The 278,263-nt window shown below is 36.6% G+C and overlaps 34 protein-coding genes, 3 long non-coding RNA genes, 2 other non-coding genes and 4 pseudogenes across 60 annotated transcripts in view; 24 read left to right on the top strand and 19 right to left on the bottom strand.

The window, feature by feature from the left end:
- LOC106387061 (ubiquitin carboxyl-terminal hydrolase 25) overlaps window positions 1-3,314 on the top strand; it is a 3,563-nt gene extending 249 nt beyond the window's left edge. Inside the window, exons 1-8 of one of the 2 annotated variants that reach the window (XM_022699521.2) lie at window positions 1-191; window positions 529-997; window positions 1,086-1,161; window positions 1,240-1,332; window positions 1,508-1,594; window positions 1,684-2,549; window positions 2,638-2,769; window positions 2,905-3,314. The exon at window positions 1-191 is cut by the window's left edge and continues 249 nt beyond it. In XM_022699521.2, coding sequence (XP_022555242.1) covers window positions 29-191; window positions 529-997; window positions 1,086-1,161; window positions 1,240-1,332; window positions 1,508-1,594; window positions 1,684-2,549; window positions 2,638-2,769; window positions 2,905-3,028 — 2,010 coding nt within the window. In that variant the 5' untranslated portion in view covers window positions 1-28 and the 3' untranslated portion in view covers window positions 3,029-3,314. The remainder of the gene's footprint in view (window positions 192-528; window positions 998-1,085; window positions 1,162-1,239; window positions 1,333-1,507; window positions 1,595-1,683; window positions 2,550-2,637; window positions 2,770-2,904) is intronic. The other variant, XM_013826875.2, reaches the window with a different exon arrangement.
- A 133-nt stretch (window positions 3,315-3,447) lies between these two features.
- Window positions 3,448-3,983, bottom strand: LOC106387062. The gene has a single exon (XM_013826876.3). The coding sequence runs from the start codon at window positions 3,825-3,827 to the stop codon at window positions 3,603-3,605; it is 225 nt and encodes a 74-aa protein (XP_013682330.1). The 5' UTR covers window positions 3,828-3,983; the 3' UTR covers window positions 3,448-3,602.
- Window positions 3,984-5,906: 1,923 nt separating this feature from the next.
- LOC106385244 lies at window positions 5,907-19,576 on the bottom strand. Its single transcript, XR_001277143.3, has 6 exons — window positions 18,883-19,576; window positions 18,685-18,801; window positions 18,187-18,479; window positions 11,506-11,581; window positions 9,394-9,499; window positions 5,907-6,368 (listed from the first exon to the last, which is right to left on the bottom strand). It is a non-coding gene; the product is annotated as an uncharacterized LOC106385244 (long non-coding RNA).
- Window positions 19,577-31,314: 11,738 nt separating this feature from the next.
- Window positions 31,315-33,070, top strand: LOC106386814 (small polypeptide DEVIL 19-like). The gene has a single exon (XM_013826629.3). It carries the CDS (start codon window positions 31,663-31,665, stop codon window positions 31,807-31,809), a length of 147 nt encoding a protein of 48 aa, XP_013682083.1. The 5' UTR covers window positions 31,315-31,662; the 3' UTR covers window positions 31,810-33,070.
- Window positions 33,071-40,418: 7,348 nt separating this feature from the next.
- On the top strand, window positions 40,419-44,378 carry LOC106387060 (annotated as a pseudogene).
- Window positions 44,379-46,221: 1,843 nt separating this feature from the next.
- Window positions 46,222-48,732, top strand: LOC106383554 (pectinesterase 1-like). Its single transcript, XM_022699520.2, has 2 exons — window positions 46,222-47,360; window positions 47,974-48,732. The coding sequence occupies exons 1-2, from the start codon at window positions 46,274-46,276 to the stop codon at window positions 48,654-48,656; spliced, it is 1,770 nt and encodes a 589-aa protein (XP_022555241.1). The 5' UTR covers window positions 46,222-46,273; the 3' UTR covers window positions 48,657-48,732.
- A 3,277-nt stretch (window positions 48,733-52,009) lies between these two features.
- Window positions 52,010-53,554, top strand: LOC125584497. The gene is made up of 2 exons (XR_007321418.1): window positions 52,010-53,021; window positions 53,123-53,554. It is a non-coding gene; the product is annotated as an uncharacterized LOC125584497 (long non-coding RNA).
- On the bottom strand, window positions 53,353-60,260 carry LOC106380665 (1-phosphatidylinositol-3-phosphate 5-kinase FAB1B-like). Of its 3 annotated transcripts, none has more exons than XM_013820469.3 (12): window positions 60,055-60,260; window positions 59,165-59,821; window positions 58,339-59,076; window positions 58,080-58,233; window positions 57,646-57,990; window positions 56,701-57,534; window positions 56,272-56,603; window positions 56,076-56,199; window positions 55,865-55,993; window positions 54,340-55,761; window positions 53,991-54,257; window positions 53,353-53,914 (listed from the first exon to the last, which is right to left on the bottom strand). In XM_013820469.3, exons 2-12 carry the CDS (start codon window positions 59,776-59,778, stop codon window positions 53,588-53,590), a joined length of 5,286 nt encoding a protein of 1,761 aa, XP_013675923.2. In that variant the 5' UTR covers window positions 59,779-59,821; window positions 60,055-60,260; the 3' UTR covers window positions 53,353-53,587. The 3 variants fall into 3 exon arrangements, with proteins under 3 accessions (XP_013675923.2, XP_013675922.2, XP_013675921.2); XM_013820468.3 differs by having other exon boundaries at window positions 59,165-59,844; window positions 60,055-60,249; XM_013820467.3 differs by having other exon boundaries at window positions 59,165-60,256.
- A 12,564-nt stretch (window positions 60,261-72,824) lies between these two features.
- LOC106380255 (protein LURP-one-related 11-like) lies at window positions 72,825-79,619 on the top strand. Its single transcript, XM_013820049.3, has 2 exons — window positions 72,825-76,688; window positions 76,783-79,619. The coding sequence occupies exons 1-2, from the start codon at window positions 76,374-76,376 to the stop codon at window positions 77,158-77,160; spliced, it is 693 nt and encodes a 230-aa protein (XP_013675503.2). The 5' UTR covers window positions 72,825-76,373; the 3' UTR covers window positions 77,161-79,619.
- Window positions 79,620-87,661: 8,042 nt separating this feature from the next.
- On the top strand, window positions 87,662-89,059 carry LOC106377746 (E3 ubiquitin-protein ligase RSL1). Its single transcript, XM_013817994.2, has 2 exons — window positions 87,662-88,554; window positions 88,650-89,059. The coding sequence occupies exons 1-2, from the start codon at window positions 87,662-87,664 to the stop codon at window positions 88,735-88,737; spliced, it is 981 nt and encodes a 326-aa protein (XP_013673448.2). The 3' UTR covers window positions 88,738-89,059.
- Window positions 89,060-90,164: 1,105 nt separating this feature from the next.
- On the top strand, window positions 90,165-93,060 carry LOC106380663 (subtilisin-like protease SBT1.5). The gene has a single exon (XM_013820463.3). The coding sequence runs from the start codon at window positions 90,512-90,514 to the stop codon at window positions 92,810-92,812; it is 2,301 nt and encodes a 766-aa protein (XP_013675917.1). The 5' UTR covers window positions 90,165-90,511; the 3' UTR covers window positions 92,813-93,060.
- A 1,329-nt stretch (window positions 93,061-94,389) lies between these two features.
- On the top strand, window positions 94,390-96,545 carry LOC106380662 (ethylene-responsive transcription factor RAP2-2-like). Its single transcript, XM_013820462.3, has 2 exons — window positions 94,390-94,914; window positions 95,566-96,545. The coding sequence occupies exons 1-2, from the start codon at window positions 94,650-94,652 to the stop codon at window positions 96,345-96,347; spliced, it is 1,047 nt and encodes a 348-aa protein (XP_013675916.1). The 5' UTR covers window positions 94,390-94,649; the 3' UTR covers window positions 96,348-96,545.
- Window positions 96,546-107,200: 10,655 nt separating this feature from the next.
- LOC106395499 lies at window positions 107,201-108,489 on the bottom strand (annotated as a pseudogene).
- Window positions 108,490-119,847: 11,358 nt separating this feature from the next.
- LOC106390444 (chaperone protein dnaJ 6) lies at window positions 119,848-121,893 on the top strand. The gene is made up of 6 exons (XM_013830896.3): window positions 119,848-120,251; window positions 120,498-120,591; window positions 120,798-120,874; window positions 121,000-121,056; window positions 121,130-121,363; window positions 121,438-121,893. Exons 1-6 carry the CDS (start codon window positions 120,141-120,143, stop codon window positions 121,564-121,566), a joined length of 702 nt encoding a protein of 233 aa, XP_013686350.1. The 5' UTR covers window positions 119,848-120,140; the 3' UTR covers window positions 121,567-121,893.
- A 511-nt stretch (window positions 121,894-122,404) lies between these two features.
- Window positions 122,405-123,731, bottom strand: LOC106394646 (protein PATRONUS 1-like). Of its 2 annotated transcripts, none has more exons than XM_022698647.2 (5): window positions 123,586-123,731; window positions 123,339-123,409; window positions 122,963-123,244; window positions 122,826-122,872; window positions 122,405-122,741 (listed from the first exon to the last, which is right to left on the bottom strand). In XM_022698647.2, the coding sequence occupies exons 2-5, from the start codon at window positions 123,403-123,405 to the stop codon at window positions 122,553-122,555; spliced, it is 585 nt and encodes a 194-aa protein (XP_022554368.1). In that variant the 5' UTR covers window positions 123,406-123,409; window positions 123,586-123,731; the 3' UTR covers window positions 122,405-122,552. The 2 variants fall into 2 exon arrangements, with proteins under 2 accessions (XP_022554368.1, XP_013690668.1); XM_013835214.3 differs by having other exon boundaries at window positions 123,564-123,709.
- Window positions 123,732-123,958: 227 nt separating this feature from the next.
- On the top strand, window positions 123,959-125,949 carry LOC106390443 (trihelix transcription factor ASIL2). Its single transcript, XM_013830895.3, has 2 exons — window positions 123,959-125,551; window positions 125,748-125,949. Exon 1 carries the CDS (start codon window positions 124,222-124,224, stop codon window positions 125,527-125,529), a length of 1,308 nt encoding a protein of 435 aa, XP_013686349.1. The 5' UTR covers window positions 123,959-124,221; the 3' UTR covers window positions 125,530-125,551; window positions 125,748-125,949.
- Window positions 125,950-127,567: 1,618 nt separating this feature from the next.
- LOC106390442 (COP1-interacting protein 7) lies at window positions 127,568-135,097 on the top strand. Of its 2 annotated transcripts, none has more exons than XM_013830891.3 (12): window positions 127,568-127,970; window positions 128,312-128,382; window positions 128,468-128,650; window positions 128,737-128,836; window positions 128,920-128,950; window positions 129,352-129,388; window positions 129,559-129,711; window positions 130,374-131,422; window positions 131,727-132,379; window positions 133,395-134,469; window positions 134,546-134,614; window positions 134,724-135,097. In XM_013830891.3, the coding sequence occupies exons 2-12, from the start codon at window positions 128,321-128,323 to the stop codon at window positions 134,771-134,773; spliced, it is 3,462 nt and encodes a 1,153-aa protein (XP_013686345.1). In that variant the 5' UTR covers window positions 127,568-127,970; window positions 128,312-128,320; the 3' UTR covers window positions 134,774-135,097. The 2 variants fall into 2 exon arrangements, with proteins under 2 accessions (XP_013686345.1, XP_013686347.1); XM_013830893.3 differs by having other exon boundaries at window positions 128,161-128,382.
- Window positions 134,801-135,953, bottom strand: LOC106384316 (LOB domain-containing protein 24-like). Its single transcript, XM_013824302.2, has 2 exons — window positions 135,514-135,953; window positions 134,801-135,429 (listed from the first exon to the last, which is right to left on the bottom strand). Exons 1-2 carry the CDS (start codon window positions 135,664-135,666, stop codon window positions 135,220-135,222), a joined length of 363 nt encoding a protein of 120 aa, XP_013679756.1. The 5' UTR covers window positions 135,667-135,953; the 3' UTR covers window positions 134,801-135,219.
- A 67-nt stretch (window positions 135,954-136,020) lies between these two features.
- On the top strand, window positions 136,021-138,616 carry LOC106389170 (peroxisomal (S)-2-hydroxyacid oxidase GLO3). Its single transcript, XM_013829371.3, has 12 exons — window positions 136,021-136,142; window positions 136,477-136,622; window positions 136,710-136,834; window positions 136,940-136,986; window positions 137,099-137,176; window positions 137,249-137,373; window positions 137,472-137,529; window positions 137,609-137,671; window positions 137,761-137,830; window positions 137,907-138,007; window positions 138,094-138,198; window positions 138,288-138,616. Exons 1-12 carry the CDS (start codon window positions 136,044-136,046, stop codon window positions 138,465-138,467), a joined length of 1,197 nt encoding a protein of 398 aa, XP_013684825.2. The 5' UTR covers window positions 136,021-136,043; the 3' UTR covers window positions 138,468-138,616.
- Window positions 138,617-139,043: 427 nt separating this feature from the next.
- Window positions 139,044-140,753, top strand: LOC106389169 (protein FLUORESCENT IN BLUE LIGHT, chloroplastic-like). The gene is made up of 4 exons (XM_013829370.3): window positions 139,044-139,288; window positions 139,580-139,749; window positions 139,832-139,997; window positions 140,070-140,753. Exons 1-4 carry the CDS (start codon window positions 139,204-139,206, stop codon window positions 140,594-140,596), a joined length of 948 nt encoding a protein of 315 aa, XP_013684824.1. The 5' UTR covers window positions 139,044-139,203; the 3' UTR covers window positions 140,597-140,753.
- Window positions 140,754-141,215: 462 nt separating this feature from the next.
- On the top strand, window positions 141,216-142,836 carry LOC106391190 (sm-like protein LSM1B). Its single transcript, XM_013831789.3, has 5 exons — window positions 141,216-141,517; window positions 142,021-142,089; window positions 142,170-142,285; window positions 142,376-142,438; window positions 142,560-142,836. The coding sequence occupies exons 1-5, from the start codon at window positions 141,457-141,459 to the stop codon at window positions 142,635-142,637; spliced, it is 387 nt and encodes a 128-aa protein (XP_013687243.1). The 5' UTR covers window positions 141,216-141,456; the 3' UTR covers window positions 142,638-142,836.
- A 757-nt stretch (window positions 142,837-143,593) lies between these two features.
- On the bottom strand, window positions 143,594-151,845 carry LOC106390447 (polyadenylate-binding protein-interacting protein 4). Of its 8 annotated transcripts, XM_048753035.1 has the most exons (25): window positions 151,519-151,845; window positions 150,997-151,171; window positions 150,787-150,893; window positions 150,473-150,657; window positions 150,023-150,074; window positions 149,582-149,839; window positions 149,251-149,466; window positions 148,447-148,574; window positions 148,304-148,364; window positions 148,160-148,196; window positions 147,609-147,847; window positions 146,949-147,123; window positions 146,719-146,855; window positions 146,400-146,584; window positions 145,882-146,062; window positions 145,565-145,792; window positions 145,399-145,490; window positions 145,255-145,315; window positions 145,116-145,146; window positions 144,614-144,912; window positions 144,414-144,539; window positions 144,228-144,320; window positions 143,982-144,092; window positions 143,814-143,867; window positions 143,594-143,731 (listed from the first exon to the last, which is right to left on the bottom strand). In XM_048753035.1, the coding sequence occupies exons 2-24, from the start codon at window positions 151,148-151,150 to the stop codon at window positions 143,844-143,846; spliced, it is 3,180 nt and encodes a 1,059-aa protein (XP_048608992.1). In that variant the 5' UTR covers window positions 151,151-151,171; window positions 151,519-151,845; the 3' UTR covers window positions 143,594-143,731; window positions 143,814-143,843. The 8 variants fall into 8 exon arrangements, with proteins under 8 accessions (XP_048608992.1, XP_048608990.1, XP_048608993.1 ...); XM_048753033.1 differs by having other exon boundaries at window positions 143,594-143,867; XM_048753036.1 differs by having other exon boundaries at window positions 143,594-143,867; window positions 146,949-147,114.
- Window positions 151,846-152,542: 697 nt separating this feature from the next.
- On the top strand, window positions 152,543-153,106 carry LOC106389166 (vegetative cell wall protein gp1). The gene has a single exon (XM_022699516.2). It carries the CDS (start codon window positions 152,543-152,545, stop codon window positions 153,104-153,106), a length of 564 nt encoding a protein of 187 aa, XP_022555237.1.
- Window positions 153,107-154,980: 1,874 nt separating this feature from the next.
- LOC106389165 (growth-regulating factor 5-like) lies at window positions 154,981-160,338 on the bottom strand. Its single transcript, XM_022699515.2, has 7 exons — window positions 160,119-160,338; window positions 159,265-160,042; window positions 158,987-159,113; window positions 158,125-158,553; window positions 157,528-158,005; window positions 157,045-157,439; window positions 154,981-155,303 (listed from the first exon to the last, which is right to left on the bottom strand). Exons 4-7 carry the CDS (start codon window positions 158,321-158,323, stop codon window positions 155,296-155,298), a joined length of 1,080 nt encoding a protein of 359 aa, XP_022555236.1. The 5' UTR covers window positions 158,324-158,553; window positions 158,987-159,113; window positions 159,265-160,042; window positions 160,119-160,338; the 3' UTR covers window positions 154,981-155,295.
- Window positions 160,339-160,958: 620 nt separating this feature from the next.
- On the top strand, window positions 160,959-163,420 carry LOC111206386. Its single transcript, XR_002658613.2, has 2 exons — window positions 160,959-162,530; window positions 163,084-163,420. It is a non-coding gene; the product is annotated as an uncharacterized LOC111206386 (long non-coding RNA).
- A 6,708-nt stretch (window positions 163,421-170,128) lies between these two features.
- On the bottom strand, window positions 170,129-174,444 carry LOC106389162 (dihydrolipoyllysine-residue acetyltransferase component 2 of pyruvate dehydrogenase complex, mitochondrial). 6 transcript variants are annotated; one of them, XM_022699511.2, is made up of 19 exons: window positions 174,192-174,444; window positions 173,902-173,998; window positions 173,638-173,717; window positions 173,448-173,524; window positions 173,312-173,358; window positions 172,849-172,904; window positions 172,684-172,758; window positions 172,511-172,603; window positions 172,154-172,393; window positions 171,994-172,066; window positions 171,779-171,879; window positions 171,607-171,692; window positions 171,453-171,528; window positions 171,297-171,364; window positions 171,140-171,206; window positions 170,951-171,046; window positions 170,769-170,871; window positions 170,582-170,677; window positions 170,129-170,496 (listed from the first exon to the last, which is right to left on the bottom strand). In XM_022699511.2, exons 1-19 carry the CDS (start codon window positions 174,228-174,230, stop codon window positions 170,426-170,428), a joined length of 1,641 nt encoding a protein of 546 aa, XP_022555232.1. In that variant the 5' UTR covers window positions 174,231-174,444; the 3' UTR covers window positions 170,129-170,425. The 6 variants fall into 6 exon arrangements, with proteins under 6 accessions (XP_022555232.1, XP_022555233.1, XP_022555234.1 ...); XM_022699512.2 differs by having other exon boundaries at window positions 173,312-173,355; XM_022699513.2 differs by having other exon boundaries at window positions 173,312-173,352.
- A 246-nt stretch (window positions 174,445-174,690) lies between these two features.
- On the top strand, window positions 174,691-177,564 carry LOC106389163 (eukaryotic initiation factor 4A-1). Of its 2 annotated transcripts, XM_013829360.3 has the most exons (4): window positions 174,691-174,920; window positions 175,925-175,994; window positions 176,066-176,169; window positions 176,258-177,564. In XM_013829360.3, the coding sequence occupies exons 2-4, from the start codon at window positions 175,927-175,929 to the stop codon at window positions 177,322-177,324; spliced, it is 1,239 nt and encodes a 412-aa protein (XP_013684814.2). In that variant the 5' UTR covers window positions 174,691-174,920; window positions 175,925-175,926; the 3' UTR covers window positions 177,325-177,564. The 2 variants fall into 2 exon arrangements, with proteins under 2 accessions (XP_013684814.2, XP_022555235.2); XM_022699514.2 differs by lacking the exon at window positions 174,691-174,920 and having other exon boundaries at window positions 175,900-175,994.
- Window positions 175,698-175,824, top strand: LOC125584905 (annotated as a pseudogene).
- Window positions 177,565-178,913: 1,349 nt separating the features above from the next.
- Window positions 178,914-179,506, top strand: BNAC03G38210D. Its single transcript, XM_013825692.3, has one exon. It carries the CDS (start codon window positions 179,036-179,038, stop codon window positions 179,315-179,317), a length of 282 nt encoding a protein of 93 aa, XP_013681146.1. The 5' UTR covers window positions 178,914-179,035; the 3' UTR covers window positions 179,318-179,506.
- Window positions 179,507-180,106: 600 nt separating this feature from the next.
- LOC106386564 (EPIDERMAL PATTERNING FACTOR-like protein 3) lies at window positions 180,107-181,275 on the bottom strand. Its single transcript, XM_013826402.3, has 2 exons — window positions 180,660-181,275; window positions 180,107-180,374 (listed from the first exon to the last, which is right to left on the bottom strand). Exons 1-2 carry the CDS (start codon window positions 180,775-180,777, stop codon window positions 180,124-180,126), a joined length of 369 nt encoding a protein of 122 aa, XP_013681856.1. The 5' UTR covers window positions 180,778-181,275; the 3' UTR covers window positions 180,107-180,123.
- A 221-nt stretch (window positions 181,276-181,496) lies between these two features.
- BNAC03G38190D lies at window positions 181,497-183,032 on the bottom strand. Its single transcript, XM_013829355.3, has 3 exons — window positions 182,639-183,032; window positions 182,011-182,104; window positions 181,497-181,822 (listed from the first exon to the last, which is right to left on the bottom strand). The coding sequence occupies exons 1-3, from the start codon at window positions 182,913-182,915 to the stop codon at window positions 181,750-181,752; spliced, it is 444 nt and encodes a 147-aa protein (XP_013684809.1). The 5' UTR covers window positions 182,916-183,032; the 3' UTR covers window positions 181,497-181,749.
- Window positions 183,033-184,619: 1,587 nt separating this feature from the next.
- Window positions 184,620-190,131, top strand: LOC106389159 (protein ROOT HAIR DEFECTIVE 3-like). The gene is made up of 23 exons (XM_013829353.3): window positions 184,620-184,811; window positions 185,296-185,436; window positions 185,518-185,584; window positions 185,672-185,774; window positions 186,025-186,095; window positions 186,194-186,257; window positions 186,345-186,410; window positions 186,520-186,567; window positions 186,642-186,704; window positions 186,791-186,847; window positions 186,952-187,110; window positions 187,190-187,258; window positions 187,339-187,430; window positions 187,567-187,645; window positions 187,754-187,919; window positions 188,031-188,155; window positions 188,268-188,530; window positions 188,617-188,713; window positions 188,803-188,964; window positions 189,042-189,146; window positions 189,221-189,315; window positions 189,414-189,510; window positions 189,612-190,131. Exons 1-23 carry the CDS (start codon window positions 184,808-184,810, stop codon window positions 189,834-189,836), a joined length of 2,418 nt encoding a protein of 805 aa, XP_013684807.1. The 5' UTR covers window positions 184,620-184,807; the 3' UTR covers window positions 189,837-190,131.
- A 75-nt stretch (window positions 190,132-190,206) lies between these two features.
- On the top strand, window positions 190,207-191,959 carry LOC125584496 (putative tRNA (cytidine(34)-2'-O)-methyltransferase). Its single transcript, XM_048753032.1, has 6 exons — window positions 190,207-190,664; window positions 190,793-190,861; window positions 190,934-190,992; window positions 191,141-191,201; window positions 191,292-191,345; window positions 191,503-191,959. Exons 1-6 carry the CDS (start codon window positions 190,374-190,376, stop codon window positions 191,782-191,784), a joined length of 816 nt encoding a protein of 271 aa, XP_048608989.1. The 5' UTR covers window positions 190,207-190,373; the 3' UTR covers window positions 191,785-191,959.
- A 552-nt stretch (window positions 191,960-192,511) lies between these two features.
- Window positions 192,512-196,148, top strand: LOC106389157 (chaperonin CPN60-like 2, mitochondrial). Its single transcript, XM_013829351.3, has 17 exons — window positions 192,512-192,701; window positions 192,792-192,813; window positions 193,081-193,212; window positions 193,289-193,448; window positions 193,565-193,740; window positions 193,822-193,917; window positions 194,010-194,114; window positions 194,199-194,285; window positions 194,375-194,545; window positions 194,636-194,704; window positions 194,778-194,855; window positions 194,948-195,043; window positions 195,126-195,225; window positions 195,293-195,396; window positions 195,485-195,590; window positions 195,684-195,762; window positions 195,860-196,148. The coding sequence occupies exons 1-17, from the start codon at window positions 192,664-192,666 to the stop codon at window positions 195,957-195,959; spliced, it is 1,719 nt and encodes a 572-aa protein (XP_013684805.1). The 5' UTR covers window positions 192,512-192,663; the 3' UTR covers window positions 195,960-196,148.
- Window positions 196,091-203,701, bottom strand: LOC125584495. 2 transcript variants are annotated; one of them, XM_048753031.1, is made up of 2 exons: window positions 196,548-203,701; window positions 196,091-196,344 (listed from the first exon to the last, which is right to left on the bottom strand). In XM_048753031.1, exon 1 carries the CDS (start codon window positions 198,235-198,237, stop codon window positions 196,948-196,950), a length of 1,290 nt encoding a protein of 429 aa, XP_048608988.1. In that variant the 5' UTR covers window positions 198,238-203,701; the 3' UTR covers window positions 196,091-196,344; window positions 196,548-196,947. The 2 variants fall into 2 exon arrangements, with proteins under 2 accessions (XP_048608988.1, XP_048608987.1); XM_048753030.1 differs by having other exon boundaries at window positions 196,548-203,699.
- LOC125584915 lies at window positions 196,536-196,638 on the bottom strand. The gene has a single exon (XR_007321818.1). It is a non-coding gene; the product is annotated as a U6 spliceosomal RNA (small nuclear RNA).
- Window positions 203,702-203,763: 62 nt separating the features above from the next.
- Window positions 203,764-203,866, bottom strand: LOC125584937. The gene has a single exon (XR_007321835.1). It is a non-coding gene; the product is annotated as a U6 spliceosomal RNA (small nuclear RNA).
- A 13,002-nt stretch (window positions 203,867-216,868) lies between these two features.
- Window positions 216,869-229,437, bottom strand: LOC106389156 (protein indeterminate-domain 11-like). Of its 2 annotated transcripts, none has more exons than XM_048753029.1 (6): window positions 229,388-229,437; window positions 228,672-228,919; window positions 227,834-228,233; window positions 226,517-227,382; window positions 220,451-220,516; window positions 216,869-219,282 (listed from the first exon to the last, which is right to left on the bottom strand). In XM_048753029.1, exons 2-6 carry the CDS (start codon window positions 228,907-228,909, stop codon window positions 219,233-219,235), a joined length of 1,620 nt encoding a protein of 539 aa, XP_048608986.1. In that variant the 5' UTR covers window positions 228,910-228,919; window positions 229,388-229,437; the 3' UTR covers window positions 216,869-219,232. The 2 variants fall into 2 exon arrangements, with proteins under 2 accessions (XP_048608986.1, XP_013684803.1); XM_013829349.3 differs by lacking the exon at window positions 229,388-229,437 and adding an exon at window positions 229,089-229,141.
- LOC125582992 lies at window positions 217,021-217,945 on the bottom strand. The gene is made up of 2 exons (XM_048749508.1): window positions 217,360-217,945; window positions 217,021-217,166 (listed from the first exon to the last, which is right to left on the bottom strand). The coding sequence occupies exons 1-2, from the start codon at window positions 217,943-217,945 to the stop codon at window positions 217,021-217,023; spliced, it is 732 nt and encodes a 243-aa protein (XP_048605465.1).
- A 10,369-nt stretch (window positions 229,438-239,806) lies between the features above and the next one.
- On the bottom strand, window positions 239,807-242,428 carry LOC106389154 (putative hydrolase C777.06c). Of its 2 annotated transcripts, none has more exons than XM_013829347.3 (11): window positions 242,146-242,428; window positions 241,845-241,975; window positions 241,644-241,756; window positions 241,220-241,261; window positions 241,024-241,079; window positions 240,838-240,914; window positions 240,624-240,746; window positions 240,462-240,538; window positions 240,322-240,385; window positions 240,188-240,238; window positions 239,807-240,097 (listed from the first exon to the last, which is right to left on the bottom strand). In XM_013829347.3, the coding sequence occupies exons 1-11, from the start codon at window positions 242,315-242,317 to the stop codon at window positions 239,930-239,932; spliced, it is 1,074 nt and encodes a 357-aa protein (XP_013684801.1). In that variant the 5' UTR covers window positions 242,318-242,428; the 3' UTR covers window positions 239,807-239,929. The 2 variants fall into 2 exon arrangements, with proteins under 2 accessions (XP_013684801.1, XP_013684802.1); XM_013829348.3 differs by having other exon boundaries at window positions 241,850-241,989; window positions 242,146-242,377.
- Window positions 242,429-245,725: 3,297 nt separating this feature from the next.
- On the top strand, window positions 245,726-248,677 carry LOC106389153 (transmembrane 9 superfamily member 7-like). Its single transcript, XM_013829346.2, has 7 exons — window positions 245,726-245,955; window positions 246,297-246,461; window positions 246,557-246,666; window positions 246,761-246,869; window positions 246,939-247,051; window positions 247,142-247,292; window positions 247,374-248,677. The coding sequence occupies exons 1-7, from the start codon at window positions 245,833-245,835 to the stop codon at window positions 248,529-248,531; spliced, it is 1,929 nt and encodes a 642-aa protein (XP_013684800.2). The 5' UTR covers window positions 245,726-245,832; the 3' UTR covers window positions 248,532-248,677.
- Window positions 248,678-257,392: 8,715 nt separating this feature from the next.
- LOC106384313 lies at window positions 257,393-260,288 on the bottom strand (annotated as a pseudogene).
- Window positions 260,289-264,489: 4,201 nt separating this feature from the next.
- On the bottom strand, window positions 264,490-268,177 carry LOC106389151 (inactive protein kinase SELMODRAFT_444075). Its single transcript, XM_048753024.1, has 10 exons — window positions 268,047-268,177; window positions 267,612-267,934; window positions 267,379-267,533; window positions 267,015-267,109; window positions 266,161-266,936; window positions 265,928-266,088; window positions 265,496-265,572; window positions 265,265-265,412; window positions 265,043-265,192; window positions 264,490-264,957 (listed from the first exon to the last, which is right to left on the bottom strand). The coding sequence occupies exons 2-10, from the start codon at window positions 267,799-267,801 to the stop codon at window positions 264,907-264,909; spliced, it is 1,803 nt and encodes a 600-aa protein (XP_048608981.1). The 5' UTR covers window positions 267,802-267,934; window positions 268,047-268,177; the 3' UTR covers window positions 264,490-264,906.
- Between the last annotated feature and the right edge of the window lie 10,086 nt (window positions 268,178-278,263).

The raw sequence follows: 278,263 nt of genomic DNA, 5'->3' as shown, positions 1-278,263 counted from the left end.
ACCGATTTTGAGGGGAACTAAACTGCAGATGAGCTGGATGCCGAGTCTCCTCACTCAGAAGCGTAGAAACGGTCCTCCCTTAGGGTTGAGGAACCTTTGCAACACGTGCTACCTCAACAGTGTCCTTCAGTGCCTCACCTACACTCCTCCTTTCGCTAATTATTGCCTTAGTCACACTCACTCCTCTCTCTGTAAGTCTCTCTCCTTCCTCGAAGCTCTTCGTTAAGTAGCTAGCCGATTTGATTTCGCTTATTAGGTATATAGGATGATCTGTTATGGACGAAGTTGCTCATGAGTTCAAAATAACTGTCCCTTTTAGAATTTTAATGAAAAATTTATTAACAATATCGTCGGTTTGTTTTTGTATTAACTAATATATGGTTAGATGTATACTTAATACCGTTTTTATTTTGTAAATATGCAAAATTAAATGTTTTCTTAATCCGTGTGCATATACTATTTACAAGCTTTTTGTTTCATTATTTTTCATTTGTTGTTAAGCTTTTTCTCTATGTTCGAATTTGATAGGCGACTCATATGTGAATGGGGAGAGGAAACGGGACTGTCCTTTTTGCTTAGTTGAGAAAAGAATAGCAAGGTCTCTTAGTATAGATCAAGCTACCGATGCACCAAACAGGATTTTAAACTGCCTCAAAGTTTTTGCCGAGCATTTTAAATTGGGGCGTCAAGAGGATGCTCACGAGTTCTTGCGGTATCTGCTTGATGCATGCCACAATGCGTCTCTCCGTCTGAAGAAGTTTCGACCAAAAGGTGTCGGTGCCGAGTCTAGTGAAGAGAATACTGTTGTGAAGGAGATTTTTGGTGGTGCGCTGCAGAGCCAGGTGAAGTGTTTGCCATGCGGTGCGGAGTCTAGTAAGGGGGATGAGATTATGGATATTAGTCTTGGGATTTTGCATAGTAGCTCGGTGAAGGAATCAATGCATAAGTTTTTTCAGCCAGAGATTTTAGATGGCAACAATAAATATAAATGCGAAAGGTGAGTGGTATGACTAGTAGTGGTCTTTGTTTCAGAATGTTTCAGTTTATATTTCCTTTTTCTAACATACTTTTTTTTATTTGTTTAGTTGTAAGAAACTGGTGACCGCGAGGAAGCAGATGTCATTACTTCAAGCCCCTAATATTCTTGTTGTCCAATTGAAAGTAAGTATAGTGTGTTTCTGTTGAGTGTTATTCTAAGTAGACATATATTAAATGTTGTTTGGTAAAAAAAAATATCAGAGATTTGAGGGAATTTTTGGTGGGAAGATTGATAAGCCCATTACATTTGGTGAGATTCTGGTTCTCTCCACCTTCATGAGTAAAGCAAGCAAGGTACAAGATGCGGACACTTTCAACTATATTTCAAGTTTGTTGTATCTTTCTGTTATTTCAAATCTTTGAAATTATATCATGATAGTACTTTAGCTTGTGAGGTTTTTCATAGTTCCAATGTAAGTGAACTTCCCAGCTCCTTTTATTAATCGGTGGACTGTTAAAAACACTTTAGGACCCTCAACCAGAGTACAAGCTTTTTGGGATCATTGTGCATTCTGGAATTTCTCCTGAATCAGGGCACTATTATGCATACGTTAAGGTTTGTTTTGTTGCTTTTCGGTTTTCTAGCAAGTAGCAACACTAACTCTTGAACTGCTTGTTGACTTTGTTTTTAACTGCCTTTTGTAGGATCCTTTGGGCCAATGGTATTGCTGTAATGATTCGTTCGTCTCGATCTCCACCTTGCAAGAGGTTTTGTCGGAGAAAGCTTATATTCTACTTTTTAGCCGTTCCAACCAGAGACCGGCATCTGCTAAAACTCTGGTAATATCCAGTGGGACTACTTCTCGTGATGGTAATGGCTGTGAGACATCAAAGCCCCGGAAGTTTATTGGTCCCCTTAATAATGTCAACATGAATCCACGAGCCGAGCAGTCCAACTTCCATAAAGATAATAACATGTCTTCTTCAAAGCCCCATAAGTTTATTCGTCCCAATGCTAACATGAAACCACGAGCAGAGCAGTCCCTTCACAAGAGCAACACTATTCCTCCCAGAGTTGAAAAGGCTCCGTTGAAGCCGCATGCAAATATCAGTACTTCTGTCAACCTTGGTTCCAAAAGGGTCACTCCTACTGTCAATGGCTGCCAAGTTCAGGACATAGCTCTAGATTCGGATAAAGAGAATATTGGATCCGTTTCGGCAATGAAGGTTTACACGTGTTCTGAGATGAAGTTCGGTACTGAAAATGGTGGCAGTGGAGTTGAAGAAAACGGCAGTGCACAAGGTAGTAGTAGTCATAACAATGAAGTGAAATTGCATCCCCATGAGCCTAACGGCTCCAGCAATGGGGGTGATCATCACAAAGATAACTTGCTTCATCCATGGAAGAGTAATGATGGTTCACAAAATGAAACTGATCACCAGGAAATTGAAAAGGACGGTGTTAGCACAACCCCGTCCAAAGTCTTGGCCCCTTCGACAAAGAAAGACCCCTGCATTTTGCTTAGAAAAGACGAACCGTCTCGGCATGAACTTGAAGCAATTAAAGAGAGGTAACTTCGGTTTATGCCTCTTCTTAATAACTTCCTCTTGTATCTGATGAAGTAACTAACATAGGATGTGTTTGCATATTTTCCTCAGCCTGAAGAAAGACGCGTCCTCATTTCTACGGACATGCGGATGGTATGATCAAGTACACTCCTCCATGCGTGCCAAGAAGAGATTGTGTTCAGAGCAATCAGGAGGAGATGGGGAAGATAGCAACGACTTAAAGTAAGTGAAAGTGTGAAACCCGACATTGTTTCTGTTCTCTAACTTCTATGTTATACTTAGCTGGAACTTTCACATATAGGATTCTGACTTCTTGTAGCTTCCTGTTTTCTTAGAACTCATTCCGTGACTTAACAGTTGGACCCTGTGCAGGAGGAGGTTGATAGGAGATGTAAAATCAAGTTCCCTTCAGATTCCAGATGAATTGAAAGCGCATCTTGTAAACCGGCTCCGGAAAATTGGCAAGAAGAAATACTCGTGAACCATTCATGGTTTGCTTAACCGGTTCAAAGTCTCAATTTGGTCCCTCTACACGCGCTTAAGTCCTCATTTTCATCACATCGCTCCCGTTGGTTGTGTGAGATACAGAGAGAACGGACGGAGATTTTTTTTTCCTGTGAGGGTGAAAAGTGAATTTAATTTTTATTATTGTTACGTTTTTGGAAGAGAGTAACAAGTAATTAACGAAAAAAAAAGATCTCATACTGTATAATAGTTTGTGCTTTCTCTGAACTTTTTTCTCCACTATGGATGATTTACACAACGTACATAGTTTAGTCCAGTGTAGACTAAGATATGAGCATTCTTGGCTTTAGTTTTGATTTTGTGTAATGACAAAAATAAATGGATTGTTTGTTGGTAGTACGTAGAAAGATCGATCAAAAATGTAACAACTTAAAATGAAGCCAAAAGAAATATAAAATTAAGCAAACAGCTCTGATGCTGAGAGATTACAAATAGATTCTCTTTAAACAAGTTGACGAAAGATTAGGCCAAGAAACGCATGATTTTTTAGGTCTTCATCTTATTGAAAAGTAAAGAAAAAATGTAATGGTCTAACAAGAAGAGAGTGTGTTGGTCTTGGCGTAGTGACCAAGAGACCAGGAGAAGCCTGGACACGACGAAGAGAGTCTCTCTGCGGTGGCTCTGACTAACTCTTCAAGGTCGAAATCTTCCTCGGAGATTGTGGTCAACATGTTCTTGAATGGCTCTCTCGTCGCAGATATCAACTTAGCGGGAGTCACCTCGGTGATGAACCTGGAGGTCTTAACGGTTTCCATCGGTGATTAAGATGTTCTGAATCCGGAAGAGAGTGTCGGGAGAAGAAAGCTTCTTCTTGTTTGGGCATGGGAAGAAAAAAAAGATGGAGAAATGAGAGATACTAAAAGATATTGTGAAAGTTGTGAGAGTTGAAGTGAATATATAAAGAGTATGAAGGTGTATTCTTGTGAAGAAGTACTTGCTATCTACAAAAGGACAATAATAATATGTGTAGGAGTACTTACAATCCCCTTCGTTATTAAGACAAAATCAGACCTAACAAATTATGATTTTGTATGATCTTAACTCAAGACTATAACTATAAACACACTGGTACGTACGGTAGGTATGAAGTTATTATCAAAGGAACGATGGTGTGGGGGCTCTTCAATTCATACTCTACAGCCAAAATAAATTATTGACAACTATATCGCCTTTTTAGCTAGCTTTGGATTTCTTTTCTCAATGAATTTCAATATTTTAACATGTTTCCTGTTTAACATATTCTCAAATCAATTTAAAGTTGGCCGGCAGAACTTTAATTTCATTAAGATGCATATATACATTGATATTACCATCTCATGACTTAACTCAAAAGCAGGGCTTGACATTTAGGTTTTGTTTCCTTTGAGTCGAAAATGTTTATTTCTTAAGATTATTATATCAAAGTTTATGAACATTTAATTCAAATCTGAAATGAATTGATCATGTATATATTAGAACTCAATTTCGGTAATTATTTTGATGAATCAAATATCAAAAATAGGATTAAAAGACGCTATGAAAAAACTTCCAAGATAGATACTAATCAACACAAAGTTACAAGTTTATAAATTAGAAGACAGAAATCTACCACGTATTTAATGACAATTCAAGTAGCATAGTTGTTAGACGTCATACCATATTAAGCATTTGGATTTGATGTGTTATTATAGAAACCACAGAAACGAAACAGACTAATGGACCACATTTATTCTATTCTATGGCGGAGAAAGGTAGCTGCTCCGATACGGCGTCGCATGGGACCGTTTTGCTTCTTCAAGCTTCCCGCCACCGTCTCATATGCACATAAAAAGGTTTATTTTGGAATCTTCCTAAGATATGAACTAGGCCTCGGCATAAAATCCGGAACCCGAAATTCGAAACCGAACTCGATCCGTTATCCGATCCAAAATGTAAAAATACTCAAACAGGTCTTATAGAGTGGTACAAAAAATATTCAAACCCGAAGAGTTATTAACCAAACCCGAACGAGTAACCCGAAAAATCCGAAATTAATAGTCAATATAAATATTTTGATATATATATATATATATATATATAAGTGTTTCAGTTATAAAATTCAATATTTGTGGTGATATGATATATAGAAATAAATATTAAAATTTTAATAAATGTTCTAAGTACACAATTAGTTATAAATAAGTACTTTATAATTTGCTCATTGAAATAACAAGTCTATTCTCTATAAGGTAATGCATATTGTTTACAAATGATTTTGTTTTCATGTTTGATTTAACATTTTACGGTTATTTTATCAAATTTATGTGTGATAGATTAATTTTTATTTAATTTAGAGGTTTTTCTTTATGTTTTGTTTTAAATTTTTGTTTTTTACTTTGTTTATATTCGAACTGAACCGATATAACCCGAATCCGAACGATATATGGTTACTTTACGGGTTTTAGGATGCAATACAATTTTGAACCGAACTTAAAGTGTTATTATCCGAACTCGGCCCGTACTAATAAAATTTTAGTACGAAACTTAAGAGCGTAAATCCGAAAACCCAAAAATCCAAAAAACTCGATCCGAACCCGAACGGGTACGCGAACGCCCATGTCAAATTATGAACCCACCAATGGACTTAGGTTGACGTAAGCTCCATTCTTCTCGACGTTAACTCTAGAACTTGCAAGTCTTGTTGAATAATGATTTCACGTGAATGAAAGGAAGTTCTCTATTAGTTTCTACGACCATGCATCTACATATTTTTCGTCGGTTAACTTAATTACATGTCTCAGCGCGCTAAATTAAGTAGTGGAACGAATATAAATTATTCGAACTAAATAAAAAATTTGAATATGGAAAACTAGAAATTATAATATAACTCAATTACAAATATATCTCATTATTTTAGGTTTATTCTTAAATTCTAACTTGTAGATTCTGTTCTCGAGTAAGGGTTTTGGTCAAATTTTCCAAACATGCATATGGAAAATGGAACCGAGGACAAAATAATATACATACTGTACCGCATTTGTATGTCTATAAACACCAATACATGTCAACTAGCTTCACGCTGCTTCTCTCGGCTACACAAAGATCTGGCTTTGATCAGATTATCAAGAGCTCATTGGAGCAATCTCGACGAACAGTTGCCCTATTGAACTCTTTGGAGTTCTCTCCGGCGTCTCTTCGTTATCTTCTTCCTTAGTTTTCTGTCGTTTTTCTTATTTTCAAAGAACTTCAAGTGGGCTATACACTCTCTAGTCAAAGCCTGTCTCTGTACTCACTCTGGTTTGGGCTCTCTAGCATGAGACCCCTTTGATTATTGAAATCTATTATGTTGCCCAAACAGAAAAAAAATCAACTAGCTGCTTTACCACAATACAAGTGTCAAAACAGGTAACACATTCTAGATCGAGAGACAACGATCAGGGTCTCTGTTGGTTTCAGAAGATCTTGCATGAAGGAATAGAGAGTGGAATTGAGCCAAGCTAAATAGGTCAATAAGTTAGTGTCTCTCAAAAGAGACAATGAGTAGTTACTCAATCCTAATCTCCTATATATTATTTGTGAAACATTACAACTTCTTTTTGTAGCCACATGTCATCACTAGGATGATTCTTAGAATTACTAGAGAAATAGGTTGGTCCATCTAATTATATAATAAATTTTTTATTAAACTAATCATAAATTCATTATTAATGTCATTTATTATTTCCTTAAATAAAGATTATGGAATTGCCTAATGTGGATAAAGTATATATGACAATTAATGATTTTGAATAATAAAGATCTGATAAAAAAAATGTATCTTCTATCAAATTCGTTTAATTTAAAACTATTAAAATAACTTTTAAAAAACACAATAACCATATTATAAAAATTTAGATTTTTCTGTATATTTTATATTTTGAATTTTAAAAAATGACTATAAATTACTAAAACTGTTAAAAGTCTCACATTCAAATTTTGCGATCCATGGTTTAAAATTTTTGTTATGACAAAATACAAATAATTACAAAATCATATAAGTAAAAGTCTAATTTAATTAATCATTAAGATTTAAAATATATATGTATATATATCATTCTAAATTAAACTATAAACCATATTGAATAAATAAATATTTTAGTTTCAAAATTTACTTTGAATAATTTTTTTTGATAAAAGTTTTGAACTAACATTGATAATTTTTTTTAAATTATCAATTACTAAAATTATTAATCCCACAATGAAAATTTTGTTATCAGTAATTTAAAGTTTTTGCTATTAAAGATACACATGATCAGAAAAACATATGAGTAGAAAGCATCATTTAAAAAAAAATAGACATTAATATCAAAAATATACTATGTATGTTAATATCATTTAAATTTAATTACATATCCTATCAAATTTTTTTAAAAAAATTGTTTGGATTAATAAAATTGATTTATACGTTCGCACCAATTTAATTATATATGTAATAGTTACTGACTTTTAATTATTCAATATATATTTATTATTTCATAATATGTAAAAACATATAATACATAAAATAATTTTTATTCCGCGCAAGGTGCGGGTCTTAATCTAGTCTATTCTATTAAAAGAGAATCACTCTGAAAAAATCTACTTATATAAGGTTGATGCACCCTTTTATTTAAGTAACAATTATTTGGTCCTACCATCTATTAATCAACTAACAAAATATTACCGTATCTTTAGCTACCTATATTTCCTACGCCACATCTAAACCACTAATAAAACAACTATATATTTGACAGACCAAACATGTTCCACAATATTATAGAACATAATACATTTTATACCCAAGACACTATACACTATATAATCAAACACATTGAGTTCTGCGATACATGGTCATGTTCATGACAGTTATATGTACTATAATGTACTATAATCATATCACGTATTGTATCATCTTCAATCAATCTAAGATTCCAAAATATTATTGCTTAAATCGTTACATACCAAGTCCTTCTTTATTAGTCCATTCTCATCTATCAAAGATAAAGTATGTTTTTAAGAAATCGGATCAAGTTTATAGTTACCACGTTTTCCTAACTATTGTGATAATACTATAAAATTTAGCATTAACGACTATAAGTTATTAATTTGCTAGCATAAATTTCTCTAACCTACTTTAACTGATTAGATTTTCGAATCAATCTTTTCGATAAGATTTTAAATACATAAAAACTAAAATCTTAAAAAAATTGATCTACAAGTTTCGTATTAACTGGATAAACATTATCGTTTGAAAATTATATTCCAGTAATATTCCTTATTCCTTCAACTACAAAATCATATCAGATCTTCTTTAACTTCAACCCTAATTATGCATACCCTACAAACACGGCAACCCCTCCTATTATAAATGGTTGCTCGTGGTTAACCCCTAAGTTCATGAAACATATCGATACAAAACTATGGCAAACAATATGCAACTATCTTTCTTGAACGATCTCAAACCGCACAAAACTGCTTGGCGCATTCAAGTGAAAATCCTCCACTCATGGAGATTCTTCATGAAAGGTGTTGGTGAATCTATGGAACTCATCCTAAGTGATGCACATGTAAGTTTCTCTATTTATATATAGTCTATATGAGTAGACACAAACTAACTTTTTTATATAGGGAACAAAAATCCATGCCTCGTGTAAGAAGACCTACATGGCTGATTTGGCTAAGCATGTTCGTGTTGGTGCGTGGAGAAACATTGATCATTTCTGTGTTTCTGGTGCTGGGAATGGTGCATATCGATCAACTGGTCACAAATATCGCTTGGCTTTTATTCACAGCACTAAAATATCAGAGTCTACCCTACGTGATGACAACATGTTTCTTAACATTGTTGATTTCGATTCAATACAAAGTGGTTTGCTAGATTCGAACTTTCTGATTGGTATGTTTATTTTAAGAATATATATAATTTCCTTATTATCAAAATAATGTTTAGGTAACTAACACATAAATTATATGATGCAGATGTTTTCGGACAAGTTTTAGACTTGGGTGATCCCGAGACTATTCAGTGTACGGGAGGTAAACAAAGAAAGAAGTTGGAGTTTTCACTCGTGAATGTTTGGTATGCTTTATAAATACGGTAGTTTTAAATACTAAGATGTATGTATAATTTAATATCTAATAGTATAGTATAAATGTTTTCAGTGGTCAAAAATTAGCTTGCTGTCTATGGGGGAAATTTGCAGAGAATCTCCACTCTGTTTGCCAAGAAACAGAAGGCATTGTATTATGCCTTCTAAGATTCGCTAAGATTGGGCAATACAGAGGTATCTATTATGCATCCTATAAACTAATATCTACACATACTATTGCAGTTATATATTTTACCCGATTGATATATAAATCACCATTGCTGTTGACTCTGAGTGTTGTTCATTATTAGGAGAAGTCCAGATCTCCAATGCTTTCGATGCAAGTCAGCTCTTTATCAATCCTGAAATAGCAGAAGCAGATGAGTTTAAACAAAGGTTTACACTTAACAATAATAAAATTTTGATACATTGTTATTCATTTTTTTTATTATCTAACAAAAAATATATTCTGACCGCAGAGAGACTGATGAATCTCAAGCTTTAGCAATATCAGAATCAGAAGATAACAAGCTTGTGTTACAGATTAAACGAGATAAATGGATGCAATATCCACAAAAAAACATTCGCGAGTTGTTTGAATCTACCCAGGTGCAATTTCCAAAAAAAATATTTATTTCATATTTATATTATAGATATCTTCATTTCAATTCAAAAGGTTTAAATGTTTATGTTCTTTGTAGGATGAAATCCTATGCAGAATAGTGGCAACAATATATGCCATTGACACCGATTGGGGATGATATTATTTTGGGTGCCAAGACTGCAACAAGAAGGTGTTTCCCCATTCAAAAATCGTCAAGAAGCTTTATGTGTGCCCTACAAACACGTTGACCCCTCCTATTATAAATAGCAACTCGTGGTTTACCCCTAAAGGAACAACCCCTGAATAACTTTCTACACTGATATACACTTATGGCTTCTATAATCAAAATCAGCAATTTGAGTGATGTTCAGCCTTTCAAATCTGAATGGAGAGTCGAGGTTAAAGTTCTCCATAAGTGGCTTACATTCAATAACCAGTCTGGTGCTTCTATTGAAATGGTTTTAGCAGACGAAAATGTAAGAAAACACGCCAGAAATGGTCACAATATCCATTCAGAACCATTCAAGAAATGAAACACACGGATAAGGTTTGTTTTGATTTGTTTTTCGAAAATTTATTGGAAATTTTATAACAAATATGTGAAAGTCAGCTCTTTTGATATGTAATTCGTTTTCACAAACAATTTTATGTTTTCCAAGGTTGGAAGTTGCAGAGTAATTTGTACTGTTTATGCTATTGATACCACGAGTGGATGGTATTATTTTGCTTGTGTGGTCTGCAACAATAAGGTTTTCAAAGCTCCTATTGTATTTGATGATCTGGATGAGTCTAATTGGTGGTGTGAATGGTGCCAGTGTAGTGTTCGGAAAGCTGCACCAAGGTCATATGTTTTCCATCCAAATATATGTTAACGTATGATTAGTTATAATATAATGCCATCTAATACATTAAATGTTGAACTAATTATTTTTTCAGATACAAGTTGGCTTTGCTTGTGCAAGATCTGACTGGTGAGTCTAATTTCAATCTATTAGACTCTGCGGCGACGTTTATTGTGAAAACTTCTGCAGCAAAAGTTGTTAATCAACGGTTTGATGAGGTAATATATATATAAATTATTCTGAGCCAACCATAAGAATATTTTTAATAGTAGTTATCTGGTGTATAATTATTCTAACAACTTTAACAGATTGGAAATCAAGAAATGTTACCACCTGAGATCGTTGATATTGTTGGTAAAACTTATGGTTTCGGGATTTCATTTGATGAGAGCAACAGTTCTTGTGGAACTCAGTTCAATGCTAAGAAAGTTTGGAATCTTACTGATATAATGTGGAAGAGAATCAAGTCACTTCATCAGATTTCGACCAGTTCAAAGAAGAAACAATGCTTAAATGTGGATGAGGTTGAAAACAAAGATCATGGTGAAGCTAAAGAGGATAAAAGTGGCTGATTTGAATCATATTCTCGGATGCTTTTATTTCGGGTTTTTTAGTTTTGATTTGTCTTATGTTTTTGCTTTTAAATGTTTTATTTTCATTTATTGTACCCTGGCTTTCCATCTTGAATTCGTTTTTATTAAATAATATTGATAGCTGGTTTTGTTTTTCATTTGATTAATTAATTTTCAAGTTATTTCCGAATAGTTCTATTATTATTTTTGTTTCATTATATATTATATTCTTCGTTGTTTCCATTTAATCTCCCTGTCATTTTATTATATCCTACCCCAATAACTTGCAAAGTAATTATATTTTCTCTTCTCTCTATTAAACTTAATCAGATATGTTTTATATAATTTACCTTTTAGTTGGATGAAAATCGTTGAAGTATAGGCTTCTTGATACCAACCATTGGATCACTGCTCCCATTTGTGCTGCTGGGAAAATAAATTGTGTTAGTTTAACATGATTTTAAATACATAATATCCGAAATCTTAGAATACGTGATCTATAAGTTTATTATTAAATGAAATATTAGTATGCAAAAATTCAAAAATGTTACCTACTTACACGTGAATATTCATGCATGTAGATCAAGTGTATCAAAGAAGATCTAACAAATAACCACTGCGACCCCTCCGATAAAAAATGTAGATTAATGGTATCAAAGAAGATCTAACAAATGAGCTATTTTGGTTCATAGGCCCTTTGTTGATTTATTTTGCATTATTTTATCAAACAAACGATTGCATTATAGATTACACGATTTCAAGGATCATTTTTGGTTAATTCCAAAATTGTATTTGACGGGTTTTCTAACTATGTCAGACGACACCAACAGTAGCCATGACAGACATACTAAGGATTGCTCATCACTAAAAAGGAAGATGTGTGATTCCGATCTTTCATCTCAACCAAAGAAAAGGAGTTCTACATTAGTACAAGATTTAGAGAATTCTAATACTCCTCAGACTACTCATAACAGATCTGGACTTCTGCCTTTGAAAAGGGTTTTCAGTAGGGTGTTGGCTGATGTCACGAATACTGTACAACAGTCCCCAAGTGATCCACTATCTCAAGTTTTTAACCATCCTGAATCTGTTCACTACTCCACAAAATCATCAAGAGGTCTTATTCGTAAACCCTTACCCGGTAATTATGCCTATATGTCATTTCGCCAAACATAAATTGTCTAAAATGTTTGTGTATTGTTATGTTTTACCAGTTAAGCTGAATGAGAGGACTAGGCCATCCACTAAGCAAAACCTGCCTGATTTAAATACATCTGGTAAGATCATCTTGAACTAATTAAAGAGTAATTTCATTTATTTTCATCTAACCAACATATATTTATGATAGGTTTAACTTGGCAATCCTTACAAGGTTCTAGCTCTATAAATGACACGATCACTTCAAGCAAAAGAAGTTGTGGAAATATTCGTCCAAAAAATCTATTCAAATCGTTCTCAAGCTCTGCTACTACTGATCTTCCTACTACGACTACATTGTCCAGAAAAGGAAAGCAAGGTTGTCTATATGAAACCAACATAGAAGAAATCCCAGAATTGCAGAATCCTCTCGAAGGTATTTGGCCATATTATGTTATTTATATAAGAGTTACACTGTATGTGATCAGTACTAATCTATATTGTTACATGAGCAGAAGAGAGTTACCAGATTTATGATATCAGTTCAGAAGAAGAAAATACAAATGATGATGATCATTCTGAATGTGATACACCAACTTTGCCCCAAGAAGAAATAAGTGATCAAAGTGCTTATATTTCAACAATGGCAACTGTTTTTAAGACCATGTTTGAAGAGAAACCAGTTAAGAAAGGATGGGCCAAAAAAAAATATGTTTGTTCAGGTAGTTTGTTTTGTAACAAAATTCTTCAAAACTATGTGTGCATATTGTGTCGACTATATGACTGACTAATGTTTCAATATTTTTTTAGCGAGAAAACCAGTTGTTACGGCAGAATCCTCAGCAAAGAAAACAGGTTATGTAACATGTCCTTACATTGCTTTTAAATTTTGTCTAATATTGACTTGCTTATGAATTTATGACAGAATACATTGATGAAGGTGATCCAACATATAAATGTGAACACTGTGGAGCCATTATGTGGTACGGAGAACGTATCGAGAAGAAAAGGAAGACCAAGACACCTAAATTTGCTCTCTGTTGCGGGCAAGGTCAAGTTCAGTTACCATTACTGAAGCAGTCACCAGATATTCTAAGCAAATTGCTAAACGATAAGGATGAGATCAGCAAGTACTATAGGAAGAATATCAGACAAATTAATATGGTTTTCTCATTCACTTTGCTCGGTGGCAAAATTGATCGATCAGCTCCACAAGGAGCTGGACCAAAGATGGTTGTTCTTCAAGGAGAGAATTATCACTTAATGGGTAGTTTAAAACCACCACCAGGAGGAGATCCTAAGTTCGGCCAGTTCTATATTGTCGATACAGAGGACGAAATAGACAATCGGGCATCTATTATCGGGTATGCTATATATTTTACCATGTACGAACAATACTAACTCTGCTTACAAACACGAACATGATGTTTAGTATTTTTGATTCTTGGTCAGGAAATATAAAAAAAAGCGTGAGAAAGCAAAAAAGGAGAGATTGAGGAAGCAAGTTATTGAAAGAATTGTGAAGATGCTGGACGAAGTGAATCCATATGTTCATCAGTTTAGATCAGCTAGAGAAAGGTTTAGTACTAATCCAAAAGAAACACTGCATATGAGAATTGTTAGTAGTCGAGAAAAGGATGGAAGAACATATGATACTCCTACTGCATCTGAAGTTGCCGCACTGATTCCAGGAGATTTCAGTTTGGACATGGATAAAAGAGACATCGTTTTAGAAGAAAAACAGACAGAATATCTTAAAAGGATCAGTGAAATACATCCATCTTATCTTGCACTTCAATACCCTCTCATATTTACATACGGTGAAGATGGATTCAGGCTTGGAATCAAAAAGAGAACTACGGATGCTACAGCTCAGCATAAGAGGCAGAATATCTGAATGAGACAATGGTATGCTTTTCGGCTCCAAGAAAGAGAGAATGAGTGTCATACTCTTCTACATTCTAAGAGGTTGTTTCAGCAGTTTTTGGTTGATTCCTATACTACTATAGAGTCTAATAGGTTGCGTTATCTGCGAATGAACCAGAAGAGTCTACGGTCTGATAGCTTCGACTCCATTCAACAAGCTGAGAATGATGGAAAGGTCGATATGCATGACCAGGGAAGTCGTTATCTATTGCCAGCCTCATTTACTGGAGGACCACGATACATGAAAAATATGTATTTGAATGCCATGGCTGTTTGCAAACATTTTGGGTTTCCTGATCTGTTTATAACATTTACCTGCAATCCCAAATGGCCTGAAATAACAAGGTATTTAGAACCTCGCAATCTCACTGCAGATGACAGACCAGAAATTATTGGCAGACTGTTCAAGTATAAATTGGATTCCCTAATGCTGGACTTGACGGATAAACAGCTCTTGGGAAAGACTATGGCATGTGAGTTCTACTGAATTTGATATAAACGATTTTTTTTAATATTTGCTGCTTCCTACGTCTTACTCCTTATTCTTTAAATGTAGCCATGTATACTATCGAGTTCCAAAAACGTGGTCTTCCTCATGCTCACATTCTTCTATTTATGGCTCCTGGGTCAAAATTTCCTACCACCGAAGACATTGACAATATCATTTCAGCTGAAATTCCAGATAAAGATAAGGAGCCAGAGCTTTTTGAGGCTGTGAAAGATATGATGATTCATGGTCCTTGTGGAGCTGTTAACATGAATTCACCTTGCATGGAGAATGGAAAATGTTCTAAGTTGTATCCTAAAGTTCATAATGAAATGACTACTGTGAACAAAGAAGGGTTTCTTGTTTACAGACGAAGAGACCAGCCTGATCGCTTCATTGAAAAACACGGTTTCAAATGTGACAACAGATATGTCATTCCTTATAACAGGGATCTCTCAATTCGTTATCGAGCTCACATTAACGTTGAATGGTGTAATCAGACAGGTTCTATTAAGTACTTATTTAAGTACATTAATAAAGGACAGGATCGTTGTACTGTAGCCGTTGAGAATCCAGCGAATGCTAAACAGAAAGGAGCAGCAAGTGACACAGTGTCTACTGATGGAGCTTCGACCCAAGAGAATAAAAATGAAATTAAGGATTTCTTCAACTGCAGGTATAGTTATTTCACCTATGTTAGACGATTGCGTTTAAATATTAAATGGACCTAAATATGCTTTTTTGAATTCTTTTGTTTTTCTTTGCAGATATGTATCCGCGTCTGAAGGAGGATGGAGAACTTTTAAGTTCCATATACACTATCGATCAGTACCTGTTGAGAGAATACAATTTCACCTACCGGGAAAACAGATTGTCATTTTCAGAGATGATGACACATATGAAAAAGTTACCAGTCGCGTTCTTATTGAAGATACTTATTTCATGGGTTGGTTTGAATTGAACAAAGTCAGTGCTGTTGCTCGGAAACTGACTCTAGCTGAAATCCCAACACGGTTTGTTTGGAATAAAAAAGAGCGGAAGTTTACTGATAGAAAGAAAGGATTCAGTATTGGGAGAATCAACTACGCTCCACGAAAGATTGAACAAGCGTTTTATTTGCGTGTCTTGCTGAATATTGTAAGAGGTCCGACATGTATCGAGGATATCAGAACATTTAACAATGTTCTGTATTCGTCGTACAAAGAGACATGCTTTGCTCAGGGTTTGTTAGAAGATGATCAAGAATACATTGACGATATCGTTCGGACAAGTTTTACAGGTTAAGCATCGTATATGCGACAATGTTTTGTGGTCATGCTCATGTCAAATAGTCTGTCGGAGCCAGAAACTGTTTGGGAAAACACTTGGAAATTTCTATCGGAAGACATTGAGTATCGTCATAGAAAGCTATTAAATAGACCAGGTATCTTTACTCTTCTTATTGATTATGTAGATTTTTGTTTAGCATTATACACTCACATAGTTCCCCGTGTAAACCTCTCTTTGATAATGTAGATTTATGCTTGAGTAAGGAGGAGATTAAACAGCTTACTCTACACGAGATTGAGAAGATTTTGAAAAGGAATGGTACTTCTCTGGAGGCATGGAAATCTATGCCAAAGCCGATATCTGATTTTTCTCAGCAGGAGAATGTGTTGATAATGGATGAGCTTGCGTACGACAGAGAGCGGTTAAAGGCTGATCATGATCGAGACTTTTCAAAAATGACAGACGAACAAAGAGAGATTTATGAAGAGGTTCTTAGTGCTGTCTTGGAAAATAGAGGAGGCGTATTTTTTGTGTATGGCTTTGGTGGAACTGGAAAAACTTTTTTTGTGGAGATTGCTGTCTGCTGCTGTTAGATACAGAGGAGAAATATGTTTGAATGTTGCATCAAGTTGGATAGCTTCGCTACTTCTACCAGGGGGAAGGACAGCACATTCTAAATTTGGGATACCAATCAATCCAGATGAATTTTTGACTTGCACACTAACTCACGGATCTGATCAATCAAATTTGATTAAAGCAGCTTCTCTGATCATCTGGGACGAAGAACCAATGATGAGCAAACACTGCTTTGAAGCGTTGGATAGGAGTATGGCCGACATTGTTGGGGATAAGGACAATTTGTCTTTTGCTGGAAAAGTTGTTGTCCTAGGAGGTGACTTTAGACAAGTCTTGCCTGTCATTCATGGAGCAGGAAGGGCTGAAATCGTTTTGGCATCTCTAAATTCCTCTTATCTATGGAAACATGTGAAGGTTATGAAGCTAACAAAGAACATGAGGCTACTGTCAAACAATCTATTTCCTGAAGAAGCGAAAGAGTTACATGAGTTTTCACAGTGGATATTAGTTGTTGGAGATGAAAATATTGGTGATGCAAACGATGGTGAGGCTTTAATCACCATTCCAGATGAGTTTCTTATTCTTGATGCAGATGATCCAATCAAGGCTATAAGCAAAGCTGTCTATGGAGATGTTACGTCTTTGCAACAGAATAAATAGCCTAAGTTTTTTCAAGAAAGAGCAATACTATGTCCTACTAACGAGGATGTGGACAATATTAATCAGCACATGTTGGATAATCTTGATGGTTCGTTACTGATTTCTTCTTATAAATCTATATTTTGATTATATACGCAAGTATGAGTATATTTATTTAGTCTTTAACTTTTTACAGGTGAGGAAAGGGTCTACTTAAGCTCTGATTCTATAGATCCTTCAGATAAATTTTCGGTTAGTGACCAAGCTCTGACTCCTGATTTTTTAAACAAAATCAAAGTTTTAGGATTACCAAATCATAGTCTTCGTTTGAAAGTTGGTTGTCCTGTGATGTTGCTAAGAAACATAGATCCTACTGGCGGATTAATGAATGGGACTCGGCTTCAGATAACAGAGATGTATGATCACATTATAAAGGCGAAAGTAATAACTGGAGACAAGGTTGGTCGAACTGTTCTTCTTCCTAGACTTGCTATTACACCTTCTGACAAGAAGTTACCTTTCAAGATGAGGAGGAGGCAACTAACCATTGCTGTGGCATTTGCCATAACAATTAATAAGAGCCAGGGCCAGTCACTCTCAGAAGTTGGTATTTATCTACCTAGGCCAGTGTTTTCACATGGACAACTATATGTTGCTATCTCTAGAGTTACATCTAAAAGAGGGTTGAAGATTTTAATCGTGGACGATCAAGGCAAGCCTCAGAGACAAACAATTAATGTTGTTTTCAAAGAGATTTTCCAGAATCTCTGATTTTCTATTTAGTATGTTTTTTTCGTTTTCTAAAACTATCTACTTTTGGCATACTCAATGTTTGAATTTTATCTACTTTTCAAATAATGGCAGAGAAGTTTTTTTATTTTCAATCAAAGCACTCAAACATTACATCACATCAAACAACTTCCGGTTTATTGCTAACTACCGATAAAGTTCCATACCTATTGTCTAGAGGTAATATCAATTTAGGGGAACAACTTACTTTTCTTTACGAGGCAACACATTCTGTCCATTTGCAAATACCCCTTTGCTTTCATTTATCTACCCGATCATTGACTGATTCTTTTTTGATCCTAGCAAAACAAAACCAAAAACAATTACCATACGATGAGTGTATAATACCAAAATTAATAGTATCATATAGTAAAGTTCGATAAAGTTTTATAAGATGATGCTTCATCTTAAAGTTTTGTACTTATCTGTTTCAAAGCTGACTGTGTTTCTTGGTAGAGATGATGTTTCAAACGGAAGCTCCATTTTATATGTTGCATCAATCTGTAAAAGGTTTCATGTTAAAGCTTCCGTTACAATTACATTAGAATTCTAAATTGTAACCAAATATCAAACGCATAAAGAATATCCTGTAATAAGCGACCAAATTATATTTAAATTTATTTCAGTGCATAAAAAGATCCTGTAATAAGCGACCAAAGAAACCAATATTTTTATGTACAGAAAAAAAAAATTATCACAACTTTACATGTTTTGTCGGACTTCTCTTCAGATCTTCTTCGAACACATCAGAAACTATTTAAATCTGGCCGATTTGTTGTTAAAAGTGATCGGAAACAACATGCAGACAAAACCTCCAAGTGATCTGCTGATTTTACAAACGTACAAATTTAAAATTGAACAGTCTATCGATGAAAAAAGAATAAATAAGGAATAGAAGATAAACCTGTGTAGCTCAATAGGGATGATTCCAATCCAAACACAATGAAAATTTATCCCAACGGAGAGAATTGTATTTTTTTTTATTGTCTATTTGCTACTTGACAAAAAGGAAGGTTATCCTCTCAAGTCGGCACAACTTTATACGTGATGAGCTTGGGTCGACTTTTAACATTACAAACCACCACCAGAACTATCTAAATTCAAAACGTGTTGGGCTTAAAGAAATCTATAGAAAACAATTAGTTAATAAATATATAAAACCAAAAGCCCATCTATAACAACTCTAATGAGATATATGTCTACAAAATAAAACATCTAACAATATTTTGTTTTTAAAATTTTATATTCGTTATCAAAAATAAATAATATTTTATATTAATGGTTTAATATTGATAGTTAATATACAGGAAAATTATTTGTAATTGGAATTAATTGTTGCTATATAAATTTATTTAGGTTTACTAATATGTTTAAAACTAACTATACAAATTTTATTTTCAAATTAAAACACATCCAAAAAACACATTAGCTCGACTCCATATATACCAATATTGTTTATTTCAATAATGTATTTTCAAGCTTTCCTTCTTAATCGATATTCCGTACCAATGATTATGCTCATACACATCATCATATAAAACTTCATTTAAAACAATATTTTTAACGAAAACAAACCCGCGCTTCCTAAGCGCGGATCAAAATCTAGTTAGATACTTATGGCTCTAACAACCAATGACCCATCATATTCAAAAGTAAACTAGAGTTTTAAATCTTGGGCCTTACGGTTAGGACAATTGTACTGATTCTGGTTGGGCGTAGGAAGGATGCTAGTAGCTCTGCACTGATTCTGGTTGGGCGTAGAATCCTTAAACTCACAAGAACATATCTATTATTAGCCTTCATATTTTAAACATGTTTGATACAAATTTGTTGTGATCCTGAAATTGATAGACGAAGTGATGAAGAGCTGATTAGAAAAATGAGGAAAAAATCAAGAAGGATGATCTTGTTCTACCAGTAGTACCAGCTGAAGATTTTTGTTCTGCGCCATTCAATTATGACAATGGGTTATAGATAATGTTTTCAAACCCAAGCTGACATATGGTTGTTCTGACACACGATGTAGAAAATATTATTGGTTCATATTAGTTTGTGTTACTTGTTTACGATTTATGTAGGTAAGTATTATGTATATACTTTTTGCTTAAATATTTTTTATGCTACAAACAATAAAGTACTTGCCAAATTGACAAACCAAATAAACTCCAACTATAATTGTAACTTTTGGTAGTCTTTATCTAAAATTTTCACCTATACATGTTTTTAGCTTAATTTCGTACAACAAATTAACGCCAAATTCATAAAATTAACGAAGAGAAGAAGTTGTTCAAAAAAACGAAGAGAAGAAATGTGCATGAGGAAGTCCATCGAATATCGTGAATCTTACATGAGAAGAGATTATTTCTCCAAATTATTCATCATCAAAATTAGGTCAGGCCAACGAATACAATCTGTAGCAAAGCGAATACAGTCATTGTAATCAATCAAAGTATTTTTATTTACATTAAATGATTTTAGCAAGATAATTTGCAATCCGGTTTCATTCCATCTTTGATACGATCTTACATATATTCAGTTTTAAACTTTTAATGACATTGATTGAAAATATATATGTTGAGATTATGAAAAGAGAAGTGAACCAACAAACCTGCCCATGTGGAGAAAACAAAGATAAGATGGCCGGTTGCATGTTCCCCTAAACTCAATCTCAATGTTTTGTCTTCTTTCAACATATCTCCTCTTTTCATGCCCACCTTTCTCCGTTTCATACTCTTTCTTCTTTTTTTTTCATTTCTGTCAAATAGTCTTTCTTTGTTATAAAAATAATGGAAAAGTCTATCTTTATTCATAACATAGAGGTTCGTTATATATGAAATTACACCGTCATAGATAAATGGAAAGATTACAAATCATAATCTCTTGGTTATGAACCATCCACAATCTAGTTCATAACACTCCCCCTTCGATGCCATAACCATTTAGAGCTTGTAATGTGCTTTAATGTTGTCTCACTAAAACCTTACCAGGAAAACCCAATTGGGACAAAACCATTGTGAAGGAAAAAAAATACAACACACATTACTCCCCCCTGATTTGAACATTACTGAAGGTCCCTTGGACCTCTCCAATTTTCTGCAATCCGTGGGTGATGAAGATCTTGGGTAGAATATGCTTCGTCCTCGAACATGATAGTTGGTTATTCTTTACCATCGGCCATGCCACAATCTGATCGAACACATTGAGTCATTGACCTCAAATAAACACACACGAAATCTTAGATGATGTTGCTGTGATATGTGTGTACCACCATGTGTAAAACATAACCTGTCTGAAAACAAATCAACAAAACCAAATAACCCCTCTTTGGGCTGCTTAGTATAAAATAAATCAAAATCAAAGGCTTCTTCATCGTCCTTCTTATGGACCAATCAGATCAGTGTCTAAAACAAGACTTCTGCATCGTCCATCTCATGACTAAATAGACTTCTTTATCGTCCACCTTTGGACTGAATGGATCAGTGTCCAAAACAAGTGATCTCACGCCCATGTACTAGATAATGGGTGAGACTGGTCCATATTAAATCTCTTGAGTACCCTTTTCTGTATATACTATTTGATGCACAAGGATTTTATTGTTAATGTACTCAAGCTGTAATCCCAAACAAAACTTTGTTTTTTTTTAAAAAAGATTTTTCATCTCAAACTCTTTCTTGAGATATTCAACTGTTTGAGAAATTGTATTCAGAGGTTCCTATGATATTCAGATCATATACTTTGATGATTATCAATATTGTTCTCGAGAACTTGCTGTACTTTCAGCTCAATACCCTCTAGTACTTTCATTATCCAGTGGTCCATATAAATATGCAGTCACTACATCAACTTGCTGCATGTCTAATTTTCTCTCTTATATAGCCAGACTTATGAGAAATCTAAAAGTAGTTGCATCAACCACATAGGAGTATGTTTCCTCATAATCTATTACTGATCTTTGTGAGAATCCTTGTGCAACATCAGCTTTATATCTCACGATTTTTATTCCTCACAAGATTCATTTATATCCATTGGTTTTAACATCATATGGCGTCTTAATCATATGGCCAAATACGCCTTTCTTTCTTAAACTATTTAACCCCACGTTTCCATTCAATCAAATCTGTTCTACGAGTGCGCACTCTTATATTGATGTGGGTTCATGATCCTCGCTTATATTCATAAATTCAAGTGCTACCTTGTATGCAAATAAATCATCTTATGTCGACATTCCTTATTGGTTCCATTATGTTCCAGACATGATATAATCGATTGAGATTCATTATTATCAGGACCTTTAATACTTTGCAACTTGGCGTCCCAAGCTACATTGTTTGGTACCTGTACCTTAGAGCCGACCGGCCTTATCTCCATGTCTGGTATGGTTTCCTTAGTAACCTCGGATTTGGATTTTGATTATCATTCTCTGCACCTTTCTTTTGTTTCCGAGGATACTTATCTTTTGGAACCTATTTGGTCTACCACGTTTCATACGTTGTCTAGACTCTGTAGCAACTTGACTGTGTCTCTTCTTGGACATCAAATTCGTTGGTGCTTTACAAACTGGTTTATATATGACTTAGTCATTCTTTTTCGGGTCAGCAAATGTGTCTGGCATTTGATTAGCTAGCTTTGTAAATGTATAATATTTGGACGTCTATTTCACATTCTTTAGTCTGAGGATCTTGTCAGGACATTGATGGTTGATTCCATTCTATTTCTTTTACCATTCTTTTACCAGCTTTATTATTTTTTTCTCCTCTTGGTCTTAAAATAATCTGTGTGCCTGGTCTCAAATATAATCACCCATAGTTGGCTCAAAGTACTTTATTATTGTGGGACAATCATATCCAACATATATCTCCATCCTCCTTTTGAGGTCACATCTTAGTTCTCTGTGGTGGAGCAATTAGTACATAGACAGGACATCCAAATGTCTTATGATGGGGTATGTATGGCTCTTGACCCGTTAATAATTGTGATAGAGGATATCTATGCTCACTAAATGGCATGATGCGTATTAACTTAGGTGCATCTAAATTTCGTGTGGCCCAAGCTGTAAATGGGAGTTTTGACCTCATAAGTTATGGTCTATCAATCAGCTATTTGCGTTTTAAAAGATTTCGGCCAAGCCGTTCTTGAAATGGACATGTATCACAGAATTGTCCACACTTACCCCCATGGACATACCATAATCATTTAAACGCTTGGGACATGTATTCACCAGTATTATCTAGACATATAGTCTTTATTTATGAAAAATGGGCTCGTAGCCGTTTTACTGGTGCTGGCCTAATGAGTTTCCCTTGTGTACATGCTACACACGTGAGATTCTTTCGGATAACTCTTCTTATCTTTTAATGTGTGCCTTTTGAATATCAATTTTCGCATCATGTTTGGACCAGGATGGCCAATTCGGTCGTGCCATAAAGTGTATATTTTCGCAGAATTTTAGTCTCTATCATACTGATCTATGCATAGTCTAGGTCAGTAGAGAATGCAGGTATAGTCTTTAGGACTTATTATGGCCTTGGGCGATTTTATACATATATCTGAAGGAACTTTTTGTTTCCTTCGCCCATTGTTTCAATATGGAAACCAATCGTTCTTATATCTTTAAAACTCAATAGGCTGCTCTTGCTCTTAGAGCTGGGTGAATATAAGGCATCACTGATTTCTAGATGCATACCCTTAGGCAATAATATATTAGCCTAGCCATAGTCTTCTTTCAGACTGGCGATACTTGCTTTAGTGCTTATATTGGCATTTTTCAGTGTATTCATATAGAAAAATCATTCATTCATTTAATCTAAGCAGACAATGTAATAGAAATAAAAGGAGATAAAAATCAGAGAAAGCATACAAGCAAAGCAATCACACAAATTTGATGTCGAAATCAGATTATCAACTTGATTCTTTTAGGCAATCATAGTCTCATATTCCATAAGATCATCTTGATCATGTTCGAAACTATTTTCACCATCTTTATAGACCAAGTGGGTTTCAGGATTCTTCCCTTTCAGACTCTCTTTGATAGAGGTCACATGTTTGGGAGTCCTTCATATCTTAGCCCAATGGTTCCCAATTCCACATATATGGCACACTGATTTGGTCGAGCTTTGTGGTTTAAAGGATATACCACGGCCACTGCCTTGACTATGGCTCAAATTGGGTTGATACCAACGGCCTCTGCCATAGTGATTCCCACGGCCAAATGTGTTATAGTGGCCATGGCCACGTCTTTTCCACCCTCCACGGCCATGACCGTGCGGTCTATCATTCTGGACGTGGTTACCTTTTTTTTTTCTGCGGCATTATTGGTATCAGGTAATGGGGTTAATCCAGGAGGTCTCAATTCACTGTTTCTCATCAGTAATCCATTATTTTTCCCAGCTAGCAATAGACTCATCCACGGACTTATAGTCCTGGATTCTGAGATTCCTCCAATCAAATAGGGTCTTTGGTAATAACACCGTTCTTTGGTGATCATATCTCGATTTTTAACTCTGTCCAAAGGTCTAGAGGATTCTCTATAGTCAGATATTGATCTTTGAGACTCTTAATAAGATGATGGCTAATAATTAATATTGCCCTGTATCAATCTTTCTCATTGGCATTATTGCCTTATATGATACATTCACCAAGTCTTTTTGACTTTAGGATAATCTTTGTATCCAATGCCCACCGTAAATAATTATCTCCAAAGAGATTTAGGGCAGCAAAATCCAGGTTGATTTTTGACATTTCAAATCATATATCACTCAATATTTAGGTATAATTTTCATGCGGCCTTATTCTTAAAAACAATCCATTCGGATTTCAATCTTGTGAAGACAATGAGACTATCAATCTTAAAGGCATTTAATCAATCAGTCAATTTCTAGCAAGTCTCAGCAATACTATTCATATGTGCTCATAATATTATGGTTTATCAAGACTAGCAAAAACGGATTCAATTAATCATGCAATTAGGGTTTAACAATCAATAGATTTTAGCAAGACTAGTAAAAAGATTTATTAATCACTCAATCAGTTTCAAGGCTGATTTTAGCAATACTAGAATATAGATTTCAAGCATGAATTTCAATGAATCAGTTTCAAGGCTGATTTTAGCAATACTAGAATGTAGATTTCAAGCATAAATTTCAATGAATCAGTTTCAAGGGTGATTGATATTTAGCATAAACCATGTGTAAATAATTTATCTAGTATCCGAGTTTATCAAACCTCTAAAACATATAATCAGATCAATCAATTTAATCGAACTTACTATACAATCTTAAACCTCAAGACATTAGATTTTATCATGAATCTATCAACCTATCATACGGATTTTCAATTCTCAAAGACATCCAAATCAGATCAATATAACATATCATACGGATTATTTAGGGTTTCTATTTAAAACATATCAGACTACAAAACTATCATTCCCAGCAGATGATATTAAACCTCAAGAATCATGCAATCAGATCATTCGGATTTTAAACAAGTAAACCTCAATCAATCTATCAACCTATCGGATTATATAAGCAAAGCAAGCTAGCAACCTATCGGATTCAATCAATGTTTTAACAGGCTGGTCGGTTTAAACAATTTTAAATCAGATGAACAATTAACCAAGCAAGATGAAAAAATAAATCTATCAATTTAACGGTCAAACAATTCTAGCAACATAGCATCAGATTCAATCAGATTTAAAACTTCAATGATCAAAACCGAAAACAGTTTTGATTTCAAAATATTCGATTAGGGTTTTAATATGTGATTTGATAATTATAATATAATTAATTCTGATACTTATATTAATTAGGGTTTATAGATATAGGGTTAGGGTTTATCGGATTTTAACTTGTAAAAACCGATTTGAGGTTTTAATCATGTAGGAACATGATTTAGGGTTTGGGGTATTGAACTTTTAGAGATTCGATTTACTCAAGTAAGATTTTTGATCTATTACCCTATGGTTTTGATTCTTAAAGATTAGGATTTTAGGGTTTCATTCTTTATCAATCAATCCATGTTCGATTATGGGTTCTTAGGTTTTGAATTACCTTTTAACCTTAGATTATTGTTGAATCGGACCACCAAAAGAGTTGAGCCGCGAGCTGGACACGAACGGGACACGAGCTGGAATGGATCGAGTCGCTTCTATCGGGTCACGGACGTCCTTTGTTGCTTGATCGAGAACGCCTTGATCGTCGGACGCGAGCTGTCTGATGCTGTCGCGAACGAGGAAGAGGTCGCGTGCTGGAGCTACTCTCGGGTCGCGAACGTCTGAGCTACGATCAGGAACGCCTTGGGTTGAAGCTGATCGGGGACGCGAGCTGGAACAGATGCGGGAACAAGAGACGCGATCGGAGTTTAGGGTTCGTCGGATCGCCGACTAGGGTTAGGGTTTTAGGGTTTTTCGATTTGAGTATTAGCTTAGGGATTTAGAGTTTCGTACTGATAACGTGTTATAAAAGTAATGGAAAAGTCTATCTTTATTCATACCATAGAGATTCTTTATATAGGAGATTACACCGTCATAGATAAAAAGAAAGATTACAAATTATAATCTCTTAGTTCTAAACCATCCACAATCTAGTTAATAACATTCTTCTTTCTATTCTTTCTTCTTACTTCATTAGATTGTGTTGAACCCTAATAAACAATATTGTTAAGTTAAATCATTCATTATGGGTAGAAAACAAATAATATAAATCAACAGCTGTGTTTACCGCGTTCTTTACATATAAATAAGATAATTTCGAATTGTATACCCGTGTGCATGCTGTTCCTTCCATACCACATTCGAATGTTGTAACTAATTTATTGAATAAAACAATTTCTGAAAAGAATATCACTGAATTTTTTTGAAAGGACTAGATTTTTTACTCGCGCGTAACTTTAATAATTTAATTTAATTTTACAATATTTTTTAAGAAAAAGATGAATTTCGTAAAAAATATTTTTATTAATATTATTAAAATATTATTTGATTTCCTATTTACATTTTTTTTATAAATTTGTTATCTTTGAACTTAGCTATTTATTTGTTTGTATTATAAAAGTAAAATTACTGTTACTAAAGTATTTATAGTTTCTTAAAAGTACATAATTTTAATATCACATAGATTTCTCAGTACATATACACTACTATACTATGCTATACACGATTATGAATACTTTATTAATAATTAGTTTTATTTTTTAATAATATTAAGATAATATAATAGAAAATTGTTTTATATACATTTTTCTATAAAATTTATTTAAAGTGTGCTTTATTATTTTTCATAGTTAAGTTTTTATACAATTTTGCCATTTAAATAACTAATATTTAGATATCAGTTTGTTTGTATACGTAAATGTATAAATGTATTTATAAACATGTGTATATTGTTTCTTAATAAAAAAATTAAAAGCGTCATATAGATTGTTCCATGCTTATTAACTAATACAACACTGTTATAAATATTTTATTATAATTTTATATGTATTTCTATTTGAATGACATAAAAGATTAATCCTTATGCAATATATCTAACTTTTTTGTATTTACCAAATTTTTAGAATGAATGTATTATTATATACTTATTTTATGCATATTTTTATTTAAAATAATCTTATTTAATTCTTTTAAATGCATATCTAATAGTTTTATATGTATATTTAGGTCTAAATCATAATAAATATTTTGATGAAATTTAAATAATAGTAACTATCTGTTTGTTAGATATAAGAAAAGGAGAAAATATGTATATATATATATATAAAAAAAAAAAATTTATGCTAATATTAAGTAATATTTTATTTATTAAAATAAAAACTAAAAATAGAAAAATTAAATATATCTCCTACTTGATATAGTTACAATATAAATTAGTGGTGGGATTATGATGTTTTAGCGGTTCACAAAATGTTTTCCCCGATTGAGAAGTTACTTTTCTCGGAAAAGGGTTACCATGTACTTCGATTTATTATTATTAGTGACCTAATTTAAAAAAAATATTTTAGATAATAAAAAAATTTAGGTATGTTTCATAAAAACATGTTTGGTTAGTTAAATGAATATTTGGATTATGACTTTTTAAAAACAATTGTCTCAAAATTTATTAAAATCTAATTATTGATGAGTAAATAACTATGTTAATTTATTTAATTGATAAAAGGCAATTCAAAAGCATATAAACAAACTGTTTAATCAACAATATGTGTATTAATTGTGGATTATTCTTACCACATTTTATTTTTAATAGAACTTTGTAAGCTTATTTTAAGCCAAAACTGAATTGGTCCGGTAAGAAAGAAACAAAAATTGACCAATGTTTTTAAGAACCTTTTATAATCTATTATAAAATTAGATGATTTTGTAGCCAACACCAATATAAAAATACTAAAATATATTTTTTTACTTATTTGATTAGGTTAATTATTTTAATATTAATTATATATTTTATTTTTATGTATATGCTATTTTATGTTTTGACATACTTTATGAATTTTTTAAATAAATTTTAGTGTTATGTTTTAAGATAGTTAGCATATATATCAAGTTAGTTAATTTTAGTTCATATTTTGAAATTAATTTATAGATTTACTTTAGAAATATTAAGATTTATAAAAATATTAAACAATGATACTGATTTGGAATATTTTTCGTTTTTGTATTTATATATGAATATTTTTAATAGTATATAGCCCTTATCGTAATATTGGCTGTGGACATAATTTTTTTTTCTTGTTAAAGTCTTTTTATGTTAAGTTTTCAAGAATTTAGTATAAATACCAATCTAATTTTAAAAATAATTAATACATTAGTTAATTTATCATTTTTGTAATTTTTTATTTATTTTTATCTTACTTTCACATACATGATTACTAGAAAAAAAATTTTATGTTGATTTCTCTTTTAAAATGTTATTTTTGTTCGAAAATTTTATTTTTAATTTTCAAATATTTAGTTTAAAAATAAAGTTAATTATTTCTGGCAAAAAATTTAAACTTATTTAATTTTAGTTTGAGAGAAATAAAATATCTGAAATTTTATATTTAAAAATATCAAATTAACATTTTGAGAATACATATTATTAATAATAATTTTAGCTTCTATGTGACCACTTTAAATAACATATAGCCTCAATTTTAAAATCATATGTGCTTTAGATTCATATTTTCTTTATTATTTCAAATTCTTTTATTTTTTAATATTATATTTTGTACGTAAAATTTATGTTATTCTTCCAAATATTTAGTTTATATATCAATATGATTCCTTTAATGATTTTGGCTTTTTCTAAATTTTACATTGATTATGAAAGAAACAATTTTTGAAAGTTCTATAAGTAATATATAAAATGGTGGTTAACATATTTTTCTTGGTGTTTCAAGATAATATATGGATATTCTCAATAATTTACGGCATCAAATTATATATAGTATATGTTATTTGTGAATATTTTCAGTTATTTCTGTTTTTTAAAGCTTATAGTCCATATCATATTAAAAGTTACATAAATAATTATATTTTTATTAATAATATGTGATCAATACCAATTCCTATAAGGTACGTGAACAATCTCTTATTATATTAAGTTTTCAATAATTAGCTACAAATATCAATCTAACTTTAAAGATAAGTTTTACAAATTTTAATTTATCTTTTTATAGTTTTGTGCTGATTTTTATTTATTTATACATACGTGATTATTTATAAATAAGTTTTTTAAAACTTTGTTTCTTTTTGAATATTTTTATTTTTGTTAATTTTTTGTTTAATTTCAAATATATAATTATTTTATATATCAAGTTAATTATCTTTAATAATATTTTTATTTACTTTATCAAATTAAGATGCTGACTTTTATATTATTATAATGATATTTTTAAATTCTATGTGAACACTTAAATAATATATATCCTCAATTTTGAAATCATATGTTATTTAGATTCATATGTAATGAAAAAGTGATTTAGATTTACATTGTCTTTATTATTTGAAATCCTTATATTTTTAAGATTATTTTTGTTACTTAATTTTATGTTGATCTTCCAAACATTTATTTCTTATAATAAACTGATTCTTTTAGTTATTTGGCAATTTTGCTTACAAAATTTATTATTGATATTTTTTTGAAAGAAATAGCTTCCATTTTGAAATCATATTTTGTTAGATTCATATGTAATGAAAAGTGCTTTAGATTCATATTGTTTTTATTATTTTAAAATCTTGTATTCTTTAAGATTTGTTTTTGTTAGTTGATTTTACGTTGGTCTTTCAAAGGTTTACTTTATATATCAAATTGATTCCTTTAATAATTTTGCATTTTCACTAAATTGAATAGTAGTTTCCTTTTTATTTTGAAATAAACATTTTTTGAAAATCTTGAAATTTTTAAAATAATAATTAAAATGGTAAGGTAATTTGACATATTTTGGTGCTTTAAAATAATATGTGGATATTCTCAATGATTTATTGCATAAAATTACATATAGTACATATTTTTGTTGAATATTTTCAGCAGTATATAACCTAAATTTTGTAAATCATGTGTTTTAGATTTATATGGTTATAATTGTTTGAAAGTATTGCATTTTTAAATTAACTATTATATTTGTTTGTTATTTTTATGTTAACTTTCGAAACTTTATTTTATATAGTTTAGATTTGTACATGATGTTTTTAACTTTGTAAGTTTAACTTATTTGATAATTATTTATATTTTATTTTGAAATAAAAAATTTCGTAATATTAACATTTTTAGAAATACCAAATTGAAAAACGATTTGGTATATTTTTGGTGCTTTAAAATAATATGTGAACATTCTCAATGATTTATAATATCAACTTATATATAGTATATGTTAGTTTGAATATTTTCAATAGTATATAACCTAAACTTTGAAAATCATGAGTTTAAATTTATATTTATATAGTTATACTTGTTTGAAAGTCTTGTATTTTTAAATTAATTATTCTTTTCGTTATTTATTTTTTAATTTTCAAAAAATATTAAACATTATATTAACTTAATATAGTATTTATATTTTTGTAAATTTACCTTATTCGATATTGATTAATATTTTAGTTTGAAATAAACATTTTTTTGGTAATATTAACATTTTTAAAAATAGTAAACTTAAATAATAATTTGTCATACTACGATTGGTCGTTTAAATCCTACGTGGACGCTCTCGATGGCTTATACCCTCAACTTTTATATAGTATAGATTAATTAAGTTTTTGAAACTTTCCTAGTTCTTAATGAACTTTTTATTTGTCAAAGTTCATTATTTATAAAACAAACAAAGATTTAAAAGACTTGTTATTTAGTAGCTCATAATATAATTGATTATAACAATGGCAGAATAAAAAAATTATGTCCAAAGTTATAATTTCATGAAAGTATAGTTCCTTGGAGTATTCAAAGCAAGCCATGCAAATCCCAATGTCAATGAACCAAGAAAATCAAGACCAGATTCATCTCCTCTTAATTCACTTCCTTTTTATTTACTACACCTCTTTCTTCTTTTTCTTCTCTATATAAACTATTCAAATCCTTTTCTCCTTCATCGCAATTCTTACATTTGCTCTCTCCCTTCCATCACCCACAAAAGGGTTTTTTTTTTTTGGCACCCGAAGTGATCAACTTTAAAACCATAAAACCACAAAGGTTCTTTATCGTTGATCACTAATATAAACCTTATGGCAGAATTCAAGAGAAAGTTCAACAAAGGTCATGCTTTTACAAGCAAATGTGTTTCCTTGGTGAAGGAACAACGAGCTCGTCTCTATATTCTCCGCCGTTGCGCTACCATGCTTTGCTGCTGGTACATCCACGGCGATGAATAGAGAGAACCCCCTTGAGTTCATCCTTCAAATTACATATAGCTATATATATATATATGCCTCTCCTCCCCACCTCTTCTTCTTGAATCCATGTTGGTGTTGGTGGTTGCATGGCGTGATCCCTCTCCATAAATATTTTGATTCTCTCTTCTATTGGTGCAACCCTGCCTAATCTCCTCTTTTTTAACCTAAAGAATGAATCTTTGGTTTTTTTTTTCATGAGTTATTTTGCGTGAGCCAAAATAGAGAGAGACTTTACCCGCCGATTGAGCTGACGGAGTTTTTACTGTTTCTGGAACATAAGGAGGGAGAGAAGCCATGGATGATGTTATTATGTGAGAAAAGGAGTTCATACTATCAAATCTTCTGGAAGTTTTGGGGTTTAGTTTCGTCTTGAGCTGACCAAAGTCTCTTTTGGTTTCATCTATATGACCAAAGTCTCTTTTGGTTTCATCTATATGACCAAAGATCTTCTTGTTTAATTTTAGCATCTGGTTGTAACAAATGCGAGAATAATATAAAAGAATAAAACTTTTGATTTTGGCTATTTAGATTCTTTTACTGGCTCAAACTCAAAAACTAAACAAACCAGTAGAACTCAATCACTCATCATATATTATCTTACAAACCAAAATCTTAACCGAGTTTCGGTTCAGTAAAGATTTATTCCAAGAACCAAATTCCGGTTCAAAAACAGAGTATTCTTCAAGACTTCAAAGAGGGGGGGACAATTGAATATGGTCAATGGCGTGAAGCCAAGTCATTGGTTAGGTTTTATTTAGTTAACAATTTCAAATTAGGAAATTTCTTGCTTTTACATTTTTGGTTATTCCAGTTTAGGGAAGTTTCTTATTTAAGAGAAATACTAAAATGCCAATTGTTCCTGAAACCAAATCAATCCATTAATAATTAAACAGAGTATATATATAGAATATCTACCGGACAAAAAAAGAAGAAGTGGGATTTGAAGATGATCGACCATGATTATTGGTTATCATTAGTTTTCGGTTTTGTATATTGCATGCTTTTTTATGGACTCTGTCGACTGTTGTCTTGGGCTTCCAACCGTGTTGATGATGAAGCCAACAATGATCACCACGATCATAGTGTTACCGGCGATGACCATGTCATTATTACAGTCAAGGAACTGGCCGGTATCAAACCCTCCGTTCTCCAATCCATCCCCGTCGTAGATTTCAACTCCGAGGACTCCAAAGACAGCTTCGAATGCGTCGTTTGCCTCTCCAAGCTTGAAGACGGAGACAAAGCCAGACTTTTGCCGACATGTAATCACTGGTTCCACGCCGACTGCATCGAGAAGTGGCTTCAGTTGCATTCTTCTTGTCCTATCTGCAGAAACTTAGTTGGTTCGGTCCAAGATTCCGGTAGCGATTCCGGTACTCCCTGAAGTTGGAAAATTTGGCCAATAATGGCCCCCTAGCTGACAAACCAGTGAGCCCGTTACAAGTTTATATTTGCAGCTCATATATTAGGGTTTATAACTAGGGCTTTGTATTAGTGATCATAAAATCGGAATGAGACTTTGTTCTATTAGTGATCATAGAATATAATTCCATCCTGAACTTTGCAAAAATCATAAAATCAATTTTTTCGCCAAAAGGTCCAAAACATTAAAATCATTTTTTCTTTCGCGAGAACCACAAAATCATGATTTCTCTCAAAATGTCCCCCCCCCTCCCCCCCCCCCAAATCATGATTTTCCGCTAAAATTGGAAATCACATCTCCTTTGTAAAACTAGATAATAATGTTTCCTACTAAAATCGAAAAATCACATTTTACACTCAAATGATAAAATTGGATTTCCCGCCAAAAGGTCCAAAACATTAAAATCATGTTTTCGGTCAAAATCGTAAAATCACGTTTTCTCGCCAAAATTGTAAAATCAATTTTTTCCGCAAAAACCGCAAAAACGTGTTTCCAAAAAAAACTAAAAAATCAAATTTCTCAAAAAAAATCACAAATCAGATTTTCATGCTAAAACCACAAATGGAAGTTTTTTGTCAAACCAACAAATTGTGCCAATATCAAAAATCAAGTTTTCAGCCAAAGCTGCAAAATCACGTTTTCACTAAACTCTTTACGTGTTTTCTGCAAATATAAAAAATTTTGATTTTTCCCTGAAAAACCGCAAAATCACACTTTTCCATCAACAAAATCAGATTTTCCGTCAAAGCAGCAAAAACAAATTTCCCTCCAAAACATTAGAATTGGATTTTTCAAAAATTATTTAAATATAACAACTATTTTGTTACATATATAATTTAAACATATTTATTCAAATACAATAATTACATACAGATACACCATTACTTGGAAGTGTATTGGTTAGGAATTTTATAAGATTTTGATTTTTTTTTTGTCTCTTGTTAATGAATTAATGGGGTTTAAATGTTTTCAAACTATATGCTATTAATTGAACATGGAACTCATATAAGTTAATTTAATATTATTTATAATGTCTTGTTATTCAATTATCAACAATGGGCGAGGCTCTATATATAGCTCCATCGATATCAATATGCAATGTACACTCGATAAAAAAAGATAGTTGCTATATAATTTTACCAAAAGATTCTTACGTCAGCAAGACACATTGACGGGAGAAAAAAACTATCATAGATTTAACATAAGGTTGAATTCCAAATTTAACAAGGTGACATCATTAGTACAAACTACCATATATTTTACTATAAAAAGGTTTTCTAAGATAAATCAAGTTGTATTCAAAGATTTTTTTTGTAACATAAACATTAGTTTCAAACTAAAGTCAATATAAGTAGTTTCGGTTACTGATTCCATTAGTTAAAGACCTCGTGGTGAGTGCATCACTAGCTAGTAAGCAGTAACTGACTAACTGGTAAGCAAACCAACAAATGCTACGGTTAGACTTGTGTTCTGACGATATAAAAATTTGGGAACACCGCAATAATATTCTTTGAAATTCGAATAATCAGAATCATATGATTTTTACCAATTTTTTTTTATCTTCTACTCCCTCTATTTTAAAAAGATATGTTTTAATTTTTCACATATATATTAAATTTTGATTATTAGTTCATTATTTTGTAACTGATTATTTTCTAACTTTTAGCCAATAAAATTTTAATAAATAAAATCTTTTTAAAACAATTTTATTTTATAAAACGTGATTTTTAAAAAACGGGGAGAATATTGACAAATCCTCATTATATCCTCACTCAAATAATAAAGTCAAGAAAAGTAACAGGAAAAGAAAAAAGAAAAGAAAAGAAAAGAAAAGCCATTAATAAAATCTTGCGTCTGATATCAATATAAACACCTACTCTTCATTAGCACATTCACCGCTCCACTCATCAGTGTCAAACAATGGCATCATCTATCAAAGAAATCTTCTCCAAAGATAATTTCACAAGAAATACGAAACTTGTTTTACTAACCACCGCCATAGCCTTACTCTTCTTAACAGCCGTCACTGGAATACCCGTCGGAGCTTCAAAAGCCAACGAAAACAGAAAACAAACTCTATCTCCGTTGTCTAACGCCATGTTTGTTAAAACACGTTTTTCATATGATGGTCGGTTGCATGGACGGTGATCACATTTGACAGCTTGGACGGTGATCACATTTGATGGCTTGGACGGTGGCCGTAAATAGAAATAAGTTTTGTCAATTCTTGTAGACACCTACCAATCCTCATAATCTCTATAAATACCAAGCCATGCCATCACCTCACATTCATCCCAAAATCAAAATCACAAAGAGAAGTGAAGAAGAAGAACGTGAGAGAGAGAGAGAGAGAGAGAGAGAGAAAAAAAAAAAAATCTATAATCTCTTACGGGTATTTGGGATCGGGTTGAGAGAAAATTATTTAGAGAGTTTGGGTATTTTCTCCTATTATAACGAGAAAATTATTAATCGATTTCTCCGTTATAATTGAAAGGTTGTAACTCCTATTATTTTTCTCGTAATAAATTCTTCTACCTTGTCCGTGGTTTTTACCCTTTGGGGTTTTCCACGTTAAATCCGGTGTTCCATTTATTACACTATTTCTCAAATTATTAGCTGCGATCCTGCTCTATCCGGTCCAGTTTTACAACAAGTGGTATCAGAGCATAGGTTCTGGAAGAAGCAATGGCGGCAAAATTTGAGATCGAAAAATTCAACGGCAGTAACTTTGCGCTGTGGAAGTTGAAGATGAAGGCTATCTTGAGAAAAGATGGTTGTTTAGCGGCCATTAGTGCAAGACCGGCTACATACACAGATGATGATAAATGGAACGAGATGGATGGGAATGCTATGGCAAATCTTCATCTTGCCCTTGCAGATGGAGTGTTGTCAAGCATAGAGGAGAAGAAGACTGCAAAGGAAATATGGGATCACCTTGCAAAATTGTACGAGGCCAAATCGCTGCACAATAAAATTTTCCTCAAGAGGAAGCTTTATACCCTTCGAATGGGAGAATCTACTTCAGTGACGCAGCACATCAACACCTTGAATACTTTATTTTTTCAACTCACTTCGTTGAGTTATAAAGTAGAATCACAAGAACGTGCTGAGCTTCTACTTCAAAGTCTACCAGATTCATATGATCAACTCATCATCAACTTAACAAATAATGTCACCACCGACAGTCTAGTCTTTGACGATGTTGCAGCTGCGGTTCTAGAAGAAGAAAGTCGGCGCAAAAGTAAGGAAGACAGACGAGAAAATTCTCAAATAGAGGCATTGACGGTGATGAGAGGGAGATCAATGGAACATGGCTCAAGTGGGAGTTACAAACATGGTAGATCAAAGTCAAGAAGTAAGAAGACTTTTAAATGCTACCACTGTGGCAAGAAGGGTCACTTGAAGAAGGATTGTTGGGAATTGAAGAATTTCAACCCTCAAGGAAATGTCGCAAACACTTCAGATAATGAAATCGCGCTATGTTGTGAAGCAGCAATTTCAAGCGAAAATAGAAGAAGGTTCGCTGATACATGGTTGTTCGACTCAGGAGCTACATATCACATGACCTCTAGAAGAGAATGGTTCCATCATTATGAACCCATCTCAGGAGGATCTGTGTACAGTTGCAATGATCATGAACATAAGATTGTTGGCACTGGATCCATTCAACTGAAGATGTATGATGGTACAGTTTGTACTATTCATGAGGTGCGACACGTGGAAGGCCTGAAAAAGAATTTACTATCTGTGGGGCAACTTGATGATCTTGGTTGCAAAGTTGAAGTTCAAAATGGTACTCTAAAAGTAATTAGAGGAGCACTTGTGCTTATGAAAGGAGAGAAGATAGCTACGAAGTTATACATGTTAAGAGGAGAAACTCTGTCAGAATCTGAAGCATCTGTTGCTTCAAGCAGTTTCAGTGAGAAAGCTACTACAGTGTGGCATCAGAAACTTGGGCATATGTCTGAACAAGGCATGAAAATTCTTGCAGAGAAGAAGTTACTTCCGGGTCTCACAAAGGTATCACTATCCTTTTGTGAGCATTGTGTGACAAGCAAGCAGCATCGGTTGAAGTTTAGCACGTCAAATTCTAGAAGTAAAGTTATTCTAGAATTGGTTCACTCTGATGTGTGGCAAGCACCAGTTATATCACTAGGAGGAGCGAAGTACTTTGTGTCCTTCATCGATGACTACTCCAGGAGATGTTGGGTGTATCCTATCAAGAGTAAGGCAGATGTGTTTTCAGTTTTCAAAATTTTCAAAGCACGGGTGGAACTTGAATCTGAGAAGAAGATCAAGTGTTTGAGGACAGATAATGGAAATGAATATACTGGTGATGTATTTAGCCAATTCTGTAAAGTATAGGGCATCAAAAGGCAGTTCACTACATCATACACTCCTCAACAAAATGGAGTGGCAGAGCGGATGAACTGGACTCTGTTAGAAAGAACAAGAGCAATGTTGAGAGCTGCAAGCTTAGAGAAGAAATTCTGGGCAGAAGCAGTCAACACCGCCTGTTATGTGATAAATCGGTCGCCATCAACTGCAATTGAGTTGAAAACACCGATGGAGATGTGGACAGGAAAGCTTGTCGACTATTCAGACCTCCATATATTTGGGAGTCCAGTGTATGTAATGTACAATAACCAAGAAACTACAAAGCTAGATCCAAAGTCTAGAAAGTGTGTGTTCTTGGGATATGCTGATGGAGTAAAGGGGTATCGTCTGTGGGATCTCACTGCCCACAAGGTTATAATCAGCAGAGATGTTATCTTCACAGAAGATAAGAAGATCGAAGAAGAAAGAAGCAGTTCAAAAGAAAGGTCAGAGACTGTAGCAGTACAAGTGGAAAAGGAGAATTCTTCTGGAGCAACACCAGAACACGAGGAAGCCGAACCTGCCGAGTTGGAAGAAGAACTTGGTAAAGGAAAACGTGTAAGAACTACACCAGCTTGGCACGAGGATTATCATCTGAACTGAAACGTTGCATATTGTCTTTTAACTGAGGACAGAGAGCCATCAAATCTCCAAGAAGCAATGAGCAGTCCAGATGTTTCTCAGTGGATGGAAGCAATGCAAGAAGAAATTGAAGCTCTACATAAAAATAAAACTTGGGAGCTCGTTCCATTACCGCAAGGAAGAAAAGCCATTGGAAACAAATGGGTCTATAAGATCAAGCAAAATGGTGATGACCAAGTGGAGCGGTATCGTGCTAGATTGGTGGTGAAAGGATATGCTCAGAAAGAAGGCATTGACTTCATTGAAATTTTTTCACCTGTGGTTCGACTTACAACAGTTCGGATACTGTTGGCAATGTGCGCTACATTTGACTTACATCTAGAGCAACTAGATGTGAAAACAGCGTTTCTTCATGGAGATCTTGAGGAAGAAATTTATATGCTCCAACCAGAAGGTTTTGAAGAAAAAGAAAAGGAGAACTTGGTTTGCAGGTTAAACAAATCTCTGTACGGTCTAAAGCAGGCGCCAAGATGTTGGTACAAGAGATTTGATTCCTTCATCACGAGCCTTGAATATAGCAGACTTCATGCAGACCCTTGTGCATATTTCAAGAGGTTTAGTGAAACCGAGTTCATTACTCTGCTGTTATATGTAGACGACATGTTGATAGCAGGCCCCAACAATGATCGTATCAATGAATTGAAGGCACAGTTGGCTAGGGAGTTCGAGATGAAGGACTTGGGACCAGCAAACAAGATTCTAGGGATGCAATTTCACCGAGACAGAAATAATAGGAAGATTTGGCTGTCACAAAAGAATTATTTGAAGAAAATCTTGCGGAGGTTCAACATGCAAGATTGTAAGCCAATCTTTACCCCACTTCCTATTAATTTCAAGTTATCCTCCGGTATGAGTCCTAGCAGTGAAGAAGGAAGGATGAAAATGTCTCGAGTGCCGTATGCATCAGCAGTGGGGAGCTTAATGTTCGCAATGATTTGTACACGACCAGACATTGCACAAGCAGTGGGAGTAGTAAGTCGGTACATGGCGAATCCTGGCAAAGAGCATTGGAATGCCGTAAAAAGTATTTTACGATACATTAAAGGAACCTCGGATGTTGCATTATGTTATGGAGGATCAGACTTTGTTGTCAGAGGCTATGTTGATTCAGATTATGCAGGCGATCTAGATAAAAGCAAATCCACAACCGGTTATGTGTTTGCACTCGCTAGCGGAGCTGTAAGTTGGGTTTCAAAACTACAGTCAATTGTGGCTACATCGACAACCGAAGCAGAGTATGTAGCAGCTACACAAGCTAGTAAAGAGGCGATGTGGTTGAAGATGGTAATGGAGGAACTCGGGCACAAACAAGAGAAAATTTCTCTTTTTTGTGACAGCCAGAGTGATGTGCATCTTGCAAGGAATCCAGCCTTTCATTCAAAAACCAAGCACATACGAGTCCAGTATCACTTCGTTCGTGAGAAAGTGGAAGAAGGCACCGTGGATATGCAGAAGATTCATACAAAAGAAAATGTAGCAGATTTTATGGCGAAAGCAGTCACTACTGACAAGTTTATTTGGTGTCGATCCTCTTGTGGCCTGAAGGAGACGTAAGCAACATGGAATGACAAGGTAGAAAGAATGGTGTGAAGATCCGATTGATCCTCAATCAAATCTTCAAGTGGGAGATTGTTAAAACACGTTTTTCATATGATGGTCGGTTGCATGGACGGTGATCACATTTGACGGCTTGGACGGTGATCACATTTGATGGCTTGGACGGTGGCCGTAAATAGAAATGAGTTTTGTCAACTCTTGTAGGCACCTACCAATCCTCATAATCTCTATAAATACCAAGCCATGCCATCACCTCACATTCATCCCAAAATTAAAATCACAAAGAGAAGTGAAGAAGAAGAAGAAGAAGAAGAACGTGAGAGAGAGAGAGAAAAAAAAAAATTCTATAATCTCTTACGGGTATTTGGGATCGGGTTGAGAGAAAATTATTTAGAGAGTTTGGGTATTTTCTCCTATTATAACGAGAAAATTATTAATCAATTTCTCCGTTATAATTGAGAGGTTGTAACTCCTATTATTTTTCTCGTAATAAATTTTTCTACCTTGTCCGTGGTTTTTACCCTTTGGGATTTTCCACGTTAAATCCGGTGTTCCATTTATTACACTATTTCTCAAATTATTAGCTGCGATACTGCACTATCCGGTCCAGTTTTACAGCAATGTTAACATCCGCTTGCAGCTCCACACGTTACCCTGAGCTCTGCATCTCCACGCTGGCCACCTCCGGAGGCGTCAAGCTTACGTCGCAGAAAGACGTCATCGAGGCTTCGCTTAACCTCACGACAACTGCCGTGGAACACAACTACTTCACCGTGAAGAAACTGATCAAGAAGAGGAAAGGACTAACTCCTCGCGAGAAGACGGCGCTTCATGACTGTTTGGAGACTATTGATGAGACGCTCGATGAGCTTCACGAGGCGGTGGAAGATCTACAACTGTATCCTAACAAGAAGTCTCTCCGGGAACACGCCGGTGATCTCAAAACCCTAATTAGCTCCGCCATTACCAACCAGGAGACTTGTCTAGACGGCTTCTCTCATGACCGCGCCGACAAGAAAATCCGTAAGGCCTTGTTGAAGGGTCAGGTACGTAAAAGACATCAGTTTCTTTACCCGTTACGGGAATGTACAAAATAATATATATTATTTAAATATGTAAAATGTATAAGACTTAGTCAATACTAAAAAAAGTTTATTTTGAATCAAAAATTGCAAATGTCCATGAAATGCATTTGTTTTGGTCTACTTAATTTATGGAATCTTTAATGCCTTTAGAGTGGGATTATCCCCACCTCTTAAGAGAATTCTTAAGAGGTGGAACCCACAAAAAACTTAAGAATTGGCTCCTAAGAGCACATCCAACTCTGTAACGTTGGACTCGATAACCAATGTAGATTATTTTAATATTTTTACTTTTTTCAGTTTTAAAAAAAAAAATAAAATAAAAAATAAGGGAGCCAATCACGTGATCCCACATAGTTGTGGGATCCGCGCACAGTGATGAACCTTGCAAAGAGTTAATCCTTAGCTACGAACTTTAAGAATTTATTATGGCACAATTTCTTAAATTTTTTGGGTCCCACATATTATAAAAATCATTTAGTGCTAAGAATTTTTTTTTAAGGAGCTGCGTTGGAGCTGCTCTAAATCTCTATTCTAAGAGCTTGGTTTTTGCACTGTGCGTGAAGACACGTAGCGGCCCACGATTGGTTAGTTTTTAATATTTTTTTTTAATCAGAAAAAAAAAAAAAAAACCCAAAGATGCTCTTACAGTCGTGGGGTTACGGATATAGCTTTTTTCAATGAATATACTATATAGTGCCAAAAACTTATAGATGGGTAACATTAATATCCCATCACATCACTTTAACATTTTTATATTTTTCAGTATTTATTTTGGTACAGTGAAATGTTGTTAGGCTGTTAGCTAATTGTATGAATTGTTGTTATTAGAGTGTAGGCAATTAATTCTATAAACGTGTCGATAACGCGATTGTTTCTAAATATAGCTTTATACTTATGTGTAGATGCACGTAGAGTACATGTGCAGCAATGCACTAGCAATGATCAAGAACATGACTGATACCGATATAGCCAACTTCGAGCTAAAAGCTAAGCTCACCTCAAACAACCGTAAACTCAAGGAGGAGGAGACGACGGTGGCCGTAGATATTGCCGGAACCAGAGAATTAGATGCGGAGGGGTGGCCGACTTGGTTATCTGCAGGAGATAGGGGGCTTCTTCAAGGGTCTACAGTGGAAGCTGATGCTACCGTGGCGGCTGATGGTAGCGGTACATTCACCACTGTGGCGGCTGCGGTTGTGGCGGCCCCGGAGAATAGTAATAAGAGGTATGTAATACATATAAAAGCCGGAGTTTATAGAGAGAATGTGGAAGTGGCCAAGAAGAAAAAGAATATAATGTTTATGGGAGATGGTCGGACAACAACTATTATCACCGCAAGTAGAAACGTCGTCGACGGTAGCACCACCTTTCACTCTGCCACCGTTGGTAAGCAATTTTAGCTATTAGTTTTTTTTTTAAAGATTATAATAGTAATTTTGCACGGTGCGGCATTTATTATGGTGAAATTATTCTCGCGTTAAGTAGACCAGTGTAGTTTTTAAGACCATAATTAACCTGAATTTCTTAACTTGAGTTCTTGGCTTCGTTTAAAAGACGGTTTTTAGCTTTTTTTAGATTTTAACTAAGAAAAACTAACAACTGTCTCTTTAATAAGAGATATAAAAATTGTTTTTTAGCCGAAAAGTATAAAAAAAAATGTCAAATCACGAGTTAAGAACACTCAGCTAAGATACCGGGATTAATGAAAAATAAAATAATAAACAAAAATGAAAAATTAAGTAAAAGGAAGAGAAAATCGGTTCCCAATATATTTTGAGAAACTCCTTAGAGTTTTTTTTAGCGTCATGATGCCTTATTATCCACTACTACAGGTGATTCTCAGACATAGCTTAGTAACGCATAAGACTAAATTTGAATTTGAATGACCGTCATCAAACAAAAAAGTTGGTTAGGTCTGCATCATGTGCAAGTCTCAATCTATCGGTTTTCTTGGCTTTATTTCATATGCTTTGCCAGGTCATATTATGTGGATGGGGTTTATGGCTCCATCCACTCGTGAAGAGAGCATTTACTTTGATTACTTTTTCTCTTTCCTATTTTTTTTTTCTTGTTCCATTGCTCTTGACTCTTCAATCCGATTGTTGCTCAAAACAAAAAGACTTTTCAATCCGATCTTATCCCTTATTTACATTTGTCACATCATTTCACAGAGTGTCAGTACACTTAAGAGCACCACTAATGCAAATATCTAAAAAAAAAGATGAAATAACAATATTTAAATTGTTTCAATATTTCCAAAGTTAAAAAATATCTCAGGATTAAATTGCTTGAGTATATCAAAAGTATAGAAACTTTTGTAAAAGTATCTCAAATTATCAAGTTTTGAGATAATTTCACAAAATATCTCAAGTATTAAGATATTCAAATAATTTAAATATTGCTTTTTTTTTAACAACCAATTTAAAAATTGTTATTTTCATCGTTTTCTATATATTCTCTCTGGATATATATATACTGGTAGTCTTGTACTAATGGTGCTTTATGATATACATTTTAAGTCCGCATGACGTTGCTCAAAAAAAAAAAAATTCCGCATGACATTATTTTATTTTCTATAAGAAAATAAAAGCTTATATCCGTTGAGCAAAAGAAACATGCGTTCTTCTCAAAAGCTAATGATACTGTTAAACTAATTGATGTTTTCTTTTATGGGACCTAGCTGCCGTCGACGAGAGATTTTTAGCGCGTGACATCACTTTCCAGAACACGGCGGGTCCGTCGAAGCACCAAGCGGTTGCTCTACGTGTCGGTTCTGACTTCTCCGCCTTCTACCAATGCGACATGTTAGCTTACCAAGACACTCTCTACGTCCACTCTAACCGTCAGTTCTTCGTCAATTGTCTCATCGCTGGAACCGTCGACTTCATCTTCGGAAACGCCGATGTCGTTCTCCAAGACTGTGACATCCACGCCCGTCGACCAAACTCCGGCCAGAGAAACATGGTCACGGCCCAAGGAAGGACTGACCCTAACCAAAACATCGGGATAGTTATCCAGAATTGTCGAATTGGTGCCACGTCGGATTTAAATGTCCGTAAAAAGTAGCTTTCCAACGTATCTTGGTCGGCCGTGGAAGGAGTATTCGCAGACGGTGATAATGAAGTCGGATATCTCTGACGTGATCCGACCCGAAGGGTGGTTCGAGTGGAGCGGGACGTTTGCGTTGAACACTCTGACATACAGAGAGTATGCGAACACAGGAGCAGGGGCTGGAACTGGAGATAGAGTGAAGTGGAATGGCTTTAAGGTAATAACAGATGCTGCTGAAGCTGAGCCATATACGGCTGGTCAGTTTATTGGTGGTGGAGGCTGGTTAGCTTCGACCGGTTTTCCTTTCTCGCTCGGTCTTTGAGATATTATTGTTGTTTACTCCTACATGGTGTTGTTGTTGGACGAATAATTATTGATTTAATAAAATAAATCATAATGTTGTTTGTTTCCTAGCGTTATCTATTCTTCAATTTTGTCTTAGATCGTAGTATTGTAAACGAGATAAGAGAATGGGAAACTTTGGGCCTTCAGAATATGGAATTGGGGGATAAGAGATGTTGCCTATTGATAATGGTGATGTTTTATGTTCGCGATTAAAAAACCATGTGTTTTTCTCTTCGAACTTTTTTTGGACAAATCTCTTAAAATTTTCTATTCACTTTTTGTTGTCAACGAAATTTTGTTCTTCATATTTGTTTATTTTCGTAATGTCTAGACAGTGTGCTATAAAACAGATGAAACTATCTTGCTATACATGCATAAGTATATTATAAGGTACCGGTACCGGTGACCCTCCTTTAAACCTTTGCAATATTTATGAGTTTTCTTACAAAAGATATAAATACCACAAGTGTAAATTTACTTGAGTTATATCGTACTTTGAGCGGATCATCGAATACTAGCGTAAACATTAGAGTTTAGAACTTGTTAGATAGTCAATTAACAAAACTTGTTAGTAATCCAACTAATGGTCATGGATTTGTTGGTTACCCAATTCGTTTAAATGAGTCAGCCTTCAGGGCGTGAGAAAAAACATTAATTACATTAGATATTCGGACGCGCCAAACAGAGAGAAATTCAAAATGCATAACTAAACGTAAAAATATTGTTATTTAAATATATTTTGATTAGATAATAAAAAATTATTAATTGTTGGAAAAAAAAACCAGTAACATGTGCAGAGAACTCTTGACACCTTTTTTAATATTTCTCAGCAATTTTTATTTTTCTTATATTACTAATTGGTTTAGAACTCTACGTAGAACGCAACCGTTGGCCATGCTCAATGAAGCTCATTTTTATGGCATTAATCTGTTTGTCCATCTCTTTTAAACAGCTGTTTGTTTCCAACTTTTTTTTTTTGATAAGAGTTTGTTTGTTTGTTTCCAAAGTTTGTTTGTTTGTTTCCAACTTTATGGAAAATATCCGTAATAACACTTTTTATAATTCATATATTGACTTTCTAGACGATGAAATCACACATTCGTATTGCAGACAAAATGCACCCTCCAATAAAGGAAATCTGAATCATTTAGAGGACAAATGAACCAATTAACCTCCCTACAAATAAATATTCTTTGAACACGATATTTCAACAAATGGTATATATATAGAAGTTAGACAGCAAAACTTGTGTAGTATTCTGCAAGAAGCTGATCCCAAAATTAATGTAAAATCAACACACTATCTCATTAACTATATACCATTAAGTTATTATCCCAAACATTTAAAGTTTCCATATTGTGAAAATACTAAAAAGAGTAAGACTTAATAACAAATATTAGAATAGATCTTAAATAAAATCATGACATAACATAAGCATTCAATAAAATGTTCAATCAGACAAAAATAACCAAAATATTGTGTAGACGTTTCCGCCAATTAAAATCCAAACAGCACACGATAAGTAACCACAAATAATTAATTGACATCGATTAAGAAACAGAAAAAGATCATTAGACTTTGAAGGTTGAAAAACTCCTTACTTGTTTTAATTGAGCATTCAATATTTTAACCTTTCTTATACAATAATACCGATCGACCAATATGTTAAATATACTAAATCGACTTTCTCCTATCTGCCAGCTTTGGTAGAATATTTTGCATTGAATATACAATATTCAATTTAAGATATGGTAAAACTGAATAAGGAAACTACCTAATGAAGATAGATTTGAGTTAATTCGTGACAGCATACAATGAATCATCATTTCCTTAAAAAGGAATTTACGCATAGAGTCAGAGAAATATTCGCATTCCACCACAACTATAAAGCCGCATCATCACTTAATCAATTAAACACACACAAACGAACCAAAAACCCTAGAAACGTTTGATATTGGTTTGTATGGATACTCCAAAGTCAGCCAAAGGATACTTCAAAGTAGATGATGAAGCTCAAGAAATGGCCTTGAAGAAAAAGGCGTACAGACGTTTGTTTATTGTGGTAGCCTCCGTCGTGGTTTTCCTCGGTGTTATCATCGGCGCTGCCGTCGCCGTTGCTCGTAGCCAGAGAAACTATCCACATGGCTCGTCCCCTAGCTCAACTCCCGAGTTGACTCCAGCTGCTTCGCTCAAGAGCGTGTGCAGCGTCACACGGTTCCCTGATGCTTGTATCTCAAGCATCTCGAAGATTCCATCGTCCAACACGACGGATCCGGTGGTTATCTTCAGGCTGTCCCTGAAGGTGGTGGTCGACGAGCTCGCTTCGATCTCCGACTTGCCGAAGAAGTTAGCGGAAGAGACTGACGATGAGGGGATCAAATCAGCCCTTCGTGTTTGTGGTGAGATGCTAGACGTGGCGATGGATAGTGTCAACGATACTGTCTCCTCCATGGAGGTTAGAGACGGTAAGAACATCTTGAACTCTGGTAAGATAGAAGATCTCAAGACGTGGCTCACCGCAGCCATAACGTACTACGAGACATGTTTCGACACCCTCGCTGAGATCAGCCCTAACCAGTCAGAGTCCAAGACCTCCATAGTCTCGAAGAACCTTACATCCGCTATGAAAAACTCCACCGAGTTCACCAGCAACAGTCTAGCCATCGTGGCTAAGATCCTCTCTACCTTGAGCGACTTTGGTGTCCCGGTTCACAGGAGACGGCTACTGAGTTCAAACTCGTTCCCATCTTGGGTGAGCCCTAGGACGCGGCGGTTACTTTCGGCGAAGAGTGTAAAGCCTAACGTGATTGTGGCGGCTGATGGATCCGGTGACGTGTGGACGGTTAACGAGGCGGTGGTGAAGATCCCTAAGAAGTCGAACGCAACGTTTGTTATATACGTGAAAGCTGGTACATATGTGGAGAATGTTTTTATGGATAAGAACATGTGGAATGTTATGATCTACGGCGACGGCAAGTCCAAGACGATTATTTCCGGTAGCAAGAACTACGGCGTCGACGGGATTAAAACCTACTATACGGCTACGTTAGGTAACTACTCCGTCTTACTTATTATACTACTCTCGTTACAGTAGATACTGCATGGTTTTAGCCTTTAGGTCAACTGTTTATTTAGAAACTTATTATTCTATAGGTAAATTCATTAGATGCGCATGTTAACCGAACCAATTGATTCCACACTAATCCAAACCAAATCTTAGGCTTTTCATTTTGCTATTTTAGCTTTGTATCAATTATACTTGATTTGTGTTTCTGAACCACATTAGATCCGGTCCAAACTGATTTAAAACAAACTAGGGTTTTAAGAATTCTTCGAAAAGTTAAATATATAATTGAAAACCAATAATAATTATTACTTTCTCCATTTCATAATATCATGTATGATTTTTTAGAAAGTTCTGAATATTTCAGAATGTAAAATATTTTTAATTTTAACTTTATTGAAAATGATTTTATTAATTATATTTTACATTTTGTGATGATTGGTTGACTTATTTTATTTTATATTTTTAGTAATATTTGTACTGTAAAATAAATTTATTAATCTTTGTGTTTCTTATAAACATTTTATACTATTATGAAACAATAAATGGAAGTATATTGTTAGCTACTTCACCACTTTTTTACGATTCACTTCATGCAGGTGTTCTAGGGAGCGGCTTCATTATGAAGGACATCGGAATTATAAACACCGCCGGACCGGAGAAAGGCCAGGCGGTGGCATTCCGATCAGGTTCCGACCATTCAGTCTACTACCAATGCTCATTCGACGGTTACCAAGACACTCTCTACCCTCAAGCCAAGCGTCAGTTCTACCGCGACTGCGACGTCACCGGAACAGTCGACTTCATTTTCGGAAGCGCCGCCGTTGTCTTCCAGGGCTGCAACATCCGACCGCGTCAGCCGCTTCCTAAGCAGTACAACACAATCACCGCCCAGGGCAAAAAGGAAGAGAATCTGCACTCTGGTACCGTGATACAGGGATGCACAATCACGGCCAACGGAAACGTAACCGCTGCGACGTATCTCGGCCGTCCGTGGAAACCGTACTCCACTACGGTGTTTATGCAGTCGGAGATTGGAGCGCTCGTGGGGGCCGCCGGGTGGATGAGGTGGGATGCAGGGGTCGACCCGCCGTCGACTATACTCTATGGAGAGTATAAAAATTCGGGTCCTGGAGCGGGTGTGACCAAGAGAGTTAACTGGGCCGGGTACAAGCCCACTATGTCTGCTGCAGAGGCAGGGAGGTTTACAGTTGATGCCTTTATCAATGAAGAAGATTGGTTACCTGCGATGGGTGTGCCGTATCAGCCACGTTTCTTTTAACAAACCAAAGTTTGTTTTGTTTTTCATTATGTCGTAACCTTATTCTTTGCATTTATATTATTAAAGTGTTGTTTTATTATGTCATATGAAGTTTATTGAAATTCAACAAAGAGGACATTTTTGTTTGTGTCATATCGGCACAAATCCATATTCACACAGTTTCTTTTTTTTGGGGGGGGGGGGGGGGGGGGGGGGGGGGGGGGGTGGTGGATATGTTACAAATTACAATACAAGAAAGGTGTATCATATTCTGCTAAAAGCAATTAACTACAAAGTCTTCGAAATATTATTGTTACAATAAAAAACACAAACGAAATAATATTTTTAAACAATATTTTCTTTATTTCTTGTCTACAAACTCATTGACTAGACTTTCAAAATCAGTATTTCTAAAAATATCTTTTTCAATAGATAAGATTACCAAATCACTTAATTTTTGTGTGACATATTCCAATTAAGTATAAGATTTTACCAGTTTCAGTTTTAAATGTAATCAAAACTGACATCTTTCTATCAACATGTAAGATTATGATAATTATTCATGTTTTGGAAAACCATATAAAAATATTCAAGTAAATAACAAAATAATTGGAAAGAAGAAGAATATTAGCTTAATTATAATGATTTATGAGAACACAAGAGAGATGAAAAGCTTTGTCAATAAGAAATATTTAATTTCTAAAAGTAGTGATCGTAGTAGAAAAAGACGGTTAGTCGACACTAGTGTTATGTTCTTCTGATGCCCTAATTTTTTTTGTAATATAAAAAAAATAGAGTATTTTATCATTATTTTCATTAGTAAGTTAATAATGGATTAATTAACTTCTTTTAATTATGGCCAATATTTGACTTTTTGGAAATCTTAAACTTAAGCCTATATAAATATTTTTATTAGTTAAAATTAGTAATTAATTAATTAAGATGTTATTTTTTAAAGTGATGCCCTAAGCCAAAGTTTCTTTTTGCATAAAAGAAACACGGCTCTGCCCGTAAAAGTAGGTGACAAGGAACCTGTCGTCACCTACTAAATTAACGCACACATTTTTCTTCACGTATTAGTTGGTTTATCCGGTTTAATTGTACATACTTTTTCATTTCTATGTTAACAATATATACAATATATATATATACATATATGAACTAAATTTTATATAACTTAATTTGTCCGGATAAGTTTGATTTCATCTCATTTCAAATTTTATACTGTATGTCCAATAAATATGTATAAATTAGGTGAGCTAATAGTTCACTAACAGGACGCTATTAGTTATACAAAATGCATAATAAATGATGTTTGTCTAATCTACATGTTGTCAATATGCATCTAAAATGCATTAAAGTATTTACGAAAATATGTTAAAAAGTATTTGTAAAAATATCTCCCAATGATAACAAAAATATATCAATTTTAACAATATGGATTGTAAATTTGACCAATTAAATGTATTTCTAAACAAAAACTTGTCTTTTAATATATAGCTTATCATTTATTTTTATATATTTTTACTTAATTTTGCTTATTCTTTACTTACTTTTTGCATATTTTATTTATAATGTCTAAAGATAAAAACTAGTGAAAAAAATAAAAGAGGAAGAAAAGGAACAATACATAAGGTATGGTCATGGCTACAAAAGATCTTGATCTCATAAACTTTTTATTTTCAAACTTCTTACGTCTTGATTCATCTTGGTTTGATTAGAAAAATGAAGAAACTGTCATATGTCCAAACATGATAAGCTGAAATCATTTGATTTGAAAATGAGATAACTTTTTTGTCACAACTCCTACGAGATTTATTCAACTTTGTGGTGATTCTCCACATATTCTGATTTGGAAACATAAATCAGTGGAGAATCACTACGAATTCAAGTGTGATGATATTCAAAGGATATTTATTGGGAGAATCACCACGAGATTTATTTTCTTTTACTTTTTGTAGGTTGGAAATGTATTCAAGTATGATATTCAAAGGATATCCATTGGGATTTTACAATCCTTATTTTTTCAAGTGGAAGAGATATAACCAGATGAATGAAGAACAAGAACGATATTATGATTGATATTATGTTGATTGATTTGTGTTTCTGATTTTGTTTTCATTTCTGTAAATGACAATTACCTTTTTTTATCGTGATGGTATAATACAAATTTTCTCGAAAGTATTTTGAAATTTATTTCTGTTAAGGAAATCTTAATAATAAATATTTTAAAATATTTATGCTATAAAATATTAATTAATTAATTTAATTAATTACTGAACAAATAATTATATGGTTTAATAATTTATTATTAATCATTTTTTTTTACAATTATGTAACTGATATTAATATTCAAAAATTAATTATAAAAGTTATGGCAAATAATTACATCATTTATATTAAATGTTGCAAAAGTTAACATCAATTTTGGCAAATGACACATATTAATATCAATTATAATAAATGATGCAAATATACAAAAAATGATGTAAATTATTTGTATCACCACTTTCAGAGTCATTTATATAAGTGATATAAAATTCACTTATATCATTTATAATTGATGTAAATATCTAAATAAATGATTCAAGACACCTGATGTTTTGTAGTGGAAGTTGAATAAATCTCATAGGAGTTGTGACGAGAAGTTACCTCACTTTTATATCAGGTGATTGTTGTCAAAAAAATGAGGTGATTCCAGTTTATCATGTTTGGACATATGATAATTTCTTCGTCATTCAAATCAAATCAGAATGAACCAAGATGTTAGAAGCTTGATTTTGAAACATAAATCAGTGGAGAATCACCACGAAGTTGAATACATTTCATAAGAGTTGTGGTAAGAATTTATCTCACTTTAAAATCAAGTGGTTTCAGCTTATCTTGTTTGGACATATGGCAATTTCTTCGTCATTCTAATCAAACCAAGATGAATCAAGATGTACGAAGCTTGATTTGGAAACATAAATCAGTGGAGAATCGCCACGAAATTTAATAAATCTCATAGGAGTTGTGACAAGAAAATTATTTCACTTTCAAATCAGGTGATTACAGCTTATCATGTTTTTCGTTTTTCTAATGGATGTTAAGATTTGTTCACAAACACTATAATTAGAGTTAATATTAAACCATCACAATAAATTCTTCTTCCTCACATATCTTGGAAAGATTGGGATTCCTCTTAGTGCAAAACTGGCGTTTAACAAAATCTCTGATTTGGAATGTGCAGACCTGATTGTGGACTTGAGGCTGAAAAATGGTTTCGTTATATAATAGGTGATTTGAGTTGGTGGTGAGGTGGCCTAACAAGCACATGCTTATATAAAATTTGGAGTTCGTACGTCAATCACTACACGATAATATAAGTGGACGAAGATCTAGAAAAAAAGCTTTAGTGACGTATATAACCTCATATCCCCTTAATCAGAGACAACAAATATTAAGTTATAATTTTAATTTAATCTTTCATATACTAAAGTACCGAATAATCAATTAGTAGTAGTATTATCTTAGCTAACAATACTAGATTATTTGCATTTAGAATATTCGACATGAATCTCTCACAAATTAAATACTAATATAACTAGTGAGAGATATGGTGAAAAAAATTCCGATGCTGTCCATATACTCGCATAAATTCATCGATTACAGAAAAAAATTGACTGGCCAACCTTTCATTAGATAAAAAGTAAGAAGAAAAACGAATCACTAGGAAACAAAAGAAGAATATGAGAGTAATGACCCCACGACAAAGACGCTATGGGTGTGACTGAATAACACAACTAGCAGTAATATTATTGATGAAAAACATTTACTCTACTTCCAGCTGAAATTCTACCAATCAGGGTGAAACAAAATTTAATAATCTTACGCTGATTACTATTCAGCAAAGAGAAAATTATTTTGCTTTTGTTCCTCATGGTTTTGTGGAGGAAAAGAGTTACGCTCATTTCCACATTTTATTCCTTTTTACTATTACACCCTATGAACTTGTTAATAAAGTGACCGGCCTTATCAGCTACTCCACTAAAGTATATGCATCTTGTGTCTATTTAAACTATAAAATCTTTTCAAAATAATTAAACTAAGATTCAACCAATCATCATAGTTCATAAGTTTTTGTTTGTCGTTTTATCATGCTCCTGAGACCTATAAACCAAACATTTTGTCCCAAAAAGAAGAGATCAAACTTTCATCTGAAAAGGAAAAAACACAGAGCCTATGGCATATTCAAGTAAACGGTGTCTTCCTCTGCAAACACCATGTTTTGTTCCAAAGACAGTAAGATCAAACACTTTGATGCTTCAATAGAGTCAAGTTAAAGTTAAAGTCAAGCAAGTCACAGTTTCACAGCCTCGGCCTTTAAGATACTCCCACAAGAACACTGTAAATTCCTTTCTTCTATATTGTCTAGAAGTGGGTCTTGAATTTTGAGAACCAATTCGCAAACTATAATTTTTGACAACTGGTTTTTGTGTTTGGATCAGGTAATACAAGAGATTGCAGAAAAGCATGATGGTCAAAGACTTGAAACTACTTCACAACATGAGCCAATGATGATCAAATGGAGCAGCTTTGCTTCCTTTTAAATCTTTTTTTTTTCTAAGGCCTCTTGAATAAGAACGTACAAAAAATGGCTGTGAGAGAAGTAACAATTTGATTCTTCTTGTCTCTCTTTTGTAAGAACATAAACATGAATGTGTCCAGCATCAAAACATATATGAAAAGAATCTCATATACACAAGAAAATGTCATTCTTTACAGTATAAAAATTGAAATAATCTCACACCTTTCTGATGAAAACTTAGACAATCCCCTAAAACTCTACAAGAGAGAAACCAATGAAGGAAGAATCATAACCGAAGAATAGTGCTCCCAAATGCACTAACCAATGCACAAAAACCAATTTCTATACAAGACAAAAAAACTTTGATATTATGAGGATTCATGTATCACTCGGCTTGTGTACCGGCTTGAGAGGTTTCTTCAGGTTGATCAGACCTGGAGTTATTAGCAATGACATTAGGCGGAGACCATTGATCGGGAACCATGAGGAAGTAAGTCGTCATGGCCTTTCTGAATCTTCTCTTGTATTGCTTTGGAGAGATAACCGTTGGTGCTTCATTCTTTGGTCCTCCTAAGATTCCCGTAAATTTCACCCAAGACTCTAGATGTTTGTCCCATGTGTACTGCCTCAAGAAGTCGATAATCCCGAGAACTAACTCGTTCTTTTCTTCATCTACGCCTACTAGCAACGAGTAATCCATCACATCACCCAACTGCAAACACAAACACAATACATACACGTTTATAAAATTTACATGAGTAAATGATTTGCATCAGAGTAAAACTTACTGCAAGAAAAGCGGTATCGTTCCAGACAGCTCTTTCCAACAATCGTTTAGCTTTGTTACCAACGAAAATGGGAGAAGTTGGCATTGCTTCAATCAAGTTCTGATCCAACAAGACCTTGTTGCTCCCACTAGCGTCAGGGTTGTATCGCGCTCGGGATGATCCTTTGAGGTCATAAAGCCGCTTCACAGTTCTTCCAAAGAGAAGATTCTCCATTATCAGAACATCCATCTTTGTTTCTTTCCCGCTCTTAAGTTGCTTTGTTGCGACCTATAAACACAAATACATACTCTCATTAAGAATGAATCAAACCTGACCAGAAAAAAATCTCTCTCAACTTAGCAGTTAGTACCTGATAGATTCCCAAGATTTTTGCCAAACAAGTTGGACTTTTCGTGCTGATAGACTCGGATAAATACTTGAAGTAAGCAGGTGCAAACTTGATGAACGATTCAAGTTCTGTCTTGGTGACTTGCTTGATGATGAAACGATCGTCAAGGGTTTTAGCAAAGAAGACATTGCTCTTCCCACCTTGAGCTCCCCATTTCTTACACCGGCTAAGAGACCTTATATACTCAAGTTCCGAAGGGATACATATACCTCTCAAGGCCTCAAACCGTTTTGCATAGTAACAAGTAACTGTGTACTTGACTTTTCCAAGAGTGCCGTCTTCTCCGTATGAGACTCGAGCATGTAACGCTTTTGTATATGAGAGCGGGTCCAGACTGCGAGATGAGGACATTGAGAGTATACTCTCATCCACCGAACTTGTGCTTCTGCTAGGGTCAAAAATGGTGTCATCAACTGGGCGAGGGATGTTCAGTTCAGAAGTATACGAAACTAGAGATTCCCCTTCAACAGAAATTTGGCGTTGATACTCCGGTGACGTCAAGGCGTATGCGATCATACTTGTGGGTTCATCATCATACACCGGAACAACGATATCATTGATGCCTACGGGAAGAAGTAGCCTTGGTCCACCTTGAAGCTCTGCCTCTCTAAAAGATGAAATATAGACAGGGCTATGCTCTCCAAATGTATCGAGCTTCTGAGAGCTAAGCAAAAAATTCTTGTTGATGGAGCGGTAGAAATTGAGGAATGGCACACCTAACCAGCTTACAGAATCTTCTGAGCTCTCATAATCTTTACTCGGTAGAGCAGGTGAAACTGGATACGCCACCTTGAATTCGTTTTGCTGTTCTGGGAGATCTATTGGAGGGAAAGTTGAAGAGTTTGAAGGAGGAAGCAAGATCTTAGTATTGGTTGGAATCTCCCCTGATGTCTGACGCTCGCCTATCCATGCTGCATCAAGAGTAGCTGATAGATTTTTCATAACTATCTCGCCATCAGACTGTGTCCTGCGAACATCGAGTTTACTTTCCAGAGGTTCAGAACTATCAGGTAAGGTCTTGCTGGGAGAGACTTCTCCACCATCTTCCTTTTCCGGATTCATATCTAAATTCGTATCCGCTTCCTTCTGAACCTTAGTGTCATCGGTAGAAACACCATCAGGATTCTGATCAACCTCTGAGCCAGAAAGAAGAGAGTTAGTCCCAGCATTCATCTCGGGGAGGGTCTGGCTCTTAGCCAAGGGTACTTTCTCATTTTCATCACTACACTCAATCTTAGATAAACTTGATGCATTAATCAAGCGGTGATCCCACATATATGACTGAAAAATCAGCTGCCTGCGAAGCCGGTACAGCTCAAGAATATCCACTTGAGGTTGGCCTTCCTTCACCTCCCTGTGCAACATCATCTTTTGAATATTATCCTGAAAGAAATGTCAGAACGTTACAAAACAAAACCTTTTGTCTTAAAAATAATAATTGTAGTATATTGGTTTTAAGAAAACTCTTTAATACATAATTTATTACCTCGAACTCTGCTTTCTCTCTTTGCAGCAATTCTTCGAGTTCACCAATTCGACGCCTAAAACCTTTTGCTGCAATTTGACTAATAGCATTCAATACTTCAGAAAACAGAAGCTCGGCTCTCTCTACCACCTGAATAATAAAAGGGAAGACAAGTCAGTTAAAATGTGTGAGATTTCAAAACCGCATCCCAGTAAAATCACAGATATTTAACCTCATCTGTCTCTCTCTGTATCCAGTCCTGATTATCATAGTTGAAACTAAGAACTGATGGTGGAAGGTAGACAGAATTAACATCTATAGTAGCGTAACGGAAGCAAGCAACCATGTTCCCGAATCTGCATGGGTACAACTTGTTAGAGCAAAGGAATACAGAATTTTTCAGACATGTTTCACCATTTTGAAAGTACCCGTAGAAACGAAGACAGTCTCTATGGAGAGAGTGGCCACAACATGCTACTCTACTGGCAGCTGCGTGATTTGAGAAACTGAGCTCCAGAAACTTCCCAAAGGATAATCCCCATGCAGCATCAGACATCACCACTCGTAGAGTCGCGGGAGGAAAACCGTCAGGTCGAGGGCATCTCAGGCATCTATGCCACATCCAAATCTTCCCCTCCTTTTCACCAGGTAAGAGACAATCTTGAAGCTTCTTGACAGATATCGTAAGGCTGCCTTGTCGATGAGTGTAACAGTGAACGTGAGCTTCTGATGGCATCTCACATGAACGACACCTGTAACCCTGCAATTCGAGCATGTATTTAAGTTACCATATTAATATGTAAGCTGCAGTAGAGAAGTCACACTGTAAAACATATATAAAGTAGAAAAAAACCTACCTGATCGAACAAATGATCTCTCAAGAACCGTCCCAAGGGTTTATCGAAACTACCATAGTACTTTATCCGGAAGAGATGAGACCTCTCACACACAGTTCCTTTCCACACTGATCTGGACGATAGAGAAACCAAGATGCTTTGGTGATCAGAGGGTGCCGGAGGAAACTCCTCTTTTTGAGATTGTGGTTCCTTTGGAGTCTCACTGTTTTGTTGTTGGATGGCCGTAAACTCTGTACCATTGTCCTGGTTTTCTACTACAACGCTCTTACTACTTTGAGAACTCTGTGGCACAACGCCTTGCCCTGATGAATGTAGGGAACTGTCCAATATGTCTGTTGGGTTGCTTTTGTCGGCCAGTGCAGATCTTTCAGAAAAATCTGCGTTTCTTCCAGCTATCAAACGGTCAGGCAAATTCAATGGAACATTATAGCGTGAAAATGTGAAACCCGGAGTTCCTTCTCTACCCTGCCAGCCTGAACCATTGGGTATCAGAGGGTTTATGTCCTTCTGGATGGATACATTAGCAGTGGTTGAAAGCAACTCAGATGCTGGGACACTGTTTGCTCGCTGTGGTTCGGAACCAGTTAGCATTGTTGGAGACTTTTCATATGCAGAGACCATGAAACCTGGCACAGTAGATATCGAACGTTCAATGCTCATGGATTTATCTGGAAGAGCTACCGTAATCGGGGAGTTCAAGGGGAGTTCTGGTGAGGCTCCTTCGTCAGCAAGAAACGATGTCTCCAGTGCCAAATGATAAGCTGCGAAAACTCCATATTGGACCACATGCTTCACTTTTTTCAACTCTTCTTCATTAGCACCCCTAAGCAAAATCTGATGAAGAGAGAACACAAAAAAAAAAACAAGAAGTAGTTATGAAGCAATCAGATATAAGAGATCTGCTCAGCGTTTTTTTTTTTAATTCTAATGGCTAGGAGTGCTTACTGTAAAGCCTAAAGGCCTTGGACAACCCTCAAAATACATCAACGTCTTCACTACTTTCTTTCCAGCTTGACCAGCTGAACCATGTTCTTCAAGAAACCTATCCACACGAAAATTCTCACAGTAACCCAGCTTTTGAGAGGAGAGGTGGTCTACTGAAGGAATTATCTGAGCACCAGTGCAGCGAGCAATGCGGTCTAAAAGTGGCCTCTTAATGTTTAGAACAAGAGATATGTCTTTGGCTAGAAGGTACTCTTGCGCAAATCGAGAAACTGATTTTTCGACTAGTAGAATGTTTGGACGTTCAGCGTGAATCTTTGCAACAGCCATCTTTAGATGATCCTTTTCCTGATACACCAAAATAAGTAAAATGAGTTAAGGCATAACTAAGCAAACTCCATATATAACCACCAACGAGAAGAAACAAAATATTTCACCTGTTGCAACAAAGTATCAAAACTCGATAACTGGTTCGAGACCCTCTGATACTCAAGCCCACCGCCTAGAATCAATAGTCGAGCGTTCTCAATCTTCGCTCTCATTCTCCTATGAGCCACGTTTTTCTTGCAAACAACTCCTTTAACCACCATGCTGTAATTTGATACACGGACAAAACTTCATATGTATCCAGATAAAATGAAGCACTATGGACTCAACATTAGTCTTTTGAGATTTAAGTTTTGTTGGTTCTGTTACCTATCATGTCGGAACCCGGAAGCTAAGCACTTAACTTTGACATAGCCACCAGGATCCATTCCTCCACTTTTGCTCATATCAGGCTTCAATAAGTTAGCCGCCTCCCAAGAAAGAGAGGTGATGATCTCTAACCAGCTCTCCTTCCCCTCTTCGTCGCTCACAGGGATGTTCTCGACTTGCAACAACTGTGCAAGCAAAGCCCTAAAGTGCCCATCAACCACATTCTTCATAGCCTTCTTGTGCTCTTCACTTGTTCGATCCTCGCTACGGTACTCTCCACTTCCAAAGCTAGCGGAAGGTCGCAAGTATCCCCACTCACCTGAGGCCTCTCCCTCATTATCTTCCTCATCATACAAAGGACTTTCTCTCTCATCTTCTTCATTTTCCGGGTCAGGTGGGACCCACAAAAGTCCATTGTTCTCGAAATCCACCGGTTCCGCCACTTGGTCATCTGGCGGAGAAGGAGCTTCAGATTCGTCACGACCATCATGCTCGTCTTTCTTCTGGAACTGCTCTGCTCCTTCCCCAATCAGAGACTCAAGACAATGGTGAATGAGTGGAGAGCCGCTTAAACTTTTCTGGTCAGAGGTTTCGCCACTAAGATGCTTACAGAGCCCATCACCACCTATGCTCGTCTCCTCATATTCCATTGGCCCATAATATTGATTAGCTTGAGGAGAATGGCTCGTATCAATATCAGTCTGGTATACACCATACTCATCGTACTCATCATCACTCCTGATACATAAAGGAAAAGAAAAGAAAAAAACAAATTACCCACAAGACCTACCCTAGAGCTTGTTTGCAGTTCAGAAGAAAAGAGTACCTATTTGAAGCAAAGCGAGATGGATCTTGCACATCTGTAGCGATGAAGCTGTTCCTCCTCGAAGTTTCTTTGCCTTTTCTCGTCGTGCCTGCCTCCATAGACGATACACCATGCAAACTGACATCAGAACCACGTTGAGCCCTTTGGTAAGGACCAACTAACCCCGGCATGGAGCCAAGAGCGAAGCTACTACTATTAGCAGTGGTACTAGTCTTCGAGCTAAGAAGACTGGACTCCGAAGGCGAGGTGCTAAGCTCAGGGACATTCGAAACGTGAGCCCCACCATCACCTTGCTCCTCCCACTGCCTGAAACAATAATTACAAACACGGATCCTCTCCCACTCCTCCCGAGGAGCTCTCAAGTCACTCCCAGCCAAAGGTATAGAGTTGGCAGTACACTTGCCGCAGAAAACTCTCCCACAGAGACGGCAGTGGTGCCTGCGGTTGATGAGAGTAAACTGACAGTCACACTCGTAGCAAACACGACAGCTCTGATCAGGCATCCAGAAGTCCCTGGACACGGTAGCTGGCTCTGATCGCCAGGGGATCCAGGATTTGACCAGACCCACAATCTCGGAGAGTGTCTTGTTACTACTACTATCTCTTGTATCCATCTAAAACCTCCCCAACCATAATGCTATGACGGTCATGGAAAGTCTATAGAAATCCAAAACTTTACCCTAATCAAGAGAGATAAACGCTAAAACAATGCTTTGATCCGGATCCAATTATCACGAAATCAATTGGGGGCGATCAAAGAAACGTTTTTTTTTTTTTTTTCTTTTCAAAATCGAGCAAATTCATCATCATCAGGGATCAATCATCTGCAGAATTGAAATCGAAATTCGAAACTTTTGGAAACCCAAATGAAGTGATCGCATGGGATTTACCTAAAAGAGAAAGCTTGAGGAGTCACGAGAAGGAGAAGATCGTCTTGTGTTTTTGATTGACTGATAATTCATGGCAGGGATAGCGACATCGTCAATAATCCGCGTCTTACAGTTTTAAATTCATTACACCGTCGCGTACCTAATCTTAACTCCCCACACCATTATTATTACATTTAATTTTTTGCCTAATTTATGATTTTTTTTTATATATTCAGGTATATGATTTGGCGCAGAATATCTGATATATATGGACCAAAATACTTTCGAAATCCCATAATTGCAGTTATTAATACTGAAAAATTACTCAATGACTCTGGTTTTTTTTTCTTTAAAAGGAAATTGAGGATCGTCGTCAACAAACCAAAAAAAAGGATATTGAGAATATTAGGAAAAAAGTAAATGAGAATCAATAGCACATACTTTCAAATGTATATTACAAGTATTGAGAACTCGTCGAGAAAATATTTTACAATAAGAAAAATAATTAAAGGGAGAATATAAGTTCAATTTCTTAAATGAGAATCTTTGAAAAATCATAAAATTTTATAAGGTGCATTTGTCTCTCACAGATTCACTCAGTTTTTTATTTAGAATTAATTAAATTAAATTTAATACAATACTAATATTTTTAAGATACTCTTGAATTAAGTATATAAAGAATAGAGATATCTTAACTAGCAAAAAAAAATTATAAAGAACTAAAAAATAATTTGGAAACTTTAAATTTTATAAAATTTCCTGGAAAATTATATTCTTGTTAAATGTAGACATATTGTTCTGTAATATTTAAAACCACTAAAAATGTGGATTCCATAAATAGATGAATTCCAAAAAAAAAAAAAAAAGGTTTCAAAACAAAATTTGTGACTTCCTTTCTTTCTTGTAGTTCTATCGGTTGTTTCTTTGTCCATACAAAATGGTATGGTATCACTATCAGATAGTTTTTAAATTATTGTAATTAAATAACTTTATCATGTAATTTTGAAAAGCAAATATAACATAGAGAATTCGGAGAAATAATATAAGAAGAATATGGGTTCCTGGAGATATAATTTAGCCTAATGTGGAGTTTAATTGTTGTATATATGCAGAGATCAAAGCCAAAAGAATAGTCGGTCGGCAAGAAATGCATAGAGATCATATGTACGGAAACATATACATCACAATGATGCTCCTCGCTCTGCGTATCAATGGGGTTACCTGACAAGAGACTGTCTTCCTCGTGAGGCTGCGAAGCCTCAACTACCTGAATACTATTGTTGTTATTATGTGGGAAGCAGGTGGTTTCTCTTGTTTTAAAAATGCCATAAAATAATATAAGACCCAATTTTAAGAAATCACAGCTGTGATATGATTGTACTGCTGTCCAATTTTTTTATTTCATTGTCAATATTGCAAACCCAGTTGTAGTTTTAAGAGATTATCTTCTAAGCTAAATAACAAGATCTAAAGTCTGATCTTAATTATAAACCAATAATGCTTTGTCATTATTTCAAAACCTTGATTTGGAAGTCTAAAACCATAGGGTCTAAGAACAATTCTAATGCAAATTTTCAAAAAAATATTCTAGTAAAAAATTAACAATGATAAAAAAGAAAGAAATAGGAGTTCTCACTTGTAAACCTAATATATATAATCGGTTCATATTTATTTTGAAGGTAAAATTTTAATATATATAATCAAGTTTTATTAAAATTATTTAATTGTTTTGGTTAAATATTTTTTCATGATATTTGAAAGACAAACCTGCTTTAATGTATAATATAAATTAAATCTTTCATAAGTTAAATATACTAAAAATGGAACATATTAATATGGTGAATTATAATAAATGATCGGTTCATTTACGGCATGTATTACTCGAAAAGTATTTCAAATTTGTATTATGCAGTGGGTTATGTTCTCGGGATATGCAGATAGGGCATATCATTAAAAAATTGGAACAGATATCTGAACTTTTTTGTCACCCGCGATACAATACCAACTTTTTTATTTTTCTTATTTGTTTCTGTAATGAAAATTTTAATGTTTGGATGGGAGATATGACACGGCATTTGCTTTCTTTGATTTAATAATTCCCGTGAGGTGTATTTACTTGTTTCCAGAAGCCAATCAAATACGCTTTGGTGTCTTTCTTTCTTCACAAGAAATTTAAAGAACGTTATCAACAATGAACAATCCCTCTCTTCTTCATTTTCTAATAGCTATTAAAAATATCTAAAAGAATAAAATAACTAGTCATTACAAGAGTCAACGAGGATCCGGATGCAAATATTATGATTAAAGGAATAAAGAGAACTCATATATTCATTGAAGTCATTTCAACTGATATTTGCAATCGGAGGTAGAACTTACAAAGTTTCAGTGATTTGTTTAACATGTTGCGGGATTGAAGAAACTTGAATCGCCCATATTAGTAGCAACAAAGCACCAATCCACAAAGGATTACAGTCAGTGGCAGAGCTACCTTAGACCCAGGGGTGTCAAGTGACCGATACAGAATCTACAATTTTAAAAAATGGTAAACTATTTTCCGGAAAGAGAATGTGAAAGCTCCGGTAGCTACGCGCCGTGGAAATCTTGTGTGGTGCGAATTCGAACTTGGATCTCTTGAGGATCCACAGAACGTTTTGACATGTGGTCGAATCAAATCTCTTAGAAACACAAAGAGTTATAAGAACAACTTTTTTTATTAGCTTTAGAAACTACTCAAAACTAAAGCTCTCAATATGTTTCCCTCAGATCAGATGGAACACCTCTCCATTAGACCTATATTTATATGAAAGACAATTCCCTTTAACATGTGGGATATGGAAAACACAAACCTAACCTAAATAGAAACTTCATTTTCCTATTTCTAGGTTTCTTTATTGTGTTTATCTTAACATATTAAACATCTAATAATATGTTAAGTTTCCACAAGCTTGGAATTATCCAACATTCACCCTCTTAATTCCAACTTGAATTAGGGAGATCAATTTCTTGAACTCCGATTAAGCTCCTCATTTGCTTGAACATAATCCTTGCTAATGGCTTGGTAAGGATGTCAGCCTTCTGCTCAACACCCGGCACATGCTCCACTTCGATATGCCCGTTCTCCACACACTCACGAATGAAGTGATACTTCTTGAGTACATGCTTACTCCTTCCATGGAAAACTGGATTCTTGGTTAGAGCAATGGCTGATTTGTTGTCGATCCTAAGCTTGACTCTCTCGCCTTCTTTGCTTAGTATCTCACTCAACAATTCCTTGATCCATATAGCTTGCTTTGCTGCTTCTGTTGTTGCCATGAATTCTGCTTCGCATGATGACAATGCAACTGTCTGCTGCTTCTGCGATGTCCAAGTGATCAGTGATGAACCGTAGTAGAATGCATGACCTGACGTGCTCCTCCCTTCATCGAGATCAATGTTGTGATTGCTGTCACTATAACCAACGACACTCCTTGACCCATCTCTCTTGAAGAACAGACCGTAGTTTGTTGTTCCTTTCACATACCGCAATATGTGCTTGATGGCTTGTTCGTGAGAGTCTCTCGGATTGTGCATGTATCGGCTAAGAACACCTACTGCGTAACACAGGTCGGGTCTTGTGTGAAGCAGATACCTCAAACATCCTATGATTCTTCTGAACTCGGTAGCATCTATCTCTCGCTCATCTTCAGCTTTTGAGATCTTCAAATTCACCTCCATTGGAATTTGAGTTGCGTTACACGACTCCATCTTTGTGTCACGCAGGATTCCTTGAGCATACCTCTCTTGTTTTATTCTGATTCTGTCTGCTCCTTGAATCACCTCTATGCCAAGGTAGTACGTTAGCTTCCCTAGATCTGACATCTCGAACTTCTTAGACATCTCCTCCTTGAATTGCCTAATCACCTTAAGTGAAGTTCCTGTCACAAATAGATCATCAACGTAGATGGCAATGATCAAGACGTCTCCTCCTTCAGTCTTGCAGTACACTGATGGTTCCTTCGTGCACTTCTCAAATCTCATCTCCTTAAGAACCTGATCAAGTTTCACACTCCATGCTCTGGGTGCCTGGCGTAACACATGCAACGTCTTGTGTAACACACAAACTCGATCTGCTTCTCCTTTCTTCTCAGAACCAGTTGGTCTATCTACAAGCTCCCATATCTTGTTTCTTGTGATAGACACCAACTCGTCTTCCATAGCTTCAACCCAATCTTCTTCACAAGATAAGTTGAACTCATCTCAGGTAATCTCTCCTCCTCTATTGGTGCATCCTAGATTGAACACATCTGAGGCAACCTCTCCTCCTCTATCGGTGCAACCTAGATTGAACATAGCTGAGGCAAGCTCTCCTCCTCTATCGGTGTGAGATCTTTTGAACCGATAGAATGCCTCATGATTATCTGCTGTCGTTGGTGGTGCGGTTTGTCCACTCAAATCTCCAAGCATTAATCTTAATGGCTTTGATGTACGAACCATGGCCTTAGTCAAGAGTGAGTCTCTGGTTTGCTTCCCTGCGAGAAATGTGTCACACACGCCTTCTTCGTGTGTTACACTCGGGAATGAGTGTCTCGTTTGCTTCCCTGCGAGACATGTGTCACACACGCCTTCTTCGTGTGTTACACTCTGCATTCCTACGACCATCTCCTTCCTTACCATATTGTTCATCACTCCATAGCATATATGTCCTTGTCGAGCATGCCACCTCCATGTAGCATCTACGTCCCTGACATGTAAACCCTCCGGGTAGCTTATCTCCATAGGGGTCTTGTAGAGACGGTTTGGAGATCTTGTCACACGAACTAGCAACCTTCCATGCGAATCTGTGAGCGTTAGGTAGACATCTTTCATGTTAACCTCACATCCGTTTTCTGTTGCTTGCCCAAGACTTAATATATTGTGCTTCAGATCAGATATGTAGTTTATGTCCTTGAGTGCCTTCTTCTCTCCAGTCTTGCACACAAAGGTAACCACACCCTTTCCTACAATGTCAACACACGATCCATCACCAAACTTCACCTTCCCTTTGGTGTTGAGATTCAAACTCGAAAAGAACTCCTTGTTCCCTGTCATGTGATTGCTCGCTCCATTATCCAAATACCAGACACTTACACCGCCTTTGTCGATATCAAGATTCTTCGGAATCACCTTATCTTCGTTCAAAAACACCACCTCATGTACATAGAGTGCATCAGCCTCTTCTGTCTCGTTTAGGTTGGTTTCTTGATTCTTCTCTGTCTTTTCGGGACAGACAATTGCGTAGTGACCAGGCTTGTCACATCTCCAACATATCAGCTTTGAACGATTCTTCTTCGAGTTGTTATCTTCGGTGTGTGACGCACGGTTTTGGTTGTGTGACCTACCTCGACCTCTGCCTCTACCGTTTCGTCCCCTTCCTCTACCACGGGAATTCTCATAGCCCCTCTGACTATGCTCTTCATTGTTCGAAAACATCAGTTTCCCTTGGTCTTCTTTCTGAGTTTCTTCTCCTACACGCTCCTCGTACGCCTTAAGCCTTCCAACTATGTCTTCAAACCCCGTCGAGTTGAGATCTAGGACTTGCTCAAGTGATGCTACGATCTGGATATACTTGTGTCTTGGAAGACCCTTCAAGAACTTCTTGACCATCTTGGATTCTTCTATGTTTTCTCCCAACGAGGTTGCTTTGGGTGATAGGCCCGATATCTTCTCCGCGAAGTCATCGACCGTATCTCCATCATCCATCTTCAACCTATCAAACTCCGTCATCAACGTCTGAAGTCTCGCCTCCCTTACACGATCAGCTCCTAGGTGTCCCGACTTGATGGCATTCCAGATCTCTTTTGATGCGGTTTGTTCTCCCACCTGGAGAATCAAAGTCTCTGGAACACATTGAAACAAAAGAGCTATCGCAACATCGTTCTTCTTTTGATCATCTGAACCGGGTTCGATTGTGTCCCACACTTCATGAACACGTAGTAGAACCTTCATCCTCATCGACCAAACTGTGTAGTTTGTCGGTGACAACATCGGACATTGGATGGATGTAGATCCAAAGTCCTTCGTGCGTGGAGCCCTAGTCACGTCAGCCATCTTGCCGTCGCGATCTCTTGTTCACAAGCACCAGGATCTTAAGCTACAACTTAAGCTTAGATCGAGTCTCCAACCTGAGGCTCTGATACCAATTCAAATCTCTTAGAAACACAAAGAGTTATAAGAACAACTTTTCTTATTAGCTTTAGAAACTACTCAAAACTAAAGCTCTCAATATGTTTCTCTCAGATCATATGAAACACCTCTCCATTAGACCTATATTTATATGAAAGACAATTCCCTTTAACATGTGGGATATGGAAAACACAAAGCTAACCTAAATAGAAACTTCTTTTTCCTATTTTTAAGTTTCTTTATTGTGTTTATCTTAACATATTAAACATCTAATAATATGTTAAGTTTCCACAAGCTTGGAATTATCCAACATCGAAATCTACAATTTAGTTTTTTGGCTTGTATACAAAGCTATTGTTGTGGTGAACTGGTTAATATCTCCCTTTATGACCCATATGTCTTGAGTTCAGGTCTCATTAGCATACCTTTTTAACATATCTAAAATAATTATGACCCATGTAAAACTAAATTATAGCTCCGTCACTGATTACAGTGAGCCATAATAATGCTAATCCTTCAGCTTGAAAGTATTATAGTTTTAGACTAAGCAACCTTCGAAATAAAATCAGTATAAGAAGGCCTCAGTATACGTCAATCGTCAATGGTAACTCATCAATTGTCCACTTCTCCTTTTGAATCCATATTGCCATGATCTTCCACCTTAGATTGTGAGTCCATACTTGAATCTACCATCATAGTTTGTTGCTACAAGATTCTGATAAAACTAAATGGACAATGATAACAATTTTATAAACATTTTGTTTCTATATTTAGAAGTAAAGTTAGCATTGTTCCACATTTTCTTGAAGAACTCTATTGTGAAGATATTGAAGTAAAAAAAATTCTCTATTACAAAATAGATTATACAATTGGTTTGGAAATACATCATGGGTCTCATAAATTATACATTTTTATATTGCAGCATAACCTTTTTCTTGCCATATCTTGGTTATGGTGTTGGGCCGTAGAATGTGTTTGTTTGAAGTCAATGGACTCGGGTTTACACGCCCAAATTGTTTTTTTTCACGTATCTGTTTTAATTTAAACCGATTTTTTTTAAGCGCGGATACTATTTTGTTGTTTTATCTACAAATGGATTGATAAGTCTTTTGCTTTGATTATATAAAATATCACATGATCAAGTTTCAATTATGCGGGTCTGTTATTTGTTACTTAATTATATAAAAAGTGCGGGTACTATTTTTGTTGTTTTATCTACAAATAGAATAATAAGTTTTTTGTTTTGATTATATAAAATATCACATGATCAAGTTTCAATTATGGGAGTCTGTTATTTGTTACTTAATTATATAAAAGTGCGGGTATATGAATTGTTGATTTTTTCTATAAATTAAACATAAGTCATATAATTTGATTATATAGAATAAGAAATTTTATAGAGTGTACAGTATGAAGAAATATTTATTTTACAATGTCTCACGCAACCGTTTTGTTTGTAAATAAGTTAAACAATGGTTGTATTTCTAAACATATAAAGTGGCCCAATTTTTTTTTAGTTTTGAGATAAAATCTTTAAATCATTTAGTTAGAAAATTTCAATATCTGATATTACTTTTTAAAATTATTGCAGATTTTAATTTATTTATTATTATCAAAAACGTTTATGGGCTATGAAATGGATTATATATAAACATAACCTATCTAATTAATTAATAAATTTGGACTATATCTAATTTATTTCACAAACATGGACTAAAATAAGAAAATCTGCTATTCAGTGTATATGTAAATACGAAGTTTTCTAACCTTAAATCTATGTGCAGTCAGATTTATATAAGAGTATCGCTACCGACTTGTTTTTTTTTTGTTACATGTACGTAGTTATATTCAAAATACATGCATAAAATAGTAACATGTTGCTAACGATGTAATGCGATGAGCAACACGATAAAAAATAAAACAAACGGGGATGTAATGTATGATAGGCCAGAATGTTAAAAATTATTTGTTGTACAACATCAAGTCCATTTAAATGTAATGGTAGACCCAAAAACGGAAAGACAATAATGCCATTAATGAAAATTTTAGTTTGTTCATAAAATTAAGGACAATTTTGGAAAACTGAAGTATTTAATTGAGGGTATAAAATGGGAATGATCTCTTTTTAATGGTATTGATCATATCCATTGATAAGTGATGAAGACAAATAAAAAGACAAGTGCATAATCTCAACTGGAGTTGGATAAGTGGCATAAAGCAAAGTTTTAAAATTTCTACATATGTACTATTTTATTATATTATATTTAAAATAGTGGAACCACTTGTTTGGTTTCTGTATTTGGATTTTCTTCTCTTTATATGTGTAAAAACTTTTCTTTTTACCTTATTAGCCTAATTTTTTATTACAGCAGAAACTCTATAAATTAATATTTGATAAATTGATAAGCATTATAAATTAATAAAAAAAATTTGATTCCGAGTTAAGCCGGTTCAAAATATAACACAAATCGATGAATAATAAAATAATATTTTTTTAGAAAATCTCATGTATATATGGTCCCATTAAAATCACAAATTAATAATCTACCTATATATATTTGATATAAGTACAAACTAAAAATTATCTTTTTGGTTTTATATTCACAATGAAAATACCTATATATATTCTTAACATTTCAATATACTTTGATAATATTTAGTAAAATTATATTGAAACCATATTTAAATTATATGAAACATAATAAAATACACTAAATAATATAATAAAACAATATGAAAGTCAAATTTTTAAAACTTAATTAATGTATATACGGTAAAATCAAATATTTCCTTATCTACTAATAATTGCAATCTCAATTAATTCAAAAGGTTGTGAATTCCACTTATGTTGAAAGGTTGTGTCTTTTCAACAATTAAAAGTTGTGTCTATTTATTTAAAAATAACTATTTATATTGAAAGAATGTGATCATTTATATTAAAAAGTTGTGACTCTTCATATAATCTACTAATAATAGCAATCTCAATTAGTTCAAAAGGTTGTGAATTTCACTTATGTTGAAAGGTTGTATCTTTTCAACAATTAAATGTTGTGTCTTTTTATTTAAAAATAACTATTTATATTGAAAGAATGAAACCATTTATATTGAAATGGTGTGACTCTTCATATAATTATTATTACAAAAAGACACAACCATTTAATTCAAAAGATGTGACTCTTCAAACAAATTTTTGAAAATCTATAAATAGTCCAATGTCCATGCCTTCTCAAACCATAATTTTCACTAATCAAATAAAATGGTGAAGAAAAAAAAATTAATTATAGCAAACCCAAACAATGAAGAGAAGTTGTGTGTTTTATAGGAATTTTATTTCTTGTTAAAAACTATGTCTTTTCATTATATATTAGTTAGTATTTAAATTAAAAAGATGTAATTATTTAAATGAAAAATTGTGACTATTTATATATGTGTCATTTCAAAATAACTACCTTTAAATTAAAAAATATGACTATTTAAATTAAATAGTTGTGACTATTCATATAAGTATCATTTCAAAATAGCCACCTTTAAACTGGACTATATGAAAGTTGCATCTCTTAATTTTTAATATGAAAGTTGTATTTATTAGTATTGAGATGAAAAATTATGTCTTTTCATTTTTATTTTGCTTATATCTATTTATTAATATTTCATAAATATTTGCAATTGTTTTATTTCTAAAAATTGGTGTATTAATTAATATGAAATTTTGAATCTCTTAAGTTTTATACATAAAAGTTGCATCTCTTAAATGTTTTACATGAAAAATCCAAACAATATTGAAAAGTTATATATTTTTATAGTAATTTTATTTCTTGTTAAAGTTGTGTCTTTTCGTTATTTGTTTCAACAGTTGTGCATTAGTTAGAATTTAATTTTAAAATATGTAATTATTGAAATGAAAAGTTGTGACTATTCATATTTCTATCATTTCAAAATAATTACATTTAAATTTGAAAAGATGTAACTATTTAAATTGAAAAATTGTGACTATTCATATAAGTATCATTTCCAAATAACCACATTTAAATTGAAAGATGTGACTATTCATCTATATGAATAAAGTAAAAACAAACAGACATAAATTTTCATTTCAATACTAATAAAAATAATTTTCATAAAAAATCTTAAAAGACACAATTTTCATATTAACAATGATTAAAAAATGATAAATATTTACGTGGTGTCATCAATGAAGATGTACAAATGTGTTGTGATTTAAGAGATATGAACGCATCATAATCTAAGCGGTATGAATGTGTTGTAATCAAAGAGGTACAAACATATCATGACCTAAAGAGTATGAACATTTTGTGACTGAAAGGATGTGAATGTATTTTGACCGAAAATATACAAAACGGTCGTGACCGAAAGGCTGCCAGTGATCATAAACGAAAAAGTGCGAATGGATCTTGACCGAAAGGATGTGTAATTAATCTTGACTGAAAGGGTGGGAACGAATCTTGACTGTGACCAAAAGGGTGCAAATGGGTTATGACCGAAAGGGTGCAAATGATCGTGACCGAAAGGTTGCGAATAGATCGTGACCGAAAAATTGTAAACAGGTCGTGACCAAAGGGTAAAAATGGTCGTGATTGAAAGGTTGCGAATGAGTTGTGACCGAAAAAGTGTAAACGGGTCATGACCAAAAAGGGTGTGATCGGATTGTAACCGAAAGGGTGTGAACAATTTTTTACTGAAAGAGTGTGAATGGGTCTTGACTGAAAGGGTGTGACCGAGTCTCGTAACTAAAGGTGTGTGTCACTGTCAATGGATCATGACCAAAGAGGTAAGCATTGATCGTTACTGAAAATGTGCGAACGAAACATCACCGAGAGAATGCTAAAGGTCAACCATGATGTTGGTGATATAAGAGTATGATCTTTTCTTGCCAACATAAAAAGTCTATTTAAAACAACTACAAATATTTATGAAGTATTAATATATAGATATGAGTAAAGTAAAAAAAAAAAAGACATAAATTTTCATCTCAATACTAATAAATACAAAAAAAAATCATATAAGTTTACTTTTCATATTAACACTGATTAAAAATTATAAATATTTATATAGTGTCATCAACAGAGATATATAAATGTGTTGTAATTTAAGAGATATGAACGCGTCATATTCTAAGAGGTACGAACATGCTATGATCCAAGAGGTACAAACGTATCATGGTCCAAGGGGTTCGAAAGTGTTGTGACTGAAAGGGTGTGAATGTATTATAACCGAAAATGTACAAAAGGATCGTGACCGAAAGGCTGTGAACTGTCATAAACGAAAGTGTGCGAACGGTTCTTGACCGAAAGGATGTGAAATTAATCCTGACCGAAAGGATGCGAATGGATCTTGACCATGACAAAAATGGTACAAATGGGTTATGACTGAAAGCGTGCAAATGAGTTATGACCAGAGCGTGCAAATGAGTTATGACTGAAAGCGTGCAAATGAGTTATAATCGAAAGGGTGCAAATGGTCGTGTTTGAAAGATTGCAAATGGTCCTGACCAAAAGGTTGCGAATGGATCGTGACCGAAAAATTGCAAACGGGTCGTGACCAAAGGGTGCAAATGGTCGTGACAGAAAGATTGCAAATGGGTTGTGACAAAAAAGTGCAAACGTGTCGTGACCAAAAGGAGTAAATGGATCGTAACCGAATGAGTGTGAACGGTTCATAACTGAAAGAACGTGAATGGATCGTGAATGAAAGAGTGCAAACGAGTCTTATCCAAAGGAGTGCCAATAAATCATGACCGAAGAGGTAAGAATAGATCGTGACTGAAAAAGTGCGAACGAAACATCATTGAGAGAATGTTAAAGGTCAACCATGGTGATGGTGATATAAGAGTATGACATTTTCTCGACAACATAAAAAGTATCCAAATTAGAATATATCATTTTCTTAACATTTCTTAGATTTTGCATGTTTTTACCCATCTGGAAACTTTTTTGTCTTATGGTCAACCATGGTGCTGGTGATATAAGTGTGTGACATTTTCTCGACAACATAAAAAGTCTATCTAAATTAGAATATATCATTTTCTTAATATTTCTTAGATTTTGCATGTTTTTACCCATCTGGAAACTTTTTTTGTCTTGTGGTTTCCAATTTCAATTTACACCCTTTCGTTCACGTCATTTACACTTTTTCGGTCATGACACATTCATATCTTCGGTCAAGGCACATTCGTCCACCCCTTGGAACAAGTTCATACCTCTTGAATCACATCATGTGTGTACCCCTTAGTTTAGTCGTACCTCTTAGGTTATGAGTCGTTCGTACTTTTTCGTTGACGACACAACCGTCTAACGTAAACGATACACTTTTTATTTAAAAAGATTTTTATGTTTAATAAGAGATTTTATTTATTTATTATAAATTTTTATAATTTAAAATTTTATAGTAACTTACCTAAAATAATAAAAATGTATAATTTTATTAGTATTGATGTATTTGTATTTTAGTTGTAATCTAAAATTATAGAATATACATTTTTAATATTATCTATAAATAAATATAAACACATATGCTCTACGTTTTGACATGAGATTTTTTTTGAAAATAAATTTATTATTTTTATATAATATATAAATTATGATATGATATATTTATTAATAAAAATTAGTTTCCATTCTTTACCTAGTTCTATAAATAAAATATTCATAAATAGAAAAAAATTGAAATATGAAACTTTTTGTAAATTAATAATTCTATAAATTAATAAAATACCATAGTCCCAACATTATTAATTTATAGAGTTTTATTGTACATTCGTTTCTTACAAAGCACTATATTTGCCATTCTAATTTGTTAACTTCAAGCATGCTAATCTTATGTGTCTCATTCAAATTTCTTAAAATGTAAAAGTGGTCTTTTAATTACGACTATTCACATATAGTTAAGATGTATCACTAATTGGCCTTTTGCACACCAGTAGAGAAATGCATGTGCGTGAAAAATAAGATTAGGCTACCTAATACTTCAATTAAAGTACTTCATAGACTACATCATCTATTGGTTTAATTAATCTAACAAAATACTAAGCAATTCTCCCATTTTTGTCAGTAATCGATGTATGGAGCTGGTGCTTATCCTAACACAAAAAGGCACAAAAAGCACAATTCAAAGGGTTAAATATATTGATTTGTAACGTATGATGTACATTAAAAAAGGTGACACTAAAACTATCGCAATCTAAGTTGAAGTATATTAGTGTTTTCTTACGAGCCTTCTTTTCATGAGAAGAAATATTTCCTTCCTTTTTGTAGTAACGTTTGAATATTTTCTTACTATTGTTACCATACCGTGAATAGTGGACTATAAACGTTTTAAAACGGTAATCAGTTTTTGAACTTTAAATTTAACTAGATTTTGATCCGCGCAACCGCGCAGGGTTGAGGAAATTGCTTATTTCTGTTTTGTATGGTGAAACAATCAAATTGATATGTTAGAAAATTAACTTGTGATTTGATAATTCTATACAAAGCAGAAGATTTTCTAGTCTTTATGTTTATAGAACATATTCACTTTGTTTTTAATATATGACGTTTTGGAAAATCTTTTTTCATTTTAAATTAGATGATATTTTCAATTTTCAGTGCAAGTTTATTCATTTTTTCTTTTATATAACCTTTTATATTATCCATTTAGCGTTTTATTGGTTGAATTATGATTAGGTAAATAGTTAATGATGTTTTTGATTAGATAAAATATAAAATTAATTTTTTTTCTTTAGTTTGTGTGAATAAATCTAAATTTTAAAGTAAGAAAAAAGGAAACAGTGTCATTTAGTTGATTATATATATTAGTACATCAATATTTTATTTGTTTCAAGGACAAAAATATGCTATATTTTTCTCTATTATATAACTAAAATTTATTTTATATGTCAAATTATTTTTCTTTAACGTTTGAACGGCATTTTAGAGAATGGTATTGAAAATATATTATTAAATGTATTTAAATTTAGTTATATGATTGTAAACGAATTCTATTATATGTTTTAGAATGGTATTAATTTGATAAAAAATGTTAATAATATTAAAGAACAATCACATTTTGTGATACTTTTTTGACATCATCAAAGTAATAATATTAATCATATGTTATGATTGCATAATACTAAAAATGATATACACGATCATATGTATATATAATCATATACGATGATTGCATAACATATGAATTTTTTGTTAATGACGTGACCTAAAAAATAGTTAATGTCCTACAAAATAATTATATATGTTGTTAATAATTATTAGATTAATAGGTTTAATGTATTTTTTATAAATCAGTTGGTATATTTAATTATATATAATTTATTGGTTTTGAATACAGATTTTTGAATTTAGCATATATTAACAGTAAACAATTTTGAGATTCTCCTTAAAAATAGTATATTGTTGATTTTACTAAGATATTAATAAGATATATTTGTGATATTATATATTATAGAACTAAATGATAGAATAATTAAATGTGATGATTTTTTTATGAGATGGTCCAAAATGAAATATCACACATGAAATAAGTCATGACTTCTGTTTTAATATATAAGATTAAATCGAGATACATCAAATCATAGATTCATAGAATATGATAATTGTTACCTGGTATAACAAATTAGATCGTTTAAGTATATTTTAAAATGATTTTTTCAGTTATTTCTTCAACTTGCTAGTATCATTTTGGATATCCGTCAGCCACGATAAAAGTTTAACACTTTAAATATAGAAAAAAGAGCCACGATAAAGGTTCAACATGCCAACAATTTGATATTACGTAACTAAAGTGTATAAAATAGTACGACAAAGAAAAAAAAATAGTACGACAAACTAAAACCTAATTTTATAACTAATTTTCACGATTAAAGAAAGAAACTAAAATATAGATACGACAAAAACAAAAGGGTAATGGTGTCTGGCGATTATCCGCTAATTAAGACCTAAACGACTAAACCTGTGACACTCTGCACTTTTCGTCGACTGCAACAGTTATATAATTATACGTAGTGTACATATTTTAATCTTAGTATAAATGGTACGTGCATTTAAAATTTAATAATTCTATCGTGACGATGTATACATTCATATATATGTATACATATATGTATATTAAGATATCTATATGCGGTCGCTGGTATTGTGCGATCTATATATGTACAACAGGAAAAAGTGATTATGTTTTAATTGACATTTATTTTATCTACGACTTTCACATTTTATATGTATACAATTGACTAATTGGATGTGAGTGCGACATGCGTACACGAGGAAATACAACTCAAAATCGATTGCGCAACTTCTCATGCTACCTAGAGCCTCATCTCTCTCTAGTATTTTCGTAAGACTATATCGAAAACTAAATAACTGCATTATATCTAAGTACCTATTGATCCATCAAAACTTTAAAAACAAAACTAACAAAATAATTTAATTTAAATAAAAATAATTTATAATCCTGGATAAAAATGTATCAACTAAAAGGTGGCAAGTGTTTTCTTCAAAAAAAATGACAAGTGTTTACAGAAATTCTAGTGAGTCTTTTTTATAAATAAGTTATCATTTACCATTATTTTCTTATTATTTATTATTTTGGTTTTTAAATGCAAGATTTTTTTTTTGTGAGAACATTTCAATGAAAGTGTTTTAACTAATTTAAAATAGAAAAAAATCAATATGACCTGTACATGAAATGTGTGGTTGATAAAATGGTGTAGATTTTTTAAACCTTAATTTTAATTTTTTGTTTTATAAAAATATTTTATTTTTATTTTAAATACGCACTTAAAGATTTTGAGTGATGTGGATGTTATTGTCGTTAGATTTTCACATTAAACATGTGGAAGAAGACCTCGATATCGATATGTATATATAGTTCTTTACACATCAAGATACACAACAGTAAACTGTATAACTAACTTGAGAGATCAAGCATAATTAACGGATGTAATTTTGTTTTGAAGATTCAAACATATGATGGGACCAACTTTATTTGAACATTGAATAAACTATACACGAGTAGAAAATCATTAAGTTTATTTTCGTTGAACAAAAAAACTTAAACTAATCAGAAACGAACAAGGTGAGTACCTTCCATAAATCAGTAGTAGTATATAAACCCAAAGTTCAGTCCATTTATGTCGACCAAAACAAATCACCAAAAAAGAATCTTATCATTGTCTCGATATACATTATATGCAAATATCTCGACAACCTTACGAAACAAAACCTTGGCAGAATCGTATCTGTCCAAAGGAAACTATGGTGAAGATTCATCCCGACCATACGACCTCCGGGGCCGGAGACATAACAAGTTCGCCGTACTTGACAACGGAGAAAGAGAGTTTCACGATTTGGATGAAGTCGTTGGTGTTTAATACAAATGGCTGCACCGTCTTCGATTGTAAAGGAAACATAATATATCGTGTCGATAATTATAACTCTAAGAGCTGCCGTGAAGTTTATCTCATGGATTTACATGGTCATGTCTTGTTTACCTTACGTAGCCAGGTAGATGAACGTCCCAGTTTTATTTTTTCATGCAAGTTCTTTTTTTATTAAGTTATTTTTTTAACACCTTTTTTTTTCTGTGTGTGTTCTGTAGAAATTTGGATTATTCAAGACTTGGGAAGGATATAGATCACCATCGGGGACATCTGATTCAACAACAAACTCAGAATATTTTCGAGTGAAAAGTAATATTTTTCAGGTTCCGAGTAAAGATTCATATTCTTCTTATAGAGTTCTAACGGGATCGTGTAGAAAGAATGAACAATATCATTATAAGATAGTAACTCGGGGATCAAGTTTAGGAATCGAGGACATTTGTGGAAGAGTTGTGGCAGAAGTGAAGAGAAAACAATCGAGGAAAGGTTTGGAGTTTGGAGACGATGTTTTGACGATGGTGGTGGAGTCACAAGTTGATCACTCTTTCATCATTGGACTTGTTATAACTCATAGGCTTATCAATCGTAAACTGTAATAAAGGTGGTAAAATTTTTGATTAAATAGTTGATAACTAATTGCTGAGTTTTTTTAACTTCCACATATTTTATATCGATGTTGCTAATGAAAGTACAACTGATGTATGTTACTTGTAAGATTGAAGGTTCGGTTAAGTGAGCGTAAGCTTTTTCATTGAAATGTTTGTGTTACGTTGGTGATGAAGAATCAGTTATATTGGAAGATTAAACCACATCGAAATTGACAATTGGGTTATATGCCGTTTTGGTTAAACGGCCGGTTAAATATTACTCAATAGTTTACGGTTATTGAAAACCGGTTATCAGTTGTAACTATCCTTACCTAATATCAAAGCAAGGCTCGTATATTGTACACTAAGGAGGTTAGTGTCTTGCCTTGCCAGGCCCCAGGGACGTTGCCCCACCGGTGAACCCTGGGTCATCAAATAAACTATGTATTGATAGGTTTGGTCAATACGACCGGACTTGTTCAAGTTGGGCTAACTTGCACAAGTCACAATCGAAACGAATGGAACGCGACAGAGCACATGCGTATGAACTATGGGCCTAGTTGACAAAGCCCATTAGGTCAAGTTCTGATTATATCAGATGGAGAGATCACGACAGATGATCTAACACAAGGCATACACAAGTACAACACCGAGGAGAGGCGCAGAAGAGTAGGAGCTCGAGAGAGCTCGAGACCAGGGTTTGGGTCTGAAGAGAGAAAGCTAGAGAGAACCAGGTTCTTGGTAGGGGTTAGCTAGGCTCTTCCATATATACTTGTATATCTGGGTGATTTGTAACAGAGATCAAGAGAGGTTGATATGAACTGTAGCCTCTGGATATTGTACTCTCGTGTTTGATATAATGGAAGGTTGAGAGACCGATTTTTCTCTCCGGTGAGTATAGCTCTTTCTTCATATCGAGGAACGGAGGTGAACACCGGATTAACAAAAGTGTCTTGTGTTCCTTCTTTTCTTGCTTGATTCGTATTCCGCGTACTTGATTGGTTGACTAGATTTGCGATAAGAACTACTGTAAGCATTAAGGGAACAGACAAATCCTGAACAAGTGGAATAAGAGCTTTTAGATTCCCCAATAAGTTTCTTGGTTTTTACCTAACAGTTTGAGAGTTGAAAGATGAATACAATTATAATAATTCCATGGGATCGATTTAGAAAATAATTAGGTTATGGTATATATGCTAAAAATATTAAGGTGCCGACAAAATTCCTAAACTAGTATAAAGCAAATTAGAGTATGATTAGTTAAGTACCAGCAAAGTACCAATTACAGCATAAAACTTTCTCAGTGATATTTAATTCCCTTCCTAATAGAAGAGCACCGTTAATCTTCGTTGAACACTAAACGCAGCACCATATCGAAACACATCTATGTAGCTCAGTTCAGCTATTGGTTTAACTAGCTGAACAATTCTGGGAATATCTTGTAGAGTAGCACCAATCCTTGCAAATTCTGCATTAGGATAATTAGGATTAGGGTATTGAGAAAAAGTTATTCTTCCATTCTAAAAAAAAGAAACAAGACGTAATTTCTTGCTTTCTCTCTCTTCAAAAACTTTTTCTCTCCATCGTCTCTCCTTTCTTCTACCGCCGCCTAAGGCTTCAAGCCTCCTCCTTCGTTTTCCGGCGGTCGCCACCGCTCTAAGCGACCGCGGGGCTCCGGCTCTGTGTTCTCGTGTCTATGGTCTCCTCCTCTGTCTCTCTTTCTTTGGTGTTGGGGTGGTTTCATCGTAGGTCTTGAGCCAATCTCAGATCCGGTGACCCCATTGGATCTCGGTTCGCGTTCTGGATGGTGGCGTCGCTAGAGGATGGTGACTGCTCTACCTTCGCCTCGCTTCTTGTTCCGATGGTGTCTCTAACTGGCTCTGATTTTCCTTGCCTCCGATGGTTCCTCAAGAGTGATGGAGTGTGTGGTGTCAAGAAGCCTCGTCGCAGCTTGTCAGCTCCTCTGGATGGTGGCACTCCGGTGGTGCTAAGGTTCGACGGTGGTTTGGTCGGATGATTTCGCGGATCTGAATACCTTTGCTTTCTTCTGCTGGGGATCTCTGGTGGAGGCGTGAGAGTTTCAATGGTGGTGAGCTTCGGCTTGTTTTTCAATGTTCTCTGGTGACACACGCTTAGGAGGTGGGGGCGCGTGGCAGCGGCGCGTGTGCGGTGACAGTGCAAGTGGCAGTGTGTCGTGACGGTGCGTGGGAGGCAACTTCTGTGTCTCGTCGGCTACGGTTCTGTTCATGCCCCTCCATTTAGTATTCTCGTCAGTGAGGCCCCGCTCCTAGCTCTTTTCCCTTAATAAAGTTAGTGGCGTTGGTATTGCCTTCCTATGGTGGTGTTGGTTGTGTTCTTGATTTCGTACGGCAGTTGGGTTCTCGATCCGCCTTTTCGCTTGCAGGTTTGTCTCTGGAGGGTTGGTAGCTGATGTGCCCCAGTCCATGGACCAGACTGATCAGAACGCTCCAGACGTCCCAGTTGAGGTTCATCCTTCCGATGAGATCAGACAGACCAATCAGGTCGTGTACCGTCTCGATCCACTTACATCCGGAATGAAGCTTTAACCAAGTCCACGTCCTGAAGACCAATCTGACTGAACCAGTACGCAACCTTCCCAGCCATCTCGACAAGCCCAAGCCAACAGCCGAGCCAGACTTGACATGGATCATGCCAGACTTGACTTGGATCATGCCAGGCTTGACTTGGATCATGCCAGGCTTGACTTGGATCATGCCAGACTTGACAAGGAACATGCCAGACTTGACTTGGATCATGCCAGACTTGACTTGGATCATGAGGTTTCACAAAATGATCGAGACTTCTCTCTTTTGGCTCGATTGGCTCGTACCGCATGTACCGACGACCGTGCTGATGATCTCTCTACCTTGTTCGATCTGATCATGGACTTTTCCTTTGGAAATTTCTCTAAGGCAAGGATCCTTAAGCTATCAGAAGACTTGGGCTTTGTTGGAACGCAACTTGTCCGATCAGAACGTCCCACGGCCCTTGATGATCGTCCCGCCTATGTGCTGATCCTTACCGCTTTGGACTTAGCCGGTTCGGATGCATCTGGACAGAAGCCGAACGGTCACTTTGACTAGTTTTCTCTCTTTATTTCCGTGTATTGACTAGATCTAGATCTAGATCTACTTTTCTAATTAATGCCTAGATCTACAAAACTCTATAAGTATGTAAACTCTTCTTTTGGAATAGGAAATCGATTTTGTCTAAAGCTTTTGAGTTAAACTCTTTGTTCTTTGTTTAGAACTTGTCTTGTTTCTTGGTGAGTCATATCCAAGCAAACATCTCTCAAACTCGTTGGTCTTATGAGTCATATCAAGCAACGGTTCGAGATTCTTCTTTTGGTGGACTTGTGAGTCATATCAAGCACCATCTGAAGTCGGGAACATTGAAGGCCATTCCGCAACCTTCGTGCGACCCTTCAATCCATCTAGTTCTCCATTCGGAGTTCATATCCAGATCTGATCCATTCGAGTGAGCCGATCTTAGGGTCCTTCATGTAGTATCAGAGCCGCTCGTTTGGTATCTTCTAAATCATTCATCTTTCTCATCTTCCATTTCTAAATCATAAACACTTCTTCTTCTATCTATCTTGAATCTGGGCCCCTCATTACCATCCTCTATCTATAAAAAAAAGATATATCTATAAAAAAAAAAAAATTCGAAAAGTTTTTCATTTGGGGATTGGTGGTGGAAGAGAAAGTCTGCTGGCTGAGGAGAAATCTAGCCTTTGAGGTGGTTAAAACGGATTCCCAAAACCAAAAAAAAATCTCTTATCTTTCTCTCTTTTAAAATTCCCTTGTGTTTGCTTGGATTTTGTCCATTGAGTTTCTTTGATTTGTTCTTCTTAGAACTTTGAGTGAAAACTTGTTGTGAGACCATCAAAATTCTGAGAGAAACACGTGTGTGGGAGAGGATCAAACACTTGAGAGAGTGAAGATTTTTATCTAACGTTTTGTGTTTAAAGAAATTTCAGGAACCATGAGTAGTGATGATGAACGGAACTGTCCCGGAAACTCAGTTGCTGGATTGTCTAACCTTCAAATGCGTGCCTTGAATGAGTCTATGTCTAACATGTTGAACGCAGGTTTAGATCAGATCCACCAGAGGCTTGATGAGATTCAAGCCAGCCAAGCTCCTTCTAGAGCCGGAGCAAGAAGAGACTGTCCGCATAGGAACACTCGGTCTGACGATGAGATCCGAGAGGAGGACGATCAAGAGGACGAGGCCAGATCAGCATACCGTCCAAGAAGAGGTCCTAGAACCCGAGATCCAGGTGATGTCAATCATTTTGCTAGAAATGAACGTACTAATGATAGCTTAAGTGGATTGAAACTAAAAATTCCACCTTTTGAGGGTAAAAATGATCCTGATATTTTTCTTGAATGTGAAAGAAAAATTGAACATGTCTTTGATTGTCAAAACTTTTCTGAACTTAAGAAAGTTAGACTAGTTGTTACCGAATTCTCTGGCTATGCTATTAATTGGTATGATTAAGTTGTGATCCACAGGAGGAGAACAGGTGAGAGACCGATTGAGAGATGGGATGAGTTTTCCATGCTGATGAGGAGACGATTTGTTCCTGCTCATTATCACCGAGACCTCCACCAGAAACTCAGACGCTTGCTTCAAGGCACTAAGTCCGTGGAAGACTACCACCAGGAGATGGAAACTTTGATGATCAAGGCTGTTGTAGACGAGCCCATGGACGCCACTATGGCTAGGTTCCTCTCTGGCCTTAACCGAGACATCCAAGACTGTATGGAGCTTCAAGAGTATGGTAGTGTGGAACATATGCTAAACAAGGCCATCTTGATCGAGAAACAAGTTAAGAGGAAGAGTTTCTCAAAGCCGGCCATTACCTCTAAACCGGTCAACTCTCCTAAACCGGCTTTTGCTCCTAAGCCAAGCAACCAAGACAAAGGTAAGTCTTCTTCCACAACACATAATGCTTTTAAAACTGATGTCCCTACTCGTGATGACAAAGGAAAGGCAGTTGATACTTATGGCCGAGCAAGAGACATTAGGTGTTTCAAATGTCAAGGTCTAGGACACTTTGCCAAAAACTGTCCCAACCAACGAGTGATGATTCTTATGGAGAATGGAGAAGTTGAATCTGAGGATGAACCGGAGAACAAGGAAGATCTTGGTCCGATCTTTGATGAAGAGGACGAGTCCTTTGGATATCCGCATCACGGGCCACTACTCGTTGCTAGGAAAGGCATGGTCGAGTCTATCTTCGATGAGACGGACGGCCGCTTGGTCGATGGTTCTGACCCAGCCTTTGATGATGAGTCTGACCCGATCTATGATGAGGAGCCTTTCTTCGACTATCCAGCTCATGGCCCTCTACTTGTCACAAGAAGAACTTTGAGTGTCCAACCCAAAACCAATGAAAAGGAACAAAGGGAGAATCTCTTTCATTCTCGATCTTTAGTTTCTGAAAAGGTTTGTTCTTTGATTATTGATGGTGGGAGTTGTACTAATGTTGCTAGTGACACTCTTGTCAGGAAACTAGGACTTGCTACTCGGCCTCTCTCTCATCCTTTCAGGTTGGAATGGCTAAACGAGGCTGGAGAACAGTATGTGAAAGAGCAAGTTATTGTCCCTATTACCATTGGCCGATATGAGGACGAGGTCGTTTGCAACGTTCTTCCTATGGACGCATGCCACATTCTCTTGGGCCGGCCATGACAATTTAATAAGATAGCCGTGCATGATGGCTTCACAAACCGACACTCCTTTGATCATAAAGGGAAGAAGATCACGCTTGTTCTTTTGACACCTTTGGAGGTTCATCAAGATCAGATCCAGCTCAAGAGGAACCGTGACAAGAAACCCAAGCCAGATGAACCTGAATCATCCCAACGGAACTCCAACTTCTATATCAAACAAAGTCAGGTCAAGAGATCTCTTTACTCTCAAAGCCATTTCTTTTACTTGTGTACAAAGAATCTCTTATGGCTTCTTCTTCTGACCATGCACCGGAGATTCCGAGTGAAACTTTAGATATTTTGCAGAAGTATGCTGATGTTTTCCCAGATGAGAATCCTAAGGGATTGCCACCAGTACGAGGCATTGAACATCAGATAGACCTTGTTCCAGGCGCGTCTCTACCAAACCGGCCAGCTTACCGTACCAATCCGGTGGAGACCAAGGAATTTCAGAAACAGATTGGTGACCTTCTTGAGAAAGGCTACATCCGGGAAAGCCTCAGTCCTTGTGCCGTTCCTGTCCTTCTCGTGTCCAAAAAGGATGGTTCCTGGCGCATGTGTGTGGACTGCCGTGCCATCAACAACATCACGGTAAAGTATAGGCATCCCATCCCTAGGCTAGACGACATGCTTGATGAGTTGCATGGATCATGTGTCTTTTCTAAAATTGATTTGAAAAGTGGCTATCACCAGATTAGGATGAAAGAAGGTGATGAGTGGAAAACCGCATTTAAAACCAAGTTAGGATTGTATGAATGGCTTGTTATGACATTTGGTCTTACTAATGCACCTAGAACTTTCATGTGTTTGATGAACCATGTCTTGAGGTCATTTATTGGTCATTTTGTTGTTGTCTACTTTGATGACATTCTTGTCAATAGCAAAAACCTTGAAGATCATAAGATGCATCTAAAATATGTTCTTGAAGTTTTTAGAAAAGAAAAACTCTTTGCCAATCTTGGTAAATGCTCTTTTGGAATAGATCACGTGGTGTTCTTAGGTTTTGTTGTAGGTGCTGATGGACTTAGAGTGGACAAGGAGAAAATCAAAGCAATCCGAGACTGGCCGAGTCCTTCGACTGTGGGCGAGGTAAGAAGCTTTCATGGTCTGGCCGGTTTCTATAGACGGTTTGTTCCAGACTTCAATTCCATTGCTTCTCCGCTGACTGAAGTGATCAAGAAGAACATCGGATTCAAATGGGAACAAGCCCAAGAAGAAGCTTTTCAGATGTTAAAAGGGAAGTTGACTCATGCTCCTTTACTTGTACTTCCTGATTTTTCTAAAACTTTTGAGATTGAATGTGATGCTTCCGGAGCTGGGATCGGTGATGTCTTGATGCAGGATAGGAAACCCATTGCTTACTTCAGTGAGAAGCTTGGAGGCGCCACACTCAACTACCCCACCTACGACCAGGAGCTATATGCTTTGGTGAGAGCTCTCCAAACATGGCAACACTATCTTTGGCCTAAGGAGTCTGTTATCCATACGGACCACCAGTCCTTGAGACATCTTAAGGGTCAACAGAAGCTGAACAAGAGACACGCACGTTGGGTTGAGTTCATTGAGACATTTTCTTATGTTATCAAGTACAAGCAAGGTAAGGAAAATGTTGTGGCTGATGCCTTGTCCCAAAGGTACACTCTTCTTTCAGCCCTTAAAACTAAACTACTTGGTTTTGAATTTATCAAAGACTTGTATGAGACTGATCCGGATTTCAAAGAAATATTTCAGAAGTGTTCCAAAGTGGCTTACGGAAAGTACTTCCAAAATTCTGGATTTTTATTCTTTGATAACCGTTTATGTGTGCCCCAATGTTCTTTGAGGGAGTTGTTTCTCAGGGAATCTCATGGAGGAGGCCTTATGGGACATTTTGGAGTCAAGAAGACATACAAGATGGTTTACGATCATTTCTACTGGCCAAGCTTGATGAAGGACGTTGAGAGGATTTGTGGCCGATGTGTGGTCTGCAAGAAATCCAAAACCAAGGCATCTAATCACGGTTTGTATTCGGCTCTACCCATTCTTTCTCATCCTTGGGTAGATATTTCTATGGATTTTGTTCTTGGTTTCCCTAGGACTAAAAATGGCCGAGACTCCATCTTTGTGGTTGTTGATAGGTTTTCGAAAATGGCTCATTTCATTCCATGTCATAAAACTGATGATGATGTGCAAGATGCTGAATTGTTCTTTAGGGAAATTGTTAGATTGCATGGAATGCCTAAGACCATTGTCTCTGATCGTGATGCTAAGTTTCTTAGCTATTTCTGGAAAACTTTGTGGTCTAAACTGGGAACCAGATTGATGTTCTCTACAACTTGTCACCCACAAACTGATGGCCAAACTGAAGTAGTGAATAGAACTTTGTCTGCTTTGCTTAGATCATTGGTTAAGAAAAACTTCAAGCATTGGGAAGAATGTTTGCCTCATGTTGAGTTTGCTTATAACCATGTTATGCATTCTGCTACTAAGTTCTCACCTTTTGAAGTCGTTTATGGCTTTAATCCTTTATCTCCACTTGATCTTTTGTCTTTGCCTTTAAGTGAAAGAGTTAGCACAGATGACAAGAGGAAAGTAGACACTATCAAGAAGCTACATGAGCAGGTTCGCTCAAACATTGAAGCCAAAACCGAAGGATACAAAAGATATGCCAACAAGAAGAGAAAGGATGTGATCTTTAAAGATGGTGATCTTGTTTGGGTTCATTTGAGGAAAGAACAGTTTCCAGAAGAAAGAAAGTCGAAACTTATGCCTCGGGTTGATGGTCCTTTCCAGATTCTTAGGAAGATCAATGACAATGCTTATCAGCTTGACTTACAAGGTAAGTATGATATTTCTTCGAGTTTTAATGTGTCTGATCTTTCTCCTTTTCTTGTAGACGATCCAGATTTGTGGACAAATCCTTTTAAAGAAGGAGGGAATGATGTGCCCCAGTCCATGGACCAGACTGATCAGAACGCTCCAGACGTCCCAGTTGAGGTTCATCCTTTCGATCAGATCAGACATACCAATCGGGCCGTGTACCGTCTCGATCCACTTACATCTGGAATGAAGCTTTGACCAAGTCCACGTCCTGAAGACCAATCTGACCAAACCAATACGCGACCTTCCCAACCATCTCGACAAGCCAAAGCCAACAGCCGAGCCAGACTTGACATGGATCATGCCAGACTTGACTTGGATCATGCCAGACTTGACAAGGAACATGCCAGACTTGACTTGGATCATGCCAGACTTGACTTGGATCATGAGGTTTCACAAAATGATCGAGACTTCTCTCTTTTGGCCCGATTGGCTCGTACCGCATGTACCGACGACCGTGCTGATGATCTCTCTACCTTGTTCGATCCGATCATGGACTTTTCCTTTGGAAATTTCTCTAAGTCAAGGATCCTTAAGCTATCAGAAGACTTGGGCTTTGTTGGAACGCAACTTGTCCGATCAGAACGTCCCGCGGCCCTTGCTGATCGTCCCGCCTATGTGCTGATCCTTACCGCTTTGGACTTAGCCGGTTCAGATGCATCTGGACAGAAGCCGAACGGTCACTTTGACTAGTTTTCTCTCTTTATTTCCGTGTATTGACTAGATCTAGATCTAGATCTACTTTTCTATTTAATGCCTAAATCTACAAAACTCTATAAGTATGTAAACTCTTCTTTTGGAATAGGAAATCGATTTTGTCTAAATCTTTTGAGTTAAACTCTTTGTTCTTTGTTTAGAACTTGTCTTGTTTCTTGGTGAGTCATATCCAAGCAAACATCTCTCAAACTCGTTGGTCTTGTGAGTCATATCAAGCAACGGTTCGAGATTCTTTTTTTGGTGGACTTGTGAGTCATATCAAGCACCATCTGAAGTCGGGAATATCGAAGGCCATTCCGCAACCTTCGTGCGACCCTTCAATCCATCTAGTTCTCCATTCGGAGTTCATATCCAGATCTGATCCATTCGAGTGAGCCGATCTTAGGGTCCTTCAGTAGCTATGCGGTCCGCTCTCTCTATATGAGATTCGGTTCAATGGGTGTAAACGGTCACAGTGGGTCGGGTTTGGAGACGACAATTTTCAAATTTGCCTGCTGAACGACGGCATAGCGTGGTAATTGCCTCTCGTGCCGTCGGAGGTTGCGTCTGTCGGGTTTCTTGGTTGGTCTGTGCTTGGATTCTTCAAATTGGTTTGTGTCAGGTTGGCTGTTCGGAAGCTGCAGGAGCCGTAGCTTCTAGGTTTGAGGGCGCCTATCTCTCGCTAGCTCGTGGCAACTGGACTTTCTCTTCGACTTTTCCGGCCTGCTTGGTCATAGCATTCTCCGCTGTTTAGTTGGTTGCTAGACTAGCTTCTGTGTTTGGGTTCTTTTCATGGTCACTTTTCAATTGTTTAGTTTCGTTTCTGTTTTCCGCTACTTGTTTGTCTGTAGTAGCTGTCGAAAACTTGAAAATTTGGTATAATAATTTAACTTTTTACCAAAAAAAAAAGAAACAAGAAACAAGACGTAGGTGAAGCCATGCTTTTGTGTAAAATTACCTCCCAACACAATTAGCAAGCCGTTTTTGAAATGGTTAAAGATGTTCTCTGGTTTATAATTTGTAGAATTAACATATAGCGTTTTCTAATCAACAAGAAAAAGGTATATAAAAAAAGTAATGTTGACATATATATGCAATAATGTCAATATATACTATTATATTTGTTCGTGAATAAGAAAGTCATTTTTAAGAAAGAGGAAAAGTTTCATTCAGCTAATTCAATGCAATTTACCTTCCAATTTGTGCCATAATTTAACATGAATGCACACCTAAATCAAACTCTAGACAAAGAAAAAAAAAATCAGAAGAGTAAGGATATGGGAACCTGCTTCTCTTCGTCATCATCATCACGCACAAGGATGGAAGATTATTACTATTACCCTGCGTTATACGATTACGACAAAGGTTACACACCCTATGCGAGAAATCTCCATCTCCAAGAAGCTCTGTCTTCTTCCTTGGTCTCTTCAACAGCCAAGACTAACCATTATCCCCAACTCCATACACATATGGCCTCGCCTATTAAGCAGAAAGAACCAGAGAAAAAAACTGAGAACAAACCCGAACCATCTAGATGGTTATGTATGATCTGCATGGATGAAAAATCTCCCTCCGACATCTTCCGAGGAACCACTAGTTGCACTCATTACTATTGCACCGAGTGTACCGTGCGTTACGTGACGACCAAGATAGAAGGAAACATAGCCATGATCAAGTGCCTTGACGTGGACTGCACGCGACTTCTAGAGCCCTACACGTGTCGAGATATAATCCCAGGGGACTTGTTCGAGCGTTGGGACAAAGCCTTGTGTGAGTCTTTGATTGTGTCGTCGGAGAAAGTGTACTGTCCGTTTGAAGACTGCTCAGCGATGATGGTGGTGGACGATGATGATGATCAAGGTGATGAAGTGACGGAGACAGAGTGTCCGTCTTGTCACCGACTGTTCTGCGCTCGGTGTAAGGTTACATGGCACGCGGGGATTGGTTGCGAGGAGTTTCAGAGAAGTGGGAACACGAGGAAGAAGAATAAGAGTAGCGATGAAGAAGATGCTATGTTGATTCAAATGGCTAATAAGAAGCAATGGAGGAGGTGTCCTAGTTGCAAATTCTACGTTGAGAAGATCGATGGTTGTGTGCATATGAGTTGCAGGTTAGTATTTTTCATCATATTATAAATCTTTTGTAAAAAAAAACTAATTATAATGTTAAATGGTTATTGTTTGATTTGTTGGATTATTTCCTCAGGTGTGGATTTAAGTTTTGCTATCGTTGTGGCGCAACGTCGAGTTATAGTCACGCATGCCACATTCGTAGTCTTATTTTAAAATACTAGTTACATGTTACTGCTTTTTTTTTGTGAGGATATACTTAGAGCATGGAGGTTTTTAAGCTGGTATTCTTAACGGGATATATAAGAGCATGATTAACCTGGAGTTCTTAGGATGGGGTTCTTAGCGTAAGTTTTCTTAAATTCCGCTAAGAACCCCACTCTAAGAACCCTGGGTTAATCATGGTCTAAGAACCCGTCTCTTAACTTTTAACTAAAAAACTAAGAACCGGTTCTTAAATATAATTTTTTTAATTAAAAGTTAAAAGTTGGATTCTTATATCTCAATAATAACTTCACCCGAGAAAACTCTCATTAATCATGCTCAAATGCATCTTTTGTCTTTGAACTTGTTTCTTGTTTTGCATGTCTCTACTCGGCATAGATAGAGCCCAAATTCTGACATTTTCGGATATTGGATTTAAGCCCATCACATGAATTTACAAATGTATATGAAAAGAAATAACAATACTAAAGGTTTCAGAAGGTTGAAGGTTTTCGACTTTTGTTCAAAAAGTAAAAGCCTAAGTGTAAAAAGAAAGAGATATGTTCCGCTTTGGAGAGCTTCCACTCATTACTAGACTTCCACCACCATAAGTCAATAATTGCATCTGACTTGAATCAAAATAAACTAATAAAGTATCATTTTCTTTTTACAATGTCACTATTCGAAACGCATAACAATTTCAATAATTTAGACGGAAACTTGGATATTCGCTTGAATAATTCTACAAAACAAACAATAGACAGGACCTACTTTTAAGTCCGTATCACCCTACCAATACAGTTGAATGGGGGTACATATATTCGTTTTTTATTATAGCCTCAAGTATTATTTTAGATGGTATCTTGAAGGTAAAAAGATAAGAAAAAATAGCAGAAACGAACAAAAACACGTGAACACACGACTTTTGGCTTCTGTGTGTTACTAAAATGCGTTAGGATATACTGTTTACATTAAATTTTACAAAGGCTCTGTCCTCAATAATACAATAAAAGCATCAACCTACTCAGGTGAGTTTCTATGGAAACAATTCGTATTTGTTATGCCTCCTCCAGCTTCCAAGGTTCAAAATATGGTGTTGCAAACTATCTCTATTTGTTAACTGTTGATAAAATAAATATTTGTTTTTTAATCAAAGTAAGATTAATGTGTTCAATACATTTTACATCTATCAAATCCATTTTTCTAGTCAACATTTCACAAATCACAATGCCTTATCCTTATTTTGATTAATCATAGTTAAGCTGTTCTAAGAACACGAGCGATTTGAACACGTGTTGAACAAGCATGGGACCTACATGACATCTACCGGTTCAGATGACGTGAACAATCCTTAGCTTTGTAGGCTTTGTAGTTTGTAGTTGGAATCATTTAAACTTTAGTTCCAAAGATGGAATCAAAATATCATTGAGCTTAAAGATAATAATAACAATCGACAAATATACATTCAAAATCCCGTGAACGAAACATACATATGAATCTGTCACCTGAAACATAACTAGATCTTTAATTCTTCCAAAAGCATAGAGGTAATTGTCGTAATAGAGAAAGCAAAAAGACATTGCCTCCAGCTCACAGACACTAGCCAGTGTCGAGACACAACTTCTTCTGCTTTGCTCTGTACACACTCCACAAAAGTCTTCACCTCTCTTTCTCCGCTTCCTACCAAACATCAAATAACAATGTGGTACCCTCTCTACCTTATTCGTCTTCCTCCACTCACTAAGCCATATCTAGAAGACTAGAACCAACACTTAAGACTGAAAAACTCCGTCAATGGCTCTCTTCTTCTTCCTCTTCCTCTTGACTCTCTCTTCTGCTTCCTCTTTGAACGACCTAAACTCTTTGACTTACATCGTCCACGTCGACCACGAAGCTAAACCCTCAATCTTCCCCACTCACCGTCACTGGTACACCTCCTCACTCGCCTCACTCACTTCCACTCCTTCAATCATCCACACATACGACACCGTTTTCCACGGCTTCTCCGCAAGACTCACCGCTCAAGACGCTACTCAACTCTTAAACCATCCTCACGTCATATCCGTTATCCCCGAGCAAGTCCGTCACGTGCACACCACTCGCTCCCCTGAGTTCCTCGGCCTCAGGTCCACCGACAAAGCGGGTCTCCTCGAAGAGTCCGACTTCGGGTCGGATCTCGTCATCGGAGTTATCGACACGGGCATCTGGCCCGAGAGGCCCAGCTTCGACGACCGTGGCCTCGGCCCCGTTCCCGCCAAATGGAAAGGCCAATGCGAACCCTCGCAAGACTTCCCGGCGACGGCGTGTAACCGGAAACTCGTCGGAGCGAGATTCTTCTGCGGCGGGTACGAAGCGACCAACGGGAAATTGAACGAAACGACGGAGTTTTGCTCTCCGCGCGACTCCGACGGGCACGGGACCCACACCGCTTCGATCTCCGCCGGGCGTTACGTTTTTCCGGCGTCCATTCTCGGCTACGCCCGCGGCGTCGCTTCCGGCATGGCTCCGAAAGCTAGGATCGCCGCGTACAAAGTCTGCTGGAACTCCGGCTGCTACGACTCCGACATCTTAGCCGCGTTCGACACGGCGGTCGCCGACGGCGTCGATGTCATCTCTCTCTCCGTCGGAGGCGTGGTGGTTCCGTACCACCTCGACGCCATCGCGATCGGAGCCTTCGGAGCGATCGACAGAGGGGTATTCGTCTCTGCCTCCGCCGGAAACGGCGGTCCCGGCGCTTTGACGGTGACTAACGTCGCGCCGTGGATGACGACGGTCGGCGCCGGAACCATCGACCGCGACTTCCCGGCCAATGTGAAGCTCGGAAACGGGAAAACGGTTCCGGGCGTTAGCGTTTACGGTGGACCGGATCTTGAACCGGGTCGGATGTACCCGCTTGTGTACGGGGGAAGTTTGCTCGGAGGTGACGGTTACTCTTCGTCTCTGTGTATAGAAGGCTCGTTGGATCCGAGTTTGGTTAAAGGCAAGATCGTTCTCTGCGACAGAGGTATCAACTCGAGAGCTACCAAAGGAGAGATCGTGAGGAGAAACGGAGGCTCGGGGATGATTATAGCGAACGGTGTCTTCGACGGCGAGGGACTAGTGGCTGACTGCCACGTGTTACCTGCGACTTCGGTTGGTGCTTCGCGAGGTGATGAGATTAGGAGGTACATATCTGAGTCGAAACAACCAACGGCTACGATTGCTTTCAAAGGGACCCGGCTTGGGATCCGACCAGCACCGGTAGTCGCGTCATTCTCTGCTCGTGGGCCTAATCCCGAGTCGCCGGAGATTCTTAAACCGGATGTTATCGCCCCCGGTTTAAACATTTTGGCTGCTTGGCCTGACCGGATTGGTCCATCCGGTGTTCCTTCCGATAACCGGAGAACGGAGTTCAATATTTTATCGGGCACTTCGATGGCGTGTCCCCACGTGTCGGGTCTAGCCGCTCTTCTCAAGGCGGCTCATCCCGATTGGAGCCCCGCGGCGATAAGGTCAGCATTGATGACTACGGCTTACACTGTGGATAACCGAGATGAGCCAATACTGGATGAGTCAACCGGGAATACATCTTCGGTTATGGATTACGGGTCGGGTCATGTTCACCCGACCAAAGCTATGGATCCAGGATTAGTCTACGATATTACATCTTACGATTACATCAACTTCTTGTGTAACTCGAACTACACAGGAGCCAATATTGTGACAATTACTCGACGCAAAGCTGACTGCGACGGTGCTAGACGCGCGGGACATGTTGGTAATTTGAACTATCCGTCGTTTTCAGTCGTGTTTCAGCAGTATGGAGAGAGTAAAATGTCGACACATTTCATTAGGACAGTGACTAATGTAGGCGATTTTGACTCGGTTTATGAGGTTAAGATTAGGCCGCCGAGAGGGACGAACGTGACGGTTGCGCCGGAGAAGCTATCGTTCAGACGGGTTGGGCAGAAACTGAGTTTTGTGGTTAGAGTTAAGACGACGGAGGTGACACTGTCACCAGGAGCGACAAGTGTTGAGTCTGGTTATATAGTTTGGTCGGATGGGAAACGAAATGTTACAAGTCCTTTGGTGGTTACTCTTCAACAACCTCTCTGAAGGGTTTTTAGGCTTTGGAGACCTGAAGAATTCTGGTCTCTTTGTTTTTTTATAAATTGTGAAAGTAAGAAATCATGAGTTGGTCTTGCTGTCTAATGTGTAAGATCTTTGTCGGACGTTCATGTAATATATAGTAGTGTGTTCACTTGATGGTGTGGGCTTTTAATGAGGCTTGTAGAGCTTAAGGCTCTGAGCCCAAATCTTTCTTGTTCAAGGTGAATTATATTATGATTTCATTATTCATTTCACTACTTGGGTTACTTGAGTTTCACAACTTGTGTGGTCCATATAGTTGAACAAAAATATCTCCTGTTTCTTTCAGGGTATGGGCAGCTTTCAATCATCTCCTGTTTCTAGAGATCAGCTATTTTAGTAACTTTATCTCGATCGAACAGAAGAGAATGGTCCTAACATTATCTTGTATATATCGTCTTGGTATAACTTTATCTTCTACACATTGGTACACACGCACAGAAAAACATCTTCAGTTCTCTCGAATACAATTTTGTGAAAACATAATAGAAAAAAGTAATTTGTCTTTAAATGATGTTAGAGAAGCACCGAATAATATCAATCTGGAGATTTGATATGCAATTAACCAAATAGTTAACAACAAATGATATGATTTGAAGTTTGAACTATGAAGATGAGCGTCAAGGGTGTGGTACAAGGACGGACCGACAATGCAAAGCCTTGTCGTGAGTCACACTTGCTCAACTTGTTGTCTTTCTATTATCTCTTTCCAAATTTCAATAAACTTTGTCCGTGTCAATCAATATCCATGGCCTTCTTTGGTTTACTGTGGTCACACGGATACACTTTCTTGATGTCTCTTCGGTAGCTCTTCGAGATTCTAAGATAAATGTTTTCAATTTTACCCTTAACTTTATATGAACTTTTACACCATTGTTCTGGTTTTTTTCCCATAGCTAAAATCATTTACATGTAAACACTACTGATCAAAAATGTTACAAGAAAGAGAGATAGTGTTTAGAAAAAATAATCTAATCTCAAATATTATTTTTTGTTAAGTAATGTATAAAATCTATATAATTCATCAACTTCCTATAACTAGTTATAGCCTTAGTCATCAAATGATTAAAAATCAAATGTTCATAATTATTATAAGAACCACATTTGATTTCTTGTTGTCGGTTTATTCATTTGAAAGATCCAATCTCTTCGTCACTTACTATTGTTTAACTCGTTATAATCTTTTTTTTATAATGCTGATTTATTATCATAATTATATTTATGAAAAATATTATATAGACGATTTGACAATCGAAAATATGTAGCCTCTCTGGGATTTGAAATTTGAATTTTTTGTAATCTGAAAAAAATTGCACAGTTTGAAATTCGAATTCCAGACATGGATGTAAAAAGTTTTTATCGTGCTTCCACGGTTAACATTTTACGTTTTGACAACAAAGACATGGTGGCTTATTAACACATTCAAACTTTACAATTAAACGAGAACTCCAACTATTTAAGCTCATCAGATTTCTTACCCAAATCTTATTACTAGTTTAGAAATATTTTGAATGAAAAATAAAAGTTAGATATTTTCAAAGTTACTTCTGATTTTCTTACCTTTACTATACTCAATGGCATTATTGTAGAATCAGTCACAAAGTAAGGGTACAATGGTGAGTAAAAGATCAACCTATAAAATACACGACGCATCATCTCTCTTATCTTTGTGGAGAGTACCAAACCACAGAGAGAGTAAACTATTAAATACAAAGAGAACCCCAAAGAAGCTAATATTCACGGTTTCGCCGCAAAGTTTTTATTTCCGAACATTTAACACCCCTCAAAACAGTTTAACGCCGCCATGTGTGGAGGAGCTATAATCTCCGAATTCATCCCTCCGCCGAACTCCCGCCGCGTCACCAGCGAGTTTATCTGGCCGGATCTGAAAAATCTGAAGAAGAAGAAGTCGAGGAAGCGATCTGATTTCTTGGATCTGGACGATGAATTCGAGGCTGATTTCAAAGGGTTTAAGGATGATGATTCGTCTTTTGACTGCGAAGATGGATTCGATGTGAAGCCCTTTGCCTTCACCGCAGCTTCCCTTCCCACCAACGTCGCCTCCACTGGTAACATATTCAGATTATTCATAAAGTTTCGATTTTTATTTTAATTTGGAAAAAAAAAGATGAGAGCTTTTATTTATAATCCTCTTAAATTTGATATGGGTTTGTGGAATCTTGATCGTGATGTTAACATTCCAGTCATAAAGTCAAGATCTTTATAGCTTTTCAAGGTTTTGTTTCTGGGGGAAGGGACAAAGAGATGGATCTTTTCTACTTTTATTACATGATTATTAGCTCGTCTTTATATCTAGAAGTATTGACAAGTTGTCAAGTAGTAGTAGTAAAGAGTTAAGTTGACTTTTCTACTTTTATATAATCAAATTAAAAGTTGCTTGAAATGATTTAGATCTTGGTTTTCACTTTTCAGAGGCTTTTACTTAGTGTTTAGCGTCAATTATTGTTTCAAGGCTATGTAAATGGTTGATATTACTGGGTTTTGTTACTTTGTTGATAATATTAAAAGTTTTTGAAATGATTCTTGGTTTTCAGAGGCTTTTACTTAGTGTCTAGCCTCACTTATTGTTTCAAGTATTTTTGAGGTTTTTGGTTTTTTTACCATGTGGAAAGATGCAGTTTTGTTTATGTGTATTTTCAACTTTGGTTTATGAGTTTACCATATGATTAATTGATATTGTGTGTGTTTGACTCCATTAGGTTCAGTTTCTGGCAAGAAAACCATAGAGTCTGATGAGAAATCTGGCAAGAGGAAGAGAAAGAATCAGTACAGGGGAATTAGGCTGCGCCCATGGGGAAAGTGGGCCGCCGAGATCCGCGATCCTAAAAAAGGCTCACGAGAATGGCTTGGAACGTTCGAAACCGCTGAGGAAGCTGCAAGAGCTTATGACGCAGCTGCGCGCAGGATCCGTGGCGGTAAAGCCAAGGTGAACTTCCCTGAGGAGGTGATCAGTAATCTTAAGAAGCCAGTGGCTAAACCAAACCATACCCCAGCTTTGGTTCAGCCGCCAACACATGTGGGTCAGTACTGCAACAACAACTCCTTTGACAACATGGGACATGACTCCTTGAGTTTTATCGAGGAGAAGCCTCAGATGTACAACAATCAGTTCTTCGATGTTGGACAGTATTTCAGCTCTGACCAGGGTAGTAACTCGTTTGACTGCTCTGAGTTTGGGTGGAGTGATCACGCCCCCAAGACACCACCGGAGATCTCTTCAATGCTAGTCAATAACAACCGAGCTACGTTTGATGAAGAAACCAACGCAGCCAAGAAGGTCAAACTCAACTCTGAGGACGAGACAAGCGACAATGATGATCTGATGGCGTACCTTGACAACGCCCTGTGGGAGTCTCCTTTGGAAATGGAAGCTATGCTCGGCGTAGATGTTGCTGCTGATGGTGTGGCTCAGAAAGAGGCAAACCCAATGGAGCTGTGGAGCTTAGATGATATCAACTTTATGCTGGATGGAGACTTCTGAAGTGTTTGATGCGTTGCCTAGTTTGTAAATAAAGCTGTGTGTGTGTGTGTGTTGGTGAGTTTCAAGCCCATTGTGAAGACAAACAGCCGTAACTTTTACTTAATCTTCAGTTTGGTTTTTGTGTTTGTTGTCTCACAGGGTTTTGTTTTGTATCCCTAAGACTTGTTTAACAAGTATAATAAAAACGGTGTTGGAACCTCTGTTTTTTTTTTATGATTCTTCTCTCTGTTTAATTGGTATATAGTTCTTGTAAACTTTCTCGTAGTTTACATTCATTTTTTCTTTAAAACATGTTCTTTAATAATTAAAATATAATTTTGGTTATTTTCAGGGTAACATAAGACAGGGAAGATAACATTAGAAGTAATCAATGAGCCGTTAGAAACCAACAGTATTATCAATTATTTGAGGTGAGCCGTATGCAGAAATAATCGGGTCTGATGAAAATCATATTCAAAGTCGTACTCGTACACAAGAAACTAGCGCGTAACTTCGCTCGGCGATTCTAGAGAATTCTCTCGGAGAAAGAAAAAAAAAGGCGATTTCCAAGATCGATCGATCTGATCAAAAAATTCTCAAAATCAAACATGGATCCGAATCAGGGTGAGTATCCGACCAGAGAAATATGGAAGCAAGTGCAAAATTTTGAAGGTGGGAGCAGACAAAGATCGATGGACAGTGCATGAAGATGTTCAAAACCTTGCTGGAATGAAAGTAGCTCTCCCAAGGATATGGCAGCTTGTCAACAAAGTAGAAGGCAAAGTGAATGATGATGATACCGTTAATTTCTACTTTGCCAAGGAACAGCATCTACAGAGAGTCATGGAAAACGCTCCATACACTTACAGAGGATGATGGATTGTCGTTCTAGACAGATGGGGTAATCAAGACTCTCCTGACTTCTTAAAGCAATGTTCCTTTCTGGGTTAGAATCTACAAGCTGCCAAGCGCCTACATAAGAGCTGATATAGTGGAGGGTATAGCATCAAATCTGGGCCATGTGGATGAGGTATCCATTGTACAGCCAACAAATAACGTTTGATATAGATGACGTCATTACTCTTACAAGGGAAGTGGAAATCATGAAGAATCGACCACCGGTGGAGCTAGACTGTATAACGTATTAACGTGTGGAAGCTTGAAGCATGAGTTTGAAGTCTGTAACGAATCTTCTCAGTTGACTCAGCAAAAATGGGATCTCATGGATACTGGAACAAACCCCTATGCCAAGACCGCTCTGATGCAATAGCACAATATATATGGAAATAAAGAGAAATGAGCGAAGAGTAGAAGCAAATCTAAAAAGCCAATCAATAAGGAATGAGAGCAGGGGGATAGTGATCACAGAAAATCTGCAAGAGCGACCAGGTGAAGAATCTGAGAAGCACTTGGGCAAGCAAATAGCCATGGAACAGACTACTGAGCAGGGCATAAAGAGAAAGATGACTGAAGAGATGGAAGGTGAAACATCAAACGCTGCAAAAAGGATTGTGATAGAACAACCTCAACTTGAATCAGATCAAGGTTTGGTGGTTCTCCACAAACCACCACCGGCGCCATGAGGATCTTACATTGGAACTGTCAAGGTTTGGGGAGCCCCTTGATCAAGGACAAGAAGGAGGAGTTCGAAGGTCAGAAGCATCTTTCTCTCTTTTTAGAACTTTGATCTCAGTAACTGGGGTGGTTCAGGATCTAAAAACAATAGGGGGTTTATACACATGGAATGGGAATAGATCTAAATATAACATCAGAACAAGAATTGATAGAGCTATGGCTACTTGCGAATGGTTAGATCTATACCCAACTGCTCATGTTAAATTACTTCCCTGGATCGGTTCGGATCATAAGCCACTTCTCGTTGATACAGAAAGTATTAAATGCAATAGAAAGAAGCAATTTAGATATGATAATAGGTGGAGGTTTGAGCCAGGGGTAAAGAACATTGTTAAGGAAGTATGGCAAAATGATTGTCTGAACTTACCCCCCTCAGTTGTTTTATAAGGTGCTGGAAAAATGTAGAAATGCCCTGTCTAGATGGAGAAGTCAAAACCCAAGAAATACTGAGAGGAGAATCAATCAATTAAAACAAGAAATAGAACAAGCTTATCAAGCTTTAGATATTGATTATGCTCATATTAATATGCTAAAGGCAGAGTTAAGCTTGCAATATAGGCTGGAGGAAGAATATTGGAGGACGAAGAGCAGGGTACAATGGCTTCAAGCAGGAGACAGAAACACCAGATTCTTTCACTCAAAAACAAAGCAGAGGAGGAGCAATAATAGGATCATTCATATCTCGGATGAGGAAGGTAAATCTTATATGGAGGTTAAGGATACACATAATCAAATTATAAAGTATTTCCAGGAGCTATACAAGAGTGAAGGAGTTACCATTGATCAGAGACTGCTTGAAGGGATTCCCAGTACAATAACAGAGGAGATCAACGATCTTCTCACTCCGGAAGTTATGGAAAAGGAGATAGAAGATGCTGCCTTCGCTATAAATCCAGATAAATCCCCAGGACCAGATGGGATGAATGCAGGGTTCTTCAGACATCACTAGAGCATCATCAAGCAAGGTGTGGTTTCTCATGTTAAATACTTTTTTCAACATAATCAGTTAAGTTCGAAGATAAACCACACCCATATTTGTCTCATACCCAAGAATGATTCTCCTAACACTATAAAGGACTACAGGCCAATAAGCCTTTCGAATGTGGCGTACAAAATTATATCTGAGATATTGGCCGAGCGATTAAAACCATGGCTTAGTGGCGCCATCTCAGAGAATCAATCTGCGTTCATTCCAGGCAGATTAATTACTGATAATGTGCTCATTGCACATGAGCTGATGCATTCCTTGCATACAAAAAATTTGAAAACAAAGCATATGGCCCTAAAGCTAGATATCTCTAAAGCTTTTGATAAAGTTGAATGGGACTTTATTATTGCAGTGATGTGGAGGATGGGCTTTTGTGAAACATGGTGCAGCTGGATTTATACATGTATGTCAACAGTGACATACTCAGTCTTGGTGAATGGAGAACCCTCAAAGCCTGTCACGCCATCTCGAGGAATAAGACAAGGTGATCCGATTTCACCTTATCTATACATCATATGTACTGAGGGATTATCTGCTCTGATCAAAAATAACATCAGGCTGCATCAGCTTCATGGATACAAAGCATCAAGGGGTGGTCCAACTATCTCTCATTTACTCTTTGCTGATGACTCAATAGTGTTCTGCAGAGCTACGGAGGATGAATGCAGGGTATTAATGCAGACACTTAGAGAGTACCAGAGAGCATCAGGACAAGCCGTAAACTTTGCCAAGTCAGCCATCACATTCGCTAAAGGTATTCCTCAAATCACTCAAGAAAACCTGATGAGAATGACTGGAATTGCTAAAATAGGAGGAAGTGTTTAGGGCTGCCTGAGAAAATAGGGCGTAGAAGAAAGGATGCTTTCGAGTACATTAAGCAAAGAGTGATGAATAAATTAGATAGTTGGTATAATAGATTCTTGAGCCCAGCAGGAAGAGAAGTCTTATTAAAAGCAGTAATCACGGCATTACCGACGTATGCTATGTCATGCTTTCTGCTTCCAAGAGGAATCCTTAACGAAATTACCTCTAGTATGCGAAATTTTTGGTGGTCAGGACAAAAAGAAAAACAAAAGATCTCTTGGATTAGCTGGAAAAAGATTACTGCTTGTAAACGGGAAGGAGGGCTAGGAATAAGAGATATGGAGATTTTTAACCTACCATTGTTAGCTAAGCAAGGCTGGAGAATCATTAAGAATCCATCCTCTCTACTGGCCAGAGTAATGAAAGCTAAATATTTCAGGCATGTAGATTTATTGCAAGCTCCTACTTACAAAAGCACGAGCTATGGTTGGCGCAGCATACTACAAGCGAGAAGCTTACTACAAGAAGGAATCAAATGGATAGTGGGAGATGGAAGCAAAATTAGAGTATGGGAGGATAATTGGATTCACACTCAACCGGCCAAAGCAGCTTCTGGGCCAGGTAAAGAAGCATTCCCATATCTCAAGGCTAGAGATCTAATGATTGAAGGGACCAAAAGTTGGAATGAGCACCTTATTATCAGCGCAATAAGTCCAGAGGATGCTCAATATATCCTCAACATAAGACTTATAGCTCTGCTATGAATCAGGATACTCCTATATGGAACTTTACAAAGACGGGAGAATACACGGTGAGATCAGGCTATCACCTATGCAATCAAATAAGGAATTGCCTCAACTTGGAGGATCAAGGAAATCAGAGTGTGACGGAGGCTGAAGCATTGCGCATAGCAGTAACCCAAATGCGAGCACTGGCTTTTGATAAGGTCCATTTCTTCAGTGACTGCAAGGCCATAATGGATGAGTTGGCTCAGTATATCACAAGAGCAACTACCCGGAAAGTCCGTAACACGGAGAGCATCTCCATGATACAGGACATTGTAGAAGCTGCTAAGGATAATGGATTTACTTTCTCTTATATGACTAGAAGCAGCTTAAGTCTAGTAGATGAACTGGCAAAAAAGGCCAGATGTAATAATCAGAACTATGTAATAACTTGGTTTTAAGAATAAATATAAAGGGGTTGACAAAAAAAAAAGTCGTACTCGTACACGGTACAACTACAGCTAGAATATATGAAGCAACTTGAGCACGTTACATTTTTAAACACAAATAATACTCAATAATCCCCTATATATTATTTGTGAAACATTACGATTTCTTTTTGTAGCCACATGTCATCAATAGGATGATTCTTAGAATTACTAGAGAAATAGGTTGGTCCATCTAATTATATAATAAACTTTTTATTAAACTAACCATAAATTCATTATTAATGTCAATTATTATTTCCTTAAATAAAGATTACGGAATTGCCTAATGTGGGTAAAATATATATGACAATTAATGATTTTGAATAAAAAAGATCTGATAAAAAAAATGTATCTTCTATCAAATTTGTTTAATTTAAAACTATTAAAATAACTTTAAAAAAACAAAATAACCATATTATAAAAATTTAGATTTTTCTGTATATTTTATATTTTGAATTTTAAAAAATGACTATAAATTACTAAAATTGTTAAAAGTCTCACATTCAAATTTTGCGATCCATGATTTAAAATTTTTGTTATGACAAAATACAAATGATTACAAAATCATATAAGTAAAAGTCTAATTTAATTAATCATTAAGATTTAAATTATATATGTATATATATATCATTCTAAATTAAACTATAAACCATATTGAATAAATAAATATTTTAGTTTCAAAATTTACTTTGAATAATTTTTTTGATAAAAGTTTTGAACTAACATTGATAAATTTTTTTAAATTATCAATTACTAAAATTATTAGTCCCACAATGAAAATTTTGTTATCAGTAATTTAAAGTTTTTGCTATTAAAGATACACATGATCAAAAAAAACATATGAGTAGAAAACACCATTAAAAAAAATAGACATTAATATTAAAAATATACTATGTATGTTAATATCATTTAAATTTAATTACATATCCTATCAAATTTTTATAAAAAATTGTTTGTATTAATAAAATTGATTTATACGTTCGCACCAATTTTATTATATATGTAATAGTTACTGACTTTTAATTATTTAATATATATTTATTATTTCATAATATGTAAGAACATATAATACATAAAATAATTTATATATATAATTTTTATCCCGCGCAAGGTGCGGGTCTTAATCTAGTATCTCGTATAAACGGACCATCTGATAGTTTTGTATAGGAAGAAAAAAGATACTATAACCGAGAGCATCTCCAACAATGACACCGAATTTAGTATTGAAATTACATCAAATTTGATGTTTTGGTATCATAATCGTTTTGTCATCTCCAACACTGACATCAAATTTTACACCAAATGTAATATTATATATTATTTGATGTCTTCCATTCTTAAAGTTTTATATTTTTATTATTTATAATTGATAAATAATTATTTATATTTTATTATTTGTAAGTGATAAATGATAATAGTCATTTAGTGATTTATTTTGAAAATAAAAATAAAAATAATATTTTTTTAATTATGTGAAAATAAACTAAAAATACAAATAACACAATATATTTATGTTTAATTACAAATTTGATAGCAATACAACTATATTATTAAATAAAACATAATAAAATATGTATTTTAAAGATTTGGTGTGATGAATAGTGTTACACCAAATTTGGTGGAATGGTATTAAATTTGGTATTTAATTGGAGATGAAATTACACCAAATTTTGTGTTTTGGTGTCTTGTTGGAGATGGCCTAAACATGGCAACTTCTAAATTTACTTTGACGATCAACATCTTATTCATCTGCACAATCAGCTCTGTAACGGCCCGATTCCTGGCCCAAAAATTTTCATAAAAGAATGGGCTTCTCTACGGCTCATTTGACAAAAATCTAGGGTTCCCTTCACCATTTCCTATAAAAAGAGTTGCAGCCCCTTCTTTTGTCTCATTCAGAAACTGAAGCGAAGCTCTGCAGAGAATTTCCGGAGACCGAAAACCCTAGCCGTCGAGCTCTCTCTCTCCCCTGTGCCGTCTCTCTCTTCTCTCTCCTCTCTCCCTCCTCCTCGCCGGTGCCGTGTGGTGGTGGTGGTGGTTGTTGCAGCCGATTGGTGGTGGTGGTCAGATCTTGCAGCTCTCTTGTTTCCTTGTTCCAGATCTGTTCAGATCTCCTCTCCCTTGTCTCTTGTTTCCGGATCCAGATCTAGGCTAAGGTGGAGTGTCTTGAACCCATTCTTCTCTCATGTTCTGTATACTCCCTTATGTTGGAGTTAGGATTAATTAGTCCTGTTTGAGAGTTAGGTTGATAGATCATGTTTACCGCTCAGATGATAGATGAATGGATCATGATGCATAAGAACCCTCATACTGTTAAATGGGACCTAATGGACTATCTTGTGTTGCTGTGATGATGGATTCATAATTGATGCTTGGGTGATTGGCTTGTGTAGTCCCATATGATGATTGTGAATGAAAGCTAGGTTGCTAGAAATAAGTTAATGTGTAGGATGATAGATCTGACATTTGAATCTAGTATAACTACCTGATGTATGCGAATGAGATGTCTTTTGGCATCAGTTGTTGTGTATGAGAATATGATGTGCATTGTGTGAGAAACCGATAACGGGTGGCGTCTAGTGAATGTGTATGCGTACGAGTCTAAATGTAAGAGAATGTGAAAGTGAATAAGGAAATGAGTAACGAGAAGGAGATTGAGAATAAGAATATGAATGTGTCAACGAACATGTTTGAAGTCCTGTTTGGACCACCGAGAACGGGTGGGCGTCTAGAGTCTAGGATATGTAAGCCGTGGGGTAGTAGTTCTACGCTAGGCACCTATAGGAGCTGTGGGGTAGTGTCTAACGAGGCACCTGCAGGACTATGGGGTAGTGGCCTTGTGAGAGCTACCCACGGGGAATGAGTGTAAGCTGTGGGGTTGTAGTTCTACGCTAGGCACCTATAGGAGCTGTGGGGTAGTGTCTAACGAGGCACCTGCAGGACTATGGGGTAGTGGCCTAGTGAGAGCTACCCACGGGGAATGATAAGACGAGCCAGCCGCGAGAGGCGGAATATAAAAACGTGCCTACCGCGAGATGCGGGATATAAGATGTGCCTACCGCGAGAGGCGAGATATAAAAAGCGTATTGGTGTTATAGGTGTCATAGGATCAAGTCGGTCGTGTATGTCGAGTCGGTCAGAGTCCATGGATTGATGTGTGTGACAATGAGTGAGATATTTGTAATGGGTGATCGCTAGGTTGTTAGAAACATAGAGAATTGTGAATGCTTGGTAATGATGATGTTAGGAAATGTTAGGTTGTATCAATTGATTGTAGTGGCTAGTCAGCCCTAATTCCCGCATAGGGTAGTATAGAGAGTCATGCGGGCAGACTGGTCTAGAGTCACTTCACTGAGTAATTTGTTGCTCATTCCCTCCCTTTCCATTTTCCTGTGAGCATGACTGTAAGTAGAAGTATATAGATATGGGTGTGATGGTATTTCAAAGTAGGTTATGCGTCCGTCGACTCTTGGGACCAGCAACGGGACACGTATGGTTGTCTAAATGAGTAGACACGTGTCCATAACCCCCTTTTCGGTAACCCGGTCGGACGCCGGGAATCGGGGCGTTACAAGCTCGATTTCTTGCAAAACCGTTACGAACCAAGCCGCTTTGTTCGTGTTCGGAGATTCTCTTTTCGAAGCCGGAAACAACAACTACGTCGACTCTCTCCCTGGTTTTCGGTCAAACTGCTGGCCGAACGGTAAATCAACGTTTCAGTTTTCGACCGGACGGGTGTCCGATGGACGGATCATGATAGACTTTATCGGTACGTCGTCAGTTTCACGACATTTATATTCACTTAAATTGTTCAGACAAAAGAGTTGTAACCTGTTTGATTTGTACTTGTGTCTTAACTTCTGTTACCATAATAACGCATGCTACTTATTTATAACGTGGCAGCTGAACATGCTTGGTTACCACTGCTCCCACCAAATCTACAACCTGGTTACAGTAAAAGTCAGTTAACCTACGGTCTTAACTTCGCTACCACAGCCGTCGGAGTACTTGCCGGAACTTTCCCCGGAGTGGTGATGAGAAGACTAAAATTAGGACCAGCTCAATGGTGTCATGGATCCTTGGACAAAAAAAATTAATTTTCCAAACTTTTTTTTTTTTTTAAAAGATCAAATAGATATATGTTTTTTTTCAAAATATCGGAAGTGTTTTTAAAAAATAAATCTATAGAAATAAAAAAAATACTTTCATATAAAAATTTTTGGGACCCTTTTCTTATAAAAAAAATACATGTATTTTTTTTTTTAAATCGAACCCTTATCTATTAAGAAATACGAGGATAATGGATTGGACCCATGTTCTAAGCCCGGGCCCTGACTAAACTCGTTGAAAAAAAAGTAAAATCGTTGACTTTTTGACTTTTTATGGTTTCATAGCAAAGTCAAAATACTTGGGAACACAACAAAACAGATTCAAGAACGCAACGCAAGTGTTGAGATCGAAACTAGGAGATGGAGAGACAAGACGAGTCATCTTAAAAGCTGTTTATCTTTTCCACATTGGAGCAAATGATTATCAATACATTTCTTCGCAAACACGTCACCTTTTAGTACCACGACCAAAGAGAGGTTCGTGGACTTCGTTATCGGTAACACAACGAACGTCATCGAGGTAAAATAACAGCTTTGACATCTTTAAGCAGAGTGAATATTATTCTTAAAAAAATGTGCAATCATTTGTAACATGACTTGTATAAACTAGGAGCAAGGAAGTTCGGATTCTTGAGCTTAGGTCCATACGGTTGTACACCAAGGGCGTCGATAACAGACAACAAAGATAGAATCATGTTTTGAGCCGGTCTTGGTTGCTCGGGTTGAAGACTGCCAGATCCAGCTGACCCAACAGTTTACCGACGGATTACCCGTCACTTTATCCACATTTGAAGTGGATAAGAATTACGAGGAGGTAAATTTTCTAAAATTTTAATTTTTTATTATTCATTTAATTTAACTTTAAATTTTTACTAGCAATATTTATTTTTGTTTTTAAGGTTGTCCCTAAAAAAAAGGGACGGACGTTGGGGATTGGTTCCGTCAACGATGTTCCGAGAGCGACATCGTCTTATGGTCAGCGACGGGATGATGAAGTCACTGAGCTGCGTAACGAGTTGGCCGCGACAAAATCTCGTATGGGTGGAGTCGAGGGCTTCTTGGACGTTATAGCGGCCACAAATCCAGAATGGGAGTCCATGTTGAGGAACATGCGACAACAACATCCCATTCGAGGCGAGTCATCCGACACACATAACGAGGCGGATGTTGCGAGGAGGAGTGATGAATTCTACCAAGCGATGAACGACCCTTAGTTCTTTTTTTCCGGTTGTTGTATTATAAATTCAAAACTTATTTATATATAACATATTTTCATATTGATTTATTTTTATTTTAAATTATAATTTTATTAATAAATTAAATAATTTTAATTATTTTTTTAATTATATTTTTAAATTCTGTAAAATAATAAAAACAAAGTAAATTCGTAGCTAATGTACGACCTATTTACGTGGAAACTTTACGAGGAAATGACGAGAAAAAATAAACGAGTATTTTACGAGAAAACATTTACGAGGAAATGACGAGGAAAGATAAACGAGTATTTTACGAGGAAATACTTTCGTGGTAGTTACGTGTATTTTGCGAGGAAACACTTTCGAGGTATTTACGTGTAGTTTACGAGGAACACGTTTCGAGGTATTTACGAGGAAATATAGCGACCTCTTTACGTGGAATATTTACGTGGTCTTTAAGACGAAATGATGTACTTCGTCTTTACGACGAAATATTTTCTTCGCTAAGTTACGACGAATTGGCGAGGAAATATGTGTTACGACGGATGAGTAACGAGAAAACATGTTTCCTCGCTAATTTGTCGTAAAACCTCTTTTACGACGAACTCTCGAGGAAAACCGCCCTCGTTAAACTTATGTTTTCTTTTAGTGTTTCGTAAAGTTTTGAGGCGTCTAGAGCGTCAACTGCTTGGATTCAAGTACTCTCTTCACGACTTTCACATATCTCTGCTCCAAAGAATCAACGATCCTTCTCGGTACGGTTTCAAGCAAGGGAAAATGGCATGTTGTGGAAGCGGACCGTTAAGGGGAGTCGATACGTGTGGATTTAGAAATGGACCTTCTCAAGGTTATGAGTTATGCGAAAACTCTGGAGATTATTAATATGTAAGCTTTGGGTTTTTAATTCATGCTTAATTAAAGACAACTGATATAAAAGAGTTATATTAATCCTGGTACCAGCCCTAACACTTGACTAAAATAGGGTTAAAATAGGGGTAAGTTAAAACAAGGTTGGGTTTATATTACACAAAAGAGGGTTAGACCCTAACCTTATAATTAACATCCCTAGCGAGGGCTAACTTTGCCACAGAGTTTCTAAGCAAGGAACAAAACGAAACTAAATAGAATCCTTGGCGAGTACTTTGGAGTCAGATAGTACCGTGAGAGATCGAATTGTTCCTTGCATCATCTTCCACATTCTCATTACTTAAGTTGATGATCCCTACACTTCTTGTTCTCGGTCTCAACAGATTGGTCTGTAACTCCTCATCAGGACGTAGTACATATCGGCACACAGGACACGAGTTGTGAAGCTCAAGCCACGGTACTATACACTGTATGTGAAACTTGTGCTTACATGGCATCTCTTTAGCTTCACTTCCTTTCTCAAGGTCCTCCAAACAAACTGAACATATGTCAACGGCTCACATACTTTAACCGTTGGGAGATTCCCCACTGCTTCCTTTCGTGTTGGAAGAGTCCCTTCTCGCCTTATTTGATCGTTATCAGCTAGACTACGAAGCAAGTGGTCTAACTCCTCATCTGAGTTAGTCCCTTCACGAATGCCTCGAAGCAACTGCAATATTGAATCTACGCTTCTTCGTCTACTCCTAGTGATAGAATCAAGCTCCCTGTCTAATTCAATCTCTCGATCATGTTCTCTGTCTCGATGACGACGACGACGATTGTCAGCGATGTCATTTCCATCAACATCAGCATCAGCAATATTGACCTCATCATTATCCACACCAAACTCTGTCCTCCTAAACCTTCTACCGGATTCAATCTCTTCGCCCATTTCCTCAACGAACCCGCTTCCGCAATGAGAACATTTGATCTCAGCGTCAATGATAGGATTCACAGCTTGTGAACACACCGCCATTGCCTCTTCCTCCTCCATCTCCACTCAACTCTTGTCTCTCGTTTCTGAAACAACCACAAGAAGAACATAAGAAACAATAAAAACCCTACAAAGTTTCCATCTTTCATACGTTTAAAATCAGACAGGAAAGTCTTAAGAGATTTGTAACAAAATCAAGCTTCCTATGCAAACACAAAGTGATCTAGAGGAAAAATAACGAATACAACAAAACCATAACTTGTAAAAGTTTATTACTTTCTTCTTTAGATCTCCACCAAGAAGCTTCTCTTTATCTGCGAGTCTGCAGAAATGGTGAGAGACGAAGAAAAGAGGAAAATAAGACAAAGAAGAAAATATATATACCCAATCTAAAGCTCATTAACTTATAAGAGCATCCACATTGCAAGGACCAATTTTTGTGTCCTTAACTTAGTTTATTAATATTGTTAAGTTAAGATCAACGTTCAAGAAATTGCTAAGCACTGGTTAGGCACCTTATCAAGGATTAATGTTTAGCCGGGCGCCTAGACCGTTTTTTTCTTTTGAAAAAATTGTTTCGCTCAGACCCAATTTGCCGACTAGGCGGCGCCTAGCCCTATTTTTAGAACACTGGTTAAGATACATAGTTAAGGACAATAGCTAAAATTAAGATTATTGGTAGGACCATTTTAAGTCTCTTAGTTAATTAATTTTTTTTAATAGGAAATGAGATATATTAAACATATAACATTAAAATAGAAACATAATTTATTAAACAAAGTTGAAAAAACAAATTACAAAAAAAAAAGCCATTGAAAAAACAACAAATTACAAACAAAAAAAAAACCCATTAATAAAACATAAACATTCAAATATTAAAAACAAAAAGGAAACTTCAATTCATATAAATTTAAACATTATACATTAAATTTGATTCCCAAATTTATCCCATATATTTTCAATCAAATCGTGTTTTAGTTGTCGATTAACTGGTCGTTCCCGAACTCTTGCTCGACGATCAATTGTATTGAAAAGAGCAGTAGGCATCTGGACGGAAAATGTAAGATCCACACCTTCATCATGTTGAAACGAGTCAAGGTCATACTGAGTGTATGAATCTCGTTCGCCTTCGACAATCATATTATGGAGTATGATACAAGCTCTCATAACATTTGCTATTTTGGATTTATCCCATAACTTAGATGAATTTTTAATAACGGTAAATCTAGCTTGCAGGACTCCAAAAGCACGCTCAACATCTTTTCGATGTCTTTCTTGGGTTTTTGCAAATAATTGATGTTTTGGACTCTGTGGTAAACGGATAGATCCCATAAAAGTCGCCCATTCCGGATAAATACCATCCGTGAGATAGTATGCGAAATTGTACTCTCTTCCGTTGACATAAAAGTTGACTTGCGGAGCTATTCCGTTAATAATATCATCAAAAACATGCGATCGATCAAGAATATTAAGATCGTTCATAGTACCTGGAGCTCCAAAAAACGCGTGCCATATCCAGAGGTCATATGAAGCTACAGCCTCCAAGACAATAGTTGGTTTTCCAGTTCCTCGTGAATACATTCCTTTCCAAGCGGAGGGGCAATTCTTCCACTCCCAATGCATACAGTCGATGCTTCCAATCATCCCCGGAAATCCTCGTTGTTCTCCAACATAGAGTAGTCTCTGCAGATCATCCGGAGTGAGACGTCTTAAGTATTCGTCGCCAAACAAGTGAATTATTCCAGCGGTAAAATGGTGCAAAGATTTTCGAGCCGTTGTTTCACCAAGTCGTACATATTCGTCAACTGTATCAGCCGCACCACCATATGCCAATTGACGAATTGCTGTCGTACATTTTTGGAGTGGTGATAGACTAGACTGTCCGGTTGCATCTTCTGATGGTTGAAAGTATTGTACTTCTGTGGAGAGACGATGCACAATACGCAAGAACAATGGCTTGTTCATCCGAAAATGTCGACGAAATAAATTTTTCGGGTATGTGGGAGTTTCGCTAAAATAATCATTCCAGAGATTCTTGTGGCATTCTTCCCGGTTTCTCTCGATAAAAACACGTTTTTTTCTTTCATTGTTTCTGGAATAAAATCTTGGTTTTCAAAATAATCATCAAATATGGCAGTAAGTTCATCATCATCATCATCTTTGTGGTAATGATAATGAGAAGACGAAGAAGAAGCCATAAAAAAATTTAAAAGGGAGCAATTGTTTACAAATTGACAAGAAGAGAGATGCTTTGTTTTATTTTTTATGAGAGAACAAGTCTCTTGCTTATATAGGAAAAGCAACGAGTATTTTATCATTCTCCCGTGATACTTCTTGTGACTTTTTGAAAGAATAAAACAAACCTTGTGACAAAGTTGGTACACCCATCACGAGCACACAAACCTTGTGTATTATTTACTTGCTTCCAAAATATATTATCACCCATTGTTTTTACCCATTGTTTTAAAGAGAGGATCGTGCACTGCTCTAAAAAGGACTTTGTCCCACAATAAAACAAAATAATATGACAAGATCATTTTACAATAATATGACAAGATCAAGAGTCCATCAACATGTTTTGTTACAGATAGCCACACTACAACGTGATCTCATGTCCATCAACAAGATCATTTTACAAAAAGGTCATCACATGTTCATCAACAAGTTCATCAAAAGCCTAAACCATTCCCATACATAACAACAGCCATGATCATTACTTAAACATCAGCATGATTCCTATTAAAACTATTACAATAACCATTCCACCTACAAAGTACTCAAACCCATCAGAAGACCTTGATCTCTCCTTACCTAGATCAGACACTATCTTCTCAAGCCTAAGAACCTTCTGCTCAGTCTCATAGTCACTCAAAAGGGTAAGATTATCTACCTTTTCAGCCAGTTGAAGAACATGTTGATCTCTCGCTCTCATCTCCTCCATGACGGCATCATCCCACCATTTCCAAACATGACACTCCCCATCATCTACATTCGCACATGTGTAGTATCTTCTACCTGTGGATTGCAAACAAACTGTTAGATCATTAAAAAGATAATTCAACGAAGTGCAACGAGTAGGAAGTAATTTAACCTGGATCTAACCCATAACGGTTAGACGTTGCAAGCACAGGCTTAGCACCACAGTAACATGTATGCGGGAATCCGAACTCAACCTCGGGTTGCGGAGGGTACTCAACCCGTGAACGAGCATTGTTGCTTATCTCAACTTGGTCACGTCGGATTAGATCATGAGTTTCGCTGTGCCCACTGTCGAGTGAGTACCCACCGTAATGCTCTGACTCCGAAGGCTGTGTATAGCTGTAGTCTTGTCCCATGTTTTACTTAACCTGCAGAAATTTTTAATCATAAAGAAGATTAACACATTGATCAATAATCATAAAGAAGATTAACACATGAATCATTAATAAAGATAGCCATTTAATGAAACAAGAACTACATTGATCATAAACCGAAAACAACATTACATGAAGCAATCAAGAAGAAATTAAAACACTTAAAACAAACATAGCCGAGTTCAAGACAGGTTCACACAAGTAGTAGAAACATAGACGAGTTCAAACATAGACATAATTTTTAGAAATACAAGGCACACATAGACGACGGATAGAGGATTGAGCGATACCTGGTTTTAGTTTCCAATCGGCGGAGAGATCGGTGGAGTGAGGGAGAACAGATCGTCGGCGAGATCGGTTGGGTGAATTCGTCGGAGCGAAACGCGGAGTGAGAGCCGGAGCGAAACGCGGAGTGAGAGGCGGAGCGAAACGCGGAGTGAGAGGCGGAGCGAAACGCGGAGTGAGAGGCGGAGCGAAACGCGGAGAGAGAGGCTTTTCGTTCGGCGGAATTCGTCTAGAGGCGTTGAACCGTCGAGAGAGAAGAAAAGAGAGAAGAGAGAATGATGTCGAGACGGTAACTCGACGGTCTCTCCCCATTTCCTCTTTCCCCTATTTTGCTGACACGTGGCCTTAACATACGTTCCCTAAAAACTCTAACTTAACGTACGTTTGCAAAGTTTTCATTTAGTTTAGATTTAAATTTCGAAATTAATGTCCTAAGGACGCGGTTTAGGACCGCGATAATGATGCTCTAAGTACAAGTTTATATTTAAGTGGGAGAAAGTTGAGCGAGAAAATGCTCTCTCGGAACCCCAAGTGAATAGAGCATAATTAACCATAGCACCCCATTTGGGGTGCTTAATTTTTTTTATTTTTATTTTTTTGGTTTTTGGCAGATTAAAAAAAAAATTAAAAATGAACTATTCGCAGACCGCCACGTGTCAGTGGGGCCCGCGAACAGTGGAAACAACCAGCGTTTCCTGCGCTTAAACAAGCACTCTGTTTCCATTTTTTTTTTTTTAAAGCTAAGCACCGGGGTGCTTACCCCGGTTAATGCTGGTCTTAAGTTGGTTTATTGGGTTCCGTGTGCGTTTGAGTTTCGGAGTAGTTAGAAAGATTTAGGCATTGAATGTAAACACATGCAGAAGAATAGCAGAAATAAAAGACATGCAGACAAGATAGTAAAGTATTGGATGCATGCAGTTCAGTTTTGCCTGTTATTTGTTTTCATGTGCAGATAAAAGGAGGAAGCTGGGTGGCGATAGCAGAGGCCCAATGCATGAGCATCCTTTTTTCTACTTTTTTCTTTTACGAAATGGTTGTCTATAAATATACATTCATTCTCATTATTCATATTCACAGCTTCAAAATTTTCTATGCAAATGAGTTTTGTAATATTTTCGTTTTTCTTATAAAATATACAAATGATATATCTATGTTGTGATTAATATTTTTTTTTTTTTTCAGGTTTCTCATACATCAACATTCATTAAAAAAACTTGGAAATCAAGGTAATTTTTAGTTTGTTTCTTGAAGGAATTTTGAAAATTTTAGAATCTTAAGAAGAAATTAGAACTTATATTCAATAAGACTAATTGAAAATATAATATTTCTCCAAAAAAATATTATGACACATGCATGCTTTTTCTTTTAATTAATTAATTTTATTTTATGTAACTTAGTTTATCATTACAAGAAAGCACAACTATAGCGACGAAAATTAACGAAGAATATTAATCCTCATAAATTTATGTCGACTTTACGAGTATCTTACGAGGAAATGTAAAATCAACGCAAGTTCATCGTAAAATAACGACGAAACGATTTTCTCGTAAAAACGACATAACATAACGTGGTATTTACGAGGGAAAATGGTTTCCTCGTAAACTCGTCGTAAAATTAGCGTATAATATTTTACGTTTACTTAACGACAGAATTTCGAGTCCACCAACTTTGTAGTTATACACGTTTTTTCTCGGCTACCTAACTGAATTTCGTCGTAAATTCGTAGTAAAATTTCAACTACCAGATTCGAAAATTTCCTATAAATATGGACGTTTGAACATCATTTTAAACACACCAACAAAAAAAAACACGTGAAAGAAAAAAAAATGTCGGGGTCCAGGAATATTTTCGAGTTACGGAGGTGGATGTATATGCACAGAGATGCTAACGGAAGAGTGACAAAAAAATACCTCGAAGGGCTGGAGACATTTATGCATCAAACAGATTCCACATCGCTCGCCCAAGAAAGCGGTAAGATGTTATGTCCTTGTCGGAAATGCAACAATTCGGAATTGGCAAATCGTGAATAGAGGTTTAATAAATAGAGGTTTCACGCCAAATTACTATATCTGGTTTCAACATGGAGAATGTTATAATTATGAGAATGAAACTAGTAGTAGTAATAGCAATTTTCAGGAAGAACCGGTTGATCATCATTTGCATAATGAACATAGTTACCATCAGGAGGACCAGATGGTAGATTATGATAGGGTTCATGATATGGTAGCTGATGCATTTATAGCTCATAATAAAGATGAAAAATCTAACATAGATGCAAAAAAGTTTTATGAAATGTTAGATGCTGCGAATCAGCCACTTTACAATGGTTGTAGAGAATGTCTCTCTAAATTGTCGTTGGCTCCTAGAATGATGAATATTAAAACTGATCACAATCTACCTGAAAGTTGCATGAATAAATGGGCAGACTTGTTTAAAGATTATTTTCCGGAAGACAATGTGTCTGCTGATTCTTATTATGAGATTCAAAAACTGGTTTATAGTCTTGGGATGCCTTCGGAGTTGATAGACGTTTGCATCGATAATTGCATGATCTACTGGGTAGATGATGAGAAGTTAGAAGAATGTTGATTCTGCCGAGAAGCCACGATTCAAGCCGCAAGGACGAGGACGTAATAGGGTACCGTACCAAAGGATGTAGTACCTACCAATTACAGACAAATTGAAAAGATTGTACCAATCTGAGTAGACTGCCGGAGGGATGAGATGGCATGCCGAGCATACTCAGACGGATGGTGAGATGACTCATCCATCAGACGCAAGAGCCTGGAAACATTTTAACAAAGTACATCTGAAATTCGCTAGCAATAGCCGGAATGTGTATCTCGGATTATGCACAGATGGATTTAGTTTATTCGGAATGTCAGGTAGACAATATTCATTGTGGTCAGTCTTTGTTACGCCATACAACCTGCCACCGGAGATGTGCATGCAACGGGAGTTGCTATTCTTGACCATATTAATACCTGGTCCGAACCATCCAAAAAGGTCTATGGATGTTTTCCTACAACCACTGATAAGAGTTGAAGGATTTGTGGTCAACAGAGGTGAGGATGTATGACTGCTCAACGAAGACGAATTTTTCGATGGGAGCGATGCTTTTGTAGACCATAAGTGACTTTCCTGCCTATGGGATGTTGTCTGGATAGACTATACATTGGAGATTATCTTGTCCATATTATAATGGAACGACAAATGCGTTTCAACTGAAGAATGGTAGGAAGACAAGTTGGTTCGATTGTCACCGTCGATTTCTTCCCATTGGCCATCCGTACCGAAGAAACAAGAAATTGTTTAGGCACAAAAGGGTTGTCAGAGACACTCCTCCTCCATATCTAACTGGAGAACAAATTGAAGCGCAAATCGATTACTACAGAGGTAACGAAACAGTTCGTTGTGGTGGTAATTGGCATGTCCCCGGTAATATGCATGATTTTTACGGTGTTCGGCACAACTGACACAAGAAGAATATATTTTGGGAGTTTACATATTGGGAGGATCTTCTTCTGCGCCACAACCTCGATGTGATGCATATAAAGAAGAATTTCTTTGTGAACATCATGAATACAATATTGAATGTCCCTGGGAAGACAAAAGACAACATAAAATCGAGGTTGGATTTGCCAGATATTTGTTCAAGAAGTGAGTTACATATAAAAAGCAATGGACAAGTTCCCGTTACGATATTCAGATTGTCTTCAGAAAAAAAGTCGGTGTTGTTCAACTAGGTGGCATCAGAAGTGAAGTTTCCCGATGGGCATGTTTCAAATCTCCCTAGATGTGTTGAAAAGGGTCAAAATTTTTATGGGATGAAGAGTCATGATTATCATGTCTTTATGCAACAATTACTTCCCTTTGCATTTGCGGAGCTACTTCCAACAAACGTACATGAAGCACTTACAGGTAGTATATTATAACGCATTAATTTTATAATAGTTTAGTTTGCAATAATATATGATTACTAATGTGTTTAATTTTTTTTGAAATATACAAGACATTGGAGCATTTTTCAGAGATCTGAGCACACACACTCTTAAAGAAGAAGTCGTGGAACAACTTCACGAGAACATTCTCATCTTATTGTCCAACTTGGAGAAGATATTTCCTCCGGGATTTTTTGACTTCATGGAGCATCTAGCTGTCCACCTCCCATATGAGGCATTGCTTCGTGGGCCTGTACATTACGGTTGGATGTATCAGTATGATCGAGCCATGAAATATTTGAAGGGAAAAGCAAAAAAACCTCGCAAAAGTTGAAGGTTCTATAATTGCTGAAAGTTTGACGGAAGAAACTTCTCACTTCACATCGTACTACTTTGCGTTAAAAGTACGTACTCGGAAAAGAGCTCCAAGAAGATATGATGATGGTGGTGTCGCGCCAACATATGCAGTTGCTGGTGTTTCAGACATCTTTAGCCAGATTGGACGAATCGGTGGGAAATCGAAAGAGGTTTGGTGGTCGATTGAAGAAGACACTCATAGTGCACACATATATATTCCACTCAATTGCGATGATCTATTGATGCGTTATTTTGAAAGGTAACATATTTTATGGAAACTTCTAAACACATATAAGCATAAATTATATAATTTCCAAAAATATATTAATATAAAATGTGATTTTACAGCCTATTTGTTTCTCAAGTCGAAGAAACATTCTCAGATATATCCACAAGTGAGGTAGACAGAAGGAAAAATCAACACTTTATTAATTGGTTGAAGAATCATGTATTAACTCAAACTCTTAATTTTTGCAGGTTGATCGATCAAACTCTTTTTCATACATGATATGTATTTCAACGTTTTCATTATTTTTGCAGATTGATTATGACGACGACGCAAATTACCCTACGTGGTTTCACAAAGTAATTCAAGCTCCACTTGGAAAGGTCACCACATCACAGATGTATTTCACACGAGGCTATACTTTTCACACATACGAGTATGGTAGACAGCGGGCGACCAATAACTATGGAATATGTTTGAAAGGCGAAATAGATTTCAACAGGATATTGCAGGAGATTATTGAAGTGGAATTCCCAGGGTTATTGAAGCTGAAATGCGTCCTCTTCAAATGTGAATGGTTCGACCCCGTCGTCAACAGAGGTATTCGGTTTAAAAAATTCGGTGTAGTTGATGTCAATGGTGGACGAAGGTACAACAAATTCTTTTTTTTTTGTATACATGATCTGTATGATTAATTTTTACGTTGTCTTTATTTTTGCAGGTACAATAAATTTGAGCCTTGCATCTTAGCTTCACAAGCAGACCAAGTTAGCTTCCTTCCATACCCTCGGATGAGAGAATCGGGAATAAATTGGTTAGCCGTGATCAAAGTTACACCTCGTGGACGAATCATCAGTGGAGAAGAACCACCATTGCAAGAAGAACAGATAAATGATGTCGAGGAACCTGAACAACAAATTGATGACATCCTTCTCATTGATCCGCATAATCATGAGTACGAAGATCTTACCGACGATGCCACGGACGAAGCTGTTGAAGACGAGTTTAATGAAAATGATGATGTTTCTAGTGATGACGAGAATGTCAATGTATCCGATTGATGTATTTGTTTTTAATATGGTTGATTTTCAGACTTAATGCATGTGATTTGATGGATTTAATCATGAAAATCTATTTATATAATTTGATTTTGTGTAAGGTAATGGGGGGTTTGAATTAGAAAGAAGAGATTGAGATTATAAGTTAAGGAATTGTGGTTAATTTTATAATTTGGGTTTGGAATGGAAAGAAGAGATTGAGGTTAAAGGGAAGATGGGTTTGGGGTTTGGAATATATGTAGTAGAAGATAAGGAAGATGGAGTTTGGGATTTTGGATTTTAGGGATTTAAACATAATCCTCGCTATTTCCTCGTACACTAACAAGGAGCTTACGACGAATCCTAAAAATAAAGAACGCGAGACTCGTTAATTTCACGTAAGCAAAATTCGTCGTAAAGACCTCGTAATAGGAAAACGCGGGCTCGCTAATTCCTCGTTAATCAATGAGGACGTTACGAGGAAACAAAACGCATGCCTCGCTAATTCCTCGTAAAGAAAAACACGGGCCTCGCGAGTTTCTTGTAATTTTACGAGGAAATTACGACGATTACTAATTTTTTATATATACACGCGAGCTTCTCACTTTCATTTCGTCTCCACTTCCTCTCTCTTTCGTATCAATGGTACCATACTCTCTCTATTTCCTCTCTAATTTGATTAGTTTAGGGTAGATTAAGTGGTTAGTGTAGGAAATTTAGATAGGTTTACTGATTTTATGTTAATTAGTGTTGATTAGGTAGTTAATGTAGGGAATTTAGCTAGATTTATATAATTTGTTATTTATAGAATTTGTTAATTAGTGTGGATGTTAATTTTAAAAATTAAATTTTTTTCCAGACAGTTCGGAAGAACAGACTTACTCCCCATTACAGAGAGATGTTCGGTAAGCCTGGTAGTCGTTTAGACCCGTCTTCTTCAGCTCCCGGTTCTACGGGTCCGAAGTCTCTCGGTCGCCTCCTTCTGGTGCACCATCGGTTCCTCGATTCGTTGCACCACCGGCTCCTCATGCTCATGTCCCATAGATGCCTCCTCTTGTGCCTCCTACGATGCCGGCCGAGATTCATCCCGATTTGATGGTGTCACCGAGTGCTCCTTACTCGCAGTACACTGTTGAGGACCTTCTCGCTCAACCAGGCATAGAAGGTTTATCAGTCATAGACTCCGACCGACCGGACGGAACTTTGTGGTACGTTACATTGTTTTTAAAATTCTTTTATAACAGTAATAAATAATTTATAGTTTAAATTTGTTTTTTTCAGGTTTGGGGTTGACGGATGTGTTGCTCGGAACGTAACCGAGACGATCAAAGGTTACTTCTCCGAGCCACATCCAAACTGGAAAAAGACGTTGATCTACGTCAGAAGGACGTGGTTCAAAATTTTTGTTGTAAGTTACTATTAATTAATTATATATACTTTAATTTTTTTATGATTTAAATTTTAAAATTTTTAAAACTAATTCTTAATTTAATTTTTTTCTGTTACAGCAAAAATACCATTGATCCATGGGGGTCAATGAGAAGGTGAAGAAAGCGTTTAACATGAAGGCGAAAGCTCGCTTGTTGGACACAGTCTTCAACTGGAAGGGTGACTGGATCGTGAAGGGATATGAGCGTGGCAAACCCCCTAAGCTCACCACGGATGTGTGGGATAACCTCATCCGTTATTGGCGGGATCCTGACTCCATTAGAATCGCCGAATCTTGCTCTGCCTCCCGCCAGACGGTAGATGAGCACGGCCACGGGCCGATGCTTTACTCTACGGGTCAAAAACCCCACGTTGGTGTCCGTCTGGATATGGTAATTAAATATTTAATTTAATTAATATATATATATATATATATATATATATATATATATATATATTATAACTTTTTAAAATGGTTTTTAGGCCAAAGAGACGAAAGAACTCTCGTCTTTTTTGCAATTTTACAAGAAGACCCACACGAACAAGGCGGGCCAATTTCTAGATGCTAGGTCCGAGCAGATCTTCAACGACTTGGTTGGTCACGGTGAAGACCGCCAGACCCAGCTGACCCAGCAGTCCACCAACGGATTACCCGTCACCTTATCCATATTTGAAGTGAATAGGATTTACGAAGAGGTAATTTTTTTTATTATCCATTTAATTTAACTATAACTTTTTACTAACAATATTTAATTTTTGTTTTTAAGGTTGTCCCTAAAAAAGAGGCGTACGTTGGAGATTAGTTTCGTCAACGATGTTCCGAGAGCTACATTGTCTTATGGTCAGAGACGAGATGATGAAGTCACTCAGCTGCGTAACAAGTTGGACTCGACGCGATCTGCGTTCACAGCTCGTATGAGTGGAGTTGAAGACTTCTTGGACGTTGTAACGGCCTCAAATCTGGAATGAAAGTCCTTGTCGAGGAACACATCCGACGACAAAATATGCTTTGTTGACCAAGCAAAAGAGGATGAAGAAGATAATTATTAAATTATTAATTAAAAAAAGGGGAAGGTACTAGGATAAAACATAAAAGAGATCTTTTAAGACAAGTGGTAAGAGGTTCTGGAGAGTTCCATTCCCTCTCTAACGTATGTGGGAGAGAGATAGATACAGAGAGGAGAAACCGAACCTTTTTTTCCCCCAAATTTCTTCTATGATATCATCTACGATCTCCTATCAATCCAGAAGATCGTTGCCTCGAGTCCATTGAAGCCACCAATATATAGATATTTTGGCACTGTGGCTCTGTTTTTTTTGTTGGTAGTTGAAATTCATCGAAAGAATCGATTTTTATTGTGTTTTTGTCGGTTTTGGTTTGTGGGTTTCGAGAAAGTAAGGCATGGCGTCGAACGGTAACGAGAAAGGCAACGATGATTTGTATGCTGTTATGGGTTTGAAGAAGGAATGTACCACCACGGAGCTCCGTTCTGCTTACAAAAAGCTCGCTCTTGTGAGTTTCCGTTTCGTTCCTCTTCGTGTTTTGTTCATAGAAGAAACATGATCAGTCAAAATGAATCTGATTTACCTGATCTGGAGTGTTGCATGTAATTGTAAATCGATTTGTTTTCTGTCTGGAATAGTGATAGATTCTGTGAATAAAAGATCACGCCTTTAGCTGATAGGTTTGAATTAGGCTTGTTGTGTGTGGAATCATTCCTTTTGACACTGAGCTTTGATTTGGTATGTTGTGATTTAGAGATGGCATCCAGACCGTTGTTCGTCGATGGGGGATTCGGAGTTTGTAGATGAATCAAAGAAGAAGTTTCAGGCTATCCAAGAGGCCTACTCTGGTAATTTCACCAACCTTTTTGCTTCATCTTTCTTCTCAAAGTTCTTTATTTTTTTTTAATCGTTTGATGGAACAAATGGGAGTTGATTATTGGATATTAGAAGATCCTCTATTGTTTTCTTGATATGTGCTTTTTGAAAAGTATTGTTTTATGTTTGTGAATTACGCTTTTTTTTTTTTTTTTCTTTTGTTTTGTGGACACAACAGTTCTGTCTGACTCCAACAAGAGGTTCCTCTATGACGTTGGAGCTTATAATAGTGATGATGATGATCATGACCAAAACGTAAATCTCCCCTTTTTTTGTCTTATTTTTGGTTGAAGACACAGTTCATGTCTGGTTGGTTTTGTGTTGAAAATGTATATGGCTTTTGTATGGTTATTGAACATATGAACCATGTTGTTTTGCAGGGAATGGGAGATTTTTTGAACGAGATGGCTACCATGATGAATCAGTCAAAGCCTAGTGTAAGGCAGCCTGCTTTAGTTTCCCATATGTTTGTCTTTAGACACTATTGATTGACATTTTGAGATTTGGCAGGAGAATAATTCAGGGGACAGTTTTGAACAGTTGCAAGATCTGTTTAATGAGATGTTTCAAGGAGACGCTACAGCATTCTCCTCATCTTCATCATCATGCAATGCTTCAACTTTCACTTCCTCTTGTAGCTCTGTCTTTGACACAAATGCTCAGCAGTCACCGTTTGAGACAAACTCGATGGGGATGAATGATCCTTTCGCGTTTGATCCGAGAGGTCACACCTTCTCTTTGGGGGTAATTGATATTCATAGAACCTTAATGCTCATCCTGAAGTTGCTTTGTTCTTGATGATGAAATGGGTTTTGCAGGTGGAACATCAGCGGGATTTCAAGAAGGGGAAGAACAATGGTGGGAGGAGAAACAGGAGGAAGAACAATGCTCAATCAGGTGCTCACGAAACGTCGTCGTCAAACAACTATGGAGTCCCCACTTCATAGCTATTGAAGACCATCTTTTTGATAACTTATCTCCACATTTGTCGACTAGTCACACACAAGAGGACTGGTTCTGGTCTTCTCAACAAGGATGCATCAAAAACTCCAAACGTTGTCGTTTGTAAAACTACCCTTCTCGTTCGTTCTCTTGGAACTTTTTTCCTCTCTCTCTCTCTCTCTCTCTCTCTCTCTCTCTCTCTCTCTACTATGTGTTGAATTGTTGTCTCCTAAGCAAGAGTCTTTAACAGCATTGAGATTAATGAAGTCAACGGCTTTATTATGACTAATACTTGTCCTACCATTCTTAATTAGTCATTGGTTTTCTCAGCATTTGATTATCTTATACACGTTTTTGTTTGGTATTGAATCACGCATCAGAGAGTGATGGCAATATATTATTGTTTTCAACTAATCTGAGACTGTCTTCCCACCAACTCATCAGACGGCCGACCACCACCGTCAGTGAAATTGGATACGACCTGAGACGGAGAAAGAAGAGAGCTTGGAGAGGTGGCAATGACTGTGAAAAGACTTGAAAACTGGTGGAGTTTGAGAAAGAGAGGATGCAGTCAGCCAAGGAGCTGCAGTGGATGCAATTCCTTAAATCTCAATTGTAGATGTCACGGAGTATTCAAGGGGCTGGAGAAAGGTGTTGTAAGCCTGTAAGGAGAGAGAATCAGGAGTCATCGCAGTGTCAAGGATACGGGCACTGTAAGTTAACAGTTGAAGAGACATGTGTTGATAAGACGGGATAGAGTGCTTGTTGTGGATTGTGTAAATGTGAAATTGGACGAGATGTTTAAGACTTTGTCTCAAACATTGGTAGCAGATGGAAACTGTATGAGAATGAAAAGATTCCAACTCTTTTATTTCAAGAAATCAGTTACAGAGTTGTTAAAAGTACATGAAGAACTGAGGCATCTTTAAACAAAAGATAATTGCTTGCTACTACTACTTCATCTGAAGGATGAATGAGATTGTAATGAGATTCAGAAGAGGTCTTCCTTGAGAGTGAATTCATCTGAATCAAACCGCCAAGCCAGAGGAGTGGAAGGCATCATCAAAGAGCCATGACGGACTGGGGAGCGCCATGGAGTTGAGCTCTTGAGCCAATCAGTCATCTTGGGAGATGGAATCTCTTCTGGTTCCTCACAAGTCAGATTGTTCTTACCATCCATCTGAAACCAACAAAAAGATTCATGCAAGTACTTAAAACCTCTCATAACCCAAGAGTCACACATTGAATAAGAAGAGTCAAGTACCATTTCTGTGTCATACTTGAGATGCTTTCCCTTGACGCTAGAAGAATCTGTGAAAACAAAAAAAAGAACAAGCTTAAACACAAGTTTACAAAGCAAAAGACACCAGAGCTTAGAAGACACACATCTAGTTTATTTACCATGGTGGAGTAGAATATCAGCAGAGAAGTGATCATCCCAGAGACTCTGCTGCTCTTTGATGCACTTGCTGTGATCATGCAAGAACATCTCTCCAGCTATGTTGATTTCTCCCTTTAAAGCAGTTGCAGCAGACACGAGTTGCTTGTTCTTAGAAGAAGCTTTGGGATGAGCACCAGACTTGTTTGTGATATCATTCAGAGCCTTACGAGCCCCTCCAGGTTTCTTCTTCTGACCAAGAACAGTTCCTTTGGTACTTTTCACAGAAGCAGCAGCAACACTCTCTGACATAACAAAAAGAACAAAACATTCTATCAGCACATATTTACTTTTCTGAAAAGAGAGAGAGAGAGAGAGAAAGAGAGTAAAGTTAACTACTTTTGCGATGAATCGGAGCGTTCTCGTCAGGGAAGATCATCTGTTGAAGAGTGTTCATGTTCGCCATAGATCTGCATGAAAAAGGACCAATAAGATGGAAGCAATCGTCAAAATCAATCAGTTAGAAACCCTAAACCCTAAATTTGATTCTCCAGAAAACCTAAAACACAATGATCCTCTCTGTAAATCTGAAAACTTTATGAATCAAATAACAAAGAATCTCACGATGAACGGTTGTAATCGAAACCTAAGTCAGAAGAAGCAGTTTCTTCGTGAGTTTTCTTTTGGGAGAGAGAAGTGGAGAATGTTTGACGCTAACTTTTTCGATCTTGTTTCTTTGCTTTTATCGATGATTAAAGAAGAGAGAGACCGAATCAAGCGAGAAAGTGAATTTATAGAAGAAACTAAAAAAGGTTACTAGCCGTTAAGAGCCGTTGCAGAATATTTTAAACACAGCCCAACAAGACATCGACCAGGCCCATTAATAAATACAGAAAGTATGTAACATCTTTTACATGTTACGAAGCAAATAACCGGAACAAATCAACTTAGAAGCCCAACTTAAAGCCCATTAGTCACAAAAGTAATGCATCCACGTCACCGTTCTAAAAATTTATGAGAAAACAGAAATAAAAAGAAAGTAAACCGGGCCGGCAACTTTACCGGTGACGGAATCTTACTCGGCCCTTCCAATCAGAACCCTACACGTCGACTCCCCGTATCGTCTCACGTCCATCCACGTGTCCCCTTACTCACCGACGCCGTCTCCTTCCCGTTACCCCCCCACCCCCACCCCCGAGAACAGATATTAACCCAAACCCTAACCTTATCTCTTTCCTCCACCACATTCTGACTCAGATCCGGCGATATCTCAACAACACCCATGGAGGACGAAGAGGAGATCCAATCTCGCGCCTCCTCTTCCCCCGATCCCTCTCCTTCGCCGCCGCCGGGAGGAGTCACGGTCACGGTGGCTTCGACAGGTCCGCCTTCTTATTCCCTAACTCCTCCGTCCTCCTCCTCGCAGCAGCAGAGAGATCCGAACGCGCTGGCTCTCGCGCTGCTCCCGAGCGGCGGAGGAGGAGGGGGTGGGGGTGGTAGCAGCAGCAACGGGAGAGCGAGCGGCGGCGGCGGGGGGAGGGAGGATTGCTGGAGCGAGAAGGCCACGGCGGTTCTGATCGACGCGTGGGGGGAGAGGTACATGGAGCTGAGCAGGGGGAATCTGAAGCAGAAGCACTGGAGAGAGGTGGCGGAGATCGTGAGCGGGATGGAGGATTACGGCAAGACTGCTAAGACTGATATACAGTGCAAGAACAGGATCGATACGGTGAAGAAGAAGTATAAGCAGGAGAAGGTGAGGATCTCTAGCGGCGGTGGTCGTAGCAGGTGGGTGTTTTTCGACAAGCTTGACCGGTTGATTGGTTCCACGGCGAAGATCCCGGCTATTGGAAGTCCCGGAGGTGGGTTGAATAAGATTCCTATGGGTATTCCGATGGATAGCCGTTCGAATGTGTATCATCAGCAGGTAAAGGCGCCGCCTTTTAATAATCTTGACCGGTTAATCGGAGCTACGGCTAGGGTTACAGCTTCTTCCTTTGGCGGTGGAGGAGGAGGGAATGTCCCTATGGGAATTCCGATGAGTAGCCGTTCAAGTCCGTTCGGACAGCAAGGGAGGACGCTGCCTCAACAACAGCAAGTGAGGACACTGCCTCAGCAACAGCAAGGGATGATGATGGTGAAGAGATGCAGCGAGTCAAAACGCTGGCGTTTCAGCAAGAGGAATGCTACTGATTCAGACTCGGAGGAGTCCGATGCTGCACCGATGTCTGATGATGATTCCGGTGATAGTTTACCACCTCCTCCTCTGTCCAAGAGGGTGAAGACGGAGGAGAAGAAGATGAAGCAAGAAGGTGGAAACAAGTGGAGGGAGCTAAGCCGTGCGATCATGAGATTCGGCGAAGCTTACGAGCAAACAGAGAATGCGAAACTGCAACAGGTGGTTGAGATGGAGAAAGAGAGGATGAAGTTCTTGAAGGAGATGGAGCTGCAGAGAATGCAGTTCTTTGTGAAGACTCAATTGGAGATATCAGAGATTAAAGAGCAAGGGAGGAGAATGGGTAACACTAGTAATGATCATCACAAGAGCAAAAACAACATGAATGAGATTGTCAACAAAGATGTCGGTAACTAGAGAGAGTTATAGTTTGATTCAGGTCGTAATCTACATATATTTAGATTTGAGTTTGATATTGTCGAGAAAGAAACTTATTTAGGCTTTATCATGAGTGTATTAATAGTTTGCCAAACCTTTGTTTAATTTTGTTTACATGGAACAGATTTAACTTGCGTTGGAATAGTTTTGAGATCATTATGAATAACTATTCTCTTCATTCTCCTTTTCTTGTGCAGGTTGTTAAAACCTTCTTGAGTCTCTTGAGTTTAGATCATGTGTTACTCTGAGCTGACATTTAAAACGTGATCTAAACATTTTTGGTACAGTGCAATTGCACTTTAATGTTATGCTTGGTTATTATGAGATTGACGATTTGCATGTGTACCTAAAGACATGCTAACTCTTTTTTTAATAGGATAGTTTGGGTTTACAGATTTTCTTGTATCTGAAGCCATCATCAACCACCCGTGATTTGCTATAAAAAGTAGAATGTTAGGCAAAACAACTTTGTTTCTGTGTGCTTAATTCTTATAATGTTTCCTCCTTGGGCGTTTTTAGGTTCCAGACAACTTGGCATTCACTTTAAAACTGTAATCCATAGATGACTCTAATACAATAATCATGTACACGAACTATAATCAAGTTACATTCATACTTGTTTGTAACTTAATTATAATCGATTTTTTTAGATTACGGAAGAATTATAAAAGGGAAATCTTATAGTTAGATATGTTTCTAGCTTTTTCATGGGCTCCATCATTTTGTTTAAAGTGTCTCTAAAAGTTGGCATTAAAATGGTTGCTGGTGTTAAGAGAATAAAATATTAGTAGTTTTGAGCAGAGTGGATTAAGTAGTTTATTATTTATTTTTTTGTCAATATCTATTTTAGTAGTATTTTTGTTTAAAAGTTTGAAACTGCATATACGTATTTGTATACATACATACACAAAGAGAGCGATTTTGACTCTTTCGAAACACCGAATCACAATCATCGTGCACGTTAAAATTTTTGGATCTGAAAGCTAAAGTACCAAAATACCCCCTCAATGGTTTATTGATTATTTGTGATTAAAATTAACGATCTTAACTAGATCTCGATCCGATCAGATTTTTTGTTTTCATTTATTTTTAATATATTAGTATATATTATAATATATATGTATCTATCAATTTTTAAAACATAATAAATTTACTGTATATTTTTTTCATTGAATAGATTGTTTCAAACTTTCACTTGTATTTGCATCTTCTTATATATATATATTTTCGGATTATTATTTTATTATTAAAATCGTAACTATATATATAAAGATTAGCAAAATATTATTTTATTGTCATATTTAAGGATGTTGTAGCATTTCACAAATTTAAAAAGTTTTTTTAAAATTAAACTTTTCGCTTCATAGATTTATATTATCGAGTAGATAATTTAATATTTTAGTTTTTGTTTAATTTTTAAAATAAACTATATAGTTTAAAATTTGTTTTCATTGGTTTAAGGTATTAAAGATTAATCATTGTTAGATAATATGACTTTTGTTATTTTTAAAAAATATTTATAATTTTAAAAGTTAAAGATCGATAAATATTTAAATATTTAGCATATAGAGGTATAATATTTCAATATTAAATTATATCTATTTAATTTATACTATCTATAAATCCAATTGATTAACTATTGTTTAAATCCAATTATTGATAGCCCAATAAAAATTTCTGATAGACCCAAAATTTAAATGATAAGATTATATATTAAATGTAACATGACTTTTTAATAATAAGTCCATTTTAAAAAAGAAAAATCACACATAATTTAAAGTTGTGACTTATTTTTAATATATAAGATTGACACTTTTCAGTCGAGTACTATGAATGTCAACCTACTAAAAAATCTTTTTTTGGAAAAAGTTTGAGATTAGGCAAACCCTATTTTCGGGATTTCGCATTTTACTGCCGACTATTATTTTTAATTTTTATTTAAATTTTCAAATTTTACCTTTTTATTTTGTTTTGTTTCTCACGGTAAACGGGTACTTGTCGTCAACAAAAATGGTGATTTTTCTCTGTCTGAAAAACACTCTCTCTCTTGAATCTACTTTCTCTCTCAAAAAGTAGATTTTGACAAAGAGAGAGTATACGACGGGAGGAGAGACAATGGGAGATACATCAAATCCACCACTCGGAAGCAACTAAAAAAAGAGAGTAAGAAGTTAAAGTCAAAAGAGTTTCTGAGAGATGAAACAAAACAAAACAATCGCCGCCATTGTTAGGGTTTTAAAAAGCTCCGAACTTTGTATCGAAGAATAACAAAAGCGTTGAACTTTGTATTGAAGATAAGATTCGCTTAACATAGACAAGCAGAGAAAGAGACTCGTCAATGATAGTGACTCCTCGAATTTGAATCGGAAAGAGACCCAAAGATCTCATTTTTGAATTTCCTTCCTTCCTTCTACCCACAGGTACGCGTCTCTACTATAGCCTGATCCGAGTACGACTTCACTTCAAATATTCTCATTCCCTTTTTCGATGTGGGGATCTTTTTTTTTTTTTTCTTGTTCCACTTTTGCCTTTGAATTTCGAATTCGAATTCTGGATTTTTACTGTGAATTAGATTCCATTATTGATTGGATTTTGCATGATCGGAAGCAGATCTGACAATGTGATTGATGTCAACTGTGGGAGGTTTCTATTATTGTTGTAGTGTGTCTTTAAGTTGAGATTGGTTCCTCTTTAGCATTGTGGCTCTTTAAAATCGACAGCTGTCTTTTACTTTTTTATCTGTTTGTTGGGTATGTGAAAGGGGGAGAAGATGAGACCAGCTGCTGTACCTCTTGACTATGCTGTCTTCCAACTCTCCCCAAAGCGCTCAAGGTACTAACTAGTATTTGGAGATGGCTTCTTCGTTTTCATTGTTTTGGGATTTTTCAAAGATATTTTCTTTTCTTTTACTGGGCAGATGTGAGTTGTTTGTCTCTACTGCGGGGAACACTGAGAAGCTTGCTTCTGGACTGGTGAAACCCTTTGTTGCTCATTTGAAAGTCGCTGAAGAGCAGGTCGCCAGGGAAGCTCAGTCTATAAGGCTTCAAGCTGAAAGCAGCGAGAATGCTGGAACTTGGTTTACTAAAGGGACACTCGAGAGGTTTTGATTCCGTTTGATGTACAAGTTTTAGTGGAGTGGAACTCATTGCCTGCTAATTTTCCTTGTTTGCTTACTATGTTTTATAGGTTTGTACGGTTTGTTAGTACCCCAGAGGTTATGGAATTGGTTAGCTCTTTGGATGAGGAAATGTCTCAGTTAGAGGCTGCCCGGAAAATATATGGCGAGGTACTTGAACCTCTTTTAATTTCGAGAAAGCAAATGATGTGTTAAGTTAACTTGAGATTGATTTTGCTAATATCTTGCTTTAGGGGACTGGTGATCAGCGACCTGGTTCAAAAGGTATGCATACTGTTTACTTGTTTGTATTTGTATATTCTGGTACACGTACCGTCCCTAAGAAATTGGCGGTTAACGATTAGAGTTGTGATGTGAATTGTGATGCTGGTAACTCATTAATGGACGCTAGAAAAGTATCTTTCTATAGACCATCATTGTGCCTCTTTCGATTAGTCTGTTATACTTGGCTGTGTTTACAATATGGAAATTAAGAATCTAACTGCCAAATATGAGAAAAGCATCTACAGGGCACCTTTTGAGTTATGAATGGCATTGTGAAATTTAGAATCTGAAGGCACTGTAGTTCTATTTTTATCCACAAAGGTCTATCAGATATATTCTATTACATGTTAGTAGTCTTTCTCTTGCTTTGGTATAATCTGGCTAAACCTTTCTTCGTTCAGATGGCACGGAAACTACAACAGCAGCTGATGTGACAAAGTAAAGTCCTAACCTTTCTTGCTATTTACTTTTGATAAAAATTATGAATACATAGCCAAATTAATCTATTAATGTTTGTTCTGTTAACTGTGCGAATTTGCTTTATTTTACATCTCTTATGCACTCTTGAAATGTGTAACGCTGAATCTTTTTATTTTCTGTCTTTCCAGGAAGGAGCTACTTAGAGCTATTGATCTACGGCTTGCAGCGGTTAGACAGGACTTGGCAACTGCTTGTAATCGTGCATCAGCTGCTGGTTTCAACCCAGTCACTGTCCCCGAACTTAGTCAATTTGCTGATCGATTTGGGGCCAATCGCTTGAAGTAAGTCCTAAGATATCCTTTACCTTTATCTCCTCTAATATTATTTGCCAGGTCTTTCCTGTTGCTTTGCCCTATGTGTGTGCCCCTTTTACACGCAAGAAGACTAGACAACAATTACGTCACCTTGTCTAATTTATCTGAGCTTAAACCAAAAAGATTGGGGCTGTAATTTAAGTTGTAGCTTTTCATAGTTGTATCTATCAAATTTTACATTTTTTTACTTTTTTGTTTTTGCTTATGCTTGCTATGTAGACCATTCAAGCAAGGTTTCTTGGTTTATTACCCTCTGCCACTGATCCCTCTTTTGAATTTTGGACTTTGTGATAACACCTGTTTAGCCTATGATCACCATAACCACATGTTTATATAGTCTCCTATATGTCTTACGTTTAAATGTTTAGGCCTTGATGCATGCGCTTTTCCATAAACAGAAACCCATCATGCTCTAATTTAGGTAGGTTTGGTCTGATAGACACTTGAGACCTACTGGTAGGTGGATGAACATGATTATAAAGGACTAGAATGCCTAACTGTATTAAAAGAATTCAATTTCTTAACCCTGGAGAATTATCTCACTTTTTAGAATATATTTTGGCTTTCAACTTAGTTAGCTACCTGTTATGAGTACTCTGATCATGCTTGGTCTGCTATACTTATTGCAGTGAAGCATGCGCCAAGTTTATCGCACTTTTCCAGAGAAGGCCAGAGCTTATGAGCTCTTGGAGGTTCAATCAGGAAGAAGAAGCTATACGTTCATCTTGGGAATCTGATATGTCAATTGATGATCCCAGTGAAGACCCATCCAGAAACCTACCAACTAATAGAACCCAACAACATAGAGAACATCAAACTGGTATGCAAGAAGCAAAGGTGATGCCACAAAGTAGTCATGATGAAAAGGATGAAGAAGAGGAAAAAATCCCTGTGCAAAATGAGCCATTAGCAAGCCAGACTAAGCAGCTCACGAGACGGCTCAGCGTGCAGGAGAGGATCAACCTATTTGAAAACAAGCAGAAAGAAAGCTCCGGAGGGAAAACAGCTGTGGTGAAATCCACTGAGCTGAAAAGGCTCTCTTCTGATTTATCATCTTCTGTGCGGAGATGGAGTGGTGCTAGTGACATGAGCATTGATTTGGGAAATGATAGGAAGGATGGTACTGGTGATAGTCCATTGTGCACTCCCCCGGCTTCATCAGTGTCCAAAGATGGAAGTGGTATATCTTCAAAACAATCTGTCGGCTACAAGCAGACCGGATTGAGTCATGTTGAGAGCTCTCACAGGACTGCAGACGAATGTAGCTCCAACAATCTTGGTGACAAGGAGGTAAACTTGAACATGCCATCGAGCACGGGTAGCCAAGTGGGACATCAAGGAAATTCACAGGATAGTTTATTGGAGAAAAGTTCCAAGTTTCCATACAATGAAAAAAGTACCAGAGAGACTTCTGATTACTCAGAGAATGCAAATAGAGATGATGATGATGAATCTGATAACAAAACGGGAGACTCTGAATCAAATAAGCAGGACCAAATACAGTTTAGAGATCCTCGGAGTCATCCTTTGTCTACGTTACAGCAGTTAAGTGGTGCTGAATCTAATTTCACAAGTGTTCGGAGCAATGGAGGAACTGCAGAGTCTCCTAGGAAAGAACCGTTGGCTAGGCAATCACCACCAGTTGAGGATCGCCAGAGAAAGACACAAGTCTATGGAGGTCAGTAAAGTTAAAAATGTGTTGGTCTTTCCTTTATATGCATTTTCTTATATTGAGACACAAGTCTATGGTTTCTTCCTTGTTTTTCTAATGCTTGAAAATGATCATGATTCATGACTGTTGAAGTATTCTTTTTTATTATTAAACAGTTAGAGTCTGAGAATAGGTAAACGACTAATTCTCAATCGTGATAACGTGCCTAGATTCTTTTCTAGACTTGTACATTTTCTTTATATCCTGACTTGGACAAAATGGGAAAATTTAGCAATCTTCTGGTTATTTTTCTTGCACCATCGTCTTTTAGGTTCTGAACAGATGAAAAGACCGCAAGGTAGAAGGGGTGAAGGTTCCGAGACTGATACTATGAGCCAAGTGTCCCCACCAGAGCAAGTTCAAAGGGCTAGAGCGTTTAAGGGAAGCCAAGAGTTGAATGATGAGTTGAAAGTTAAAGCAAACGAGCTTGAAAAGCTATTTGCTGAACACATGCTCCGTGTGCCGGGGGATCAATCCAGTTCTGTCCGTAGAGGTAAGCCACAGGCTGCCACTTCACAGCCTAGAAGACCAGTAGCAGAGGATCAGAAGACTCCAGCAACGCCAACTTTAAGCTCAAATGATGAAGACAAGTTCAAAACTCCGCCAACAATGAAGATGGTCGGTAACAATGACTATGGAGATAATACCACAAGGCAAAAACTTCCAGAGATCAGCTTTTCAGATAATTCTAGAGGAAAGTCCTATGAGAAGTATATGCAGAAGAGAGACGTGAAGCTCAAGGAAGACTGGAGTTTGAGAAGGTCCGAGAAGGAAGCCAAGTTGAAGTTGATGCAGGATATACTTGATCGCAGTAACGCTGAGATGAAAACCAAATTTTCTCAGTCTAAGGCAAAAGACTCAGATGCTCGACGTGCAGAGAAGCTTGTGTACTTCAATTCTAGGCTGAGTGCTAAAAAGGATCAGGTATACGTCACTATATTCTGAAATTTTTACTTTGGCCTGAGGTTTCGTCTGAAATGAACCGAAAATAAATTCGGTTTGTTTTGGTTTTCAGTTAATTTTGGTTTTATAATTTTCCCGAAATAACCAGTTTTTGGGATTGCGGGTAGTAGCCCTGGGACGGATCCGGATATCCGGTAAATTTAGGGTATCCGGATCCGGATCCGTCGGATCCGTGGATTTAATATCCGGATCCGGATTCGTGGTTTCCGGATATCCGAAAGTCTCGATATTCTATTATCCGCGGATATCCGGATCCGGATCCGGATCCGTCAAAATAATTAAAAATAATTTTTTTAACAAAAAATACTAATTTTTTTAAACATAATACATAAATTAAAATATTTATAAATATATTTATATATGTTTATAATATTGTAAAAACTAAAATATAATATTATAAGATTAATTCATGTATAAATATTAATATATCAAATATAAATATTAATAAAATTTAAAAATTTAATGTATTTTAAAAATACGGATCCGGATCCGGATTCGGTTTGCACGGATCCAAGATTTTACTATCCGGATTCGGATCCGGGCACCCCGGATATCCTATTTTCGGAGCGGATCCGGAGCGGATCTCGGATCGAATCCGGATCTCGGATCGAATCCGGATCTCGGATAATAAGTCCCAGGCCTAGCGGGTAGATTTCGGTATAATTATTTTAAAAAATTCCTATAATTTCGGTTAAAGCCGGTTATTTTCGGTTGATTTGTTTCGGTTTTTGGGTTATTTTCGGGCTTTCGATTATTTATCTATTTATTTTTTGAAAAAAATCACAAACCAAACCAAAAACTGAATTATTTTTCAAAAATCATACCAAACTCAAAACGGTAACCGAACCGAAAACCAAAAATCTTGGTTCGGCTGGTCTGGTTCGGACAAAATCCGCAGGCCTAGTTTTACACCTATTCATGGGTGAAATATAATTATTTGTTTCCTAAGAAGTTTGATAATGTAATGACTTGACAGCATCCAATTAGCTCATTCCTCACTGAAGAAGATGAAGATGTTTCCAGGAGCATCCAGAACAAGAAGCTACAACAAAACAAAACTAGTTCCTTGACTGCTCGAACCACTGCTACATCATCAGCTTCACGCTCTTCAGCGAAAGTTTCTACACCAAGTGCCGTTAGGCGGAGAGGACAAGACAAACTTCTTGCACAGTCAGTCCCTAACTTCGCCGAGTTCAAGAAGCAGGAAGGGATGATGAAACCAGCCTCGGGAGTTGGAAGAAATGGTGTCCGCTCACAGGCGAGAAGCTCTGTTAGACCGAAGGCTGTAACTGAAGAAGAGAAGCCAAGAAGGCCGGCAAGTATCAGAAAAGGTGCTGCTGAAGAAGCTGCAGAGCTGGCAGATGTTTCTCAGTTGAAGTCAGAGGATGGTGTTTGTGTACCTTTGAATCTTGATAAGGCTTCAGAAGGATCGGATGCATCAGAGGAAATGGAAAAGGAGGAGATGGAAGAAGTGGTTGATGACGCAGAAGCTGAAGCTTTCACGGATGCAGAGAACGAGAAGCCAAGACTTAGTCAAGAGTTTGAAGAATGGGGTGGTAATGGTGAATCTAATTCTCAGCTTGAGCCTGATTCAAATGCTGAAGTGTCTACTGCTAGGCATCATCAAACCATCGGTTCGTTTCTGGATTCACATGCTACAGTGGAGGACTCACCAGTGGGTAGTCCTGCTTTCTGGAACTTGTCTTCCCTCAACCATACAGAGAATGATACAACTCTGATGAGGAAGAAATGGGGAGGAGCTGCTGCTCAGAAACGCGTTGGTGGTGGCAATAATCCATCTCAGAGCCAGTGCCAGCAGGATGTGACGAAAGGGTTGAAGAGGCTGTTGAATTTTGGAAGGAAGAACCGTGCGGCTGAGAATTTGGCTGATTGGATCTCTGCTACTACCTCTGAAGGGGATGATGATACTGAAGACGGAAGAGATCTTGCGAATCGATCATCAGAAGACTTGAGGAAGTCGAGGATGGGTTTTTTACAGACGCAGGCCTCTGATGATAGCTTCAACGAGAGTGAGCTATTCAATGAACAAGGTAACAACCTTTTTGGTTCTCAATAATAGAGTGAGAAAATGATTTCTCATTATGTTCATCTTGATGTTAATTTCAGCCCAAAACACAAGTGCACCGTTAAGCTTTAAACTGAAGGAGGATCAGGCGTCAGGAACTTCTGTAAAAGGTAATCTTCCCAACCATTCTTTACTCTCCATACTTTTACTGTTAGCTATATCCTTTTAACTGTTAGCTATATGCTTTTAACTGACTTTTAACCGTTATGTTTATTGCAGCACCAAGGTCATTCTTTTCACTCTCCAATTTTCGTAGCAAAGGGAAATGATTAGAGAGACCAAAGGTTCATAGGATCCAAGCAAATGAAAGATAACACATGATTCACATCGCAGACAGTGGCACGACACACGAGTGTTGAAGAGTGAAATGATCTGAGATATTACGTGCTCTTTGTTTCCAGGTCAATGTATCATAATCATCCTTTACTCTGATAGTGGTTGAGCCTACGTTTGTAAATTTGTATCAAACCGGAAACATGTCCTTATCGGTTTGGTATCGATGTGATTTTGGTAGTACAAACAAAAGGGTGGCAATGTTTATTTAACCAGTTTGTATACTGTCGAAAGATAATTTCATTCTAGGTACTACATTATCAATCACCCAAGACAAATATGGAATTTAAAGATTTAGCAATGGGACACAGAAAGAGTGATTAAATAAGAGATTTTATTTGGAAAATTATAGAAAAATATAGATGAAACTGAGAAATTACATTTAAGTTGAGAGATTTGTGTGTTGGCTATGTTTGGTTTGAGCAACAGCAATCTCAGCTTGAGTTTTGGCCAAAAGGGTTTGAGTTTTCTGAATTTGAGTTTGGAGTAAAGAAATGATCCCAACACATCCATAAACAGGATCATCTACTCTGCATTTTGCTTCAAAGGACAAAGATTCCACTGCTTCAGCTCTTGTCTGAACAGGAAGTTGCTGTCAAAAGATCCACCATCAATATTTTTAATACAAGGGGAAACAGATACAGATATATATACACACGAAGACTTTATATTATACCTGAAGCATTTTGGAAACGTTGCCAGCACCATAGATTCTGTGGATACATGCAAATTTATGAGGATCACTTGGAGGGAAATAAGGTGAGAAAATGCAATCTTTTGGACATTTTCTTCTCAGATATTTGCAGGCAGCACATCTTTTAGGATTCATTTACAAGAGAAAGAAATATACCACAAAGATTATGAAAATCTAAGAACAAGGATTCGTCTTATTTGTATTCTTCTTAGTTTCCTTTTTCTTTTCCAATGATCCAACGGCTACTTTCCAGTTTATGAAAATTTTGAGGACATTTACATAAGGTAAGACCATTGAATGTTGATTCTCATTTTTTGTGACTAATTAGTAGAATATTACCGTTTGAAACCATTCTCTCACAAAACTTCTACGTTTCTGTTACTTGTGAATAATCTTGATTTCATGACCAACAAGTAACCGTTGACGTCCTTATTCATATGGGTTACTAATTTATTGAGCCGACCAATTTTATCTATATGGGCCGTAACACTCTGGAGGAGTTAGAGGGTCGCATGATTCAGTATCATGATAAGATATTGAGATCAATGTTATATACTTTACAAGAAATAGCGTTGACCTTACTTTATCTGCATCTGGGTTTCTTCAGATATGTGAGTACTTTCTACTACATTCAACTCTTATATCATATATTATGTTTCTTTTTAAATTACTTCTGACAACCTTAATGATCTTTAGCCAATAGTAGCTATTTGTTGTTGTTTCAAGAACTTAGCCACTTTCATTTGAAGTAGACGAATCAAGTCTATGGATATACTTTGGTGTTAAGGACTGGTCCTTGTCTGGTTCACATCAAAGTAATGATAAGAAAGGCCTATTAAAAAGATTTGATCATCTCTGTTTAAATCTTTGATGTAAGAGGAAAGGTTCTCGTATGGTTATATTATAGCAGTATTTGAGTTTCTTTCTTTTGATATGATATTATAGATAGAGATGGACCAAATAGTAAACGTGAATGAGTTTCAAGAGCTGGCGAGACAGGCTCTCCCTAAGATGTACTATGACTTCTATAGCGGAGGAGCAGAGGATCAACACACCCTCAAGGAAAACATGGAAGCTTTCAGTAGAATCATGTAACATATCCATAGCAGTTATCCTTTTAAGTTAAGTGGGTGACAACCTAGTGACTCCCTCTTTTTTTGGTGTGCTGTGATGTTCAGGTTTAGGCCTCGAGTTCTCGTTGATGTGACCAAGATAGATATGTCTACCAGAATCTTGGGTTATCCTCTCTCAGCTCCTATCATGATTGCTCCAACAGGAAGTCATGGGTTGGCTCATCCAGAAGGTCTCTCTGTTTCTCTTATGTTTCATAACTTTGTATAACAATATATATATATACGCAGTTGTTAGATTTGGAACTGATTTATTTATCTTTTGTCTTTTATGTTAGGAGAAACCGCCACTGCTAAAGCTGCAGCTGCGTGTAACACTATCATGGTACTAAGATGTTTATAGAATAGGAACACATGTTTTGCACTATGTTTAGGTTTTGAGGTGATGAATATAGTTTTTTTTTTTTTTTTTTTCTGGTTGTGTGAATGAATTTCAGATAGTATCAAGTATGTCTTCATGCACTCTTGAGGAGGTTGCCTCCAGTTGTAACGCGGTTCGGTTTTTTCAATTATATGTAAGTACACTCAATATCTGAATCTTTTAGCTTTTGACACCAGTTCTTAGTTGGCTCTGATATGTTTTGTAGGTGTTTGAGAGACGCGATGTAAGTGCTCAGGTGGTGAGAAGGGCTGAGAGAGCTGGATACAAGGCCATAGTTTTGACTGTTGATGTTCCTAAACTTGGTAGAAGGGAAGCAGATATAAAGAACAAGTTAACACTCTCACATGAATTAGCTTCTTTTACTTTCCTTCTAGTCTATCTAATAAAACATAGTTTGTGAATTGGTATTTTCAAACTTCTTTCTGTAGAATGATAGCACCGAAGCTGTGGAACTTCGAAGGTTTATTTTCAACCAAAGTCAAACCTGTGAGTCGTAGTAGTATAGCTTGAGCTTAAGGTTCATTGATTCACATTACATGTTGTTGATGTGATAACTTGTTTTCAGAGTGATGGTTCAGGGGTTGAAGCCTTAGCCTCTCGTGCTCTTGATGCTTCTTTAAACTGGAAGGTAACAAGCTTGTGAATGGATGATTCTATTGTGTGTCCATGAGAATGCGAGTGTATTCCTTATAGAGTTTGCACTGCAAAAATGTTTAGGACATTGAGTGGTTAAGATCTATTACAAAGTTGCCAATACTAATCAAAGGAATACTAACACGTGAAGACGGTAAGATCACTATCTCATACTCCATTATGTAGCATGTGCGTGTGACATCATACTATATAACTGATTATATTGGCAGCTCTTAAGGCTGTTGAAGCAGGTGTAGATGGAATAATTGTATCCAACCATGGGGGTCGCCAGCTTGACTATTCTCCAGCTACAATAACTGTTTTAGAAGAGGTAAACCAATCAAATTAACCTTGCTTTTGAACATACTTACTCTTCTTAACGAACAAACTTTTTTGTTTTTGTGTCTGAAACTGCAGGTTGTTCATGTTGTTAAAGGTAGGATTCCGGTTTTGCTTGATGGAGGAGTGAGACGAGGAACAGATGTTTTCAAAGCGCTGGCGCTAGGAGCTAAAGCTGTTCTTGTAAGCTTTTGAGTAGTGTTGTGGTTTGGGACTTGGTATACATCTTTCAAGTTGATTTAGTGACACTATTTGGTTTGGTGGTGATGCAGATAGGGAGGCCTGTAGTGTATGGGCTTGCAGCTAAGGGTGGAGATGGAGTGATGAAAGTGATTGAGATGTTGAAGAATGAGTTTGAGTTAACTCTGGCACTCTCTGGTTGTGCCACCATTGGTGACATTACCAGAAACCACGTTAGGACTGAGGATGAGAGACTTAAATCTAACCTCTGATCCTATTAAAAAGGCTGACACTGAATCAGTTGAAAGTTGAAACAAACAATATATACTCAATCTTGATCATTTTTATGTACTTAAAAAACATATTGATGAAAATGTTGTCTCACAAGTCACAATAATGAGCTACGTTTTTTTCCTCCTTACAAAACTGTGTTGAGTGCATAAAATGGCAGCAATAATCATGATTTGATCCTAATCTCTAGTAATGCCCTATTCAATACAAAAATCTCTGGTCCAGTATGCTGCTTATACTCTACAGAACCTGGATTCAGTCTATACTCAATCTTGATCATTTTGTAATGTACTTAAAACATATGATATGAAACAATGATGAGTTATGTTTTCTGTTCATGCTTACCGTCTTCACGTGTGATATAGTTCATACATAATGCAAATAATTGATACGTAATGCTCTGTTGGACTGCAACCTGTGAGTTAACTAATGTTCATGTAAAAGATTTTTACCAGTTTTTGACAAGATTCAGGACTTGAAGCGTCTTGGGATCTAGAGCACATGATGCTTTGTTTAGCTCTGGAAGGTGGTATATAATCTTGCGAACACAGTAGTTGTCATGAAACGCCGCGTTTTGAACTCCTCAAGGTCTGTGAGTGTAATTAAGCGAAACAGTGTGTGGGGTGCAGTCTCATCACCGCTGATTAAATATTATTTTGTTGTTTGGATAAATAAATAAAATAAAAACTCAGCAAAACGTCATCAGCCGAGCGGAAGATGGCGGCGATTATCCGGTGCTGCTCCTCCTTCTCTCATACTTCCGGCGTCCGTACTCCGCCGCACGAAAATTCTCGAGGTCCAGGTTAGCTCATCGTTTCACCCAATTCAGATTCTCAGTTGCTTTGTGTTGTGACTTGTGAGTGATCCTCTTTTCGAAGTCACTTATGATTAAGCTATTTAGGGAATTGTTTGGTCTCCGAGAAGAACGCAATATGTTCAGGGAAGTAGCTAGTGTATGGTTTAGGATAATGGACGAAGAAAATGGTTTGCTTTGGGCAAAAACAAAAACATAAAAAAAAATATCAAAATCAAAATCAAAATTTTGCCATATTAACATTGGTTTGTAGTTAAAGCATGCTTTTTTTTTTTCCAGAGACTGGGAAGTTAGCAAAACCTATTGGCTACTCCTTAGTCAGAACGCCTGGAGCACACCATCTTATCTCCAAGATTAAACCTTTGTCTACCAACAACCCCTATGAGCGTGAAAGCCAAACACCATTTGGCAGCAGCTTTGAAACTTTTGAAAAATTATCATCTTTTGAGGTATGTGTAACAAACCTATGAGTTTTATGTTCCTTGAATATTGTGATAGTAAGTAAGCCTTTAGACATCGATTGTGTCGCAGGGATTTGGGAAGCTCAAGTTACCTGTGATGGCAGTGTTGTTGACAAACTCCCTTCTCATGGGTACACCCCTCGAAGCGTTGGCTGCTGAGATATGCGAGCCAGAGAGTTCCATCTTCAACATGCCGGTTTTGTTGCTTGTAGCACTTGTTGGAGCCACTGTTGGAGGTTAGTAACGCCCTCTTTCTTCTGTATACGCTTCTACATAACTGTACTTTTAATAACACTTTTTTCATCCAGGGTTGGTTGCTCGGCAGAGGAAAGGGGAGTTACAGAGGCTGAACGAACAGCTACGACAGATCAACACAGCCCTTCGGAGACAAGCGAAAATCGAGTCTTACGCACCGGGGTTAAGCTATGCACCTGTAGGAGCTAGAATCCCATCAGAGAGTGAGATCATTGTGGACCCAAAGAAACAAGAGTTGATCTCCAAGCTGAAAACAGGGAAGACCTTTCTGAGGAATCAAGAGCTAGAGAAAGCTTTTTCAGAGTTCAAGATCGCTTTGGAACTTGCGCAGAGTCTCGGAGACCCCATCGAAGAGAAGAAAGCTGCCAGAGGGTTAGGCGCTTCGCTGCAGCGTCAAGGGAAGTATAGAGAAGCTATACAGTATCACAACATGGTTCTGGCTATCTCGAATAGGGAAGGAGAAGATTCTGGGAGCACTGAAGCGTATGGAGCTATTGCAGATTGTTATACTGAGCTGGGAGATCTTGAGAAAGCTGGGAGTTACTATGACACCTACATTGCTCGGTTAGAGACTGACTGATTCATTCGCATTGTCTTTTTTTTTGTCTGTTTGTTGTGTTCATGTCAAATCACATGAAATGGAGATGTCAGAATCCCTTTTTGAATGTAATTTTGTTTGTCATACAATCCACAGCTAAGCACACAACTGCAGTAAAAGAGTTTTGAGTTTGGTGAAACATCAGAAACAATCAGAATCATTAGGCTAGACGATCATTTGTTTTACAACAAAGTAGAATTTGCTAACAAGGAGTTTAATCAAGCATGAGAACTTAAGCTTTGATGTAATGCAACAAAAAAGTTGAAAGTGACATACATCCCACGGAGACAGAAGCATTGATCATCCACACTTCTCTAGAAACAAACAAACAAACAAAATGAAAATTTTCGAAAAACTTGCTTGATGGCAATCACTTTTGGACGGCCAATTATACTCAATTGTCATTGCTTCAATCTTGGTGACAAACCAGTCGGGGTCCAAGCCCATTTATAAACGACGTCGTTGCTCCCATGGGACCCCACCAATGCGTGTAATAACGGGTAAGTAAAGTCTGGTCTTGACTTATTTTTAGAGTCTAATGACAGTTTTACCCTTAGCTCTGTAAAAGGATAAACGAAGAATATATTTCAAGAGAACCAGTTGGATCGGGATTCGGGTTTTATATATTTTTTTCGAAGAACCCGTGTCCGTGTTTTCGATCCAGAGTAGAAAGTCTCAACCTTTCCTTAGGCTGAATACCTTGATTTTTCGATTCGTCTGAGTGCTATACTCCTCCTCCTCTTTTCTGTTAGCCAATTCTGTTTCATCAACGTTATCGGTTGTGTTTTTACAGAAAGACAAAGAACTTTTCTTCAATTTAGATCGGATTAGAGTCAGTGACGATGTCTTGGGCTGGTCCTGAAGATATTTACCTTTCTACTTCACTCGCCAGTTATCTCGATAGTAATGCTTCTCTCTCTCTCTCTCTTTCTCTCTCATTTACAGTTTCGTTGAAACGTATGTATGTATAATGTATTGGCTAATCGAATATAAGAGCTCAATGTTGCAAACTATTGAGTGTCTGATTTTGAGTTCTTATTTGCTAACTTGTTAGTTAAGTTCTGCGGCCTTTAATCAAAGTTAGTCAATTTCAATGGTATAGTAGCTGCAAAGAGAGTCTATGAAATTGAATTATCAAAGCTTTTAGTTTATTTAATTGGTCGATTCATACTGTTCAATGATTATTGTTAGCATTGCACGATGTCAAATATGATGGCAGGCATTACCGGTTCATTCTTCTTGATTCAACGTTAGAACTTACAAGTATATAATATAACATGTTTCGAATACAACTCACTGTCGACTTAATTCCAGTTTTTTGAGGTTTTGTAGGTTCATAATCTTGCTTTAGGGATATGGGTTTATTTTATGGGTGTTGGCTCTGCTTTTAATGAATAATGATGCAGGAAAAATACTTGTGCTCCTTAGAGATGGTAGAAAGCTTATGGGAACACTTCGTTCTTTTGATCAATTCGGTATTCACTTTTTCTTTTCCTTCTCCCATGTTTATGATAAGTGTTAGATTAAAAGTCATTCGCTGTCTGTCAATACACAGCCAATGCGGTTCTGGAAGGTGCGTGCGAGAGGGTCATTGTAGGTGAGCAATACTGCGACATTCCTTTAGGCCTCTATGTAATCCGTGGCGAGAATGTTGTTCTGATTGGTGACATGGTAAGACTTCTCCTTGTTCTTTTCTTTTGTTGTTGTTATCTCACTTTGTGTTTTCCAATCCGCTGATTTGGGCTTTAAACCATGTGTTAGGACACTGAGAGAGAAGAGCTTCCTCCACACATGATTCGCGTCTCAGAAACCGAGATAAAAAGGGTAAGGCGTCAGACCTCATACTTTAACTACAAATTAATTAGCAAATTTTGAATAACTTGTGATGTGTTTGTTGATCATTTGGTTATGGGGACTGCTTTTGTGTGTTGTTATGGTGGTGTAGGCGCAAAAAGTGGAGAGGGAAGCGGGTGAGCTGAGAGGAACAATGAGGAAGAGAATGGAGTTTCTTGACTTTGATTAAGCACCGGATTTGTGGCCCCATTAATTTCTCTTGGCTCGCAAGTTTTATGAGGAGCCTTTTTTTTTAAGTGTATGGATGGAGAGATATGTTGGTTTAGGGGACTGATGTAGGTCTCATTTTCATTCTGGAAAAATATGACAAACATAATATGTTTTGTCCTTGTTTTTACCCTTACAAATTGCAAATTATTTTACAAGTCTTGGAATAGGGTTGGCGGTTGGCATGACCTAAGACATTTCTTTAATGAAGCTTTGAAGAATCTTTTCTATTACCAAAGCTTTGGTTAATTGACAAGAAATACTATAGATTATAAACCCAAAACATCTTAACTTTTAGTACAGAAGTCAATCCAAAGATCTACCAGAACAGCGCTATAGGCCAACCCGTTATCATCAATCTGTGTTTCATTTTATGCTAAACCGAGACTAAACAAGTTGTTTCCCACCATAATAGTCCATGCATATATATGTATACACAGTAATAATTAATTTGATGTAAATTATTTTACAAGTCTTGGAATAGGGTTGGCAATTGGCATGACCTAAGACTTTTCTTTTATGATTCTTTGAAGAATCTGTTCTATATGCTTGGGTTAATTGACAAAGAAAACTATAGATTATAAACCCAAAACATTTTAACTTCTAGTCCAGCCTAAACTTTTAAAGTCGAACCAAAGATATACCAGAATAGCATTCTAGGCCCGTTATCATCCTTCTGTTTTCAGTTATGCTAAACCGAGACTAAACAAGTTGTTTCCCACCACAATAGTCCATGCATATATGTATATATAGTAATAATTAATTTGAAGTAAATAACAATGGTTCTGTTAGTTCATTCTTAAGCTGGAAAAGAGTTTTAACATTTCTTGTTTACATAATTTGTCTATTAAAGAACCTTAGAAAATTCATCAATTTCTATTCCACATTAAGGGAGTATGCAGTTAAGACACATGAGAATGACCTAAACTCTAAAATATGTACACCTTCAGATTCAAGAGAATACAAGTACATTGTTATGTTCTTTTGTTTTTTTCCTTTAACACTAGATATTAAAATCCAATGGGGAATCTAAAAAGTAGAAAATGGTTCCAGTAATTGACTAAGCAAGAGAGAGAGAAAGGAGCATAAACCAAAACAGAGGGTTGGTTAGTTCGTTTAAGTCCTTCCTTCTCAGAAAAACTACATCATGACCAACTGTTTATTACTCTCATCCTTGATTATGTGGATTTCCCTGTAAAACACAACAGAGAGAGAGAGAGAGAGAGAGAGAGAGAGAGATATCTCAGTATCCAAGAAGCAAAAACCAAAAAAAAAAAAAGGGATGAAGAAGAGGGGAAATAATAACCGGCTGGTAAGGAGCAGGCAGCGGCATGTAAATCATATCCGGCGGCCTAGGCTGCTGACCTTGCATCATCAGCTCCTGACCTTGCATCATCAGCTGTTGCCACTGCTGATACTAAATATCACAACAAGTCCTTCATCATTACACTTCTTTTTCTAATTTCGTTAATATTTATTTACTTATTTTGGTTTTGTAAAGAGTGATGTATAATAGGTAGGAGGGTTCTTCGTGATCTTAGTGTCTTCATACCTGGGGCGGTGCATTTGGAGGATAATAAGTTTGAGGATACTCGTGGCCAGGATAACGAAGAAGCTGCTGCTGTCCAGGATATTGCGGTTGAATCTGCATATATTTTTCACATGGCCAGAGTTTTAGAGACTTTTGCTTCGTTTCTTTTTAGTAAAAGTTAGGCTCTATAAAACAAAGTGAACTTACTCCGTAACCAGCAGGCATTACAGGCATCTGCTGAACCGGTGGAGTTGGAGCAGCGTAGTAGAATGAGCCACCTGCAATTGGAGATTGAGGCCGTACAGGAGCTGGTGATTGCGATGGTTTGAATTCCTGATCAGACCCAATGACTTTTGATTAGTAAACGCAACAAAAAATTTGAAACAAATCAAGTCGAAAAAGTAAACCTTTGCATTCGGGTTAAGAATGGACTTTTCTGATGACGGCAACGAACTAATTGACGAGCTTGGTGATGATAGTCCAGGACGAGTTGACGCCGACGGAGCTGGGCCGCTCTCTGAACCTCTTCTAGAAGCCGACTGACCAAAAGAGATTTCAGATTTTCTTTCACCAGAAACTTGACCGACTTGCCTTTCTTTCTCAGCAACAGTCATCGAAGCCGAGGAGGTTCCACCACCACCAAGATTTGCACCTTCTTCGATATCTATATTCCAAACACAATATTTTCTTAACAGGTCACCACTGCCTGTGTACAAAAGCAACTTTTTCTAGATTCCATTTGGCGACTTTAAAAGAGGTAACGATCAGTGGAACATTACAGAGCGCCAGTAGATAGTCAGTTGAGATCAACGTGAAAATAAATATTAGTTTCAGGCCGAGAGAAAAACTGTGAGCCATGCTTTTAAAATTGAAAAGAAGAATAAAGAGTAAGAAAGAAGTAGCATGTACCTCCATGACCAGAAACTGATGCCTCAGGTGACTGTGTAAATACAAAACAAAGCCAAGGAAACAATGTTAAAAAATAATAGAAGAACGCCAAACGCAATCATTGATTAAACATGCATAATAAACATGGAGTTGAATTTACTCTGTTACTGCGGGCAACCTCTGGATTATTGTTGTTTCTTCGCTCACCCAACTGCCTCTCACTGTTATGTCAAGAGAAACTCTCAATGTAAGAGAAGTCTTTTAGATGATTAAAAAGTCCGTAGCCTAATGGCAAAAAAATGACCTGATACTGCTGCCTTGGGCTGGAAAATCCTTGGACCGCTGTTCAGAGGGAAGGTGACCAGCGTGATCATCAGCTATCGAGCAGCTCTCACCCTGATTGAAAATGAATGGTAAATATCAACAACTGTTCTGCTCGACGCTACTTTCAAAAAAGAAGTCAACCATACCCCATAACCCTTGCCACTAGAAGAAGTTGGCTTCTGGCCACTAGAAGAAGTTGGCTTCTGGACAATAGAAGTAGATGAACCACCGAAAGTCTGATCGTTGCAAGTGTCCAGCAATTTCTCGTCTTCCTCATCAAACCCACTATCATCAAATCCATCAACTCGACGGACAGCTGAGTATTTAGCTTCCTCGTCAGTGTCAAATTTATCATTAACTTGAAGGCCTCTTTCCTGCAGGCATGAAAATTAGAGATCTAGAGTTATATAACAACAACAAAAATGTAGAGATCAAGTTGCGCAAATAAACTCCCCAAAATCACCTCTGCTACATGAAGATCTCCGGTATTTTCACCCTCAATCTCTCTCGCTATCTCTCCGGCTTTCTCTTCCAGCTCTCTAGTCCGAAGACCTCTGTCAAGTGGTGTGGTATACATTTCCTCATTGAAGGTGCTCTTTACTCCAAACCGTTCCTGATTCACCTTAAACTGATCCCATCCCCCACTGCCAGCAAATAGCCATGTTGTGAGAGATATGGAAACCGCAATCTTCCTAATCTTATGGACATTCACCAAGGGCTCTTCCTCTCAATATATTATATGCTTTCAATAAACAAAAATCTTGCTCAACAGAGAGATAGAAAGATAATAGCTTTCCAAAAGGAAGATCTCCAATCAGCCTAATGTGGAAGCACAAAAATAATCCATTCGTTTCATTCCCACATTCTCTCGTCTAAATTGTTCAGATAAGAAACCGTGGTCTTAAGAATCTAGCTAACAAATTTGCATATGAAGCATCCAATAGATAAATTTGCATGAAATCAAAATATGTATGTATATACCGTTTCCAAGGCTTATCAAACACATTATCCAGACCCTCAGGAGCTTCACCATCAGGTACCCAGGGTTTTAGCTCTCTTCCCTGATCAACACGACAGGACTTTGATATAGAAGAATCCGTCAAAAGCTCCACCGACTTCTCACTCTGAACGGCTTTTAACTTGCCGTCACTGAATACGGAGAGATCCTAACACCAACATCAATCATAAAAGGAATGAAAATATCAAATCTCAGCGTAATGTCCCTTCCCTGCCATATAACGCATTAAGATAAACTTAAACAGAAAAAAAGTTCGCATATAATTAATAAAAGGAAGCACACCTTAGCTACAACTTGCAGAAGCTCATCCGCAGGAATAATGAATGTCTTGTAAGGTGGCTTTCTGACAAACTGGGAACGAGATTTATGCCCTGGTAAAGTACCGTCTTTAACCAGGGATGCCATCTTTAGAACAATTCCTGGAAGTTTCAAGAAATTTAGAAAAGAAATAGTAGTGTTTTCCTGTGCTTCACATATCTAAGAAAGTGAACAAATTATGATCAGAGCCTCACCAAAATCCTTCTTCACATCAGCAGCATGAAATATACCACTATAAATCGATCCATTTTTAAGATGCGCTTCCACGAGATGCCCAATCATACATGTCGTGAGGTACACTAAACTATCCCGTGAATGCCTCTTCAAGCTTCCATCTTCCACACTCATTGTAGCCTTAAACTGTTCAAACTAAGAACGATAGGGAGTTGAAAAAATAGCATCTTGGTGAATCCACAGACAAAACTGCTCAGCGAAAGTTATAGTGGTATGAATGAAGAGTAGTGTCGTGTTCAGCATCTTCACCAATATAATCTTGTTACCATTATGCTACTCTTCCATCTATACCATTGAAACCCATGATTAATATCTTACGGGAAAATACAATCAAAAGAATAGCCTCGCCATCACAGAACAAAATAAACATAAACCAGAGCCGGACTGCATCAGAAAACAGTGGAGCCTTTGAGAAAAACAGATGTAGTGTTGATTATTCTGCACGAAAATGTGAACAGCGGTAAAGGAAACAAAAAACCATTGCGTGTCGGCACAAACATGATACCAAATAACTGTCAAGATGCTTAGACTCAAAGAAAGGAAGGCATTGATACAATCATCAGCATCAATTCAACCAACACTTTATCAAAGTTTGAACAAATCAAGTAGAAAAAGTAAACCTTTGCATTCGGGTTAAGAGTGGACTTTTCTGGTGAGGGCAACGAACTAATTGACGAGCTTGGTGATAGTCCAGGACGAGTTGACGTCGGTGGAGCTGGGCCGCTCTCTGAAATTCTTCTAGAATCCGACTGCCCAAAAGCGCTTTCAGATTTTGTTTCACCAGAAACTTGACTGACTTGCCTTTCATTCTCAGCAACAGTCTTCGACGCCGAGGTTCCACCGCCACCTTCTTTGATGTCTATATTCCAAACACACAACATTTTCTTAACAGGTTCGCCACTGCTTGTGTACAAAAGCAACTTTTCTAGATTCCATTTGGCGACTTTAAAAGAGGTTATCATCAGAGTGGAACATTACTGACGGCTAGTAGATAGTCAGTTGAGATCAACGTGAAAATAAATATTAGTGTCAGGCAGAGTGAAAAAATGTGAGCAGCCTTCTACGTGTAGCACAGGAAAACAAGTTCAGACTTCTGTGGGCATTCAAATCGGATAAACAAATATAGTGGCGTGCAGATATAGAAAAAGAGTAAGAAAGAAGTGGAATATACCTCCATGACCAGAACCAGAAACTGATTTCTCAGGTGTCTGTGTAAATACAAAAGGAAGCCAAAGAAACAATGTTAAAAATAATAGAACAACGCCAAACGCAATCACTGAATAAACATGCATAATCAACATGGAGTTGAATTTACTCTGTTACTGTGGGCACCCTCTGGATTATTGTTGTTTCTTCGCTCACCCAACTGGCTCTCACTGTTTTGTGAAAAGAAAATCCAACTGTGAAAGAAGTTTTTTTGATGATTAAAAGCCCATAGCCTTGTGGCAAAAGAATGACCTGGTACTGCTGTCTTGGGGAGGAAAATCTTTGGACCGCTGTTCAGAGGGAAGGTGACCAGCGTGATCACCATGTATAGAGCAGCTCTGATCTGCATTTGTTTCATTCTGAAAGGGCTGACTCTCACCCTGATTGAAAATGAATGGTAAATATCAACAACTGTTCTGCTAGAAAATACTTTCAAAAAAGAAGTCAACCATATCATATACAAGAAGCAGTAGTGTGGTGTTCAGCATCTTCCCCAATATAATCTTGTTACCGTTATGCTACTCTTCCATCTATACCATTGAAACCCATGATTACTATCTTACGGGAAAATACAATCAAAAGAAGTGCCGGATTCATGCATTAGAAAACAGTGGAATCTTTGAGAAAACCAGATGTGAACAGCAGTAAAGGGAACAAAAAACCATAGCGTTTCGGCCCAAACATGATACCAAATAACTATCAAGATGCTTAGACGCAAAGAAAGGATGGCATCGATACAATCATCAGCATCAATTCAGCCAACACTATCAAAGCTACCCTTCAACATAAATACTCAGAATGTAAAATGGAGAAGTGCAAGCAAGCAAGCAGTGTACCAACAACATTGTGATCCGTTCTTCTAAAAACTATCGTATGAAAACAGAGAAGACCAGTCAATCCAAAGAAAGGTCATCAAAACAATAATATATTTTTAACTTCTCGTCTTATGTATCTATGATTTTGGTTCTGGTTTGAAGCCAAAGCTTTTAGCATACACAACTCGATAAAACAAGCAGGACCATAGTAAAAAGTGCAAAGGAACAGAAGGTTACATACTGCCTGAGACCACGCAATTTCAGGATTAGCTTCTGTGTATTCTCCAAAGAAATAACTGATGGCGTCTTCTTGATTCCACTTGCAGTGACTGAGGCAAGCTTCTGCGTCTTTTCGAGACGCTACAATAACCACATCGCAGAATGATTTGACAATTGAACTCATACTTGACGACAGCGCCTCAGCAGATTCCTTAACGGGACTTGTACTATCTTGAATCTGAATGGACAGATGGAAGCAGTATATACATCAACACTGAGAATGGCAACTCAAAGAGAGAGAGAGACCATCAAGAAAACACATCGAGAAAAGAGCAAGTCAGAAGGTTACATACAGCTTCTGTGTAATCTCCAAAGAAATAACTGATGGCGTCGTCTTGATTCCACTTGCAATTACTGAGGCAAGCAATAGCGGCTTCTCGAGACGCTCCAGTCGCCACTTTGAAGAATGATTTGATACCTTCCTCTTTCCACTCTTCAGGCCTATACGTCAGCTGACTTGAACTCATACTTGACGGTGGCGCCTCAGCAGATTCCTTGCCGGGCGAATTTTTTTCTTCCACAGTTTGAACAAGACTTGTACTTTCTTGAACCTGAATGGACAAAGTACATGCATCAACACTGAGAATGGCAACTCAAAGAGAGACCATCAAAGTAAAAACTAAAAGAGTAACTTTCTTCATTGCAAGGTTATGTTTTAAGCGAACACAAATATCGAGAAAACACTAAACCCTACAGCAAGCCAGAATCATACAGAGCAGAGAAAGAGAAGATACCTTTAGTTGAGATGACACCATTAGAGGTGTAGCTTTGAGCACTTGTTCTTCACTGTACAGACATACAAGACACGTATACTCAGCTACCAATAATCTATGCTCAAGATTATGAGGGTAGAGGGATAAAGAAAATGACTTTATCATTCTCCAGCGATCATATATACCTTAAAGGCTTAAACTGCAGTCTTCCTACTCTTATGGACATTCACCAAGGGATCTTTCTCACAATATACTATATGCTTTCACTAAAAAAAAATCTAGCTCAACGGAGAGATAGAAAGATAAAAGCTTTCCAAAAGGAAGATCACAATCAGCATAAAGATAGAAAAATAATCCATTCATTTCATTCCCACCATTCTCTCGTCTAAACTGTTCAGATAAGAAATAAATTTGCATAGAAGCATCCAATAAATAAATTTTCATGAAATTCAAATATGTATACATACATACCTTTTGCAAGACTCATCAAACACATTATCCAGACCCTCAGGAGCTTCACCGTCAAGTACCCTGGGTTTTCGCTCGCTTCTCTGAACAACACGACAAGACTTCGATATAGAAGAATCCGTCAAAAGCTCCACCGACTTCTCACTCTGAACGGCATTTAACTTGCCGTCACTCACTACGGAGAGATCCTAACACCAACATCAATCATAAAAGGAATGAAGATATCAAATCTCAACGTAATGTCCCTGCAATGTAACGCACTGACATAAACTTAAACAGAAAAAAAGTTCGCATATAATTAATAAAAGGAAGCACACCTTAGCAACAACTTGCACAAGCTCATCCGCAGGAATAATGAATGTCTTGTACGGTGGCTTTCTGAAAGTACCGTCTTTAACCAAGGATGCCATCTTTAGAACAATTCCTGGAAGTTTCAAGAAATTTAGAAAAGGCAAGACATAGTAGTGTTTTCCTATGCTTCACATATCTAAGAAAAAAAGCAAAAAAATTCTGATTCAGAGCCTCACCAAAATCCTTGTCCACATCAGCAGCATGAAATATACCACTATAAACCGATCCATTTTTTAGATGCGCTTGCACGAGATGCCCAATCATACATGTTGTGAGGTACACTAAACTATCACGCGAATGCCTCTTCAAGCTTCCGTCTTCCCCACTCATTCTAGCCTTAAACTGTTCAAACTAAGAACGATAGGGAGTTGGAAAATGGTAAAACAGATAGCTTGATAAAAGTAATTTTTACGGAAACAATATTTTCTCAAATTTTGATAGTTAGATCTTGGTGCATCTAACCGCTATGCGAAAGTTACATCTAAATCCATGAATCGATCTAGTAAGACAAAAGCGCATATCATATAAATGAAGCAGTGGTATCGTGTTCAGTATCTTCCCCCAATATAATCTTGTTACCATTATGCTACTCTTCCACCTGAATCAACCAAATTCTCAAAATCCTCCCCGATAACGCGAAAGAATAACGGAGCAACGTACAAATCCAGAGATAAGCGCATAATAAGACTATTCAATACCTCAAAAACTCTATCCCGATCAGAAACCAAATCGCCGGCGCAAGTGTAGGCGAATGCTCCGAAGAGGGACGAGCTCGATTGCTTCCGACGCGGCGAGTTAGGGTTTAATACAGAGCTAAGCTTCGCGCGGAGAGGAGTGACGGTAAACGATTCACCACCATGAATCTTGGAGAAAACGATAGTCGGAGCTGAGTGAGAGTAACTGCTTTGCAGAGTGATGAAAAGAAAGAAGAGCGCTAGCTACAAGAAACCGATCGTTAATCACCTACGGAGAAGTGCAGCGTAAACCAATATGGTGGTGTCTGCTTCCTTTGTGACCGTGTAGATTTGAGCAGTTAATTGCCCAATTAACGTTGGGCTCACTCTTGAATTTTTCTCAATTAATTATCTATAAGGGTAAAATAGTCATTTAGAGCCAATCCAATTACTGATTTTTCGCGGGCCGTGACACTAGGCCCATTAACAATGTATGAGCGGCTACGAGGTCAAAGGATTGACAATTGGATCCCGCAGTTTTACAGCAAAGAGAGCTTGTTAAAATCAAAAATCTACATTGTCTCCCCAATCTCTCTCTTCCAGTTCCTTCCTCCTCCAGATTTAGCCCTAAACCGTTACTTGCCCCCCTCTCCCCTCTCTGGATTTTCCCGGAAAATTAAACCAGAAAGTTTTCCTCGTATTCGGTCTCTGATAATTCGCTGACCCCTCTCCATCGAATCCGATTCGTCGATGTAGGGGAGATACAGAAACCTAACCTAGGTCCTTGCTTTCCCTTAGATCAGATTCGAGATTCCTTGATTCTTGCTTGCTTCTCGACTTAATCAGGAAACAGGGAGAGGGAGAGGAAGGAACGGAGGAGAAACTCTTTCCCTCGATTTCTCTCCTGAATCAACAAACACCAATCGTCTTCTTCTTCCGTTGACCAGATCTTCCATGTTACAATCCGATTCAACTATGCGCTGAACGGCAAAAGGAAGAAGAAGAAGAAGAAGAGCCCCGCTTTGTTTTCTATCTGGATCGGTGATTAATGGAGTTTTTGAATGTTTTACTTCTAGGTATGATTTTGAGCTTCCTCTTTGTCCAAGGTCAAGCCCAAACTGTATCACCACCTCCTCCTCCGCTCCAGAATCTCTCGCCTCCTCCTCCTCCGCCATTGAAACAATCAGGAGACAATACGCCGCCACGTCCTCCTCCACCGAGTCCTCAAGCTAACACGCCTCCTCCACCTCAAAACAGCATTGGCATTCTCATTGCTCCTCCGCCACCTCCTTCACCGTCACCACCGCCTCATTCTCCACCTTCACCGCCGCCGCCGATTCCAAAACCTCCTCCTCCTCCGCCGCGTGCGCTAGCTCCTCCTCCACAACCTAACAGAAACAAATCACGGAGGCTACGACCACCATCTCCACCTCCTCCTCCTCCTCCTCCACCGCCACCACGGATCTTCAAGCAGCCGGAGAAGAGTGGATTAAACACAGGGAAGACGGTGGGTCTTGTATTTGCTGGGTTCGCAGCGATGCTGCAGATATGCGTTGTTACCTTCTTGGTTTTCAAAAGAAAGCAGCTTTTAAGGATGACACATGCTTGCTGATTCCAAAGGGAGAAACTTTATTGAATTTTCATCATTGCCTTTCTCCCTCCTTATCGGATCATCAAGACTTCCTCTGTAAATGGGTACATTCTGGGTTTGACAAAGTTCATTTTTTTCTTTCTTTATAATATTTTTTTGTTCTTTTTTTAAGGTCGTGTAGGTTTTTTTTTTTCATTTTTACGTGCCTAATGATGCTAACTAGAGTGAAAAAACAGAGAGGTGTCGAGCGAGTGAGAAAGAACGAGTGGCTCTCAAGTCATGTAATATTGTTCTTTTAAGCCATTCTGTGAGAATGTTCAACACCAGAAAAAAACGGATATATAATATCATTTTGTGAGTTCGTTCCTTTGAATATTCTTGTTTTACATTCTCTAAATGATTCAGGGTTGTACACAAATCCTCTGTTTATGCATATTGTGCGATATATCTCGGTTTGTCTGTGTGATGTTGTAGTGAGAATCGTGGCAGAGTATGGTAGGAAGATTCAAGTTTCTTTCTCTATGTTTTGCTTTTCTTAGACACAACAGGTTATTTGTCAATTTCTCTCAGGTATGAGTTTGACGTTTTAGACATTTTTTTTTTTAGGTAGGAGGAACCGATTAGGCTGTAACTGTAAGTGATAGCTCTTGAAAACAGAAAAAATGTCTTTGATAGCTCTTTGAAATTAGAATCAGAGAATGCTGAATCTTTGGTGTCGAAATCTTGGTTATGTACATTCTGATTCTAGTTCTTCATCTTAATGTTGCAAAGTTCAAACTATAGAAAAGTCGTATGGAAAATGGGAATTGATAACCCATCTGGTTTTGCGGTCTGGTTTGTTTTGGTTAGAGAGCTAGTGGTATTTGAAGAGCTGTTGGCTAACACCGATCATGAGTAGTTTATATACTTTTTAGTTTTTAGGGAATTCCTGCTGTTCTGAAAGTTTCATGACCAGATTCGGGTAACAGCATACTGGTACGGTCAGGACACATGGTTGAAGAAGATGATGATGTTGTTCCCTTCTTTGAAAGTGTTATAAGACGCGTTTTTTGCTTGGTATGACTGAGCAAAGATGTGCTGGTTTTGATCTGGACCTGTTTCCGTTCACGGAATCTTCGTTGGCAACAAGCCTTTTTAGATGCTCACCATTTAGATAAATATATTATAATAGTATGAAAATTGGAATAGAATAATAATTATTGTGATAATGATTCCAAGTAATCATACGCACGTAAAACTTATTATACTTAAGAGTCAATGATGTTGATCTTTTTAACTCGTTTTCGTTCCTTATGCTTAAGAAGCACATGCATGGAAAGGAAGCAACCATAAGTTGTTTATGATTGCTTGTTCTTCCCTGAACGACAAAATCTATAATGCTTTCACGTTAAATATTTTAATAACTTACTTTGTAAACGTCATTTGACCTGTGTTTAATCTCAATATACATTTATTTGCTTTATCCAGAATCTTCGTAATTTCAGATTAAGCCATGATTATTACCCCTTTTCAAATGTTCTTTTTTTTTTGAAAAAAGGCTTCCCCTTTTCAAATGTTTAGCCTACATCTTTTTTATACAGTATTATTTAACATGTAATCGCAAATAAAATAATTTCATAGACGGGATGTGGTAGCTCGTTTGGTAAAGACTTTGGGGGCCAACTGTCATGCTCCCGGGTTCAATGCCAGGCGGAGGGGAACTGCCCATCCTGTCATCAAATGCGGTACTGGGTGTTGGGCCTTGTCCCCAGCCCAGGTTTAAGCCCTCCCGGGTGAAGTGGACCGCTGCCTAACCGGGCCCAGGGAATGATCCACGTAAGTGGAGAACCCTGGATTATCAAAAAAAAAAAATAATAATAATAATAATAATAATTTCATAAGTAAGCAATTAAAGATGCTTGCCGTCCTAAGAAACAAATCGATATATATAGTGTTTCTTTCAGCTACAACCAAATAAAATAAAACGATAAGAAAACAGTAGCTGGAGAAAAGCCAGAGAAACACAGATATAGATGTCGGATCACTTTTCTTGTTGGACCTCTAAACACAAAACATAGATACAATTGAGAGTTCAGACATAAATGTACACATACAGGGTCTCTGTAAACAGTGTGTTGTTCCAATGTCCCACGGAAATAGATGAAATGTGACCCTTCAACGTTTCAAACTTGTGTGTGTTGGCGCAGACCCGTCATTGATCCTATCTGACCTTATTCAGCTACGTGAGAAATCAAAGCTAAATTATTAAAAACAATCAGTAAATTAAAATTGCTATCCCCTATCTATTGATAAAGAAACATTTAAAAAGTTATACGTAGTTTGTATTAATTAAAAAAATATCATTCTGGCTTGTCGCGTAATTGGAATGCTAATTTTGCTTACTCGACAGTTTGAGAATCAATTGAGAATTTTGTTAGTCCAAAATTAAATTGCTAGGAAATGTTATACTATATAGTATGTCCATTATGGACAATTCATTTATCACATTAAAATTATTATATATTATTTACTTAAATAAAACATACGGAATTACCTAATGTAATTAAGATATATATATGGCAATTAATGATTTTAAATTATAAAGATTTGCTAACAAACGGAATACTTTCTATCATTTTTGTTTAATTATTTATTATTAAAATAAATTGCACAATTACATTAATCATATAATAAAATTTTAATTTTTTTTTGTATATGTTGTATTTTGAATTTTTTAAAACAATTATAAATTACTAAAATTGTTAAAAATTTCACATAAACTTTTGTGATCAAGGTTTAATTTTTTTTCTATAATAAAATACAATGATTATAAAATCATATGAATAAATAATTTTATTTTAATAGGTGTTTATGTTATATATATATATATATTTCATATCATTTAAATTAGACTATTCATCGTATGAAAATGCATACTTATATTTTAATATCTGCGTTGAACATATATTGAAAAGTTAATATTTTAATTTTGAAATCTTCATTGTTTTTTTTTAAATGATTATAAATTATTGAAACCACTAAACACTTCACATTAAAAAAAATCGTTGGTGTAAAGTTTTGTTATACAAATATGCAAATAATCATAAAATCATATGAGTAGAAATCTCATTTAATAAATATCCATATTAAAAATATACTATATATATATGTTAATATCATTTAAATTTAATTATATATCATATACGATAGATAAATTGATTGTTTTAATTTATTTATCCTAAAATGATTGTGAATAAACAAGAGCGGTCGTTTGATTTATATGCGCACATCAATTTATTACATAATAGTAATTGATTTCTTAGTTATTTAATATATAATTATTATTTTATTATTTCATAATAGGCAGAAAAACATAAAATAAGTAATAAATATAAAATATTTATTCTGCACAAGACGCAGATCTTAACATAAGTATGTATCTCTTTAATAATTTTAGATCTTAAACATTTTATAAATCTCAGGTCAAAACAAAATAATGAAATGGAAATAAACTAAAAAATCAATATTTATATCGAGCAATAACCAAAATAAAAAAAGTGACACAAAAATAAGAAAAATATCGAAGATAAATAGGATTGACAACGTAGCTTCTGTTGACCATAATTAATTTTTAAATTTCTCAATCATGATATAAAACTTAGCTGACATAGTTTCATTGTAACCAAATAGTAGACCTGAGATTTTTGGGTCTAAACGTTAGGTTCTTATGCGATAAGTGATTTTTTGACCTAAAATATTTTTAAAAATGAGATCATCTCATAAGTAAACAAATTATATAATTAACAAAAAAAAAATTAAAAAAAATTGTTTAAGGGCCAAAAATATTAATTCTATTAAGAATATAAATTTTATATTTTCATACGATATTTCTTTAATAATTTTCATATAAATTCACCATGGTTAAGGCTTAGTCTTATCCTAGTTATCTAGCTATTAGCACATATAAGATAGAAGATTACCAGTGTCGAGTCTTGACTGGGAAGAAAGGTCAAGCCAAGAATCTGAAGCGTTCTTGATCTGTGCCCAGTCCTCACCAAAGAAATGATGAAGAGACTTCTTTATTTTCGGTGAATCTTTCTCCTCTTCCTGATGACCTTGTCTAGATGTGTTTGAGAAGACGGTTCTTGTGGACTTGTTGAACTCGTCGGCCCCCAAAACGAAATGTTGTTGTTGTTGGTGATAATCTCGATGTCGAGATGATGAGGATGAGTATGTGTGATGATGATCAGAACTACTACCGTGGTAGGGATCATTCAATGCTGTTGCTAGCGCTTCTTGGTGATGGTATGGAGACTCTTGAAAGCTTTTAGAAGCTTCTGGAAAGAAAGTTCTCTCCCCAATCCCTTGAAAATGTCTGAAATCATAATTAAAACAAAGATTTTGTTATAATTAAAGATCATGGCTTCCCAAAATTTTCAAGAATAAAAGACAAAGCACAGAACCTGAAGTCTTTGTGGTCAGTTTCAGAAGCTAAGACATTGAACTGAGAAGTAGATGTGTTTTGATGAAGTGACAAAGCAGAAGCATGCTCAAGAGTTTGTTGTTGTTTAGGTGAACAAGAAGAAGGATAAGGATAATCAAGAGAATGGTTGTTGAAGTAGCCTCTACTATTCCTACTACCAACACCAAACCTACTGTAAGTGTCAATGAAACTAGAGGAAGAAGAAGACAAGGTGGGGCTTATTGGGTTGTCTTTGTTGGGGAAAGAAAGAGATGGTGATGTTGAAGGAGCAGTTGTCTGATTCTGATCAAGAGCTTTCTTGGCACGGTTTCTTCCTCTGTGCATGTGTTTTTCACAATACTTTGAATCTGGGTGTGCTTCTCTTGAGCATCTCCACTTCTTACCATCTGTTCTTCTGCATCTTCCTGGTTCTGGATCTGGTTTTCTCCCTAATCCCATCTGGTAGCATCCCCACCCAACTGCATCATTCAATTAACCAAGAACCTAAAGTTATCATGATGTTTGATATAAAACCCTAGTTAAAACCTTAATTTAAATGAACAAAAATATAAAAATAATAATTAAGTTTAGGGCTTACTGGATTGGTGAGGGAGGAGTCTAGAGACCAAGGAAGAGTCCAAGCTTCTTCTAATCGAAAAGATGAGCTCAGGAGCGACAGGAACACCTGAGACCATGTACTTGTAAATTAGGGCTTGATGCTCCATTTCTTGCCATTGTGTTGGTGTAAATGGAGGCCTGTCTATTGTTCTCCCACTAGTTCCGCTAAGGTTCATCATCTTTCTTCTTCTCTAGCTTTCCTCGAAGGGTTATGTAGCTTTCTTGATGGATTCAGAGATTAGCTAGGGCTCCTGAGTTTAGGACAGAGACAGACAAAGAAGACCACTTTCTGTCACTTTTTCCTCTGAATTGATCTCTCTCTCTCTAAACATATACTCCTCAGATGCAACTTGCATGCACACTAGCAGGGGCGGACCCAGTAAGACCCAAGTGGGATCAGATGACACCCCTAAAACAGTAAAATAAATAAAATTGTAGAGGTTTTCTTAAAGGATTTGTAGCAAAATTGGTTCTTTGGTACCCTTTGACACCACAAATAACCTAGGTTCAAACCTCAGCAACACTATATTTTGTTAAATTTTTGAAATTCAGATATATCTGACCCCAGTAAAGTCAAGTTCTGGGACCGCTACTGCACACTAGCTAGCTTCTCCCTCTGTAGGAGGTCTGTCCCTTTTTTATATATATCTACTTTTATAGTTAGAGAGAAGATAAAAGTTATTACATAATGGAATTTTTTTATGAATTTTTTAGAGAGAAGATAAAAGTTATTACATAATGGAATTTTTTAGGAGTTTTTTAGGAATTTTTTAGGAATTTCCTTCAACAAAAACCTTTGGATTATGAGGGTATGTCAGTTGAGGATCTTCGAGATTTATTACCATTCCGGTGTTCAGAGGAGGAGGCCGCAAGGTTGACGCAAGAAGTAAAAGAAGATGAAATCAAGTCGGTTTTGTTTGGCATGTCAAATGATAAATCACCGGGACCAGACGGCTACACTGCTGAGTTCTACAAAACAGCATGACCTATCATTAGCAGTTTGAAAGAATATCAGGATTAAAAATCAGTATGGGGAAGACGACGATGTATTTAGCGGGAATCTCAGCACAAGTTAGAGAAGAGATTGAGACAAAATTTACATTAACATCTGGGAGTTTACCTATTAGATACTTGGGACTGCCTCTGGTCACTAGGCGTTTGACAGCAACAGACTATCAGCCTTTGCTGGAACAAATTCGCAACCGAATCAACTCTTGGACTGCTCGTTATCTTACATTTGCAGGCCGGTTAAATCTGATCAGTTCAATCCTATGGAGTATTGCGAGCTTTTGGCTTGCTGCATACCGTCTACCAAGACAATGTCTCTGTGAGATAGATAGCATCTGCTCTTCCTTTCTCTGGTCAGGAGTAGATATGAACACGCACAAAGCCAAACTGTCATGGAAAATGGTCTGCAAACCAAAGAGAGAGGGAGGACTTGGTTTAAGACCTTTGAATGAAATAAATGATGTCTGCAGTCTGAAGTTGATATGGTGGCTTGTATCAAATCAATTTTCCTTGTGGGTTAACTGGATTCAAACGTATTTGATAAGGCAGAGCTCTTTCTGGGCAGCAAAGAAAGACACTCAAGCAGGATCATGGATGTGGAAAAAGCTACTGAAATGTAGAGACATAGTTAGGGTATGCTGTAGGATGGAAGTCAACAACGGGTAGAAAACATCTTTCTGGTACGATAACTGGACTGAACAAGGGTGTCTACTGGATGCCATTGGCCGTAGAGGAGTGATTGATATGGGTATCCCACTCCACGCAACTGTCGCTGAGGCATGGTCTATCAGAAGGAGGCGTCGACATAGAGATGAGCAGTTGCAAGCAATTGAGCTCATCCTTCAGACTAAGCAACAAGGGCATGACGCACAGGTCGAGTACAAAGTCCTCTGGAAATCAAAAGGAGACACATATAAGCCAAGATTTGGGACAAAAGAAACCTGGAACTATCTACGGTCTCCTCACCTTGAGGTAACTTGGCATAGAAGTATCTGGTTTGCCTACGCAACTCCTCGCTATGCTTTCTGTGCATGGCTCGCAGTTCATAACTGGCTCTCAACAGGAGAAAGAATGGCCAAGTGGAGTTCTGGTATCAACACGGGTTGCAGCTTCTGCCAAGATCCAGTTGAGACACGAGAACATTTGTTATATTTCTGCCTTTACTATATGCAAATTTGGACCTCACTTATTCGAGGACTACTAGGCACAGATTTCACAGCTGAGTGGAATGGGATCATGGAGTTAATCTCAGACTCTACTCGTGATCATCTCACGAACTTCATCACTAAGTACGTTTTCCAATTGTCGATCCACACGATCTGGTGAGAAAGAAACGCAAGAAGACATGATACCAAACCAACATCAGCAGAACACCTAACTCGACAGCTGGACAAACAGGTCCGCAACCGTCTCCTATCTCTGCAGACGCTGCAGAATGGAAGATATGACAAAGGGCTACAAACTTGGTTTGCTGCAACAGCTTAATCTACTGGATTCTCTGCTTTTCAACACAACAGATCTCTTATTTTAGTTCCCAACTAGAAAGTAGAGATTAATTAAAAGTTGTAAACACAAACGAAGTTTTTTTGTTTCTGAATAAATTTTACATTCAATTCAAAAAAAAAAAATACATAATGGAGATTACTATCAATTAGTCACACTCTATTACCATAAAACTAAATTTAAAATTAGGGTTTTGCATGGGGAATTTTTTAAAATAAAAGTCAAAGCATGATTTTATATTACTTAATATTTAACTGAAATATTTGTATCACACAACATTCATAAAGTAAAATCTAAGAAATAAATAAATATATATATATATATATATATATATATATATAACTTTGTAAGAAATAAAAAAATTGTCAGATGACGAGGACCAGAGCTTTTAAGGAGTTTTGCCATGTTGTGTAAAATCAAAACAACATTAAAATATCCAATATTGTAAGTGTTATAATAGATAGATAAAATGCAAGGAAGGGAAGAAGAGTGTGGTCATACAAAGACTGGCAAATCTGAAGAGACTCTCAGGCCCAGTGTTCTGTTGCTTCTTCTACAGCACTTGATGCTCATGTCTCTCTGACTACTCTTTCCTCACTTCCCAATTTTTTCTCTCTTCACATCTTTCTATATTTAAGCTTTAAGCTTTGCTTACTACAAAAACAAAACTAAAATCATAAGAGCACCCACAATAGTAGAATATGTCAAGTGGGGTTTTTAGCCAAATAATATTAATATCTTCATATAATATAATTATATAATTAATTTTATATTCTGATGAGCTATGTAGAAAAATGTGGTATCTGTCGTTCTTTAGGTGTCACAAAATGGTAAATAAGGAAAAAAGAAAAATGTTTTATTTGTGAAGTAGAGAGCACGGAAGAGACCATTGGATAAAGTGGGGGACTAGGTTTGTTTGGTTGCAACTTGCAAGTGAAGTGAATACCTTTGTTTTTAAAAATAAATTGTGAAATATTTTGTCGTTTTTATTAAATATTTTTGCAGGCATTAGTTTTATAGAATCTATCTATCTATAATAATAAAACAGGTTTTTCTCTCACCTCAGCCCTCCATGTCATCATTCAGCATGGGGCATTCTTCGACACGTGGCGATTCTTAATTCTTGGACTCACGTTTTTTTTCGTTCACTAAAGCTTCTATTATTTGGGCTTCCAACGAAATTTATATTGATATCTGTGGGTTGGCTAATTTATTGGACTAGCTTAGTGAAAACATGCACAAACCCGTGATGTTTTAATGTATAAACCCAATAACTTCATCTCTCCCTTGACAAAGTCTGCTGCATTGTCGATCGAAGTTCCATCACTTTGCTAAGACGACGGGATGTCGTAACTGTTTGTAGTTTACATTCAATAGTCGTCATTTATGATGGCTTTAACATCACCGACCCACGTCTCCCACTATCCATCATTCAATGGACTCTCCTTGCTCAAAGGCTCCCAATCTACACTTATAAATAAGGGTTTTCTATTCTGTCAGATTCATCAGTTTCTCCTTCACAGGCATTAGAATCCTTAGAAAACTGCACACCAGTCATGGCTGCCTCATCGATTCTGACAAATCTCTGAAGAGATGACGAAGCCACCATGGATACGTTCGATGATCATTCAACAATCTTCTTTTAGAAATTAATTTCAGTGTTGAAACTGGTGAGTACCTTAGGGATCGTATTCGAATATGTGATTACTCAATAATGATCGTATCTTGCAGATTTGTTTTCTTCGTTCTTCTTCTTTGGTGGGTGCAGATTTATTTGTGCCGAGTACTGGAGATGATTAGAAGATATCTCTGTGTCTGAAAGATGGGAATAGTTTAGCAGTTCCGGTTGCTGTGAAGAACGATGGTGGTAGTGAGGTTAATTCCTTTCTAGATTGCTTTCTTCATGTTAGTATTTCTGATTAAAGTGCACATAAAGAGATAGATAAAATTTTTCTGAGATACCTCATCATAACTAACAGATTTACATGCTTGTGGGTCTGACTAAATGCAACATTTTATAGCTTCTCTTTATCAAGACACAATTATAGAGAACCAGACAAACAATAAAGATTTTATATCGTTAGAAGTCTACATATCTTATTCATTAACAGTCGCATTCTTTTCCCCCTTCGCAGTGAAATATAGATCTTTGTTTATTCTTTTCGAAAATGTGAACTATTGCATCCTTCCTATATGCAACGATTGTGGAGCCTAAGAACCAATGAGAGTGAAACAGTAGAGGGCAGTAGTGTGCTTATTGTAACTAACATCTGAGTTCATTGTCACCATTTGGAAGGAAACTAAACTGATATTAAGAATAACTCTACGTCAATATAATAAAAAGAAACTATATTTGATGTTTGCTTATATCTAATGTATATATGTGGATATGTTTCCTTTTGTAAGTTTATACACATGTCTTCGACAGGTATAACTTACGCGACACCCAGACATTAAACGCGTCTTCTTCGTTTATGAGAGAATCCACTTTCAAAGCACATATCCAGAGATAACACCATGACCATAAACGAAACAATGAGTAGAGACTAAGAAGAGCGTCGGTTGTTGCAGCAGGTGCCTTGAATGGTGATTAAATAGACGATTCAGGAGAAGATAATGATGACTTCTACTCTGATTCTGAAAGTGACCACATCCATTTTCTAATAATGAAAGTATTCTTTTTCTTATTTTGTAATTTCGACCCTCTGTTCTATATCAAATATGAACCACCTTTATGAGTTTCAGTTATTTTGGAGACTCATCTATTTGGAAGGTCTCAACTTCTGGAGAATCATTTTATCTCTCAAAATCATTAACTACGGTTAAGGCTAACGTCTAAATATTGATCTTGAAATATATACCCATTAAAACATAAAACAGAATTCCAGAACATGTGAAAAACATATGAAATTAAAAGGCACATATAGGAGTCGATCAACAAATTAAAATTCAAAGCATTCTACACCAGCAAAGTCCACAATACAAGAATACCGAACATTAATATCAACAGAAAACATGCTTCAGGAAAATAGAAAGTAATGAGAAGAGTATAACTAAATTAAATGAAACAAACATAAAAAACCTTTGTATGCTTATATTATAGAAATACAAAAAAAACTAGAAAGTCATGGAAATTAACAAGCCTTTTTGTATATTTTTCATCAAGAAGAACAGAATGAAGAACACACCATATGAAATTTTATGCATATGTATTTTTATTAAACATCTGTTTTTAAAGTATAGATAATTTAAAATTTACATGCATAAAATTTTATAAAAATAAGATAATTCATTTACATACCCCACCCAAAATTAATTTTACTTATATTTTAAAGCTTTAAATTATAGTACAAATTTATTTTTTATTTGTTATATTGAGTAAAATTTATTTTATTATTATAAAAGTTAACTATATGTCAATGTATTAAATTATTTTAAATGATTTAATATTCTAATTTAATTATGTATATTAAATTATTTTTAATATTCTCATTTAATTATGTATATTAAAATGTGAAATGATTTCTTAGTTTATATATCTTACTTTAATATTCTGTTTTAATAAATTGATTTATGTTGTAAGATTCATGAAAATATGTTATTCTTTAATTTTATAATTTATAAAATATTTAATAAATTAATTAAGTTACTTTCTATTTATTAATTGGTGTATCAATTTAATTATGAATATCGAATATGTATATATAAGTATTATAGAAATTTTATTTCTTATTCTATAAATCAAAAATTAATTAATATTTGTTTATAATTATAGTTGATATAAATTATGAAATTTATTATTTAAATTTAAATATTAAAAATAAATGTATGTTTACATTTTAAATAAAAAGATATTAAAATATATACTATTAAAATGCAGTCTTAAAAAGATACTTAAGAATATTTTTTTAGATATCATATTTTGAAAATATTAAAATAATAGGTTGGATATGATAAATATTTAATAATAAATAAATTAGTTGTAGGATAAAAAATAGAAAGTTAAATAAATGTCATAGTCCAACCTAAACTATTTGTATAGATAAAAAGTGCTTATGTGCCATAGTGTTTTACGGATGGATCATGAAAAAATTAGAATGCATTTTTGGGACAAGGGTGGTATAGCACACTAGAAGGTTTTGATAGCTTAGTGGGAGCGAGTAATACAAGAGCAAATCAGTCGCCACTCCATTCGGAGATAGAGGCTCTTATATGGGCCATTGGTATATGAGGAATCTACAACAATTTAATGTTACTTTTGCAACGGATTGTCTCAGTTGGTGAATATGGTTTCAAAATCAGAAGAATTGCCAGCCTTTGCAAGTTATTTGGAAGACATAAAGGTGTTGAAGAGAAGTTTCAATAGCTCATTTATATACCACGGATGCAGAATTCGAAGGCAGACAGCCTTGCACGCAGTGCAAGAAAACAGTCGCCGTTTGTTGTCCATATGGATGCGGAGCTACCGTGTATGTTTTAATTTTACAGAGAGTCTAAATTCTTATGTATATAAGTTCACACTTCACACAAATTCAAACATATAACAATGTGATGCTAAAAAATAAGAAAATATAACACTTCTTGCAACTTTCATAACATAAATACTTTTACGTACAAATGAAAATACTATTACGTAGAAATTACGAAAATATTTAACATTTTATTCAAAAAAATTAAAAAAATATAACACGTTATGCAAGTGCATGGTTAAATATGAAACACTTTCATAACATATATATTTTTACGTATAAATGAAACAAATTCATGTACGTATTTAATAATTTGTATTGTCGTTTTCCTTTCTTTTTCTGTTATATGACATATTCTTTTTAAAATAAAATAATGCTTGGTTAAATAAAATTCAACAACTAGAAAACTAAATATTTACAATAAATAAGTATCATCTCATAGTTGTAACCGTTATTGTTAATATGGTTATGAAAAATTGCAAAACCCTTCAAAACATATTTATATGAAAATTTTGATCAAACAAAATGATCAATTATACACATACTACATTAGTTAAGATTTGAAATATATAAAATATGTATCAAAATAACTTATATAAATGGTTTTCCAATATTAAAAATAGGAAAACAAAAGATTCTAATTAGCCGAAACAAAGGAGTACCGGATAGATATGAAAATCTAAGGGATTGATTGGTAGGGATGTAGATTTGGATTTTTACTTTAAAAATTAAGTTGTCAATTTTACAGCTTTAGCTTTAGATTTTATTAATGTAGAATTATTTCAAGATTTAAAAGCACTAAATATAAAACTTTATGTTTAATTTCATAATTTTAAGTTCACTAACAAAAATATGTTAGTGGTTTTTTCAACTCAAAACCAGAAAAATTTAATACAATTTGATTTTAAAATAAAAATATATTATATTTATTAATACAATTTAAAATAAATTTCCAAAAAAAAAATTATAGAATAAAAGTACTTTTTGATTAATAAAATTAAAATATTTCTTCGATCAATAAAAAATATATATTTTAATGTAAAATTATTTTAGTGTGAACTCCCCGACACAACCACTGGTAGGGAATAAGAAAGATGAGAAAGACATGTGAAGAATCAGAAATAATATTCAGAGAGAGTTGGGTTCATTAAAAGAGAGTAAGACTGTTCACTACTCTGTTTGTTTCGCTGTCTCTTGTCACGTGCTCTGTCAGTTTCTCTCCTTTTTTGCGGCCCACTAGATTCTCTCTTCTTACACACCTACAATCTACCATCTTAATACATACAATAAATATATACTTGATTCACAAACGGTCGTTCAAAAAAAAAATCACACACATACATAGATTAGTTTGATATATACACGAGCCTCAAAATCTAGTGTTCTAAAACGTGTGAGGTTCATGTATATAAGAAGAAGTAGATGAAGAAGGTGGTAAATGGTAATCTATGTATTAGGAAGGTGGTAGATATCGACGATCTGGATGATGTGAATAAAGTAGATTAAGGGATACATGATCGTTTTTTGCGTGTGCATAATAAAGTAAAGAAAAAGGTGGTAAGACCTAAGGACTAAGGGATATTTCCACTTTAGAGCATAACTTTCCATTTTAGTCATTCATATGGATCATCATAATCATCTTTTCTTCTTTTTTTTTCCTTGCTCATTTTGGTTTTAAGAAACTAATTTGAAAATTGAGAATTATAGGATTACATGCAGTGGCGGTGGGCCGGTGGCAGCAATTTATTTTAGAGGGGTCAACTTGGTATCAGATATAATTGGCAGGGGTAAATAAACTAAGTACATCAGTTTTTTTCTCTGAAAATACATGTATAATTTTCTTTTTACAAAAGCTTATATGGGTCATCTGAACGCCCTGGTGTAGCACTGGCTCCGCCATTGATTACATGTGATATACTTCATCTGTTTCACAATACATGATGTTTTTATTCATTGCACAAAGATTAAGAAATCTATTTTTCTTCAAAAAGTAATTTTATAAATATAATTTAAAAATCATTCAACCAATTAAAAAAATGACTGCAAAATTTAATTGGTTACACAGTTTTCGATAAAATTAAAAATAATATAAATATATCAAAACTTCATCTATTTTGAAACAATAAACATCTTCTAAAACATCAACTATTATGAAAAGAAAGGGGTATATATGAGATATGAGGTAGGTTAGGCAGATATTGTAGGGCAAGAGACCTACCTCCTTCTCTCCCTCTGTCTCACTTTTCTCCATTTTCTATTTTTCGGTTTTCTTACAGATGAGATGTAACTTTCTTTTTAGGCCGCTACGTTTCTTTTACGAGATATTGTTTTTGCTTAATTATATAGTAGAATTAGTGGTTTTTCGGCGCTACGCACCAGTTTTTCTAATATTAATATTACTTCATTGGTTTTATAATTTAGAACATTTTAAATATTATTTAGAAAAAAATGTATCAATGATATAGAGATCTATTAATTTGATAGTAATTTCTACATAGTTGATTTTGAGGTTATCTATAATATATGCATAACACTTTAAGTTTAAATATATGCATGACAATCTAAGTTTGAACATATGCATGACAATTTGAAAGTGTAATAGCCAAATTGTTTATTATTTGAATGACAATTATTAATTTTAATTACATATAAGATTAATTTTAAAATGTGTACTTCATACAATAATTATGGAAAACTTAGTGTTTATACATAGTACATATTCATTTATTATGTTGTGAAATTATTACCTTTTGCACATAGTATATATGAACAATTGGATATGCAAATATTACCTTTTGCACATAATTTATAATCTTCATTAAAATTTTTAATTTAATTATTAAGATAATAGTACACAATTAAATTGGATAGTTTAGTAATCTCGTCTGACTTATAAATAAGGGTTTTCCCAAAAAGCTAAATAATATTACAATTTTTAATATATAGTCTTACTGTAAAGTATTTCCCCAAACTTTTCATTGTTTGGTTTTCCTCGTGATTTGGGTCACCTCGACTTGTAGTAGTAACAAACGTCACATGCCCAATTTCAGCTATGGTCTTTGTCTTAAAGATTGAGACTTTATATTATCATATTTAGTATTTCACAGAAAAGGAATTACGATAAAGCAAGCATCACATTTGAATTGTGTAAGTAGATACCCTGCTCAACAAAATCAAATAAATAACACCATAAAAAAATTTAAGCACAGCCAAATACTCGTCACACTTTCCTCAAAGATTACCAAAAAATGGAGGAGTAAGTATCTCTCGTGAAGACTAAACAACCAACAAACGTTTTGTGCAAGTTATTTCTCATAAATGGAAGAACCATAGAGAAACAAAAATGAGTAACTGAGTACTGTGCGAGTTGTGTCATATCGAAAGGGGTTAAAAGAAGTTCAGTTGTGTCTAGTGTCCACATCAGATTCATAAGAAATTGCATAAGTCACTTCCTTTTTTGCCATGCTCTCTAAGACGCTCGGGCTAGATTTTGGAACCAAAGATCAAAATCATGAAAGAAGACCGTAAATACAAATTAAGTTGATATCACTACGGTACCGTGTTATATCTGTAGAAGGAAGGCTGGTAGCGAGAAGTGGAGATGCATTCAAAGGCTTGTTGTTGTTGTTGTTTATTGGTATGGTCATAGGAGAGCAGCGGCGCGTAAATAAGACATCAACGAAGGAGGCCGCTTATGGGAGGTTGAGGAGGGGACGAAGGATTTTTTTTTTTGCTAGCATATTTATAATTGAATAATCCTGAAGAAAGACAGACAAATACCATTTTAGTGTTGGTTGTGTTCAACTAATCTAATCATGTTTAAGAAGAAAAACAAATTGATATCAGAATACGCTTTGAACGTAGAGAATCAAAAGAGCTAATATAACGACAGAAAAAATTATACAAAAGCACAAAAGCAAACCTTTGGAAGATAAGGCTTATCTTCATCATCAAAGGCATTGCGTAGCACCCATTTCTCTATCCTCCTGAGATCAGGCCTGATCATCTTCCACTCTGGATTAAGTTGACTGTCCCGTGGATGAGTGTAGACTGCAACGCATCAAGAACGAACCAAACATTTAGACATCGAAGTTTGTGAAATACGTAATTGACATAAATAAGAAACAAAAAGTTGTCGAAGTTACATGTTCATCGAGAAGAAGCATGTCAACACTCATAAGCTCTCCACCTTTCCAGACATTGCGAGCTTCCCAGAACCTCAGAAGACGCAACTCCGCCGTGTTTGAGCAACGGACTGCTATCAAGTTGGCAAGAAGAACATTGGAAGACGACATATTTGAAGGAGATGCGTCAATTGTTTAAGCTATAAGATATCTCAATGGTGTAAATCTTCATCGCTCCAAAAACACTTATTTATAGACCGACATTGGATTTGTTACAAACACCGTTCGTTAATGGTAATAAATGAGACGAAGTGGAAAGAGAGATGGGTGGAGCTTAATGATTGTATTAAAGCTTGAGTTTAAGGAAAATAAAAAACGTTACAGGAAACGGGCACGATGGAAGGACACAACATCGAACTGAAGAAGAGGGCAAACAAACCCTGAACATAAAGCAGACCAAAGATATCAAAGTAGCGATAGCCCAATGAATTAACAGAAAGTCCAGCAATTACTCCGTGAATTAGAAGCAAGAAAAAAAGAAGCTCTCTCTTTACTCGACACGTGGCGCAATACGGAGATATGAGAGATGAGGTGGCGTGCTGCGGAGATATGAGAGATGAGGTGGCAACAAGCATATACTTATCTAATCACACACGTATAAACTATTTACGCTTATTAAACATGACTACATCTATATGTTAAAATAATTATTTATGTGTTCCAGGTTTTAATCTCTAATAATGAAATGCTTATCGTCTTTTGTAAACCTCTCTTACTAGTGAAATAAATGTCGATGAAAACGCTTTTTCGCTGCGCAGTGGTAAAATATTTATTCATTAACTACACCACCGCTAAGACTTATCACAAGATGCTTCTGTAATAGGAAGAAACAATCATCACTAGTTATGATTAAAAAATAATAAATCGGTTTTATTGTGATGCCATCCCATGATGAAACCAACAAATCCAATTAACAGTAATAAACTTGTTGGATTCCTGATTTTATTTTGGGAAAAGAATCTGTCAACTGAACGTAAAGAATGGCAATAGCAAGCAACTTTGGAAGGCATGCACAGGGGCTAAAGGGAGCAAATCTGGTAGAAACAGTCGAAACCAGAGAAATTTAATTTCATACTCTTTATGAGATTTAGCTTTGACGTGTGTGTGTGTGTGGAGTTTAGAGCAACATAGACTCTGGAGTCTCGATGTAGCCCTTGAATGCTTTCAACCATTCAGCTCCAATAGCACCTGCACAAAGAAGACGACTTACTATTAGAGATCTTTTCCATGTGATGATGATGATAATGGCATAGGAATGAAGGTGGATGTGTACCATCTATGACGCGGTGGTCACAGCTAAGTGTTACAGACATGTAAGAAGCAACGTTGAATTGGTCAGGACCACCACCAGCAACAACTCTCTTCTCAGCTGTTTTGAGATTCAGACACAACAATACAATCAGTTACCTGGGAAGAAACTTCAATGGATGAATAGAACATGTGTGGGTGTAGGTAGTTACCGGATCCGATAGCTAGAATAGCGGCTTGAGGTGGATTGATGACGGCGCAGAACTGTTTGATGCCAAAAGGTCCTCCCAGGTTGGAAACTGTGAATGTTCCTCCCTGTCAAAAGAAACAGTTTGAGCTGATTCGCTTTCGAAGAAGCATTACTAGTAAAGCAGTGGCAGAATCCTAATCAAACCTCATAATCTTCAGGCTTCAAGCTGTTTTCTTTAGCCTTCTGAGCCAAGAACCGAACCTCTTCTCCAATTGTAGACAGTCCTTTCTTGTCAGCATCCTGGCATTAAGCAAATTGATAAAGTGAGTTTTTAAGTAATATGAATTTTCTGCAATGGAAGGTTAAATAACTGTATTGAGAGTGCTCTCGCACCTTGACAACAGGAACGTAAAGCCCGTTTTCTGTCTGTACTGCGACATTGATGTTCACATTGCTAAATCTGTACATAAACAAAGGAAAAAAAATTAACAAAATAATTAGATGACTTGCAAAGTTGTCATGAACATGTGAAGCAGCAAAATCCACTTACTGGCGGATGTATTCGTCAGTCCATGAACTATTGCACTGAGGAACTTTCCGTAGAGCCAATGCAGCAGCCTGCAATTTCGAATAAAATATTTCACAATGGAGGACAGAGACAGAGGTTTGATTTGGCTTTGCTTTCAGAAACAGAAGTACAATGTACCTTAATAACAAGATCATTTACAGATATCCGTTTCCCGCCGTTAGTCTCTTGAAATGAATTCAATTGACTCCTAAGACTGCATATAAAAAAATAGCTATGTCTAGCATCCATTGACAGAGTTAAAATGCATCATCTGAAACGTAATAGTACTTACCCCATCATTTTGTCAACACATGTATCCACGGTCAAGTAGTAGTGAGGAATAGTTTGCTTTGAGAATGCCAAACGTGAGGCTGTGACCTGTCAAAAACATACAATAAACAGATTTCAGAATCCTTGAACTAGGGAAATTAGAGATATAAGGTTGTAACTGTATAGGTATTTGCCTTTCGTATCTGAGTGTGAGGGATATCAACATAGTCCAAAGCTGGAACCTTCGAATCGGTGGGCTTGGAAGGCTTGGCAGTAGTTTCTTTACCGCGTGAAGCTGTATCACAGGAAGATGTATTAGGAAACAGGGATTGTGTAAGTATTCTTAATATAGACAAGAATGACCAGGAGGACAATGTAAGGAGAGGGAAGAGTAAAGGAGTTATGTTACCTAAGAACTCTTCCACATCAGCCTTCACTATCCGTCCCTCAGGACCTGTGGCTTTGATGCTTGAGAGAGGTACCTAATGTTTCCAAGGGGAAAGTAGGAGATAACTTAGAGCACAGAGATTAACCACAAGAGCTTTAATATAACTTTTTTGGAAACTAACATTGTTATCTTCAGCCAATTTTTTGGCAAGGGGACTAGCAAAGATACGATCTTCTGATGGAGCAGAGCTTGGCTTGGAAGTCTTGGCTTCAGGAGCACTGGCTGGCTTCTCGACCTTCTCTTCCTTTGGTGGGGAAGGAGCTGATTTTGCTTCAGGAGCAGCGGGACTAGCACCAGATGAGGGAGTGTAATCTTTAAACTTTTGAATATCTTCTTCCTCTTCCACTGTGATAGCAATCACCTACTCGGACAAAGACACAACGATACATATATAATTCTACAAATGATAACGAAGATCTTTGCCCATTTTTGATGCATAATTTCATGAGAGCCCATGGTAATAAACAGATCTTCATACCTCCCCAACTTGAATTGCTTTTGCCCCCTCCTCCTTTAGTATCTTAGCGAGATAACCCTCTTCCATGCATTCCATTTCAACGGTTGCTTTGTCCTATACATAGCTTGATATTAGTGTTACATTTCTAACATGGTAGTAGAAAACAAAAAGATTCAATCTAAATTTAACATTACAGTTTCAACTTCACAAAGAACTTCACCAGGAGCGACTTTATCACCTTCTTTCTTCAGCCACCTGGCAATGTTACCCTGAAGTTTGGACAGATAGATAGCTTTAGAATGAAGCTAAGATAATTAACAACGAAAACTTGTAGTAAGGAAGTAATGAGAGGTCCATGCCTCAGTCATTGTTGGCGAAAGAGAAGGCATTCCGATCTCTTGGTGAGGAGGAAGATCTGAAACACATTTAGAAGCTCTAGGTAAAACGGACCGTGTAGGAATGCATATTCACAGTAACAGAAACATGATGGTCGCAAAAAAACAGAAAAGCCAAGTGAAACCACTAGTTGTTCCAGTTGAAAATAAAATCCACACAGTTACACGAACTCCTTGTCTAGTACACTAAATTGCCGTAATAGAATCTATGTGATAAACACGTTAGATGTCGTTAATCAGCTACATAGCTAGCATAGACAAGACAAGACATTGTCCTACGAACGGTACGATATATGTATGGCAACAATAAGATCATATATTTAGTTTTCTCTAGACTAATTATCATTAAGGCCAAAGAAGATGTACAGAAGAGCAAGCTGAAAGTTACAAGAGTAAAAGAATAAACTCGGGATGAAGAATTAACTACCTGAACCGGATGAAAATCCTCTTACTGATCGCATCTGGGAGCTGCTACTACGCAAACAAAAGAAGCGTACTGTTAGGATTACACGTACTCTATTCAGGCAGGCAGCAAGAAGTTTGCACTTTGGCAAACGGATTACCTTATATATTCTCTAAAAAATGATGGCCCTGACATTGGTTTAGTGCTCATTGTTGAAATACCACTAGGCATTGGTACCTATATTATAACACATTAGATGACTTCAAGACTAAAAAAACACAGAGGATTATGCTATTAGACATGATGTAATGACATAGACGAGAAAGGAAACTGAAGAGCAAGGGGCTTACAGTGGTGGCACGACATTTCGAAATTCTCTCTACCGGGGGACGAGTCTTGAGCATATCTGAAGAGGCAAAAACAGAAAATACTGAAGCAACAAGCATATACTCAGAAAAGTATATTAGTTTTTTCAATTATATATGATAATGAAGAAACGATATATGATGTTCTTTCCCCGTAACAAGTAAAAGGAAATGAATGAAGACAACGGGATAACTACCATTCTTCATCAATAAGGAAAGAGTTATGAAGAGGAGAGAGTTAGTTATTACAGTCTCTTGCAGTGAGAGAGGGGTGGGTACTGCTGTTGGAGAAGCCGCGGGCTGCCACGGAATGCTCACGCCGCAGTAAAGTGGAGACATGCTTCAGCTGTCAAATAATAACAACAACCATCGAAGTGGTGGTGTTAACATAGATACATATTTGAACAAGCAAACAATTACTCTGCTGTAAAGGTAGAGACTTTTAAGTGGCTTATGCAATAAAGATCAACACTTGGAAGTAGAAAAAGCAGTAATGGAATGAATCAAAACGAAGAAACGATCAAAAAACGGGAAGGTACCTTGTTGGAATGAATGATGATACGAGATGCGTAAGCCATTTGATTTTCTGAGCCGATCCGAGATTCTTCGAACGATCGGACTGTTTTAGGGGTTTTCAGAAAATCGAGATTTTGTATAATTTGAGTTTCCAATTCCAAATTCGACTTCTTCTTCTTCTGTTGTTATTATTCTCTCTGAGCTTTTGCGACTTGCCAAAAGACAGAGAGATCATCAGGTGCGTTAGTTATAGTGAGGGGAATCAATCCAACGGCAGGGATTAGTCAAACTATTCTAAAAAGTCAACTATCTTAATGGGCCTACTGCTGGGTCTTCAGAATCCATAACCTGACACACTTATCACACCAACCAGGTCGTTAAAACTTATTAAGACACGAACTGGTGTTGGTAAAATCCTGCCCAATCCGAAAACAGTAGATTGAAAGGCCAAGTAAGGGCAAAACTGGAATTCCTGAAAAGAATAGGAGAAGGATTCCTATCGAGAAAACCCTAGCACGACGACGACTCAAGTAAAAAACAAAAAAAAAAAAAAAAAAAGGAAAAAGGAAGAGAGAGAGAGAGTAGGAGTATATAAAGATAATGACGTGGTTTCTCTTAGTCTCTATCTCTTTTTTACAAAGCCTCTCAATCTTCGCCTGTTCAGATCCGAGTTTGGGAGAAACAGCCTCCCAAAGTTAACCAACAAAGCACTCTACTTTCGCTTCTTCAGTTACCAATCTCTTTCGCTCAAGGTTTGCTTCTGAATCATTTACTTAACTAAGTTGTTCCCAGTGATTCTCGATGCCACTTTTCTTCCCTATTAATGATTGAGTTTTAGGGTATGAATGGTGAACAGGGAACGACGAGTAATCATGCATTCCCTAACGTTCCTAAAAAAAATTACCATTCACAAGGAATAATAATTTCCTCTCATTCCCTTTCATTCCCTTTTTTTTTAGAGAATTAAGGAACAAAATTATTCCTTGTCAAATTTGATAAGTAATAACCATTCCTTTTCATTCCTGTTATTTTATTCCCGTACATTTTTTTTTTTATTCGTTCTTCTTGTCGGACCCTTACTTTTCTCTTTACTGGGTTTCTGATTCTGAATAGATATGGTTCGAAAGTTTATAACTTTCTTCAATTCATATGAATCTGATTAGCTTTTCTGCTGATCCATATGGATGGTCTTAGATCGAGTTCATGGAGTATATCCTTGTTCTGTCTACTAGATTATGAGCTGATGATGACGAATACTTATGTTAGGATCTATCTTAGCTTTATAAATCTATAGATTCGTTGATTTTATCAATTAAAATTTGTTGCTTTAGGTTTTTTTGATTTTCTAACCCAATAGGATGTGTTTCTAAGACCCAAGTCTCTCTAGTTTCTCAATAAGGTTGTCTTTAAGCTCTGATGTTTTTTGTTTGTATGTTGTCTTGACATTAGACTGTTTTGATCTCATAACTAACTGTATTTGTTCGTTTGAATTAAATGTCTGTAATTTGGAGGAATTGGTTGATTGGTTTGTCTATAATATTGGATTAAACCACATGCCTTTAAAAACATTCTCTCCAAACATCATATCGAAGACAGATATTAATGCTTGTTTTCCTCTCTTTGTGGACATTCGAGTTTGGCTATTGTGTCACATGCCTCCTCTTTTGCTGTTGTCTGAAATCAATTAGTTGTCGTCTCTTTACTTTGCTAGTTGGTTTATGTTATCGCTAATTATTGTTTTTTCCCATGTATCTAGTCATGGCAGGATCCGCACCAGAAGGCACACAGTTTGATGCTCGTCAGTTCGACCAGAAGCTAAACGAAGTGTGAGTTTTCTAATCTACTTCTTCTCTTTTCATTCTTACTCTAGTTGCTTACTGTTTTTGTATGGTTACAGTCTCGAGGGACAGGACGAGTTCTTCACCTCTTACGATGAGGTTCACGACAGCTTTGACGCCATGGGCCTTCAAGAGAATCTCCTCAGGGGTATCTACGCTTACGGTACGTCTACAATAACCCCCATATAGCTTCCTTCTTCTTTTGTTCTCTCTCCCTCTGACGACCTCATGTGTGCTTTTTTACTACACAGGTTTCGAGAAGCCTTCTGCAATCCAGCAAAGAGGAATCGTCCCTTTCTGCCAAGGCCTCGACGTGATCCAACAGGCCCAGTCCGGAACCGGCAAAACCGCGACTTTCTGCTCCGGCGTCCTCCAGCAGCTAGACTTCACCCTTGTCCAGTGCCAGGCCCTCGTCCTCGCCCCGACCAGAGAGCTCGCCCAGCAGATCGAAAAGGTCATGAGAGCCCTCGGTGACTACCTCGGCGTCAAGGTCCACGCCTGCGTCGGCGGAACGAGCGTCCGGGAGGATCAGCGCATCCTCCAAGCCGGCGTCCATGTCGTCGTCGGCACCCCGGGCCGCGTCTTCGACATGCTGAAGCGTCAGTCCCTCCGCGCCGACAGCATCAAGATGTTCGTCCTGGACGAGGCCGACGAGATGCTCTCCCGCGGGTTCAAGGACCAGATCTACGACATCTTCCAGCTCCTCCCGCCGAAAATCCAGGTCGGAGTGTTCTCGGCGACAATGCCACCAGAGGCTCTCGAGATCACGAGGAAGTTCATGAGCAAGCCGGTGAGGATCCTGGTGAAGCGCGACGAGCTAACCTTGGAAGGTATCAAGCAGTTCTACGTCAACGTAGAGAAGGAGGACTGGAAGCTCGAGACGCTCTGCGACCTCTACGAGACTCTGGCCATCACTCAGAGCGTCATCTTCGTGAACACTAGGCGTAAGGTTGACTGGTTAACCGATAAAATGAGGGGGCGTGACCACACGGTCTCGGCCACTCACGGAGACATGGACCAGAACACGAGAGACATTATCATGAGGGAGTTCAGGTCCGGCTCCTCGCGCGTGCTGATCACCACCGATCTGTTAGCGCGTGGTATCGATGTTCAGCAGGTGTCGTTGGTGATTAACTACGATTTGCCGACTCAGCCGGAGAATTACCTCCACCGTATCGGAAGGAGTGGGAGGTTTGGGAGGAAAGGTGTGGCGATTAACTTTGTGACGAAGGATGATGAGAGGATGTTGTTTGATATTCAGAAGTTTTATAATGTTGTTGTTGAGGAGCTGCCTTCTAACGTTGCTGATCTGCTGTGAGAGGGAGAAGAAGTTCGCCGACGTCACCGGAGAAGAAAGGTTTTTTCTTTGTTTTGAAAGGGCACAACAACTACTCTTTTGATTTGATTGTCTTTCTTCCGACCATTTTTATTCTATATTTAAGATCATTATGGAGTATTTATTTCTGGTTTGTTGTTTGTCTTTGTATCAGTCAAATCTTTTCATGCAAGTTTTGTTTTCAAAACGTGTTTTACTTTATTAATATCCTTTTTAACATAATAGTGAGTGTGATCTTTTAGCTTGATACCATGATGGGCTTTAAATTTTAACATATTTTATGGCCCAAGGCTAGACATGGACCAACTTTTTGTGATCAGGAATTTTTTTTTTTGCCTAATCTTTTTTTTTCTGTCTAAGGTTTCCTTTATTCAATATTGTCTATCAAACACATTAACATAATAGTTGATACCGTACATCGCAAGCCAAAACAAACTCTTAAAAAAACAATCTAACCCGACGGAAAATATGCTCTGACAATTACAATTACAAGAGAAATCAATGATAAAATCCATATCGAATATTGGTTGGATGGTGACAATACATTGATATCAAGCTGATCTTGTTTTGCGCTTGTTAACAATCGAAGTGTTTTCCCGCATTACAACGGACTGCAGTCATTTGCGTTGCCGAAAAAAGTTCTCTAGATAAAGATAGATCGTTGCGAAGGAGATCCTTTCCAAAAAATTTACTTTTAAATCCGTCGAACAATCTGCGACAACTATTACAACAATAAAACGGAGAAAAACGAATATATCTCCGATTACAAAAGCCGGCGGAAAACGAAAAATATCCCCGGAAACTTAAGGGAAAAAATCAAAAATAAAACCATAAAACCGGAGAACAAAAAAGAAAGATTATTAAAAGAAAAATCTCAGTGACTGCGGGCGCAAGGTCGCAAAAAATCTATTTTTCTCTCTCATGGCTGACCTAATTCTCTTACCTAATTTTCTTAATGCATTATTTTAAAAGTGTTTCTATGCGAAGGTTCGGTTTCTTCTTGCATCTTTTAGTTTCAAGATCTTTATTCAACTTTCTAGTTTATAACAATGTTTTAGCCATGCTGAAAATATTTTTAGTGTACTATTTATTTCTTAGAAAAATGAATATTCAACTTTTCTGTGGCTGAATTTTCATTATTAGTGTGATATATTCAAGCCTGCCACCGACAAAGGTTGCTTTGCTTGCTTTTATCATTTCTATTGAAATTATTGGTCTGAAAGTTCTGCCAAGCTTCTTCACGAAAATGAAACTGTATCGAATTAAACAAGAAAAATAGCTCTGTTTCTTCGTTTATTTCCACAGAGAAATTACCGGTTCGGACAAAACACGTCACGACTAGAAAAAAATAGTTGGGAAAGCATCACATCCACACAAAACCAACTACGACAATGGTAAGAAAAAAAAAACTTAAAAAGTCCAATGATTTAAACCAAATTTGTAACATAACTGTTTAGTTACAAACTTACAAGTGGGTCCTTGACCAACTCCGCATGAAAATTGTAAATTAATTTCCCAAAAGACACCTTTAATAATTTGAAAAAAGAGACAATCATTTCGTTAATTTCCTTTTATAACTTTTAAAAGTACAATCCAGTTAAAAAACAGAGACGACTCATTGTGACCAAAACTCAAAATCAAATCACGGAGCCACCACCACCACCACACCATAGAGAATTCTTCTTACAAAGAAATGGAACCAACAGCCGCGTCTGGAAACGGCCGAGACGCAGTTGTGGTGAAAGGCTACAGTTTCGACGATTCAGCCGCAGATCAGACAAACGATCACCAGATGAAGATAAAGAAAAGCAAAAGCGCTTCAAACGCGGGGTCAAGAAGCTGGAGTTTCAGCGATCCAGAGACTCGGAGGAAGAGAAGAGTCGCTGGCTATAAGGTTTACTCCGTTGAGCAGAAGATGAAGGGATCCATTAGAAAGAGCTTCAAATGGTTCAAAGACGTTATCGGTATTTCTTGAAACTATTATCCTCTCCTACACTTTATATGTAAAACTCAAAATCAATGAATCTCTTCTTGCTGAGTGTGTTAAATATCTCTTGTAGTTGATCATATCATGATATATAGTCTTTGAATGAGACAGATGATGAATGAATTTTCTTGCAAAAACTATATATAAGAATCTCTAGTGAAAATTTCTTTTAGTATACACATACTTGCACATAGAACATTCTACAGTCACTTTATTTGCTAGCTTCGTTACCTAGAAAACCAAGATAAACAAAAACATAAGTTATTCCAATCGACAAATAATAAGATATTATTAGGACTTGTGGTGAATCAATCTTACAACTGCCAGTGCAAGGAACTGATACTTAATATCATCCTCCAAAGCAATATGTAAGTAAGTGTCTTCCCCATCAATGATCAAAGCAAACGCTGCATGTAAATGTTTCTCTAGTTTGATCATCTGATCTGTATTTATGAAGTCACTTAGTCTACTTAGTATCAATTATAAAAACCCTTAGTATTATTATAAGCAACACTGAACAACAACGTACTCTATGTTGATTGATGTCTTCATCTTATCTCCTGTCAAAACCCATATCTTGAGACCAGCTTGGGTCATGTTGCAGACATAAGTATGACAGTTTAAACTTCATACCATAAGTTGATTAATGTTTCTCATTTTATATAAGTTTCACTCTTTAAATATGAACAGCTAGACATAGTTACCAAAGGTCCACAATGCTGATGATAATAAATATAATTTACAAGATAGACATGTGAATATATAATATATGTCAAGTTGTTAAGCAAGTCTAATTAAGGAGCACAATGGCATCTCCAACCCTCAGGTTGGTAATTAGTATATTGAGTAGATATGTGAGGAGGTGAAGAAATGGTAGGGACTTGGATTGCTTCACATGGCTCACATCCATAGCATTTCTTCTCACAAGTTGGTGGCTTTGATCCTATTATCCTCCCTTTCTCCATCTCTTTTACCTCTGTGTTCTCATTGGGCGTCAATATAGGCCTTCTAGAGTTGTGTTCTGCAGCCTGTGGGCTTATTATCTCTGCACACCCAAAATTCTCATCCGGTTTAGTGGTTTAACCAAACGGTTTAGACTCTCAAATAGTCTCTACTACAAGTCATTAATTTGCTTCAAAACTAAAATCAGTTAAAAGATTCAATCTAATCTTGTTTTACAAATAGAAACTAAATAGGGTATTGTTCCCACCATTTATCATTATATGCATATACATAGTAATGCATTTGATTAGTATACTCAGGATGCATATACATAGTAATGGGTTTGATTAGTATACTCAGGAAGATAAAATTAAAGAAACATTCAAACCTGGATGAAAAGAAACTTGAGTAGAAGCAATATGCCTACTAGTCGCAGACACCCAGCTCACTATTTGTACCATCGCCATTATAGCCCCACACCACTTTCTTATTTCTCCCATTCTCATGATGAAGATAACTTATGATGGTTATGATGGCTTTATAAAGGCCTGAAAGACGTAAAGAGGAAGAAGAAGAGGAGGAAGAAGAAGGATACTGAAATTTAAAGAAGCTTGTGGGTTTTAGAGGGGTTTACGCCTAGTGCCTATAACATAGGCAAGGTTGTTGCTTATGGGACAAGTGAAGTTATTTTCTTCACCAGTCTGTCAACCCTTCTTGCCTTTTCTTTTGATTAAAAAATCAAACCGATTAACCTATGAGCAAGTTTCCTCGTCTTTTCTCTCAGGTTTTTTAAATCTTTGGGATTCTACAACTCATTAATTGAATCTCTTTCCTGACATGACTCAGTACATGAAGTAAATGTTTGAGTCAGGAATCAGAAGAAAACAGATAAGAATAAGAGAGAGAGAGAGACTTTTCCTATTCTCTTTCTTTTGTTTTGCATAGACTGCAGAGCCATTCCTCAGCTCTATGGCCTCGTTTGCATCATAGTTTCACGTCAGTTAAAGAATTTTTTTTCACACTAATCAAGTTTAATTTTATAAATATGATAGCAAGTGTTACTGCAGTATTTTGTGTCATATATCAAACAGCTCTTTGTATAGTATACGACTATACGTGTTCAGTGACAAGAGTTATACTCATGCTCCGTGTGACTTTGTTGGATAAGGCTACTATACCTATACACAAATAATGAGCTCATATATGTACGTAATTAAGCATCATGTAGAAAAACTTATTCCTTGATGTAAAGCAACCATTCAAAAGGAGTTAGAGATTGTTAGAAAATAAAAGATGCTGAGATCTTTAACTCCACCTCGACTCCAAGATCCAAAACAACACGTCAAAACATGGATATTGATACATCCAAGTATTTATGAGATCCAAGTTTCAGATTTTCTAGCCTGTAAGGACCAGGACAGAGACGTAGCCGGCCTATCTGATAGCAGGAGATTCATAGAAAAGGTTAAAGAGGGACTCTAGGCAGTGACTCTGTGACGCCCTTTTGCTATTCTCCGAGCTATGACTCTCCGTCCACCTTTAGTTGCTTTGCTGTTCATATTCAAACATTCACTAATCAATTAGGTCGCTCAAGCACCATGTACAAACGAACAAACAATCCTCTTCTTACTTTCTATTAGTGCTAAACAACAAATTCCTCTAATATGAACGAGAAAGAGTAAAGATTTGACTCTATTCTTGGACTGAAACACGGAGGTTTAATACAAAGAGAGACATACCGGGCGAAGAATCCATGGTTACGTTTGCGCCTGATGGTGCTAGGCTGGAATGTCCTCTTGGGAAATAAAAGCAACGGCTCACTTGAAGGATCGACTACATCATTAAAAAACAAAGATCTTAAGCAGGCACCGTAGAGCAGCAAAATGTAAAGTCACTAAAGCTCAATAAACAACATACTGAACATGCACTATATGCAACTCTCCCACAACATAGCATAGTACCACAGAGCAGCAAGATGTGCAACGTTGCAACACACTAAAGCTCAATAAACAACAGACTGAAATTCTCAAGATTCTAAGCACTATATGAAACTCTGCACAACATAGCCAGATTCATCACCCTCCTCCTACAAGCACTTTACAATTAAAAAAAAAAAACAGAACACCAAACCGTAATCAAGTGCTTCCACAAGCAGTATATGGACAAATTAACAATAATAAACCACATAAAGGTTCTGTCTTTAATCTTTTTTCAAGCAAGAACACTTTCTCATTCCCCTCAAAGATCAAATCTTTAGATAACAGAACACTGATCAAATCATCATATACCTTAGGAGTTATTGCTAATTACCAATCTAAGCTAATGACAGATACACTCAAATGGAGGTAAGAGAGCAGAGAAGTAAACCTTCAGGTAAGAAGAACTCGAGTGAAGGAAGACCAGATGGGTGAAGAATGCCACGTTCCGTGAGCTCCTGGAGCGTAGGAGTGTCGTTAACGCGCGGATTAAGCGAGTTCTGTAGATTCGTCAACGACGGGAACAAAAAACACGGCGGGAGTTCTTGTCGCTGAGGAGCTATCTGCTGAAACGATCTGAGATTATTCTGCACGAGATTCGTCGTAGGCTTCGATAGAAACCGATTCATTAGCGAAGCTCCTGACCTGATTAGGGTTTTGGCCGCCATTGTCTTCTCCCCCTTCTCCGAGACTGCGGCGACTGCTTTCCCTGAGCTCACTCTCTCTCCCTCTCTTGGAAGACGAAATTTACATGGGCTTGGGCCTAGTTTAATAAACAAATATACCGATCAAGTGGTGGTATTATTGTAATTTATCAAGATATTATAAGGTCTTTGTGGTTCTTTCTCTAAGCTGGGCCTATTTTGGGCCTCATTTTAAACTTGGCTCGTCACTCAAGAAAATATCACATTACAAAAAAAACTGTCGATGTTTGACGTTATAAAAATGACGGCTACATATCTGACCACCACAGTGGTTAAAGAGAAGTAATCGGACGGTGGAGCTTCCACGTTGTCGCAATGCCGGAGCCGCATAGATCACACCACCGTCCAACTTTAACAAAGGTGAAGAGTCGGCTAAGTGGATCCCACCGAAAATTGGGCTTTTGTGTGGGTCCTATTATTGTCCAGCCGTACATCAATGTGTTTATATGCCCACGTGGGACCCAGTTTCTCTTTTGCGACCAATGTAATGAGTATATCATAATTTCGTTGATTGAAATTTACATTATTATTCTTTAGTGATCTTTTACCTGAAAATTATTGTTTTCCTCAAACTAGGGTATTATTAATAAATTAAAATGATCAGATATGCTCTATTGATATTTTTGTAGTTCACATTTTTCTGTTTTAGAATAGTGTATATTTTAAAATTTTCACACCTATTAAAAATATTCAAATTTTAATTATAAATATATTAATTTAATAATTTATTATTTTTACAGTTTTAACTAGACCTGGGACGGATCGGATATCCGGGCAATTTTAAGGTATCCGGATCCGGATCCTTATCCGGCGGATCCATAATTTTACTATCCTTATCCGGATCCGGGGTTCTCGGATATCCGGGTGTCGGATATCCTCCTTAAAATTGTAATATCCGGCGGATATCCGAATCCGGATTTGGATCCTTAAAATAAATAAAAAATAATATTAATATATATATATAAAATATTAACAATAATTTAAAAAATATATATATAACATCTTTAATTATTTCTATGTACAATATTACAAAATTTACGTAAAATTTATATATATTATTATAAAAATGAAAATATATTAAATAAAATTAATTTTTATATATAGGTATTATTATTTTTGAAATATTTATTAATAAAACTTACGGATCCGGATATCCGGACTTAAAAATTAAGATATCCGGATCCGGATCCGGCTTTGACGGATCCAACATTTTACTATTCGGATCCGGATTCGGTCCCTCTGGATATCTGGATTTTCGGATCGGATCCGGATCGAATCTCGGATCGAATCCGGATCTCGGATAAAAGTCTCAGACCTAGTTTTAACCGATCATAATCTAGTAAATACAATTAATTTTAATTTTTTTTACAATTTACTATTATCACTTAATACACATTTAATAAAAATATTTTAAAAATGCTACTTGTTTTTGAAACGGAGAAAATTTATTAATTGAAGAAAAAAGTTAATCGGACCTTTTTCTTAACTCAAGTTAATTGGACCTTTTTTTAACTCAAGTTAATTGGACCTAAACTTATAATTAATCAAGTCCTTTCTCAAAAAGGAAAAACTTATAATTAATCGGTAAATGGCGTAAAATCATATATTTATCGGTGAATATTGGGGTAAGCGAAATAAAATATAAATCGTAAAAAGTAGATATTCGTTGGGAATTAAAAAAATAATCACTTTTTGGCATTTTTTTAGTTGGTTGTCAAATAAAAGAAAGAAGGTTGTATTACCAGAACCAGTCGTCTTAAAGCAGCAGCGGTGCATCAAAGCTCTCGACTTCCCCCTCTTGAGATCTCTCTCTCTCTTCTTCTTCTTCATTCATCACTAGGCATCCTTGTGCGACAATGGGTATTTCACATACACATCTCTCTGCTCCATAAATGTTCCTGATCTCGTGGATCCGTTGTTCTTTTTTTGATCTGATCAGTTTTGGTTTTTTTTTTCTCTGATCCAAGCGTTATTCGTTTTCGATTTCAGTTTCTTTTGTAAGCTCTTTGATTTAGGGTTTGTGATCTATATCTGGTGTAAATCTCTTTGCTCATAAGGTGTTTGATGATTTGATTCTTCTGTCTTCTGAGTGTCTATGATTGAGTATAAAGAGGTTGGATTTGCTTGATTACTGTCGAAATTTGGGATCTTGTAACTGAAAAAAATCTTGTAAGGGTTTCTGTGAGATTAGCAGTTCTTCACCATAAGTAAGGATTCTGGGTTTAATGAAAAGTCTAAGACTTTGAAGTAGTTATTGAATACATGCAAGATCTTGCTTTGTTCAGAGACGGTTTGATCTTTACTTGTACAGAGTTTTCTTATTTGATTTCTTTCTTATGTGCAGATGCCGCGTGCTCTACTCAGCTTATTGATGGAGATGGTACCTTTAATGTTTCCGGGGTTGATAATTTTATCAAGGAGGTTAAACTCGAAGAATGTGGTCTTTCGTATGCGGTTGTCTCGATCATGGGTCCTCAGAGTAGTGGTATGTAATGCAAAAGCTTTTACTTCTTCTGGATCCATGTGTTTGGGGCTGATTTTGAAGTTATTGTGGTTGGATTTGCAGGGAAGAGTACGCTCTTGAATCATTTGTTTGGAACGAAATTTAGGGAAATGGATGCTTTTAGAGGAAGGTATGTCCTGCTCTGTGTATACTTTGTCGAAGAATACTTAGCTTCTAAATTTTAAGCTACTTCAACCCTTGAATTTCGGGTTTTCAGGTCCCAGACGACTAAGGGTATCTGGATTGCTAGATGCGCTGGTATTGAGCCTTGCACCGTTGTGATGGATCTGGAGGGTACCGATGGGAGAGAGCGTGGAGAGGTGTGTTGCCTCGCTCCTTGTCATATTTGGTTCTTTTACTATTTTGCATCAAACGCACTTAGTATAATCTTATTTTGAGCTTTTGGCACTGATTGTAAATGACTTTGATGAAGCTTGACGTGTATTAGCTCGGTTTCATACGCTGTGTTAATCTTAATAAGCTCCACACAAAGAAATTGCTTTCCTGGAAAAGAATATGTGAGTGCATAATGGATTACTTACGTACGGTTTCCTTATATTTGGCTGTTAGGATGATACTGCTTTCGAGAAACAGAGTGCTCTTTTTGCACTTGCTGTCTCAGACATAGTTCTCATTAACATGTGAGTGGTCTTCTGTACTCTACTTTCTTCGATAAATAGCAGGACTTCTTTTTCTATCTTTATCTTATGACATACTGGTTCCCCGATGTATAATGCAGGTGGTGTCATGATATTGGTCGGGAGCAAGCAGCAAACAAACCCCTTTTGAAGACTGTGTTTCAGGTAAATTGTCTGCATCTTCTTATCAGTATGAGTTATTGCTGATCTGAAGTCTCAACACTCTTTGCTTTTCCTGCTACATGCGATCAGGTTATGATGAGGTTGTTTAGTCCGCGGAAAACAACTTTGATGTTTGTCATAAGAGATAAAACACGGGTATGTATTTTTTTGTTTCTCCATATAGTTAGTGGTAGCTTACATTTTGTTATTTCTTTTCTTCATCATTCTATTTTCTGGATTATAAGTTGTGGATGAATATTTGCAGACGCCATTGGAAAATTTAGAACCAGTGCTAAGGGAAGACATTCAAAAGGTAAAATAAGAGACGTTCTTTAGCTTTTATGTGCTTTGACTATGCAATCCCTTATAGCTTGTCCATAAATGCAGATCTGGGATGCAGTCCCCAAGCCTCAAGCACACAAAGAAACTCCACTTAGTGATTTCTTCAATGTACGTCTGCTTGACCATTTTATAAGAACATAGTATCATTCTTCTTCTGCTAAGAACAAGAAATGGAACTGTTTCTTGTGTGACAGGTTGAAGTAATTGCTCTCAATAGTTACGAAGAAAAGGAAGAGCTATTCAAAGAGCAGGTTCATTCATAATTAAACTCCAGGGTTACCTTAGTGAGTTACTCAACAGATGGCGTTGTATGTGATACTAAAGCTTTTCCAATATTTTTTTTGGTAAATGAAAGGTTGCTAATTTGAGACAACGGTTCTTCCACTCTGTCGCACCTGGTGGGCTTGCTGGTGATAGACGAGGAGTTGTCCCTGCTAATGCGTTTGCTTTTAGCGCAAAACAGATGTGGCAAGTCATCAAAGACAACAAAGACTTGGACCTTCCAGCTCACAAGGTAATTTTGCTTGCTACAGGCTCTAGTTTTGTTAATGTTCCTTCTAGTCTTGTTATTTATGCGATGCCTATGCGCGCAGGTCATGGTAGCAACTGTGCGATGCGAGGAAATTGCCAATGAAAAGTTTGCTGGTTTTATTGCGAATGAGGTGAATTTTCTTAATACTGCTTCACGCTTTATCCTTTTCAGTGACGTCGTTGTTAATAATCTTGTCTAAACATTGTATAGAATTGGCGTGAATTGGAAGAAGCTGTACAGTCTGGTCCTGTTTCCGGATTTGGAAAAAAGCTGAGCTCAATCCTCCAGTCTTGCTTATCAGAGTAAGATTTTCGTGCTGAATTGTCGTATGCAGTTTTATTGTGCGCCGACTTTATTGAATTTTAGGTTTCTTATGCATATATTAGATTCTAGAACAGTAGGGTTTCATTTTCATGTGTGTCCTGGTGTTTTTCATAGGTATGACACTGAGGCGACATATTTTGAAGAAGGTGTAAGATCATCCAAGAGACAACAGCTGCAAGAAAAACTATTGCAAGTAATGCATATACTCTTTTAACTTGTGACTGTTATACTCGTGTTCTGTTGCAATCATGCGTCGCCTGATGTTAGTATTGTGCACTCATTTTCTTATTGCCTTATGCAGCTTGTTCAACCAACTTTCCAAGACTTGCTTGGACATTTGAGATCTGGAGCACTTGAAAACTTCAAGGATGCTTTCGAGAAGGCCTTAAATGCGGAAGAAGGCTTTTCATCATCAGCGGACGTTTGCGCTCAGTCTTGCGTGTCTAAGTTTGATAAAGGATGTGAAGGTATAGCCTATCGTTGCTGATACTACTGAAAATATTGTGATATATGGGATATCATATTGGAAACTGAAGATTATCATACGAAATAAGTACTAAATGTTTTTTTTTTGGCAGAGGCTGTTATTGAACAAGCAAACTGGGATACATGTAAAACTCGGGAAAAGCTTCAGCGTGACATTGAGGCACACATCTCTTCTGTTCGTACTGCAAAGTTGTCTGAACTGACTACTCTGTATGAGGTAAATAGAATTCTTAAGCAGAATAAAGGCATACATATTGATCTTGATTATCTAGCACCAAACAGGTGTCAACTGCTATCTGGACCTTCCTAATAGATAATCGTCATTGCAGTCAAAACTAAATGCTGCATTATCTGGACCGGTGGAAGCTCTCCTGGATGGAGCTAATGATGAAACATGGCCAGCGATAAGAAAGCTACTAAAACGAGAAGGAGAATTGGCTGTCTATGGTCTCTCCGACGCATTATCTGGATTTGATATGGACGATGAAACACGGAATAAAATGCTCACTGACCTTGAGAGCTATGCACGTGGTGTTGTTGAAACCAAGGCAAAGGAAGAGGCTGGAAGAGCGTTGATGCGCATGAAGGATAGGTAACACCATTTTATTATACTACTTTGTCATTATCCATAACTTCCATCTTGTACACAGCTTTCTGATTAAACAAATTTCTACACAGGTTTACTACAATCTTCAGCCATGATTCTGATTCAATGCCACGTATTTGGACTGGAAAGGAGGATATCAGAGCAATCACCAAAATGGCTCGTTCTGCAGTATGAACCCTACCTTATAGCTCCGATTCTGCGACTCGTTCAAACTTTTTCCAGATTTTGATGTTACAACCTTGTTATCTTTTTTATAGTCCTTGAAGCTATTGTCTGTTATGGCTGTTATCCGCTTGGAAGATGAACTCGACAATATTGAGAAGACACTGACTCTCGCTCTGGTCAATTCTACAAGTAACAGTGCTACCAGCAAGAGCATCAGCACAATTGATTCACTCGCTTCAAGCACTTGGGAGCAGGTGACTAAAACCTCACTCAGCATTTATAATGAAAATACAAATGGTCTTATATATCATTACCTTCTTTTTTTTATCAGGTTGCACCAGAAAAGACGTTGATCACACCTGTACAGTGTAAATCACTGTGGAGACAATTCAAAAACGAGACAGAATATACCGTTACACAGGCTATTTCTGCACAGGTACGCTTATTAAAAGTTACAAAGATATGTTATTAGAACTCTCTGTTTTCTCATATGGTAACATTGAATTTCAGGAAGCTAACCGACGGAATAACAACTGGTTGCCACCTCCATGGGCAATCCTTGCCCTGGTAGTTCTTGGATTTAATGAGTTTATGACTCTCTTAAGGTACTCTTTACCCATTCTTTTGAATTGAGTTTGTTTTTCAGATAAAGGAGATTCTCCCCACTCACCTTTCTCTTCTTTCCTTGCTTCTCTTGTGGCAGAAATCCTCTGTGGCTCGGTGTTCTGTTCGTTGGATACCTTGTTTCCAAAGCCTTGTGGGTGCAGTTAAATATTTCAGGAGAATTCCAACATGGAGCGGTATGAGCAAGTTTCCAACATCCTTATTGCCACTGTTCTTCAAATTATTCTCATTTATAATCTCTCTGAAAAGCCAATGTTTCATCTGTGATCAATAACAGCTACCTGGACTTCTTTCCTTGTCAACCAAGTTCCTTCCAACGGTCATGAACCTCCTTAAGAAACTCGCGGAAGAAGGACAAGCTCCATCCACAAATACCAACCAGAGTTCTATGAACTCCTCAGCTTCAGCTCAATCCGATGTTACAACCAATGGAGAAAGCAGTAGCAGCAGCAGCTCTGGTTCTTCTCCGGCAAAATCTGTTCCCATTGACACAAGTTCATAGAACAAAGAACTAGACAAGCTTAAGCTGTTGTTTGTCCGAGTCCACGAACCTAGACACTTTAAATTTCGGTACCCTTACAAAAGGATAGCTCTCAGTTTTGGTGTTGATCAGAGGGGTTCACCGAGGGCCATATGTTTATGTCTCTTAAGGCATTTGTGCCTATCTTGTATGTACCTAGACATGATGCAGACAAAAAAAAATATACTCCTGGTTTGTTTGCGAGTTCTGTATTAATGTGGTTTATTGTATCTGATGAAAGAATGGTGAAACGTAAAAGATTGGTTTGTTGATTGAAGGGAGTTTCAGTTTCTCAGTGCTATGGTAATGCAGGGTGTTTCACTCAGTTATCAACTTGAAACATTAAAGATTGGTCTCGGACATGAACTAGGCATGAGATCAGACCAGGCATGGGGAAAGGTCTGAATAATAAATGGGCCTACATATTGGCAATTTGGGCCCAAATGATATTTGTTTCAAAGCGTGCTGTAAGCAACATTATCTGCGGAGGAAGGAAGGAAGTAGGTTGGCTGGGGAAGTATGGGGAGTTGCGGCCGGAGCAGTCTGAGCTTCTTTATAGCTTCAAGGCCGTTTCATCTCCGGCAACAGTCAAGTGACCGCCTCTTGCCTTCTCTTGGCTTAACTCATCTCAACCTTAAGCGCAGGCTGTCTCTCTCCATCACTTCATTTTCCACCAAGATTCTGTCTCCTCCTCCTCCTCCTCTCTCGGACAAGGACAAGAGAAGTAATGCCCTGCCGCGTGGGGCAGGAGAAGGAGTTAAAGAAGATGCGAGGAGTAAGCTTCTTCAAGTAGTCTTGGTCTCTCCTCAGGTTAGGCTCAATCACCAAGAAACACTGAACACATAAACGTTACTACTGCATTGTTTTGGTTTGGTAGTGGCGTCTTCAGACACTTGTGGCTTATATAGATATATACTCGTTGCTCCTTCCTTTGACAGATTCCTGGAAACACAGGTTGCATTGCAAGAACATGTGCTGCTTCAGCTGTTGGACTGCATTTAGTCGGGGTGCATTCATGTTATCCCCTTATATAATTGATTCATTGTTGCCAAGTGTTTATCTGATCTCTCCTGCTTCAGCCATTAGGTTTTCAAGTGGATGACGCCAAAGTAAAGCGAGCTGGTTTGGATTATTGGCCGTATCCCCCAACCTAGTTTTAGTTTCTTCTATACACACTTAAACTATGTTCTTTTTGTTTTGGTTCCTTCCCTTGCATAAGCATATCATTTGTTACTATTAATGGTTAGAGGTTGTGAGATTCATGCCCCTTAACTTAAAGCATTTAGCTTTGTGGTTGTCAAAGCGCACAGCTCATGGGCTGAGTTTCAAGAATATTTCAGGAAACAGGTTTCTCCATCACCTCAACACTACTACTTTCAGTTCCCTGGATATGTCTGATTTGACTTGACATGTATATATGTCTATTTTTTATATTAGGAGGGAGAGAAACGGATGATAGCTTTCACCAAAAGAGGAACAAAGATACATTCAGTAAGTTGCATGTCTCCTACACCTCACTGCGTTTCTTAGCAATAGCCATTTAGAAATTAGGTAACTGAAAAAATGGTTAGAAGAAAGTTGAAATGATCCATTGCATCAAGAGAGGATGGTGCTTTTGTTCTCAACTGTCACAACTTGATTGATGCAGGAATTTTCTTACAGAAGAGGTGATTACCTCCTGTTCGGGTCAGAGACAAGCGGTCTACCTCCTGAAGCGCTGTCAGACTGCAAAAGCGAGTTATATGGAGGTGGGACCATACGTATACCGATGGTGGAAACGTATGTGAGATGTTTGAATCTGTCGGTGAGTGTTGGTGTTGCTGTGTATGAAGCGTCTAGGCAACTTAACTATGAGCAAATTGAGTGTGCACCTGAAGGAGATTCTGTGAATGGTGAAGAACCATTGTTTGCAGATGATATTTTTGCCTGATGTATTGCCAAAAAAAAAAAGACTTCATCTTCAAGATAAAGACTACCTCTATCTTGGTCAATTTCTTAAGCTGATTATCTTTTTTATTATATCAAATCTCAAGTGTGGGGGGATGATAAAGTTTTCCAGTTTCGCAATTTTAGAAATAGAAGTAATCTTATTCTATTTTTTTCAATATCTGGCCTTTAAGGGTACATGGATCGAGCAACCAACAGTTATAGACTTTGCCAGACAACTCACTGACCCGAACAAGATATAAACAGTTAACAGACAGTTGTTAATGTGAACCAAACTGTTAGCAGTATAAATTATCAAATGAACTTGGGCTTAAGCCAATGGAGAAAGTGAAAGCAACAGCAGCAGCTCTGGTTCTACTTCAGAAAAATCCGTTACCATGGACACAAGCTCATAGAACGTAAGAACTAGGTAAGCTTAAGCTTTGTTTGTCCGAGAGCCCATGAACCTAGAAAGTAGAAACTTTAAAATTTCGTGTTGATTAGATGGATTCAACGAGAGCCATCTGATCAACACTGGTGCAATCTTGGAGGGTGCCATTAGCCGCCCTTATGTATGTGTTCCTTACACAAACATTCTAATGCCCCCACACAACAATATACTAATCATTTTGCCTGCGAGTGAGTTCTATAGTGATGTGGTTTGGGCCATTAGAATGCAAAATGGGCCTATGGAAGAACGAAAAAAACTAATCTTGGAGTTGCCGAAACAGAGCTGACCCACTAAGACGGAAAGTTCCAGACTTTTATTCTTTTTCTTTCCCCGACGAAACTATAATTCATTCCTGATCATCGTGTGATATAGTAAAAACCCTAAACCCTTTGAAGCCCCTCTTTGTCTGAATCTACTTCTCTGCCAGCGAAAATGTACAGAGTGCTGTCAAAGTTATCTTCTTCAATTGGGTACGTTTCACTCACTGACCTTATTCTGTTAACTTAACACTCTTGTCGATCAAATTCGAACTGATCTTTCTGGGTTTAATTGTCTTGCAGCTCCTCTACTTCCCGGAAACTGGTGAGTCTCCTGAACTTACTATAGATCTTATTTCAAGTTTGATTACCGCATTCCTGTTTGCAATCGAGATACTGCTAGAAATGTTGCATCAGTGATGCAATGAAACAAAAAGTTAGGGATTTGCATCTTAAAGTTTCTACCTTTAAGCTTCTACAATTTGCAAACGCTCTCTGTTTTAGTCGGTCCAAATGATGTTGAAGATCTTCTAGGTTCTAGCTTCAGTTATTTAATAAATGTATGTTTTGGTGTTCTCTCTTACCATGGAAGGTTTCTGGAAGGATAATAAGCAGCAGAAACTATGTGGCTAAGGACATCAGTTTTGGGGTTGGGGCTCGTGCTGCTATGTTGCAAGGTGTATCCGAGGTTGCTGAAGCTGTCAAAGTAACCATGGGCCCAAAGGTAGTTTATATTATTTCTTTTTTTTTTTCAGAAGGTTCATATCATCAATGCAGTGCAAATATCTTTATTGGTTTAGGGAAGGAATGTGATAATTGAGAGCAGTTATGGCGCACCAAAGATCACAAAGGATGGTGTCACCGTGGCCAAAAGCATTTCATTTGAGTCAAAAGCTAAGAACATGGGTGCTGAGCTCGTTAAACAGGTCGCTAATGCCACTAACAAGGTTGCTGGAGATGGTAAATTGACTTGATTCCCTCTCTTGATTCAGTTAAATATCTTGGATACGTTTTTACTACTTGAAAAAATGCAGAGACAGTCTTAATTTCTGTTTGCTTTCTTTTGTGTTGTAAAGGTACCACTTGTGCGACTGTTTTGACTCAGGCGATACTCACCGAAGGTTGCAAGTCGGTGGCTGCTGGTGTGAATGTGATGGATTTGCGTAGTGGCATAAACATGGCAATTGATGCGGTTGTCTCTGATTTGAAAAGCAGAGCTGTTATGATCAGCACCCCAGAAGAGATCACACAGGTGAATTTAAAATCAGGTTCATTGTCATGATTATAACCAGAAGTTGATCTCTTACTGCCATGGCATTTGTTATTTTGACAGGTTGCTACTATATCTGCAAACGGAGAGCGTGAGATTGGGGAATTAATTGCAAGAGCCATGGAGAAAGTTGGAAAGGAAGGAGTTATCACTGTTGCTGTAAGCTTTTTGCTCTCTCATGCCTTGCTATTAGATCAGATAATGATTGACTTATCGCTATATATCTCATCATCGTTTCTTAAACTACTCAGGATGGGAATACTTTAGAGAACGAGCTAGAAGTAGTGGAAGGAATGAAGCTAGCCAGAGGTTACATCTCTCCTTACTTCATCACAGATGAGAAGACTCAGAAATGCGTAAGTTCATCATATCTTTCTCTTTGGTCTGATATGTGAAGGCAAGGAATGGTTTTTAGACTAAATATGCTTTTTTTTTTCCAGGAGCTTGAGAATCCCATCATCCTCATTCACGAGAAGAAGGTTTCAGACATGAACTCGCTGTTGAAAGTTCTAGAGGCAGCTGTGAAGGTAATACCTTCCCTTGATTACCTATTATTAGAATTTTTCTATTAAAAAGTGCCGCTCACTTGTTTCTCTTATCGATTGTGGTTGTGCAGAGCAGCAGGCCACTTCTTGTTGTAGCAGAAGATGTAGAGAGTGATGCATTAGCTATGCTGATTCTCAACAAGCATCATGCTGGGCTTAAGGTTTGCGCTATCAAGGCTCCAGGTTTTGGTGACAACAGGAAAGCAAGCTTAGATGATCTTGCAGTTCTTACTGGTGCAGAGGTAAAAGTGTCTCAAGAAACAACATGTACTTATGTTTGTCTCACGTTTGTTTTTTTTTTTCATTTTCTAACTCAAGTGGTTTATACACAGGTTATCTCTGAGGAGCGTGGTCTAACTCTTGACAAAATTCGTCCTGAATTACTTGGAACTGCGAAGAAGGTAAGAGGAGAAAATATATGTATTAGAGTTTCTGCTTTAGATCCGAATCTAATAAGAAGTTTTTTTCAATAAGGTCACTATCTCTCGTGATGATACTCTCATCCTGCACGGTGGTGGCGACAAGAAGCTGATAGAAGAAAGATGTGAAGAGGTAATATGAATGTTTCTTACACTGTCTCTTTCATGAATTTTGCTCATTGTATTACAGTAAAAGCTAATTCATTTCATCCTCATGCTGAACAGTTAAGGTCAGCAAACGAGAAGAGCACATCCACATTTGATAAAGAGAAAACGCAAGAACGACTCTCAAAACTATCAGGTGGTGTTGCAGTCTTCAAGGTTAGTCAATCACTCATCAATCAGTTTTTTTTAAACTCTTTACATGGTGAAGTAGCTGATGTATGTCTGGTTCTTACATTAGGTGGGAGGAGCAAGTGAAGCTGAAGTTGGGGAAAGAAAAGACAGAGTCACTGATGCTTTGAATGCTACAAGAGCAGCCGTAGAAGAAGGCATCATACCTGGTAAGTAAATACTGTTATCTGTTTCTCTCTATACTTCCTCTAATTGCTTCTTTCATGTTGCTTTTAGGTGGTGGTGTGGCTCTGCTATACGCTACAAAGGCTTTAGACAACCTTGAAACTCAAAACGAGGATCAAAGAAGAGGTGTTCAGATAGTTCAGAATGCTCTCAAGGTTTTAATCTCTTAACTTCTTCCAATGAAAAACCTTTTTAGTCCAAAAACTGTGAAACCGTGACAAAGAAGTTTGTGATTTTGTACAGGCTCCTGCATTGACAATAGCTGCAAATGCTGGTTACGATGGTTCTTTAGTGGTCGGCAAGTTATTAGAGCAAGACGATTGCAATTTCGGTTTCGATGCTTCTAAAGGTGGGAGTGAGATTGTCTTTTTTTGAACATCCCAAAAGCGCAAACTTCATCAGACTCTGAATGTTTTCTGTCTTTTTTTTTTGTTTTGTGTAGGTTCGTATGTTGATATGGTGAAAGCTGGAATCATAGACCCGGTTAAGGTTATCAAAACCGCCTTAACCGATGCTGCTAGGTAAGAAGAGAGAGTCTCCAAAACTCTTAACTGTTCTTGTTTCTTTAGAAGTAAAACTAAGTTATGATTCATGGTGTGTTTGTTTCTTGTATCGCAGCGTTTCTTTGCTATTGACAACAACAGAGGCCTCAGTGCTTGTGAAGGCAGAGGAGAAAACTCAAAAGCATGTCCCTGATATGGCTGGTATGGGCATGTGATGTGTCGCCCTTCTCTACAAAATAACATTCAAAGCTCTCTCTTTTTGATGTTTTGTTTGTTTCCTTTACAAAGTTGTTAACTTTCTTCGATTTAAATTGGTTACAAAGTTGCAAACTTTCTTTGATCTAAATTAGTTGCAAAGTTGTAAACTTTATTCGATTTAAAGTGGTGGGTCATTTAGTTATAAACTTTGTGGAGTGAAAACCATCCTGTGGTGGTCGTGTATATCGAAGATTTGATTTTAAAACAAGCAAAGCAACAGACTGTTTTTTGTTTTAATTTCATTCAGAACCTCTGTTTCCACTGGAGTTTAAAGCCCAACCGTTTTAATCAAAGCAAGGATATGTACTTCATTGGTTGACAGCATCTTCCCGACCATGAGAACTGCAACAATGACCACGACACCATGTCGGATTGTTTTAAGCGTATATTATTTCAAAACTGAACGAACGAACTATTGTAAAATCACACATTGTAAAGAAACGAAACCCAGAAGAAGAAAACGCAGGAAACGCTAAAACTGAAACACAGAAGAACAGATGAAGAAGAAACCGATTTGAAAAAAAAAGATCAAAAAAAATTTGGACCATTTCTCGATTTGTGCGTGTCATCCTTGCGCAGGGGCCATGCTAATCTTCTCTGTATCGTTCCAATTTTATCGGATGTCCCCGAAGGGACAATCATCTTAGTGACTCCAAAGGCAAGATGATGGAGGCTCTGATACCAAATTATTTTCGAGTTTTGTATTTGTTTTTTCTGCTATTCAGAGACGAAGTCTCAACAGAAGGGTTAGATAACCAAATTATACAAACTCGCTTAAGTCTTATTATTCATCGATGCCTTATGCATCTTTTTATATTACAACGGAGACATTACTAAAGATAAGAAGATAAGATCGAAATCTTATCTCGGCCAATAAAAAGAAAAAGATAAGATTACATTATTGATTTTTCTAAGTGGTTACGAGTGGTTGCCGACCTATTTTCCTCACATGTTTATTGCCTTTGTCGGTGTTGCTTCGTCTTCTATTATTGGATCATCACTAGAGTCTTCTTGGGCCTTTTCTTCTTGGGCTTCCTCGGATTTGTCTGTACAGATCGAGCATTTGTGTTTTTCGTTGATCTTGTCCTGTAGCTGGCTTTGAATGAGTAGTCTACACATTGTTTGATGATATTGCAGACTTTTGATGATCCCATTGTCCCATATTTTGTAGACTATCGGGCCTATAATTTCTTGGATGTCGAATTCTTTGGTTGATTTGGTGAGTAAAAGTGTTGAGTCGGATTTGTAGTTGAGTCGGAAGAAGTCGTTCATGTAGACAAGTTTTCTGAGTATTCCTATGGTTAATTCAGCATCGACTAGAACCAGGTCGTCTTCATCGTAGTGAATGTTTGCTGCACCATCTTTGGTTGGATATTGCTCGTTACTAATCCCCATTATTATTAATTTGATTGCTGGGCAGCTTAATCCTGTTTGGTTGAGTTCTGGGTGGTTGCTATAATACTGAAGAAATACTTCCTTTCCTTTAGCATATCCTGAAAAATACCTTGAAATAGCTGTTTTTAATCCGATCGGGAAGTGTTTTAGTTGGTAATCGGGTTTTCGTATATAAAGGGTTTCTATAAGTCCATATTCATGGAGGTTTTTTGTAAGTATTGGGTCTGCTTCGGGAAGTACCACTGCTTTTGGGCCAAGGCCTTGATGGTTTTTTGGGTATATATGTTTGTAGATGGTTTTTTCTGGGTAGGTATTTATTTCTTCGAAGTATTCGAGAAATTTTTCCTTGGTTAGTTTTATTTGTTCAAGGATGGCTTGGGTAGTGTCTATTTTGGCAATGGTAGGAATTTTTCCGATAGGAGTGAGTCTGGTTACGGGTTGTAGCTGAGTTCGTCCTCCTCCAAGAAGAAGTTGATCCTTGAAAGAAGTGGCTATTCCTTTTTGTTTCTGAGCCGAGTCGTCGAGTGCCTGTTTTGCGTCTTCAAGGTTGCCATAGCTTTTATGAGTGATATTTCTCCCTGTGATAAATTGTGCGGCCTTATGCCATTCATCGTATATTCCACGCATTGGGCCGTTGAAGATAACATAATATTTATGTGGTTTTTTAGTAGCTGGGCTTGTAGGCTGGCTTTCTGGTAATATTATTGTTTCACTGTTTTGGGTTTGATTTTTTAGTGTTTGGACAGTTGCTTCAAGTTGGGTAATTTCGTCTTGGAGTTTTTGGAGGTTGTCTTTTTTCTGTTTGATAGTATTTTCCATCATCTTTATCACTGAGTCCATGGTTCCTGTCAAATATTGCCAAAGTGGCTAATTATTGTCCGAAGACTGTTTGTTTTGTTGATAATCTTTACCAATTATCGATGGTTGATCTTTTATCCTCAAGATCATGAGTTATTTATTAAAATATTTTAATAAATTGAATCAGTCTTTCGACTGTTGATTTCGATATTCTCGTGTAAGAGAATCTGCTATAGAATTGAGTTCTCCTTTTATGTAGACTGGTATATATGAATATTGAGATAATTGCATTTGCCATCGAATAAGCCTTCCCTGATTATAGTTTGCTTTTATATTATACTTCTGAAATCCTATTAAATATTTTGAATCAGTTCTTAGGTAAAAGGTTATTGGTCTTAAATCTATTTGCCATTTTTTAAAAGCTTTTATAGCTGCTAATGTCTCTAGTTCATGGATTGGGTAATTTTGTTGAGTTGCTGTAAATGTTCCACTATTATATTTAACTAGTTTTTCTTGTTTTAGACTTGTTATCTGAGTAATCGATTCTTTTAATTTTTCTGGTTTCTCTAAGGCTCTATTAGTTAAAGCTGTAAGAGTTGCTCCCCAATGTGTAATGCATGCGTCTGTTGACACTATTAGAATGTCATTATCAGTCGGGTTATATAATTCTGGTAAATTTTTACACATTTCTTTTAATTTTTTTACTGTTTGACTGTCTTTTTCTTCCCACTTCCATGGTACCTTTTCTGATATTTTTTCTTGTAATGATTTTCGTTCTTTAGCTAGATTTTTAAAGAAACCTTGTTCTGATAAATAGTTAAGATTTCCTAAGAATCTTTGAATTTGTTTTCTGTCTTCTAGTTTATTTGGAAACTCATAAATTTTTTCTAATATATGTTTTTGTGCGGATATTTTTCCTTCGCTAGTTATTTCTAACCCTAAGAATTCAATTTTTGTTTTTAATATCTGTGCTTTCTTTTTACTTAATACTACTCCTTTCTCTTTACATCTTTCTAGTATTTTATAGACTTTTTCTAAATGGTCATTTTCATCATTTTTTGTGAATATTATAATATCATCAATATATACTGAACTAAATTCTTCATATCCAATCAAATTGTTATCCATAAATTGTTGAAAAATCCCTGGTGCTTGTTTTAAACCAAAAGGTAAAACATTCCATTCAAAATGTTTTTGAGGTGGACAAGTAAATGCCGTTAGTGGTTTTGTATTTTCATGGAGACGTATTTGCCAATATCCTGATTTTGCATCTAATGCGGAGAAAAATTTTGCTCCCCTAAGTTTTTTAATTAGAAATTCTTTTCGTGGTAGGTTTTGAGCGTTTCCAATAGTTGCTTCATTAATTTTTCTATAGTCTATTACCATTCTTCGTTTTCCTCGTTTTTGCTCGTTATGGTTATTAACATAAAAGGCTGGTGACGAATGAGGACTATAACTTTCTCTTATCAGTCCTTTGCTAAGTAATAACTTTGTTTCTTCTTTAAATTCATTTACGTCCTGTTCAGTATATGTCATTTTGTAGTTTACTCTAATTTCTTTATTTGGGTCTTTTAGTTTTATTTCTATTAAAAGATTATTTGTATTTTTTATGTCTAATGGATCTTCACTGCAAACCTCGTCAAGTTTATCTGTTACCATTTTATTGCTTATTATTTTTAATATTACATTATTTATGTTATTTATTATTAATAATCTTTTTGAATTATATATAGGTATTTTTATTTCTTCCTTCTTCTGGTTCTTTAGTTTTGGACATGTAAGTGTTATATGTTTTAGATGTTGACAAAAAGGTCTGTATAATTTTAGAAAGTTGTTCCCTAGTAAAAAGGGTAGTCCTGTATCGTGTTTGTATATGCTTGGAATAATAAATATTTTGTTCATTATTTTTATTTTTATTAGGAATGCTGCATATTTTAATTCATGTTGACTTTTATCTGCAACTGTAATTTTAATTGGTTTTGGTAACTTTTTCCATGTTTCCTTGCTCAACATTTTTTCTTGAGCAATACAAAGGGTTGCTCCTGAATCTATATATGCTAGGGTTTGTTTCTTAGTTTCTTCGATTTCTATTTTTATGAATGTACTATTCGGATTCATCTGATGATCTATTATAACTGGATTCTGATGATTCTGAATCAGTAATGATTTTATAACAGTATTCTATTTCGCTATCTGATGATTCAATGGGTTCTAGCCCTATTTGATTTGCCAAATTTAAGTATTTAATCTCTTTTTTATAGTTTTTTCTTTTTGGGCATTCATTAGCATAATGTCCAATTTCTTGACATAACCAACATTTGCAATTTTTCTTTCCCTGCGGACAATATTTTTTATCAAATTTTTTCTTAAAATATTTTTTATTTTTATATTTATCATTCCATCTCTTTTTTTGTGGTTTATAATATTTATTATTGTATTTAAATCTTCTTTTATTATAACTCTTATAATATTTTGGTTTATATTTTCTACGTTTTTTATATTTCTCTGGTTCACAGCCAAATCTTTGTGGTATATCTTCATATTTATCGCAGCATAGGTTAAATGGTCTTTTCGATTTTTTAAGTTCTTGTTTTTGAATACATAAATTTCTTATATAGTCTCTTAATGATTTTATTATTCCTCCTAAGGAGTTTGCTACTAATCCTTCTGTTTTATTTTCTTTAAATTTCTTGCTAATGGTTTCGTTAAATGGTTGAGGTAATTTTTGGATAAATATATCCATGTATTTTTCGTAATCTTCATGAGGTAGTTGATAATAATATGATTCATACTGACATATAAATTCGTTTAGATAGCATATATCACATATCTCTATATTATTTAATACATGCCTTACCTTCATTATTTGATCTTCATCTTCATTAGTTTGTACATTTCCTAAGAGATTTAATCCTCCGAGGAATTGTTGATTAAGCGTTTCGACAATCGCTATTAGGATATCATTATGCGTTCTGTAAGTATTAATTGGCATTTTCCCGGTGTCTTTTAAACTAGCTAAAAAGGTAAAAACCATTCCTGTGGTTCTATATATGAGTAGATTTAGATAACTTTCTGCATTTAATTTTGAAATTGATTCATCAAGTTGTAATTGTATTTGATGTTCAGCAACCCAAGTGTGAAGTCTAGCTTTTCCTTCTTGTTGTTGTACACAATCTAGATCAAGAAGGTCGTCTCTCATTTCTTTTGGTTTAAATTGTTTATATTTTTCGTATTTTTCATATTTATCATCTATTGTTTTAAAATATCCTTTTTTATTTTTAATCTTTTCAATCTCATTTTTTGATTTTTCTTCTTTATTTAATTTTTCTTCTGGCTTTAACCCACTACCCCCCTCTTCAAGAGGATGCAAGAGCTTCTTATCGGGTTCATCTTCTGAGGAGTTGTCAATAATTACTTCATTCTCTTCCATAACTGGATTATCTAGTAATGTTATCTGTTTCATCATTTCTCTTAATTCATCCATACTTTCATTTATATTACTCATCTTCCTACTCTTATTATACTAGTTGCAGCTACTGGTTGTCGAAAATCTTTATTTTTTATAAAATATTTTTCTAATTCTTCTATAGTTATGCATTTATGTTTTTCTGACTCCTCTAATCTATGTTTAAGCTCACCTAGTTCTTCTACTTGTCTATCATTTAATTGCTTGTAGTTGTTTATATTTTCTTTGAGTTTTTCATTTGTTTGTTGCATCTTATTTAAATCATTGTTTAGTTTTTCTTCTATATTTTGTATTTTTTCAAGTATTATTTTTATTTGATCGCCAATTTTTTCAGTCATAATTTTTCAGTGAGTTTATTCATTATTTTAGTTAAATTACTTACTGTTTTTAATAAATCATCTAATTCCTGTAATCTATCAAGTTCATCTAAAATTTTTATTTCACTTTTTATATCATCAAGACTTTCTTGTATCTTAATTTGATTTATTGATATGTTACTCAACATTTCGGTATGATTATTTAAAACTCCACATATGATTCGTAGTGAATGACTAATCTTTTGTTCTTCTTTTATGTTTGCTCCTAAATTATATTCAGTATTTTCTGCCATATTTCTTTGTATTGGTATAATTCTTTCTTTATATGGTATTCCTGGTATAGAATATAATTCTGGATGATGCTCTACAGTTTGTTCCATAATTTTATCCATTTTTATAACTTTTGATATTCTTCTATTATTTTGATTTTGTTTAAATTAATATTAATTATATCTTTTTCCATCTTGTTGAAATTGGTTGCTCTTCCATTATTTTTATTTATGATTTTACATATTTCAGTAAAATATTTGCTTCTTTTGTCTGTGACTTCTTTAGATTTTTCTTTGTCTCTTGCCTTTTTTATTTGGGACGTTTGCATTTTTTGTCTAATTTTTACTAAAGTCTATTATCTAAGTCCATAAGGGAATTTTCTAATCTATTTAGTTTGATATTTATTGTTTCTAATTCTTTTTCTCGATGATTATTACTTACTCTTGTTGCACTCGTGCTTGGTTCAATAAATCTTTCATTCGAGTTTCTTGGTTTAGAAACAGATGGTCTCCGTTCAATCAGTCTTTTGTCCCTTTTAGTTATCGCCTGATTTGGTTTTTCTAGTTTAATAATTGGACTAAATAAGTTGTCAATATGTATCCCTTCAGAATTGGCATTATAACTTACACTATGGGATGAATTACTTAGTGCGTAATTTATTTTATATGATATTGAAAACGGGTGATTTCCTTCTTTGAATAAATCAATTCTTTTGAAGTCATAATTTACTAGCATGGATTTATCAAGGTCGCTGTCTAATAAAGATAAAGTTGTTTGGAGAGTAACATCAAATTTTACTTTTCCAAATTTTAGATTGCATGCTCCAGAGGCTATTATTTTATCTTGATCATCATTTATTCTATCATCTATTAATTCAAGGTCCATAGGGGTATCTATGCTTTCTCGAAATAATCCTTTTATTATTATCTGAATAGTATTTATATTTATATATTTTATTGAGGATTTTATTTTGGAATCTTTAATCTTCTTTAATCGTTCATTTATTTGTTCTTTATTGACTAATGATAAGGCGACTGTGCCAGCTGCCTCATCTATTGGAATAGGTACTTCACCCATCATAATTCCATAGAAAATATTATTTTTCCTAAATATTTTTGCAAAAGGATTATTTTTATTTTTAAAATTAGTTTTTTCTGATATATCAAAATTCTCTTTTTCAATTAGAGACCTATCGATCAATATATCTTGAAAGAAACTTTTTTCGTTATCAATGTTTTTTATTACTTCCATTGTTTGGTTATCAAGTGTTTCGAGGGCCATAAGTTAATAGAATTACTCAAAATAGCTCTGATTTAAAGTTGAATTAGATTCGTACCCGTCATTTAGTGGATGATGGAGGCTCTGATACCCAGAAAATTGAATTACTCGAACGAACTATTGTAAAATCACACATTGTAAAGAAACGAAACCCAGAAGAAGAAAACGCAGGAAACGCTAAAACTGAAACACAGAAGAACAGATGAAGAAGAAACCGATTTGAAAAAAAAGATCAAAAACAATTTGGACCATTTCTCGATTTGTGCGTGTCATCCTTGCGCAGGGGCCATGCTAATCTTCTCTGTATCGTTCCAATTTTATCGGATGTCCCCGAAGGGACAATCATCTTAGTGACTCCATAGCTATATAAACACAGCTTCTTTTCCTAGTCTCAGCGATGTGGGACTGCTCAAGTCGTTAGTTAAAAGCTTTAATGGGCCTAATGCTCTATATTTGTATGTTATGCGTTTTAGATGGGCCAATTTATGACAATGCCTTTCTTTTAGATTTTTCATGGGCTTATTTTTATTTATTATTCAACGATCTTATTTCACAATCCTATATGTGTAGCTAGGGCTGTTAAATATGGAAAACCAAACCGTACCGAACCGAACCAAACCGAAATATGGTTTAGATTTGGTATATACCATACAAACCGAATGAATATGATTTTTAAAAAACCGTAGGATTTGGATATGGTTCGGTATATAACCGATAAAACCGAATATACCGAATAAAACCGATCAAAAAATAGAAACATGTAAATATGTATATATTTTATAACAACGTATGAAAATCATAAGTTAATTTTTTTGCTAATAACTATTACCATATTTTTTACAGTAATAAACTAGTCCTGATTTGTAAAACACTTGAACTATAATTAAATAACAATTCATCGCAAACATGCTTCTTATTTTCTTAGTCTTCTTTTGATCTTTTTTGCTTTAATTTAGACACTTTGATGAACGCTAAATATGAAAGAATATAATAACTTATTTTTGTGCTTCGTGCTTTTGTTTTATTTTTTTGTTTTTTATTTTTATTATAAAAATTTTGAGCTTTGATTTTAATTATAGATTTGATTATTTTATTAGATGATAGAAACATTTTTTATTTTTGTTTTTTTATTTAAACTTATAATATTTTTTAATAAATGAATGTGTTGACAACAAGACTCTAAAATTCATATAATATGATCCCAAAATAAAGAATTATGTTTTTTGGTATAAAACCGAATAAACCGAAAACCGACGGTATATAAACCGAACCGAACCGAAGCAAATATGGATTTAGAATGGTAGTTATATTTTACTAACCGAAATACCGAAAAACCGAAAAAACCGAACCGAAACCGAACCGATATCCGGATTGAACACCCCTATGTGTAGCAGTAACTGAAGGTTGGTATTTCAATAAGGCCATCATCAATTTCCATGAGAAAACTAACGCAGAAACAAGATTTTCACCTTCTTTGCTCGAGCCACCTCTGTGATTCTTCCAGCTTTAGCTTCTGTCCATCAACAGTCTGAAAAACACAAGATTCATATAATTCTCACATTAGCCACAAGCCAGTCTAGCCCTGAGGCCATGAGATTTGAAACATTACGGATTGAGGATAGATTATTAATACGTATACATATTAGTCATTTAAAATTTGAGGGCTGAGGTTAATGTTTCGTCCTGCTATGTCACCAGCTTCATATTAAACATATTCTCAAATTGGCTCCCACTCTAAGTTCTTATCTTAATACGCATTGGCCAGAGAGATGAGAAAACTTTTTTTTTTTTTTTTGAACATCAGAGATAAGAAAATAAAACAAAGAACCAATTACCACATAATCATGACAGACCATGAAGAATAGAACTTGCTGGTTTTTGTATAGAAGAATATATATATAGTGCACGTTATCTTTGAAAAGTTTGATAAAGAAGCCCTTGTGAATTAAAGTGAGAGGAATGTAATTAAACTGATGATAAAAGTTAATAATTGAGAGTAATTAACATCCGGATCCGTGGCGCAATGGTAGCGCGTCTGACTCCAGATCACAAGGTTGCGTGTTCGATGCAAGTCGGGTTCAAAATCCTGAACATTGTATCCGGAATTTTTTTATGTGTTGCCTTTTTGCTGCATTGCGTCTGATATTCCTAATTTCCTATTTAGCTTAACCGAGGAATTCAAATCCGGTTTGATTCAATAAATTTTTCTCATCTCTCTACTTGCTCATGAACTCTTACATTAAAGAGAAATTGCACTCCCTGTACAAACATAACCTCGTAATTTGCAGGGATGGAAATTGACCTTTTTGGATGATGTGTTTTTTTAATGACACTTTTACCCTTATATTGATATATCACAGTGAAAATGTTTTTTTCAATAAAAAACACTATAATCGATATATGTTTTGTTTCTGAAATAAAAAAATTGTTCATCTCTCTTCTTTCACATTTACATTGTTTACATCGAAAAAGAGAGATGATGAACAGCTCCACCCTCTCTCTCTCTCTCTCTCTCTCTCTCTCTCTCTCTCTCTCTCTCTCTCTCTCTCTCTCTCTCTCTCTCTCTCTCTCTCTCTCTCTCTCTCTCTCTCTCTCTCTCTCTCTCTCGCTTTTCTCTTCATCCTCCTCCCTTCATCTTCCATGACCTCTTCATCTAAATCCCTTGTTTCCATCGACTGGTGTTGCCCATTCCTCAGTTGGGTCGTCCCATCGAAGTTCTCTGAGAATATCTCACGAGAGGTTCCATACTCACAGAGCTTGTGTCTCCGCCTCCGATTGTGTTCCTCCTTATCACCACTGGTTGCCTGAATGGTCAGAGATACTCAAATCTCAAAAGGATGAGTCTTCACCAGATCGCTCTTCTTGCTGAAAACTGGAATTAAATACCTTTTGGCTGGTAGTATGTTATGTTTTAAATTCGAAAGTTTTTTGTTGTTTTCAGTTTTAATTGATATCGTCAGATTCCGATTGAAGCTTTACTTGATGAGGAGTGTTAATGACGACCATGATTTTGTTGTACATACATGGTAAATTTTGAGAGAACCTTTTATTATCAGAAACAGTGTTAGCCGGATAAATATAATAGAAAACAATTTTTTTTAATGGAGTAAAACTTTTATCATCCGGTTACCATCTTTTTGTTTTATTAGAGTTAAACGAACAAATTGGAACATAGCCATTCTTAGCTCAATCATACATAACTATATTTTAAATATTATCCGTTTACGAATTGACATAACCATCAACAGATCCGATAGCCGGTAATTTTAACTCAAAACATTAGCCAATATGTAAAGTATCCGGATAAATCACAATATAATCATGCTAATTTATGATAATATAAAAAAATCACATTTAACCGTGTTAATTTACATATCAACTATATGATTTGATATTTATTAGCCGGCTAAAACAAGTCAAAATAAAATCAAGGAAAATAAATACAAAAACATATATTTGTTAACCGGCTAAAATAACTTAATAGCTAGAAACATATACATATTAGCCGGCTAAAATAAGTCAAAATAAAATCAAGGAAAATAAATACAAAAACATATATTTGTTAACCGGCTAAATTAACTTAATAGCTAGAAACATATACATATTAGCCGGCTAAAATAACAAATATACTGCGTGAAAAGATTTGACTCAAATACATAAAAATATATTTGGTAGCGGGCTAAACTAACAAATACGTAAATATTAATAATTCATGTTAGCTGGCTAATTATTATATTATCTTTGCGCAATGAACGATTTTCATGGAGAGTACGGTCTTCTTGTTGTGCCGTCCTTGTGAAGATTTTGGTGTCGACGAGCTTGTGTTAGGCATGTCGGTTCTCAGGGACATCTCCCTCTTAGACGTGAAGCTCTTCTTGGCCTGTAGATTTTAGAGTTTGTGCGCGGCATATAGGATTCGTGTGACGGCGAGGAGCAGCTGAACTTTACAGAGGAAGTTTGAGAATTGGCTCTCTTGTAGATTCCGGTGGTCGGGGCGCGGAGCAACTCCGGGGATAACTCTTTTGCTGAAGACTAATCATGGATAGATCGATGTCCTGTTTCAAACACACCGGCTGCCGAGAAGCTGCGATACCCATTCGCGTTCGTCGAAGCATTCACGTTCGTCGAAGCTGGAGCAATAGCTCTTTTGTCTTCTTTCCCTCGCTCTAGTCTTCTCCTTAAATCTTGATGTGCTTATGCTTGTTCTTTTATGTTGAATCTACTTGTCTAGGGTTTTGATGTTTCTTTGATTTCTCCTGGTACCATAATGTATATAAATGTATGCTTTTGCTAATGTCCCTTTATCAGAAAGAAATAATTTAATTTTGTTTCTTTAAAAAAGAGAGAGAGATACAAGTGATAGGGTTATCAGTGTATTTTCATACCCACCGGTGCTGGGCTCCACCACTTTTTTTTATTCTTGCAAATTTATTGTATATTTTCTGCGCAAATTGCTCTACATTAATCACATCTAACAACTGCTATGATTTAAGTTGACACCCGGTTTGATTATATCACAATTCATACGTTCACATACACGCAATGGCGTCAGTTCTGTAAAACATGGAGTCAACTAAGCACTAGATACTTTTAACCAGTGGCTCTTTCCTTTTTCTCCATAGATCAGGACAATACACCCATCATCATTATATAGATCACCACCATCTTCATCACTTTGTATGTAAAATATAATTGATAAGAAGCTAAGGCAAAGTTAGTTAGATGAACCTAAGGCAGCCCTGATATTTAGGGGGGCCTATTGGAAATAAAATTTGTGTGGAATCTGAAAATTTTTAAAGTTCAAAGATTTTTAAAAGTTAAGTAGATTTGATGAATTATTGCCATATGTATTGCATGAATTGTCATTGATTATGATTGAATAACATGAATTTCCATATATGTTTTTCTTTCCAGATTTATCTTTCAATAAAAATACTTAATTTTTATTTTATTTCAAGAAATATAGTTATTTGATGTTAAAATAATTTTTTTTTATTGTTTAATATTTGAATTTGTCTTGTTTGATTTTTGTTTAAAGTTTTCTAAGGTCAACCTATGATTTTTTCATGATTCTTGATTATGTTATCTTTAATAATTTTTTTATCTTAAAATTTCTTTTTACAATTATCTTTCACATGACAACAAAAATGTAATACACAACTTTTTGTGTTTGTATATTTGTGTTTTTTGTTACATAGATTCTAAGAATCTTATGAGTATAGAAGATATTTATAAAGTTAAGTGTTATGAGCAAAACTAGAGATAATTTATGTCTTAATAACAAGAGAGTTTACTAAAATTAAAAAATCAATAAAAACTAAGCTTTTTGAATAACAAAAGATTTTATATAGAATTTAAAAGTCCATAAACCAATAACAAATGATTCTAACAAGATTGTAAGAATACATAAACCAATAACAATAGAATCTCTAAATTTTATAACTCCTTCAAAATTTAACCACCAATAACCCCCCTTAGTATTTTGTATGTATGAAATTAACTGATTGGTAACAAAGTTGTAATTTTTTTTACAAGCATTACTGTATATAACGTAACGATTTGTAAAAGTTATTTTTTCACATGCAAACAAAAACAAATAAGTTAATAGTGATTGTGGGATCACTTCATTAAAACCAGACAAAAAGCAAACCTTACAAATGCCACACTCATCATGACATTGACAAATTCATGGGTCCTTGTGTATTTGACACCTTTTACATCTATACTTTTTTTTTTACTTTACTGTTATTTTGGACAACATAAAAGATCTGGTCTTGTAGTATATAATTCATTTGCTTAAATTCATAAAAATAAATAAATCAAAAGGTCATATGAATACACCTCTCAGTAAGCAACCATTTGTGATCTTATGCTAGCTATACACTCTAAATAACTAACTAGTAGTTAGACCAACCGCAATGGGGGTCCATGACTGCCTCTTAGCATTAATCCTTAGGTTAGTTTTAATATAATAATAGTTATTATGTTAATTTAGCTAATGATTTCTCCGTCGGGAATGAGTTTAAGGAGTTGTTCCTTGTGTACGTGGCAACGTTTGAGTGTAACGGGTTCGGTTTGGGCTTGGGTTGGGTTTAGAAAAATTAGGTCATTCTCGACCGAGACCGAAAAAAAAAGAGCTCTCGACGATTAGGCGATAGCGCGGCGATTTCTCTCCATCGGCTTCACGAAGGTAAATCGAAGCCTAAACTTGTATATTTGTTCGATTTCGATCAGTTTTCATCTTGTTTCCTCTCAATTAAGGGTTCAGGAATGGGGTTTCAATCGATTTGCGGTTACGATTGAAATTAGGGTTTCAAAAAGATTTGGGGTTAAATCGATTTGGGGTTAAAATCGAGTATGGGCTATTGTAGAAAGGGTTTCGAAACGATTTTGGTTTCAATCGGAATCGGATACGTTTTTTGTCTTATACGGTTTCGAAACGATTTTGGTTTCAAGCTCAAGCGGATCTTCTCTTTTTTCTTAACGGTTTCAAAACCTTTTAGGTTTATATGTGTTCGCTTTCAATCGGTTGTAAATGATTTGTCATTTTTTTCAATCCATATGAGAAATTATTGTTCTTTAAGTATGTTCTTTCAATCGGTCCTTGCTTTCGTTGCTATAAGTTATTGTTCTTTAACTATGTTCTTTCATCATTTGTCTCAGGTTAACGAAAATGGGACAAGATTACAGCTACATCCAGCCTTCTTCATCATCAAACTCTCTAGACATGACCTCCCTTCTTGAAGCAGAAGCTCAGCTGTACACGGATGTAGAGCCGGATCAGTTCGCACCTCAACCAGAAGCTGATGATGGAATCCCGAGGACATGCTACTGTGGAGCTCAGCCTGTTGTCGGAATATCTTACACTCCTAAAGATCCCTACAAAAGGTACTTCACGTGCGACAATGTCGATGATGGGGATTGCCACAGGGGATTGCCACATTTGGAAATGATGGGATGTGGCCGTTACGGAGGAGATGTGTGAGTTTCAGAGACAACTCCAGCAGCTTAAGGATCAATCTTTTGAGTGTGACCAGAAGCTGGTTAAGCTACAGAAAACCGTCTGTGAGCTAAAGAAGAAATCAGCGACTACAAATGGCTTTGCATTGGCAGTTTGTGTAGTATAAAGTAGTCGTCATGCTTGTCTTTAGTTTCCTATCTCGTTCATCAAAACTTATTTCCTTTAGGTTTCTATCTCTTTATTGTATCTTCACGTTTCCTCGGCGAGGTTGTAATATTTTGGTACCAAGTCTTTGTAACATCAACCTGCTACAACAAGAAGTTGCATATTTTGCTTCGATTTATAACACAAGTACTACTAGCTCTTCTCTTTAACTTCAACAAGTTTAGGTAACACTTGCTCTTCTCTTTAACTTCAACAAGTTTCAATTTTAGAAACATATCACTTATACAACTTGTGTAAATAATAGAAATTGATATAGAAACTTGAAAAAAGATTAGAATTGCTATAGAGACTTGAAATTTTTATTTTTTTTAAAAAATAAGTTATAGAAACCACTTTTAAAATTGATTAAAAGATTAGAATTGCTATAGAAACTTGAAAAAAATTAAAAAAAACAAATAACTTATAATGTTCAATATTATTGGTTTCAAGGAGGGATACCTAAAAATGTCATCATCTTCATCCGATGAAGTCGAAGCAAGACTGGAAGAAATTTTCGACGAAATCGTCGAAGATACATACAATGACATAGTCGAGTCCCAAACGAATAAGCAAAGGAGACGTGCTTATATAGAACGAAACCGTGAAGCAAGACACGACCGTTTATGGAATGATTACTTCAGCGAGGATTCGACATTCCCGGCACATTTATTCAGGCGCCGTTTCCGCATGAATAAGGAATTATTCTTGCGTATTGTCCATGGCCTCGCAGAGAACGTTCCTTTCTTTCGACAAAGAAGAGATGCGACCGGGAGGTTTGGTCTTTCTCCACTACAAAAATGTACGGCAGCTATTCGTTAGCTAGCTTATGGTTCTGCGGCTGACACGGTAGACTAATATCTCCGACTTGGTGAAAGCACGACACTTTCTTGTTTACACCATTTCACCGACGGAATAATACAGTTATTCGGAGATGGGTATCTACGAAGACCCACACCAGAGGATCTTCAACGACTCCTCGATATTGGAGAGAAACGCGGGTTTCCTGGGATGGTAGGAAGCATTGACTGTATGCATTGGGAGTGGAAGAATTGTCTAACCGCTTGGAAAGGACAGTACGCACGTGGATCAGGAAAACCGACAATTGTCTTAGAGGCTGTGGCTTCACAAGATCTTTGGATATGGCACGCTTTTTTTGGTCCTCCAGGTACCTTAAACGATATTAATGTCCTCGATCGGTCTCCTGTATTTGATGACATTTTCCAAGGCCGAGCTCCCAGGTTAGAGTATGTGGTCAACGGACACATGTATAAGTTGGCGTATTATCTCACAGACGGTATATAACCCAAATGGTCGACCTTTATCCAATCTATCTTGCACCCTCAAGGTCCTAAAGCAGAGTTATTTGCTAGACTTCAAGAAGCAACCCGAAAAGATGTAGAACGGGCTTTTGGAGTTTTGCAAGCTCGATTTGCGATTGTGAAAAACCCGGCTCTTTCATTGGACAAAGAAAAGATAGGGAAGATTATGAGAGCATGTATCATACTACACAATATGATAGTCGAAAATGAACGAGATGGATACATTCAGTACGATATATCTGAATTTGAAGAAGACGGCACGAGAAGTTCACGGGTACATACCGACACGCCTACAAATATCGCTAATATGCTTGGCATTCGGGATGATGTTCACGATAAGCGTTTACATCAACGATTGAAAAATGATTTGATTGAAAGTATTTGGAACAAATTTGGTGATTGAAGATTATTAATAAATATTGCATCCTTCTATTGAATCATGTTATAAATAAAAAAAATTAATTTCACTTTTTTTATAAAATATAATTTTTTATTAGTAAGGATTCCAAAAGTGAGACTCACCATTGGACTCACATATTTGATTAGGTCCTTAACTATTAAAAAAAAAGTAAAATAAGCCTAAAGACTCCATGGTGAGCCTCACCATTGCAGATTCTCTTAACCGATGACTACTATCTAATGGATCTTATTGAGCCTGAATTTTCGTTACATTTATCTCGCTAATTATTACCCTTTCTACTACTTCTATCATGTGATTCCAGTGAAATATTAATTTATAATCTTAGTCTTGTTGTAAATTATGTCACTAAAATCAAATTATAGTTTTGCCCCAATATATATAACAAATGCATAAATATTTTAAAATTTTGTCAAAGGGTTGTCATATTGTATTGTTGGTTTTGAATTTTACAATTTACAGAAGATACCAAAAGCATTAATGTTATATAGCTATCATAAGTAATAAATTTGTCAAAACATCTGTCACATCAGCCTTGTGGAAAAACAAGAAGACTATTGTGAAATATAAGTCGAGAGATGTAATTGTTTATTTGTTCGTTTGGAAAATAGAAACGAGAGAGAGAATGACTATATTCTTGGATTCTTCATTATTATTCAAACCATACAAAGAGCAACTATTTATAGTAGTCTAAAGTCGGTTCATCAAACCGACTATTAACTAAAAGACAAAAGAGGAGAAAAACATTATCCCTCAAATAGATAATCATCCTCTATATTATCTTTAACACTCCCCCTTGATTATCTATTACGTATTACGTAATGTCTCGTTAAAAACCTAGTCATGAAAAAATCCATTGGGACAAAAACCATGACAAGGGAAAAAGAGTACACTGTCCGTAATCTCCCCCTGAGAATAGTGGACCTAGCTTTTTCTTCAAAGGTCACGCAAATGCCGCATTCCGATACCGTAGATGTGTTTTCGGAATGTTGTAGTTGGAAGAGCTTTGGTGAACAAGTCAGCCGGATTTTCACATGACCGTACATACTCGATGTCCACTTCTTTATTTTTCTCGAGCTCCCTTATGTACGAGAAAAATATTGGAGGGATGTGCTTTGTTCTGTCGCTCTTAATGTAGCCTTCCTTGAGTTGAGCAACACAAGCCGAATTGTTTTCAAATATTTTCGTCGGCTCTTTCTCATTGACTATTCCGCTTGCTTCTTGTATGTGTTGATTCATTGATCGAAGCCACACACATTCTCGACATGCTTCGTGAAGCGCAATAGTTTCAGCATGATTTGAAGAAGTCGCAACCAGAGTTTGTTTCTGGGACAGCCAAGAGATCGCGGTTCCACCAATTGTAAAAATGTAGCCGGTTTGCGATCGAGCCTTATGAGGATCTGATAAGTATCCTGCATCTGCAAAACCAACCATACCAAACTCGGGTTTTCTAAAATACATTAACCCTAAATCAATTGTACCTTGGAGGTAACAGAATACATGCTTTATTCCGTCCCAGTGCCTGCGAGTAGGAGCAGAACTATATCTCGCCAATAGATTAGTAGCAAAAGCTATATCTGGTCTGGTACAGTTTGCAAGATATAACAGCCCACCGATAGCACTCATATAAGGTACTTCTGGACCTAATATTTCTCGCTATCTTTGCAGGGCCGAAAAGGATCACTCTCAACATTGAGAGATCTACCAATCATTGGAGTACTCAAAGGATTCGCTTTGTCCATACGAAAGCGTTTCAATATCTTTTTCGTATAGTTTGATTGATGCACAAATATCCCTTCTCGGAGATGCTCTATCTGGAGCCCAAGACAAAACTTTGTCTTGCCGAGATCTTTCATTTCGAACTCCTCTTTCATATGAGTTCGAGCATCATCAACCTCCTTTTGAGTTCCAATTATATTCAGGTCATCTACATATACAGCAATGATCACAAAGCCAGATGACGATTTTTTTATAAAAACGCATGGACATATTGCATTATTCACATATCCTTTACTTAAGAGATATTCACTTAAGCGATTGTACCACATGCGTCCGGATTGCTTTAATCCGTAAAGTGATCGCTGTAACTTGACCGAACAAATCTCCCTGGATTTTTCTTTCAATGCTTCAGGCATTTTCAATCCCTCAGGGAGCTTCATATATATATTGTTATCCAACGATCCATACAAATATGCAGTCACAACGTCCATGAGATGCATTTCAAGATTTTTAGACGCCGTTAGGCTCATCAAAAATCTAAACGTAATTGCATCCATTATCGGGGAATACGTTTCCTCAAAATCAATTCTCGGTCTCTGAGAAAAACCTTGGGCAACTAATCGGGCTTTATATCGTGTTACTTCATTTTTCTCATTTACTTTTCTCACGAATACCCACTTATACCCAACAGGATTTACGTTCTCAGGCGTTATGACTATAGGTCCAAAGACATTTCTTTTATTTAGGGAGAGTAATTCAATTTGAATGGCCTTCTTCCACTCCTCCCAATCATGTCTTTTCTGACATTCCAAAATGGACCTTGGATCGGGATCATCATTTTCATGATCGATCTCTTTGGACACAGAAAAGGAGAACATTCCATCAACATCTTTTATCTTATTTCTGATCCATAACTTTTCATCTCGGGCGTAGTTGATGGAAATCTCATACTTTTATGTTCCCTTCTCGTCATCTGGATCATCTTTATCTATGCCTTCTTTCAGACATTTTTCAGTATCAGGTTCTTCTGGAACCTTTCTATTTATGTCTTCTTTCAGACATCTTTCAATATCAGGTTCTTCTAGAACCTTACTTTGTTCATCCAATTTCTTTTTCTTTCGGGGATTTTTATCTTTAGAATCCGCTGGCCTCCCCCTCTTTAACTGAACCCTAGGTTCATTCATTTTATTTCCATCAGTTTGTTCTTTAGGAACATCAACTCTTGATGGAACATTTTCAGCGGGTATACATGACTTCGTCACCCTTCTTGTATTTGTGAACGCATCTGGTAACTGGTTTGCCAAATTATGCAAATGCACAATTTTCTAAACTTCCAGTTCTCTTTGATTCGTAGGGGGATCAAGGTATAACAACGACGATGTACACCATGTAATCTCTTGAGGAATTTTACCAATTCCTCCCCCTAACGCTGGAAATTCATCTTCATTAAAATGGCAATCGGCAAACCTTGCCGTAAACATATCACCAGTTACTGGTTCCAGATATCTTATTATACTTGGTGACGTATAACCCACATATATTCCCAATCTCCTTTGTGGGCCCATTTTTGTTCTTTGTGGCGGAGCTATCGGAACATAGACCGCACACCCAAAGACACGGAGATGGGATACATCTGGCTCTTGCCCAGATGCCAATTGTAATGGGGAGTACTTATGATATGCACTCGGTGTTAACCGAACCAGTGCAGCCGCATGCAATATAGCATGTCCCCATACAGAAATTGGGAGCTTCGTTCTCAAGACTAACGGTATTGCAATCAACTGCAACCGTTTTATCAATGACTCGGCCATGCCATTTTGTGTATGCACATGGGGAACTGGATGCTCCACATCAATCCCCATTGACATACAATAATCATCAAAGGCTTGTGATGTAAATTCACCAGCATTATCAAGCCTTACTTTCTTAATGGCATACTCTGAGAACTGCGTTCTCAGCTTTATTATCTGGGCAATGAATTTTGCGAAAGCCGTATTTCGTGTCGTCAAAAGAGACACACTTGACCATCTACTAGATGCGTCAATCAATACCATGAAATACTTAAATGGCCCGCACGGTGGGTGGATCGGCCCACATATATCACCATGTATTCTTTCTAAAAACATTGGTGATTCATTGCCTACTTTTGCTGGTGATGGCCGAGTTATTAGTTTTCCTTGAGAACATGCAGTACATGTAAATTCGCCCGTTTGCAAAAATTTTCCGTTTTTCAACGGATGGCCATTCGAATTTTGCACTATCTTTCTCATCATGACTGAACCAGGATGTCCTAGCCTCTCATGCCAAATTTTAAATGTATCAGTAAATTTCATGTTTACCACGGCATAGGACTCAGTCATGGTTATTTTCGTACAATATAGTCCAGAGGATAACATTCTTAACTCTTCCAATATATGTTTCCTCTCGGACTTAATGCAAAGAAATTCAATGCCATCTTTACTCATAGTCTCAATATGATATCCATTTCTTCGGATATCCTTAAAACTTAACAAGTTTCTATGAGACTCGGGGGAATACAATGCATCATTTATTTCAAATATTGTTCCCCCTGGCATTGAAAATTTCGCTCTTCCAGAGCCCATAATAATCTTTGCATTACCAGATATTGTACTTACGCTTCCAGCGTAATCTTTTATTTTGAGACTGGAGAAATATTTCTTATCTTTAATTATCGTGTGCGTTGACGCACTATCTGCCAAACATAGATCTCCATCCATAGTCTCAAAGTTTGGCATTTTCTGAATATAAAATATTCATAAAACATATTATCAAACATGACAAACATAACATATATCTGACAACAAAAGATATAGATACTATAATACAGTTTATTTATATCACATCGATCTACATCACTCATCGATACTCTCTGGCTCAACCAGAAAGTCTGATACGTCGAGATGAGTATCATCGTTCAAACCATGAAAGGATGGCCCAGGTTCATCAGAGATGAAGTTTGTTTCACCTCTTCCTTTCTCTTTTCCCTTTTTGGGATTCTCTATACGGATCGGCTAAATGTTTTGGCGTACGACAGTTTCGTACCCAATGACTTTTCATGCCGCATCTGTAGCAAACCTTTCCCGTTTGCCTTTTATCATCCTGGCCCTTTTCATTCCTTTCATTTTCGTGGAAGTCTTTATTATTTCTTTCATCATAGGGACGGAATCTTCTTCCTCGTCCTCTTCCACGACCATGATAACGGTTTCCACCACGTCCACGACCTCGTCCTCTTCTATTATCATAACTGGATGATGCAACATTCGCTTCAGGGAATGGAGCAGATCCAGTGGGACGAGCTTGATGGTTTAAAGTCACGAGTTGATTATTCTGCTCCGCTACAAGGAGGACTTGCATCAACTCCGAGTAACGGGTATATCCATTCACCCGGTACTGTTGCTGCAGGATTACATTTTCAGGATGGAACGTGGAGAGAGTTTTCTCGATCATATCATAATCACTTATTTTCTCTCCACATAACATCATCCTCGAAGTAATTCCGAACATCGCGGAATTAAACTCACTAACACTTTTGTAATCCTGGAACCGGAGATGGATCCACTCGTGTTTAGCTTTCGGTAAGATCACATATTTCTGGTGATCGAACCTCTCTTTTAAAGATTTCCAGAGGTCACAAGGATCCTCTTTCGTAATATATTCATCCTTTAAACCATCATGGATGTGGTGTCGTAAGAATATCATGGCTTTAGCCTTTTTCTCATCCGACACTGTTTTCGAACTATCGATGGTTTCCAAAAGCTTGTTTCCTCTCAGGTGCATCTTTGCACCCACTTGCACATGTCATATAATTATTTCCCGTAATATCCAGGGCATTAATTTCGAGTTTTGTCAAATTCGACATGATAACTGTATTCATAGAATAATATTATAAATATAGTAAAAACGGGAATTTAAATGCATAATTTAAATGCAAAAATTAAAGACATAAAATAAAAGCATAAACTTAAATTGCATAAATTTAAATTGCAGAAATTTAAATAGCATAAATAAAACCGGGAGGCTCAGCCTACCACATGATCCGAGGAGTCATAGACTACCATATTGATCATTTTTCAAAGTCCGAGGAGACATGGTCTACCATTTTGACTTTTACTTATTTCAAGGTCCGAGGAGACTTAGTCTGCCATTTTTGACCTTTTATTTTTATTCACGGAGGCAAAGCCTACCACGTGTTTCTCTGAAGGCATAGCCTACCATAACGATCAGTCGGGGAAGGCAGCGCCTATCATCCCGAAAAATAAACGGAGAAGGTCCAGCCTCTCACTCCGAAATAATAATAAAATTTAAATAAATTAAATATAAATTTAAACATTACCTCGGCTACGTTTAAGAACTTTCGGATTGATAAGCCTCAGCTGGTTAGGGTCTCGTACTGATAGTACGTATTGTGAAATATAAGTCGAAAGAGATGTAATTGTTTATTTGTTCGTTTGGAAAATAGAAACGAGAGAGAGAATGACTATATTCTTGGATTCTTCATTATTATTCAAACCATACAAAGAGCCACTATTTATAGTAGTCTAAAGTCGGTTCATCAAACCGACTATTAACTAAAAGACAAAAGAGGAGATAAACATTATCCCTCAAATAGATAATCATCCTCTATATTATCTTTAACAAAGACATCTTTATTTATTTCAGTGATTTTCCACACTTTATTGCATGTGAAAGTATATATCTTTCTTAGTGAAGACCTTCGCAAGAAACTATTCAAAAATTATTTTAACTTGTCGCCAAGTAAATTTTATGTATATTCAAACTGGAGAATAATAAATTAATAATGGATTTTATTTTGACAAAATGAATTCTAATAATACCGGGATATTATTCTATAGGTTTAAAATTTCAGTTATCAATAGTACTTTAAATTCTTTAAATAGTAATGCATAATTTTCAATATTAATTGATAAAGAGCTGTGAAGTGAAAACTAAATTAATCATCAATTTAATGAATGTTTTAATGTGTAATCAACACTAGCATATTACATAGTTGTGGCAGACCATGTGTGACATATATACTGATGTACATGAGTTTTATACATGCTATCAAGCAAAACGTGATGCGTCCCTATCTTTTGTTGATTCGACTTGTGTGCCTGCATGAGATGAGAACTAAAAGTAAATTATATTTTTGCATTTCAATTTTAGCAATACGTTAGCATAAGATGAGTCACCCTTAGATCGAATCCAATGCATATCCTCCAATTAACTTTATGTTTTTCATCATTTGCCACGTTTCATACATAATAATCTCTCTTCTGTTCCTATTTCTTAATTTTAACTTTTCTTTAAGGTATCAAGTACCTAATCATTTTGTAAATGATCATAAATACAAACCAAAAAACTTTTCCATCTAAACTTTCGTACGACAAAAAAAGTGTTTAGCTTGGAGGATAATTAAAGTTGAGACTCGAGATACTCATTTTTTTTTTGAGATACTCTTATTTCATGAAAGAATCAAGTGAAATTGTGAAACTGGGCTGGATACATAAAAATGATAAATGAGAGTAATAATTCATGTAACTTACGAGAGATCATTAGTAAGGAAAGTACAGATAATTTAGTAAAGATGTAAATATACATTTATTTTAGCTTTATCCATTTTCACGTTCTTTGCAATAGCAAAAATTGAACACCAACTTATTATTCATAAACGTACGTAATTATGTAAGAACTGACGTATATTTAGCTTTACAGAAATTCATATGTGTGTAGCTAAATGAAAGTATATACGTATTTACATATTTCTTTAATCGTAGCAATCAGTTTAGAGCATTTTTGACCCATGAAATCAGTTTGGGTGCTTATTTTTTATTTTTTTTTGTCTGATTAAAAAATTAAAAAATTAAAAAACGAATCAATCGTGGGTCACCACGTGTCAATAGAGTCTGCAAACAGTGTAAACAACTCACTTAAATCGGTGCTTATTTGGGCGCTATAAGCAACTGTTTTTGGGTTTTTTTGTAGGGCCTATACTAAGAAATTGCATAAGCACCTGCGTTGAGGGTGCTCTAAGACCACCCGCATTGAGGGGTTATGGGGGGAGTTCACACAGAAATCAAGAAAAAAATAAAATAAAATAATTCAATCACATGAACCCCTCTCTCCTAAAGCTCTCTCGGCTGAACCCCTCTCTCCTAAAGTTCAACACTGTAGCGCGGGCCCCACGTGTCGTGACGGCCCGCGATTGGTAGTTTTTTTAAAAAAAAAAAAATCAAAAAGAAAAAGAAAAAAATTTAATAATAAAAAATTGAAAAGATGAACCTGAAGGGGGGTTCACTGATGCTCTTGCTCTAAGAAGCCTCCTAACATACGTGAGATTTTTTTTGTCTGATAAACGGAAAAAAAAATCAGGAGTAAAATAGACGAATACGTAACTTGAATCAAATATTTCTGTATAAACATGAATCATGTTTAATTCTCCTTCGGTGAACTTTCAGCGTACAAAATTCATTTTTTTTTTTTTGCTAAACTGTAAATATCATATAAATGAAAAGAGATTTGCAAGAGCAAGATCTAGAGTTCGAAACATCTTGGCAAAAAGAAAGAAAAAACAAGATGGATCAATAACAACCAAAACAATGGTCAGATAAGGGCACCTACCGTAACCAAATCACCATAAGTGCAGTAAATAGCTTATTAGACCTTCTAGCAGAAATCAGGTTCCTCATCTCCCTATCGATCGCTCTGAAGACTGAAGTTGCAGACAAGGAAACATTGTTATGGATCAAATTATTTCTTTGCTTCCATAGGTGGAATACGACTGCTTGAGAAACCAACTTCCGCAGCAGCATCATCCTCCGGGAGTGTGGAACTCGAATCCATGAGAGTAGCTTCGACCAGTTTGCGAACCTCTGATGAGGAGGACCACATCTGGTGAAGACTTGGGACCATACGTCGTTGCTGTACTGGCAAGAGAGGAAGAGGTGGTCTCTTGTTTCAGGCGCTGTGTTGCAAAGGGGCAGCTAACAGGAATGGGTAGACCCCATGAGGCCAGTCTCGCTCGAGTAGACAGTCTGTCGTAGTTGGCCACCCACATAGTGAATGCGTGCTTCGGGAGAGCTCCTTTGAACCACACAACGTCGTGCCACACTTGTAGCTCTTGTTTTGGTCGCAAGACCTCCCAAGTCGCATGCGCATTAAACACATTCAAAGGATAATCAGCAGTATTCCATTCAACCACATCAACAACATCAGCAGGCAAAGGAAGAGTTAAAGTAGTTAAGTAAGAGTGGAGTTCCACTTCCTGATCAGATCTTGGGTGGGGTAAAACCCAGGTTGAATCAACAATAGCCTCAGCTACCTTAGCCTCCTTTCTCACCTGCAGCGCCCTCGGACCAGAAACTCCTAGGTAGTTAATCAGTTGGCCGAAAGGAGTCCAAATATCAAACCAGAAGCTAGTGGTAACACCATTTCCAATCACCGTATTTGAAAATTGCAGCGCTAGTGGCCTCAGCTTAAGTAATCTTTTCCAAGCCCATGAATCCGTTTGAGCAGGTTGAATAGTCCAGAAAGAGTCGGTTGCAAGGTGGATACTTTTATGCCAGTCGGTCCATAAGGAAGACGCATTCGATAGCAGGAGCCAGATGAACTTAAGCCCAAGAACCTGGTTCCAGACGTAAATGCTTCTAACTCCCAGACCCCCTTCTTGCTTAGGCAAACACACTGTGGTTCAGGCTACCTTAGCGATCCCTCTCTTCTCAATATTTCCAGACCATAAGAAGTGAGCGCAGAGAGATTCTATATTAGCAATGCAGCCCTTAGGAAGCATAAAGGCTGAAACCCAGAAGTTGATCAAACCAAAGATAACCGTTTTAAGTAGCTGAAGCCGACCCGCGAATGAGAGCAACTTAACCGACCAAGCTTGGAAACTCTTAGTAACCTTGCTAATAAGGGGGGCATATTCAGAGACTTTCAGCTTTCTGCTCATGAGAGGAAGACCAAGATATCGAATGGGGAGGTTACCAATAGGAAATCCATAGCTAGCCAAAGCTTGGGAATCACTATGATCAAGCCCCGCAGTGAATAGTTCTATCTTTGTTGTGTTCATATGGAGACCCGACCATGAGGCGAAGTCATCAAGACACTCTGAGATACCGTGTAAGCTGTTGCTCCTTCCATCAAAAAATACCATCACATCATCAGCGAACATCAGGTGTGAGATCTTTAGATTCTCAGTTCTTGGGTGGTAGCCTATGCCGCCCTCCTCATATCTCGATAAGAGAATTCTAGATAGACACTCCATCGCTAGCACAAAGAGATAGGGTGACAAAGGGTCACCTTGTCTAATACCTCTAGAGCTCTTGAAGAAACCGCTGGTGGAGCCATTAACTGATACGGAGAAAGTCGCAGAGGTTAGACATTGTGCGATGAGACTAATGTAACTTTCCGGGATGGCTAGAGCTCTAAGCGACGCCATGATAAAATCCCATCTGACGGAGTCAAAGGCTTTCCTCAGATCCACCTTCAACATTCCTCTAGAAGAGATATTCCGGTTATTATATTTGTTTACCAAGTCAGTCGCGAAAAGAACGTTCTCAGCTAATAGGCGCCCGGGGAGGAAAGCAGATTGAGACTTTGAAACCATTAGAGGAAGTATTTCCTTGAGTCTTGACGCCAGGAGCTTCGCTATTACTATGTAGACTGTATTAAGACAAGATATCGGACGAAACTCAGAGGGATGCGATGCATTCGGGATTTTAGGGATCAAAACGAGGAGAGAGCCAGACCGAAAGAATTCTAGAATTGCCTCAGTAACTTCAGGCCCTACCACAGACCAGGAGGCAGTGAAAAATTCAGAGGAATAGCCATCAGGTCCTCCTGTTTTATTCTTCGAAAGCGAGAAGAAAGCTTCTTTGATATCCTGCGCCGTGAACTGCTTTTCAAAATTTATTACTTGATCCTCCGAGCACTTGAAGTCGAACAAGAGTTCAAGGTCACTCTGCTCAAACATGGGAGGAGAAGTAGGACCACCCAAGAGATCGGAAAAGTAGTTCACACACTGCTCCTGTATCTCAGGAAGAGAATCGATGCGCACGCCACTGTTGGAGATAAGAAAGTGGATGTGGTTGATGGCCTGTCTTGACGTCGCATATCTGTGAAACAACCGCGAATTTCCATCACCAAACTTCAGCCAGTTGATCCTCGCTCTCTGGAAGAAGAAAGCAGTTTCAGCATTTGATAGCTCTTCCCATTCTTTCATTGCTTGAAGCTCAGTCGCAGCATTTGTCGTTGAGGGATCTGCAAGCATTATATTCTGAGCGTTCACCAGATTTTCCAGAGCCTGAGCCGTCCTCTTTTCAATGCCTGAGTAGTTTTGTTTACTGAACTCCTTGATATATTGCTTCAGAAGTTTTAACTTGCGAGAAACTCTATACATCGCTGAGCCTGTAACATTTATAGAAAACCAAGCGTTGCATATCAAATCAAGAAAATCCGGACTTTGAATTATGAAATTATAGAACCTGAATGGCTTTTTTGCCCTGGCAGAGGCGAGATCCAGGGTGATAGATATGACCGCGTGATCAGAGAACTCTGGACTTCCAAAGCAAGCAACAGAAGACGGGAACTCAAAAAACCATTCATCATTTACCAGAGCTCTATCCAGCTTCTTGGCTATCGGGTTGCATTTGCTCTTGTTCCACCATGTGAAGGTATTACCCATGTAGTTAAGATCATCGAGACTAGCAGAGAGCAAGCACTAATTAAAGACCCTAATCCTCTTGTTAGAGTTGAGAGAAACCGACTTAGAATGCTCGGTGGCCTTCCTTATCTGATTGAAGTCGCCCAGAACCAGCCAAGGCTTTGAGTCGAGGCCATAAGAAGAAACCAGATCAGTAATTTCTGACCACAGGCTGAGGCGCTTGTCGATAACATTTGAAGCGTAGATGACTGAAATAATAATTATGGATAAGACATCAGGCCACGTTACCTCCACCGTAATCATTTGGAGAGACTTTGCTATTACAGTAACCAAAATATAGGGGTGCCAGACGATCCAGATTTTCCCAAGAGGAGAGAAACCATAGTTATCCTCATAAGACCAACCCGGAAACAGCTCCGAAGTAAACTTATTTATCTTAGGGTGCTAAACATGAGTCTCAACAAGAGCTCCAAAAAGTGGTGAGTGCTTCCTAAACCATTTACGAACTCCGCTGCGGTGACTTAGCTTATTTAAACCGCGTATGTTCCAACAAAAGATGTCTGTCGACATAAAAATTAATTGAGTTTGGGGCCCTTGCCCCGATTTCCTTTCTGGCCTGAGAAGGGCTTCCTATTATGAACCACTTTGAAGTCAGGCTCATGCTTACTGAATTCTCCTTCCTCCAGCTCCGAGTCAGAGGATTCGACATCAAACGAGTCAGCCTGCAAATCAGAATGAGAAGAGCGCGAGGCACCTGATGTACTTCTCTGGAACTGTTTGCGTCCTTGAGCAACAGTACCACTCGATTCACCTGCGGCCATATCTGATTTATTTCCCAACTTCGAGTGATGGGGGCTCACCATTACGGTTGATTTAGTTATGACCATGTCGGTAGAGAGAAGTCGTGGTTGGAGATGAGATGGGGCAGAAGCTGGCTTCTCAGTCTGCGGCTGCTTAGTAGGAACTGTAGGCATCTCTGAAGACAGAGCATTTTCCACTCCTACCCATTTTTGCTTAATCCTCGATCTGCTTCTTCTAGTTTTCCTTCCCCTAGCTTCTTTCTTTGGAACTTCCGGACATTTAGCGGAGACATGAGCGGTAGAGTTGCAGACAGAGCACGGTTTGGGAGCTTTCGGGCATCTTCTAGTAGCATGACCGATCTCCTTGCATAGCCCACACACTGGTGGCATCCACGGACTTGACACTAGCACTCTGCTAATAGCTCCCGAGTCAAATTGAACGTTTACAGCCTCAGGAAGAGGTTGCCTCGGGTCAATGACAGCAAAAACCTTAGCTACCTCTAAGTTCGTTTTGTTTGCAGTCGTCGGGTGCAGGAACTTAGGGTGTCCAACCTATCCTGCTATACGTTCAAGCCCGTCTTCATTGAAGAACTGAAGAGGGACGTTTCGCAATTCCAGCCAGATGGGAGCAGAGGTGAGCTCAGGTTTGGTGGGGATAATGTCTGGTTCCCACCTGTCCACAAACATGGTTTGACCTTCGATTTTCCATAGCTTCTGTTTTATCACCCTGTGTCTCGTGGCTGCATTCGGTATACGAAACAGAAACGAGAAACCTTCCATTTTCGACACCGCAATGTCCCGGTATTGTTTGCTCCAGATACCATTGACGATGTTGTGCAAAGTACCCTGAGATGGAGGGTCTGAATAGAATTGACTCAGAACGAGCGGTTCCCATGATTTGCGGTTCTTCTCAATCACAGAATTAGGGATCTTGATACACGCTTCACCCGATGGGAGTGTGTAAGCTTCGCCCTTCTTTGATAGCTGCTTTACACCTTTAGCTCGATAACACCACGAGTCTTTGGCCGCAACTTGGTTTTTTCCCACTACAGTAGGAGGCGCAGTCTCACCTGGAACATCAGGAACCGCTTCCGTTGTGTTCAATACCTCCTTCTCACCGTTAACCAAGGAAGAGGGCTCCCCTAGTTTAGCGGGCTGCGAGCTCAAAGGCGCATCCTTGGCATCTGCATTTGCTTGTTCCTTCGTAGTCTCAGCGAGGATAATGGCCTCACTTGTCACTGAAGCGACTTGTAAAATCTCCGAGGTGCTCGCAGGCGGAGCTGCAGAGCTCGACTGGAGCTGGTTGTTTACTGTTTCCTCCTTCTCAGAAGATGGATCTGTCAAGAGATCAACGATCACTGTCTTCTCAGTAGGGCAATCATCCTGATTGGAGCTCAGATCTACCAAATCGTGAGTTTGTTGAGCATCCACTACAGCAGGGGAGCCAGATGGGCATCAGAAACAGCGTCGCTGACAGGAGAGGGTAGAGCGTCCTCATCGGAATTTGGTGGCGAAACGAATTGAGGTGGAGGGGAATTGATCGGCGGAGGGGACTTGGTCGACGGAGGCGAGCTCGACGACTTCGGGGCCTTCGACGGTGGGGAATTTTTGGGTTTCCTCTTCCTCATCTCCTTTGATGGAGATGGAGCGGAGAGCAGGGCAAGAATCCGACGCCGTATAAGACGCCGGTGAGAAGCTGGGATGTGAGTCACGGCGGCTACGGGAATCGCCCAAAAATCGTTTTTTGGAGAGAGAATATAGCCGTTCTCAATTCATGCGTACAAAATTCATAAAAACAAAGAACAAAAGATTATAGAAATATAAAACTAGATATGTATTTTTTTTTCGATAGATTCATAAGTACATGAACAAAGCATGCTAACTAACCCTTCCAAGGCTTTGGACGAAGCTGATCAGGAGCAGCGCCGCTGATGCAATTCCCGAGGCCGGCAATACTTAGTATCTCGTTATGCGACATTAACGGTCTTAGCCCCAAGAAGTCTCTAGTCAAACCTTCTCCTACTCCACCGCCTCCACCTCTTTTCTTCGTGTCTGATCCTGCGGTCGTAGTATCAACGTTTGTCCTCAAGAGCGCGCTAAATGTGTGGTCAAAGGCTTCTTCTCCACCGTGGTAGCCTTGAAGAAAAACTTGATTGTTGTTGTTGGAGCTGATGAATCCAGATGGTGACGTCATCATTGCCGCCATTGTGGTGGTGAGGGTGTTATGATGAGCTGACCTCTCGAAGTCAGTGGTTGGTGGTAGAGGAGGTGTCTTTGTGGAACCCATTTGGGCTGCTTTCTGGAGCAATGCGGTGGCTGACATGGCGGGAAAAGCTGCAAGAGAGAACAAACCTCCTCCCCCATTATTAGGGTTAGGGTTTGGAAACGTGAGATCGTGAGGCGCAAGCCAAGGAGGGATGCTTTGGTGGTGGTAATTGATCATATGATCATTGCTTTGTTGTTGCTCTTTCTTCACTGGAAATGTATGGAGATGGTTACTGCTAGTGTTACTATTGTTAGTACCATTGTTGTTGGTCTCGAAGTGAAGGGTATTGATGATGTTGTGGGAAGAGGGAGACGAGGAAGAGAAGTTCATGTTTGGTTGTGCTTGATGATGTTGATGATGAAAAGTAGATTGATGAACTAAAATAGGGTTTGGTTGATGATTCTGTTCTTGTGGTATTACTACTTCTCTTGCAGTCTCTTTAGCCAATGCTTCACAAAATGCTCTATGAGTTATGAAACTATCCCTCCTGTTTATTTACCAAACAACAAAACCATAAAATAATTAATAACTATTAACTATGTTAATTAATACGAAAGAATGTCACGTTGATAGAAGCTATGAAAGTCATGTGGTCCATGTAAAGCATGTATCAATCACATGTGTATTTTCAGATGAATGATTAATGCAAGAAAAGGTGAAAATATCCAATAATATTTTTTAAGAGGAAGAAAAGTACCCTGAACTAGTTTCATATTATAAATGAAGATTCTCTTGAGCTACCATTCTTGTCCTCTTTCAAATTAAATGAAATTACTCATATCAAAACAGAATACTTTGTACCATGCATGTGTCCCTCTAGTTCTTACAACACCACAACATATCCAAATTCAATACCAGTACGTAATTGTAATTACTATAGACATATATGTTGCTAAAAACCATCTAATTAGTAGAAAGAAAATAAAGAGTTTATTTACCTAGAGAAGATAGTGCCACAGTCACATCTGTATTCTTTGGTACCACAAGTCTTAGAATGAGCCTTACAATCTGACTGAACAGCATATTTCTTTGAGCATTTGTCACATTTCCACTTTTTCTCTCCATGCTTTCTACAGAAATGCTTCTTGATTCCGGTTAAGTCACCTAGAGCTCGAGATGGGTCATGGTGGACACAGCTTGCTTCTGGACAAACATACACTTTCTTCCTTATCACTTCTTTGTTGGATCGTTGTTTCAGCTTCCATGGCAGATTATGACCTCTCTTGTGAAGCTGTAGATTCTGGTCTCTTTGGAATCCTTTGTTGCAGATCTCACACACGAATCTGTTTCTTGCCATTAGTGTCTTTGGTGATAAAGCAATCACTTCTGATTCTGGGTCTGATAAAAATATTGATAGTTGAAAGCATTGTCAGTATGAGCTCAAGAAACAGTAAGAGTTTTTTATATAATGGGCAAGCTAACACTAATAAAGTTGCGATTGTAAAAAAAGTTGAGGAAAACTATAATTACCACGCACAAGAAAATTTGAACAATACACATGACTTAAAACTTCGAAATTAAATAAAAAAATAATGACGTTGTGAGTTTGTTTTTTAAACTGAGTTTGTTTTGTTTAGAATAGATGATTAATAGAACAAAATGTGTAAAAAGAATATGTGTTACAAAAAAAATGTGTAAAAAGAATATTCTATTTTGTAGAAGACCCATAATTTTCCAAAAAGATGAGTATATCAAATAATTGGAACAATTGATCACTCCAAAACCAAGGAACAAGTTGTATATTTTTTATTTTATAACCATTCTTTTCATACGAACCTGGATTTCCTGGTTGGTTCCTCCTCTTCTTCTGAGGCTGAGATTCAGGAACAAAGAACTGTTGTTGTTCTTCTTGTTGTTGTTGATGATGAGGGAAGTAATTAGAACCACTTGCTTCAGTTCTGATTCCTGAAGAGGCACTTGTTTGATCCCCAGATGCTGAAGTTAGAATCGACATATTCTCCTCTTGTTGTTGTTGTTGTACTTGCTGATGAAGTAAGATATCTTTGCTCATCATCAATAAAACACTGGGAAGAAAAAATAAGAAGCAAAAACAAAGATAAGAAATAGAAAAAAAAATTCAGATCTACATATATGGACACATATAGACATATACTGATAAAAACACGGAGACAAAAGAGAAGATTAGATATATACATACAAGAAATGAGCCTGTATATTAAAAAAAAATCTTACTTCCTTCTTTGATTTTTTTCGTGTGTATAATATATATATATATATATATATATATATATATATAAACCTCCTTCTTTGGCTTCAACCCAAGAGACAACCTCTATCCACTTTCCTGGTTCATGCTTTAAATCAACAAGAATTCATCTCAATGAAATAAAATAGAAGTAGCAACAAATTACTACACAGAACATTGACAATAACAATAACTTATTTAACATTTTTACCAAAAAAAACATTAACAATAACTTGACATATTCAATTTTGAAAGAAAACATAAGAAGGAAGAAAATCCAATATACCTAGAAGTAGAAAGAGAGATTGTGGACAAGAGAAACTTTATTATCTTCCTCTCTCTCTCTTTGTGTATTTGAAGCCCTGAAATTCAAAGTATAAAATAAAATACAGAAAAAAATAAAAAGAAACCCTACCGCTAAGAAAAATGGCATTTTTCTGCTCTTTATATATATATATATTTTTTTTCTACAAGCGAAGATCAATATGTCCATTTTACCATTACCTGCAAATATGTTTTCCATGTTTTTTTTTTAATTGTCTTTCCACAATATATAATTTTTTTTTGTCATCTTTCCACAATATATAATTTTTGAAAATATATCTTTTATTTTAGTTTTGGTAAAGCTGTGGCAAAAAGATAAATACTGTATAACTGCTCACAAGCTCTGTGAAAAGACAGCAAAAAGAGTTTTTTTTTCAACAGCAAAAAGAGTTTTTTTTATACTAGTAGTTTTCTACACCTCTCTGGAGTAGCAATAGACATATTTGAATTCATTTAGTTCATTATTTTGCGTTGAAGTAATAAATTTCACTATTTTTCTACTCTTGATGGATCAAAATTACTAGTTATATACACAGAAAATGTTTGTGACCAAAATTGATGAATAAATTATATGAGTATTTCCTCTATTTATTTAAACGTAATTGCTTTCAGTTTGATTACTCTTACAGCTTTACACTGTCATTAAAAGAGCTGAGCTATGATTGAGTTATTGATTAATATTTTGAGGTTTTGAAATAAAAAAAGTTACTTTTCTATTGCATCTTCTTTTCTTTTCTTTTTCGATTTGATGCTTTTCATGTCAAAAAAAAGTAATGAGATAGTTTACATTGATTAGATCGATGGATTGATAAATAGAATTTAAATGGATTAATCATTGTCAGTGCCGCATGCCCTAACTTACTTTATGATCCAAAAATACAATTACTGAATAATTATACACATATATGGGTTTTTATATTAGTATATATATATTTATGCGGTATGTTGATGCAAAAGTTTTTTTTTCTGCTAAAATTTGGTGCATGTTGATGCAAAAGTTGAAAAGAAAACCAATCGAAAACGAATTATAGAGAAGTAGTGGAAATTTTTCAACATTCTAATTGAAAGGCCATCTAGCCAATAAAAGCTAGTCATGCAATATAATACTTGTTTTTTTTTTGGTATGAATATATACTTGTTTGTCAAAACAGTACTCCGTCTTTCTTTACCTGAAAAATCAAATTAAATTTCCTAATTATATACTTCCATCTTCGTGATCCACTTTCAAGTAAATTATAGAATTATGAAACATAAAATTTGAAGTAGTTTCAGTTGGTGATATATTATTTATGTATGCATTAATTATAAATGGGTGTAGAATAAATTAGGTCAAGGGAGATGCATAACATGTAAACACAAATGCAGAGCTTCTTTTTTTTGTATTTTGCACCATACAAGTTACATTGAATTTTTATATCTAACATAATGAGGAAACCAAAAAGAAAGAAAAAAAATACTCCGCTCGAGTCATATATTGTCATTCAATTCGGTGACGGTGCCGCCACCCATGCATTTAGAATCTTACCTTTGGCAACGATAAAACTAGATAGTATCATTATTTGTGCTCTTGTTCATTTGTTTCCTTTCATATGAGGTGCTAGAAATTGTACAACACGTTGGCCGCCGTCATATAGCTCATTCTGCGTTTGTATATAAAGTGCCAAAACGATTTACCTAATTTATTTTCCTAAACCATATGTAAATCTTATACTTAAAAGGTAAAGAGCATGTTTCATCAACATATTAATTAATTGGATGTCTAAAAAGGATATTTTGTATAAAAAAACTTATAACAATATAAATTGTAATTCGTCCTTGTGTCTTTTTATCTTGTTTTATTCCACAATTATTTAGCTTTTTAATGTGCTTTGTCCGATCCTTTTCCCAATATATGAAACACCAGCTCATCCCACACATTAAACTATAACTTTACAAAAAAAAACCATTTATACAAAAGGTGTGATCAAATTTGAATATAACCTAATTCTTTTCTTTTGATGATATAGATCCCACAACCACGAGGTCATATAGTTTAAACTAATCCTCCTCAAATAATAAGCATAATCACAACCAAACATAGGGAAATGTTTTCAAGAGAATTATGTTGAAAAATTAACCTCCCGTAATATGTAACAAAATAATTTAACTTGACGTCCCTTTTTCGGCAAACTAGAAGCAAAACAGTAAGGCTCAGTAAAATAAAATATATTGGGTGTGATTGGTGAGATGTTAGAGTAATTTTTTTTTTTTTTGTTGAACATCATATATTAATAATTAAAAGGAGAAAACAATGAGCTAATCAGGCCCTAGAGCTTACATCCAAATGAGAAGTAAATTGGGCTTTCGCTAGCTGGTCCGCAGGCCCATTGGCCGTACGGGGAATGAAAACAACGAAGCAAAAAACAAAAGGCGAAGAGGTTGAAAAGATAAGGGAGTCGATGTCTGATAGCAGTCCGTAGAGTTCCATCGTCGATGATCTCTTGTTGATTGCTTTTGGGCAATCACTTGAGAATCTGTTCTGAGACAGATGTGGGAGTAGTTGAGAGAAGCCGCGTGGAGTAGGGCATCTCGGATTGCGATGGCTTCAGCCATGCATGGGGAGGCGACATGATCTTGTGCTGATGAAGATCTAGCAATCTCCAGGCCTGATTGATCAGAGAAGATCCAGGCGAGACCAGCCGAGTTGGAGTCCGATTTCCAAGCCGCGTCCGTGTTACAGAAGATTGTACCTGTCAGAATAATCGGCGGTGGCGTCGGGGGTAACTGTTTGAGGGCAGCAGAAGGGAGAGATGATTGGGCTGATTCTCATTCTCTCATGGCACATATCGATTGTACCACAACTTCCTACGGAGTAGTAGATCTGGAATCAAAGATGAGTTTGTTCCTCGTGGTCCAGAGATGCCAAGAGATCCAAGGGAAGACATTACCCACGATCCCATAGGGAGGTAGGTTCTTCTGAAGGTACGAGCTTTGGAATGCAGCGGCAAAAGTTGTAGCTTGGGGGAAATCGTTGTGTGAAGACCATGGGGCTAGTTCCCAAACTTGTCTTGCGAAGCTACACTGGAAGAACAGATGCTCATGCGTCTCCACGGCTCCACATCGGGAGCAAAGGGTATTGGTGAGCATTCCTCTCTTTTGTAGATTCTCTCCCGTAGATATCGCATTATGTAAGACTTTTCATAAGAAGATCTTTATTTTTGGCAGTATAGGAGGGTTCCAGAGATTCTTCTTCCAGTCCCAGTTTACAAGACGTGGGTTTGTAAGAGCTCGGGACTTGGAGGTGATCAAGGCGTTATACCCCGACTTCGCTGAATATACTCCACTGCTATTGAGTGGTCAGACGTAGGCATCTTGAGAGGTCAAGATACTCGGTCGGAGCGACATGATATGCAATGTGAGTTCAGGCTTCAGGTTGTCTATGCGGGCTCGATTCCATTCTCTAGTTTCTCTTGTTAGAATATCTGAGACCATAAGATCCATGTCTTGTTGTAGGACGGGGCCCTGGAATCTCAGCTCTGCGTTTGGTTTGATCCAGGAGTCAAGCCAGAGGCTTGTTGTCTCTCCATTGCCTATAGTTTTACCTAGGTGTTGTATGAGGAGGTCTCAGCCATGGAGGATGCCTCTCCAACCGTGTGAGATGGCTGATGAAGCTGTTATCTTCAGAAAGGATGTCTTGTTACAGTATTTGCCCAAGATGATTCGGGAAAAGAGGCAGGTGGGCGCAGTGAGTAGTCTCCAAGCTATTTTCGCCAGAAGAGCTTGATTAAAGGCTTGTATGTCACGGAAGCCTAGCCCCCCCCCCCTTCACTCTTAGGCATCGTAAGTTTGTCCCAGGAGACCCAACAAATTTTTCTCTCACCAGCCTTCGCGTCCCACCAGAATCTGGTAAGTTCCGATTGTATTCTCTTACAAAGGCTTACCGGGAGTAGGAAGCATGTCATAGGATAGGTAGGAACGGCTGAGAGAACTGATTGTAGCATTGTTGCTTTCCCTGCAGTGGAAAGGGATTGTGTAGACCATCCAATGGAGCGTTGGTGCATGTTGTCTATAATAGATGAAAGTAAGTCTTTTTTCCTCCTGCCAAATTATTCCGGAAGCCCCAGGTATTTCCCAACCCCTCCCTCTTTCTCAATTCCAGTTGAATTTTAACTCTTGCTCTTGTTTCTGTTGGAGTCTTACTAGAGAAGGAGATCGAGGATTTAAGGGGGTTTGATTTTCTGGCCAGAAGCTAGCTCGTAAGCAGAAAGGATCTCCATTAGTGCATCGCAGCTGCTAGGGTCTGATCTAGTGAAGATCATTGTATCATCCGCGAATAGCAGGTGATTGATCTTAGGACTGTTTCTATAGACCCTGATTCCCGGCAAAGTTCCTAATTCTTGAGCTTTTTTGCAGAGTCCAGAGAGAACCTCTCCATAAATGATGAAGATATATGGGGACAAAGGGTCCCCCTGTCGGATGACTCTCGTAGGTATTACATTTCCCACTACTTCATTGTTGAGAAGGAAGGCGTAGGAGACAATTGATATACACTACATCATCCAGCAAATCCAGGTTTGGCTAAAACCCATGCGTTCTAGAACACATTGAATAAAGTTCCACTCTAGCCTAACATAGGCCTTGCTAATGTCAGTTTGCGCAGTGTTTGACAGCACCTGAGATTTTCAAATAATGGAGCACCTCGTGAGTTATAAGGACATTGTCCGAGATGGTTCGACCTGGAATGAAGGCAGACTGATTCTCCGACACTATGCTCTGCAGAACATGTTTGAGCCGAAGAGACAACAATTTTGAAATTGTTTTGTAGTATACATTGCAGAGAGCAATATGCCTATAACCTGAGACTGCTTTAGGTTTTAGAATCTTTGGAATCAGGCGGATGTGAGTAGAGTTGATTATACTTGGAAGTGTCCCTGTGATAAAGAACTGTTGTATCTCTTTGATGATTGCAGGTCCAACAACCTCCCAGTTGGATTGGAAGAAGCTAGCAGAGAAACCATCCGGGCCTGGAGCCTTGTCAGGGTTGATAGCGAACATTGCCTCTTTGATTTCCAGTGAAGAAGGTAAGGCTGTAAGCTGTTCATTTATTTATGGCGAGATACATGGAGAGATATCCCTATTAACCACTTCCTCTGCAGATGCACCAGATGAGGAGAAGATGTCACTGAGGTACTTGGAGATCACTTGGGCAATCTGCTCATCCTCAGAGACCGATGTACCCGCTGTGTCTTCAATTACAGAGATTCTGTTGCGGGCTCGTCTACATTTGGTTGAGGGATGGAAGAAGGTAGTGTTCTTATCTCCAAGAGTGAGCCAGAGCAGACGCCTACGTTGCTTCCAGAATTCCTCCTCTGCTTTGTAAGCCCGGAGGAGCTGGAGGTTGAGGTGTGAAATCAAGCTGTCATCGTGGGATTGCGCTGATAAAGCTAAGTCCAGAACCTCTTTAAGTTCCTCTATCAATTTCTTGTTGTTGATGTATTTGGTTCTACTCCATGTTACAATGGCTTGTTTGCACCTATTGATACGCTTTGCTATTGACTCCGCAGGAGATGAAGTCCATAACTTCTCAACCAGCTCAGAGACTTCTGGATTATCTCGCAGGCGTCTGTCGTATCTAAACAGTCTGGAGGGTTTTCTCTTCTTGGAGTCAAAGGTTGCAAGCAGCGGTCGATGATCGGAGGCCTCAAACTTAAGGTAGTGTGAGCGAGCGCTTGGGAAGAGATCTGACCATCTGCTATTTGCCATAGCTATGTCAAGGCGACAGTGTACCAAGTGTGTATGTCTTTGTCCCCGCCAGGAGAGATAGTTGCATGTGTGTTTGATATCGAAGAGATCACACGCCGACAGAAATGATCTAAAGGGGACAAAGGAGCTTTCTGGTCTTTCCACTCCACCAGATTTCTCCGAGTTGTCAGTGAACTCGTTGAAATCCCCTATTAGGAACCACACACTGTCTCTGGAGAGAGCTAGGTCCTCAAGATTATTCCATACCTCCCTTCTACTTGGGATATCAGGTGCACCATACACAAATGTTCCATTGAAAGAGGTACCCTTATATGTGATATGTGTATCGATAAAGTTCTTAGTTGTGTTCAGAATCTGAACATCAATATATGTTTTCCACTGGAGAGCCAAACCACCTGAAGCTGGGGAGATTGGTGAGAAGAGGAATTGGCCATCAAAGTTTAGAGGGGACAGCTCATCCATAACAAATTCATCCTAATTTTTAGTTTCAGAGAGGAAGATGATGTCAGGGGAACAAGTCTTGTTGAGTTCCTTGAGCCCCAGAACTATCTGCGGGTTCCCAAAACCGCATCAGTTCCAGCTCAATACGACTAAGGAAGAGGCTGATGATGGTCGTGAAAATCCGAGGAGGAATTTCTCGAGGAAGTGTCGATAGGAAGTGGTGGCAGCTGAGCTCTCGGGGATGCAGCGGGTCTTCGTGATTGGATTGGTAGCACTGGGGACGCATGGGGAACTGATTTTTGATCTGATTCTCTTGCTAGCACTGCCACCAACCAGACCCCGTGAAGTAGAGCTCGTCTTCTTTGATTTGCTGTGATGTCCTCTAGTTCTACTATGTGAGGAGGGAGTGTGATTCACCGCAGTCATTTCCATTTGCTGGGGAGAGATCTGCCCTGCATTGAGGAGTGGTTGTGTTGGGGGAGGAGATAGAGTGCTCCTCTACATTAAATGAGTAGCAGCTGCGATAATGCCAGTGGCTGCTTTTTCACAGAACCATCCATCTCCGTTTGGAGGACTCTTTGTTGTCTAGCGGCTCTTTCCTGTGGGTCTTCTACGTTCGTGTACTGGTAGGAGGCTTCTCTGAGTTCATTTAAAACTTCCTCTCTAGTTGGGACTCCTAGAGTTGGAGTTGGGAAGTCATGGAGCGCCAGGTTTCTCTCCAAAGGGGGACGGCTAGTGTTGATGATACTGGTCTCAACTTGACCAGGAGGGCCAGTTTTGGTGCTCCTCTGTGCCTTTCTCGAGGGTTGAAACTGTTTTTCTTTCCACTGCTTTATGTTGTCTCTGTGGTCACGCTGGGAGTCTCTGTTTGGGTAAGGGGCATGGGTAGCGTGAGTTGGCACAGTGGGGGTGATTTTGTTAGTTAGGGGGTGTCCTCTAGCAGCCTGGGTTTGAACTCTATCTCCGAAAGGGCTACCATGACGGTCCACCCTTGTTCGAAAGGCTGAATCACATGTAGCGCAGGGAGCGGCCGTAGTGGGTGCTTGAGAGTATGAGGCCCTACCATTCACCGTTTGGGGAAAGATTGGAGCTTGAGGGAGTTGAGTTTCTTTAGCAGCTAAAGGGCAAGATCTGGACAGATGCGTTAACATGTTGCATCTAGAGCAATGGTATTCGAGTTCTTCATATTCCAGAGTAAATGGGGTTTCTTCCCCTGAAGCAAAGTCAACGACAGACTCTTTGACTAGTGGTTTCAGTCCATCTAGCAGGACCCTCATTCTCGCCGAGGTCTTGGTGATTTTGTAGTCTTCAAGAGTACCAAGTTCCTGTCCAATATTATATATCATCTTTTCATGCCAGAAGTGCAGAGGGATGCCCTTCAGCCGGATCCAGAAGGGAATGTGCGAGGGGAAGAGGGGAGAGATCACCGGTTCTCAGCGCTGCAAGATCACCATCCAGTGATTGTAGTGGTACGGTCTGTTTGCTAGTATTTCTTTTATGTCTTCTTCGAGTACAAATCGAAACTGGAAGCATTGTTGGCCAAGGTCAGATCCCGACACCCCACCCTTTAGAAACCATTTCCTAGGTAAAGCAGAGATGAGGGCTCCAATAGGTTGCTCTCTAGGGTTGACAGCTCTTCCAACGAGAGTGAGGACGTTCTCTATGATAAGCCAAGAAGTGTCGATCTCAGGGGCTCTGATGCGGATTCTCGTAGGGGCAGTTTGTGTCTGAGCAACGGCCTTGCCTTTTTCAGCGGCTGTGAATCTCTGTGGAACCATATCTGTTTATGTAGAGGAGTTGGTTAACAGCACAGCAGGAAGTAATGAGTTGAGTAAAGTCTGGTTTCAAGAGCAGAGAAGCAAGAAGCGAGGGAGCAGCAGACCACCGTTCACCGTTCAGAGGAGTCTCTGTCGACTCTGAAGGTTTCTACTGGATCAGTGGGTAGAGGGTAGACTTCCTCCGAGGCTTAGCATAGCGAGGGATGGAGGTTCTTTGGTAGATAGGTAGGCCAGAGGAGGGGTTCGAAACCACCGGAGGCGGAAGAACCACTGGGTAAAGCACTGGTATGATCGTGGACCGGTGGTTAGAGCCAAAAAGGGAAAAATTTTGAAATAACAGACAGCAAAGAGCAGTGAACAGGGGCCAAAAGAGGAAAGTCAGCTCTAGGAACCGTTAAGTGACTTGTGGGTAAGGACCAATCTAGGAGACAATGCCTGAGAGAAAAAATCTCGCCTATCTTCAGATGTCAGAATAAATATGATAGTGAAATATGGAGGAGAGAAAAATAAAAAATTAGAGGAAAAGAGAGAAATATATTATATTTATAATCTTTTGTGTTACTCTCAATTCCAGTGCAATGAAGGAGAGGGAAATTACAAGTGTAAAACTAGAAAAGACAAAACAGAATAATTACTTTCAAAGTAAATGAGAGTAAACATTTTTATTTTATTTTTTCACTTGATTGGTGAGAGATAGCGAGAATTAGAGTAACCGTCACATTTTACTCTACAACTTTACTCTAAAATGTCTATACAGTCAGACTCATTAGCGTAGATGAAACTTGGATAGACATGTGTATATTATTTTAGGGCTTATTTGCTAGATAGCAAAAAAGGGAAATTAAATTTTTAAGGAGAGAGTAGAGAGAGATAGGAAAAGAAAGTAGGAGAGAGAGTGTGTTTTTAGTTAGTTTGTAAATTTTTTTTTTTTTTTACTATTGAGTGTAATTTCTCGTTATTTTATTTTATTCAATTGTCATAAATTATGGGTCTATAAAAGATTATACGTCCTTGTCTCCATGTCAGCTATGCATGGCTTAGATTATAGTAACAAATATCATGTTCTGACACCACATAAATAACCATTTTCTATATCATTAGAAAACATGCATGTGCATGTTAACATGTTTGATTCTAAAGACTGATTATGATTATACATAACAGATCTGGTTCAACTAAAAACAAAGGTCTGATTGATTTATCTTTTCTTTATTGCCTACAAAGTGAAAGTCATATAATTTATATTGTTAATTATTTCATCCAAAATAAAAGATAAAAAATCGAAAGATTCGTGAGTTGCAGTGTATAGAGTCAATTAGTCAGAGCGAGTTCACGAGCGGAGCATATATCAAGAGAATAGTAGGGGGACTTTGTTTATGAAAATGATTGAGCTAACACATAGACCCTACCAACTAAATACAATAGTTAATGATTAACCTCATGAGAACAATTAAAATTACTGTGACTTTTTAACAATCACACCTAACTTTCATATACGTCGTTTTCCACCACTTACCTCTTAGCAACGCTAACACGTGCACAAACCTCAACTAATTTTAATACGATCTTTTGATACTAGTACTTAAGTTAATAAGAATTAGTGTTCTAGATAGGCATGAATGTTTTTACCCCGACCCGAAGTACCTAAATCCAAACCGGAAAAATCAAAATATACAAAAATATCCGAACGAGACTTATGAATTTAAAACTTTGAAGTTTGGTTATAACATGAACCGAATAGGAATCCAAATTAGGATCCGAAAATATTCGAAATCAGTTAAATATATCAATGTTCTTATATATGTTAAAGTGAATTAGATATTTTAAAGTATTTAAAATGTTTTTGTCATTTTTTATTTTTTATTTTGGATAGTTTTTAGTTAATTTAGATAATTTAACTAATTTTTAGTTAAATTTGTGGATAATTTCTATATTTTGATAAAAAAATTGTTAATTTTTGACGTTTGAAAAATATATTTTTGAACGATTTCAAACATTGGTTATAATCCAATTCGAACCGAACCCGGAATGAACCGAACAAATCCCAACCCTATAATTAGTAAAATCTGGGACTTCTGAGCGTAATACCGAAAATCCGAATCAATCAAACCAAAACTTACGGGGCACCCGAAAGTCCTTGCCTAGTTTTAGAAATAAGTTTAAGCGGTGTCTATCATCTGTCTAGCCACCATGTCACCTTCGGCGATATACACGCGTGAAAACGACCGGACCAGTGGACCGACAAGGGAACGTGGGAAGATATAATTGGACTGTAAGCAGAACAGAGCCATGCAATCTGGTTCCCATGTTTTCCGTTTACGGTCTTCCCTCTTGCCATTGTCGCTATAAAACGTACCGTTTGCTGGTCCCCCCACACTAACCAGACATATAAAGCAGCCATTTACCCAAACCGGTTCGAGTTAAACCAAAACATATTAATCTATTGGGTGACTTTCGCGAACAGAATACAATTCAATACAACCAAATGAATATTTATTTGCGGTATGAACTGGTTAAACCGGGGGAAAAAATAATAAACCGAGTTAAATCGATATCGGTACACGAAGACCATCATAGCTTAACTTGACATCAAGGCCTTCTGTGTCCATGAGTTTTTCCAGCTCTTCGCTCACCTTCTCGTGGTCCATCAAATGCATCATTCCGGTGAAAAGAGTTCTCTTTGGTTTAATCTTCCGAACTTCCTCCAACGCCTGGATTGAATATTAAAATGTAATGATGGAGGAAACAATCTATGACAATAAGCTGTTTACAAAATAGTAAGAACAGGACAAGCTTTGTACCCTTGGGAGGCCAAAGTGTGTTGCTGAAGAACGATCAGGCCTCAGAGCATCCTATAGAAAAAGAGGAAAACAGATGTTTTCTTGGGTGAGAAGCTATCTATTGTTAATAAGAAGAACAATAGAGTTGAGATTACCATGATTAGGAGATCACAGTCTCTAAGGAGCGGGTAAGTTTCTTCAGGTATGTCACTCACATCGCTGCATATATTTTATAAAAAATGATGATTCAAAGATGTGAAATTATGGTAGAGGGAAGTGTGTGTTGTCTGTTTACCTTATGTAGCAGACGTCACCAAACCGGAAACCAAGGGAACGGTAGTTACTTCCATGCCACACTGGTAATGGGATGATCTGAAAACAGTTTCAAACACAACACCAAGATCATTCATAGGCTTTGTACTAATGAAACCTGGATGTTAGAAGAATCCAACTTTACCTTTAGATCTTTTACCATGAATGGCTGATCCTCGTGAATGATTTTAAACTCCAACTCTGAGACTGCAGCCCCTGGTATGATCACACTCGTATCAACCAAGTAATAATGAGTCTTCTTCATCACCTGAGAGATGCACATGTCACGGTAGAGAGTCTTTAACTACGTTAGAGATAAGGGGAATGTCTTTCAATGTGTGTTGTGAAAACAAGTAAACCTCAAAATCACGCATAGCGGTGTAAATTGGAATGTGAGGTTGGACATTGTTTGTCCAGTCACGGAGATCATCAAGACCTGGAGAGCAGAAAACAAAAATGAAGCAGAAGACTTCAATATCATAGCTTTTTACAGGATAAAGAAAAAAGATGGATGGGGCAAGGTTTAACTTGTTAGTTTCAGAGACCTCCAATAGCATCAGCATGAGAATGAGTGATCACAACCGCATCAAGTGTTCTTAGCCTGGAAAAAAAGATAGCACAACTAAGTATCATGGAGATGGCCATAGAAGCAATGCTAAAAAATTATCAGAATGTAACATAGTGAAGAGTTTCTAAGAACTCTTATGACAAGTAAATGCTGGTTGATGAAAAGAGCTTTACCCGAAGGTGGGAAACCATTTAAGTGCACTATGGTAGAAGAACCTGCAAGGAGAAAGGAGAATACAAAAAGTTAGCATACAAGAAAGAAAATGAAAATCATATGCTCTAAGATCAATCTCACCAAATATCTTATACTCCCTCGGTTCTAAAATATATCACCAAAATACGAGTTTTAGATTTAACATTATTCAACCAATTACAAAACAGACTACAAAATATCATTGGCTACATCGGTTTTAATAAAGTTAAAAATTACATACATTTTGAAACATCAAAAACTCTCTTAAACATCATACATTTTGAAAGCAGAAGAAGGATTAAAAAGATTGGATTCAACCTCTCTTTTCTAATGTCAGCATTTGCCACAAGCTAGAAATGGAATCAACATTCACACAAAGCACAAGAGTGATATCAATGCACTTACTTGCCACAATCAATAAGGATGTTACTTGTTCCAGATGGTCTAGTGTACCGAACAAGAATGCTAGTGTTAAGTCTCCTGTTCTTGTTTCCAGGTTCTGCTGCTTTGGTGCATACCTAGAACAATCAAAAATAGATTCTTTCTTTACAAATAGGAGCCCATTGAAACCAAAGATGAAAACTCAACAATGAACAAAAGAAATACCGAACATGTTTTGAGAGGATTAGTGAGGCAGCTAACACGAGGGATCCCTTCACTTGTTCCAGTACCCAAAAACACAATCTCAGAACGGTCTCCAGGTGATGTAACCTCAGCCTCACCAGCATTTGCATAATCTAATAAACACAATCTATATATATATTAAAAATGAATGCTTTATAAAGACACTACAAGAGATCATCTCTGAATATAAAGATTGAATTTTTCAGATATGAACGATTGATTCCAATGAATCTAACGCAAACCCATGAAAGGGAATCGAGTCATGTTTAATTAGATAACGTACTGGATTGAAGGGAAGCTTGAAGAACCCTGTTAAGCGGAGACCTCGAAAGGACAAGACTTTGGCGTCGGAGAAGTGACGTCTGTTGCCGGAGAGAATTGAAAGAGGAGAAGGAAAGGCGCGAAGGGCCAAGTGTTACGAAACCAAGAGACAGAACAGCTGAAAGAGCTGCCATTTTAGCACCAAATCTCGAAAAGCTCTGGCTCCAAGGATTGGAAGAAAGTCAAGATGCGACCTTCTTCTTCTTCTTCTTCCCCTGTTTTTTTGGAGACCTAATGACTTTATATTATCAAAAATAAAAAAAAATGTTGGGAAAATAATTAATTAACAGAGAAACAAGACAAATTGTGAGATTTATTGTGAAAAATAATTAAAAGAAAAACCACAAATTCCCCTGTTTTTCAATTTTTGGGTTTATGGATTCTAACATTTTAGTCCTAAAGATTTGATTAGAAGTTATTTATTCATACATTAGAAAATTTGAGTTTCGAATCTCTTTTTTTTTGTCAACCGAATAATTTCATTAAGCAATAGAGAAAAAAGAAAAGGTCTCGGGTCCAAAGCAGAGTTTTAAACCATAACAGAGGTGATTACACGGTGGTCCATTAGGGTTGTTTTTGCTAAAGAATCAACTTCTATGAGGTGAATTCGGGGAAGATGAGAGAACGAGATATTGACAAAAACCGAGGAGATTTGCTGGATGTGTTGAACGATTCCATATATTTCTTTAGTTTGCATGTCGATGTTGATTGCTCTGATGAGCGTTAAGTTGTCGGACTCGACGTTAGATCAAGATTCAGTGCTGCGATGATGCAAGTAGTTGATTGCTCTGAACGATTCCATATACTTCTTTAGTTGATAGGCAACAAATATTGTATTTATAGAGTTGAAAAAGCATAAGTGGAAAAGATGTAATTTTCCTACTCAAGAGTGGTAATAAACTAAAAATATGAAATACAGTTATGAAACACACAAATCATAATAAATAAAAATTGAAAACACATAAATTAAAAAGAAATATTATCTAAAAATAAAAATCAATTGTAAACAAAAAATTTATCTTAAATAGTTATAAATAAAAAGAAATGTAATTTAAAAAATAAAAAACAGTGAGCAAAATTATAATGAAAAGAAAAATCTATAAAATTCAAAATATATTGTAACTAACTAATTGCATAGAACTCTTTTTCTTCACCATTTTATTTGATTAGTCAAAATTATGTTTTGAAAAGGTATGGACATATCTATTTATAGATTTTCAAAATTTTGTTTGAAGAGTCACATCGTTTCCATTTTAAGGTTATTTTTATTGAAATCTTATATATTAAAAGAGAAGTCACAACCTTGATTCATGTGTGATTTTTAAAAAAATGGGCCTAATAGACATATTCCTAGAAAGTCATGTTACATTTAATCTCTAATCTTATCATTTAAATTTTGGGCCTACTAGAAATTTTTATTAGGCTATCAATAATTGGATTTAAACAATAGATGATCCATTGGATTTATCAAATAGTATAAATTAAATAGATATAATTTAATGTTGTAATACTACCTCCATATGTTAAATATTTAAATATTTTTTGATGTTAACTTTTAAAATTATATTAAAAAAATTAGATAACAAAAATCATATTATTTAACAATGATTAATCTTTACTACCTTAAACAGATGAAAAATAATTTTAAACTATATAGTTTATTTTAAAAATTAAACAAAAACTAAATGTTTAATTATTTACTCGATAATATAAATCTATGAAGCGAAAAGTTTAATTTTTTAAAAACTTTCTAAATTTGTGAAATGTTACAATAACTTTGAATATGACAATAAAACAATATTTTATTAATCTTTATATATATAGTTACAATTTTAATAATCAAATAATAATCCAAATATATATATATATATATATATATATAAAAGAAGATACAAATACATGTGAAAGTTTGAAACAATTTATTCAATGAAAAAAATATACCGTAAACTTATTATGTTTTAAAAATTGATAGACACATATATACCAATTTAGAATTGAAAAAAAAAAATTATATAAAAACAAATGAAAACAAAAACCCACGCGATGGTGCGGATCGAGATCTAGTAATATTTATATGAAGAGTCACAATTTTTCAATATAAATGGTCACATTTTTTCAATATATACAGTTACTTTAAAATAAAATAAAAACATAACTTTAAAATAAAAATACACAACTTTTAATTGTTGAAAACACATAAAATTTCAACTTAAATGATGTTTACAACCTTTGGAATTAATTGGGATTGCTCCAAGATTATCAGTAGATATATTGACAAAAGGTGGAATTTGCTCAATAACCATAGCCAAACAAAAACAAATAACGTTAAGAAATCTTGGAGCAACTAGCCTCTAAAATAAGAATGAATTTGATGATGTTTAAACAAGCAAGACACATGAACTATAGTCAGGAGACATGTCGATAGCTAGGCTGCGTCTAACAAAAACGTCAAATGTATATACAATCACTTCTTCATATACCTGCGAGTGTGTTATTGAGAGATATTCTTGGAACTCTTGGCGTATCAATATTAAATAAAAGCATATACATTAGAGATTGTGAAGCTTCTCTCTCAATTTTGAAAACTCCACTGAAGCAAATCTTCTCTTCTCGTTAGTAATTCATTATCATCATCATAATCATCCTCATCAGCAAGAGCCTCTTCAGTAAACCATGGAACTGCGTGAGGGATCAAATTGTATCGGATTGTCACACTGTAAAACCCAAAACACCAAAACTTATGGATGTACTCATATATAGTCTTGATTCGTTAGGTTTTGGAGCTCTTCACCCTGCAAGTATATCTATATTCTTACACTTACCTAAACAATATCTATATCAAAAAGACAAAAGGCATTCTAACCATCGTTAGGTTTCATCATCATCATTGTCTTCTTGAACATCTACTATTCCACAACTCAATAGTTTGAGCGCGGCTACTATAACTACTATTCTTAGGCATGTTGGATGATGCTATGTAATTACATTCAATTGGCCTTTCTTTACAATGAATAAAATTCTGTAAGGAAAAAACTTTCCAGCTACCGGCAACTTTATAAACAAAGTCCATCTTCATTGCCCTATCATAATCATCAACCAACTTTACTTAACAAATCATCCATGAAAGCTTAAGTTATATCTTGAGATCAAAGTCATATACTAACACAAACTAGCCACCTTTTTTTCCAAAAAAAAAAAAAGTTAGGCATGCCAATCATATATCATCCCTTTGCTTTAACATGAAGCGTCTTCTAGTTCTTCTTAAAGCAAATACAAATCTTCTTATTATCAACTTTGTCTAAAAATTCACTATCTAAAACTTTGTCTAAAAATTGGTAAAAAAAAAAAAAAACTGAAAATTTGTTTCCTTACATAAAAGATTGCATGATTAAGTTCCCAAAATATATTTCTATTTTCCCAACATAAAATGATGTCATAAAAGTAAGGAAATAATTTCAAATCTGTAGTCTTGATTGACCAAAATATATTGTACCCCTTGAAGCTATTTTCAGTTTTCACTGACCCCCAAAACGGCATCGTATTGATAACCGCAGGGTCCTCCATCTTCGTTCAATAATAAAAAAAGAACGCACTTGTCTTCCATCTGAACTTCTGAAGAAGCTCTGAGGCAGAAGAGAAAAACAAACAAATGATGAAGAAGACGAAAGGAAGCAGCTTTCGATTCTACGCCACTCTCTTCCTCTCTCTCCTCTCCTTCTCCTTATCTCGCGCCTTCTATCTCCCCGGAGTAGCTCCTCGCGATTTTCAAAAGGTAATAACTTTTTTCGTTTCTCTCTCTCCGATCTCGCGTCTTCGATCTAGGGTTCATGGGTCTAAGTGGTTTTATAGTTTAGCGTGTGATTCGATCTTAATCTGTTGGAAAGTTGTGTCCTTTTTTTTTCCAGCCACCGTTTCTGTTGGTAGCTTAGCTTAGCTTAGCTTAGTGAGTGAGTCGATGATGTCATGATGTGAGAAGTAAAGGGCTTTTGTTATATTCATGAATCTGATTATCTGCATTTTCAAGGAGTTGATTGACTTTATTTGATCTCAATATGTGATAAAAGATTTACTAATTGTTTTTCATCTCTTGATTTGTTGTTTTGTTTGTTACAGGGTGATCCTCTCTATGTCAAAGTGAACAAATTGTCTTCTACAAAGACTCAACTTCCTTATGACTACTACTACCTGAATTACTGTAAGCCTTCTAAGATCTTGAACAATGCTGAGAATCTTGGGGAGGTTCTCAGAGGCGACCGCATTGAGAATTCCGTTTATACTGTTAAGTAAAATAATCATTCTTCTGTCTCTACTTGTTGTTTGACTGCTTTTTTTCATACGTTAACACGTCTTCATAATGTGAATTTTTGACTCAGTTTCAAATGCTGGAGGATCAGCCTTGCAAAGTTGGTTGCCGTGTTAAACTTGACGCTGAGTCCACCAAAAATTTCAAGGAGAAGATTGATGATGAATACCGTGCTAATATGTAAATAGCTAATTATAGCCTTCTTGTCCTTTGTATCTTTGTCTCCTAGAATGCTTTATATTAATCTGTTAACATAACCAAATTTACTGTGTAGGATTCTTGATAATCTTCCAGTAGCTGTGCTTAGACAAAGGAGAGATGGAAGCCAGTCAACTACTTATGAGCACGGTTTCCGTGTTGGATTCAAAGGGAGTTATGAAGGGGTATCTCCTTAAACTCTGTCTCTTTTTTCCATTCTCTCATACCAACCACTAGTTGCTTGGCTTTTGTAGAGCAAAGAGGAGAAATATTTTATCCATAATCACTTGAGCTTTCGAGTTATGTACCACAGAGATCTAGAGTCTGATTCCGCTAGAATTGTTGGGTTTGAGGTTACTCCTAACAGGTATTACCTTCTGCTTGTTACTTCTACTTGGTTGCCTGATGTCTGTCTTGTTGGATTTGAGGAATAACGAGACTTTTATCTTTTGGATAGTATCTTGCATGAGTACAAGGAGTGGGACGAAAACAATCCTCAGCTAGCAACATGCAACAAGGACACAAAGAACTTAATCCAAAGCACTACTGCCCCTCAAGAAGTTGAGCAAGGGAAAGAGTTTGTGTTTACATATGATGTCTCATTTAAGGTAAAAGAATACTATATATTTAAGACTAATTTTTATTTACTCTTTGGGTTCCTAAACATTTTTGTGAATTTGAATCTCCAGGAGAGTGAGATCAAATGGGCTTCTCGGTGGGACACATACCTCCTCATGAACGACGATCAAATCCACTGGTTCTCCATCATAAACTCGCTTATGATCGTCCTCTTCCTCTCTGGAATGGTAGCCATGATCATGATGAGAACTCTATACAAAGACATCTCGAACTACAACCAGCTCGAGACTCAAGACGAGGCTCAGGAAGAGACTGGATGGAAGCTCGTGCACGGCGATGTCTTCAGACCACCGGTGAACTCTGGACTGCTCTGTGTTTACGTCGGCACAGGTGTTCAGATCTTCGGAATGGCCCTTGTCACAATGATGTTTGCACTCCTTGGTTTCTTATCTCCTTCCAACAGAGGAGGGCTCATGACCGCCATGGTTCTCTTGTGGGTCTTCATGGGGATATTCGCTGGCTACTCCTCGTCTCGCCTTCACAAAATGTTTAAAGGAGACAAGTGGAAGAGAATGACTTTAAAGACTGCGTTCATGTTCCCTGGTATCCTCTTTGTGATCTTCTTTGTTCTGAATGGCCTCATCTGGGGTGAGCAGTCGTCTGGAGCTATACCTTTTGGTACAATGTTCGCTCTCTTCTGCCTCTGGTTCGGCATCTCAGTCCCGCTAGTCTTCGTCGGTAGCTATCTCGGTTACAAGAAGCCTGCGATCGAAGACCCGGTGAAAACAAACAAGATCCCAAGGCAAGTACCGGAGCAGCCATGGTACATGAGACCTGTCTTCTCCATACTGATCGGAGGCATCTTACCGTTTGGAGCGGTCTTCATCGAGCTCTTCTTCATCCTGACGTCAATATGGCTGAACCAGTTCTACTACATCTTCGGTTTCCTCTTCATAGTGTTCTTGATCTTGATCGTCACTTGTGCTGAGATCACGGTGGTGTTATGCTACTTCCAGCTTTGTAGCGAGGATTACAACTGGTGGTGGAGAGCTTACTTAACAGCAGGCTCGTCTGCTTTCTACCTCTTCCTCTACTCGATCTTTTACTTCTTCACGAAGCTGGAGATCACAAAGCTTGTCTCGGGAATGCTCTACTTCGGGTACATGATCATCATCTCTTACGCTTTCTTCGTCCTGACTGGCACAATTGGTTTCTACGCTTGCTTCTGGTTCGTGAGGAAGATCTACTCTTCGGTGAAGATTGACTAGAATACAAGACAGAAGAAACCAACTGATAAGTCTGCAGAAAAGATGAGTTTTTGAGGTTGTTATTGTATGTTTGGGTGATTGTAGTAGCTGTGACAAAGTAAAAGAATCATATCAACTTTTTTAATTCATACTTTTTTTTTCTTCAACACCTGCACATTTCTACAGATGTTGGTTGAATCTAATATTACGTGCCTTCTGTGATATATCACCAGTAATCTCCACAAGAACATTTAGCGTAATGCTGTTGGAACACTAGCATTAACAACGTAATTTAGACTCATTCCCTCACTCTTCAGCTTCTGGAACACTTGTAGAGCCTCTTCATCAAGACCTAGTTGCGCATATCCAGCAATAATAGCATCACTAAAAGAGACAAAGTCTCTCTAGGTACATAGTCTCAAAAAGTTAAAGCATTTGACGAACTTTTATGTCGTTTGTATACTTGTTTACTGTCTGTTTGAAAACAATTTAATGTATCTATTCTCTGTTTTTCTTTAAAATCATACATAGACAAATTTCTGTATTTTCTTTTTTGTTGTGTCAACTCCAAAGAGTAATTAAAACTAGGCATAGGCATTCGGGTACGGGTCGGTTCTTTTGGGTATTGGGTTTTCCGGATTTTGAAACCAGCCCCCATCCAGGTAATACAAAAATTTTGGTCGGATTCTCCCGGGTTTGGGTGGGTTTGACTCTGATGTGTAGGAACATGAAAATAACCAAATAATCAAAGTATCTGAAACTTGTTCGGATATTTGTACCCAAATTAACCATATTATCCGATTCAGTATTTTGTATCCAAACTATCCAAATGTATCAAGAAATAACCAAAAATACTCACTAAATATGGTTTTATTTGAGTATTTCTGTCATAAGTATCTTATTTTATCTGAAAATACACAAAAGTATTAAAATAACTAATATATTTAATTTATGATTTTAATTTAAATTATCAAAATAGTTATAAATATAATTATAACTAATATTTTTAGATATATATTTAACTTTCAGATACTCTTTCGATTCTCGGTTCGGGTCAGGTTCAATACCAACTGTTCGGATATAGCAATTTAGGACCCATTCGGTTATTTACCTGGGTCTGATCGGGTTCGAAACCCTGATTTTCGGATTGGATTTTGGTCGGTTCTTCGTATCTAGATATTTTGCCCCGCACTAATCAAAACTGTGAAACTTTGTAAGCAAATCGTTGTTTGGCCAAATTATCTCCACAGATGATTCCTTCAATGCTGAGGAAAACAAGACTCATTGGAGAGTTTACCACTATAAGAAAACAGGGGGATTTTGATGGCCGAAATCGTCAGAAATTCGTCGGAATATACCGATTCCGACGAATTTCTGACGAACCAATTCGTCGGTATCATTTTGTCGGGAAAAAAGTATTCGTCGGAATTTCGTCAGACCTTCCGACGACTTTCTGACGAATACCGAGAAACGTCATTCTGACGAACTTCCGACGATATTCCGATGCGGACACACGAGACCAGAGTTCATCGAAAAAACTATATACCGACGGAGCACGTTCCTCGGACTATACCGACGAACGTAGTCCTCGGAAAATATCGACGGAATATGGTTCGTCGGAAGATACCGACGGACAATGGTTCGTCGGAGTTTTTCGAGGAACCTTCTCCGTCGGTATTTTCCGACGAACCATCGTCCGTCGGTATAGTCCGACGCCCTCAATTCGTCGGAATATATCAATTTTAAATACGAATTAATTTTGCATTTTTATATATTTTTTATATTTAAAATTAATAAATAAATAAATAAAATCTGAAATTTAAAACTAATAATATTATAGAATTTAAATTCATACAAACCGAAATAGAAAAAAAAACATTCAGAAAGTTTAAAATTCATACAAACTGAAATAGAAAAAAGAACATTCAGAAAGTTTTAAAAAGCAGAAAAAACTAAGAACTCGAAGACATCAAACGATCTAGCTTCTGCATTATCTCGGCGTTGAACTTCTTCTGGGATGCCAGCTCAGCAAGGATAGTGGCATTCTCCGAACGGATAGTGGCATTCTCAGAAAGGATAGTGGTGTTCTGCTCCTCCAATGCCCCAATCTGTTCATCTTTGTCATGTAGCTCCTCGAGAATCATGGGATCGGCATACGGAGCTTGCGAAGAAGATGCCGGATACGAAGAAGCACGGCGGGCCAACCCAACTAAATGGCCTCCTTTCCTTTTAGGAACCGCCTACAAAAATATTTAAAGTTAGTAAATAGGGACAAGTTAGTAATCGACATTATAAAAAAAAATATTAATAAAAAAAATTACCTTTTCAACCATCTCATTTATTTGCAATAGGGACAAGTTGGTTGAAGCTCCCGTAGAATCGCCGTCATCAGAGAGAGGCTGAGATTGAGATGCTATTTCAGCTTCCACCAAATCAACGACACCTTTGATCACGAGGTCCTGAATTTGACCCGTCTTCTTGTTAGTGTGAGCCACCTTAATGAGTTGGAGACGATCAACGGGATTACCGTCATTTGCTTCGATCTAAAAAACCGCCATTATTAGCCAAAGAATATATAAAATATTTATTTATAAAATATAAAGATAAATAATAATAATAAACTTACAAGTTCATCCTCCTTAGTAGACATAGAGCAAGCGCCGAGGTTGTGCACATACATACCTTTCCCGCCACGATCGCTCTTTCGATTCTTGGAGTTCCTAGAAGACGTCTCTGCAGTTTCTTCCTTCTCCCAATGAGCTATCAACTGCTCCCACACCGTCCCGTTGATGAACCGTGGCCTCTTGTTCTTCTGCCAAATTGTCTTCCACGCGTTCATCTGCTTCGTATAAGAGTCCATGGCCTTTTCGTTGAATTTCTTACGGACTGTTTCCGTGAGATCGGAGTGCCAGTTGAACTCTTGCTACAAAACAAACATAATTTAATAAATAAATATATTAAAAAAATGTAAATACTTTAAAAAAATGAAGAGTTACTACCGCAAACTGACGAAACCACAACTCTCGTTCGTCGGAAGGGATCACACTCCACTTTGAATATCCAAAACGAAGCATGGAGTACATCATCTGGTTGATGCTCCTGCTAATGTCATTTCTCGACTTGGTGAACCTTTAAAAAAATACAAGTTATCAAGTTAATTAATGGAAAAAAACATAATGCTACAAATAAAAAAAATACTAACCAAGTGCTATGTCCTCGTCGTGGGTTGGGTTGGAGAGCCGGGAGATGCTCTCGACCTGGTTGTTGAATCAATAGTTCAACTGGCATGACCCCCGGATCCTGTTGAGTAGCAGCGGGAGCTGGAGCGGGAGCTGGAGCTGGAGCGGGAGCTGGAGCGGGAGCTGGAGCGGGAGCTGGAGCAGGAGCTGGAGCAGGAATATATGCGGGAACCGAGTTTTGTTCGTGAGACGATCCCGATGCACGGGAACTGCTTACCGAACTACGTCGAAGACGGGCTGCAGGGCGGGGTTCATCCTCGGACCTAAAAAAAAATTAATACATCAAAAATCTTTTCAAATCATTTCTATTTTAATGTTTTCATTTATATATTTACAAAAGGTTTTATAAACGTTTTTAAAACAACTATTAAACATTTTATTATACATAGTTTATTATTGAAAACTTATAAAAAATTTTAAAAATTTTAAAAATTTTTATTATACCTGATATATATATATATATATATATATATATATATATATATGTATACAAAATTATAAATTTTTTATAAATATAGAAAAATGTTGTTAAATATTTTTAAAAAAATTTTAAAACGTTTTATTATACATAGTTTATTACTGGAAACTTGAAAAACGTTTTTAAAAATCAAAAAACGTTTTAAAAATAGTAAAACGTTTTGAATTTTAACAAAACACAAAATAATTCCAAAAAAAAACTAAAACTACAATCCAAACTACAATCCTAACTTATATATCCTAAACTATCCATTCAATCCTAAAATTTTCAATCAAACAACCTAAAATCCGAGATCTAACTTCCAAAACCCTAAACAATTGAGATAAAACAAGGTTGGGATGATTCTTACATGATTTGGGGTTTGGGGAAGAGATATGAGGGTGAGAAGAGGATTTGCCGGTGATGGGAGCTCGAGAATGGTCGGAATCGCCGTGAAAGGGAGAGAAATCGCGGAGAGGATTGAGAGATAGGCGGAGGCGGAAATAACGAAGAAGGAAGAAGAAGGGTAATTATATTTAACGTTTCCGACGGACACGGGTTCGTCAGTATTCCGTCGGGATAATTAAATATATACCAATTGGCGGTTCGCGAAAATTTTCACGCAGTTTGGTTTTTCCGGGTAAATTGAAATTCCGACGAAATTGGTGTCCGTCAGTATATTCCGACGGAATACTGACGACCTTTTCCGACGGAATTCCGACGACTTAGTGTTTAGGGTGTTGATTACAAGTTTCTAAATGCAAAATCTAAATCTTTGATAATATGTATAGTATTTGCATAAAGATTTAACAATAAAAATGTTTTTATAACACGATTTTACACAATAACATTTTTTGTAGTGTAAGATTAGATGAATATGATTGTATAAGTATATGAGTGTTAAGATGAGATGTTATAAAAACAATGATATGCATACATAAATATTTTAATGAGTTGTTATATTTGAACGGTTGCGATCTAATACTATACTAAACACTTATTATGTGTTATTTTCATAGTTTTGGCATCTAAATTTATAGATTTTTATGTTTGAAATTTTTTAGAAACACATGTCCTCGGTAATTTGTCGGAATATACCGACGACATTCCGACGAACTTGTCTAGTTCGTCGGAATGTCGCCGGTATATTCCGACGAATTACCGAGGATATTTCCAAACTTCAATGAAACCCTTTGTCGTCGGTATTTTGCGAGGGATTTCCGACGGACCAATAAAAATAAAAAAAAAACTAATCAAAATCTTCTGAATCTTCATCAAACTCCCCAACCTCAGCTTCTGGCTCCGAATGTACAACAACATCAAGTCCAAACACAGTCAAATTCTCAACGAGTTCAACATTTTCCAAATCTTCAAATGCCTGGGTGTTGCTGGTAGACTCTGGTTGCAATGGTTCATCATCATCAGAAGTTCCATCCATTCGTCCTCTTGGGTTGATTTGCGTTACAGTAACCCATGGATCGTCTCTGTACGTCACCCGAGGGTAACTGATGTAACACACCTATACATATCAATTATACAAGTATTTGTAAAATATATAACATTAATTAATTATATTGGTAAAAAATTATGAATAGATTGACATACCTGATCAGCTTGCGAACCAAGAATGAAGGGATCATAATATTGAAGTTTCCGCCGCGAATGAACTGATGTAACACCAAACGCATCAATCTTCACTCCTCTATCTGGGGTGGTGTCATACCAATCACAATAGAATACTACACAACGCAATCCAACCATTCCAGGAAATTGGATTTCCAATATTTCTTTTATGTTGCCGTAGTAGACATCGTCACCGGAAGAAGATGAAACACCAGCATCATATGTTGTCTTAGAATGACCTTTCCTTGTGAATGCATATCCTCGCGTACAAAATTTTGGATATGATTTGACCATATAGTTTGGTCTCTGCACAAATTCGCGTATCCAATCATCAAACACAAAACCTCTGGCCAAACCATCATTCACCTATAAATTAAAAACATATATGATTGAAAAGTTAATTAGTTTATATTAAATTTAAACTACTCATTTGCATAAGTAATATGATATATGACTCACATAACTACGAAGCCACGCAACAAATCCGTTATCTCTAAGTTGTTGAAGCTCATCTTCTGTTGCATGCCTGTGAATCATACGTAACTCCGCCATATATACACTATATACAAAAATATTATCAATATGAAATAAATTTATTGAATATTAATCTAACAATAAATGAATAAATATTTTTACCTGTCATATTGTAGAACATCTTCACAGTTGGTGAGCAAATATGTTTGCAAATGAGCGTGCTCAGTGTCCGTAAGTCTCCGCTTCGTGAATTTTCCACTAAGTCGTCATATTTCCTTGAACATGCTTGGGACAGTAACATGATATGTTGCTCTCTCCCCTCTGTCATCATGCCGAGCAGGTCTTCGGTGTTTTGTATGCACTTCTGGTGGAAAATAATTTTCAGCAAAGATTGTAGTTTCTTCATTGATCACCTGTGCCACTATAGATCCTTCCACCCTGCTTTCATTTTTGACCATCTTCTTTAGATGAGGCATATAACGCTCAAAAATATTAATCCATCTGTACCGCACAGGACCACCAAGTTCCAATTCTCTTGCGAGATGAATAGCAAGATGTTCCATTACATCAAAGAATGATGGAGGAAATATCTTCTCAAGGTTGCACATGCTGACTGGTGTGTTTGTCTTCAAATTATTAATACCCTCTTCAGTCACTACTCTGCTGCATAAGTCGCGGAAGAAAACACTTATCCCTACATAGATAAAAGACATATTTTTCCTAAGTATTAAGTTTATATAAGCATAATTGTTAAATATAAAAATAAATTAAATTGTAAAAATATAAGATACCTGCAATTGCTTCATGAACATTACGTGGCAATAATGCTGAAAAAGCAAACGGAAGGAGGCGCTGCATAATTACATGACAATCATGACTCTTCAAGCCAGTAAACTTTCCTTCGTGTCTATCAACGCAGTTCTCCAAATTTGATGCATATCCGTCAGGAAATTTCACTTTATATGTAATCCAATCAAAGAACTCATCTTTTCTAGCACCATCCAGCCGATAAATGAGAAAAGGGGCCGTACCGTTCTCATCAACGTGAAGTTCAAAACGATCACAAATATCGACTAAATCCAACCTTGACTTCAAATTATCCTTCACTTTACCTTGGATGTTAAGGACTGTGTTCATCAGATTGTCGAAGAAGTTCTTCTCAATATGTATGACATCTAAATTATGCCGCAATGGATGATTCTCCCAACATGACAGATCCCAGAATATACTCTTTTTGTGCCAGTTATGTAGCTCTCCAACCGCACTGACTCGAATGTTTTCATGTCCACCTACATCTGGCGTCCTTTCTGCATCAAAATACCTAAACTGCTTCAACAAATCTTTCCCACTAACTTCCTCAGGTGGACCATCAAACACCTGCTTGTTCTTCGTAAACGAAGTCTTACTCCTGCGGTATGGATGATCAGGTGGTAGAAATCGTCTGTGACAGTCAAACCAACACGTTTTCCTTTCGTTCTTTAGTTGGAAAGCATTTGTGTCATCTTGACAATATGGACATGATAGCCTCCCATGTGTTGTCCATCCAGATAACATACCATATGCTGGAAAGTCACTTATTGTCCACATAAGTACTGCCCGCATCTGAAAGTTTTCTTTGCACGAAACATTGTATGTCTCAAAACCATGCGCCCATGGTTGTTGCAACTCATATATCAGTGGTTGAAGAAACACATCTAGTGATCTTATAGGATGATCTGGCCTGGGGACGAGAATTGAGAGAAACAAAAACTCTCATCGCATGCACAAGCTCGGCCGTAAGTTGTACGGTTTCACAATAACTGGCCATAGAGAATACTGTCTTCCATGCTTTCCAAATGGGCTGAACCCATCAGTAGATAATCCAAGATAAACATTTCTTCTCTCTTCGGCAAATTCTGGATATGTTGACTGGAAATGTTTCCAAGCCTTCGCATCTGAAGGATGTCTAATCTCACCATTTGTGGAATGCTCTGCATGCCATCTCATTGCTTTTGCTGTGCGCTCACACTGATACAACCTCTTCAATCTTTCCTTCAAAGGCAAATACCACATTCTTTTGAACGGGATCAGAACTCTTCCCCTCGTCTCCTGATAACGAGGTTTCCCACAAAATTTGCATACATTCCGTGTCTCATCCGCTCTCCAGTAGATCATGCAGTTGTCAATACATACATCTATCACTTCGTACGGTAGTTGAAGACCGGCAACAAGTTTCTGAACCTCGTAGTATGAACCCGGTGCAAGGTTATCCTCATGTAGAATACCTTTGACAAAATCAGTAATCGCATCCATACATTCTTCAGCCAAATTATAGTCTGTCTTAATACCCATTAATCTAGTTGCAGATGATAAGGCTGAATGACCATCTCTACAATTTTGATACAAATGCTGTTTTCCTGCATCCAACATGTCAAAAAATCTCCTAGATTTGGGATTTGGTTCTTCCCCTCTATAATGATCATATACCATCTGCTCAGTACCTACACCATAATCTATATCCGTTCTAGATTCTTCTAACCTAATATCAGGCTGAAGTTCACAACAGGCTGAGGTTCGCTAGTACTATCATATTCATAACCAGTTTCCCATGAAGGTACCAAACTTTATAATTACGTGAAAACCCTTTCATATACAAATGAGTCCAAACATCAAATTCTTTTATAACCTTATTATTATTGCAAGTAAGCAGGGACATCTTAACATACCACTTTTTGTATCCGGTTGTTGTTGAACAAGCCTCATGAATTCTGCAATCCCTTGAACGTATTCTTTCGTAAGCAAATTGGTGTTGGGATCCAAATGAGTTTTATCCATCCACGAACGATAATAAGCTCTTGATGACATGATTTTCACGGAATTGTTATGACTAAAGAGAATGAAGAGAGAATGAAGTGTGAATGAGTTGAATGAGGAGGGGTTGCATTTATAGGAAATTGCTTACGGCCATCCGACGACTTTCCGACGGAATTCCGACGGATGTAAAGCAGTCCATCGGAATACCGTCGGTATTTTCCAATCTCAAACGGCTATAAAATGGTCATATATATTTGTCGGCAACGGTCACATGGTTCGTCGGAAATTCGTCGGAAAATTCCGACGGAATACCGACGACGGTAACAGTTATATCTGTTAATCGGAATGTCGTCGGAAGTTCGTCGGTATATTCCGACGAATTTCCGACGACTACAACGGTTATATGTTTTATCGGAATGTCGTCGAAAAGTCGTCGGAAAATTCTTACGAGCCATGTTTCCTCGGATATTCGTCGGAAATGGCCGACGGAATTCCGACGACTTCAAATTTTTTGTTTTCGTCGAAAAGTGGTTGGAAATCCGTCACAAACGTCCGACGACATTGAAGTCCGTCGGAACCTCCGTCAGAATTCGGTGTGTTTTCTTGTAGTGTACAAATGGACAGGAAAATGAGAAAAACTAAGAAACGTAACATCAACCTCAGAGGAGGTATACATTACCATTTTTTCACAGTTAGACAGTGCAAAGAGCAAATAGGAACTCTTGAAACATCGCGGTTTTTGTAGGTAAACAACAACCCCTTGTAAAAACGGTCGTAGCCTTCGTAGTAGATGGAGGCTGTGCAAAGGTTGCCACATGTATAGCAAAGCTGTCGACTGTTACTACTGTTGCGGATAACGTCAGCAGATCTACGTGTATGGAGACTGAACTTGGAACCAGGCTTCATAAAAAAAGAGGATCCGAATACGCATTGAAGGTGGACAGTGGTGCAACATTGGTTGCATGTGTAGAACCATTCCGTTGTATCTAATAGTTTTTCACACACCTCGCACCAATATATATCACTACCAGCGCTGCCTTTTTCGCCGTAGCAAAGGGTGAGTGGATGCTTGTCGTACTTGTAGTGTAATTCATGTGGAATAGTAGCACATGCATAACACAAAGCGAATTCACATTCCGGACATTCCCCATGAGACCCTGAACATGTGTTCTTGCAACGTTTACAATCTTTGTTGCTACTGATGGTTGATATGAAAACGAGATGGTCACCATGACCTTTATGGGTGAAATATTCTGGAACCGAAACGCATCGAACATCTATGAAAGAGTATGGACCGCCTTGCGTAGGATAGTTATGGCATATGTACCTAAAACCAGTGGTTACTCGGGAACAAACGTGACAAGTCATGTATGAGTACTCGTTTTGGGGAGACGGGTCTAAGAAAAGGGTTTGGTTGTTCAATGCATGATCCAGCTTTTTAGGTAGACTGGCACATACCTCGTGGAGAGAGTAATCGCATTCCTCGCAGTCATAGAACTGGTCGGAGACAACAATAGGATATACACACGCTTCACATAGCTTTTCTGTGTCTACAACACCATTGTGTTTCTTTAGCTTCAAAGGATGATCATGACCAAAATGCTTTATGAACCATCACCAAGGTTCTTGAAAGGTGCGATATCTTGTTCATCATCTCCAGACTCTTCTGGTTCCCATTCGAGTTATTTTTTATCCCAAACAGTGTCATGTGTTGCACATCTTGAATGTGCTACATATACACAACCTTCGCGGTCACAAGAATATTGGCCATACTTGACGTCAACCTTTTTGTAGCAAACCCGGCATAAGGAACTCAGAGGCGAACGGTATGGAATATAATTGAGACGGTGGGGGTGACGCGTGATCTTGATGACTCGTGGTAAGTCGATACAACTTTGATGAGCCATGTAGTAATGGCCTAGGTAAGAAGATCAGCGAGTGGTGATGACCTTTTGGGTTTGTGATAGTAAGAGGTGGAAGCGATTTTGCACAAGGGAGATCCAAGCAAAAGCTACAAATCAAGTAACGATAGAACCAAACGCCTTCAAAATCTTTCCCACACCAAGTGCATTTGTCGAATATGATATCAGATTTGGTCGGAACAATATCGACAAACTTGTACTTCCCTTGATCAGATGTGTCGGGTTCTTGATCATTTATGTGGGGCTTGCACGGGTTGGCGTCAGGGATGATGTTGGATATGGTTCCGGTTTCAGGGTCTCGATAGAAAAGAGTGAGAGGGTGTTGGAGGTGATAAGGATGTGTTATCCTTCTCGGACGCTCATCACAACCGTTGTGGAACTCCACACCGCAGGTTGTGCAGTAGATCAGGACATTATCTTGCTCCCTCATAGTATATTTTCCGCCGCACGTACTGCACCCGAGCGGAATGACAAAGTTGCAGTCCATGGACAAGTTATGATGCGTGAGAGCTGGATGAGAAAGAAGGCATCTCTGGTCAATTTCATCAGCCATTTTCTTTACTGGTTTGGTTGTGATATCTATCAATATGTATCTCTAAACGTTTATGCTCTCTTTCATCATCCTATTTATTTACTCTACTCTTCCTTATGATGGCATCTTGAGAAGTGGGACAACTGTTTGGATCAAACAAAAATTAAATTAAATTAACAAGCATATATCCATGTGAATAAACAAAGACCAACTTGTTTTGGTCCGCAATAAACTTTGTACTAAAAAGTAGCACTAAGCGATGGAATTTCAATATGTAAAAGTAGGCATGCGGGTTCGGTATGTAAGGTTTGTACGGTTCGGTTAGTTTGATTTTCGGTCAATTAGATTTTCTATTAGTTTGGTTTGGCCTAAATATCTAAATCAAAAGTACCGATGGGAAAGTTTTGAGGATGAGTTGGATGAGACAAGGGACAACTTTGCCAAATTTCAGAATCCATTACTCTACTGCTTTGGTTACGATGAATCAGTAAGATATACGATGATATCCATGGATGTATGTGCCACTAAGTTATACAATAACTAATAAAAGACATTTCCATGCGTATAAACAATTAGCAACTGGCAATTTTAAGTGTTAAAGAATGACCATATACTATATACTATGCAAATGTGCACGCTGGTCACGCAACTTGCATCAAAAGTAAACCCATGAAATTTTCAATACCTACTGGGGCTACCTTGTTATTAATATACTAGGATAAAACATGCGTGCAGGGTGAGTTTATTTGTATATATTATCGATAATTTTTTTTATATATTTGATCATTTTATTTATACATATACAATATTTTTTGTTGTTGTTATATAATTTATTTCTGATGGATCGGATCAATTATTATTTAAAATTGTGAAACTAAACTATAATTAATATATCATGAGTTGATCGGATTGGACATTAAACAAATTATGACACAGAAACTTACATTTTTGTAAATAGTATTATTTCCACGGTTGAATTATTTTGACTTTTATCTTCCATACGGTTTTGAAAGGTTTCAGATCAATCATCGAATTGATACATGTCATTTTAATGCTTTTACTCGTATGCTTAAGGAAAACTTAAATTTTTGTAATTTAAAGTTGTTTTAAAAATTTCAAAATATAACATATAAAAAAAAATCTAACATATAAAAAAAATATAACATATAAGGTTTTCTCATTTTTGTAATTTAAAGTCGTTTTAAAAAATTTTAAATATAACTCATAAGGTTTCCTCATTTTTGTAATTTAAAATCATTTTAAAAAATTCAAAATATAACATATAAAAAATCTAATTTTTTAATTATATGATTAATGTGATTGTTTAACTTTTTTAATAATATAAAATTAAACAAAAATGAAGAATTATGCAAAAATTGTTATCAAATCTTTATTATTCATAATCATATATATGTTAATCATATTATGTAATTCTGTAGTTTTTATTTAAGGAAAAAATACATATTTCTTATATTTTGGGTTAATATAATGTTCTCTAGTAATTAGATTTGAATCAACTTTTTTTCAATTGATTCTTAAACTGCCACGTAAGCTAAATTGATATTCTAATTAAGTAACACCTAAGTATGATCTATTTTTAATTAGTACAAACTTAAGGTTATAACTTTTACACTATCCTCGATTAATATATATAGGGGATAATTGAATACAACTGACGAGTGATTAAATTTGTTTCTTAGTCATCTAACTTGCAGTTTTCTAACATTAATATATAACTGAATACTACTGACGAGTGATAAATTTTCAATACATAGTGAGAAATAGATGCTGAAGTTTGGCCGAGATGTCCACTGATTAATTAATAAACTTTTTGAATGTTCTCGTTCACAGCTGTAATCACGGATGTCAAATGGAGGGCGTGTCCAAATTATAATGGGTTAATATGGACACACTTATATTAAACCAAATTAAATGGATTTAAATGGACAAGGCCGTTTGAGCTCATAGACAAAACTGGATAAGATCATCTGGACATTGGACAATCCAAATAGCTAAAATATCTAGGTTTAGAAAATTAGAAAAAAAATTACAGTTTTAATTTGTCTTACAAAAATTATAAAATCGAGTTTTCGCCAAAACCGAAAAATCGTATTTTCTCGTAAAAATTGTATTTTCTCCATCAAAACCATAAAATCATGTTATTCCGCCAAAACTGTAAAATCACAATTTTCCGTTAAAATTAAATTTTCTCGGTCAAAACCGCAAAATCACGTTTTCCTAAAACCAAAAGTCATATTTTTCATCAAAATCACAAAAAATTCAAAATCAAATTTTCTCGTCAAAATTTCAAATAGCAAAATAATAAAGTAAATCTATAATATATACGAAATTTAGTATATTTCCATCTTTTACAATAAAAAATTAGTTATTTATACTAAATGAACGTCTGGCCCCATGAATAGCCCGACTGATCATGGTTCTTTTTGGATATGGTCTTATTTGGACATGATTTTATCTGGATCGACCAAAACTGTCCAGCAAAAAAACATGTCCATATGGACACGCTCATTTGGACCCAACCCGCCCATTTGACATCTCTGGCTGTAATCATTTATCGTATTATTCGGTTATACTTTAGGAGGTGTTATTGGTTTATATATTTTGATTGATTTAGAAATCCATATAGTATTTATAAATCCAAGTAAAATATGCAAATCCGGATATTTTCCCTCTGATTTGAGTCTTTGTATTTTTAACTAAAAAATCCAAACAAATCCATTCAAATCCATTATAAAATCAAATATATTAGTAAATCCGTACGATTGAATAACACTTGATTTGATACAGAATTTATGAATCATTAAACCAATAACACATGATTTTAATACATATTTGAAAATCATAAAACCAATAACACTAGATTTACTTCGGATTTTCAAATCCATTAAAATACAACAACCAATAACGCTTGCTTAATGACAAGGGAACCCTACTATCCATAGAAATTTCATCGATTCGTGCTACTTTTTAATACAAAGATGATAGCCGACCAAAAAAAAAGTTTGGTCATTGTTTACTAACAATCATATATGGCTCCTTGTTATTTTAATTAAACTTTTTCTTTCTCTACACACTTATTCCACTTCTCAAGATGGCATCATAAGGAAGGCAGAGTAAATAAATTGATTTGAAGATAATGAAAGAATAGCACAAATATTTAGAGATACATCATATCACTTACCAAACCAGTAACAGTAACTAAAGAAAATGTTTGATAGAGATGAAAGATGCATTCTGTCTCATCCATCCTTCACTCATCATAACTTGTCCATTAAATGCACTTGGTGTGGAAGTGATTTCGAAGGTGATTGGTTCTATCGTTGTTAGCTTTTGCTTGGACCTCCCTTGTGCGGAGAAGCTTCCACCTCTTACTATCCCAAACCCGAAAGGCCATCACCACTCGCTCCTCTTCTTGCCTCGACAGTTGTTAGTTCCATGTGATGTTTGTGGGGCTGTGGACGCGTTGGAACCAAGTTATACTTGTTTCCAATGTAACATGGCTCATCAAAGATGTATCAACTTACCACGAGTCATCAAGATCACGCGTCACCCACACCGTCTCCATTATATTCCGTACCGTTCACCACTGAGCTCCTTGTGCCGGATTTGCTACAAAGATGTTGATGTCAAGTACGGGAAATATTCTTGTAATCAAGAAGATTGTTCTTATGTAGTCCACTCTAAGTGTGCAACGCATATGAAAGTATGGAATATGAAAGTCCGCTCACCCTTTCATACGGAGAAAGCAACAACATGTATTGGTGTGAGGTGTGTGAGAAACAGTTAGACCAGAGAGTATGGTTTTACACATGTGATGAATGTTGCGTCACTGTCCACCTTGGATGCGTGTTTGGATCCTCTTACTCTATGAAACCTGGTTCCGTATACCAGCAGGTAGGTGGAGATATGAAAGTTGTACGCAACAGTGGTAACACCACTCGACTGTTCTGCCATGAATGTAACCAGCGATGCACCGGTTCCATCTACTATGAAGGCTATTGGTGGAAGAGCAAGTATTCTTACAACGACTGTAGTTCTGAAGCAATTGTTTTTTGCTCTTTGGAATGTAATGAACCAGGGACGTGGCCCGAGGCTTATAAGGTGTTGATGACTGCTTGATATTCAGAAGGATCACTTTCCACCTTGGAATGTAATGCATGCAGAGGACTATATATAAGAGAGAATCAAGTATAAGAGATACCAAGGATACTAGGGGTGAGCGCAAGACGGGTACTTGTTTTTTTACGTATACTTGATACTTGGCTTGCCTTAAATGAGTAATGAATTTTTGGACTTGTACTTCACTTGTCGGAAACAAGTACTTGTCCAAAAATATATTACTTGCAAGTTACTTTTCTCGTTCGATTACTTGCTACTTGCAAGTATTTATTAATCACTTGGATATATTTCCAAGTTTCTAAAAATTACTTGATAGATAATATTGTACGAGAGAAGGTTATGAAAGTTTATTTACTCGATTTGGTAAAAGCACGAGAGTTATTTTAAATAAAATATGTGCACCTAATAATAAAAAAAAAGATAGAAATCGATAAGAAAGTATTGTTTATTTCTTACAACAAAGAAATATTTGTTTAGAGTTTTGGTTTTTATGGTTTAGTTATCATTTTTCAGTTGTAAAACAAATAACGAATAATATCAAGGTGAGGCGTAACTTTTTTTGTGATACTTGTTACTTGCCTTGTATTTGCAAGTAGCAAAACTCAATGACTTCATACTTGACTTGACAACAATGATTACTTGAAAAAACGAAGCGAATACGGGTCATGTAGGAGGTATAAGGTAAGTAACTAGTATTCGTGACCAAGCAAGGAAACTATGGATAATTCAAATTCTGGCATCTCTCTTATCTATCATTGCTTCATTGTTTTGTTATCTCTTGTTCACACTCCAAAACCTATAATTCAAATTCAAAAGAAGACAAAGCCTCTTGATGTTTTTTTCTTTTTTAATAATTTCCCTTTTACCATTTTTTTTTCAAATCCCTTGATAACATATTAGCAAACTCTGTTTGCATCTTACCCCACTATACAAACAAAAAAAGGCTCAAAAAGCTTTCCTGCCAGCTATGGACCACATCACTGAGAAAACAGATGACTTTTACTTCATACTCTATCAACTAAACTTTTCCTAACACAGTTACGTGATTTTACTTAAATCTTAAATCTTAGTAGTACTGTTTGTTATGGTTTACTTCCAGCCTCTGACTTCTTGGCGTTTCACTGAACCTATCTGACCCATCATTCGTTAGCTGACCACTGCTGTAATGATCCGCCAAGAACCGCCCGCTTCTATTGCCTGCCTCTGAACTTGGAGTTCATGCGTAGTTCCCATCCTTGATCATATCTCCTTCCAGTATACGTAGCACCTTCATTATTGACCAAACCTTTTTCAGTATATACTATCATCCTGACACTAAAGAGTGGTCTCAAAGGTTACTTTTGATTATCTACCTGAGACATGCGTGGCCTCAAATGTGAATCTCTACGTATGCACAACGAAGCTGCATGAATCATACAAATAACCTCACTTTCTACAAAACGGTCACCAAGCCTCGGATCTACAAGTTCTTCCACCGCATACTCCTCCAGTAGCGGACGTGCCTGATATAAACAACAACCAACAAAGCATCAGTACTATTACTTTGCTGAATAGTTTAGATGTGAATTCATTACCCATTCAGTGAGGCATTGCTGGCCCTTTGGCATAGTAATGTCAATGGCTTTGCGTCCAGTGACTAGCTCAACTAACACAACCCCAAACGAGTACACATCTGCTTTTTCTGTGATTTGTCCGCTTTGAGCATATTCTGGCGCTAAATAGCTGCACAACAACAAAGTAATTTTCCTTTAGCAAGAAATTCAAGTTTCAAGAAGTAAATGATAGATTTCCTTGATGTGACTCACCCAAATGTTCCTATCACTCGTGTTTCTACACCTTGTTCCCCATCAGGCTGCCATCTCGCTAGACCAAAGTCTCCAACCTGATATAATTTGAAAACAGAAGTGACTTAGGTCCAAACATGTATTGTTACCACGAACAAGCAAAGCCAAACTAATACTCCCTTGGTTTCCGAAAGAAGGATTTTTAAAATATTTACGCATAGTAAAAATATAATGAATGTTTACAATTAAATTTCTTGTTAATTTTACTATATGTTTTCCAGTAACCACCAAGGCACCAACCTATCTTTAACTAATTCAAATATTTTTAATTAATATTTCTTAAACTTATACTACTAAAAGTATCTTAAGATTCTAGAAAATCTATCATTTTGGAACAACAATAAATATAGAAAATTCTTCTTTTGGGAACGGAGGGAGTAGTAGCATATATACCAATGGCTCATTATCATGAGTGATGAGGATGTTGTTAGGACGCATGTCTCTATGGACAATACACCCAACTCTGCATTCTTCATGAAGATACCTAAGACCTCTCGCAGCTCCAACAGCAATCTTTTGCCTTGCTTCCCACTCCAGCGTCTCCCTTTTGCGACCTGTATAAGATCTTGATACTGAGCAAACATTCTCTCTACCACAAGGAAGCACAAAATGGAAGGAAACGTTACCGTATAGGTGGGAGTCAAGTGAACCATTGCATATGTATTCATAAACCAAGAGCCTTCTCCCATCTTCAATGCAGAAACCAATCAGCATAACAACGTTTCTGTGCTGAGCACAGCTGAGAACTTCAACTTCGGAGCAAAACTCTACATCTCCTTGAGAACTGGCAAGTTTGTGTTGCTTCACCGCAACTACTTGCCCTTCAGGTAATACACCTCGATGGACAGATCCGTATCCACCTTCAGCCAAGAAGTTAGCCCTTGAAAAGCCACATGTTGCAAGCTCTAACTCTGCATACGAGAACACTCTCGGTGGTTTACCGAATACTGGTCCTTTGTGCTGGCAGATAGAACAAAGAGGAGGTGACTGGAATCTCATACTAGTTGACGCTAGTGATTGACTTTCACTCTCAGTTTCAGAGCATGAATCATCATCATTCTCCTTGATGACTAATGCACCATCCTTCTTCATGTAACCACTCATTCCCAAAGTGAAGAAAGGTGAAGTTCCATGGTCAGAGCTTGACACTGATGAAGTCCCAGCTTCTGTGCTAGTGAATGGTGTCCCTAGCTCAGGGCTGCTAGTAGGAGTTACAGGTAGTCCTTTTGTGTGTTTTTCAGATGCTGCTTCTGGTCCAGTTGGTGAATTAGACTCTTTCTCAGCATCCTTCTTAGGCGATCCAACCAAGTTTAGGCGCAGAACTTTTGCCTGAGAATGTTTCATCACCACAATGTTACATTGTAAATCATCCATACACTGTTTCTCTTCGTTCTTGAGGTGTCTGTAAAACAAACCACATGGAACCATGTAAGGTGGTGAAAGTATATATAACTGATATGATGAAGGAGTAAATTATTACTTGTCTAGTACGACCCAGTTTGCTTTTGCTTTCTTAGACTCAGCAGCAACTGCTCCACAGGGTGATCCAGAAACAATCTTAATCTTCACATTTATCTATTAAAAAAAATCAAAAAAATAATAACAACAAAAGAGCATGAGAAACAGGATCATCATAGCTAAACATGCATGTCAAGAGCAGTGTCGGATCTTGGCACAGCCTAATGAAACATTAGCTTTGGTCTCCAAAAATTTTGAAGGATTTTTATATAGGCATAAGCCCCTAAATTATATATATATATATATAAATAAAGAAATTACTAAATGCATAAGAAATGTTTTGAACCCTCAAAATCTCAAGTTCGGCCATGGTCAATAGAGCAAACCTTATTTGGATCATAGACATCATGAAGCTGGAGATTTATTTGGGAACAAGTATCAGTGAGATCACTCTTTATCTCTGGTAGTGCTATAGAATGTGATTTTTTGTGACCACTTGCACAGTCCCCAGCAAACATAGGGAAACTCCAAAGTTTTTTTCCTACAAATTCATCAGAAAACAAAATGACATAAGTATAAACAGAGAAAAACAAAGGAGAAGCTTAAAATCAACATATACCTGAGTTGTGAGAAGGGACAACAACAATGAGGGTAATGCAATCCCCAGGGTGAACAACATGAGTCAAAGCCCAAATCAAAGCTGTTTTTGGAATCTCCCTAGAAGCTTTAACAGCAACGATAACCTTTTCAGCACCATCAGATACTACAGGCTTCTTCTCCTGCTTCCCTCGCTTCAGAACTCGACTCATTTAAGTTTGTCTATATAACACGAGCCTCAGAGGAACTGTTGTACTTTGTTGGAGAGATAAAAGCTCACAAGATTGGGGAAGATGCCATGATTTTGGATTTGCGTTATTTAGTTACTGCCTCTTGGTCTTGGATCTGACAACAACAAACGAGTTTAAAATTAGCAATGGAGATGGAGATTTAAACCTCAAATGTAACAAAATAAGAACGGCTAATAGATACTACATATATATATTTAATTATTTACCACAAAGTGCCAGAGGAAGAAGATTTAATACTAATAATATCAACGAATAAGAAACAAATCTTTAACTAGCTAAGCTCTCATGAATTTCACCGTCATGAAAATGATTCAACCAAAATAAGTAAAGAGAGAGAGAGAGAGACGATGATGATGGAGTGAGACCATACATGAAAATGATATTACCAGAAGAAGCATTGGTTTTTGTCTGTCTTCAAGCTTCTGTCTCTCCTTTCCCAATCAAAGCACATAGGCTTTTAGAAAAACAACAACAAGAAGAAGAACAAACTTGCTACCTTTTTTGTTAGGATTTTTGGTTTTGACTCACTAGCTAGCTAGTCTCTTCTCATTCTGGTTTCTCTACTAATTTCTCTCTAGTAACAACAAACTTACTACTATTTCTAGTACTCTGCTTAATAATCAAGCTCTCCACTGCTTATTACTACTACTATAGTACTATTATCTATTGTGCAATACTCTTTCTGCTTTTGCTAACTTTTTTTTCATAATTTCATACAACTAATACTCTTTCTATTTGAGAAATGTCATTTACAAAAATTTCATGTATATTAAAAAGCATTTTAAAACTTTATTTTACCATATCCATTTACACCAAATATTTTTCTCTTTGATTAATATATTATAAAATAAGATTAAAACTGTATTTGTGTGAAATGGAGGAGAGAGAGTACAATATAATGTCCTTCCCCTTTCTAAAGTAAATATAATCGTATAGTACTAATATGATTTAGTTTGAAACTTTGAATGATTTCAGCTAGAAGTTTTTATCCAAAACATTGGTTAATTTAATTTTTTTAGTTTTATCAGTTTCTCATTGACCAAACTACTGCAATTGGAGAAATTAATTTCCTTTTATCAATAGATATCAAATAAACGCTAATCTTAAACTGTAGAATTTGGAAATTTCTCAATTGTTCCACAAATATGTAGGTTTAAATTTTGGACTATATTTTATATGAACTGATTTGATGATGACTAACTTAGTCTGTTAAAGAAGTATATCGACCGTTGTATTTGGACTATGTAGAGATTGGTTCTAACTCCCAACTAGTTTAGCTTACCTTTGGGAAGCCTTTAATTTAAACCTTCTTTTTTTTAAACCTTCATTGGTCCTAATTTGAACTAAAGACTTGTGATTCTGAAAAGTGAAAAAAACAAATTTCATGAAAGACACTTAAATTTTGCTGGGAATTATTAGAGCCATTAATTAATCTTTTTTAAAAAAACTTGTGATTTTGAAAAGTGAAAAAATCAAATTTTATGAAAGACACTTAAATTTTGCTGGGAATTATTAGAGCCATTAATTAATATTTTTTATAAACTTGTTTTACTTGTAAAATTCAGTATTTATATTTTATTTAAAAATTAATAATTCATGTAACATTAAATAAAGATGCCACGAATACTTATACATATATCCAATATATTCATTTTGGAAATCGTTCATATAAATGAATTGAGATTGCTAGTTAGTAATAGTTTGAAAATTGGTTGAACCGAAAGATAACCACATTTGTTCTTTATGTTTTTCTCCTTTATCAGTAGTTAATAATAGTTTACACTATGTAGTAGTATATATAGGCTCTCAATGGTAACAGCGGTTGGGCGGTGCAGGACAAACGGATTGATTAGTGCGGTGCGGTTTAGGAGTGGTTTGTGTTAGAAAAACGCATACTGCGGGACAAGTGCGGTTCATCTAATAAAAGCGGTTTAAGAAATATGTGAATGGTGACCAAAATAATAAAAAGTGCGGGACAAATGTTTGAATGGTGTTTAACTGCGGTTTGTACAAGAGAAACTTAATAAAATTAATTAAATTTGGTATTTAAAATAAAAAACGTAAAAGTTTATATCAAAATGCTTGAATGGTGTTTATAAACTAAATAGTACTGAATATATAAAATAAAATTTTTTTTGACAATAAAGTATTTTACATTTTTTATAGAGTACAAATAAATTACAATAAGAAAATAAGTTTATTTTATTGATTTTTCCATAGCATATTTGCAATATTATCTCTTATTTGCGCCATATGTCCTCCATCTGTCACTTCAATTGTTTCCACATCATCTAAATCGGTATGAAAATCAGTCTCTGCTTGTATATTGAATCCTCCTGTTTGTGCCATAACTTCAGCAAAATCTGCATCTGAAAAGTTTAAATTTTTTATAAAATTATGCAATCCCATTGTAGCCATGACCACTCTCTGTTGTATGTTGATACTATATCTTGAAAAATCACAAAGAATCCTTCTTTTTTTTTTAAATGTCACAAACCACATAAACCACTCCTTTTGTGCGCAAAATTAAAATGTCACAAACCACATAAACCACTCTTTTTGTACGCAAAGTGCGGGACTGAGTGGATAGGGTGCGGTTAATATCTGACAACATCACATGCTATGCTATCTTATTTTTTTATTATTTTAATTTTAGAAAACACAAAACAAAAAAAATAAAATGAATGGTGTCACTTTCTTTCCCGTCCCTTTCTGTTTATGGGACCACAGTTATCACTCAAAGCTATAATATAAGAAAGTTATTTAATTTGAATTTAAATTTTGTAGCTGTGACCATATTTTAGATCTCTATCTACCCTCCTCTCGACTACAGGCATTGGGAAATTAATTAACGTCGTTACAAATGACAAATTTGAATCAAACGCAGCCTTCATCTCTACACGCGGTTTTCTATAAACAAGTACGTAGACACAGCCGACAAGTCTTATCAGTGTCTTTTTAGATGCTGGAAGTTAAGAGCAGCCGCCTTAATGAACCCCGTCATGTGAATTTTTTATTATTTTTTTTTTCATTTTTTGTTTGATTTATTTAAAAAAAAAAAAAAAAAAAAATTGACCAATAGCGGGCCGCCACATGGCGTGGGGCCCGCTGAACAGTAACGACCCGGATTCACTCTAGCGAACCTGCACGAGCCGGATTCATTAAAATCCGATTATTTTAATATTTTTTCTTCTCGAAAAACGTGTGAACTTTTGTCTTGAAACTCCAATGAGGATGCCCTAATATAATTAACTATGTTGATCTTATATTACTTTCAGACCATTCAAATATAATCAAGGCACATATCCTCTTTAATCTTTATAATCAAGGCACATATCCTCTTTAATCTTTATAATATAAAAAGACTTATTTAGCATGGATTCAAATAAATGGAAAATATGGTTTACATAGAAAATAAATAAGTTAATTAAAAGTATGCTAATGTATAAGAGACAAAATAAAAAAGGAAATGGTCCAAAATATGTGCAAGTAATGAACAGAGCACAATCACAGGTAGCTAGTTCTGGCTCGGTGTCATGTAGTAAAACCCTCGTGGACCCGTCCAATCCCAACTAGCCCTCTAATCATTATCTCTCTATATTTTTTTTTTATCAATAATCATTATCTCTCTAATTTCATAATTTTTAACCCTTTTCCTTATTACAATTTTTTTTTAAAATTAGATCGTGTATTTTGTTATATTTTCCTCTAAAATAGAAGATTCTTATAATAGAGATAAAATTTATTCTAATGTATTTTTCTATAATACTCCCTCTGTTTTCGAAAGTAGAATTTTCTAAAATGTTCACGTTTATTAAGAATTCAATTAATGTGTATAATTTTATTTTATTTTTTTATTATACATTCTTCAATAACTTTTCACCGATCAAATTTAATCAATTCAAATATTTTTATTTAATGTTTTCTAAAAGTATAAAAAAATATCTTAAACATATAGAAAATCTATCTTTGTGGAACAAGTAAAAAATCTAAAACATCTTATTTACAGGAACGTAAGAAGTAGCAATCTTCAAAATATAAAGTAAAAAATAGCAATGGATTAAAATGAAATTGACTCTAAATATTATAACAGAAACAAAAATAGCAATGGATTAGAAATGTACTACCAAGATTTCGAAGATACCTAATCCCACAATATCTCTAAACAAAAAATAATTGATTAATTATTCTAATGATTTGGGGACTTGGACCATGATTATTAGGGGTTTTTAGGGTGGAGTTCTTAGCAGAATATAAGAATCCGTCTCTTAACTTTTAACTAAAAAAGTTAAGAACTGGTTCTTAAATAAGAGTTTTAAAAACCGGTTCTTAATTTTTTCAGTTAAAAGTTAAGATACGGATTCTTATATTCCGCTAAAAATTCCACGATAAGAATCTCCAATAATCATGCTTTTAGTTTGTTTGCAACAATAGACTTTGTTTAACTGAGACGATTAGTTCCGCGTCACACATTTTTAAGTTAATGCGTCCCAGACGTTCTGTCACCGTCGCGAGACGCATCATCAACGGCGCCGGCGGCCAATGCCGTCATAGCTTCAACCAATCTCCTCCTGTCACACTTGACACTACCACCCACACACTGTTAGTAACTATTTTTTTTTTGGTTTATTTTAATGTTTCTTTTATGCCAACAGCTATGTACGTTGTTGTATAAGATTATGCATAGATTAAGAATTCTTAAGAAGAAAAGGAAAGAGAAGAGTCCCTACAGACGCAACAACGTTTGGCGACGGATATTATACTCGGAGCAATCTCAATGGTAGTATATTACCATAAAATTCTTAAATTATGTATTTGTGTATGTATATATAAGTATACTAAAATTCTTAGAAACCCAACCAATAATAAAATTCCTGAAAACCCAACCAATATTATCCGAATAAAATATTATTGGTTGGATTTCCAAGAATTTTAGTATATTTTTAATTAAATAATATTTAATATATATACATACACAACTATATAACTTAGGAACTCTATGCTAAAATAGTACCATTGGAGTTGTTGTTATGTTGGCTAATTGCTGGTGATTACTCAACTTTCATGGTAAAACTAAAAACTAGTCTTTATTTTATACTACCCCTTAACTAACAAGCAACTTCGAATTTTTGAAATAGAATGCAACGTGCGGGGTATTTAAAAAAAAATAAATCACAGGCACGTTTTAATACGAGAAAAATACAAAAATAGCATTAAATCAAGTTTTTATTCCCAAATTAGCACTCAAGGTCAAAAGTCACAAAAATAGCATTTAATGTTTTATCAAAAGTCACAAATTTAGAGTTTAGAGTTAAAGGGTGGGGTTTAGGATTTAGGATTTAGGGTTTAGGGTTTAGAGTTTAGGGTTTTAGGGATTAGGGTTTAGGGTTTAGGGTTTAGGGTTTAGGGTTTAGAGTTTAGGGTTTAGAGTTTAGAGTTGATAAATGAGGTTTTGGGGATAAGATTTTAAATTTTGAAAAATAAAAAAATTAAAATTTTCAAAGGATAAACTTAGAAAAGTGCTATTTTGGTCATTTTCGTTTTTGAGTGCTATTTTTGTGATATAAACTTAGAAATGTGCTATTTTGGAAATTTACCCTTTTAATATTGACAATTGTTTAGTCGTCTTCGTTATTATATTGCATTGCATCTATAGTTAACTAGCCGGTCCTACATCAATAGTTTAGAGACAATGGCCCTAAATTTAATCGCTAACTCGTAACCTATGTAAATAAGAGAATATTAGCGAGCCATCATCGGTTGTATTCGTATTTGGAACTACACTATTAATCTTAAATTTCTAAAGTATAGTTGGATAAAACAAATTTATATACAGTATTGTGATATATTATAAGGTCCGACTGATAGAATATCATTAAAAAAATTTGCAACCATGAACATATTCTCTTTGTTTTTCTTTTCCTCTATCGAATTGTTGGTGGCCTAGTGTAATGCAATAGGATTGTTCTTTTGTTGTGTACTCGGTGATTCAAACCATTCTTAGGACGAAATATTATTTTCTTAAATCGAACTTTGAGATGACAAAGGTCTATAACTTCCATGATAATTGAAAAAATGCTATTGATTTTTTTCTCCCATTTTTAATCATTTTGACAAGGAAAATTGATGTTATTTTAAATTTCAAATACACAAAATAAAATAATCCTTAAGAACATCTCCAACCTAACTATATTTCTACCTTTATAATAACATTTAGAGGCAAAATCACTCCAACACATTTCTATTTTTACCTCAAAATAGAGATTGTTATTTAATAGGGGAAAAAAATAGTATTCCTCTATATTTTGTTCTATATGTAGAGATCTCTGTTTTAGAGAAATACTTTAACGCCCCCACCCGCCCACGGCTAATGGATCATTCACGCCCGCTCACTCGGTCCGTGGGCCCCATCTCATCCGACGGATGGTGCATTAATTTTCCAAGGCTCGAAATCATTGTTTACTAACCCTGCAATCACCACCCGACCTTTCTCTTTGTTTTGGCCTCACTCGCACGGTATCGCGAATCACTTCCCGATAGGTCACCAATCCTTTCACTACTCCAGCCCAAGCAAGCTTAACTCTGGAGTTCTAAACGGATGTGTGACGGAATAGGTAAGTCAACTTTGGTGACATAGGTAGTCAAATCAATTCTCTTAAGCCTTTCTATATATCACAATTCGGGATGTTACAATTCACCCCCTCTCAAAGAATGCAACGTCCTCGTTGCGCCCCACGACAGGTCTCAAGACGCCTCTCGGGTCAGAACCGAGATGGCTAACCAGCTTTGATACCACTTTTAGCACCCCCCACCCGTCCACGGCTAATGGGCCATCTACGCCCGCTCACTCGGCCCGTGGGCCCCATCCCATATGACGGGTGGTGCATTAGTTTTCCAAGGCTCAGAATCATTGTTTACTGACCCTACAATCACCACCTGACCTTTCGCCGTGTTTTGGCCTCACTCGCACGGTATCGCGAATCACTTCCCGATAGGTCACTCATCCTTTCACTACTCCAGTCCAAGCACGCTTAACTTTGGAGTTCTAAACAGATGCGTGACGGAAAAAGTAATTCAACTTTGGTAACATAGGTAGTATAATCAATTCTCTTAAGTCTTTTCATATATCACAACTCGAATGTTACAAATACATTGGAATAAAACTCATTTCTATTATAGAGTTCCTCTATTTTATAAGTAAAAATAGAAGAATACACCGGAAATGATATAAACTGATCTCAATCCGTATAAGCTCCAAATTAAAAAAAAAAAACTTGTCAAATAATTTAATCCCACTTACTGACTTGCATATTTAATTCAGTCAGTAGAACTAGAAACAATCCAAGCCAAAACTTTACAAGAAATTTCTTTAAATAAATTAAAAAGTAATTTATTTTTGTGCATCCCACAGAAACACGCAAGAACCCTGGATTCTGTAACTACTATACTCTTGTGTTTTCATTTTCATAATGACACTGACATAATGAATTGTCTTTACCGTCATTAAAAACCATGTTTTCTTCCGAGGTTGCGTATTGATTTTTCTACTGATTTTTTCAATTCCGAGGAACAATTGCATTAAATCTCTCCGGAACGGTAACATACATTTATTATCATTTTGAGTAAAAATCAATAAACAAATGTAAGTGTAATTAATTATTGTACCAGGTACATCCACCATTTCTTTAATTTCGACAATTATCTATTTAACTATTTACCCGAAAAGAAATAGAGACATCTTTTAAAAAAAGCTAAAAGAGAGTAAAATTTGAACAACAATCTTCCTTCATAATAAGATGGTTCAGTACGCATCACGGTATATACACACACAAACACGTTAATGTACAGGTATTAGGTATAGTTCATAATGTAAAACTAATGTAGAAACGATGAAAAATGAGGTCCACTACCTGCCATTTTCGAGCGTCTAGTTGCTGCAACTACCTTTTTTCTTTGCTATGCAGGTCGAAAGTGTACAACTATTAGCACGAAAAGGTATCTTATTCAACAATCATTACAATTATACGTTCAACTTCTGCGCATTAAAATGATTACACTTTATACAGCCATACAGGTACTGTATGAATGGAGGCTGAATGCTTTATTAATGTGTACAAGTACAGTATTTATACAGAATATATAAGTGATTAGGTATTGACTAATTACAGCTATGACCCTAATGACATATATCTCCTATAGGTACCTCCGTACCTGCATAAACCCACCCGGTCCAGTCATCATATACGATCTATCATCTATGCGTGTAGACGCATGAACACACATGATCAGAAACCTATGCTCTAATCAAATTCACCGGAACCTTTATTATTTTGGTTTTTACACTTTATGACCTCTTGTTTGGTATATCAGAAACCAGAGTATATAAAGATTTTTTTTTTTGGAGAAATATATAAAGAGATTGACCATAAGATGGATAAGAGGTTTAAGAACTTTATGTTTGATTTATCACAGAATTGGGATCACAAAGTAAATGACATGTGAGTAGAGAGATGTTGAAAGGCCATGTGAAACATAATATGAATCGGGGCGAAATGTCATTGTTATCCTAGTGCGATGAAATGGAGAGACAATGACCCTACATCATTAACATTTGCATGTTCTCTTTATCTTTAACATTACATCACTTTGTATATGGGCCTCTTTGGTTATGTCAATATTGACGTGTAACATATTTTCATCCTCCATTTTTATCATATTATATATACTATGGTAATACTCTACATTAATAATTTAATATTAAGTAATAATCCCATGGGCCTTATTTGGTATGCCATGTTTATGTAGCCCGTTTGTCAAATCTTAGGGGATTTGGTAGATGGGATATTCCTCCTTTAACATCTCTGAGACTGAGAGTAGTGTGATTTACTTGCGGAAAGTGTTCTGCTTAGGCCTGAGCGTTTGGTTTTCGGTTCAGTTCTTTCGGTCTTCGGTTTTTCGATTATAGAGATATAGGAACCATTCAGTTATCTATGAAATTTGGTTCGGGTCCGGTCCGGTTCGGTTCTTTTCGGTTGTGGATCGGTTTAGATAACAATTATAAGAACCGGCTAATATCCGATAAATTTGTGATTTTGATATCTTGCATATTTACATTGTTTTATCCATTCATCCATGAGCATTTTCATCATATAGATTAGGATTTAGCCATGTATAGGTTGCATTTTGCATTCATTGTCCTTATTAGGTGTTGGAGTGTGCCATGGAGTGATTTGAGATGTTTGAGAGCATTATGATCCAAAGGGAGGTGAAAGATGAGCATGGATGGAGCCTTTAGAGAAATCTCCCGTTGCTAATATTTTGTGGAGACACATAAAATTGAGTTAGCTTTCCAATGGAAGTGGTTTCAAGTCATTTGGAGATGTAATGAAGGAGTTATGATCAATTTACTAGAGGCATATCCATCCTGGTCGAGCATCGCAGAGTGACCTCTCAGAGCGACCTACCGAGGTCGCTCCCAGCCAGAGTGACTAGCCAGAGCGACTAGCTCAATCACTCCCAGCCAGAGCGACCAGCCAGAGCGACCAGCTCAAGTCACTCGCGTTTTGACGGGTCGAGACACAAAGAAACGCGTCGGGAGTGACCTCCTGGAGCGACTATGCTAGGTAACTCCGCGTGTTTTGCTTGGACGATTTTTATGTTATTTCAGGGGCCTTTTGGTCATTTGTTTTGATGTTTTTACACTTTCTAAACCTAAGTTAAGTACTTTTTTGTAAGATGAGAGGCTGATAATCTCTTTTCTAGAGAAGAACTAGTAAAAAACCTCTTTTGATTCAGATTTCATTGCTTTCATCTTGTGTTCTTGTTGATTTCTTATCTATTTCTCTACATGGTTAATCTGAAATCCAATATGGGTTTAAGAGGAATCATGGAGATTAGTGAGTAATCATCTTTTGAATTCATGGGTTAGAGAGATTAAGGGTGATTAGGTTAGTTCTAGGATGTTTTAGTGTAGATCATTCTTGTTCCTTGCTAGTAGAGTATTCCTAATGCATCTTCTGAGTTGGCCACTCAAAAGTTGATCAATAGGCATTTCCCACCCGAAAGGTGTTTGATGAAATGCCTGAGACAACTCTCCTAGGCTTTTAGTATACTTTGCCAAAGACATTTGTTGTTAAAGGTGCTAAGATAGCTAATAGACTTGTTAGTAATGATGCTTTCATATTATTCAACCAAAGACATTTGATGTTTGAGATATGTTAGCAAATGAGCATTTATCTAGACATAGAGCTTGCTTAGAATTGTGTCTAGGCTTAAGGTTGATAGTTTGATTGATCATTTGCCATCCTTAGTTCGATACTTGATCACCCAAGGTCTAATCCCTATGCCCATGAGTTCTCTTTTCCCTTAGTAAAGAAAGTATCATTTTGTTATTGCTTTCTAGTATTAGTAGTAGTTTAAAACT

Source organism: Brassica napus, chromosome C3 (genome assembly GCF_020379485.1).
Source record: "Brassica napus cultivar Da-Ae chromosome C3, Da-Ae, whole genome shotgun sequence".
NCBI classification, from domain to species: domain Eukaryota; kingdom Viridiplantae; phylum Streptophyta; class Magnoliopsida; order Brassicales; family Brassicaceae; genus Brassica; species Brassica napus.
Note: the sequence above shows the minus strand (reverse complement) of the source record. Positions and strands in the feature narration are given on the sequence as shown.

What these genes read in the sequence shown, in the direction of transcription:
- LOC106387062 (XM_013826876.3), bottom strand. Translation starts at nt 3,827, where the DNA reads ATGGAAACCGTTAAGACCTCCAGGTTCATCACCGAGGTGACTCCCGCT.
- LOC106386814 (XM_013826629.3), top strand. Translation starts at nt 31,663, where the DNA reads ATGGCAGAATTCAAGAGAAAGTTCAACAAAGGTCATGCTTTTACAAGC.
- LOC106383554 (XM_022699520.2), top strand. Translation starts at nt 46,274, where the DNA reads ATGGATACTCCAAAGTCAGCCAAAGGATACTTCAAAGTAGATGATGAA. An exon ending in CTACTATACGGCTACGTTAG is followed by an intron (nt 47,361 to 47,973) that starts GTAACTACTCCG and finishes CACTTCATGCAG; the next exon opens with GTGTTCTAGGGAGCGGCTTC.
- LOC106380665 (XM_013820469.3), bottom strand. Translation starts at nt 59,778, where the DNA reads ATGGATACAAGAGATAGTAGTAGTAACAAGACACTCTCCGAGATTGTG. An exon ending in TTGATACTTTGTTGCAACAG is followed by an intron (nt 57,991 to 58,079) that starts GTGAAATATTTT and finishes TTGGTGTATCAG; the next exon opens with GAAAAGGATCATCTAAAGAT. An exon ending in AAATCTTGGGAATCTATCAG is followed by an intron (nt 54,258 to 54,339) that starts GTACTAACTGCT and finishes TTGTGTTTATAG; the next exon opens with GTCGCAACAAAGCAACTTAA.
- LOC106380255 (XM_013820049.3), top strand. Translation starts at nt 76,374, where the DNA reads ATGCAAATATCTCGACAACCTTACGAAACAAAACCTTGGCAGAATCGT. An exon ending in TGTTTACCTTACGTAGCCAG is followed by an intron (nt 76,689 to 76,782) that starts GTAGATGAACGT and finishes TGTGTTCTGTAG; the next exon opens with AAATTTGGATTATTCAAGAC.
- LOC106377746 (XM_013817994.2), top strand. Translation starts at nt 87,662, where the DNA reads ATGAATGCACACCTAAATCAAACTCTAGACAAAGAAAAAAAAAATCAG. An exon ending in TGTGTGCATATGAGTTGCAG is followed by an intron (nt 88,555 to 88,649) that starts GTTAGTATTTTT and finishes TTATTTCCTCAG; the next exon opens with GTGTGGATTTAAGTTTTGCT.
- LOC106380663 (XM_013820463.3), top strand. Translation starts at nt 90,512, where the DNA reads ATGGCTCTCTTCTTCTTCCTCTTCCTCTTGACTCTCTCTTCTGCTTCC.
- LOC106380662 (XM_013820462.3), top strand. Translation starts at nt 94,650, where the DNA reads ATGTGTGGAGGAGCTATAATCTCCGAATTCATCCCTCCGCCGAACTCC. An exon ending in CACCAACGTCGCCTCCACTG is followed by an intron (nt 94,915 to 95,565) that starts GTAACATATTCA and finishes TGACTCCATTAG; the next exon opens with GTTCAGTTTCTGGCAAGAAA.
- LOC106390444 (XM_013830896.3), top strand. Translation starts at nt 120,141, where the DNA reads ATGGCGTCGAACGGTAACGAGAAAGGCAACGATGATTTGTATGCTGTT. An exon ending in ATGATGATCATGACCAAAAC is followed by an intron (nt 120,875 to 120,999) that starts GTAAATCTCCCC and finishes GTTGTTTTGCAG; the next exon opens with GGAATGGGAGATTTTTTGAA. An exon ending in TGAATCAGTCAAAGCCTAGT is followed by an intron (nt 121,057 to 121,129) that starts GTAAGGCAGCCT and finishes GAGATTTGGCAG; the next exon opens with GAGAATAATTCAGGGGACAG.
- LOC106394646 (XM_022698647.2), bottom strand. Translation starts at nt 123,405, where the DNA reads ATGGCGAACATGAACACTCTTCAACAGATGATCTTCCCTGACGAGAAC. An exon ending in TGATATTCTACTCCACCATG is followed by an intron (nt 122,873 to 122,962) that starts GTAAATAAACTA and finishes TTGTTTTCACAG; the next exon opens with ATTCTTCTAGCGTCAAGGGA. An exon ending in TCAAGTATGACACAGAAATG is followed by an intron (nt 122,742 to 122,825) that starts GTACTTGACTCT and finishes TGTTGGTTTCAG; the next exon opens with ATGGATGGTAAGAACAATCT.
- LOC106390443 (XM_013830895.3), top strand. Translation starts at nt 124,222, where the DNA reads ATGGAGGACGAAGAGGAGATCCAATCTCGCGCCTCCTCTTCCCCCGAT.
- LOC106390442 (XM_013830891.3), top strand. Translation starts at nt 128,321, where the DNA reads ATGAGACCAGCTGCTGTACCTCTTGACTATGCTGTCTTCCAACTCTCC. An exon ending in CCCGGAAAATATATGGCGAG is followed by an intron (nt 128,837 to 128,919) that starts GTACTTGAACCT and finishes ATCTTGCTTTAG; the next exon opens with GGGACTGGTGATCAGCGACC. An exon ending in AAAGACACAAGTCTATGGAG is followed by an intron (nt 131,423 to 131,726) that starts GTCAGTAAAGTT and finishes ATCGTCTTTTAG; the next exon opens with GTTCTGAACAGATGAAAAGA.
- LOC106384316 (XM_013824302.2), bottom strand. Translation starts at nt 135,666, where the DNA reads ATGAATCCTAAAAGATGTGCTGCCTGCAAATATCTGAGAAGAAAATGT. An exon ending in ACGTTTCCAAAATGCTTCAG is followed by an intron (nt 135,430 to 135,513) that starts GTATAATATAAA and finishes ATCTTTTGACAG; the next exon opens with CAACTTCCTGTTCAGACAAG.
- LOC106389170 (XM_013829371.3), top strand. Translation starts at nt 136,044, where the DNA reads ATGATTCAGTATCATGATAAGATATTGAGATCAATGTTATATACTTTA. An exon ending in GAAGCTTTCAGTAGAATCAT is followed by an intron (nt 136,623 to 136,709) that starts GTAACATATCCA and finishes TGTGATGTTCAG; the next exon opens with GTTTAGGCCTCGAGTTCTCG. An exon ending in CTGCGTGTAACACTATCATG is followed by an intron (nt 136,987 to 137,098) that starts GTACTAAGATGT and finishes AATGAATTTCAG; the next exon opens with ATAGTATCAAGTATGTCTTC.
- LOC106389169 (XM_013829370.3), top strand. Translation starts at nt 139,204, where the DNA reads ATGGCGGCGATTATCCGGTGCTGCTCCTCCTTCTCTCATACTTCCGGC. An exon ending in CGAAAATTCTCGAGGTCCAG is followed by an intron (nt 139,289 to 139,579) that starts GTTAGCTCATCG and finishes TTTTTTTTCCAG; the next exon opens with AGACTGGGAAGTTAGCAAAA. An exon ending in TGTTGGAGCCACTGTTGGAG is followed by an intron (nt 139,998 to 140,069) that starts GTTAGTAACGCC and finishes TTTTTCATCCAG; the next exon opens with GGTTGGTTGCTCGGCAGAGG.
- LOC106391190 (XM_013831789.3), top strand. Translation starts at nt 141,457, where the DNA reads ATGTCTTGGGCTGGTCCTGAAGATATTTACCTTTCTACTTCACTCGCC. An exon ending in TCGTTCTTTTGATCAATTCG is followed by an intron (nt 142,090 to 142,169) that starts GTATTCACTTTT and finishes GTCAATACACAG; the next exon opens with CCAATGCGGTTCTGGAAGGT. An exon ending in TTGTTCTGATTGGTGACATG is followed by an intron (nt 142,286 to 142,375) that starts GTAAGACTTCTC and finishes ACCATGTGTTAG; the next exon opens with GACACTGAGAGAGAAGAGCT.
- LOC106390447 (XM_048753033.1), bottom strand. Translation starts at nt 151,150, where the DNA reads ATGAGTGGGGAAGACGGAAGCTTGAAGAGGCATTCGCGTGATAGTTTA. An exon ending in TGATGTGGACAAGGATTTTG is followed by an intron (nt 150,894 to 150,996) that starts GTGAGGCTCTGA and finishes TGAAACTTCCAG; the next exon opens with GAATTGTTCTAAAGATGGCA. An exon ending in TTGTGCAAGTTGTTGCTAAG is followed by an intron (nt 150,658 to 150,786) that starts GTGTGCTTCCTT and finishes TGTTGGTGTTAG; the next exon opens with GATCTCTCCGTAGTGAGTGA.
- LOC106389166 (XM_022699516.2), top strand. Translation starts at nt 152,543, where the DNA reads ATGGAGTTTTTGAATGTTTTACTTCTAGGTATGATTTTGAGCTTCCTC.
- LOC106389165 (XM_022699515.2), bottom strand. Translation starts at nt 158,323, where the DNA reads ATGATGAACCTTAGCGGAACTAGTGGGAGAACAATAGACAGGCCTCCA. An exon ending in ACTCCTCCCTCACCAATCCA is followed by an intron (nt 158,006 to 158,124) that starts GTAAGCCCTAAA and finishes TGAATGATGCAG; the next exon opens with TTGGGTGGGGATGCTACCAG. An exon ending in ACTGACCACAAAGACTTCAG is followed by an intron (nt 157,440 to 157,527) that starts GTTCTGTGCTTT and finishes TTATGATTTCAG; the next exon opens with ACATTTTCAAGGGATTGGGG.
- LOC106389162 (XM_022699511.2), bottom strand. Translation starts at nt 174,230, where the DNA reads ATGGCTTACGCATCTCGTATCATCATTCATTCCAACAAG. An exon ending in CTCACACTCAGATACGAAAG is followed by an intron (nt 171,693 to 171,778) that starts GCAAATACCTAT and finishes TGTTTTTGACAG; the next exon opens with GTCACAGCCTCACGTTTGGC. An exon ending in TGACCACCGCGTCATAGATG is followed by an intron (nt 170,497 to 170,581) that starts GTACACATCCAC and finishes TTCTTTGTGCAG; the next exon opens with GTGCTATTGGAGCTGAATGG.
- LOC106389163 (XM_022699514.2), top strand. Translation starts at nt 175,915, where the DNA reads ATGTATCTAGTCATGGCAGGATCCGCACCAGAAGGCACACAGTTTGAT. An exon ending in GACCAGAAGCTAAACGAAGT is followed by an intron (nt 175,995 to 176,065) that starts GTGAGTTTTCTA and finishes GTATGGTTACAG; the next exon opens with TCTCGAGGGACAGGACGAGT. An exon ending in CAGGGGTATCTACGCTTACG is followed by an intron (nt 176,170 to 176,257) that starts GTACGTCTACAA and finishes TTTACTACACAG; the next exon opens with GTTTCGAGAAGCCTTCTGCA.
- BNAC03G38210D (XM_013825692.3), top strand. Translation starts at nt 179,036, where the DNA reads ATGGAACCAACAGCCGCGTCTGGAAACGGCCGAGACGCAGTTGTGGTG.
- LOC106386564 (XM_013826402.3), bottom strand. Translation starts at nt 180,777, where the DNA reads ATGAGAATGGGAGAAATAAGAAAGTGGTGTGGGGCTATAATGGCGATG. An exon ending in TCAAGTTTCTTTTCATCCAG is followed by an intron (nt 180,375 to 180,659) that starts GTTTGAATGTTT and finishes TTGGGTGTGCAG; the next exon opens with AGATAATAAGCCCACAGGCT.
- BNAC03G38190D (XM_013829355.3), bottom strand. Translation starts at nt 182,915, where the DNA reads ATGGCGGCCAAAACCCTAATCAGGTCAGGAGCTTCGCTAATGAATCGG. An exon ending in CGAGTTCTTCTTACCTGAAG is followed by an intron (nt 182,105 to 182,638) that starts GTTTACTTCTCT and finishes TTAATGATGTAG; the next exon opens with TCGATCCTTCAAGTGAGCCG. An exon ending in AACCATGGATTCTTCGCCCG is followed by an intron (nt 181,823 to 182,010) that starts GTATGTCTCTCT and finishes GAATATGAACAG; the next exon opens with CAAAGCAACTAAAGGTGGAC.
- LOC106389159 (XM_013829353.3), top strand. An exon ending in ATGGGAGAGAGCGTGGAGAG is followed by an intron (nt 185,775 to 186,024) that starts GTGTGTTGCCTC and finishes TTTGGCTGTTAG; the next exon opens with GATGATACTGCTTTCGAGAA. An exon ending in TAAGGGAAGACATTCAAAAG is followed by an intron (nt 186,568 to 186,641) that starts GTAAAATAAGAG and finishes CCATAAATGCAG; the next exon opens with ATCTGGGATGCAGTCCCCAA.
- LOC125584496 (XM_048753032.1), top strand. Translation starts at nt 190,374, where the DNA reads ATGGGGAGTTGCGGCCGGAGCAGTCTGAGCTTCTTTATAGCTTCAAGG. An exon ending in TAGTCTTGGTCTCTCCTCAG is followed by an intron (nt 190,665 to 190,792) that starts GTTAGGCTCAAT and finishes TTCCTTTGACAG; the next exon opens with ATTCCTGGAAACACAGGTTG. An exon ending in GAGGAACAAAGATACATTCA is followed by an intron (nt 191,346 to 191,502) that starts GTAAGTTGCATG and finishes TGATTGATGCAG; the next exon opens with GAATTTTCTTACAGAAGAGG.
- LOC106389157 (XM_013829351.3), top strand. Translation starts at nt 192,664, where the DNA reads ATGTACAGAGTGCTGTCAAAGTTATCTTCTTCAATTGG. An exon ending in AAGGAGTTATCACTGTTGCT is followed by an intron (nt 193,918 to 194,009) that starts GTAAGCTTTTTG and finishes TAAACTACTCAG; the next exon opens with GATGGGAATACTTTAGAGAA. An exon ending in TTCTAGAGGCAGCTGTGAAG is followed by an intron (nt 194,286 to 194,374) that starts GTAATACCTTCC and finishes GTGGTTGTGCAG; the next exon opens with AGCAGCAGGCCACTTCTTGT.
- LOC125584495 (XM_048753030.1), bottom strand. Translation starts at nt 201,700, where the DNA reads ATGAGTAATATAAATGAAAGTATGGATGAATTAAGAGAAATGATGAAA.
- LOC125582992 (XM_048749508.1), bottom strand. Translation starts at nt 217,945, where the DNA reads ATGCACCTGAGAGGAAACAAGCTTTTGGAAACCATCGATAGTTCGAAA. An exon ending in TGGTGGAAACCGTTATCATG is followed by an intron (nt 217,167 to 217,359) that starts GTCGTGGAAGAG and finishes CGATCCGTATAG; the next exon opens with AGAATCCCAAAAAGGGAAAA.
- LOC106389156 (XM_048753029.1), bottom strand. Translation starts at nt 228,909, where the DNA reads ATGATGAGCAAAGATATCTTACTTCATCAGCAAGTACAACAACAACAA. An exon ending in TGTGGCACTATCTTCTCTAG is followed by an intron (nt 227,383 to 227,833) that starts GTAAATAAACTC and finishes GTAAATAAACAG; the next exon opens with GAGGGATAGTTTCATAACTC. An exon ending in TCGTCCAAAGCCTTGGAAGG is followed by an intron (nt 220,517 to 226,516) that starts GTTAGTTAGCAT and finishes TCCGTTTATCAG; the next exon opens with ACAAAAAAAATCTCACGTAT.
- LOC106389154 (XM_013829347.3), bottom strand. Translation starts at nt 242,317, where the DNA reads ATGGCAGCTCTTTCAGCTGTTCTGTCTCTTGGTTTCGTAACACTTGGC. An exon ending in AAATGGTTTCCCACCTTCGG is followed by an intron (nt 241,080 to 241,219) that starts GTAAAGCTCTTT and finishes CTTTTTTTCCAG; the next exon opens with GCTAAGAACACTTGATGCGG. An exon ending in ACTGTGATCTCCTAATCATG is followed by an intron (nt 240,239 to 240,321) that starts GTAATCTCAACT and finishes CTTTTTCTATAG; the next exon opens with GATGCTCTGAGGCCTGATCG.
- LOC106389153 (XM_013829346.2), top strand. Translation starts at nt 245,833, where the DNA reads ATGATGAAGAAGACGAAAGGAAGCAGCTTTCGATTCTACGCCACTCTC. An exon ending in GATGAATACCGTGCTAATAT is followed by an intron (nt 246,667 to 246,760) that starts GTAAATAGCTAA and finishes TTTACTGTGTAG; the next exon opens with GATTCTTGATAATCTTCCAG. An exon ending in CATATGATGTCTCATTTAAG is followed by an intron (nt 247,293 to 247,373) that starts GTAAAAGAATAC and finishes TTGAATCTCCAG; the next exon opens with GAGAGTGAGATCAAATGGGC.
- LOC106389151 (XM_048753024.1), bottom strand. Translation starts at nt 267,801, where the DNA reads ATGAGTCGAGTTCTGAAGCGAGGGAAGCAGGAGAAGAAGCCTGTAGTA. An exon ending in TGTCCCTTCTCACAACTCAG is followed by an intron (nt 267,534 to 267,611) that starts GTATATGTTGAT and finishes ATGAATTTGTAG; the next exon opens with GAAAAAAACTTTGGAGTTTC. An exon ending in CTCATGATAATGAGCCATTG is followed by an intron (nt 265,573 to 265,927) that starts GTATATATGCTA and finishes AAATTATATCAG; the next exon opens with GTTGGAGACTTTGGTCTAGC.